General features: G+C 37.1%; 3 protein-coding genes across 3 annotated transcripts; 1 reads left to right on the top strand and 2 right to left on the bottom strand.

The window, feature by feature from the left end:
* Nucleotides 1-63,924: 63,924 nt before the first annotated feature.
* Nucleotides 63,925-69,099, bottom strand: LOC129261749 (uncharacterized). The gene is made up of 2 exons (XM_064106636.1): nucleotides 67,657-69,099; nucleotides 63,925-64,098 (listed from the first exon to the last, which is right to left on the bottom strand). The coding sequence occupies exons 1-2, from the start codon at nucleotides 69,097-69,099 to the stop codon at nucleotides 63,925-63,927; spliced, it is 1,617 nt and encodes a 538-aa protein (XP_063962706.1).
* An 18,752-nt stretch (nucleotides 69,100-87,851) lies between these two features.
* On the top strand, nucleotides 87,852-88,544 carry LOC129271798 (uncharacterized protein K02A2.6-like). Its single transcript, XM_054909061.2, has one exon. The coding sequence runs from the start codon at nucleotides 87,852-87,854 to the stop codon at nucleotides 88,542-88,544; it is 693 nt and encodes a 230-aa protein (XP_054765036.2).
* Nucleotides 88,545-98,794: 10,250 nt separating this feature from the next.
* Nucleotides 98,795-229,280, bottom strand: LOC129271797 (uncharacterized). Its single transcript, XM_064106821.1, has 83 exons — nucleotides 229,204-229,280; nucleotides 228,275-228,358; nucleotides 227,232-227,291; nucleotides 226,434-226,514; nucleotides 225,753-225,821; nucleotides 224,297-224,374; nucleotides 223,768-223,812; nucleotides 222,905-222,982; nucleotides 222,351-222,374; nucleotides 221,858-221,878; nucleotides 220,771-220,809; nucleotides 216,180-216,227; nucleotides 214,003-214,065; nucleotides 212,967-213,002; nucleotides 211,994-212,119; nucleotides 211,101-211,235; nucleotides 210,159-210,281; nucleotides 209,121-209,234; nucleotides 207,829-207,918; nucleotides 206,118-206,174; nucleotides 205,009-205,071; nucleotides 202,504-202,560; nucleotides 201,196-201,276; nucleotides 195,555-195,794; nucleotides 193,102-193,221; nucleotides 190,899-191,062; nucleotides 189,342-189,444; nucleotides 188,643-188,816; nucleotides 188,037-188,087; nucleotides 186,100-186,228; nucleotides 183,617-183,913; nucleotides 182,637-182,659; nucleotides 178,957-179,101; nucleotides 178,410-178,430; nucleotides 176,873-177,025; nucleotides 175,191-175,211; nucleotides 174,351-174,466; nucleotides 172,001-172,169; nucleotides 170,414-170,593; nucleotides 169,978-170,004; nucleotides 169,393-169,557; nucleotides 167,723-167,995; nucleotides 165,999-166,263; nucleotides 165,135-165,286; nucleotides 161,956-162,146; nucleotides 160,879-160,974; nucleotides 159,443-159,592; nucleotides 157,593-157,734; nucleotides 156,062-156,217; nucleotides 152,780-152,950; nucleotides 151,768-151,824; nucleotides 150,264-150,302; nucleotides 148,718-148,831; nucleotides 144,912-144,944; nucleotides 142,902-143,054; nucleotides 141,685-141,723; nucleotides 140,765-140,908; nucleotides 136,776-136,802; nucleotides 135,732-135,977; nucleotides 134,590-135,066; nucleotides 132,941-132,964; nucleotides 131,920-132,254; nucleotides 130,552-130,690; nucleotides 129,739-129,858; nucleotides 128,208-128,395; nucleotides 122,044-122,166; nucleotides 121,252-121,407; nucleotides 120,398-120,542; nucleotides 119,833-120,018; nucleotides 118,747-118,949; nucleotides 116,968-117,145; nucleotides 116,000-116,538; nucleotides 114,779-114,941; nucleotides 113,533-113,750; nucleotides 111,285-111,401; nucleotides 110,329-110,481; nucleotides 107,237-107,390; nucleotides 106,680-106,859; nucleotides 105,152-105,366; nucleotides 104,476-104,653; nucleotides 102,739-102,950; nucleotides 101,302-101,514; nucleotides 98,795-100,555 (listed from the first exon to the last, which is right to left on the bottom strand). The coding sequence occupies exons 2-83, from the start codon at nucleotides 228,300-228,302 to the stop codon at nucleotides 100,349-100,351; spliced, it is 11,085 nt and encodes a 3,694-aa protein (XP_063962891.1). The 5' UTR covers nucleotides 228,303-228,358; nucleotides 229,204-229,280; the 3' UTR covers nucleotides 98,795-100,348.
* Nucleotides 229,281-255,174: the final 25,894 nt, after the last annotated feature.

The raw sequence follows: 255,174 nt of genomic DNA, 5'->3' as shown, positions 1-255,174 counted from the left end.
CCATAAGTTTTTCAACAGAGGACTCAATGAGAGTTACAACTTCGGCCTCTGAGTGTTCTTTGAAGAAAATCATAAACAATTTTACAAAGAAAGTAATTAGATCCTCATTGGATGCTGACATCAAGAAGTTCTCTTTTGCCAGGGGGGTTGGCCTATATCTATTAGTTTCAACCTGTTTCACTTTATTTCCTACTAGGGTTGGGCCAGGGAGATCTGCTTGTGCGGATTCATGAATTGAAGTTAAATTATCATGAATTTCAGCCTCGATTGTTATCTCGTTCGGTCGACTTTCCTTGCTTCCAATGTGTTTTTGAGCACTTTTGGAGTTAGGTTTGACAGCCTGTGCATATGATGGCGCGCTATCATTATTAGCAAGGTTTTTGTCATTTTGCTGCATCCCATTGTATTTTTTGAGCGCCTGTGCATAGTTCATTTTATTGACAACCTTAATCTTTAGATTTCTTAAGATTTCTTTTGCCTTAATTGCTTCTTCACATCCTCTAAAGGCGGCTGAGTGGTTACCTCCACAATTAACACAATTTCGCTCTTCCTTGCGATTGCATTCCTCAAATGGATGTTCACCTCCACACCGAACGCATCTAAGTTTTTGGCGACAATTAGCTATTGTATGTCCAAATCGTTGACATTGGAAGCAACGAATAAGTCGGGGGATGTATTGTTTTACTTCTTTTTTCTGATAACACAAGGCAATCTCTTTTGGTAGAGTTTACACCTTTTCGAAGGAAATGATTAAGCTACGAGTAGGGTAATTTGTTTCTTTGTTGTTTGCATCATTAGGCCTATTATTTCCCTTTCTCATAATTCTCTTTACACATACTACATGTTGTGATTTCAACTCAGCAAGTAATTCTTCCTCTGACATTTCCGTGGGGATGTCAGAGATAACACCTTTTAGCGTGATTGTTCTATCAATGGCTTTAACCGGTATGTTACCAATATCTTCAATGTCATGTAGTAACTTATACTGTCTAGTATTTACACACTTGATAAGAATGCCTGACCTAAAGAAATTCATGTTAGCAGGTGCTGATCCAGAACAATTATGGATTGCATTCGCAACTGTCCGCATATTAACATTTCTCAGTGACCTTTCTTTGGCAATGGGCATAATTAATACCGTCATGTTATTATGGTTGGAGGAGGCAGTTGGAGTTTGAAAAACTGATTGGTCATTTCCATCCGAAGAAGAGTCTCCACGGCATGGCGATAAATTCTCTATATTCTGGCTACTGCCTTCTCTCACTTTTCTCTTTTTTCTTCTTACTGTTTTGTTATTAACTACAGACCAATTATCTCCTCCACTATTTTGACCAATGAGATCGGAATCCATCATCAATGACGACGTGTCGGTCATAATGAGTCCAGAGTCTTTCCTCCAGACACGGCTATTAAAAAATGAATTAAAAAAACTTCAAATCTAAGACCAATTTTCCAAAGTTTCACCCAGTAAAAAAATATGTCTTTACCCCACACCCATTTTTTTAAATAATACTACGACCCCTACAAAACATTGTAATAATGCATGGGTAAAGCAAACATCCTTTCTCCAGACTTGGTTATTATTTGAAAAAAATAAAATAGTTTTTCCAAATATTCTAAAACGAATACCCAATAATCTGATTACTGTGGAATAACATGAAGACCGATTGTCGAAGATCGACTTTCCTCCAGACACAATTATTTCAAGAATAAAAAGTCAATAAAACCCAACCCCCAAAAACGATTCTTAGAACCAACAATCCTCAAATTAAGACCATGCATGTAGAAAAGCACATGTTTAGAGCGTTGTCTTTTTCCAGACCCAGTAATTTAAAAATGATTTAAACAATCTTAAAAACAAAAGACTTTGTCATATTCTTATTCTTGTGGAATAACACGAGTATCATGCTTAGTCTTTCGTTTAGACCTGGTTATTTAAAAGATAAACAAATATTGAAAAAAAATCACAGTTAAGACCAATCTTCAAACTTAAACCCACTTAAAATGCTTGGGCTTAGAGTGTTGTCTTTACCCCTCAACCAGTTCTCTTTAAAATACAAATTAAGCGAAACATTAATCTTAAAACTTAGACCCCAGCATCTTCCAAACTATAAAACCCTTGTGATAACGCATACGTAATTTGACCAGACCAGTTTATTAAAAAAAAAAAACAGAACAATTTTGTTTAACCCTCTTCCAGCCTAACATCCTGTAATAAATGATGTAATTAAACATTAATTTTTTCTTCCAGGCAAAGAAATTTATAATAAAAAACAGCATCAAAACTTAGAGCCCGGGGAGCATTTCATGAAAGAAGGTGTTGACTGACGTTTTATCCGACACTGGTAGCACTGCTTAGCCAATCAACAGCAAGAACAGTTGTCAGATCTGACAACTTGTCACACATAAATGTTGATGAAATACTCCCCCAATCATCTTATTAATGTTGAACAGGCACAAGAATATGATTGAGTCTTAGTTATGAGGATTTCATTTATCTTATTTTTGAAATGACAAGGTCTGGAATAAAGAAAACTCTCTAAACTTTTATTTATTGAAGGTTCTTAGTTTGAGGGATAGTTGGGCCTTAGATTCTGTTATTCCTTTTTAATGATTTCGGTTATTTTGAAATAATTGGGTCTGGAGGAAAAACTACACCATATTTCCATGTTATTCAATGTTGATAAGATTGCAGGGTCTTTGTTTTGTCGTTGTTGTTGTTGTGTTTTAAATGACTTTTATAAATGGGTCTGGAGGAAAGACTACACTATATTTCCATGTTTTTTAACACAAAGAGGATCGAAGGCCTTTGTTTGCTTTTTTTATTATTACTAATTTATTATTATTATTATTATTCATTTCTTATTTGAAAGATCTGGGTCTGGAGGAAAGACTACGCTATATTTCCATGTTATTCAACATAAATAGGATCGTGGGTCTTGGTTTGCTTTTTTATTATTACTAATTTATTATTATTATTATTCATTTGTTATTTGAAAGATCTGGGTCTGGAGGAAAGACAACGATATATTTCCATGTTATTCAACATAAATAGGATCGTGGGTCTTTGTTTGCTTTTTTTTCATTACTAATTTATTATTATTATTATCATTCATTTGTTATTTGAAAGATCTGGGTCTGGATAAAAGACTACGCTATATTTCCATGTTATTTAACATTTACAAGAGAGTTGGGGTCTTTGTTACTTTTCCACCAATTTTAATGAACTGGGTCTGGAGAAAAGACTAAGCTCGATTCTCATTTTATTCCAATAGAATATCATTATCGTATCTTAGTTTAGACTTATAATAATTTTGAAACTACCGGGTCTGGAAAAAAGACTTTGGAGTTGTACTATAATTTTTTAATTAACCAGGTCAGGAAAAAAGACTTTGGACGTTTATTATAATTTTTGAATTAACCGGTCTGGAAAAAAGACTTTGGACGTATATTATAATTTTTTAATTAACCGGGTCTGGAAAAAAGACTTTGGACGTTTATTATAATTTTTTAAACAACCGGGTCTGGAAAAAAGACTTTGGACTTATATTGTAATTTTTTAATCAACCGGGTCTGAAAAAAGACTTTGGACTTGCATTATAATTTTTGAATTTACCGGGTCTGGAAAAAAGACTTTGGACGTATATTATAATTTTGAAACAACTGGGTCTGGAAAAAGACTTTGGAATTGTACTATAATGTTTTATTAACCGGGTCTGGAAAAAAGACTTTGCATTTTTGTGCTATATGAACGCATTACTATAGGATTTTAGTTTAGAACAGATTCGCCAAAAATCCCTTCAAATTCATTACATTTGTGGGTAAAGTCATTATTACATTTGTGGGCGATCAAAAATTATTACATTTGTGGGTAAAGTGCATTATTACATTTGTGGGTGAAATTATAACATTTGTGGGTAAAGTGTTATTACATTTGTGGGCGTTATTACATTTGTGGGCGATTATTACATTTGTGGGTGTAACAAAGGGGTCATTCTGGTTTCTAATTCTGTTTCTGTGTTTCGATGAAATAAGTATATAATGAAATCTGTCATCCGGAACAAGTGACGTTAGTGGGGGGGGGGGGGAGAAACAAAATATTCATTACAAAATCAAGCACACGACATCGGCTGGTGCGTGGAGAAGACACAGTACGCTAACACAGTACGACTGACTGGAATACTCCCCAGGGAGTGGAGGATATGCACACATTGTGTGCGGGAATGACTGATTGAATCCGATGACCGGGGTAATAATATATCTGTAAAGCGCTTAGACACGTCGTTCCGATGTATAAAGCGCTATATAAAAAAACGGATTATTATTATTATTATTATTAACATAATTACAATTTCATGCCTGTTTGCAATATAGATATCACTATCACGTTATTTGGGAGGCCATCTATTGACAATGACAAAATCTAAGAATATTTCCTTTATTTTTGTTATAATGTCAGGAAATGGTAGATTCAGTCATTTATAAACATGGACGGAGTAAAGTCTGTATTTTCTATTTTCAATCAAGACTGTATTTAAATCGATATCAAACATCGAGTCACATCGTGGGTTTTACTCCATGGACAGCGAATGGATTGCTGGAGTATGTGTTGTGTATGAAGTCCCCTTGTTTCTTCTAGACGCAATTAAGGTATGGTACAGGAAAAAAGAATCACTCAGTCCCTCGGACGGGACGTTCATTGGAGGCCCCAAGTAAATAATACTAATAAAAATATGCCCATTCGACGTGATCAGACAAATGAGAAAATAAGTTATGACAAAAATATAACGAATTAAAAGAAAAAACGAAGTTAGACAATAGACCCAGCTTTAATTAACACGTCCTCACATAGCCTACACACTGCCCATCCACATGCACAATAACCTCGATCGATCCATTTTAATCACGGTCCCTCTGGCTCACGCTTTTTTTTTTTTTGTTCTATCGCATACACGCACGCACCCACACATACAGTACATCTTTTAAAAATATATGTATATAGAATTAGGAGTGGGCTATAAATGGGTGATTTGGGGTTTTACTGTGACAACAGTTTGTGTGTGTGTGTGTGTTTCTTTACCTTATCTCAACATGAAACGGCATTTTTTTTGTCTAGGGTCCGATAAAAAAGTGTGCCAGGCTAAAATCCAAAATGGCTGCCAACCCCCCCCCCCCCCCAAAAAAAAAAAATAATAATAATAATAATCATAGTTTTGGCCACAACTTCTATTTTTAGTGGTCCTTTTCCCTGGTTTTGGTGTCTATTCATTATGTTTTGGGGTAGGCAATTTGTTTTTACTAAAAGTAGCACTTTTAGACTATTTATTTGTAGAGTTCATAGGTGATTTTACCTAAATTTACCCAATTTTTAGACCACTTTTTCAGTCGGAAATAGGTTTTATCGTCTTGTGGCTATTGGATATTAGACAATACGTGTTGAACAGTAGCAAGCAGCTTCATACAGCTTTATGCTTTTACTCCTCTAAATTGGGGTTTACGGATATTTGCGAATTATATCTTATTGAATTAAAAAAAGGGATTTATTCATTGGGGCTATATGGTATTGATGTACTGTACATACTACACTGTATATATCCATGCATTAACCACCATGACATATAACAAGGCCCGTATGTTATCTATAGTGTCACACAAGTGAGCTCCTGAGGTTTAGAATTAGTTTGTGAATTTGAATTGCTTGTCAAGTGATGTACTTGATGTATACATACATCACATCATGTACGTACATCACATTTTTAGTTATATCTTCTTCATTTTGAGATTTTTAAACCTGGTTGTGGTGCCTAACCCTATGTTTATGGGGTCAGGTAACTGCCATGGTAACACTGATCAACAGCCAATCAGAATCAAGGATTCCATGCAAGTTACCATTGGATGGCAAAGTTACCATAATGGTAACCAGTGGCGTAACTACGAGGGGCATGAGGGGCACGTGCCCCCCCCCCCTCCCCCCCCCCCCCCAAATCGGCTAGCCATTAAAAAAACGGGGAAAGGGAGAACACGAGGGAGAAAGGAAGAGAAACGTAGTGGGAAAGAAGAAATTATTAATTTTATATAATGATTATGTTATATTACTGTATATTACATAAATAAACTTTTTTTGTCATAACTTTATGAAACATAATTTGCTCAGGGCCTATGTCTTCATTGTTCTTGGTGCTCGCATTGTCTGTTTAACTAGATATAATAGATCAAATATTTTTTTCGGAATACTATAGTTTTCAAGTATATTTGAGAGACGTGACGTTGTCAAATCAAGTCAATATACACCAAATATGTTTCCTCGCACTTCGAGCTATTATTGTTTTATGTAGTCACATATGCTTCTTTTTCATGACTACTTAAAGTGATCGCCCCATTTTAAGGTCTTAATATAAAACATTTCCTGTCCGTGCTTACGTTTGCATTAAAGGATTGGTGAGATATGTCTGCTCTTCATGAATTCCTAAAATCAGTCCTTAAATGTCCCTTTTTCTGATCTGAATATCAAAAATGTTCAGCTCGCGCTCGCAATATTTCATTTAGTGAGATGCGTATGATAATCATGATTACAATGACTACAAAAAGTGCTTTATGTGTTTAGATGTAATTCTAACCAAATCAGCAAGCGCTTGGCACTCGCATTAGATGAATATGGTGAGATATGTATACTCTTAATTGATTCCTAAAATAGAGTCCTTAAAATGTCCCTGTTTGGGGTCAATATATACAAAAATTTCAGCTTGTACTCGATCGCGCTCGTATTGTTTGTTTGGCGAGACAGGTATGTAACATGATAATGTCCCTTTCTAGGTCTGAATGTCAAAGATTTTCAGCTCCCGCTTCGCGCTTGCATGAACAGTGAGATACCTATCCGTTTAATGGCACTGTCCTTAAAATGTCTCTTTTAGGTCAGTATACCTGGCACTAGGTGACTCAAAATTTTTGATGGTGCCCCCCCCCCCCTGATGCCGTGACCCACGGTACGCCACTATTGTAAACTTTTATGTAACGGGGCCCAGAATAGCTACAGTGTAAATGCCATCATGTGGGGTTGACTGTAATCTATTCATTGTTAATATTTGACAAAACATGTCTTCACATTCTTAGACAAAACATATCTTCAGTTTAAGGCATCTAATTCTAAACCTCAGGAGCTCACTCCTATGACACTTTGGTTTATATTTTTGTATGCAGACCTTGTTATATGTCATGGTGGTCAATGCGTGTACATGTATGCAGTGCAGTATGTACAGTACAATTGTACATACCGTAGAACCCCTATGGATAAATGGTGATGAAACCTACTTTTTTGCTGAAAAAAGAGTCGAAAAATTTGTAAATTTCAGTAAAATCACCTTTTAACTCTACAGATACGGGTTTAAAAGTACTTATTGTAGGAAAAACAAATTGCCTGCCCCCAAACAACATATGAATAGACTCCAAAACCAGAAAAAAAAGACCACCAAATAAAAAAGTTGTGGCCAAAATTGTGATTTGGGGGATTTTTGGCGGCCATGTTAGATTTCGGCCCTGCACAATTTCTTTTTCTCGGACCCGTACCCGAGACAAAAAACATTGTCATTTCATGTTGAGATACATTACAAGGAATGAAAAAAAACTGTTGCCATATCAAAATGACCAAAAAAGAAGGATTTTTTTATCCATGTATAGCCCACTCCTAATTAACAGAATTCAGCGAGTATATACCTCCGATATATGCTTGGCATTTTGTGGTGTGCGCGAGGACTGAGTGAAAAAGGAGAGTGTGTTTGTGTATGCAAGGGCGTGTGTAACCAATACGGCAGAACAGATACAGTTCTGAAATTAAATAAAGGAATCTCCTGAATTTTCTTTTTCTTCTCTAGAACACATCCGTAGACGCCCAAACCTACACGCACACACTCCCAAACAAAACATTGCACGAAAACTTCTTCCTTTGCATTGCTTGGACCAAGATGTATCAAACCCTGATATGAATCTTTACTTATTAAACAACCAAAAAAATACAGTGTTTCCCTCACACAATGCTATGAAGCATATTTCATCAATAAACGTAAAATTGTGCCTATTATCAAATTTGATTTGATACTTACGACCAGCTGCATAGTGGATCATGGTATGCATCCAAAGAACAAGAAGAAGCTTGGAAAACGGATGACCTCCTCCGTAGATTCTCTCCATCATTCTTAATAAGCACCGCCTATATGTGAGCACCCCAACAAAATATGAGGATAATACGATAAGAAATGAATATCGTTAATGCATGTGCAGTGCTAGAATCGAATAACTCACAGTTGTCATAATGCCTCTTTAATCAGTACAAATTGCACTCCTTTGTTTTCTTAATGGGTGGACTGCTCTCTTTCACATGGACTGTTAAAAAAACCTGATTTTACAGAAAAATAAAAGAAGATTTTGCTGAAAGCAATAACAAAATCATTCTGAAATTCATAAAACAGGAAGTTTTCTGCAATTTAACAATACAGGTCTGTTTAAAAAGGGGAAAGTGTGTTTTCTTTAAGGAAATTTTTAAGGTTACATACACCATGTACACCAAATACCAATTTCCTGTAAGATAACGCAATCTGGTAAGATTACAGGTGTTCTCGAGACTCTGCTAAAGGAACTTCTTTTATTTTAAGGATAAATTTTCTAACAGTGTAGGACACATAGCTTTCTCATCAAAAAGTTTCCCCGTGGCCTATAAAGTAGAGCCCTCTTAAAGATCAGATAACATTTTTTTTTCATTCTTACTGCATATTTCCACTATGTTGAAGCAATTTTGGATTAATCCCTCATTTTATCAGTTTTTGAGATGCGAGTCCCTTGGAACTTGAGGGTGTTTTGATAAATCAATGATCACGCTAGATCAATTTGGCTTTTTAGAGCAAATTTCAAGAATTATGAAATTGAAATTTAATGCATGAGTGAACATGAAATAGAATTTTTCACTTTTTCAAGTGGATCTCAGCAATGTGTTCATGGAAGTCAGAATATGGATAGGACTTAGGAGGGGAAAGTAGTTTTATATGGGTCAACAGAACACTTAACCCCCCCCCCCTCTCTCCCCCTCTCTCTGCCCCCCCCCCCCCCTCTTTCTCTCTCTCTCTCTATATATATAAACCCGTCAAAAAAGTTTGGAAATCTGTGTTTGGTCATTACTATAACTATTTTTAGCTATCAATGATTACACATTAATTATTTGTTAAGGGCCTATCCACAACAAGCTTTTGCTTTACTTTAGGTCCATCCACTTAGATTATGCATTTATATTGTAATTATGCATACTATACACAACAAAAAAAGTAAGTCCCCCCTAAATCAAATTGCTGTAACTTTTGAACGGAATTATTTTGAGATATGATATTCCGTAGATGGTTTTCTACACTCATTAAGCAACTCCCGGAGAAAAATAAGATTGATCGCTTGAGTCATGCATGAGTAATTAAAGATTGAATTAAAAATGACAATTTTTGAAAGTCACAAGAGTCGTTTTTCAGATTGTGCACATACAAAGTTGGGCAAATGTTGTCTTTAGGTGAATTTTATGGTGTTATGCTGTTTTACTATCCATCATTTAGCCACTCCACACACAATTTTGATATCATATATTCATGGTTGAGTGAGCACAATATATTGCAGGGGCCTCAGAAGCGGGGGGGGCTGGGCGGGGAGCTTCATCCCCCCACTTTTTTTCCAAAAGCATGTACAAAAATGTAAAAATGACCATACGATTGTGAATTTTTGCATGGTCAGCCCCCCCCCCCCCCACTTTGAAAACCCTTCCCCGGCCCCTGTATTGTAACGTATCATCATAGGGGTTTATGGTTGTATCTTCTACAACTTGTTAGATCATGTTAAAATTTGAAAATGTTGGTGGCTCCCCCGATTATAGGCCCCTCCCCCATTTTAAAATTCTGGACCCATCACTGATTTGTCCATAAATTAAACTGATCATGAGAAATTGTTAGGAAAAGAATACATTTATGCAGTATAAAGAGTATTTATTCCTAAGTTTTCGAATGTGCTCGCTCAACCATGAACATTTTTAAAGTTCGGAAAGTGTGTGGTGATAGAAATGATGGATGATAAAAACAATAGGAATTAAAGTCTTATTTGAAACCGAATATGCCCCCAATATTCACTTTATTACCCTTTAAAATGAGTCTGTGACATTGAAAATACAAATATTTCCACTTTGATGCGTGCTCACTCATCCATAAATAGACAAATCGATTTCATTTTTGCACAGAATTCTGCCCATAGGTTGATAAACATTACTGCCAAATGACATTGCTAAAGACAGCCGTGAAAAAAAGTTCCACCATATTGAATAAGGGGTTACTTATTCTTAAACATGTGCACCCATAATGTACACAGGTCTATGAGAAACGAAGTCATAATTTTAACAAATATGAAATGAGGGTTTGTTTCATGGACGGTTTTTGTTACTTCTGCCAATAGTTATTTCATGAAACTTCGTACATGGCTTCAGAGTAACACTATCCAAAAGGCGCGCACACCAAAATAACCATTCGATACGACACAGAGTGGGGCCAAGGCCTTGAACTTTCTTCTCATTTGCATAATTTTCGAATATTGTGTGCTCACTGATGCATTAAACATCGGGATTTTCATAAAAATCAAATCAAATGAACTATGCAAGGAGGTTTGTGACAGATATCCATTGTAGCAAATTGCATTTTTTCCAATAACGTAAAAAAGAGCTAATCGCATTCCACATGTTCATTCAAGCGTGGATATTTAATTAAACGCCTTTGAATCATTGAAGCATGTTAATTGGTCGTGAACATAACGAAAAAGTTGAGAAAAGATCATTTTCAGTTCCCATAATGAACCAATACTTGCCTAAGATATTTGAAAATCGTATTTTTTGTTTTCAATAAATGTTCATTGAACCGTGAAACGATGAATATTGTTGAAGAAACTCTTCCAAAAATAACTGTCATCATATTCTATCATTTTTATTGATATAAATGTGTAAAAAATCCAATTATAGCAAATTTGGACTTGTGTTTATTCAACCGTGAAATTTAGCCAAAAAAGTTGTATCGTCTTTTAGAGAGTACATTTTACAAGCCTTCTGACAATTTTTTTATGATGAGAATGTGGAATTGGTTCCAATAAAATGGAATCAAAGTCATGATATTTGGCTTGTGACTTTTGAAAAGGGACATTTTTGCCTTCTGACGGTGCCTACTGAAGCATGAAGTGAAATAGGTCCATAACGTTTACTCAGAGGGTAGCTTATAAAATTACCTACACGCTCATGTAAAAATATATTAAAAACTCGCATTGGCTCGGAAATTATTGATGTTTGTTTAAGGGGGGACTTACTTTTTTTGTTGTGTATATTTCGGAATGAGTTGTATGTTTTTCTTTGTATTTTGATTGATCTGAGGAAAATAAAATGAAATGAAATTTCTCCCAACTCCCAATTTTATACAATGCATATTTGATATCATTCAAAAGATCATTTAAATCTCTTTAAATTGATACCATGCTTGTTATGATCATGCCATCAGGAAAAGAGCAGGATTCAAAAGTGTTGGATGATGTCTGAATTGAAAAGCTGCAAAACGAGCAAAAAGGTTTGGAAATTTGAGTTTGACCATTAATTTCTCCCAACTCTCAATTCTATACAATGCATATTTGATAGCATTTAAAAGATCATATAATCTTCTTTAAAATGATACCATGCTTGTTATGATCATGCCATTACGAAAAGAGCAGGATGAAAAAGTGTTGGATGAGGTCTGAATTGAAAAGCTGCAAAACGAGCAGAAATAGTCATGATGGGTCAATACAAAACATGATTCTCATTTGTCTGTGTCAATAGAGATGAAAATCCATTTAAACCAAGGCCCTGCTTCTGTAGTGATGATACTGTGAGATAACATGGTTTGAGTCGTGGTTTGAAATTCCCATGCATGTTTGTTTGTTTGTTATGTTTTTGCTTGTGCAGAGGTGTGTTTGATTCCATGTTAATGGTGATATTAAGGTGCATAAAACGATTTGAAAAAACCCGCTGAGAAACTCACTCATCACCACTAAAAAAGAACAGTGACTTTCAATAGTGTGTCCTTTTGCAACTTTTGAATTTTGACCTTGCCCCACATTTCAAGGCACTGCACCTCCATATGAATCATTTTAAAGAGAATTAAATGATCTATTTATTGATATTAATTACACATTGATATTTACTAAAAACCGATGTGGAATTATCGATCAAATAAAAAAAAACGCTGAGAAACTCACTCATCACCGCAGAGAAAAGAACAGTGACTTTCAATATAGTGTCATTTTGCAACTTTTGAATTTTGACCTTGCCCCACATTTCAAGGCACTGCACCTCCATGTGAACCATAATCATATCATGTCGGGTATCATTTTAAAAAGAATTAAATGTTCTATTCATTGCTATTAATTACACATTTATATTTACTAAAACCAAGGAGGGATAAACGATCAAAGTCAGATTTCCCATTTTTTTAAGGAGTTTATATATAACCAAATAATGCTGATGATCATGCTTTGATTGGCAATAAAGTTTTTATTATTCACTCGAATTTTCGACGGTCCTCTGTCTTCTTCAGGATTTTACAATGTGGTATCAGTATATATATATATATATATATATATATATATATATATATATATTGTAAAGAAATGAATGAAGAGAACAATGGTAGGCGTAGCTTAAATCAAGGTTCCCCAGAGCTATCTACCCTTTGGAAAAAATTGGTGATGCCGAAAAAATGTCTCTGCCGGGAATCGAACCCGGGCCCCCAGCTTTGAACGCCGGTGCCTCAACCACTAGACCACAGAGACGGGTTAGTGGCTAGGGCGACCCCGATCCGATTGACCGTCGGCATCCGATTTTTTCGGCATCACCAATTTTTCCAAAGGGTAGATAGCTCTGGGGAACCTTGATTTAAGCTACGCCTACCATTGTTCTCTTCATTCATTTCTTTACAATATTTAAGACAAAAAGAGTTGCCAAAGCTGTTGTACATGTTTAATTTTACACACACATATATATATATATATATATATATATATATATATATATATATATATATATATATATATATATATATATACAGTGCGTATCAAAAAAAGTTTACAGTTAGAAAAAGTCCTGTAAAATTATACATTTGTTATATCCTGAAGATTTTTCGACATTTTAACATTGGTACAGATCCATTTGAGCAAATAACGATATAACTGTCAAAAAATATTTCCGCTTGAGTGAGCACCACTTACTTTTGAAAAATGATTTGCGCAGAACTTTGAAATAGTTATGCGAATAAAAGTAGACCTTAATCATGAGGAACACATGATATTTAGCTAGTGAAATTGATTTGAAGATATCTTTTACCTTTGTTAACTTGTTTCCTTGCCCAAAACACTTCGAAGAGTGCCATTGCGCCCCACCCCACTTTCATTTCATTTAATTTATTTCATTTTCAACAAAATATAAATCAAATACAATCATAACAAGTCGACATCATAAAAAAAATATATCAAGGTCATAGAATCAACTTGAAAAAGACATGTTATAAGAAAGTTACATACAAAATAATCTTGCGTAAAGGATTTGTGATTTACAATTTGTGAAAATGGAGGATCCCACTAAAAAGCAAAAGCTTGTATATTGTGGGCTCCTCAGAATATGACAAGCGAGAAATAAATTTTATATATACAAATCAAAGTATAAACCATGATTGCCAACAGGAGACATCATTAAAAGAAAATATTACATAACCAAAATATACGAAAATTACGCAAAAAAAACTCAGGAATGAGAAACTAAAGAAAGAAAGCGGATGAATGAGAGAGAGGAAAGGGGGGGGGGTGAGGAAGGAATGTGAGAACTGCATATGAACTACAGAGAGAGGGGAGTGTAGACAAACAGAAGCGAAGTAGCGCATGAGTGAAAAGGAACGGTGAATAGAAATATAAATCTGTGATGTATTTTTAGACGTGATTATAGGATTTCAGTAAGAAAGATTTTAACTTTCTTTTAAAAGTGTACATAGAGGGAGAACTTTTTAAGTCGTTATGAAGGGAATTCCAAAATTTTGGGCCTTCATAAATGAAAGTATTTTTGGCTTTGAACGTCCTGAAAAGCGGTAAATGGAATTCATCTGATTGCCTAGTTGGGTATTTATGAATGCTCTCATTTTTATGAAACATGTCATGAAAAACAATAGGTAAATTATTGCTATTATATTGATATATAAACTGACCTAATTGGAATAAATATAAATCCTTAATTTTTAAAATCTTGTTTTCGAAAAATAAAGAATTAGTATGAGAGCGTATTGGAGCATTACAAATGATCCGGATAACCTTTTTTTGCAGTATAAAAATCTTTTCTATCAATGTTTGATGGGTATTACCCCAAATCAAGAGACCGTAATTCAGGTATGGCAAAATCAATGACGAATAAAGCATAAATAATGAGGATTGCGGTAAAAGAAATTTCATTCTATTGATAACACCAATATTTCTTGATATAGTTTTACATAAATTGTTAATATGCATTTTCCATGTAAGATGGTTATCAACTATGACCCCCAAAAATTTAGTATGAGAGACCTGTTTTAATGGTGTGTTGTTTAGAATTATATCTGAAGGTAATGAATCTAAAGAGTTGCTAAATAGCATGTAATTTGTCTTTTGTAAATTAAGTGAAAGTTTGTTCGCATGTATCCATTGCGAGATACTTAATAACTCAGTATTAACTGTATCAACTAAAATATTTGGATCTTTATGTGAAAAGAAAATATTGGTATCATCAGCAAATAATATAAATGATAAGGAGTTTGATGATCTATAGAAGTCATTTATGTACAAAACAAAAAGAAGAGGGCCAAGTAAACTTCCTTGCGGTACACCGCAACTGGTGTTTCGTAGTTGAGATTCATATTCATTTAGAGATACATATTGTTTCCTATTTAGTAAATAACTCCTGAACCACTCCAAGGCCTTCCCACGCACACCATAGTGCGACAGTTTATTAAGTAAAATGTCATGGTTGATGGTGTCGAAGGCCTTGGAGAAGTCCAGGAATATACCTATAGTGTGGGACGATAAATCAATTGAGTGAGAGACTTTCTCAACAAAAGACAATAAAGCGTGTACGGTACTGTGCTTCTCACGGAAGCCAAATTGAAAGTGAGAAAATATATCAAACTTCTTAAAAAACGAAATTACACGAGTATATACAATCTTTTCCAATAACTTTGAAAACGAAGATAATAAAGAGATAGGTCTATAGTTTCCAACATCAAGCTTATCACCTTTTTTAAAAAGTGGAATGACCTTCGCAGTTTTCATTGCATTGGGAAATTGACCACACGATAGTGAAAGATTAAAAATATGGACCAAAGGGTCGACGATAAACGGTATTATGGATTTAAATATAACATTGTTGATTTCATCATATCCTGAACTGTTTTTATTCTTCAAATCCGAAACGATTTTTATTATTTCTTGTTTATTTGTTGGTAAAAAGAAAATGGAATTGGGATTTTGATTACCTAGAAAATCTTTAAAATTTATATTTGTTGGTGGAATAGTTTCAGCAAGATTATTTCCAATTGAAGAAAAATAATCATTAAAAATGTTTGCAATCTCTTTGGGGTCTTCTGTTATCTTATTTTCATGGTTTATTTTAGTAACATTATAATTGTTATTTACTTGGTTTATTGCCTGCTTAATTATTTTCCAGGTATTTTGCGTATCATTTTTGAAGCTTTTTAAACGAGTAACAAAATAATTTCTCTTTTCCAAACGAATAAGTCTTGTTAATGTGTTTTTATAGTTTGTGTATTTTTGCTTAGACTGCTCAGTACCCTTTATTTTGAATTTGTAGTAGAGATTATTTTTTCTATTTATTGACCTGAGTAGAGACTTCGAAATCCAGGGAAGTTTAGGTGTTTTCTTATAATTTGACTTAATTTTTTGCTTAGGTAAGTTTAGATCTAGTTGAGAGGTAATTATATCAGAAAACGAATTAAATGAACTATCAACATCATTGTTAGAATATACATTGGACCAATCAATATTCTCAAGACTAATCCCGAGACGAGCTAAATTTTCTGCAGTGACTTTACGCTTACTTCGACTGGTGCCATTGTTTAGTGTTTGAACAATTGGATAGTCTGCTAGAATGGGAAAATGATCGGAAATATCCGAGAGGACAATGTAAGAATTGGTATGTGAGGTGACATTAGAAAAAATATTATCGATTAACGTGGCAGAGGTATTTGCAACACGAGTTGGTTTCGATATAAGTGGCAAGAATGAGGCGGATAGCATTAATTCTAGAAAATCCTGTGCAACAGTATTGTAATTATGTTTCATCAAGTCGATATTGAAATCCCCCATTAAAAAAACGTGTTTGTTGTTAAAATGAGTGTTATGTAACAAGTCACTTAAATATAGGAGGAATTCTTGAGCATTTGAATTTGGACATCTGTAAATAACACCGACGATTATATTACGATTACCAGGGATAGCAATTTCAACAAAAAGAGATTCAAATGAATGGTTGCAGAACGAAATCTCGTCCAGCACAGTGTAATTTAAAGTCTTAAAAAGATACAAGGCAACGCCGCCACCCACCCTATTTTGTCTATTTTTATGAATGAATTCGTAATTACCAATTTGAAATGGGAGGCACGAATCTCTACTGAGCCAAGTTTCTGTCAAGCCAATTATTGATATAGGATTTTGCGACTGGTTATCTATGAGCGAAAGTAGATCGTCAAAATGTCTATTTAAACTTCTAACGTTTGCATGAAAAAAAGAGATGCTATCATTTTTTAATTCTTTGAGAATATCAGAAAACTTATTGACAGAAACATAATTGGAAAAGGTGCGATGAGCAGGATCATCGAAATCAAAATCAAACTCAAGTTCATCAAATGAGGAATTGATGTTATCCATGACAACATTGTCATACGAATTAACTGAAATATTCCTATTTACGGTATGAATATGGCTATGTAATCCAAGAAAATCATCATCACTTACGTTATGAAAAGGTAGCTGCTTATTTGGGCTTTCTACCATGTATTGGATAACAGTAACAGATCACAGTAGATCGACCGTGTAGGATGAAATATGAAAATAATTTTGGCACTACCAAAGAGGGAAGGAAATGAGGAAAGAGGAGTAGAGAATCCATATGCAGTTTGAAAAATGAGAAACTGAAAAACATCGACAAGTAACATGAATATGAAAAAACATAGGGGGTAAACACAATAAAGAGATGAACAAGTGAGGATATAAAATGAAGCTCTGTTGGCATTGTGATTTTGTGAGAGCAATCGTAAGATTTAGATTTCATAATTCATTACATTATCAGCATCAGAAATAAAATCGTTTGAGGTCGAGGAAATCTCTGGATAAAGAACTTAATGTCATCCTAATATATCGATCAACAAAAAAACAAAACTTTTTTTGCGATGAAAAGCATAATGTATTACGTAAATAACCTTAATGACACTGCTCCTAATAAACATTGGAAAATTGAATGTAAAGAAAGAAAGATTACGCACTGGCATTTACACTCCTTGTTTAAAAAAATGCTATATACAGAAGCTGGGATTCATTGTCAACGAGTGAAATTGCCGGAGATGAACATGATATCAATTAAGAGTTCAAGCAACTGGAAAATGCATTCATTCTTGTACAAGCTGGAGATTAAAAAAACAACAACAAGTAAATAAATAAATGAGCAAGTCAGAGCCCAGTAGACGGACACTATTCAATAACAGAGGTATGCAAGAATTTAAGGATTGAAATACATGACGTACAACTGGTATTTAAATTTCTTTTAAAAATCCAGTCTTGGTAGACCAGGCGAGGACAGACACAGCGCATTCCACAGCCCAGGGGCACATCAATATAATTAAACAAAGCGGGCCCCCGGAATACACCGTATCAAACCGGGCCATGTCCACCACTGCACTCTAAATCATGAATATTTATGAAAAATTATTAAGTTGGATTTAGAAATCGAAAACGCAAAACAGCAACAACTCAAATTTTTCATTTAAAGTGAAATTGGTGTAGGAATAGTTATCGGTATGTCGAAAACATGAATACTTGCTTTCAACCATCAAGATCTGGTACTATTGTGACCATAAATGAGTTATTTTATATTTTCTAGTTGTTGTTTTATAACACTGTCGGAAAAAAAATCAAATCACTGGGCCGGTCAAACCATGAACTCACAAACCGTCATGTAAACCAAATTTACATGCATGTGAACTAAATGGAATTTCTTTTCGACCAACAATTTGCAGTTTTATACCCCAACCAACCCAGTGATCCTTAATCTTTCTCCGAGAGCAGAGTGTACATGACAAACAATGGAGACCCAAATACACAGTTCATGCCCTGGGACTAACTTAAGTTATGTTTGAACAGGCAACCATGATATTCACTGCTTATGCTTATGTGAAATATGACTTGTGGACAGCAAAATATTTAAAACATTATAAGCTCTATTGGGCGCTATACAAGAACATTATTAGAAAAAGAGTATGAATAAATGAATTTGTGTACGTACAAGGCATGAACTGTCGGATTATTAAATTCAATGCCATCCTGTTTTCAGGTAATGAATAACCAAATCCATTTTACAGAGTAGCTTGGTAAAGAAAAGAAAAATCCTATATATTCTATCAACAAATATTGCTTTGAAAAGGAGATAGTGACCAGACAATATATGGAAGGGTTACGAATTTGATCATTAAATGTAAAAATATGTCAAACAGTGCAGGGACCTGGGAACGATTTTTTCAGTGGGGGCGCTGAAATCTCTCCTCAAAGGTGAGGGGGGGACAGACACAATTGAGTTTTCCATAATTACACACACACACACACCCCACACACACATATATATATATATATATATATATACATATATAAAATATGACAGTCACTTCTTAGCTTTCTTCTTATAAAAGAACATGAATATATAATTAGATAATTTGAGCGCGAAGCGCGAGCTATTTTTTGTTTGTTTCATGTATTTTGTCCTGAAAATTGAACATTTTGAGCAATGTTTGTGGTCCAAGATGCGTATGTAACAAATAATAATTGTGAGCGCGATCAGCGCGAGCAGATATTTTTTATATACGCTCTGGCCTGATCGAAAGGGACGTGTTATAAGGACTGTTTTGCAGTTACCCATGAAGACGATACATATATCAACAATCAAATAATGCGAGCGCAGAAGCGCGAGCTTAAAAAATTGAAATTCCGACCTAAATACTGGACATTCTAAGCACGTTTTGTAAATATGAACAGGATAGGTATATAACTATACAATTGATGCGAGCGCGAAGCGCGAGCGGAAACAAAATTGAGATTTCAGACCAAATAAACGAGAGATTTTAAGCACTTTTCTAATCATAATGAGGATAGGTATAAAACTATCTAATTGATGCGAGCGCGAAGCGTGAGCGGAAATAAAAATGAGATTTCAAACCTAAATACGAGACATCTAATGCACTTTTCTAATCATGAACAGGATAGGTATATAACTATACAATTGATGCGAGCGCAAAGCGCGAGCGGAAACAAAATTGAGATTTCAGACCTGAAAACGGGACATTCTATTCATGTTTTGTAAATCAAGAAAATGATGGGTAATTCGATATATTCTTAAATTAATAATGTGAGCGCGAAGCGCGAGCAGAAAATTTTTGATATTCTGATCTGAAACTCCACACTGAATGTAAAATGGTTTGAACAGATAAAGAAAACTCAGACGAACATAAGAATAAAGATTTGATCAAAATCAGACAAGGAATAAAACAGTTATTGCATTTTAAAGATTAGCATTATTCCGGTGAAACAGTTTTAGGCATGTCTTCATTAATATTCTATGAGCAAACTGGTGATGTCATATCCCCACTTGTTCTTTTGTATTTTATTATATAAAATTAGGTTTATTCAATATTTCCCTTTCAAGAACCAAAACAGTTGAATTGACAACTGATTTAGTCCATTAGATATTCTTTGCTGCAACTTATTTCATTATAGGGGAGACATATCATTCACTCTGGTATGAAAAAAATGAAACAATTTTGATTCCACAAGAAACAGGATAGTGGGAATGTCACAGCATCAGCCCACTTATTTAAATATTCATGACGACATGCATATCACCATTTTCATAAAATATTGCTAAACTTTAAAATTAAATAAGTTAACTAATCGTTAACAGATTTTGATAAAATTTATTTTTTGATAAAATATATTTGATATTAATATTTTTAGCCCCCCCCCCCCCCCAATCAAGCTGCGTGTCTGAATAAACATGCCTGCGTGTGTTTAGAGTTAGACCTAGTATCTGGGCATTCTAAATACATTTTTTATTATAAAATCAATAATGCGGGCGCGAAGTGCGAGCAGAAAATATTTGATATTCCGATCTGAAAGAGGGTGAATTGAAACACTATTCAAGTTACGTGTCAGAAAATTCTGAAGGGGGGTGGGTTCTACAAAACATTCATTTTCATTACATTTCTGTCATTTATCATACCTACCACTAGATTTCCCGGAGGTGCGCTGCCTATGGAAAATAACACACGCAGCACCCCCAAATTGTTGGGGTGCTTCACCCCCAGCACCCCCGCTTCCCAGCCCCCAGGGCCATGGGGCAGGGCGAAAAAGACTGAAATTTGATTTCTATTGTCTGACTTGTAATTTTTGTATACAATACACGGGCGGTCGGGCGCGCGCTCACTTGATTCGACATAAAACCTGGAAGTTTCAAGTCCAACCACCCCCAATAGTGTGTATGGTTATAACGTATTGCGCGCGACCACGTCTGTATCGGAGTGCTGCCCCGCTGGAGCTTGATTGAGTCGCGTTATAGGAGGGATGTTATTGGAATATGTGAAAGACTATGTAAATGATTTGCGATTGTCGGATGTCATAATTATGTAGATTATAACATATTTCAAAAAATACAGGGGGAACCCGATTTCGTGGGAGTGCTGCCTATGGAAAATAATACACGCAGCACCCCCAGGATAATTTATGGGGGTGCTTCAGCACCCCCAGCACCCCCGCTTCCCAGGTCCCTGAAACAGTGATGATATGAACACAAATCATTAAAAAACACAAGTGCTATATAGGATTCCACAGGTTACCTCATAGTCAGATCGGTATATAAAAGAAAAGTATACCTGTAAACCTAAGAAATATGACAATTGTTTATTTTTTTTCTAAATCAAAATTACTGAAGTGTAAAGTTCTGTCTTCAACAGAATATTTTAAATTATTTCCAAAGATATAAGTTAACAGCCGTAGCAAACTGTTACTTTCTTTCATGGATTTTTTTCATGAGATAATATAATAACACACCAGAATCTCCACTATAATATTCTCCATTATAATATCAATGGACAAATAGCTACATCATGAATTGTGCCCAAACTCAGTACTCGTTTTTGTACAAACTTGTGGGGATGAGCAAACTGAGGCACAATAGATATGCAATTTTCATAGCTTTAACAAAGTTAGAAGTCTAATAATGTTAATAATAATAAGAGTTTCAAAGTAAAAGGAAGACAAAATACAAAGTTTTGGATACCAAGAAAATCGCTTCAGTCATAATAAAATTAGCAACAATATATAAATTATGTCGCATGAGTGGTATCATTCAGGCCATAAACTTTTTTTATCATGACAAAGACTTGAACAATATAAAACAATTAAGAGCCTAGATTCATTTTTGCCCAAAATGTTTTGCTCATTATTTTTTTTTTGTCGTTATCGATATTATTCTGGCTTGCATCGTTTTGTAAAGAGAGAAAAATATACAATTCAGGCCATATACAATTTTTATTTTTCTTGAGAAAAGCTTGAATATAGATAATTTAGAGCCTAGATTCATTTTTGTCCAAAATGTTGCGCTCCTTTTTTCCTTATCATTTTTGGTATTTTTCTGGCTTGTATCGTTATATAGAGAGAAAAAATACAATTCATTTTGTTTGATGTTGCACATTTGTAAAGTGTAAAAGCAAAGGCCATCAAAATGATGTCACTCCTTGAAATTTATATCATGATCGAACATGATCATATAGAAATCAAGTAGAGGAATGAATTTAATAGCTGATATCAATCACAAAAAAGATCAAAAAATTGTAAATATATCACAAAAGGTCAGGATTATTAAGGTAGGTTGAAAAAACCTTTCTTTCAGGCATTGTTTTTTCTCATGAGAAATATAATAATAGGCCAGAATTAATCCATAAATTTCGGCTCTTCCATTATTTAGGAGTAAACTTTTCTTATATACAAATTGAAAAAAAATTACATCATGAATTGTGCCCAACTCGGTACTCTTTTTTGGGGGGATACATACTTATGGGGATAAGAAAATGTATAAATAATGAATATGCAATTTTTATAGCTTTTAACAAAGTAAGAATTGTTAAGGCTGTTATGTATTGCTCATTTTTTTGTTCAGTGTATAAATCTGCAAGAATCTTCAATCATGAAGGAGGCAGATTTTAACCTGAAGAAGAAATGGAAAGGTGATACAGAGCAATGCATATTTTTATGTTCTGTAACATAATTTACGTTCTGTTGCACAATAAAAACTTCGTTCAGGATTATACACAGATGATTTGAGAATGGCATAATGATTAAATGACTGACAAGGATTATAAATTAATAAATTAATGCAATGGTAATTGGTGAGGCGAGCTTACTTTGATCATGCGTCTTGGTGCTGGTGATTGGAGTGGTGGTTGATTACTTTCCGAAATAAATGAATAACGTAGATAGGGGTAAACAGTGGCACTACATGTATATTGGTGAACAAGTTGCAGAGGTCACAAACTGTTGGTGATCCATGATGTTGTGATCAGGCGTTGTCAGACCAGTTGACCCAACTTGACTGCGGTGATCCGTTGCGTGCTGGTTGGCGAGTTTGCAGAAATACTTTGGTGCCGTTTACGCGGATTCTGGTAGAAAGCTTCTTCTCGTTGCGAATTTTAAAGGCAATAGATGCTAGTCGGCCTCGTTCGCGTTTCATTACAGGTGGCAAGTCGGAGCGAATGGTGACGCGATCAAAGCAGGCGGCGGGTGTTGCTTGCTGGGGTTCCGTGGGTTGTTGTTGGGGCTGCGTGGCTTGCTGTTGACGATGTTGCTGACCGGGAATATCATTGCGGCGCTGACGATTTACTTGCTCAAAAGCATTAAGTAGACTATCACGGTCAGCCATGTTGGCAAATCTGATGATCAAGGGTCGAGGTGCTCCTGTTGCTTGTTTAGGGGCCGGTAGTCGATGTGCATTTACTAACTGCGTTTTGGTAGCTACAGCCGATGACACTTTAAGAAAGTGAGCGATGATACCATGTACAGTTGAGTAGACATTTTCCTTTTGGTTTTCTGGAACACCATAAACAAGCCAGTTCTGCTTCCTCTGATGAAGTTCAAGTAGGATAATTTTCTCTTCCAAATCCGCCGTTTTACGATCAATTTCCCTTCTAATATGAGGAATAGTATCCTTCTCCAACACCTTAATTCTATCCGAATTAAAACTCACAGTGGTCTCCAGATCCTGGATTGCCCTTCTAGTTTGGGTTAGCTCCACTTTGATCATATGGATATCATTCCCCATAGAGTCAAATCTTGTGTTCATTTCTTGAGAAAGTTGTGCAAACATTTGCTTCATTTCAGCTAACATGTCATTAGACCCACCTGCTGTACAAGCGTTAGAAGCGGCGCCTTGGGCGTTGGCGGCTGGTGAAGTCACGTGATCGCTGCTGGCGTCTCCGCTCGCGTGAGTACCTCCAGGAAATTGGAATGGGTCGCTTCGGGTTGGCGAAGGTTGGGCGTTTCCCAATACAGAAATGTTAGACTGTGAAGCCATTTTATCCACTTTTTTCAGATTTTTGTTCGTCGACTTTGTAGAAGGATTAGATCGTAGGTTGTAAGAACGCTCTTTTTTTTTCATGTCTTGATTCGAAAGATCGAGATTTTACCTCTCACATAACTTAGAATTGAGAGCTGAAGTTGAACACGTCCGCACTCTACGATTGCATTCTAATACACACCGAGGCCATCGTGACGATAATTGCTTTACACTGAGCTGTGATTTTCATGATATGGCTTAGGCTTGATTTTCATTTTGTTAATCATTATCAAGCTGTGGAGAGACAAGTGTTAAATAAAATAATGAAATGTAGACCCACTTTAAATGATAAAATCTTAATGAAAAAATATTGGAGATGTATGATATAAGCTTTTGTTTAGATTTAGTCATGTCTTCAGACCCAGCTGGCACAAAAAGCGTAAAGGTTGTGCTTACTAAGTGTTAAAAATGCAATTTTGGTGACAAAATTGTTACAAAATGCTTGCATGCATCCGTTTTACTTCAAATGACTCAAAGTGCAAGGGAAATGTATAATAAATGTTTCGCAGGGTAAGTTTTATTTCGCCTTTTCCCCTTGACACAGCGTGAAAACGAGCATTTCTGCGCAGATTTCTGCGAGCTTTACAAAAATGGACAGTGCTCATTCAAGTGTAACATTCTGTCAAAAAAATTACTTTCATTGGATAGATGAGACCCAAACCCAAGAATATATGTGAAAAAATTCCCACATGTGTTTTTTTTTTATTCCCAAGGCTTTTTCAAAGTGTAAACTTTTTTTGATACGCACTGTATATATATATATATATATATATATATATATTTATATATATATATATATATATACACACACACACACACACATTTACATTTTATGCAATGTCGGTAATTAAGTTTTAAAATGAAAATTCACCTACAAAGAAATGACTTTTATAGAGCTACAGGAATATTCATCAAGAGAATTTGAAAGAAATCATGGGAATAATCACGATATGCACAATTTGAATTGCGTTTTCATAATAATGTTTCAAGAAAGTTGCTATAAGTATTTATAAGACACTTTCTAATAGCATGGATGCTGTTTACCTAATCTTGGTCGAGGGTGTAATTCTTTAATACATCATACATGCATCTAATTTTGGAGCCAAGTAGGCTATTAGGGGTATCCCACTGGATTGAAAGTACTTTGCGAGTCCAGATTATTTTTAGTTGCAGAGACTTCTCCTGAAATTGTGGAGTTTCCGTGGAGTTGGAAGAAGTTATAATTTCTCCAAACAGACTATTTCAGTCTCCGTTGCCTCTCAGAGACATAAAAATGTGGTGAGGTCGAATAAACTGTATGATCAGATGTACCAGCTAGCATCGTCTTTCCCCGTGACCTATACAGTGCGTATAAAAAAAAACGGGAGAGATTTGAAAAGTCTATAAAATTTTAGTTTCAAATTATTATGTCTATATTTTGGTGTTAATCGGTGCTCTACGGTCTTGTCTTTCAAATGCTATTAAAAAAATTTAGTTTTGTTCATGCTTGAGCGAACACGGGACGTTTTTGTTGGGGGTTCAAAAAGAGGCTTGCGCCAGAATTGCAGAATATGAGTAATATGATGATCGGACTTCTTGCTAATTAGCAGACTTCCTCTTAACCTTTTCATTATCTTTGCCATAATTTTCAAATCATGCGGTCAAAATTCATTTTCAGATCTATTTATTTGATTGAATTATTCTGTTATTTCTTTTTAATATGCTCTCTGTTAGCTTTGAAAATTCCTTCTTCAAGCTAAAATTATTTTTTTCAACCGAATTATGGGAGAGCATGGATTTTTTATTCAAATCCTTTCATTATGTGCTACAAAAGTTATGGTGCCTTTTGAACAAAGCCACACAGATGGGCGGGCACTCGGGGGTTGCTCCCCCCCCCCTCAATTAAAAAAATCATGACCAAGAAAAAAAGTGGACAGGAAATAAAAGGAAAGATAGAAAGTAAAATATGATATTATTTGCTGAATATTATGTCAAAATCTATCACAAAATGTTATATTGTAATTAAAAAAAGTGGGAATATTTGCGTGCTCACTTCGCTCGCTCACAACTTTTTAATACATTTTACCCGATCTGCCATATCTAGCTCCTTCAAAATTGACTCAATATACCATTGTCATTGAAAGACATGAATCCCTTCCTGTGTTTCCTGTCAAGCAATTAAACTTGGTCAACGAATTAATGACCCATTGAAAAATAGATTCATGTCTTTTAAAGGTACATAACATAATTTGTTTCACATAATAAAACGATTTGAATAATCACAAGTTTTCCCAATTAATAATTCAAATCTTCTTGCTTGGGTTAACAAAAAAAAAATCTTCTTTTCTCAGTTACTTATGAAGGAAAATTAAAAGCTAAAGAGAAGTTTAAATGAAAAAACAAAATAATTCAATTAAATAAATAACTTTGTAAATGAAATTTGACAACATAATTCGAAAATTGTGGCACAGATAATGAAAAGGTCAAGAGGAAGTCTCCTGATTAGCAAGAAGTCTGATCATTGTATTACACATATTCTGCAATTCTGGCGCAAGCCTCTTTTTGAACCCCCAACAAAAACGTCCCGTTCGGTCGAGCATTTAAATTGCATTTCAAAGATAAGACCTTAGAGCATCTATTAACACCAAAATATAGACATCATTATTTGAAACAAAAATTTTATAGACTTTTCAAATCTGTCCCGTTTTTTTTAATACGCACTGTATAGGGCGTGTGGCACCAATTCCATACAATTCAGTTTCGTCCTACATTGAAACATTTTATTTTATTTGTCAATTTATTCAACATTGTTAGCAGGTGTTTCATTCCAACGCGCTAATCATGCTAATATGAGGCAAATATTGCAGTCATTATGAAATATTATGAAAGTTTGGAATCTTAGGAATCTCAAAAGTGGCAGGTGCTCGATCGCCTTTGACAACACAAACTCAAAACTTAATAAACTTACTCTTTAATTGACTTTTAACGTTATGTAAAGTTATTCCGAACAGGTTTCTGATATATTTTTCTGTCTTTTTAATGAAAACCAATCTGATTTGAGGGAAAGTTACCGCTCGAGTCGTGTTCGTTCTTTTTAGAGTCGTACAGATGACAGTCAGAAACACATCTTTGCTTCTTTTCTGTTCACATTACACCATATTGAAAATACATAAACAGTGATTCTAGTCATGACTGTTGATCTCTGAAATTAGTGGTCCAATAGATTTATCATTACATTCGTTATGTATTTAATGATTTTGTTACCTGTATGATTTTTTTTTTCAATTCCGTATGTATTTTATATACGTTGCTTTGTTTTTTTTTGCCAACTCCACCCGAGAAAAGTTGATACGAATAAAAAGAAAAAAAAAAAAAAAAGGAAAAACAATGTCGGCCTAAAACAAGGAAGTTATGGCCTTTTTAGGTTTTGCTTAATTTTCACTAAACCAATGTCGGTATGCAAATAACGAAGCATATGACGTAATTCACTCAATATTTCGTTTCACTTCATTGTATATATGAAACAAACAATTTAATATTTTTCCTCAAACAATTGAAATTTGTCCTCCCTAAAACATTAGAAATTGCCATTGTTGCAACATATTGTGATTTTTTTCTAGAGTTTCCTTATTGTCAAAAATGTATTATTTCATAAAATACAAAATAAATTTGGGTATCGTGTTGAGCATATATAACTGTTCTGTGAAGATATGTGAAACTAAAACTGTTTGAGTGTTGTGGCGTGTGCTGTAATCCAATCTACATGGGGAGGTTGCAAATGTCTATTGACATGATTGATGAGATATTTGAGGTTCATGTTTTAGTTCGACGCAATTGATCATTTCTGATTGATTGATACAAAATTAAGCTAAGCAGAACAAGTTTATATAGCTTTAGACAGAAATAACAAATAAAAATTGTTCATGGTATTAGATAGAGTATTCAAATTAGATGGGACAGTTGTGTTTAATTGTATAAATAATTGACAACTATGAATTTCCTGTACTAAAGTGCTGCGTCCTCTTTTCGTCCAACACTCTCAATAATTTGTAAAAACCGAAATCCTCATTCCAGTCGATAAGTTTTTTAATTCTACTTCGTTTGCTTTTTAGCAATGAATCATTCTCTCTTGGATTTTTACCGTTCGGTCTAGCATCGCATAGGCCTACTTTATAATTTATGAAAATGATTCAATGATTTAAAGCGTACGTTTTCGATTTTTGTTCCGAGTCATATCAATCGCATTTTAAAATGTTTAATTTGACAAAAGTATCACTTGTTCCTACATTTATTGCCATAATTATGAAAAAAAATAATTCAAAAAGACATGATTTTTAAAAAAGAAATAATCTTAAATTCCACGTTCAAAAGCTTTGGGTGGTATTATTTATCACTACAGAAAACGAAACCATGCAGTAATTTGAATTAAAAATATGAATAAAAATTTTACAGTCGGGCAGCTGAGAAGCAAATTGGAATTTCATATGCATTATTTGAATGTGTAATTTTCACACGTTTAGATTCTAATAAGCAGATACACAATAGAAAGTTTAAAAAATTGTGATTCGTCATTGATGAATTACTATGTGAGCCGATGTTCTGGCAATGGCGTGCTTTTTTGTGCTCTTTTATTATTGAAAGAGGAATGAAGGAACTATTAAGTAGAAATGAGCAGTGACAACATCCTGAGGAGGAGGTTATGCCATTTCGACTTGAACCGTTTCCTTGTCCCCACTTAATTTTGAAAACTAAAAGAATATGTGAATAACACCTTGCAAATATAGAGTAAATGCCTTCAAGCAGTAAAAAATCATTCTTCAAAACTTTAGCATTTTCTGACTCTGTAATGTTAATTACTTCTTCATACGCTACTTCTTGCCCCTCTCCCTCTTTCTTAAATCTTAGAAACTACCCCTTCCTGAACAAAAATAGGTCTAGCAGTGTTTACCATGTTATTTATTTCAAATTGCTCCACAATTTATGTAACATCCGACCCAATTTATGCAATACCTTATTAATAATATTTTGTACCATGTTATCTGTTTAGATGCCAAATATCCCTCTTAAAGTGATCGATTTCCTCGATCAGATTCTCAGGTAATTCTTTACAAAAAGTTGATTTTTTAGGAGTGACATCAAGACCCCAAGTTATCAAAGCCCGCGCTTCGCGCTAGATTTTGCGGTATATGCAATTCGTATTTCTTGTGGGTCTCTCTTTCGTAAACTTACTAATACCCCTACGTTGAATATTTTGGTGTGGTGCTTAACTGGAAATGGGTCAATAAAATGACGAGGGGGAATTCCCTCCAGTATTCCCGCCTCCCTGCTCCGCCTATTATGCAAGTTCCTCACAAACGAGTCTGTGTTCAATTGTTGATCTCTACATTGTGAGGAAAGAAGGTATAATCCATGGTTCAATGGTCGCTCTATTGAAGATGGGTTGCGGCCGGTGGCGACCCCATAGAAATAAAATTACGTGATAGGGCGATATGTAAACATAGAGGCGAAGAAAAGTAAATGGGTAGAGAAAGAGATAGAGAAAGAAAGAAATGAAGAGCGGGGATAGGAGAGGAAAAATCAGAAAGAAGCAGAGGTGTTATACAGTTATAGGGAGCTTTATAAAATGAAAAATGTTGTGTTCAAGAACACTTTGTTCCTCCTCTTGTGATAAAAATGAAACGTAATTTTTTTTTGGGGGGGGAAATAAGGTACTTAAAGGGATGGTCCGGGCTAAAAATATTTATATCTAAACACATAGAGTAGAATTCACTGAGCAAAATGCCGAAAATATCATCGAAATCGGATAACAAATGATAAAGTTATTGAAGTTTAAAGTTTAGCAATATTTTGTGAAAACAGTCGTCATGAATATTCATTAGGTGGGCTGATGATGTCATATCTCCACTTTCCATTTTCTTATGTTATTACATAAAATCATATTTTTTTTTCATTATTTCATACTTGTGTGAATAATATGTCTCCCTTATGATGAAATAAATTGCAGCAATAAATATCTAATGCACTAAATCAGTTGTCAATCCAATTTTTCTAGTTCTTGGAGGACAATTTTTGAATAAACCTAATTTCATATAATACAATACAAAATAACAAGTGGGGATGTGACTTCATCAGTCCACCTAATGGATATTCATGACGACTGTTTTCACAAAATATTGCTAAAATTTAAAATTCAATAACTCTGTTATTTGTTATCCTATTTTAATGAAATTTTCGGCATTTTGCTCAGTGAAATCTACTCTATTTATTAAGTTATAAATACTTTCAGCCCGGACCATCCCTTTAAATCCAATACACCCTTCCCCAGCCCTTATTCTCGCGGTTTTACTACACTGAGAAATACTGTAAAGAATTGAGGCCTTTATTTGAAGCGAGTTTCTCCATTATATTGAAATTGTATGAAAAGTTATTGGATGTGAAAATCTTTTTTTGTTTAACCTTACTTATAATTTTGTACTCAAATATATTATGAATACTAAATCGTTGCTCTTTGGAAGGGCAAATGTTCCTCCGCGATCATTTGTTCACACATAAAATTCACACACATTACATAAAGGACTATATCAGCAAACAGGCAGGTCAGGATCTTAATTCAGAGTCACTTTGGAAACAACTCCAAACATTTTTTAAGCGCTGCAAGGTGCCAATTTTCACCCCTGAAATGTCCTCACAATGTGCTTCTTATCTGTTTCAAAGGTTGCGTGTGTCCTGTCCTATTCGAGAAATGCCCTTTCGGGCACAGTGGAAACAGTAGGGGAAGGTGGGGTAAGTTGTGACACTTTTTGCTTTTTGTATGTTAGAATTGATATGATTAATGATCTTGTAGGAATACCTTAATTGCTTTAAAATCTAATTATTCTAAAAAAAATTTTCACCTATATATAACTTTCTACCCCCACACTAAAAGTCATTGTCACCTTTGAAAACAGAGATGTCAAATGACTCAACTTGCCCCATCTGTGGGGTAAGTTGAACCACAACAAATATGTATAAAATGCATCGGGGAAGAACCTGCATGTCAATTTTTTATTTAAAGTCTTTTTATTTTCTAATTCTCTATACATTGTTAATACTAACGTCCTCTAAAACGAGTCATGTAAATTTGCTCCTTTTGCCTACATATCGATGGTTCTTTAAGGTTTGTTTGTTTTTCTATATACATTACCATAAGAATGACCTTGACTCAACTTACCCCAGTCCAAACTTGATGCGACAATTTTGCATCCACACATTTCGTATGCATCCATCATGCAAAAGACTATGACAAGAATGAAGATCCCATACCTGGACTAACAATATTGTTCTTATCTCTTTATTAAATTTAAAGACATGTGTGTGTAAAAAGCACTTAATCTATTTCACACCCTTTTTAAATACTTTTTTTGCTGAAATTTGTATCTTTCCCTCTAAAAACTACTTTTTGTTTCAAAGTTGAAAAAAATGTGGTGCATGGGTTAGTGGTTATGTATGGTGGCCCTGAAGGGACATCGCATATAGACCAAATCGCGAATATTCACGACGAAATTGGCGACGAAATTCACGACGTCGCCAATTTCGTCGTGAATTTCGTCGTCAATTTGAATATTCACGACGAAATTGGCGACGAAATTCACGACATCGTGAATTTCGTCGCCAATTTCGTCGCAAATTATTCACGACGAAATTCACGACGTCCCCAATTTCGTCGCCAATTTAAATATTGACGACGAAATTCACGACGAAATTCGCGACATCGTAAATTTCGTCGCCAATTTCGTCGCGAATTATTCACGACGAAATTCACGACGTCGTGAATTTCGTCGCCAATTTCGTCGTGAATTTGTTTTGCTTGCCTGGGCGGTATGCGGTTTGAGAAACCAATTCGTCTGCTGCTAATTCCTCCACTGCAGGGTCGATCTACATTCATTTAGTATAATGCAATTCTGTCCATTAACCTTTCGCCTAACAACCATATGGTCCAATAACCATTTGATCCAGTCATCACTTCGCATTGCCTGTTAGGTGTTCCAGGGGCGGATCCAGCCTTCGCCAATAGGGGGGGGCGGAATTATTTTTCAGCCATATTTTCCCCGATCGGCCGCTCGAAGATGATTTTTGGTTTCTGTGAAGGGGTGGTCTTCTTAGCTTTATTCTTATAAATCAATATAAATATATAATATCATAATCCTTATTTATATAATGTGAGCGCGAAGCGCGAGCTAATTTTTTTTGGGAAATCTTATGTATTTTTTCCTATAATTTGAACATTCTGGGCAATGTTTGTTTTCCTAAAAAAGATGTGTATGCAAATAAATAATTACTACAAACGCGAAGCGCGAGCAGAAATGAACTGGTGGAATAGGTACCTGTTAAAGACAGCATGCAGTTAGTCATGAAGACGTTATATATTTAAAAAAATCAAATAATGCGAGCGCGATGCACGAGCTTAATTTTTTTGACATTTTTACTTAAAAATGGAAATTCTAAGGACTTTTTGTAACTTAAACAGAATAGGTATATAATAAACAATTGATGCGAGCGCGAAGCGCGAGCTGAAAAATTTTGACATTTCTACATAAAGAATGGAAAATTTTAATCAATTTTTGTAATCGTGAACAGGATAGCTATATAACTAAACAATTGATGCGAGTGCGAAGCGCGAGCGGAAAAAATCGAGATTAGACCTAAACACGGGACACTCTACTCATTTTTTGTAAATTTGGAAAAGAATGAGTAATTCCTACATTAATGATGCAAGCACAAAGTGCGAGCAGAAAATTGTTTATATTGTGATCTGAAACTGGATAATGATTTAAATAGAGAACAAGTTGAATATCTGAATAAACATGCGCGCGCGTGTTTCATATTTAGACCTAGAATCTAGGCATTCTAAATACATCTTTTATAATGAAAATCAAAGCGAGCGCGAAGCGCGAGCTTAAACTATTTGATATTCTATATTTCAAGCACTTTGTAAGAAAATTGTAAAGTGGATATGGATCACACAGAGCTGATTTTTTTCATTATAATTCTTTGAGTTTTGACATAGGACCGGTACATCCTTATAGGACATATAGGACATGTCATCACATGAAAATGATGAATGTCTTCCTATTCCTCTTGCTAAGCGCGAGATGAAACAAAAGGGACAATTCAATTATTAAATTAATATCTTATTCATTAATGCTTAATGAGGGCGTGAAGTCGATGGCCTGAAAACTGGACATTTCATGCTTTTGTAATTATAAATAGGATGCATCAGTTAATATATTTTAACAATTAATGCGAGCGCAAATTGCGAGCCTAAATCTTTGCATTGTCATGAAAAGGGGATTGTATAATCAATATTGAGACATACGATCAAAATGCGAGCGTGTAGCGCTGGCTGATACGTTTTGACAATCAGACCTGAAAAGGGATATTTTGAAAACTTTATGGAATACACGAAAATAATAGGTACCTGATAAATCGAAATTTGCGGGCGCGCAGCGCGAGCGGGAAATGTTAATATTCAGACCATAAAACTGTCATATTTACAGAGCACTTTTTAAAAATCAATTTGTAAATCACGCAAAATAATGAAAGTTTGATTTTCGAGATGAAATATGTTTTGTATATTGACTTCCAAACTTGATATCTAAACTCCATATTGAACAAGATTATGAAAATCACCTAACAGGCAATGTGAGCGCGAAGCACGAGCGAAAATTTTATGTAGTGACATGAAATATTCTTTTTATTTCCATGTCTTCCCCTCATCTTACTTTATTCACTCGTCTCCTCCCCTTCTTTTTTCTACTCTCTTTTCCCTCCTTTTTTTCTTTCTTTCCTTATTTCCTTTTTTTGCTCCGCCAATAGGGGGGGGGGGACGGGACGGGCCCCTCGGCCCCCTCCCCCTGGATCCGCCTATGCATATGGATAGCAGTGGACATCGTTCTGTCGTTTCAATGTTTTTTTATTCAATTGGTCTAATGCCAACTCGTCAGCTTTCATTTGGTCTACCATCAGTTCGTCCACTATCCACATGGTCTATCTGCCAAGTTTGTCTAATAACCAAGTTGGTCCAATTGCCATTTATTCCATATGCCATTTTGTCTAATTGAACTAAGTGTTAATTGGGCGAAATTAAGGAAAATAAAATTGATATTAGACCAACTAGTTGTGAGACGAAATGGTCATAGACGAACTGGTGATTATAGACGAAGTGATGACTGGACCAAATGGTTATTGGACCATATGGCTGTTAGGCGAAAAGTTAATGGCCAGAATTGCATGAGAGTAAATGAATGTAGGTCGACCCTGCAGTGGAGGAATTAGCAGCAGACGAATTGGTTTCAACCCGCATACCGCCCAGGCAAGCAAAACAAATTCACGACGAAATTGGCGACGAAATTCACGACGTCGTGAATTTCGTCGTGAATAATTCGCGACGAAATTGGCGACGAAATTCACGACGTCGTGAATTTCGTCGTGAATAATTCGCGACGAAATTGGCGACGAAATTTACGATGTCGCGAATTTCGTCGTGAATTTCGTCGTCAATATTTAAATTGGCGACGAAATTGGCGACGTCGTGAATTTCGTCGTGAATAATTCGCGACGAAATTGGCGACGAAATTCACGATGTCGTGAATTTCGTCGCCAATTTCGTCGTGAATATTCAAATTGACGACGAAATTCACGACGAAATTGGCGACGTCGTGAATTTCGTCGCCAATTTCGTCGTGAATATTCGCGATTTGGTCTATATGCGATGTCCCTTCAGGGCCACCATAGTTATGCAATGGGTCATCAATACATGACACCACCACAATGCCTGACTCATTCATTATTGACCTGGGGGTGTGTTGCACCCACAAATGTAATAACGCTTTACCCACAAATGTAATAATGCACTTTACCCACAAATGTAATAATTTTTGATCGCCCACAAATGTAATAATTACTTTATCCACAAATGTATTGAATTTAAAGGGATTTTTGGCGAATCCGTTCTTAATTAAAATCCTATAGTAATGCGTTCATATTGCACAAAAGTGCAAAGTCTTTTTTCCAGACCCGGTTAATTCAAAAATTATAATATAAGTCCAAACTAAGATACGATAATGATATTCCAGTGGAATAAAAATGAGAATCGAGCTTAGTCTTTTCTCCAGACCCAGTTATTAAAAACTGGTGGAAAAATGTCTTTGTTGTTGTTTTAACTTATACGGCGCGTATTGTGAATATATGCGCTAAGAGTAAATTGAGAATCAAGCGTAGTCTTTTTTCCAGACCCGGTTACTTAAAACTAAAAACTAAAACCCTATAGTAATGCGTTCATATAGCACAAAAGTGCAAAGTCTTTTTTCCAGACCCGATTCTTTCAAAAATTATAGTATAAGTCCAAAGTTTTTTTCCAGACCCGGTTGTTTCAAAAATTATAATATAAGTCCAAAGTCTTTTTTCCAGACCCGGTTATTTCAAAAATTATAATATAAGTCCAAACTAAGATACCATAATGATATTCCAGTGAAATAAAAATGAAAATCGAGCTTAAAAACAGTATAAAGACCCCATAATATTATTAACGCTGGATAACTGTTGTTGTTAACTTAGGTTTTAAGGCACGTGTCATTCAGATATGAATATTTAACACGGACATACAGCGTAGTCTTTTAGCCAGATCCAGTTATTTTTTTCTTCAAAATACGCTAATAGTAATAATATAAAAAAAAACGAAATCTAAGACCAAACAATCCTTCAACCTAAAAACCTGTTTTAAAAAAGAGGTTCAGGGCGTTGTCTTTATTCCAGACCTAATCATTAAAAAAATTACGAAAAAATATCTTCTAACGTAAGACCCTATCATATTCTTATTCTTGTGGAATAACACGAGTTTTAAAACGTTCTCTTTCCTCCAGACCCGGTCATTTAAAAAATGAATTAAAAAAACTTCAAATCTAAGACCAATCTTCAAAAGTTACACCCAGTAAAAATATGTCTTTACCCCACACCAAGTTTTTTTTTTTTTAATACTAAGACCCCTACAAAACATTGTAATAATGTATGGGTAAAGCAACCATCCTTTCTCCAGACTTGGTTATTATTTGAAAAAAAAGTAAAATATTTTTTACAAATTTTCTTAAACGAATACCCAATAATCTAATTACTGTGGAATAACATGAAGATCGATTGTAGACTTTCCTCCAGACGCAGTTATTTCAAGAATAATAAAGCAATAAAACCCAACCCCCAACAACGAATCTAAGAACCAACAATCCTCCAAATTAAGACCATGTAGAAAAGCACATGTTTAGAGCGTTGTCTTTATTCCAGACCCAGTCATTTGAAAAATAATTTAAACAATCTTAAAAACATAAGACTTTGTCATATTCTTATTCCTGTGGAATAATACGAGTATTATGCTTAGTCTTTCGTCTAGACCCGGTTATTTAAAAGCTAAGACCAAACTTCAAAATTAAACCCAGTTAAAATGCTTGGGTTTAGAGTGTTGTCTTTACCCTACCCCCAGTTCTCTTAAAATATACAAATCAAGCGAAACATTAATCTTAAAACTTAGACCCCAGCATCTTCCAAACTATAAAAACCATGTGATAATGCATACCACAAAAACGACAAATTAATCATAGGCGTAAATATTCATATCTGAATGATACGCGCCTCAAAACCCAAGGTAACAACAACAACAACAACGTTATTATACATCAATGATAGTGTGGGGTTTTTGTATATATTGTTTGCTTGTTTTTATTGTTTCTTATTATTTCCTATTCTGGAGCAAAGACTACACCATATTTTTCGGCCAGTTGTTATTGCCGCGGACGGACGTGTTGCGAATTTTTCGCTCGCTCGATATTTTGCTTTATCTTTGGAATTTTGCCTATCTTTGGATTTTTGCCTATATATGGATTTATATTATCTGGAATAGGGACCATTCTAGCTATATTTGCTATATTTCGGACATAAAACTGGTAAGCAAACATTTTGGGCTTTAGTTTTATACACGACTAATACAGCACTTGTTTGATTTTCAAATTTCCCGCCAAATTGGCACATGCCAATAATGGCGGCAAAGTATCCACATCCTCTATTTAGGGGAGAATCTGAATCGGGTACCCCCTACACAGATCCTGAAGGCGAATTTCAAACAGTAGAAACGTCTAGACGAAAGAAAAAACGTAAAACTAGAGAAGGAAGTGTTAGTGTAAAAACGTATCTATCAGGAGTGGCTCGTCGGGTGAGTCTGACAATGAGTTCCAATTCCGCACCCCATCTGCAGAAACAAGAAACCAAAACCTGAAAGTTTTCATTGTACCAATAGATCGTGATAAATCATTAAAAAATGTTAGCATATCAGTTGTCATTAGAGCTATCGAAAATTGCACAAGCCTTTCTCCCGAATACATAAAGTCTACTCGAAACGGAATTTTCGTGAAATGCCAAAATATCAAACAGTACAAACGAATCCAGGAAATTCAATCTATTTGAAATATCCCAGTAAAAATAAACAATCGTCCAAACCTGCAAAAGGGAGTAATTTCAGGAGTACCAACCGAAATGACAGACCAGGAAATAACAGCAGAATTAAAAAGTCAAAGAGTTGTGAACGCCAAAAGAATATTGAGAAAAAATCCCAGAAAGCAAGAGGTCGATATGGAAACACAAGGTGGACCTACTACTTCCCCGACACGTAGTGTTATTTTATTCTTTGACTCACAGTCTCTCCCAAAAGAAATAACAATGTGTTTTCAAAGAATGGAGGTTAGGATGTTTATCCCCCCCTGTCAGTAGATGCTTCAACTGCCAAAAATTTGAACATACGGCAAAAACATGCCGTGAAAAACAAAGATGCGTAAGATGTGGGGAAGCACATAAATTTGATGATTGTACAAAAAAAAGAACTAAACAATTGTATCAATTGCGGTGGTCAACATTCGGCGGCGTATAAAGGATGCGCAAAAGCCAAAATAGCGAAAGAAATCCAGAAAATAAAGGTTGTGAACAAAATGTCCTATGCACAGGCAACCAAAGCTTTCTCAGAAATTCAACAAACGGAGGCTCAGATCCCAACAATACCGACTTCGGTGCAATTCGATAAAATCAAAGTAAACAATAACAAACCAATTACTGTCCAGGCACAAATACACAGGAATCCCGATCCCGTTAATGTAATTGAACCCAATCACCTTAAGCTACCACAAATACCAACACCCACACATTATCAGATCCCCACACAGTCGTTCTCTAATGTTAGGAAGTTCAAGACCCCACGCCCAGCACCAAAAGAAGAAAATGTTCTAATAGCAGCTAGCAATGAACAACTTGTTACTTTCTTTGCCAAATTACTCATGAACTTTGCAAAAGACCAATCAGAGGCGGAAATTATGTTTTTTATCAGAACAGCCGCGGAACAACTTCCAGCACAAGCAAGCTAATAAGTGTTATAATGCCCGCGCTCGTCATTTTACAATGGAACGCGCAGGGAATGCAAGGGCATGGTGATGAACTAGTTAAATATATACATTGTAAAAGAGATAAAATTATCCATTTAATATGTTTACAAGAAACATGGTATCAAGGTTCTCAATCAATACATATTCCTAATTATACTTGTTTTTCTAAAAGCAGAAACTCCCGAAGAGGAGGGGGATGTGCATTCTATATTCATAACTCATTGGATTACGAACATATATCTCTAAATGTAGATTGCGAAATGCAATCAATTAATATACACATGGAAAAGTCTTTTATTACAATTATTAATTACTATAATCCATGTGAAAAACTAGAAGAATACGACTTAAATTTAATCCTTCAAAAAGTCAAGGACACCTCCAAGTTATTGATAGTAGGAGATTTTAACACCCATAACACTCTTTGGGGGAGTGAGAAAACTGATAGCAACGGTCATTTAATTGAAAACTTTCTTGCCCAAAATAACCTCGTCATACTTAATAATGGTTCTGGGACTCGATTAGATCCACATACAGGTAAAATATCTTGTCTTGATTTATCCATCACCTCACCCTCTTTAGCTATTAATTGTGAATGGCAGGTCCTATCTGACAAATGTGGCAGCGACCACTTCCCCGTCAGAATTGATTTGCATCTTAGGAAAGCCCCAACCATGAATGATCCAGATCACTACCCAACCAAAAAATGGTCTCTTAAACATATGAACTGGTCAAATTTTCGAAAGAAGTGCGAGGAACACTTTAGAAACACATACCCTAGTACAACGAGTGCATTGAACGCTTCAGAAACCTATGACCTTTTCATAAAACTAATCATAAGTGTTCTGGAGGAAACTGCCCCACCTTTTAAAAAACACAAACAAAACCCAACTCCCTGGTGGACAAAAGATTGCACCACCAAAATAAGGGAACGAAATAAAGCAAAAAACAAACTAAGGAAAGATCCATCCCAACAAAATTTGGTACACTATAGAAAAAAGAAAGCAGAAGCGCAAAGACTCGTTAGACAGGCAAAACGGCAATATTGGCGGGAACTCTGCTCTAAATTTAACCGGTTTACGCCCCTAACGATGATATGGCGCTCTGTAAAGAGACTAAAGGGTTCACAAACTAAACCAACCAATAAAATGCCAGTTCTTCATGCAGACGGTAGGATAATTACCGCAGACGAAGAAAAGGCAAGCGCATTCGCACAAAGCTTCATGTCTACGGGAAAAAACAAATCCCATAACAAAGAAGAAGAGGAGATTAATAAATAATTTAATGATCTCCCCTTTAAGGAAATGGGCGGTAAACTTGCCATTAATGAACCCTTTGACATGACAGAACTAAATTATATCCTGAAAACGAAAAAAGAATCAACGCCCGGGGAAGATAACATTGGATATCAGGTATATAAGAATCTTCCAACGAACGCAAAAGAAGCCATGCTTATGTTAATCAACAAAATATGGGAATCCGGTGAAATTCCACCCTCGTGTAAGCATTCCATAATGATTCCAATTTTGAAACCAAATAAAGACCCCACATTAACAAATTCATACCGCCCCATTTCCTTAACTTCTTGCCTTATGAAAATAATGGAAAGTTTGGTAAAAAAAGAGACTCCAGTTTTATTTGGAAAAACACAATATACTATCCCCAATTCAGAATGGATTTAGAAGGGGACGCTGTACCTTAGATAATATTATACATCTTGAAAATAGTATCCAAAAGAATCTGGAAGTCGGTACGAAGACGATAGCTGTATTTGTAGACCTAGAGAAAGCGTTCGATTCATTGTGGACCAAAGGACTTTTAGTCAAATTAGGCAAAATAGGACTGAAAGGCAAAATACTTCTCTACATCTATAATCTTCTATCGCGTCGTTCTTTCCAAGTCCGAATAGGAAAGCAACTTTCTCCATGTATGGAAATTAACAATGGTCTCCCCCAAGGGAGTACACTTAGTCCAGAATTGTTCAATATAATGCTACATGACATTCCTATTTCACCTTACGTATACAATCTGTTATATGCAGATGATTGCGTTATCTGGAGACACGGAAGTGACTTGAAAGAATCTAGCGAATATATTCAAGAATATTTAAATGAATTGAACAATTGGTTTTCATCATGGGGATTGAATAGATCTCATGACAAAACTCGTCCCATGCTATTCTCACGTTCAAATAGAGAAGAACATTCCAGGATCACTTTGAATGAACGTATTCTCGTTCCACAAAAGGAGCACAGATATTTAGGTGTATTATTTGATAAGAGATTGACATGGAAGCCACATATTGATAGCATTGTTCAGAGATGTAAACAAAAGATAAATGTACTTAAATGTATTGCTTACAGCCCCTTTTGTAACAGCGCGCAGGAAACCCTCCAGGTATATAGAGCCATCATACGGTCACTGATGGATTACGCCTGCGAAGCATACAACTCTGCAACAACAAATGTAAAAAATATATTGAACTCGATCCAATATCAGTCCCTGCTAATCTGTGCTGGAGCAAGAAAAGGAACTTCTCTCAGAACATTACAGGTAGAGCTGGGGGAGATGCCTTTAGACTTACGTCGGGAAATGCCAAGTGTCAAATTGAAAAAAACCACCCATTGATGGAGGACCTGATAGATTGTTGGCAATTTAACATACAAGTGAATCAAAATACTCGGGAACCCTTTGGTCAAAGAGTGCTAGTATTACCACCGATTTTATCATACAAGATTGAGGACATGTTTATTACAACACCCATTCCAAAGTGGCATTATGAGACCACATCAGTATCAAATGAACTCAGTGACCTTATTTCCAAGGCAGACAACCCCTCGCTCCAAAAACAGAGAAGTATAGAACTCATTAATCAGAAGTGGCCAAACCACCTACATATATTTACGGATGGCTCAAAGTCTCCAGACACGGGCAGGGCAGCTGCTGCATTTTTTATACCACGCTTCAATCATGTAGAGTCCAAAAGACTACACAACAATACATCCTCTTACAGAGCAGAATTAGCTTCGATTATTCTGTCACTATATTGGTTAAACCAAATACAGGTACCAGGATTACTCACAGGAGCGGTTATTTTCTGTGACTCTCTTGGAGCGCTAGAAGCTTTAAAAAACAACAATGAAGAACAGTTCATTTATGAGTTGTTGATGCTCCAGACACAACTTCATCATAAAGGAATACATATCTGTTATGAGTGGATACCTGGGCATTGTAATATCACTGGTAATGAAGTGGTAGATAAGGCCGCCATAAATGCTTTAATACACCCCACAATTGACATCCATAATAAACTAAATAAAAGAGAATCAAATAGTATGATCAAATTTTATCATATGCAAAAATGGCAAAATAGATGGGAGGAAACTGTATCCCCCTTAAAAAGAATTTAAAAAAATGTAGCAGGAACTTATAGATGTTCCTTGAACCACAAGAATAGTGAATCCATTTTGCACTGTCTAAGAATGGATAATATAGGATTAAACCAAAACCTATTTCTTTTCAAAACACACCTAACTGGATTATGCGATGTTTGTGGAGTGCCCGAAACAACAAGACATTTTCTAACTGAATGCGCAAAATATATTATAGAAAGAACAATGCTGTTAGTGGAAACAGACTGCCAAGAGGCAGCAGATCTCGAAGGATTATTGTCTTCAGCAGAAACTTCACACCAGAGAGCACTTGTGTCTTTCGTAAGAAGGACACATAGACTCTCTTATTTTTAAGTTCTCTCTGCATAACATATTATAAAATTTTGCGCCTGTAAATAAATGTATATAATGTGTATATATGTATATAATATGTTTTATTTTGTTTTGTTATTTTTTTCCCTCTCTCTAAAATTACTTGTATTTTGGCTACTGCATTTTGAAGTTCCCCTTGAGTCTATGTACACAGGTGTCACCCATCTATGAATCGATAGAATATTCCAGATAACCATGTAAAACATATAACATTTAATAATAACACATGTGATTAATTGCACCGAGCACAAGCCCAGAATGTCTGCATTAATTAATTGTTTCCTTATATTTGGTTATGATATATCATACAGTAACATGTATTTTATATTACACACTTTTTATTTTCTCTTTTCAAACTTCGGAAGGAGAGGACTGTTTGACAGGCATCACACTGTCTTGGTTGGGTATTGGGGGGCCTAGGCAGTGCTTGCTTTTATTAGCAACCACGGACATGCTGAGAAGCCCGTTCAAATTACTGAACCAGGCTGGCCAGAAAATACTATTCAAACAATCAAGGATTTGTGATGAGCCGCCTTTCACGATCTCATTCAAATTGCTGAAAGCAGCGCTAATCCAATATGCGTCAGACTTTATAACCACAAAACGACAAATTTATAGGCGTAAATATTCATATCTGAATGACACGCGCCTCTAAACCCAAGATAACAACAACAACAACAACAGCCATTCAATCTTGAAAAGATTGCAGGGTCTGGTTTTGGTTGTTGTTGTTGTTGTTTCGTTTTTGAATATTTTTATATAACTGGGTGTGGAGGAAAGACCCTGCTATATTTACACTTTGTTCAACATTAATAAGATTGTGGGGTCTTTGTTTTTTTTATTATTATTTATAATTTTTCATTTGCTATTTGAAACATTTGGGTCTGGAGGAAAGACTACGCTAAACTTCTATGTTATTCAACATTAAGAAGAATTAATTTTGGGATCTTTATTTGGAAGATTGTTTAAATGTTTTATATAACCGGGTCTGGAGTGAAAAGACTATGCCTTTGCGCTATATGAACGCATTACTATAGGGTTTTAGTTTAGAACAGATTCGGCAAAAATCCCTTCAAATTTATAACAACTGTGGGTAAAGTCATAATTACATTTGTGGACGATAAAAAATTATTACATATGTGGGTAAAGTGCATTATTACATTTGTGGGTGAAATTATTACATTTGTGGGTAAAGGGTTTTAGTTTTTAGTTTTAAGTTACCGGATCTGGAGAAAAGACTACGCTTGATCCTCAATTTACTCTTAGCGCATATATTCACAATACGCGCCGTATAAGTTTAAACAACAACAAGGTATTTATTCCACCAGTTTTAATTACCTGGGTCTGGAGAAAAGGCTAAGCTCGATTCTCATTTTTATTCCACTGGAATATCATTATCTTATCTTAGTTTGGACTTATATTATAATTTTTTAAATAACCGGGTCTGGAAAAAAAGATTTTGGACTCAAATCTTTTTAAACAACCGGGTCTGGAAAAAAGACTTTGGACATATATATTAATTTTTTAAACAACGGGGTCTGGAAAAAAGGCTTTGGACTTATATTATACATTTTTAATTAACCGGGTCTGGAAATATAAGTTAAAACAACAACAAAGACATTAATTCCACCAGTTTTAATTACCTGGGTCTGGAGAAAAGACTAAGCTCGATTCTCATTTTTATTCCACTGGAATAGCATTATCGTATCTTAGTTTGGACTTATATTATAATTTTTCGATGATATAACATTATTTGTTAGGACAGTTATATCAGGCAATACAGCTATTAATATCATTAGAAACTTTGAAACATATTCTGGAATTCATTTAAATGAAAACAAAACAAAATCTATTTGGCTGGGAAACGACAATCCGACAAATAATATTGGAAATATATTATGGGAGGACGTTTATGTTAAGTCTCTTGGTATTTATTTTTGCAAAAAGAAACATTTAAGTTTAGAAATGAATTGGTCTGAACAAAGAATATTGAAAATTAAACAGTTGTTACAAATATGGAAACAGAGAAACCTTACGTTAAGAGGGAAAATTTTAATATTAAAATCGTTGATTATGTCGAAAATAATTTATACATCACAAGTTCTTTTTTGTCCTAAAAAAATAGTAAAGGAGCTCGATAAATTATTTTTTAATTTCTTATGGAAAGGACGACCCACAAAGGTTAAACGGACTAATGTAGTAAGCACAATAGAGGAAGGTGGCCTAAATATGTTAGATGTTGAAACAAAAGTTGCGTCGTTGAATTTATTTTGGCTTTGTAAATATTTGAGTGATGAGTTAAACCCTGGATGTAAATGTATGTTTGATTACTGGTTTCAGCAACTGGGTGGTATAAAAGTTATTATGAATTGTAAATATAATATTAAAAACAAATGTTTTTTGGAAAACAGGATGCCTTATTTCTATTATAACTTGCTATCAACGTTTTTCTTATTAAAAAGGTATAACTATTCAAGAAATATTCAAGCAGATATACAGGATAATTATCAAAAAGAAATGATTTGGCTAAATAAAGATATCTTATACAAAGGGAAAATGTTATTGTATATGAATTGGATAAACTCTGATATTTTGTTTGTGGGGGATTTAATGGATGATAAGGGTTTCCTACCTATAGATAAGATTAGCGCTAAAATTGTAGTTAAGGACGGAAGGTGGTACAGTCAGTATGCTCGTATACGACAGGCTATTGAGTTATGTGGCAAAATGTCTCTTTTGTCTAATACAAGTTTATTACAAAAGAAGTATTCGGAATTTAGATCCAATGTTAATGTGTATAATGATATTAGATTGGTTGATAGTATTATTTCATTAAGTAAATTGACAGTTAGGAAAATATATTATGAATTGATCCAAGTAAAAACTGAAGAATCTAGAGCAGAGGAATTTTGGTGTAATACCTTAGTATTTGACTGTTTACCAATTTGGACAGATGTTTGGTTATTTAAGTTAAAGTTAGTTAAGGATAATGTACTGGTCAATTTTAATTTTAAGTTCATGTATAATATTTTAACAACACCAGCTAACCTTTTTAGATGGAAATTAAAAGAAAATGACCAATGTTTTTACTGTGATCAAAAAGGTGATTGCAGTCATATGTTTTTCTCTTGTAACATAATGATAATATTTTGGAAAAAAGTTGAAGAAAATGTACAGAAATATATTTTGCCAAATTTTCATTTCCAGCCATGTCATATATTATCAGGAATTTCATTTAGATCAAAAGAAAAAATGATGTAGATATAATTTTGAATTATGCTTTATATACCATTTATAAATATTTCGCTGGAAAAGAATCTAAAAGGAAAATAACGATTCAAAGGCTGTTTAATATTTTGTTTTACCTATTAAGATATCGTTTACAGATAGAAGAAAATGTGAAATCCAGAAAACCATGTATTTCCCTCCAGAAATGGAGGCAAATGTTAGCACTGTGAATATATTTTGTTTGATGAATAAAGAAGACCAGCAATGGTTATTTTACAAAAAAAAAAAAATATTATAATTTTTGAAATAACCGGGTCTGGAAAAAAGATTTTGGACTCAAATTTTTTTTAACAACCGGGTCTGGAAAAAAGACTTTGGACATATATATTAATTTTTTAAACAACCGGGTCTGGAAAAAAGACTTTGGACTTATATTATAAATTTTTAATTAACCGGGTCCGGAAAAAAGATTTTGCACTTTTGTGCTATATGAACGTATTACTATAGAATTTTAGTTTAGAACGGATTCGCCAAAAATCCCTTCAAATTTATTACATTTGTGGGTAAAGTCATTATTACATTTGTGGGCGATCAAAAATAATTACATTTGTAGGTAAAGTGCATTATTACTTGTGGGTGTAACAGGGTGGTGGCTCAACTTGCCTCTTCCCCTACTGTTGTTTTTTTATGCCACTGGCCGTCAATGAGGAACCAAAGGTGAAAAACAAGTAAGGGTAGTATCTTTACCGGATAGCTCTTCCTCTGACAGAATACACCAGCAAATAGCTCTTTAATTGCGTGTGAGCCGAAAACACATTTCATTCGCACGAGGATACTGTACATGTTGTAAGCGGAACTACTCAATAAAATGTCATGGGTGATTCATTTTGATCACAAAGGAGTTTTTTTAGAATGATTATTTGTATTGAACCTCATCAGATTCTTGACTCTTAACGACAATTTTCAGTAGAAAAATGCATAATACGCTGTATCTGACCTTAGTTTTCAAAACATGAGATGTTTCGTAGTATACGTTTTATTATCTTATTATTTAATTATTATTTAATTGTGCCCCAGTTCTACATTTGAAGACCTTAAATGAATCTTAAATAACATGCACTGACTTAAATGCCTTTCGATTCATATATTCTTATTTAGTTTTTCATTGCCTTTGATTTGATATCTATATGTTCATTCTGTAAAATAGATCATAAATATTAAGAGGAATGTGTAAAAATGCGTGTGGCTTATGACGTCAATAAAAAGAAATGCTCAAGGGTGCCTAGGTGACACTCGCTCTTCGGAGTTTTGAAGCCTATACCCTGTACTGCCACTTTGACCCCCCCCCCCCCCCAATTTTTTTTTTTTAAATATATATACCCAACTTGAATGTCATGTCAAAATTTCGGTCATAATTACCTGACCCAAAGATCGATAGTCAATAGCACTCAGCCACAATATTAACAACTATCGATATATTGTGCAATGTTTCTATCTGTGCGGCATAACTGGTATTACCCCGACTTTAGCACGTTTACTCTTATCGGGCGCTCGAGCTTTCAAGGCCTGTTCTTCCTACCGGGTACCTTTTTACTACCCCTGGTTGGAGAGTGGCAGATAAAAAGGAGTTTTCGATTGTCTGCGACTGGAACGTAGTCCTAGTTCACCGGAAGTGGTGACACCGCTCGTTCAGTATCACGTTCGTACATCGTACATCGACGTACCCATACCAGGCCACAGCATATACCAGCTTGATATAGCGAGCGGGCCGTGGGCCGATGCTCGGCCGGAGAATCAGGCGTAGCATCACGCTACGAACCAGCAGGGCGACTGTGGGTGCAACATTTGCACTCTTGCGCAAAAAGCCAAAAAAAAACCACAGCTGTTTGGAAATAGAACATCAATTACCTGTCGGATATGTAGTGTCTGAAAACAGGACACACTAAATGTAATGGAAAAGCTGGTAACAAGCAGTAATTTGCAGTTTACCAGCCCTGCTGAATCAACGAAATTCAATGGTTGGTGCGGCTTCATTCATTTTTGCTAAGCATGGATGACGTCATCATGTACGAACTATACTAGCGCTCGTTCGAGCACTATGACACCGAACGTCAAAACCCTCAAATACGAGTCACAGATTTGGGCAGTGAACGAGAAGGCTCGTCTAGAAAAAGAAGGGTCTCCAGTGGTAGATAAACGCATTGCCAAAGGACGCGAGTGCTGCAGTGGAATTTGAACCCCGGACCTTGTGGTTCAAAGTTCAAAGACTTATCCACCGAGCCACATCATCGTGCACACTCATTAAAACGAATGATCTACAGTGCGTCCCCAAAAAAATATATACACTTTTGAAATGGCTGCCAAATTAAAAGTGTATCTTTTGGGGGGAAAAGACTTATATATATGGAAGCCACTAAAGTCATCTTTCAAATGACACCAAAATGTTGGAAAACTATTCGTACTTGAGTGAGCACTACGCACTTAAACAAAGGGTATGAAAATTAGGGTGGGCAGGAATTAGCCGTTCGGTTTCTTTCAGCTTTTGAGAGGCGAGTCCCTTGAAATTTGCAAACTTGAGGGTGTTGTGATGAATTAATGGTCAGTCATTATCATTTTTAATTGTCAGAGCAAATTTCATGAATTATCAAATTGAAAATCCATGCATAAGTGAGCGTGAATTGCAATCTTTAGTGCAGCATTTTAACTTTACAATGTGGGTCTCAGCAGTGTATTCACTGGAGTCAGGAGAATAGGGGTAAGAAATGACTTCAGTGGATGAAGTAAGCTGATGGGAAAAGGGTCAACAGAACGTTTAGCCTCCCTCCTACAGATCCGTCCCTCCCCTCCTTTTGAGATTGTGACTGATTGCTATTACATGTACGCATTAAGTGCAGAGCGGACTGTCAATTTGATGATAAATTATAAAAATAAGGTCATCAACTTTTACCTATCAATCATTCAATCAACAATTTGTTAGTAAATCAACTCAATCAATGTGATCAATCACATATTCACCTTTTTCAATAAATTATCAATCAAACATTCAGCTTTTTTCAATAAATCATTTCATAAATCATCATAATTAGTCAAATTCTTAATTTGGAAAAGAAAGACCCATCAACCATAAGTCACTTGGCATTTAAGTTTTAAATACCATACAGGAGAAAGAAAGGGGGTGGAGGGCGGGTGTGAGTATATGACGTGTAAATTGTAAGAGAACACAAAGAGGAATGCCCCTTTAATCCATCCAGTCTTACCCTATCTCACCCCCTTTCATGTAACATGTACCATCACATTACTCTGACTCTCACAAGCACACTTGCTAAGATCCACATAATAAACTAAAAATGCTACACTAAAATTACAATTCTTGTTTACTCATGCATTACATTTCAATTTAGTAACTCATGAAATTTGCTTAAGAAACCAAAACTGATCTCAATTCATCAGTAATTTAGCAAAACACCTATACCCCTTTCACAAACCAATCCTCCAATTATCCGCCTAAGAGTAATGCGGATAATTCAATAAAAATTGCATTCACAAACTCCGAAAATAATCCGCACTATTTTTTACGAGCGCCCGACCTGAAAAGGGCGGATAATTGTCATGGCAACTGCACACACCCCCTCCGATGGGGTTGAGTTGGAAAAGGGTGATCTTGTGACCGCACCATGGCAATTATCCGCATTACTTTGGAAATGCGTTCATAAAGTCAAAATCTGGTCCCGATGCCGCTATTATGCGGATAATTGCAGCATCGAAATAATGCGGATAACTCTGGTCCCGCTCCGATTTTACGACCAAATTATGCGGATATTATCCGCATAATTGGGTTTATGAAAGGGGCAAGTTCCAAAGGACTCGCCTAAAAAAAACTGGAAGGCTAATTCCTGCTTACCCTAGCAAAGGCTAGTCTCTCAGGAGCGGTGAAAGGGGTAGAGAGAGAGTGAGAAAGAGAGCGAGGGGAGAGAGATTAAATCACATCCCTTGATCAGGATATCTTACCTTTAGTCAATGAAGGAACCCTGATTTTGATGATGGCTAAGCTCCCATACTGTGCGAGGTAGCTGTATAGCGGTAGATGTTAAGAGTGAGACAACAAAAAACTCGAATGAACTGATCTCGTCAGGTGCGTTGTATCAACATGGACTGCACGCCTAATGCCCAAGATCAAAACAAAGCAATAATATCAATCGCGCAAGACGCGCAATATTTCAGTTAAGCTGTCTATTGATCCATGTCATGCATATGTGGCAGCAATATGGATTTTAAAAGATTTTGATGATCAAGCAGGGGCCGCGGAAGCGGGGGGGGGGGGCTTCAGCCCCCACTTTTTCCCAAAACCGTGTACAAAAACGAAAAATGACCATTTGCATGGTCAGCCCGTCCCCCCCCCCCGCCCCCCGCCTACTTTGAAAACCGTTCCGCGGCCCCTGTCAAGTAGTGCATCTAAAAAAAAGAAAAGCGAAGCTTGTATGGGAGGCAAGCCCCCGTAACTTAGTTTCAATACGTATATTACAAAACTATAGTATAAAGGAGAGACGGAAGACAGTTTAAAATGAGGCTATACAAAATATCGAAGGTAACAACGAAAGAGTGAACCAAATTATAATAAATGATAATATTAATAACAATAATAATAATAAAAAAATAACAACATGGTTACAATAATTGTGATTATGAGGGAGGAACAGAGAGGCAAATGTAGGGAGAGAGAGGGGGTTCAGGTACAATTGGAGGTGCAAAGAGGAGCATGGTTTTGGTTATATGGTAGATTGACTTGTTTGTGTAAAGTATTGGCAAATAAGCATCTTTTTAAGGTTATGTTTAAAAATTGTGATGCTTGGGGATTCCTTAAATGCGTTGGGCAAGGAATTCCAATATAAGGGACCAGAAAAGACAAAAGAATTTTTTGCAAGTAAAGTTCGGGTTGGAGGTAGGTGATAAGAGTTTTGTTGTCTTGTAGGATAATCGTGTACAGAGGAGTTTTTGCAGAACATAATTAAAAAAATTGCGGGGAGATCATCTTTATTTAGTTTGTACATAAATTGACCGAGTTGGAACAGATATATATCATTAACTTTAAGGATTTTGTTTTCAAAAAATAATTTATCTGTGTGACATCTGAAATGTGTATGAAATATTATCCTAAGTGTTTTTTTCTGTAACAAAAGTATCCTATGTAATTGTGTTTGAATTGCACAACCCCATGCCAAAATACCGTAAATAATGTATGGTAATATTAAGGTGTGATATAGTGTAAGTAGTGTACGAGATGGAAGAAAAAATTTGAGCTTGTTGATAATTCCAATATTTCTTGAAATTGTTTTGCATATATTCTCGATGTGTGGTTTCCATGATAATTTATTATCAATAAGTACACCCAATAATTTTGTTTCAGAAACATTTTCAAGGACAGTGTTTTCAAAAATGAGATTGTCGGGCAAACTATTTATTATATTACTAAATAACATGTAATTGGTCTTTTGTAAGTTAAGTGAGAGTTTATTTGCCTTGATCTATTCAGTCACATGCATGAGTTCAGAGTTAACAATCATAATAAGTTGGTTTATGTTATCATGAGAAAAGAAAATGTTGGAATCATCGGCAAAGAGTATGAATGAAAGTAAATTTGAAGTTTTGTGGATGTCATTGATGTATGTGATAAAAAGAAGAGGGCCGAGTAAGCTACCCTGTGGTACCCCGCATGTAATTGGAAGGTTGGATGAATTGTGATTATTTATTGATACAAACTGAGTCCTGTCTGTAAGGTAGCTCTTGAACCACTCCAAGGCCTTCCCCCTAATACCGTAATGAGATAGTTTATGCAAAAGGATTTCGTGGTTAATGGTGTCGAAGGCTTTGGAGAAGTCCAGGAAAATACCGACAGTATGACAACATTTATCAGTGGAAGTATCGATTTCGTTAATGAAAGATAAAATTGCATGCGAGGTGCTGTGATTTTCGCGAAACCCAAACTGAAAGTCCGAAAAGATATTGTTTTTTTTAAAGAACGTACTTGTTCGTGTATGGACAAGTTTTTCAAGAATTTTTGACAACGAGGTGAGCAATGATATGGGACGGTAGTTGGAGACAAGCTGATTATCTCCTTTTTTTTAAAGAGGGACTACTTTTGCGATTTTCATAAGATTGGGTACCCTTCCTGTGTTCAAAGAAATATTAAAATATGCACCAAAGGATCGACGATAGCCAAAATAATTTTCTTAAGTAGAAAGTTGAAAAATACCGTCAAATCCCGGGCACAACAATATTAACAATATTTATAATTTCTCTTGAACTTGTGGGATTAAAAAATATGGAGTTTGGGTTTGGGTTGTCGAGAAAATTGTTGTAAGATTTATTCGTTTGAGGAATTCTGCTTGCTAAATTGTTGCCAACTTGTGAAAAATATGAATTAAACTCTCTTGCTATTATGTTGTTGTCATCAGTGATGGTATTGTTTGATTGTAATTGTACAACTCTTCTTTTTATTGTTTAATGCCCCATTGATGATTTTCCATGTGTTCTTCATATCATTTTTGTATACATCGAGTAAGAAGTGTAATATTCTTTTTTCGCAATACGAAGTAAAGATGTAAGAGTGTTTTTATATGAAGTGTACTTGTAGCGAGATGTATCACTTGGTTTAGTTATGTATTTGTAATATAAATTGTTCTTGCGGTTGATGGATCTTAAGAGTGATTTAGTAATCCAAGGGTGGATAGGGATCTTTTTATAATTTGATCTTCCGTTAATTGTAAGGGAAACATGGGTATATAGAGAAGATGTTAGTATGGTAATAAAACAGTTGTATGCATCGTCAGCGTCCGAGGAGTCATATACAGTAGACCAGTCTGTCATGTTTAAATCATTGATCAAATTGGTTATGTTGTCGTCAGTTATCTTTCGGAATGTAGGATTAAATGTTTCTTTATGGACACTTTTATTCGTATATAATTTGGCAAAAATTGGAAAGTGATCAGAGATGTCACTAAGAACAATACCAGCTTTATGATTTTTTCTAATTGTATTACTGAAAATGTTGTCTATTATAGTGGCCGAGTTATTCGCCACTCTTGTCGGCTTAGTAATAAGGGGCAAAAAAGAATGTGATAGAAACATTTCAAGAAACTCTTGCTAGGTGCTATTAGAGTTGCAATTTACTAAGTTAATATTGAAGTCACCCACTTTGATCGACCAGTCTTTCAAAACCACCCTCTTTCTTGAAAATCGGTGTTTTTGATACCCTTAACGAGTGCACGCGCGGCCCGCGTCCAAAACTGGAAAAAAAACACCCCTTTAAACGCGTTTTTTTTTTTTGGGGGGGGGTCACGCATGTGTACACCAATAAATTTGACTAGCGCAACGGGCTTGTAACTTGTTCCAATGTATTTCCAGACCCTTTAAACCGTGGTTGAGACACCAAATTATATTCCCCAGGCAGATATTAAACATGTCCATTTGGAAGTAACAGCAGTCAGTTTAAATTCAATTTTTGGAAGCCAGTTTCAGTTTTTCGACATAGCGGGAACCTGACCTTTCCCCCCTGTCCCAATGTATTTCTTAACCCTTTATACCATGGTTTAGACACTACAATCATATTCCCCAGGCGGGAGGCAGACTCCACAGGCAGATATTGGACAAAATATATTCATTTTCAATATCAGCAGACAATTTATTAAATTCTATTTTTTGGAAGCCATCTTGGATTTTGGGACATACATGTACTTGACCAATAACGGACCTTGGAACTTGTCCCAATGTATCTTTTACCCTTGAAACCATATGGTTGAGACACCAAAATCATATTTTCCAGGCGAATATGAAATTGAGCAATAGCCATTTTAAGTATAACAGTCATTTTAGAAGTTTTGTGAAAGCCATCTTGGATTTTGGACATACCACTGACTGTCCTTGTAACTTGTCCAATGTACTAATTAATCCTTAGAACCATTGAATGGAAACCAAATTAAAGCCACTGATTATTATATGCAGATTTGGAGGATTTTTAGTATGTTATTCTTAGGGTAAAAAAGTACCAAAAATATTTTGTTGAAATTTTTGGGGGGTTTGGATATTTTTTGTCGTTTATTGACCTGACTATGGTGGTGTGGGGTGGGGCTATGTAAGGATACTAGGGGTGCCATTCCCAACTCCCTAGTAATGGTGTACAGAGGGTACAAGGTGCGTATGAATGTGCTTGCATTGTTGCGTGGACGAAGATAATCATGATTTCGTTGAGTGTAATCTAAATAAGAGATTCTTTTTATATTTGACAGCAATAGCTAAGTTTGAATACAATGCTGACTTACAAATAACATAATTGCAGTTACTTAAAGCTCACAAAGAAACCGCGCTAGTTTCGTTTCTTACAATTGCTTTTTGGTGCATTTATAAATATATACTTATAAGAAATAAAACAGGAAAAGATTGTTGAGGATTTAATTTGGAATATTTGTTTGAAAAAGAAATATGTAATGTGATTTTGAATGTTCAATTATGAATATAATAAATGCCCATGATGGGTTTAATAAAAAAAAAAGTGCTTGGGGTCATTCGTTTGGTGAAAGGTAAACTGGGGGCCGACCAACTTCAACCCAGATGGAATAGCATGTATCTGGAAGATACTGTGGTAACTATGTTGGTCTCATGTACCACGCACTCTAAACAGACCACCAACATGATTTGCTGGTGATCATGTTGGTGATCTGTTTAGAGTGATATTGAATCTATACATTCCTCTTTCAATATAATTCATATACTTGTTAAAAAGGAGGAACACAAACTGTTTCCAGAACAAATGACAAAGACTTTAAAATCTGTTTATTCATGTTTATTCGTGTCATATTCTCCAGATCGCCATGTTTCGGCATTATACTTATCGTATATATTTCACATTCTTCCCTCAATCCCTGTCTTTCTATCAGTATCTCTCTCTCTCTCCATGATCACTCACTTCTGTCCCTTGGGTAAATTGCCAATTCGTCTACTGCCAACTCGTCCACTCACCACATGGTCTACTTTCATTTAGCCTAATGCCATTCCATCCATCAACACTTCGTCTAACAGCCATTTGGTCCAATCATCACTTCGTCTAATCGCCATTTCTTCTATGACCATTTCGTCTCTTAAACAGTTGGTCTAATATCAATTTCATTTTCATTCATTTTGCGCAATTTAACACTTTGTCCAATTAGACCGAATAGTATATGGACTTAAATGGCTATTGGACCAAATGGTTATTAGACGGAATGGCATTAGACTAAATGAAAGTAGACCATGTGGTTAGTGGACGAACTGGTGGCAGACCAAATGATAGCAGACGAGTTGGCAATTGGACGAATTGGGAATAAACCTGTCCCTTGCACCCTTTCTTGTTACTGTATACTTCGTTCCCACTATCATTCAAGCCTTATACAAAAGCAACGATTGGCCTTTAATCACCTCCAGATTTGAAAAAAAGTAGACTGCCTCAGGCAAATCGTGTTAATGCTGAATTAAGAAGTGTTTTAACATAATTCGAGGGTGCTGAGTTCACACATGTTGTTTGACAACCTTGAATTTTATGTTAAAATCCTAAAAATGGCAAAAACAATATTGCCGCCATTCTACACCTTTTTGCTCTATTTTGACCCCCAAAACTTGCAACAAAAATGTTTGTCAACTGTTTGATCTCAGACGCACCCCTTATCTCTTTCATTTTTGCCTCTGCCATCTTTACCTTTGCCATTTTTTAACTCCGCCTATTTTTACGCTGTTAGAAAATTTATACTTAAAAATTCCTGCAACTGAGTCTGGAGAACACCTGTAATCTTACTGCACTGTGTAATCTTACATGCATTTGTGTAAAATTACAGAAAATTTGTATTTTGTGCGTGTACCCTTACAAATTTATTGTAATAAAACTGTTTTCCCCTTTTTTAAAACATCTGTTCTGTAAAATTGTAGAAAAATTGTGGAAAACCCTCCTGTTGCTATAATTTACTTTTTTTTTCTGTAAAACCTGTTTTTTAATTTTTCTTCTGTAGAATATACTGTTTTTTCTAATAAAGTACCTCGGCCACTTTTTCCCCTGCCTTTATCACATCTTCCATTTTTACCTCTTGTCATTTATGCCTCTGCTCTTTTTACCTCTGCCGTTTTTACCTCTGCCATTTTTACCTCTGCCATTTTTACCTCTGCCATTATTACCTCTGCCATTTTTACCTTTGCCATTTTTACCTCTGCCATTTTTACCTGGCACCGATTGTTTAATATCCGCCTTAGTCCAGGATAGAAGAGGCATAACCTTGTTTTTTCATATTATACAATATCTTTTTATGGCTTCTTGTCAATTTGAGGGTGCTGATTACGAATCTGAATGATGCCACTCGTGTAACCTTGAGCATTTTCTGCAGATTGGCAAAATCCAATATGGCCGCCAAAATATGAAAATCATAAAATTGCCAGCAAAGTGGCTATAAAATGTATGTAATTGTGTTGCAGGAGTGAAATACTCTCTGGAAAAAAAAAATTTGACAAAATATTTATTTCTTGATATTGAAAATGGCAGCAACAGACCTCTGTATACCCTATTATGTCAATGTGAATAGGGAAAATTAATTTTTCACAAAAATGATCACTAAACTGCAAGCTATGGACGAAGTAATATATGAAAATCATCAATGCTCACATGATATATCATTTATTATGTCATGTATAGGAAAATTGTTGTATTTAATATTCAAAATAGCTGCCACTGACCCAATAATATTATTTTCTATGGCAAAGGGGCCAACAAATATCGCAAGAGTAAGCACTAAAATGCATATTATTAAGAGAAACGAGTGGAATACTGACTAAAAACACAATTGTTAAGCCAAATTCTGTCAAAATGATGTCCCAAATTACAATGTACATAATACTTTTAGGACCTATGGCAGCCATTTTGAATTTCAAAGTACAGCATTTATTACCTCCGCCATGACCAATATGTGATGCATTTATTTAGAAATCATGTTTAAGACAATATTTTTACTCATATATCACAGTTACATGCATTTTATGATTCTCACTCTTGTAAAAAGTAGATTCCCTATACGCATGTAACATAATTTAGTTAGGGCTTGTAGCAGCTATTTTGAATGTCAAAATACAGTATTTATCACAGAGATGGCAGAAGATATGCTATATATCATAAAAATCATGTTTTCAAATAATGTTTTATTATACAACAGGATTTTATGGAGTCCACAGTCAAGTAAATCCAAATTCTTACAAAATTACATGTCCCCATTTACATTGTAGATAATACTGTTAGGGCTGATAGGGGCCATTTTGAATTTCACAATGCTCATTTTTTACATACATTACATAACAAATGATACATTTCGTTAGAAATCATGTTTTCATCCATTATTTAACTGAAAATCACAATTACTAGTATTTATTCCTCACTTTTGTGAAATTTAGTTTTCCCCAATCAATTTTTCTACAATTTTACAGAACAGATGTTTTAAAAAAGGGGAAAACAGTTTTATTACAATAAATTTGTAAGGGTACGCGCACAAAATACAAATTTTCTGTAATTTTACACAAATGCATGTAAGATTACACAGTGCAGTAAGATTACAGGTGTTCTCCAGACTCAATTGCAGGAATTTTTTATTTTTAAGTATAAATTTTCTAACAGTGTAAAAAATGGCGGAGTTGAAAATGGCAAAGGTAAAGATGGCAGAGGCAAAAATGAAAGAGATAAGGGGTGCTGGTTTGTTAAAAAGCCGAGAAGCTGCTTATGGTGTACCAAATCCCCAACAGCACTTCCGCTTCCAAGGGTTATGACCATCAAGGCGTTTAAATCATATTGGATGCAGTGGTAAAGGTTCAGGGTCTTCTTTTATGCAAATATTCTGAACCAGACGGTCTCCCTCGATCGACACCAAATTGGTTTACCAGTCAAAACAAGATCATTATTGATTATCATAATCAGTTACATATTCAGTGCCAAGCCTGGGAACGCATGCTTATTGTCATTCAAATATTAAAAAAGAATAGTACAGACGACATTACAAATAAGGACATAATATTTAACCACAATAATTCGTAACAATTTCAACTTCTAAGCTTTCCCCGCTATGTTCTCTATATTTTTCCCCGTCCCCTAACCCTGTCTGTCTCTCCACCTCTCTTATGTCTACTTGTTCTCCTTTTTGCATCGGTAAACCTGGCAAAACTTTAGATATATAAAAAAAACCAGCCAGACAAAAAGGAATGTTATAAAATGATGAATGAGAATAGTGCAGTTTCATTTTGCTCCTGATAAATTGAATGAAAAAATATCTGTCGTTTGATTTCTTTTTAAAAAGCGTTCACGGTACACCTCCAACGAATTCGTAAAAAGCATTGTTAGGCCGATGAAGACATAATGATGATGAAATGCCTAACCGTGACATGCACTTCTTATTTAATGTATGTACATGCGGGGGCTTTTTGACAATTCATTGCATGGGGGTTTAAGACTGGCCATATCGCATTGTACATAATGTATTATGGGCATATGGCGGCCATTTTGAATGTCAAAATACAGCATTTATCATATAAATTGCATTTATATTTCGTTAAAAATTATATTTTTAGCCAGTATTCCACTTGCTTATCTTAATACTAGTAATATGCATTTTAGTACTCACTCTTGTAATTCTCTTTTGTCCCCATTAACATTGTACATAATACTGTCAGGGCAATTGGTGGCTTTTTGAGTATTCAAATGCTTCATTTATTACATACATGACATAACAAATGATACATTTCGTTAGAAATCATGTTTTCATCCATTATTTCACTGAAAATCACAATTACTAGTATTTAGTCCTCACTTTTGTGAAATTTAGTTTTCCCCATTCAATTTTTCTACAATTTTACACAACAGATGTTTTAAAAAAGGGGAAAACAGTTTTATTACAATAAATTTGTAAGGGTACACGCACAAAATACAAATTTTCTCTAATTTTACACAAATGCATGTAAGATTACACAGTGCAGTAAGATTACAAGTGTTCTCCAGACTCTGTTGCAGGATTTTTTTATTTTTAAGTATAAATTTTCTAACAGTGTAAAAAATGGCGGAGTTAAAAAAATGGCAAAGGTAAAGATGGCAGAGGCAAAAATGAAAGAGATATTGGGTGCTGGTTTGTTAAAAAGTTGAGAAAAAAAAGTTTTCACTCAAAAATGAAAGGGGATTTGGTTAAGGGTAAAATGACACAAAAAATTATTTCAACTAAATGAAGTTATTTTAGGTCAGAAAAAGAATTACAACAAAAATAATAACAATTAGATAATAAACAATGTTTTTTCTTCTGTTTGAAAAATAACAGAGATTTGTACCAAATCTCTACATTTTAGCATATATACCAAGCTAATTACCAAGAGGGTGCTGCTTATGTTGTACGAAATCCCCAATAGTAAAAAAATGGCAGAGGTAAAAATGGCAGAGGTAATAATGGCAGAGGTAAAATGGCAGAGGTAAAAATGGCAGAAGTAAAAATGGCAGAGGTAAAAATGGCAGACTGATGTAAAAATGGCAAGAGGTAATAATGGAAGAGGTAAAATGGCAGGGGTTATAATGGGAGAGGTAAAAATGACAGCTCTAGGTAAAATATGGCTAGTCTTAAACCCCCATGCAATGAATTGTCAAAAAGCCCCCGCATGTACATACATTAAATAAGAAGTGCATGTCACGGTTAGGCATTTCATCATCATTATGTCTTCATCGGCCTAACAATGCTATTTACGAATTCGTTGGAGGTGTACCGTGAACGCTTTTTAAAAAGAAATCAAAGGACAGATATTTTTTCATTCAATTTATCAGGAGCAAAATGAAACTGCACTATTCTCATTCATCATTTTATAACATTCCTTTTTGTCTGGCTGGTTTTTTTTATATATCTAAAGTTTTGCCAGGTTTACCGATGCAAAAAGGAGAACAAGTAGACATAAGAGAGGTGGAGAGACAGACAGGGTTAGGGGGCGGGGAAAAACATAGAGAACATAGCGGGGAAAGCTTAGAAGTTGAAATTGTCACGAATTATTGTGGTTAAATATTATGTCCTTATTTGTAATGTCGTCTGTACTATTCTTTTTAAATATTTGAATGACAATAAGCATGCGTTCCCAGGCTTGGCACTGAATATGTAACTGATTATGATAATCAATAATGATCTTGTTTTGACTGGTAAACCAATTTGGTGTCGATCGAGGGGGACCGTCTGGTTCAGAATCTTTGCATAAAAGAAGACTCTAAACCTTAACCACTGCATCCAATATGATTTAAACGCCTTGATGATCATAACCCTTGGAAGCGGAAGTGCTGTTGGGGATTTTGTACACCATAAGCAGCTTCTCGGCTTTTTAACAAACCAGCACCCCTTATCTCTTTCATTTTTGCCTCTGCCATCTTTACCTTTGCCATTTTCAACTCCGCCATTTTTTAAACTGTTAGAAAATTTATACTTAAAAAAAAAATTCCTGCAATTGAGTCTGGAGAACACCTGTAATCTTACTGCACTGTGTAATCTTACATGCATTTGTGTAAAATTACACAAAAATTCTCCAATCGCATTGTACATAATGTATTATGGGCATATGGCGGCCATTTTGAATGTCAAAATACAGCATTTATCATATAAATTGCATTTATATTTCGTTAAAAATTATATTTTTAGCCAGTATTCCACTCGCTTATCTTAATACTAGTAATATGCACATTAGTACTCACTCTTGTGATTCTCTTTTGTCCCCATTAACATTGTACATAATACTGTCAGGGCAATTGGTGGCTTCTTGAGTATTCAAATGCTTCATTTATTACATACATGACATAACAAATGATACATTTCGTTAAAAATCATGTTTTCATCCATTATTTCACTGAAAATCACAATTACTAGTATTTAGTCCTCACTTTTGTGAAATTTAGTTTTCCCCATTCATAGTGTACATAATATAGAATACAGGGATCTATGGCAACCATTTGAAATATCTATAAATTTTTTTTATTTTTTTTTCAATAATCGTTTTTTTTTTCAGAGAGAATTTCACTCCTGCAACACAAATTCATACATTTGATAACCAATGTGCGGGCAATTTTATGATTTTCATGGGTAATTTGCATATTTTGGCGGCCATATTGGATTTTGACAATTTGCGGAAAATGCTCAAGGTTACGCGAGTGGCATCATTTAGATTCGTAATCAGCACCCTCGAATTGACAAGAAACCATGAAAAAATATTGTATATATATGAAAAAACAAGGTTTGGTCAATTTTCTATGGGGCCTAGCTATCCTGGACTAACTGAGAAATGTGATATTAGTCTTTAATCCATGGTTTAAATGGTCAAGTAATACGTTGGGACGAGTTACAAGGACAGTCAGTGGTATTGTATGTCCACAAATCCAAGATTGTTGCAAAAATGGAGTCTCAAATGTCTGCCGTTAAGTAAAAACCGACAGTCTGTTTAATAACCACCTAGATAATATGGTTTTGGTGTATAACCTGTGGTTCAAAGTGTTAAATATTACGTTGGGACAAGTTACAAGGACAGTCAGTGGTTCCAGAATGTCCAAAAATCCAAGATGGCTTCCAAAACAATAGTTTACAATGACTGCTGTTACCAAATGACTGACATAGTTTATTTAATATCCGCCTGTGGTATACATGTATGACTTTGGTGTTTAACACCCCATGGTTTAAAGGGTCAAGTAATACATTAGGGCAAGTTGTAAGGACAGTCAGTGGTCCACCATGTCCAAAACTTAAAGATGGTTTCCAAAAGATGAGTCTAATGTGGTTGTTGTTTCCTTAAAAAATGACATAGTTTGTTTAATATTTGCCTGGGGATTATGATTATGTCGTCTAACCCTTGGTTTAAAAGGTCAAGCAATACATTAGGATAAGTTACAATGACAGTCAATGGTCATGTATGTCCAAAAAGCCAAGATGGCTTCAGAAAAAGAAGTCAAAGATGGCTGCTGTTATTATTAATAATGCATAAAGGAGATAGGATTTTTGTGTCTACACTATGTTTTCAAGGGTTGAATAATACTTTTGGGTTAGTTAAAATGGTATGGAGCAGTCCATTTTGCCTAAAACCTCAAAGATGGATTAAAAAATGCGTCGAAAATGAGTCCCATTAAGTTAAAAAATAGTCATAGTTTTGCGAAAAAAATATTTGGTGTGTACGCTATTGTAGTTTGAAGGCTCAAATAATACATTGTGACAAGTAACAAGGATGGTCAATTTTCCCTTGTTTTCAAAAAAATCCAAAGTGACTTCTAAAATTGCGTAAAAATGACTATTGCTCCCTACTCATGAAACCTTAGAATAGTCCTAAGCACTAAAATGGCGTGTCTTAATTGAAGTACACTAGGTAAAAGTGTACCCCCATTAAAGTTTTGGGGTTTGTTTTTTTTACATATTGTTGGACCATGGTCAAATTTTTTAACTTTTAGCACTTATTTTTATGAGCCTTAAAAACTCAGCAGAGACACCAAAATGATGGTTCTACATGGGATAAAATATGAAGTATTGTCATTCTTGTATCAATGGCGGCCAATTTGAATGCAATTATGCGAGCAGTCTTCAATTTTTGGACAAAATGGACAACAGCGTATCCCTGCAATTCGTCTTAACCCATATTATTTGACCTTGAAATCATAAGAAAGATACAACTAGCACATCAATGATGTGGAGCTCATCCGGCATCTCGCAACGAAATTTTACACAATTTTAATTTCAGCCCAGTTGACACTGTAGTGAATGATATTGGTGACATAAATGGAGGATATAGAATTGAAATTGATGAAGAAATAACAAAGAAGCATTTTTTGTGATCTATGAATAAATTTCATATAAATTAAGCATAAATAACTTTCTAGTCAAAATTTCTTAACTCTGTGTAGAACCTTGGTGAACCTCATGTAGCCCTCAGATGGAACAAAAATAATCAAAATCAATCAACAGATAAATAAGTAATTTGTGTGAGTTTTGAAAATAAATGAATAAATTAGCATATTTAATGAATTTCAAATTTCTGTGTTGAAATTGAAATTGATCAACAAAGGAAGAAGAAAAAACATTTTTTGTGATTTATGAATAAATTTTGCATAAATTAGCATAAATATTTTTCAGGACAAAATTTCCAAATTTTGTGTACAAGTTTGGTGAACCTCATGCAGCTCTACCAGATGGAAGAAAAAATCAAAATCTGTCAACAAATAAAGAAGAAGAGGCATGTCTCCCAATCTCTAATCAGCGCCAAGATGAGTGGATTGGCGCTGAGATTGGGAGACATGTGCCCTCTATGTTAGCTTTGGAAAAAAGCACTTCCAAACAACAAGATCCAATCTGGACTACGCTTGAAAAAACAAGCGGAGGAGTATGGCGACTTGAGGAAAATATTCACCAATATTTTCCTCAGACTGCGATCGCAAGGGCAAGCACCGCCGGCGCCGGTTGCGGAAGCATGGAACAGTCCGATATCGGTAAGACAAGGAGTTCCGAAAGTTGCGGGGGTGGCAAAACTGACGCCCTAAGCAGCGGGGGATGAGAGGGGATGAGAATCTAAGCTTCTAAAAAGAAGAGCTCCAGTGAAGTAAATCACTTTCATGGAGGGACTCATCCACAGTCGGCCCGAGAGATAGCGGGTCGCGGTGATCGTGGGTAGACAGACATAAGCATGCATATACACACACGCATACATACACACATACATAAATATATATCCATATATATATATATATATATATATACATATGCATGCATATAAATACACATAAATACATACACATACATGCATACATACATCTATCCACGATCACATCATCCTCGGTCGCACAGTGACCATGGCCACAAACATAGCATGGAAGGAGGATGAAAGCAGCCTGCGAGGCGACTCAAGTGTGCCGAGTGAAAAAGCTTCTAAATAAGAAGACAACTCGACAAACGGGCACGGTAAATGCATCGACCGTAACCCACTCCACACAAGGAGGGAGCGGCGGAGACGCTCGCAAGCTTGACCCACATATAGAGGGTAGTCTATCAGATAGACCGATGGCCTAGCGGCGGACAGTTTGGTGTGAACTCGCCGACCCGGCACGGTGGGTGCGCCCAGGAAGTAGGCATAGAAATGCCGACAAGAAAAGCCTGGGGCTTGAAACAATTAGCCTGAACGCACGTACACAGCCGACAATCTAATGAGATATACGGCTGTTTCTGTCCTCCGAGTTGATGCTTACCCGACCGGGAAAGACTCGGGGAACAAGCTGTGAATGTCAACAGGAGGGGTATCTAGCATATACATAGCCGATTCCCTCCGAGTGTTCGGTGCGGGTGCTGCCGGCGGGGTCCGGGGGGACGACCGATGATGGCAGCTCGGGCAGGGCTCGCGAGAGCCGCCCGAATTCAAGACAAACAGGTTAATCATAACCATAACGCACCGGGTGGTGAAGGCATAGCGATTACTAAGTACAGGAGAACTATTAATCGCCGTGACATTCAGTTCCGATATTCAAGCTCATAAGCTCGGCAGAGCTACGAGATAGTGAGTCATACCGCTGAGCGGTAATGGTGCTAATATCGCCCTCTCTACAGCGGCGATCGCTGGAGAACGAATGTCTGCTTGACCTGCCCGGTGCTCGACACGGCGGTTTTAGCTGACGGGGAGCATGAGGATAAAAATCTGTGATGCTCGAGGGCGTTCTGTTGTAACATGAAGTTACGACGCCTGGCCATCGGCACAAGATTAAAGGTCTGGCCACGAAGCGGGGTTAGCGACCTAGAATTTCTTCTTCTTCCTCTTCTATGCGGCCCCCGCCGGGGGGCAGAAGAGAACAGAGACAGGGGGGACGTGATATCTCGCATGAGAAAAGTCACGCAAATCTGATCAAGCCGTTCAGGCACATGAACGCAATTCCATGGTTCCACCTTTAAAGGCACGTGGACGCGATTCCACGGTTCCACCCTGATCAGATAATTGTGAGATTGACAGGGTCGAGCTCACGTGTCTCTAGCGACTAGGGGCTAGTAGCCCTTTGCTAATGCTCCCTGACGAAGACTGACAAAGCATCGAGCCTAGTCTGTGCCGGGAAAAGAGTCCCACGCTCTTAACTCGGACTTGTTGGACCCGATAGCCTGTGGGTCAAGCAGCCCTGGAGGAGTGAGGTTTTCTATACTAGTACAACACTCCCCAAAATAGGTTCAGGTCCCGTCGAGGGAGCCTTGGCTATCACCTTTCAGGCACGTGGCCGCAGCGCCACGGTTCCACCATAAAACGCTCGGGCACGTGGGCGCGGTTCCACCCTCTTGGACACGTGGACGCGACTCCACGGTTCCACCCTTCTTTTTACAGGGCACGTGGACGCAAACCACGGTCCCACCCTTAATATAGCCCTACGCAAAGGGTCTCACTCTCTTGCCCTCATACTCACCGCCGCTGATCACGGGGACAAATACCATGTCTGGTTCTCTCCCAGCGGCAGGTTTGGAGTCATCAAGAGATGAGTCGAAAGAGCTCATCTACCTGGTAAGTTCTTAATCTGAAAGAATATAAGGAGGGGCGAAACAGAGAGGGGCGGAGGGGAGGGTGGGCAAGAAAGGTGACAAAACAAGACCCCTTTCAGAAATTATTAATAATCAAATTGATAACTCAGGACCAACAAAGTCAACAAACTTGAAAACAAAGTTAAGAAGCTCAAGTGAGAAAAAAAACCAAAGTTTTTTTTTTTATTATTATTTACACGAGACATGACGTTAATCAATTAAAATCAGAAACGTTTAAGTCCAAGACGAAGAACAGGATGAGCTAAGAAAAAAAAACACAAGGTTTTTTTTTTGACAAAGGTCGAAAAAGAAACAATAAGAGCTGATCTGAAAAGAAGAAGTAAAGGCTTACTTCCTTTAAAGTGGAAAGCCGAAAGCCAATTAGCGAAAACAAAGGACGCTAATAAAAAAACAGGGGGGCTTCCCAAAAAAATTAAAGAGAAAACAAATTTTAAGACAAAAAGTCAACAACAAAAAATTCAATACAAAATAATTATTAAAATTAATTAATAATTAAACAATTACCAATTAGTTGATTAATCAATCAAGAACAAAAGATTGATTGAAACATAAAGAGAACAATCAACCGACTCAAAACGACTTCGCCGCCGCCAGTCATTGCCGCCGTCGGAAAGACGACGTTCATGTCTTGTTTATGCTGTGCAGGCGAGAAAAAAACAGCGAACATTGAGTTAGAGTATGTGATTTTGTCTGCATCGCCCCAAAATTATCAAACATTTGGCCGTGTTATTTGTCAATCAGCAGCTGTGAATCACGGCAGTCATCTTGGATTCAAAGATGGCTGACGAATCATTATGATGCTTTATGTTTGCAACCCTGGTATAAAAAATATAGACCATAATTTCTTAAATGTAATCACCTATAGAAATTGTTTAATAGGGGAAACCATGATCAAAATACCGCCATTTTGTTTTTTCCCGATTTGACGATTAAAACCTTGGAATCAAGTTAAGCAAACAGCATTTTTTAATTCATAATAATAATAATAATGCTCAATTCTTGTATAGCGCATCACACATAGCATAGCATGTCCCTATGCGCTTAAAGAAGGAATAGTGTAAGGTAAGAATAAAGTAATCAAGATATTGATATTGGACCATTAGTTCAAAGTTGGTATTTTATGCATTGAATAGATATGTTTTAAGGGATTTTCTGAACCTGCATAAATCACTCTGATATCTCATTGAATTAGGTAAAGCATTCCAGAGGACAGCAGAGACATGAGTAAAAGCACGCTCACCATATGACTTTGTAGAGACAGAGGGAACAATGAATAATGCTTTTGAGCTTGATCTAAGATTTCGGGATGGCTGGTAATAGGATACTAAATCGAGTAAATAGGATGGGGCAATTTTATAAAAACAGTTGTGTGCAAAAACTAAAAGCTTGAATACAATGCGGGAACGGACAGGGAGCCAATGTAATTCTCTGAGAACTGGAGTAATTGCTTCATACTTGCGGGTTCGTGTTACTAATCTCGCAGCTGAATTTTGAATGGTTTGCAGTTTTTTAATTTGTTTAAGAGGTAATCCTGAAAGGAGACTATTGCAGAAATCAATGTGACATAAAATAAAAGCATGTACCAATTTTTCAGTGGTGGGTTTGTCCAAGAATTCACGAAGTTTACCAATTTTGTATAAGGCATATGATGCAGAGCGACATTTTTGGGATATAAATTCATCGAATGTCAATTTATCATCAAATATAACTCCTAGATTTCTACAAGAAGTACTTGCGCGTATGTCCATTCCACCAAGTTTTAATATCTGGATTGATTCTGTTTCTCGAAAACGTGAGGAAATGTGTAAAAACTCTGTTTTTTCACCGTTTAGTTTGAGGCTATTCATCTGTGACCATTCTTTGATCTCTTGAATACATTGTGTAATTTCAGCAGTGGGGTCAGAATCCTTACACTTATTAAGGGTAACATACAGTTGTGTATCATCCGCATAAAACATTTTTTGTATATTGAACTTATCAATTATTGCCTCAAGTGGGGAAGTGTACAGTGTAAATAAGATCGGCCCCAGTACAGATCCCTGAGGAACACCTTGAGTTAAAGAGTGGAAAGTTGATTTCTCACTTCCAATGACGACACGATGGCTTCGACCTAAAAGATATGAATGAAACCATTGCAGAGCCAGATCACGTATCCCAAATCTGTACTCTAAACGTTTCAGTAGAATGTCGTGTTTAATGGTATCAAAAGCTGACGAAAAGTCTAGTAATATAAGAATTACTTCTTCACCTTTGTCTAATGATATCAAAATATCGTTTGTTACCCTAAGAAGAGCTGTTTCTACACCATAGTATTGGCGATAACCTGACTGAAATTTGGCATGTAAATTATATTCGTTAAGATAAGCTTGTAATTGAGAAGCAGCTAATCTTTCCAAGATCTTGGCAAAGAATCTTAGATTTGAAATGGGGCGATAATGTTTAAGCTCTTCCTTGTTCAAAGAATTTCCTTTTAATTTGGGAATGATGTTAGCACACTTAAATTTACTAGGGAAGCAACCAGATACAAATGATTCATTTATGATTTCTGTCATAATAGGCACAAGCTCAGGTAGCAATTGCTTAAGAAATGATGTCGGGATGGGGTCGAGATCACAAGTTGATGTAGAGGACTGCATGATTACCCTACGTACTTCTTCATCTGACACTGTTTTGAAGTGTGTAAATGATGACTTGCAGTTGGAAAGCCCCTCACCAAAACAGATGCCACTCGGCGAAGATGTAGCCGAAGATGCAACCTTTAGCTGATCGGTTATGCTTGTCACTTTCTCTTTGAAGAAATTAACAAAACATTCAGCTACTGAGTCACAGTTATTTATACTGGGAATGACTGAAGAAGTGGTAGGCTGCGTTAACCGTTCAATCTTCTTGAATAGTTCACGCGGAGTGCAGTCTCTGAGCTGGTTTCGATGATACAAACTCTTTGCAGATATCAGCTTGTTACTGTAGTGATGGGCTGCTTTTCGGAAACGCTCCCGATCGATCTCCAAACCACGTGGGAATGCTTTACGTTCTAATACCCTTAGTTCACGCTTAAGCTCTCGCAGGTCATCACCATACCAAGGAGATTCAGGTCGGCTTGTAATGACGCGTGTAACCACCGGGGCATGCTTATCTAGGAGAGTAGAAAGCGTAGACTCAAACCGGTCAACCTGTCCATCTATGGTGTCCGAGGGGGTAGAGTATAGCTCAGACACAAGAATGTCTTGACGAAATGCCTCAAGATCAATATTTTGGATTTTGCGAGTTCTGATCTGTACCTTTTGGGGCTTTGGTTTACGAATGTTCAAAGAGCAAGTGACGGCTACATGATCGGATGGTAGATAACCTTCTTTTGATACATTACTAATGAGGGCCTCATTTGCTCGTGTAAGGACCAGATCTAATGTGTGTCCATTTTTATGTGTTGGGAAATGGACGTGTTGCTGAAGGTTAAGAGCTGCAATATCATTCAGGAAGTTGACAGAGTTTGAGTCCGTAGCAATGTCCACGTGAAAATTAAAATCACCAACAATCAGCAACTGATGTGTTGAAGATACAAGCTGCTCCATAAGTGTAGAAAATTCTTGAAGAAAAAGCTGATCAGTAGACTGTCCAGAAGCGGTTCGTTGTGGGCGATACACGACCAGAAGTCGAACCGGAACATGTCCATGAGCAGTAACGAGTACATCCATGTATTCAAATGATGTGAAGATATTGGCTGATTGAAACCTCTTGACTTTGAAGGATTGATGTACACATACAGCTACACCACCTCCTAGACGACCCTCTCTTGGCACATGATGTACGATATAGCTCTGGAGGGTGGATGATATATGTGCTAGTGGGATGTCATCACGATGATCACCTGTGAACCACGTCTCTGTTATAGCTGCGATGTCTACTCTATTGTTGATCATAAGGTCACAGAACATATGAGTCTTATTATTCAGTGATCTGGCGTTCCACAGGGCTAGGGTCACTGAATCTTTGGTGACTTCATTAGATGTCTGAGATTCATGTAGCTCTCGACGCGCTCGTCGTCTACATCTTCCCCCTTTTCGACATCTTCTTGTTCTACCTCTACAAATACCCATATCATTTAATGTGGACCATATGGTAGAAGATACATTGTATTGCTTAGAATTTAATTGGTACAGGGTAATGATGTCATACTTAATTCTAGTGGTACATATCTTAGATATATTATTTGTATAATTACTGCTGGCATAAGTAGCCTCATTATTTTTAGGGGTTGGACCTGGGTTCGGATGTACGTCCCCACACTGAATAAAACTTAACTGAAAAGTTGACGTACATGTAGGAGTACAGTAATAAGATATTCTTCTACCTACATATCGGTATCTAGGATAAGGTGGTGAATTAAGAATCACAGTTGATGGGGAATCTGTGAGAAAATGAGTACAAGTAAACTGATCGCCACCAGCTATACTGAAAAAGACATTAGAAGAAATTAAAACCAGTACAAGGGCACAGCCCTGAAACGTAAAGGTATTATGAATGAATGCCATTTGTATGAGGTTACGTAACCTATTGTGTATAATTCAATACCTTTAAATCTTCCTTTACAAAATAAGGGAACAGTATGAATGGGTACACTTCACCAAACACACTAAATAGAAAGTGGATATAGACTTGAACCTGTGCTGTACAGTATGGCTACTACTTACAAACTGAGAATCCAAACAGTCAAAAATAGTTCACACAAATACAGAAAATCCATCAAAAAATATCACTTCCAAGTGATCCTGCATAATGAGTGACACATAATGAACAAATCAGTAACAAAATCAAAATTAACCTAGAACTCAGGTCCAACCAAATCGAGGAGAAAGTTGGAGCAGCTGTGACGCGCCCCAACTTACTCCTTTACAGAATAGCACCCCTGAATTACCGTAAGACGATTGATAAATCAACATGAACACAAAATGCCTAAAGAACTTTTTCTGAACACATTTTAAAAATCTGGACCTGACTATTTTAATAATAAATGATCGCGAAAAGTTTGTAACTGTTCAAAATATTTTCCATAATCAATACCATTGCCATGAATGATCTGATATAATCTGATGCAATCCAATATGATCTGATAAGATCAGTGGGTTAAGATCAGACAGTGGGAATTAGAAATTGGCTATTATCATTAATCTATATATATGTCAAACATACAAGTAGTAGTAGTAGTCTACGTTCTCATTAGAACTATAACGCTTTGCTTGCTTGATGCTTTGCATTGCTCTTTTCCTTGCTAATGGGCTATTCCAAGCGTGTCGTAAGGGACATTTCAACAATTTCTAGTCTCTTAGGTCTCTGAGTTTCGTCATTTGTTTGGACAGCAGGTTGATAAGTCTTATGAAAAAAGCTGATTTTTCTTGCATGGAATCGCCATAATGCATCCTTTTCTTGAGTGGTTCGTGTTTTATGGCTGTTTTAAAGGCCTATTATCAGGTTATAGGAGTAAACCATGACATACATGTATGCCAGTCGCCCAAAGACTTTATTCTAAATTGTTTTTCATGAAACAACAAATAAAAACACCATTCATGCCTCCAAGGGGCAGGCGACACTTTCGTCAAAAGGTTATATATGAAGGTTTGAAAGAAAGAATAACATAAATGTGTTATAAGGTCTGCATGTACGGACTGGCAACATGTATGAATCTGTATTATGTATACACATGTATAAGCGGAGATTGCACAACACATACAGACAGACTGTACAATGAAGGAGCAATAAAGAGTCAACAGACATTTAGAGATCAGACTTTAATGTGTCATTATTCGGCTGGATGAACCCCAAAACATAACAAAATTTGGCGACGAGATGCGGGATATGCTAGGGATCAACTGTATTGAATAATTTTGCCTGAGCCCCAGGAAAATAGTGGATGTGGATGCATGCATGGATTCAATTTTGGATTGTGAAACAATTTTGTGTGATACAGACATGTGCCATATCTATCTACAGTCCCAGGTATGAAAATCTGTGTATGGACGGTATACAGTTATAAGTCACATTGATTTATTGTAGTGGTGTATGATGGTGGGCCCCAAGTCTGCGCACCTAACAATTTGAGTTAAGATTTCACATGACAAGGGGGACTGCGCAGACTTGGGGGAACTTGCCATATATTATGGACGCTATGCAGCTGTCAGCCACCGTCAGAATAGGTGGCTAAGCCATAATTTACACTTGTCAGCCATTTTGAATTAGACCAGGACTAGCAAACAGTCTAGACTGAGAAGCCCAGTTCCTGTGTTAAAATTGGAACCAGCAAAGCCAAAGAACTGTAGTCTGTACACGACACAGCCCAAGCCCTAGCATCTGTTTATGAACTTTTGATCCAGCCTGATCAGTACAGGACCAGTCGCAGCCCAGCCAATTGTTGGTCCAGTCTCAGCCTAACCCAGCCCAGCCTTGCTCCAGTCCTACTCCTAGCCCAGCCGCCAGGCCCTGCCAAGCCTCGCACAGCCCATGACCCTGCCCGGTCCAGGCCAGGCCCTGCCAAGCCTCGCACAGCCCATGACCCTGCCCGGTCCAGCCCAGGTTCAGCCAAGCCTGAACTCTGAAGGATGAATCAAGCTCAGCCTCAGAACAGTGTTTACACAATGAATGGATAAAACATTGAAACTGAAACTTTGCAAGCAAGACTCTAGACTTGAATGATAACTGAATGGACTCAGTGTAAAGACTTTGAACTCAATTTATGCTTGATATTTGATGCATAAAATTGATGAAATGTATTTGAGTGACCATTGAATTTAATGCTATTGTGCTAAAACGAGCATTAATTGCAGGTGAGCCAACTCAAGCATTTAGATACAGTTCCAGTGACTAAATTAAGGTAACAAATGGTAAGCTTTTGGTACAAAATTAATGTTGCCGATTATCAAAGAGGTCTAAGCCCGTTGCCATGGTAGATATACGTATAGTTGGTCTATTGAGCTAGTCTAACTTACATAGCCTGACTATTAAGGTCCAGGACCTACACCTAAGTTTGAACCTTGAGACCTGAAGAGTTAGTCTAGATCTATACTGCGGGTTAATTAGTCCTCATTTAATTAGTAATACTTGATCAATGGATCAGCTAGCTGCAAAGTAGTATGTTTTAATAAAATTTTTTAAGCGGGAGTACAATTCATATGTCTGTATATGTTTTTCCATGTGAAAATCTGGGTTTTTTTTGGTAAGTTCAGAGTGTGGTTGTGGGAACGTGGCTGGCTCCTTGTTTCGACGATGTCTACAGCATGCATACACATTACGATAGTAGATCTACACAGTTGTACACAACTGAAAGATATGCGCATTTCCCTAGCCATAGCGGCGATGATTGTTACCAAAAGAAAAGTAATGCCAATAGTTCTAGCGTTTACTTTCGAGTCTCCTTGGTATTTTCATATATAGGCCCTACAACTATTCATGAAAAATCCGAGGCCAAACCACGTAATGTGGAATTTCGTCACAAATGGGTTAAGTTATTAATTTAGGAAGTGTTGTTCCATATGTGTCACTAATAGTGGAATTGTCTGAAATTTGTATGAATTTTAAGTATGGTTGGTTATTATGAAATGAATGAAATTTCATGTGATGAAAAATGGAAATACCATCGCTGGACCGTTGTGTCGTAATAGTACTGTATTTTAATTTCAAATCAAAATTTTTAATAGACTACAATACAATTTTCTTTCCTGGTAGCGGGAAGTTAAAGGGATGGTCCAGGCTGAAAATATTTATATCTAAAAGTATATAAATGGAGTAAAATTCACAGAGTAAAATGCTGAAAATTTCATCAAACTTGGATATCAAATAACAAAGTTATTGATTTTCAAAGTTTATCAATATTTTTTGGAATATGCACATCATCATGAATATTCAATAGGTGGGCTGATGATGTCACATCTCAATTTTTTCTTATGTCATTACATGACATCGTAAATGTTTCATTTTTTCATACATGTGTAAATGATGTGTCTCCATTATGATGAAATAAGTTGAGGCAATAAATAACTAGTCCACTTTATAATCAGTTGTCAATCCAATTGTTTTAGTTCTTGGTAGCATTTTTTTAAATTAAACCAAATTTCACATAATAAAACACAAAAGAACAAGTGGGGATATGACATCACCAGCCAACCTAATGAATATTCATAAAGACATGCCTAGAACTGTTTCACCGGAATAATATCATTTGAAATTCAAAAACTTTATTTGTTATTCGATTTTGATTAAATTTTTAGCATTTTGCTCTGTAAATTTTCTTCTATTTATTGAGATATAAATATTTCCAGCCTGGACCATCCCTTCAATTTTACTAATATTCGAAGACAGGAAACTAATACTAGAAAAAAAGATAAATGAATGGAATATGTATCACCAAACCCAGACAAACATTGGAATATGTCTTGTTTGCCTCTTGCATCGAGGCAAAAACTGAATATTTGTGTCCATGTACATGCAATATCTTTTGATTACACACATTTATCCTGAAAGCTCTTTGCATACATTATTTATTCAAAATTCAGGTTTAGTAAGAAAATCAATTACTTTTCATTCCAGGTACAAATTTTTATTGATATATGGCCAAAATCAAAGAAGGGTGTTGGTAACCAACAAGTCAGAGGAGACCTAAAAACAGGAGCTGCTTAGGGTGGTGTGCACAACATTTGGAGTGAAAGAAGAAGATATTTTTCCTGTAGACATGGCAAGACAAATTCTACGATTTTGCAGACATGGAAGAGGACGAACTTGTGACAGGGCCATTGAGAGTAAAAATTACAAACTACCTGTGGTCCTCGGTGCACAGCAACTGGTAAATGGTGGAGAGTAAGTATCTGGTACCAAACAGAAACCCCAATTAACTCTCAATGTGCCATAGTCTTGCCCAAGTGCATGCCATTTAATTTCTTTGGCAATTGATTCATCCTTCTAGATAAATATATTACTTGATAATGGCCAAACTTAAAGGCATTTCTCTTTTTCACATGACATAGTTATATATGAGACTCAACCAGAAGGATTATTAAAGAGGATTAGAACTTGGCCAGTAAAAACGCTTTAAACGTGTATGGGGCAACTTAAGAGTTGATGAATTAAGTAAATGTGAGTAAATGCATAAAATATGAGAATATTTCTTGCATTATAACTTACTAATGTTTGAGTATCACTATTGATGCAGGAATCTTACAGTGGCTACATTGTTGTGACATTTTGTAATGCATTTCTCTGTTAGATTTTACCTAAAGTTATTTTTTTAGTCTAATTCGCATGTATATGGTTCTGCTATGGTCTTTCACCAAATGTTAACTGGTACAGTGTGTTTGTGACAGATAGTCGCAAAGTGTGACCAAGTGGAGCTTTTCTGTTCTTGTCTTTGGCAACAAGACTGGCGTGTCGTTGCATAAAACTTGCTATTATAGTAAAATTTGCTGTAAATATCTATTAAGGACTCGGATGAAAAGTGATTTGACAGAAACTAAATGAATGAGGATTCTAAATCTATTTGTTTTTTCTTTTTTAAGTATAATTTTTTATTCTTTGTTTTTTCTTTTTTTAAGTATAATTTTTTATTCTTTCCAAATCTGACACTGTTGCAAGGCACATAGAGTGGATGAGCACTGAAAAAAAGGCAGCCAGACTTCAAGAGAGTTGAGTTCTGCATGCAGAAGACAATGGCAGACAGAAGGGCATGGATCATAAATTCTGTCCCTCGGCCAAGGATCACTGATGACCGACTGAAGTATCCTTGGCTCTTTGATGAGGATCAGGTAATCTATGCAGAGTTTTCTCACCAGATTTTGAAATATACTGAATATCCCGAGATTGATTGAATGCTGACGGACGTTGATAGAGTTGCTTATACTCAATGTTTCCCTATTACAGTGATTTACAGAATGTATTGGAAACTTCTAACTCCACATGGATTATCCAAACTTGCTCATAAACTTAATTTATTCAAGACTGCGTAAGGTGTGAACTTCACGTGGTCCTTGTATGTAAAATTCAGGTTATTTTCTTGTCAAAGCAATATCACCTAAACAGCTTGAGGTATGGATGTAAAAACTTGGTGTTTAACATGTACCATCATTAGGAAGACGATTTGAATGGATTTTGGAATATGTAGGTCAAAGGTCAATTTGTGAAATTTATTTGTTTAAACACATTGTCACCTTAACAATTTGAAATATAAATGTGAAACTTGGTGCTAACATGTACCACTATAGGAGATGATCTGGATATATTTTGGAATATGTAGCTCGAAAGTAAATTTGTGAAATTCAGGTAATATCTTTGTTAATGCAATGTCACCTTAACAGTATGAAATATGGATGTAAAACCTGCTAGCATGTATCACTGGGAAGAGGATGCATTGAGTGGTGTATGTTTCATTGACTGTTTTTGAAAATTTGACTCAATGTCTCTAATCTTCAAATTAAAGGTCTAGTCCACCCCAGGAAAATGCTGATTTGAATAAATAGAGAAAAATCAAACTAGCATGAAATTTTAAAGTTTCGCTTATTTTCAACAAAACAGTGATATGCACAACTAGGTGAGCCAATGATGTCACTCACTATTTCTTTTGTTTTTTATTGTTTGAATTATACAATATTTCAATTTTTACGAATTTGATGATTAGGACCTCCTTGCCTGAAGCACAAAATGTTAAAATAATTGAATTCCACGTGTTCAGGGACGAATGAAACTTCATTTCACATGACAATGACGAGAAAATCAAAATATTTCATACTTCATATAATAAAATACAAAAGAAATAGTGGGTGAGTGATGTCATCAGTTCCCTCATTTGCATACCGACTGAGGTGTGCATATAAGCGTTTTGTGAAATGAAGCAAAACTTTAAAATGTCATAACTTTCTTATTTTACATCCGATTTTGATGAAATTTTCAGTGTTATGCTTGTTGAATTTTTCTCTTTTTATTCAAATCAAGGTTTTTTTTTTTTTTTTTTTTGGGGGGGTGGACTTGTCCTTTAATCTTGCCATATCTGTGCTACCTCTGTGTGTGAAAAGTACATTAATTTATTTAGTTTATTCAGGGATTTTTTTTTTGTATATACATATAGTCTTTCTACCTTGTCTTCTCAGTCAAACCAAATCTTATAAGATCAACAGCAAAAAAAAAACAGTTTTCAGGAGTATATGACATCATTCTGCATTCCATACTTAATTAAGCTTGACATATCTGTGCTAACTCTTAATTTATTTAGAATATTTATGATTTTTTATGCCTCCGCCAACGAAGTGGCCGGAGGCATTACGTTTTCGGGTCGTCCGTACGTCCGTCCCGTTTTGTTTTGTCGAAATCTCAAGAACCGTGGAGTGGTTTTACATCAAACTTGGTATGAGGGTATATCCTGGGGGGATAATACTTTGTTTTGATTTTATGGTCACGGGTGGAAGGTCACAGAGGTCGTTATATACCTTAAAATGTCCTGTTCTTGTGATAACTTAACCATTGGAGCTAATAACTTCAATCTTGGTACATTCTTTATATACATACTAGAGGGAGAATGATCTGATTGGATTTTGGGGTCACATGGTCAAAGGTCACAGAGGTCAGTATGCCTTAATATATCTTGTTCTTGTGTAACTAAAGGAATGTTAGAGGAAGTAACTCCAAACTTGGTACATATATGCTTGATATAGGGGGGGGTTGCAGGGCCAAGTTCAAAGGTCATAAAGGTCATATACTTACAACTTTTTTATCCATTTAGTAATTTTCTTGTGTTTTATGAATACTAAAAATTATTTTCATATATCAAGTTTGATTGTAGGTCAGTGTATGCATGAAATTGTTCTTGTGATAAACCAAAGACTTCGATAGATCAATTTCAAATATGGACAATGCAACCATTATGACATTGACTTGAGAAGTTCAAAGGTCTAAGAGTTCATGTCTCTTGTCACAATTGCTTGTAGATTCAATATTAATGGTTCTTGGATGCATATATGAGAGTGATCAATATGATAATAGAAAATATCAATCAAGGTTTTCCGTTGGGTAGATTTAATTTTATTGAATAATTTTTGCCTTATCCAAATATAAGTGAACACCAAATGTTCAGGCCAGCTATGGTAGGAATCGAACTCACGATCTCCTGGTTACTAGACAGGCGTCATACAACTAGACCACCAGGAATTAAGCCCGATGGCTATTGGCTGCTATTATGTGATATATCAACACAGTACTGTACCTGCTGCTATTATGTGAATCAAACCAGTTACCAGCCATCGGGCTTCTCGGTGGTCAAGTGGTATGACGCCTGTCTGATAACCAGAAGGTCGTGGGTTCGATTCCTACCCGAGCCGGCCTGTAAAATTTTTTCTTAGCAGCTCAAACATGCACTGAACATTCAGTGTTTATTTATGTTGGGATAAGGCATAAATTATTTAATATAAAAAGAATAGAACAAATTTGAAGATTTATGGGAAATTACCTGTGCAACATATTTCTGATCTAGTGGCAATGGCGGAGGCATAAATTTCGACTGTGTGCAGTCGAGAATCCATCTAGTTATTTTCTTTTGTTTTTTGTATAAAGTCTTTCTAACATGTCTTCTTGGCCAAATCAGTTATATGAAATCAGCAGTAATAAAACAGTTTTCAGGAGTACATGTATACATTCCTTACTTAGTTTAGCTTGCCATATCTGTGCTAACTGTTTGTGTGAAAAGTACAAAATTTATAAAGAATGTATTAAAATTTATGTGGGTTCTTTTATAGATATGTATTCAAACCTGCCATGTATAAAGACTTGCCTCTTTTGTCAGCTAACTTGGGTAATGTTTCCAGAGCTGTACATGTAGTACTGTATTAGATGTGTTTGACTTTATTTTTATTAAAAGTTTTCATTGCGTTGTTCTTAACACTGATTTGCATTTTGTCCCTTTTAAGGTCATTGTGTGATCACTCACTGATTGATACAATAAGTGGCGATGTGTAGTGTGGAATATGACCTCTGTCATATTATCTGTCTGACTGACCTACAATTTTAAATGTAATTTCTTATTATACCATCACCAATGTGGCTCTTTGATGATGTAGCCGAATGTGTACATTGTAACTGTATTTTAATTGACTCTTTTCTTTCGCTGATACACTAGAAACTCAATATACAGAGATTCCCAATATAACAGTCAAATTTGCTGGTCCAAGGTCCTTTTGTTATCGCTGTTTCTGTTTTTAAATCATTGTTTCACCTTTTCTTAACCATAGTAAAGACACTTTGAAACGATGGATTTACCACAATAAAAACAAGGTTGTAACCACGGTTAAACCATGGTAGCCATGGTTTATCTACAATGAAACCATCGATTAACTGTGGCACATAATGGTTAAACCGTGGTATACAATGGTTAAACCATGGTGAGACAGTACTTTGACATGGTTTAACCATCATCATACAATATTGCACTAATGGTTAAAAGGTGGTTTTACCATATGATTGATCATGGTTTTACCGTGATTTGGGTTGTAATTATGTGGTTTGGCTGCTGTAAAACAATGGTTTCACCGTTTTCTAACCATGGTTTCACCTTCGCTTTACCATGGTTTTACCTACCCTTTACCATGGTTTTATACTTTCTTAACCATAGTTTCACCTTTTCTTAACCGTGGTTATAGTACGGTAAAAACACAGTTGTGACCATGGTTATGCCATGGTAATGTCATGGTAAGTGCGTTCCAATTTAACACCTTTTAACCATGGTTACCATGGTTTACCCATGCTAAACCTATAGTTTAACCGTGGTACACCATAGTTAAACCATGGCTAGACAGTACTTTGACATGGTTCAACCATCATCATACAATATTGCACTATGGTTAAAAGGTGGGTTTACCATACAATTGATTATGGTTTTACCGTGATTTGGGTTGTAATTATGTGGTTTGGCAGCTGTAAAACAATGGTTTCACCTTTTTCTAACCATGGTTTCACCTTCTCTTTACCATGGTTTTATACTTTCTTAACCATGGTTAAACTATGGTAAAAACATAATTGTGACCATGGTTATGCCATAGTAATGTCATGGTAAGTGCGTTCCAATTTAACACCTTTTAACCATGGTTACCATGGTTTACCCATGCTAAACCTATAGTTTAACCGTGGTAAACCATGGTTAAACCATGGCTAGACAGTACTTTGACATGGTTTAACCATCATCATACAATATTGCACTATGGTCAAAAGGTGGGTCTACCATACAATTGATTATGGTTTTACCGTGATTCGGGTTGTAATTATGTGGTTTGGCAGCTGTAAAACAATGGTTTCACCTTTTTCTAACCATGGTTTCACCTTCTCTTTACCATGGTTTTATACTTTCTTAACCATTGTTAAAATATGGTAAAAACACAGTTGTGACCATGGTTATGCCATAGTAATGTCATGGTAAGTGCGTTCCAATTTAACACCATTTAACCATGGTTACCATGGTTTACCCATGCTAAAGCTATAGTTTAACTATGGTTAAACACTAGTGCACCATGATTTCACCATAATTAAACCATATCTTACTATGGTTAAACTATGAAATTACTGTACGATGGATCCAATGCAAAACCATGGTTTTACCTTAACATCAAACCATGTTTTTTTTTTACAAGGGATATAAACTACTAGTATTGGTCCAGTTGCTAGGACCATGCAGGAACGAATTGAAGTTGGTCTAACTTGCTAGGACCAAGAACTAACAGAATTTAGTCAAATATTATCAGGACCTGTTTGATAAATTGAGTGATCAATAGAGTCTAGGTACAAGTAATGTGCATTGATCACACTAGTGTGTAAGCCTAGGACCAAATAGTGTACTGTCACATTGGTCTAGCCCTAGAAATACAGCAGCCCTGTAATTTTGTATGAAACTAGAGTGCATGTTGCACGTACAAGAATTCATAGTCTAGCTGCACACGGTTATTGAGTTATTGAGTGTGAATTATAGCCACATTGAGAGAGTGTAGTCTTTAAGACAAGGTCTAGTTGATATAGACTAAGCCTATGCAGGTCTAGTAGAAGTATTATACAGTGTATACCTACAGCCTATGTTGTAATTCAGTTAAGTGCAAGTACTAGTCAAGTACCCATGATGGCTAATCAAGTTATTGGGAATGCCCCCCAGTTAGATTCTGGTTACACATTTGAAGAGCGGACCGAAGTCTTAGAGGCATGGTTCACTTCTAATGACATAAAATTAGATGAAAAGCAAAAAGCATTGTTCTTAACAGGATTAGGTAGCAAAGGTTATCACACCCTTCGTGCACTGTTACAGCCAGATAAGCCATTAGCTAAAACATACAAAGAATGCATTGATGCACTGACTACACACTATTCGCCAAAGCCTACAGAAATTGTGCAAATATATAAATTTTACACATGCACACAGCAAACAAATGAAACCATCCCTCAGTTCTTAGCAAAGCTCAGACAGCTTAACGATGGTTGCAACTTCAAAGAACTGGAGAATATGTTGAGAGACAGACTAGTAGTAGGATGTTCAGATGCATGTCAACATACAACGTAAACTATTGGGAATGCCCCAGTTGACTTTTGAAAAAGCAGTCAACATTGCGACAGCAATGGAAATAGCGAAGCAAGATGTGGAACAGATCAAGCAGATACAAAAGCCACATGATGATCCTACATCGGTTCATAAACTTCAGAGGAAGGTGACCGCTGAACCGCAGAATAGGACTCCAGCAAGGACGGTGAAGTCCAAGGACAAGCGTTCTACTCCAAGCCCAAATAGATGTTGGAGATGTGGTGGTAGCAGCCATGAGCCAGCGACTTGTAAATTTCGCGACGAACAGTGCTACAAATGTTCCAAAACTGGTCACACGAAGAGCCAGTGTGAACTAGTGAAAGCCTACCAGCAGAAATTATATCAAAAGAAAACACAATCTTCAAAGAAAGCACATCACTTAGATGATGAGGACTCTGCATCAAACTCCGAAGAAGGAAAAATTTATCATTTGGAAGACGAATCGATTTACAGATTATCAAATTCTGATCCATACATGACCACTATGATAGTGAATGGCGCAGAAGTACAGCTCGAAATTGATACTGGAAGTCCATGGTCTATTGTTTCAAAGGCAGTGTACAGTAGAATCAGCAACGATTCCAAGCTAACTTCCAGTAACATTAGACTCAAGTCCTATACAGAAGGGAAATTAGACATTTCTGGTAAAGCCACAGTTGATGTTCAGCTTGATTCACAGATGAAGCTGAAGCTAGTTGTTGTTCAACGAGGTGCCAGCCTGATTGGAAGGGATTGGTTACAGAAGTATCCACAACTGTTAGCACAGTTAGCCAACCATTGTCAGGAAAGAAATTTAATTATAGAATGTTTCAGTTTAAACATGTGTTCAACATATTTTCTTGTCCAGGTTAGGGTTGTCTTGTAGACAAGCATGTACATATGTTTTGAATATTTTAAAAGCAAGCGTTGGAAACGTTGATACCCCCCCCCCCCTTAGAGTATAAGTGTACCAAGTTGATGTCATATTTTGTACCGGTGCTAGAAATATTTCTTACTAGGTGTAGCATTTTCATACAGGTGTCATAAATAGCCAATACAGTGCTCTAGCTTTTATGAATGTAATTGACAGATGCATAGGAATTGTATTTTATTAATAAGAATGTGTTGCTTTATGCACATCTGTTATTTGAAAGTCTTTGAATTACTTTATAGAAGTTTTACAGTTAGTCCTAGTAACGGTAGGGTATATTAGGAGGTTAAATTAAGTAATTCAGGGAGAACCACCTAAGCTAGACTACAGATGATATTAGAGGCAGTCCAAGTTAAAACTGAGGGACTACGTCGGTGACGAGATAACGACCCCAGCTGCCACCGGTTCTCCACCGACATGATTCGTCATAATTCATGTCATCATTGGGGGCTCAATCTCGTCCACTAATTCGTTGAAGCCACATCTCTCTGATCTGGGGCTTACTCATCAAGGGGCAACACAGTCTGCGGAGGCCGAGGCCGAGTGGAAGAGACATCGCTAGCTGCGGAGGCCAGGAACTGGACCGACCACCAGGGCCGAGTGGGGCATGTCAGGCCAGATGAGATGATGGGGGCTAAAGTCAACGATTACCGTTAAGTTAAGTTGTATTTTGTTATATCTATGTATATTTTCATGTACAATTATGGTAAACCCAATCAAAAGGAAACCACAGAATGACAAAAGAAATTTGATTAAATCTTTTTAACAACTGTATTCATCAGTTTTACGTATTTTTTATTTGGTGTCAAGCAGCAGTAGATAAATAATTAAAAAAAGTCACTTCCCACGTGACAATTTGGAGGTCCCACCGAGACACTGCTGCTTGAAATAATTCAAAATTATTAAGGAAAGAAATTAATCTGTGGTCATCTTTCCAAATGGATACTTTATTGATGGTCTATTGGTAATAACTCTTAAAGTATTTCTCCCCAAGGTGTGCATTGAAGCCTTGGAACTAATCATACTTGCTATGCTTGATTTTACATTTGGATAGGACAGTGAATTATTGTGGGAAATTTTCGCTAGGAAAATATATTTCATACCTTTTTTCGGCCGGGTAAACAGCATTTAGGGAAAGCAGACCCTGCTTTAATGCTATGGTATAGTGGGCTGTTGGTCGTTAGGATAAAGGATATGTCAGGAAGAACCGTTTGTTCTCAATTCACATAATTACTGTCTATTCTTACGGGTAATTCGTTGTCATGGTAGCGAGTATTGAATATAACAGACTGTGACTTTGTATGTGTGAAGTGGGCTTTGTTGATCGCATGGTTGAATAATTGTATGCTCGTGGAGATACGATTTCTAGTGCGGTGCTTGTACTAGCTAGGGTTTGGCATTTGGTTACCAGGTTAAAGCTATTGTTGCTTTGTTTTGCGGACGCCTTTCACAAGTCAAGTCTGGTTGTTAGGATTAGGAATTTAGTCAATATGGCTAGTATAAAAGAAATGAAGGAATTTTCTACTTTAGGTAGAGAGATGGGACTTAGCGGTGGCGAATTAAGTAGTTTTGTCACAGAGTCAATGGAACGTGAGCGAGAACGAGAAGAGGAAGCTCACGAATTGCGCTTGGCCCAAATTAAAATAGAACAGGCGAAAATAGAGGACCGTCCTCTTGAGTTCAGTGGGATTAAGCTGAAGGTAGGAAAGTTTGATGAATCAACTGACAGTTTTGATTCGTACATAACAAAATTTGAATTGTTAATGGATAGTCAGAACATACCAAAACAGGTTAGGTGCTTGCATTTGATTTCGAATCTGACTGGAAAATCACTGGATGTAGTGAATAGAATGAAAAGCACTGATCGCACTGATTATGATAGGGTAAAGCGTGAGCTAATGGAATACTTCCATCTTACTGAGGATGGTTATAGGAAGAAATTCAGGTCAGTAAGACCAAATAGGGAAGAGCGCCCAAAACAGTTTGCTGTCAGGATGAAAGGATACTTTGATAAGTGGTTGGATTTGTCTGGTGTTGGTGATTACGATTTCTTGGTCGATTTGGTTGTTAGGGAGCGATTTTTGGATTATTGTCCCAGAGAGGTAGTTGGATTCTTGAAGGAGAGGAATTGTGGGAAGTTCCATGAGATGGTTGAATGTGCTGAGATATATGTGTACGCGCATGGATTGCATACTTTCATTGGTCATAGTAATGATAAATTTAATCCTAAGAATCAGAACCAAAGACGGGATCAAAATCAGAAACAGAAATCAAGTCAAATCCAAAACCCTAAGTCAGTATTAGGTTCACAGGTAGATATGAAACATAAGTACCGGTATGCTAGTTCAGTGGAATATAACACGAAACCTAGTTATGATACTGGCGGTACGAAGTATGGGTGTTACATGTGTGGTAGTCCGAATCATTTGAAACGGAATTGTCCAATGAGGCCCATAGTTCATTCAGCCCAGGCTATGAGTGTGGAGGACACTCCGATTGATAGCGTTAGGTCAAACAAGTCTAGATTGCATTCGAACGAAAATTCTATGCCGATAGAAACTTTGCGTTCAGACAATATGGAAGGTAGTCAGTCGAAATCCACTGGATTTGTTGAAAGTTTAGCCGGTTGTGTACTTATAGGTGAAGTTCCATCAGAGAGTGATGCAAGTGTTGAAACGCTTGGTATGGCGTGTGAAGAAATTGGTGCGATGACTGATATGCCAGTTGTGTCGGGTAGGTTGTTACCCATGAACAAGCCCGTTTCCGTGCTGAAGGATTCTGGGAGTAGCACGAGTATAGTGAGAACGAGTTTAGTATTAGACAATCAGTTCACGGGAGTGATTCAGTTGGTTAAGCTGATAGATGGCACTCTTAGGCGTTTTCCTAGGGCAAAGGTCATGCTTGATAGTCCCTATTTCATTGGAGAGGTCAATGCATTGTGTGTGCCCAATTGTTTATGTGACGTCATTATTGGTAATGATGTGAAGGGGGCACGTGAGCCCAAGGATCCTGACTTGCAATGGGTGCCTAGTATAGTTCATACGGAGAATATATATGATCACATGTCCAAAGTTAATGTGGATAGTTCGGAAGATCGATCTTCCGAAGTTGTTGATGTGCAAAGTTCGGAAGTTGTGTCTGGTTTGAATAATGATGTTCGGGTTTCCAAAGATGTGCAAAGTTCGGAAGTTGTGTCCAGTTTTGAAGATGCGCATAGTTTGAAAGTTCGGTTTTTCGAACTTAGTGAGTCGGTTCCGAAAGTTGAAGTTGAGATTTCGGATGATGTTTCTCCATACGTGGATGAAGTGATGGGTGTTGAATTTAAGGCACAGAAGGAACATAAATCTAAACCTAAACAGGATTCGAGAGTGAAAGACTCGAGAGTGAAAGTTAAGCCGGAAGAGTTTTTGCGAGAGCAAAAGGGCGATTTGTCAGATCAGGCTTTGTGGAGTAAGATGAATCATTGTCAAAGGGATGAGAGAAATCCAAGTGTTGATGCTGATACTTGCAATGAGGTTGGAGATGAGGAAGATTGTATCAAAGATACTCATGATATGCCATGCTCATTTCAAAGGGACTTTGTGAGTCATGTTCATGATTCTAAGGATGAGGTTCGAGAATTGTTATGTGAATACCAGGATTTATTCACGAACGTTCCTAAGCGAACTTTAGTGGCTGAATGTAAAATTCATTTGACAAGTGATGGACCTGTTCGTTCTTCCCCTTATACTAGGGTACCCCAAGTTGTCGAGGGTGAAATAGAGGAGGTTGAGTCGATGCTGAAGTTGGGGGTTTTCGACCCTTCGGATTCGTCTTATGCGCATCCAATTGTATTGGTTAGGAAACCGGATAGTTCAAACTGGTTTTGCATAGATGTCCGGCACCTTAACAAGATAACCGTGTTTGATCCTGGGTCTATGTCAAATGAGCTAGGTGTGAGAGCTTAGTTTACTAGGACGTCGAGTATTAATTCTAGAAATATGGTTCAGAATATACTTACTGAAGATTATATACTCATACACAATAAAATACTTGCACACTGTACGCTTTCGTAAAAAAAAAAATAATAATAAATATTTAATGCATATAATATCTGTACACTCATGAATCATAATATTTTCTATATTCACGTTATGTAAAAAGAAGTCAAAGGCCATTTTGTTTTATATGCAATCCTATGTTGTCCGGATAAAAATGTGCAGGTTATTCATGATCTTTTTATCATTTTATTCCAGGTATCCTTGGATCTTCGAAGCTAATCATGATCGCAACTCATTAACAATTCGCGATTAGAAAGTAGAATAGGGATTTACGTTGGTAGGGCTTACCTGTGAAATTAGTTAGAATAGGGAAAACTTGTAGGTTATTTAGTTTAGGAAATAAGATTGTAAAACTATTTTTTTTCAATTTATATAAAATCTGTATGCAATAACATTAAAAAAAAAAAAGAATCGTCTTGTTCGTTAAGAAGTCTCAGACTTATCGATATTTTATAACAGGCACTTTCATTATACAAAATATATATTTATGTGTTATAATATGTTGTATTCGTACAAGCGCTATTGAAAGGTGTTTGAAGATATTGCAAATCAGTAACTGTGTGTTTAGGATATAAAGTTGTTACTATAATCGATTAGAAAACTAAACATTTCAAGCAAGAACATAACATTGAATTTAAATAATATACATGAAACGGTTAACGTAACCATGCATTGAAGCTTCTTAAAAATTTTGAAGGAATTTATGCATACGAAAATACGAATCTTTGAAAACTTAATGGCGTTGCAATAATTCTAATTTACTTGAATGGTTAAAAAAAATACTAATTTTGAGAAGAATACTGATTTTAGATACATAAAGCAATGTTTAAGATTATGAAGTACTTTCATTTATTGAAAATAGAATACTATTAAAAACTATGAAAGTGGTAAAAAACACTGCATTTTGTTTTTAAAAAAATTGTATGAAGAAAGATTACTGAACTTTTATATTTTACAAATCAATGTAAGCTTTCATAGAAAGATTTTTTCACAGAAGAGATTGTAAATTTTAATGTATTTGGCAGAACTCAAATTGATATTTTGAAGTTGAAAGTTAACTTGATCTTTTACAAAACTAAAGAAAAGCTTACAGATGATTTGATATGAAATGGTTTCGTATAATACATTTGGCATATATGTTATGTAGGTATAGAATTCGATATTATTTGATATGGATAATTAAGTTAATTAAGATAATTACAAAAACAGTGTTTTTGGAAAGAATGTTATGGAAGTTTGGTCAATGCTTTGTTAGTAAATTTCTTTAATGGATATAATTCAGGTTCCCTTAATTTCATCTTAAGGTGGGGGATATTGTCAGGAAAGAAATTTAATCATAGAATGTTTCAGTTTAAACATGTGTTCAACATATTTTCTTGTCCAGGTTAGGGTTGTCTTGTAGACAAGCATGTACATATGTTTTGAATATTTTAAAAGCAAGCGTTGGAAACGTTTGATACCCCCCCCCCCCTTAGAGTATAAGTGTACCAGGTTGATTTCATATTTTGTACCAGTGCTAGAAATATTTATTACTAGGTGTAGCATTTTCATACAGGTGTCATAAATAGCCAATTCAGTGCTCTAGCATTTATGAATGTAATTGACAGATGCACAGGAATTGTATTTTATTAATAAGAATGTGTTGCTTTATGCACATCTGTTATTTGAAATTCTTTGAATTACTTTATAGAAGTTTTACAGTTAGTCCTAGTAACGGTAGGGTATATTAGGAGGTTAAATTAAGTAATTCAGGGAGAACCACCTAAGCTAGAATAGACTACAGATGATATCATAGGCAGTCCAAGTTAAAACTGAGGGACTACATCGGTGACGAGATAACGACCCCAGCTGCCACCGGTTCTCCACCGACATGATTCGTCATAATTCATGTCATCATTGGGGGCTCGATCTCGTCCACTAATTCGTTGAAGCCACATCTCTCTGATCTGGGGGTTACTCATCAAGGGGCAACACAGTCTGCGGAGGCCGAGGCCGAGTGGAAGAGACATCGCTAGCTGCGGAGGCTAGGAACTGGACCGACCACCAGGGCCGAGTGGGGCATGTCAGGCCAGATGAGATGATGGGGGCTAGAGTCAACGATTACCGTTAAGTTAAGTTGTATTTTGTTATATCTATGTATATTTTCATGTACAATTATGGTAATCCCAATCAAAAGGAAACCACAGAATGACAAAAGAAATTTGATTAAATCTTTTTAATAACTGTATTCATCAGTTTTACGTATTCTTTATTTGGTGTCAAGCAGCAGTAGATAAATAATTAAAAAAAAGTCACTTCCCACGTAAAGCAAGCCCTAGAAGTATGCATAATTTGCAAGATGTTATGCAAGATGTATTAAAAAAGCATGCGGAGTTGTTTGATGATAGTTCAGTCGGACAACTGATAGGATACAAGGCCAAAGTGTATCCTCAAGAAGAGAACAATCAACCAAAGTTCTACAAAGCAGCCCCTGTTTCCTATGCTGCCAGGAAGCAGATAGACAAAGCATTAGATAGCTTGTTGGAGGACCGCATCATCAAGCCAGTGAAGACCGCAGATTTTGCATGCCCAATCATTGCAGTCCCTAAGCCAGATGGACGGATGAGAATCTGTGGTAATTACAAGCTAACTGCAAACATAGTCCTGAAGGTAGAACAGTACCCCCTGCCGACTCTGGAAGACCTCCTACAAGAACTTGAAGGTGGAGAAAGATTCACCAAGCTTGATTTAAGTCACGCCTATCATCAGATAGAATTAGATCCGGAAGCCCGCAAGTACACAACAATCAACACACATAGAGGTCTCTTTGAGTATACAAGACTACCTTTTGGGATAGCAAGCGCTCCAGCTATGTTTCAGAGGACAATGAAGAGCCTCTTGGCAGACATACCTATGTGCAAGCCATATCTCGATGACATAATTATCAGTGGCAAGACTGATGAAGATCATCTGAGAAACCTGGAAGCAGTTCTTTCAAGACTAGAAAGCAACGGTTTACGCTTGAAGAATAAATAAGAACCTTGTCTATTTGTTGCTCTGGGCTATGAAGCTTCAGGTGCTATGGCAGCTAACAATGAACACGGTCCCTGTGCACATAAAAGAACAAATGTTTACACCAATGATGCAGTGTGCATAATACATAATCCTCTATCTCCCCCCAAGTCTTGGGCGTGTATTGTAGAGAAGATGGCAATACAGGAACGAAGACTGAAGAAGTCAAATTAACAAAGATGGTGCATCGTCGAAATGAGTCCATAAAGCTCCATGTATAAGATCAAGAACCGTGGGAATAACATAACTAACACTAAGGAACGCGAAAACAATGTGCAAAGTCAACACCAGTGCAAATAACAGGAAACTCTTGAACGCAACACTAATGTCAGTTGAACTGGCTGAAATCACATGGAATAGTCCGAGTGCCAGACACGCTGTCTGGTGCGACAGGTAGAGCGCTGTGGTGCTGTAGGAGGGGTGCCAGGCGGAGAAGCAGTGATCGGTGCAGGAACCGGATCCAAGCCGGGGGCTGCTGGTGGTGTCTCAGGCGGCGTTGTGAGGGAGTCCTTCACGGTAGAGGGGGGATGCGTTCCACGAGGGGCATCCTTGGCTGCCTGCGGAGGTGAGGAAGCGGCAGAAGCAGGCTCAGGGGGGCGGCATGGGGCATCTGCAGTGCCGGTATGTCGCAGGGAGAGTGGCACCTGTCCCACACGGCTAGAGAGGGGTGCGGACGCTGGACGGTGACGTAGAGAGATGTCTTCCTCCATAGTCAGTGGGGGTGGGTGCTGTCGCACAGGCACATATTTCCGAAGAAATTTCCTGTTGCGGAGGGTGACCCTCCCAGAACCATCTACTCGGATGACGTATTGGTCATACCGTCGAACTTCGATCACAGTCCCAGTTCTGTCCCACTTGAGTGGGTGTGGTCCTGTCTGATTCTGGAGGCGGACGTGGTCTCCGACGGCAAGGGGCAGGAGCCGTTTAGTATGCTCGGACCAACGTTCTGCGTCCCTCATGTGACGGGTACGAAGTGCTTCTTCCCGAGCTGCCAGGGTCTCGCGCCATGTGTTGTGTGGTAGATATTTGCCTGGGGCAATGGGGATGAAGTCTTGGATTGGATGGCCAAAGACACACATAGCCGGGGAGAGCCTGGTGTCCCTGTCAGGAGTGTTCCGGTACTGCAGCATAGGCCGTTGGAAGGTATCAGTGTCGAGGGCACCTGCAGGGCTGGTGTTGGACATGATGAGACGTTTCACGGATTTGACAGCCACCTCAGCACGACAGTTGCTATGTGGGTAAGCAACGGATGAAAGTCTGTGATGAATGCCCCAGTCCTTGAGAAAGCGGCGTGTGGCAGCCGCTGTAAATTCTGGGCCACCATCCGATGCTAGTTCATCCGGGATCCCGAAGGTGACGAATGTCCTCCGTAGGCAAGAGATGAGTCCAGTTGCCCCTTGACTGGACCTCTCAACGAGGGGCCAATTGGAGTAGCGGTCCACGATGACCAGGTAGTTGCAGCCCTTGTAGTGAAAGAAATCGGCACAGATGCATTGGAAAGGGTAGGCCGGAGACAGCAACGGGGTCGGAGGTGCACGCGGGTTGGAGGGTGCGATCCTGTTGCATTGGTTGCACCGGGCACGGAGAGCTGTAATGGCTGGAGTGATGCCAGGCCAAAAGACTGAGGACTCCGCTCTGGCTGTCATAGAAGTTACTCCTTGGTGCGCAGCATGCAGATGAGCCAATACTTCCTCCCAGAGTGATGGTGGTATGACAACGCGGTCTTTGTAGAGGAGGACACCATCACTTGTATAAAGGTCGTCACGGAATGGGAAATATTCGCGGAGAGGTGAGGGGAGCTCATGACGAAACTCCGGCATGCCAGCTTCAACAGCATCGAGTAGTGCTTGCATGTTGTCGTCACTAGTTGTGGCAGTACGGACCCGGTCCCATGTGACTGACTTCAAGTGGAGGGACTCCAGGGCACACATAGCAGAGGAAAGCGTGCAAATCCCGACAGTGTCCTCTTGTGGGGCCATGGTTCGGAGGCCTGCCATGAGTGATTCGGAGTGCAGGAACATGGCAGGGGTCAAAGAGATTGTAGCGATGTCATCAGGGAGGTGCAACTTCTCTGGCTCACCGGTCGGGTGTCTTGAGAGACAATCTGTGGCACGGTGTCTGACGCCTGGAATGTGGACCATACGGAACTTGTATCGCAGGGTTTTTTCCTTCAAATTCCTCAGGCGGGGATTTGGGATGTCTTGTAGGGCGCGATCAGTAAAGATCTTGAGGAGGGGCTTGTGATCGACAGCTATGGTGAGGTCCTCACATCCCAAGACAAAGTATCTCGCCTTGTCCAGGGCATCAGCTACGGCTAGGGCTTCGCCTTCCACTGGAGCATAGCGTGCCTCAGCGGCATGGGTGAATCTGCTCCCAACAAGGGTGATCTTCCAGCCCGTGTTGCAGCAGAAGGGTTCAGTGTTTTTGCAGCTGCAGTGTTTTTGTAGGAGCCAGAATCCGATGCCATTCTTGGACCAGTCTGTCGCGAGGCAGGTGGGTTTGTGTGGATCAAAAATGCGCACGCCTTCCTCAATCTCGCTGGCAATGGTGGCTTTGGACTCGTCGAAAGCTGTCTGGAGTGCTGTGGTCCATATGAAGGGTGTGTTGGGCTTCAAGAGGTCACGGAATGGGAGCATCTTCTCAGCCATACTGAAGGCGTAGGACACTTGATTGACAAGGCCAAACCAGGAGCGCACGTCTGTGATGCCGGTGGGCGTTGAGAATTCAAGGATGGCTTTTAAGTACTTCTCACATGGGCGAACACTGTCAGGGATGATCTCAAAGCCAGCAAATTCGACAATATCCGCACGGAAGGTGAACTTCCTAGGATTGAGGGTAATCCCGTTGCGGCCGCAGATATCCAGCCATTCAACAGCCTGGAAGAAACTGTCTTCCACCGTGTCAGCCCACAGGAGGACGTCGTCGACGCATTTCGTCTTATTTTGGATGCCCGAGACGATTTCATCATACCGCCTGGTGTATCCATCTCCGGAGGCAATGTAGCCCTGAGGGGCTGTCTTGTAACGGTACCTGCCCCATGGGGTAATGAAAGTGGTGAGGTGTCGGTCCTCTGGGCATATGGGGACGCTGTGGTAACCATTCCATGCATCTAATACCGTCTTCTTCTTCCCATGAGGGACAGAGCGGGCCTGAATGAAGGGTGATGGTGTATGGTGCGTTTCACGTGTAGCATGGACGTTGAGGGCCTGAAAGTCGACTGTTCGACGTGGTTTACCATCCTTCTTAGCACACACCACCATCCTGTGGCACCATGTAACAGGCTCCCCAATGGGTACAGGTTCCAGCACGCCCAACTGCACATCATGATCCAAATTAGCCTTGACGGCATCACGCCAATGGAGTGGGACCGGCACAGGTGTGTGATGAGCGACGGGTTCCGCATTTGAGTCTACCATCAATTTCATCGGGGGGCTATCCATGAGTGGCAAGGGCTGATGCTCACAGGTATTGAATGTGCTGGACTGGTAGTAATCTAGGAGATACTGTTGAAGCTTCTCACGGTTTGCGTCAGTCGCAGGAAATGGCAGTTTTGTAGGAGGCGGTGGGGGCAGTTGACGCCGAGGGCAGGGACAGGCGGCCCGCTTGGGAACCTCCTTGAGGGTGGCTGCTCTGTCTGATTGTTGTGCCCCTTGTGTCATGCCAAGAGTAGGGAAGCTTTTTGAGATGATCCCCAAGGCAATGCAGGCCTCTTTGCTGAGGAAGAGCTTATCAGAACTGTCTGTGACGTAAGTGAGTTGCCGTGACTCAACCATGTGGCCAAGAGGATCTTGGCCAGAGAGGCGTAGGGGAACGGCTCCGAGGATCGTAATGCCGCCCTCAGTTGCGGTGTGCATCGCCATGGTGACAGGAATGAGGTCTTGCTGACGTAACCCAAGGCGGCGTCGGACCTTTAACCCGGCGAGGCAGCTCTGACACCCAGTGTCCGCCATAGCTGGGATGGCGCTGGTTTGTGAGGGGGATGACAGGTTAAACCCGAGGGCTCGATAGTCCTCCGGAACAGCCCTTACAGTCACATTGAGGTATGGCTGAGGAGTTGATCTCTTCCTGTGCCATGCTTGGGAAATGTCATCATATACGTGGTGATCAATGGGGAGGCCATGTGATTGTCCTAGGTCACGGATAGCACAAAGGGTATCGAAGACGGCCCCCTCCTGCTCACCCGAGGAGGTCGACTGTGACGTTTTTGGCTTGCCCTTGGTGCGGCAGACGTCCTCCACGTGGTGGAACTTGTCACAGTGACCACATTTCTGTCCATAGGCCAGGCACTGCATCTTGCGGACACGAGCTGGGGCACTCCGTCCGTGTCCTTTCTTGCCACAGTAGGCACACAGTTCCTGTTTGTCCTTGGGTCCTGGGTGCGCCTGCTTAGCTTTCCTATAGGAGGAGTTACTGGCCGTTTCCGTGTGTGAGTCGAGGAGAGAGGAGGCAGAGCGTTTACCAGCCTCTTTCGCTTCAATGAACTGGAAAACCTCTTCCAGGCCCATGTCTTGGTTTTTGTCCCCTAAAAGATCGAGCTGGATTTCAGAATCGGCAATCCCCCTGGTAAGCACACCCCGCATGATTGCGTCAGTGTAATTGACATCAGCATTACAGGCAGGGCAAGCTATGATGAATTTGCAAATATCTGCTTGTCCCCGCAGACGGGCGCCGAAGCTGCGAACTGTCTCGTCCCTGTCTTGACGCATGTTGTGGAGTGTCACGCGGGCAACCATGGTGTTCTCCTCTCGTACGGCAAGCTTCTTGATGGCTGTCAGCACCTCATCCTCAGTTTTGTTGGTGAGGCTGCCACCAGCAGCTCGTGTGAGGTCCTTCCGTAGGGGCTCGTCACAACATTCCAGAAGCTGGAAAACTTTGTCTTTCCCAGTGATCTTAGTGGCATCAACGTAGTCGGACCACCGCGACTTGAAGTACGCCCATTCCTCGCTGGTGCCAGCAGCAGCAATCGTTGGTCTCTTGACCTTCTCGACCTTGGCGGCTTGTCCAGAGGTGTGAATGGTACTGTGGGCAGTTAGAAGGGCAGCTACGATGGCAGCATCAAGGTCTGGTGTGGCGTAGTCACAGCCGGGAATTGGGCAGTTAACGGTAGGCATGTTTGAGAGTTGACCGTGTTCATAAATAAGAACCTTGTCTATTTGTTGCTCTGGGCTATGAAGCTTCAGGTGCTATGGCAGCTAACAATGAACACGGTCCCTGTGCACATAAAAGAACAAACGTTTACACCAATGATGCAGTGTGCATAATACATAATCCTCTAAAGAAGGAGAAGTGCGAACTGATGAAAGACTCAGTGACTACCTTGGTCATCGCCTTGACAAGAAAGGTCTCCGGCCTCTTCAAGACAAACTAGATGCCATACGCAAGGCAGAACGCCCAGTGAATCAAAGCCAACTCCAGGCTTATCTTGGTTTACTTGGATATTATCGCAAGTTTATACCCAATCTATCCCAGGAGATCGTACACTTGACTGAAATGCTGAAAGCAGAATTCAGATCAACCTCCAGTGGGAAGGGAAGCAGCCAGCCTGACCCTAAGTTCAAGTGGGGAAAGAATCAGGAAAAAGCATTCCAGAAATCAAAGCGTCTCCTACAGACTGACAGCATCCTGACGCATTATGATCCAGCCAAACCCATTCTGCTACAGACAGATGCCAGCCCATAAGATTAGGTGCGGTGATAAGCCATGTGGAATCAGACGGACAAGAACACCCTATCGTATTTGCTTCACGCACTCTCAAGCCAAGTGAAGTCAACTATGCGCAGTATGAAAAGGAGGGTCTGTCGATAATCTTCGGACTGAAGAAATTCCACAAGCAACTTCATGGAAGGTAATTTACGATTGTGACAGATCACAAGCCATTGATGGGACTCTTTGGAGACCACAAACCAGCAAGTCCGATGGCCTCGGCTCGTGTTGCAAGATGGCACATGATCTTGTCGGCATACAGCTACAAGATAGTACATCGTGAAGGAAAGAAGCACCAAAACGCTGATGCGTTGTCTCGCCTACCACTCCAGGGAGAAGAAACACCATGGAATCATCCAGAGCTTGCAGAGCTAGATGAAGCACTAATGCCCCGAATCAACATGTTGACTGACCTTGAAACACGCCCTCTTGATGCACAGGAGATGAAACGTGCCACCAAGAAAGACAGAGTACTGTCCAAAGTAAAGCATCATATCCTGGATGGATGGCCAGCAACAAGAAATCTGCCAGATGAACTGAAGCCCCTCGCAAGTAAGAAGGACGAGTTGTCAATAGAAGATGATATAATCCTTTGGGGATCCAGAGTGATTATCCCTGACAACCTAAAAATGAAGGAGAGAATCCTGAACGAGTTGCACAGTACGCACCCAGGGATCGTGAAAATTAAGTCACTAGCCAGGTCGTACGTATGGTGGCCCAAGATAGACAATCAGTTGGAACAGCATGTGATGTTGTGAAAGCTGTCAACAGAATCAGCACAGCCCTGCAGCAGTACCCATACACCCGTGGGAGTTTCCTGAAAAGCCATGGAGTAGGATCCACTGTGACTATGCCTCCATTGGTGACGAGAACATCTTGATCGTCGTAGATGCGCACAGCAAATGGCTCGAAGCTATTCGCGTGAAGCGAGCCACAGCAAATGCCACAGTGATCGCCCTTAAACGGTTGTTTGCAACACATGGATTACCAGAGACCGTGGTGACAGACAATGGCACACAATTTGTTTCAGAAGAGTTTGCCACTCTGATGAATAACAACATTTGCCATATCCAGACAGCACCCAAGCACCCAGCCAGCAATGGTCTTGCCGAGAGAGGTGTACAAACTGTCAAAACAGCAATGAAGAAGGGACAAGGAAGTGACTTGGAAAAGAAACTTCAAAGGTTTTTGTTGACCTACAGAGTCACTCCACAGGAAACAACAGGAAAGACACCCAGTGAACTGATGTTCAAGAGGAAAGTCCGCACAAGACTCAACAATTTGCGTCCAGATCTGAGCAAATCGGTTAGACGGAAACAGTCTACCATGAAGAAAACAGGATATCGAGGAATCAAAGAAAGGGTCTTTGCTGTAAATGATCATGTGATGGTCAAAAACTTCAGCTCAGGTACAACATGGCTTTATGGAATAGTATTTGAAGTCATCAACGAAGTCATGTACAATGTACAACTGACTGATGGTAGAGTTGTCCGCCGTCATATTGACCAGATGAGCAAGTATTCCCCATCCAGTGAACATGCCAACAGTGAGAGGAAGGAGTTCCAACCTCCAGAGGAACCACCAGTTGTGTTCCCTATGCCTGACATTAATCCAGAGCCAGAGAATGCTCCAGAAAGTGAAACAACACAAACAAATGAAGAAAATACAAAAGAACAAAACAAAATATGCCAGAAAACATAGACACAAAACAACCAGAAAGACGAATGTCTCGTAGAAATGTGAGCACACCAAAAAGATTTCAGGATTATGTGGTGTATTTCTGCAAGTAAAATATTTGGTGAAATTGTTATGTACAAAAGTAAAAGGTTGCCTTATAGTTCCAGATGTAAAAAAAAAAAAAAAGATTTAATGTTGTAATGTGTTATGCAACTTACAGTTATTCATTAAGTGTATGCTTAAGTTGTAAAGTAAACTAAATATTTTAATGAATAGCAGAAGAGTTAAATGTTTAGTTGGTGTTAACATGAAATTAGATAAGAATTATACAAGCCAAAATTATTTGCATTTTGGATAACAATAAGAAAAAATGGTTTCAAAATGTGGACTTAGTTTTGGTAACAGCAAAGAAAAGTTAGTCGTTGGTTGTAACTTGGTATATATCATTATATGTTTTGTTAAAATAAAAAAAAAGTTAAACACTTTAACAGTTCGTTAGCAGTTTGAACAAGTGAATGCATAAGAAAATGTGTTTTGTTAGATATTAAGGCATAAACGGTTTCTTCAAAGGGAAGTTAATGACAAGAAATTGGTTTGTGAAAGTTGTGTTATGAGATTGTTATATTTTACAATTTTAACAGAAAGTTGATTACAGACAAGTGTAAGGAACACTTTGCAGAGATTTATCTAAATGAGAATACTGAGGATTGAGAAATTTGAAGCCAAAAAACTAAACCTTCATACAGTGAAATATTGCCAGTTGAAGTATGGAAGTGAAATAGTGGTTGAAATTATAATGCCGTAATTGCATGGAACACAGAAAGTGGAAATTTTTATATTTCAAAATTTACCCATGTACATTTATGTAAGGGGGAGGAATGTTATATATGAAGGTTTGAAAGAAAGAATAACATAAATGTGTTATAAGGTCTGCATGTACAGACTAGCAACATGTATGAATCTGTATTATGTATACACATGTATAAGTGGAGATTGCACAACACACACAGACAGACTGTACAATGAAGGAGCAATAAAGAGTCAACAGACATTTTGAGTTAAGCAAAACTTAAGACTTTAATGTGTCATTATTCGGCTGGATGAACCCCAAAACATAACAGGTTCCTAGAATAAGGCTTGTTGTAGAAGAGCCTCGTAAGAAATATGGCAGCGCAATATTCACAAAACATGATATAATCATTGACCAAGTTTCAGCCAGTGAAAGCGACAATATTGAAATCTTGTCAGTCAGTCTGGGAAAGCTGTCTGTGACATCAGCATACAATCCTCTTGGCACTACTTTTCCGTTTGGAGAAAGAGTTACCTTTGACTTCCACCCAACCAAAATCACAGACAGCTTTCCCAGACTGACTGACAAAAATTCAATATTGTCGCTTTATACCGATTTTCTTTCTTTATATCAATTTTCTTTTTATATACTGATTTTCTCTTTGTACATTTGTAAACCCTGACTTTTATAAACATTTTCTTTCTTTCTTTTCTTTTCTTGTTGTATATTTGTAACCCCGACTAGTGAGGGAAGCTTCATAACAGAAACCAGATTTCCTTAAGTCATCCTCAGGCACTAGTGGGTGGTACTTTTTCTTCTTCTTGTGTATATTCTTGTCTTTTGCCTGGAAATAACATAAATAAATAAACCAATGTCATTACCCAGGACTTAAAACAGAAAGAGCACCAGCATGAGATGCAGAGAAACCAATGAGAATGGTAATCTGGTAGAGGAATAGGCTGAAGCTCACCAACCTAACCTCATCTATGATGCTCTTTCAACAGCTGCGGCTGGAAAAGAGGATACAATCAACATAAAGTCTTCAATAGTGAACGTACATTGCATATCATTTCTTAGTAAACAAAAAATAAAAGTGGAGCACCTCTGGCAGTCTCACCTGCATCACGCAGCAGTGCTGCTATGCAGGTGAGACAAAGACTGCTGCTGTGGTGCCTTATTAAGTCCCCCTTAGACGGCTTTTCAACTTCCCAGTAGCCAGGTGGGAAGATTTCACAGATGCTCTTGATGAACTTTAGCTGATCTTGAACCATCTCCAGCCACGCCACGCAATATGCCGTCGTATATATTTTCAAAACCCCGTTTGACAAACAAGCGGCAGGTGAGGACTTGCCTTTGCCGTTTTTTATTCCCATCAATTATAATTTTTGAAGTTCTCCATTACTAGCAAGGCAATGGTCATTATCAAGATACATGTACCTACTTCACATTATGCTATATGAGACTGCTAATATACAAGATGATTTCATCGCTTGGAAGTAGCACTTCAAAATCTTATTTTGCTTAGTATATATTGAGATTGCTTAAATACGTACATGTACTGATTCAATTCTCCTGCAATAGCCCTCTCAGGGTTCCCACAGAATTCCATGACTTTTCAATGACTAAATTGCTGCTTTCCATGACTTCCTGTGACGTCCCGTGAGTTATGTAGAATTTGGGATTTCAAAAAACTAGCGAAAATGGAAATCATGAACACCAATTATAACAGCAGAGTATGATCACAGAGTATGATAGTTGCGAGACACGACAAACTGGAAAGCCGCCATAGCCAAGAGGTAAATGCGATTTCATGACTTTTCAAAAATTTTCCAAATTCCCTGACTTTTGTCTGACTTTCCATGACCACAAATTTTTCCAGGATTTTCCATGACTGTGGGAACCCTGCTCTCTTTCCCTCTCTGTTTTATTTTTCATTATGGAAACTGACACAAGAAAAATTCATACAAACAAGGGCGATTTTCTGGGCAAGAGCCTTGAAGAAACTAAATAGGTTCCAATAACACACACAAATAGACAAGTATAGTTGAGAAGTATGGGTAGAAGTTGTTTATTGCACTTGAGATACCGGTATGTTTATCAACAAGGATATTGCACATGAACACGTAATGCACCTGCTAACATTTTTTGTCCAATTCTTATATCTAGTTCCCATTGTCACGATTTGCGCCACGATTCAAACAGTCAGCGTACTTAATCGAGAAAGAATCGTAGTGAGCTTATCAGATCAAACCAGATCGATCGTGGAAATCGTATTGATCGTATAAATTTTTTTAAATGGTTCAAAAGCTTTCTTGATCAGTTATGAAAGGCCAATCGTGGGTTTTCGTTAAAAAAATATGACAGTGGGAACAGCATGGTATTAGAATTTCAAAATGAAGATCGATTGATTAATAAATCTATATCTCGGTCAATTGTTCTTATTTTTTGTATGTTCAATAGTGTACGGCAAGAAGTATTTTGACGAGTCTCCTTGATGTTTAAGTATATGGCCCTTTCAATATTTAATATTGTTTATTTATTTCTTTATTTAGTTTTATTTCGGCAGGGTAGCCCCATCAGTATTGTTATATTAAATTACTATATTATAATTGTTGTTCTTTCTGTGTGCACCTACAGTGTAGGGTATCTATGACAGATTTGTGTGGTATAAATACAAAATTGTAATATTATTGATATTATTATTTTTATTACCACTATTTTCATTATTATTTCATTATTATTCCACATCTTTACAGAATGCAGTGATGTATTTATAATACTGTAAAATATACATTTAATCATGAAAGTATTGATATTGCACTGAGTTTATGTACTACAAATTTTCATTCATCTTCAAGGAATAAGAGTTTTTCAAAAGTATTCAGAATACTTTAACATATGTATATCCGATCAAGAATGTAGTAATATTGCACTGAGTTTACAAAATACAAATTTGAATATTTCAAATTTAGATGAGATTACAACCTTTGTGGACAAGGAATGAATACTGACTTTATATCAAGTTATGGTACAGCAATGAAGGTAAAATCAAAATGAATTAAATTGATACCATCTTAAACCTCAGATCTATAAACAATGTAGAATTCTTACTGAACTGAAATAAACATGTAAACTCTTTTGAAATTAAGTACCCTTCACAATTAGCATGTTTTTCTCTCTAAAAGTATCTGTGACGTTAAATCAAATAATCAGATTCAATTGAATCGAAATTTATTAAGAATTGGTTTTTGCTCTTATAAGCTCTAAACTGTAAACTCCTATGGAAAAAAAATAAGTTATCCATATGTACGGATGAATACAGAATGTTTGCTGATTAATAAATAATGTATGCCTACATGCATATCATGAATAGAGCATGACTACTGTTGAGTGAAATGAAATGCACAGATTTTAAAGATGCCTAGGTGAGGTCATCATATCCTGTTTCAAAAAAGACCTGGTTATAATAACAAATGCACAATTTCTGTAACAAGATTACTGTCAACCAATCAAATTGAATGATTTCAGTAGCTTTCAGTAACTATTACTGGAAATTCATTACCACAACAGGTTTTATGAAACAGGCCACGAGAGCAACCTAGATGGTGTTGAAGTAGATGAGCTTGGTGCCTACACACTCATATTGGACCTCCAGGTACTTGAAGGTATCTGGGCAAGGATCTGGGAAGAATTTGTCGTTGGCCCATATTTCACACTTGGCGTGGCCCTGGCACTTGGACATGACCACGCTCAGAGAAGTAGGCTCGTGGCACGACTGGTCGCCGATGTTGTCCGCTGCACAGATCTGAAATTGAGAATTAGAATGAATATTGCTGCCTTAATTCAAAAAGGAAAAAAGAAAGTTGTATATTGATATACTGCAAATCTAGACGTATGTATAGGCTTTCTAGCTCTGAAAAGACTGTGCTATTATTCTGACACCTAACAGTGGGGAGGGGGGGGGGGCTATCCCCCGAGTTCTCAGGACTGACCATTGCAATAAAACTAGTAATCACTTTGCTTGTGATGTAAATCTCCAAGATTTTATCTTCTTTTTTTTTTTACAAAGCAAAAATGTTGTTTCCTAAAGTATGATAATTTATGCACAAAATCTGTAAATTCTATAGTCTACATACCTTTTGGAGTATCTCGGAATCATTCACTTTTGGAAATGAATTTCTAATGTAATTTATTACTACTATTTTTTTTCAATTTATTACTCTTTGTTTCAATTTCATTTATAAGTTCTTTTTTTTTTGTCAATTCTTTTATTTTTCCCCATGAAAATTGTTGATGATACTACAAAAGGCCAAATATTAATTGAATTTGGGCAGTAACGGAAGAAATCAATTATCCACACACATTTGTAAATCTTGGCTTGAAATAAAGTTTTATTTGATTTCTACATGAAACTTGCATGTTTTAGTGGACATTCCGTTGTCCAAAATTAGCCAGAGCGCAATTTTTGTCTGAATTTGTTGTTTCACTTTCTGAAGAATTAACAACTAAAATGGAACAATTGAGCCTTTGACTGTTCTTTAAGGTTCTTACATCACGTCCAGTGGAGCGTCCATAGCTGGCGTAAAGGACATTGATGAAACCACCCCTGCAGTTCAGGACAACAGGATGGTTCTGACAGATGATCTTCTTGAACGGCATCTTAGGATGTTTGACCACCGGGTTGTGAGAACATGTGTAGAAGACAGACAGGTAATGACGTTTGGTGAAGCAGGGGTCTCCAAAGAGACGATCACACGCTGGGATCTTCAGCGAGAAAAGGATAAGAGAGGAAAAAAAGAATCATTTATGGCTCATGACTACTGAAAGTGAAGTAGGCAGATAGGTAGAGACGCTGGGTGAAGCAGGGTCTTCAAAGAGACGATCACATGCTGGGATCTTCAGATATACATGTAGAGAGAGAGAAAGAGAATATGAATGGAGGAAGAGAATCATTTATGGATCATGACTATGGAAAGTGAAGTAGGCAGATAGGTAGTGACATTTAGTGGAGCAAGAGTCTCCAATGAAACCATCACATGCTGGGATCTTCAGAGAGGAGGAATACTAAAGGAATAAAAAAATCATTTATCGATCATGACAACCTTATTGTATGGGAAGTCAATCTGCTGTTGTTATGTACTATCATTCCGTTTCTAGGAACTGTAATCTCTAAGAATATATCACTCACATTTTTAAAAAAACTAGGCCTAACTGAGTTGGTCCTGCACCAAAACGATGGATGTCAGGAGAGTTTTCCTACATTCTGGTTTTCCGTTCCGATGAAACGATTGTCAACAGAGAACAATTTCTGGCATTTTTCTTATTTCAGGTTTTTAACAATATTGCAACCCACATCCAAAACTCTCAATGATATTAAGCATCTAATTTCTGATTTTCTTGTCCATATTATGATCCCTGATGTCTCCCCTAAATGGAGGTCCCCTAATTTAAATGCACAGTTTTTCGCCGTGAGTAAGCACAGGTGATCTGCTTGAAATTTAATTGTGAACCGACTTGCTCATCCATTCGAGATCACAAAACGTCCTCTGTGGTGAAAAGATAATTATCCATTTCAATCTATAATGTCAGAAAATGTCATTTATTTGTGAATTTAATCTGAATATACAATTGGCAAATTTGTATTGAAATACGTAATAAAAATGCAGTACACGAAATTTTAAGTTTGAGCAAATTTCAGTCTAACTCCCACACTGAAGATTCACCTAACTGTGGAAGCACAGAGAGAATCACCTCAAAATTTGGTCTTAACAGATGCACAAAACTTACTGTGAGAAGTTATGAAAGATAGTGATGAGAGCTGTAAGCATTAGGATTTTCTTTAAAATCTGAATAATTTTTTTTTTTTTTTTGGAGGGGGGGGTGTTATTAACCCCTGGGGCTTCATTTGAAAGCAATCATTTAATTCTTGTTGGTTCTCTTTCCTTTTCTATGAATTCTTCCCAATAATTCCTTGAACATCCATCTTACCCTGCATCGTTGATATCCTTGGCAGATTCCCAGGGCCATGGAGTAAGAGCTGTAGGACTCGCAGACGGGGTCCTGGTCCTCCCCTTCACACACCCCATCCAGGCTACCATAGCTGACGTCCAGGATGTCCAGCATGTAGTCCCCACAGTCCAGGTTCATCACCTGACCTTCAGTCACCACGGCACGCATCCTCGGATACTCAACAACCTCCACTGTTTAGAAGAAAAAAAATTGATTGACATTGCAATGAGATCTACATTTAGAGTACAAGTAATGTATTTAATTTCATTTCATGGTTTATTAATTTCAAGTAAAACTATTGCACACATACTGCAGCTAAAAAGCTGAAATGTATGCATTTGCAGAGGTATAATAATTTGACAATAAATGTAGGCATGTAGCATAAAACATCACATGACATCGAGAAAGATCTTTGTCATTTAATTGGTTGTTTGATAGCGATCATTCGCCCATTTTACAATGGCGTCATCATCCGTGCAATTTTGGATCTATTCTTCGTGCAATTTTGGATCCATACAATTTTGTTCATTGCATGCACGCACCACAAGTTTAACCACTCGTATTTGCAGCCGCGAATGTTGTATGAACATGATAATCAATAGACCAAGCTCGCACTGCATGAGCATACATGTATTTTGCATCAAAATTCATGAATTTCATATGAAAAAGAATCTATTTTAGGTGTCATATAAACCAAATAATAAATGTTCTTTTCATTCGTGCAATGGACAGAATACTTTATTTGGTGAAAGATGAAATGAATGATCCATTCAACTCAGCTACGCCTCGTTGAATGGATCTTTTAAACATTCATTATTTGTATAATAATGTAATGATGATGAAAACAATGACGGTACATTTTCAAAGATCCAGTATACATTATGAAATTATAGTTACATGTAAATATGCAGTCCAGGAATTATTTAGAATTATGAAATACGGTAATCCACTGTCTTCATAGTGCAAAAAGCTATAGCATAAAGTACACCTGTGTGGATATGTTTTTCACTGTCTTTATACTCATGCTGTATACATGTATATTATTTTGTTATTAGTTTGTATTCAGTTTGATTATCAAGATTACAATCAAGATCATTACCTTTATTTTCTTCATCACTCTTGAGCACCCTTAATACGGTGGATATGTTTTGCGCATTTTGTCTTTATCATTATTATCATCCATCACCATCCTCCCCATACCATCATGATTATCTATAGAGTACCAAAGTGATGTCGTCAGTTGCCATGGTGTCATGGCGGCCTGGTTCTAAACAAATGAACCCGCCGAATGAAAGAGTGTGTTTCTCATAGGAGAAAATGGCTGCTATCGGAATTTGATAGTTTGCAACCTATTTTTGAGCCGAAGTCATTTGCAAATACAAATTTGTACAGACGATCGTCAGCTGTGACTCTTTTAGAACTAGCCCGCCATGACACTATTTCAACTGACGTCACACTTCGGTACTCTATTAATTTCCTCCTCATCATCATCATTATCAGCATTCTCATCACCACCACCACCACAAACATCAGCAGCATTATTATCATCATCATTGCCATCATCACCACCATCATCATCGCCATCATCAACACTATCATCACCACCACAACCATCAGCAGCAGCAGCATCATCATCATCATCACCATCATTATCACATTCCTCATCCTCATCACCACCACCGCCATCCTCCCCACCCAGAAGAATAAAACTCTTACTGTGGCAGGTGTGTCCATTGCCCGAGTAGCCAGCCTTGCAATGGCAGCCATAGACCCCATCCCTGCCAGCTAGGCAGGTGGCATGCTCATGGCAGGAGTATGCAGTGCAGCTGATCCGGCCTCCCTGATCACAGGTGCACTCCTGGCCACACCCATACTTGGTGAACGTCATGCCCGCCTGCAAAGAAAGTTTGTTCGTCAGATTTCTAAGCAACCGATAAATCAGAAGAAAATGCATCTAACTAGTGCAGAGCGATACCCAAAGTCAGACAGTATTGTCAATTTCTTTATAATTTGCTTTCCCTCTCCTATGTCTCATTTTGACATTTTATTTTTTAACTGTTTTGTGATTATCATGGTTTTGTATCAACCTGGTATTGAATTTGGTGTAAATTTTACACTGGAATAATTGGTTATTAGCAGCTTTCACAAGGTTACATATTTCTATTTTTTAATATTAGGAGCTGGCATTTGGATTTAAAGCACTGTCAAATTATTTGTAGCAAACCGTGCATTAAAACAAACAAAAACAAAAAGATAGGGTCATTGCTAATTATTCTACACAACCCTATAGACAAATTACACACAAATAGCGATGCAGGGTCATTATAGATGAAACTTGTTGAGTTTCTTTTAGCCACAAAAGGGACTGTCCCTATTGTAAGATGCAACTCACTGGTACATAGTAGGTGTCTATCCCGTGCTGGTTCAAACAGCCGCACTCCTCGGGAGCCACGCAGATGCTTCGGCTGGACATGACCTTGTTCTGCGGGCATTCGCAGACTTCGTAGCATCGCTTGGTGCAGGACGCCTCCACCGCGGTCAATCCACAGTGCTTGGTGAGACCCTCTGAGCAGGCTGAATACACCTTGCCAAGCGGACACATGTAACCTGCCAGGAGAATCAAGGGAGACACTTCACAAAAAGTTCAAAGTTTATTTTGACATTTCTGTAAAAACATGAAAACAATTTACAGCATAAGCACATCATATACATGTACATTGTCTGTTGAATTTCCAGATTTTACTTGCTATGTAATGAAACGTGCAGTTAAATATGAATACTGCTCAACAAAAATTCACAGATATTATCATCATCATCAATAGGTCAGCAAAGGGAACACAGTTGGAAAACTAGGAATAAAAGGAGGCCCAAAAGTATATTAACTTCTCTAAAAGTTTGGAGCTATATTCCTTTCCTTTTGCAGACTTCAGTGAAATTTATCACAAGAATAAACAGAGGAATGAGCAGTCGTCTCTATGTCAGTTATATTTACATATATTGTCGTGTTGGGATCGGTAATCATAATTTAGAAGGGAAGCGTAATGAAGAAACTTTGGAGAAAGTTATACAGTTCAAATCACTGGGTATTTAATCATCAGTTACAGTTTACAGTTCGAAGTACATGAAGATTCAGATATAACAAGAGACGATGACAAGAAATAATTTAGAAGCATAAGATTGAGATTGTGAAGTTCAGATAATATTTGATGGACGTCTAAGTCTTGAAGTCAGTCAGTCTATCTGGATGAGTGTTGGTCTAGTATTCTATATTGTATATCTCTCTAAGAATCAAGAAGTCTTATTTATATCATTAGTTCTGGGGGTGTAACAATTTAATGTGGGAATGATCTCTAAACTTGATCTGATTGGTCTACAGGTAACTGTCTATCAAACTTTCTCTGGTATAAGGGGTGTGGTGATGCTCTGTGCAAGTGACTGGGGCTGAAAGTGTGAGTCATACTTCTTAGAAATTTTGTTCCTTGAAGTTAGCTGACGTACTGAGGGTTGCTCTGTTCTGGTCAAGGTTTAGGAGTTAAATGGTATTGGGGGTTTGGGAATTCTTAGATGACATTGGGGGAGTTTGTAAACAAGTGAAGGTGAATGACTGAAAGGATAACAGTTACATACATACTAAATAACAATATTATTAATAATCAAGTTATCTTTAGATGCTGCGTGTTGTACAGTATCCCTGTGCATTCCACAACATTTTTGCCTTTAATTCACCCACAACAAACAATTTAGTTGCTTGTAATTTTTCACATGACTTTAGCATTGCCACAAAGAAAAAATTTCATTGCTCAAGCATTCAGCCCAGAGACTAGAAATTATTGTCTAAATGTCCCGTCTAACACTTATGGAATTGCCCATTTAAGTCTAAATAAAACAAAAAAAATCATATTGGCTTATGAATGACTTACCGCATCCTGTGGCATCTCTCCATCCTGGCAGCTGGACTCTCCTGACCTGGCAGGCATCAGCATACGCCTCATAGTGGGCGCATCGGAGATCCTGCTTGGGAAGCAACGCACACTGGTCCTGCATGCATGCATTAAAGTACGGCTCGGGGTCAACATCATCAAAGCAGTCAGCAAATGGCCCTGAAGAAAAAGAAATCAAAATCAGTTTTGAAAATTAATTCATTCACAAGAGAACAAATTTAGGGGCATTATTTAGTTAATTTGAGCAAACTTTTGATTTTATGCATAAATTAGCATATTAAATTAGCAATGAGATATTTCACAGAATCTGATCTTATTATAGATTATGCCATGGGTAACGCACATGTCAATTGTCGTCTCGCTCACGCGTTCGACAGCCAAGATCATAAATCACTTAAATCTTTGTGAACACCTGGGTGGAGAGTGGCAAATTGTGGATTGACGCCTTGCCAAAGGACGCTACGCCACGGTGGGATTCGAACACACGACCCTCTGATTACAAGACTTAACAGTGTTGACCTTTATTAAGGACATACCATTTTCATCCTTGATGATGGAGCAAATCTGGAGTGCATCTGGCTGATATCCTGCTCTTCTTGTGCAGGCATCGATATTCTGGCATCCTTGGCAGATGGTGCAATCCCTAGTGCTGTGAGCCCAGGCCCGAGCCAGAGCAGTGGTACCTTGGAGCTAAACATAAACAGAGAAAAACAATTTGTGTAGGCGTGTGTGTGTGTGTGTGCACGCATGTGTGGATGTATATGCGTGAATGTGATTAATATTCGAAGTATAATGCTATTTTTGTTTTGTTTATCATTATCATGTATTATGTAAGGTTTTACTTTGTAATTTATTGTGTATATTTTCAATGTTTTTATCTGTATAGACAGGACCCCTTGGCAGAACAATACTCGATATTGAAAGGGCAACCCTATATAAAGAAGACCAAATAAATAAAATAAATAAATAATTTCTCACCGGCTCCATGACATTTGCTGCGGTGACAATTTGCTTTGTTGTAAATTCTATACACTAAAGGAATGAACAACTACAACCCTGCATTTAACACTACACCCTATCCTAAGCCTAACATAAAACTCTATTGCAACCCTAACCCTAAACCTATATCTTAGACTTTAACGGAATAGAGCATGGAGCAATTATCGGTGGAGTAAATGTCCCGTCACCATCTCACCAGGCAACAGAGGTTGAGTAAAGTAATTTAAGATTCTGGCTTAAGTATTGGATTGATTACCGGCCCTGGGGGCCGTTTCATAAAGCTGTTCGTAAGATAAGAGCGACTTTAAGAACGACTGGTTAACCTTTCTTACGCGCTAAACCATCGCCAATGAATATACATGTACCATTTACCACAAGAAAGGATCACCAGTCGCTCTTAAAGTCGCTCTTAACTTACGAACAGCTTTATGAAACACCCACCAGGATCCTTAGCCAAGATGCAGAATTTTGTGAATAAAGTCTTGTAATAGATGTTATTCAGTAAAAATGTTTTCCACTACCCTTTACAATGCTAACTCCAAAACGTTTGTCATGACAAAATTATGACAGTGTTTCCAAACATTATTTTAGACTACCATAATGCACTTGAAAATATGGTAAATATACTGTGTGCTTTTATAAGCTTATTGACGTACATGTACACTTTCCATGTACCCCTCAAAATGCCAGAGAAGTTTCAGCTCTTTGGTACTTGTTATAAGAGTGCAGCTGAATCGATTGCACGGGCCAACTTTTATCTTTTCATAAGCAGGAGTTCCTTAACCCTAAAATGGCCGGGGGGGGGTTGAATCAACCCCCCCCTCAACATTTTCTGCGATCATTCCGCCGCGCGAAATTTTTTGACCGCGCCACTCGCAGAGTTTATACTTTTAAGTCTCGCGCATCTTTTGAGACCAAATTTACGACACCCGGGTACGCGGTTCCGAAATTACGCAACATTTCGTAAGTGCATGTCAGACCAAAAATTGTTCCAAAACGTGATTTTGTGTACAAAGTCAATGCAAAGTGAGTTTTCTCATCTTATTCATAAAGATATGATTATTTTTACTTTAAACAGCTGAAATCAATTGATTTTAGCATAATTATGCTTCAAAAAGGTTGTGCAATAAATCTGGTGAAAAAAACAAAGAAAAACAAAAGGTTGAAAAACAAAGAAATACATAAGAAATTCATAAAACAATAAAATACATAAGAAAATGATTTCCAAACCGAAGTTTTTTTCAATTGCGATTGTTAAGAATGTTACGAAGAATATTTTTACCAAAAATTAGCATTCTAGGAGCTTTATTTAGTGAATTAGAGCAAAAAGTATGATTTATGCATAAATTAGCATAATTAATTCATATAAAATAAAATCTCATTATTTTTGAAAATTTTACCATACAGCCTTGTAGATTACATCGCACACTACCAGTGTGCAAATTTTTGCGGCGCTCGCGTGATCGGCGGCCGAGATCTCAGGGGGGGGTTGAATCAACCCCCCCCCGGCCACAGAACAGCCAAAAAAGCCCGGCCTAGTTAGGGTTAAAGATAAGCTTAGGGCTGCCAACATTGTACATGTATAACATAAGCAATTATATACATGTAATTACACGTATAGGGACAGTGATTTTCCGTTTCAAAAAATTGCTTTTTCCGTTTCAAAAAATCTCAAATTCCGTTTCAGCATGTCAGAAAACGGAAATTCCGTTTCCCCATAGACTTTGTACACACGGAAAAGTGACAATTCCGTTTACACATTAAATAGCAAAATCACAACACGCACACTCGCACTGGTCAAAATTTGTATCTGCTACTGTACCAACAACACAATAAAATCCGTTCTAATCGGATCTATGCGGGTGCATAAAATATTTTTACACACCCATTTTGCATGCATACATCCTCACCTTTCATATTATTAGCATTATTTCACGGTGAAATGATATTTCATTGATAATTTTGGGGGTTTTTGGACATCGTTATCATCAGTCAACGGCTATTGCCAATCCGCCATCTTGGATTTTAAGACCACGATATCGTGCTGTTACATCTTCAAACGTAGAGGGCAGCAACACACGACCGTGTAAGGAGTTGAACGATATGTGTGCATGTGAAGCCCAACCCGGCCGGCCGGGTACGGGTACGGTGCCGGTGCGGGGTACAATCGAGTGTGCTGATGTCGAGTGCAGTCACGATGTGTGAATTGTCATGATAGTAGCGAAGTGAGATCGTGTTTTCTGGGTTTTTTTGGCCATTTAATATTCTCATTTTGTTGTGATTTTGGAGTAATTTCTGTTGCTATTCTGTGTATTTTGAGGGAAAATACGTTTTCCGTGATTTTCCGTTTGAAATGCCACTTTCCGTTTCAAAAGGCCCTTTCCGTGAATTCCGTCCGTTTTCCGCGATCGCGGAAAATCACTGTCCCTACACGTAGGGGAGAGTGAGATCAATAGAAATACATGCAAAATGAAACAAAGATTTAGAGTGAGAAAGGATCAAAATGAGTAAGTCTCACTCTCAATGAGTGAGAGTTGGTAGTGCTGTAAGCTGCATCTACAAAAAAAAACAAAAAAACAATAAGGCACTATCGTCATTGTGTTTTCATTATTTTTCCTCTTATGCATACCGGCTGTCCTTGTCTGTTTTTGAAGTCGTTGGTGGCATCGCCGTCAAAGTCTCCGCAAAGACCACATGCTTTGTGAAAGTCCTTGGGGATTCGGATGGACAGTTGGCCTTTGGTGTTCCACTCAATGGTCACTCCATCACTCGTAGTAACCACCTGTAAATGTACAAAAATAATATAACAATTTATCTTCAATCAGTCCCCTTCAGGTACATGTAATAATAATAATAATATAGGGTATTTATATTGCGCACATATCCACCTTGTTAGGTGCTCAAGGCGCTCCTATATTACCCGGCTAAGCTAGGCGTTCATAGCGCACACAGCTTTTTAAGGAATTACTTCCTACCGGTACCCATTTACCTCACCTGGGTTGAGTGCAGCACATTGTGGATCAGTTTCTTGCCGAAGGAAATTACGCCATGGCTGGGATTCGAACCCACGACCCTCTGTTTCAAAGTCCGAAGACTTATCCACTGGGCCACAACGCTCCACGCTCCATGTACAACCATTGCTAAAAATTACTGCCTTTCTAGATTGGATGGGGGCCTCGTGGTCTAGTTGTTAAAACTCTCGTCTTTCAATGAGAGGGACGTGGGTTCGATTCCCAGCCATGTTTTCCTTCAGCTAGAAATTTTCCCACATTGTGCTGCACTCAGTCCAGGTGAGGTAAATGGGTAGAGTTAGGAAGTAATTCCTCAAAAAGCTGTGCGCACCGGAATCGGTAGACTAGCTTAGCCGGGGTAATATACATGTAGGAGCGCCTTGAGTACCAAGCAAGGTGGATATGTGCACTATACAAATCCTACACTGTATATTATTCATCTATTAAAAAAAGTCAGAGTGTTGAACTAAAATGTTCATGATGAAAGGATTGATAATTTAACTAAGGACAAAAGGGCAATTAAAGGGGTAGTTCACATTGACCATAATGGTTTGAATAAAAGCAAATGACTTACCATCATATCTCCAGCGCGTCTAACAGTCAGCAGAGCCCGGGTGGTAGAAACGGTAAATGGTGCTTCCATCTCGTAGCCGTCCACTTCGTGAAGGTGATCCCGGCCCAAGATCACTTCCTGTCACAAATAGGGAAGGTGAATACATTATTTTGATATCAATTACCATGACAACAGTGAAAATTCTGCTTCCTGATTGGCTTATTCAAATGAAAGTTGACATTTTAGCACGAGTTGCTATCATAGCAATTCTTTTATGAAATGGGGCTCAGTTCACTTAATTTTTATCACAGAAACATCCCCATGCACCAAAGTAAGATGGTCACAAATATAATCTTTAATTCCGAAAGTCATTACTCAAGGAAAAAGGAGACTAACAGAAAGTTTGCAAATTTCTTAAAGGTCAAGTCCACCCCAGAAAAATGTTGATTTGGTTAAATAGAGAAAAATCAAACTAGCGTAATGCTGAAAATTTCATCAAAATCGGATGTAAAATGAGAAAGTTATGACATTTTAAAGTTTCGTTTATTTTTCACAAAACAGTGATATGCACAATTCAGTGACATGCAAATGAGACAGTCGATGATGTCTTTCACTCACTATTTCTTTAGTTTTTTATTGTTTGAATTATACATTATTTCTTTTTTTACAGATTTTAAATGAAGGACCAACTTGACTGAACCATATAGTATTAAACAAAACTAATTCTGCATGTTTAGGGAGGAATTAATCGTGTTTCACTTGTAAACGAGGAGAAAATTAGAATATTTCATATTTCAGATAATAAAATACAAAAGAAATTGTGAGTGGATGACATCATCAGTCTCCTCATTTGCATATCGATCAGGATGTGCATATAGCTGTTTTGTGAAATTAAGCAAAACTTTAAAATGTCCTAACTTTCTTATTTAACAACCGATTTTGATGAAATTTTCAGTGTTATTCTTGGTGGATTTTTCTCTTTTTATACACATCAACTTTTTGTTGGGGTGGACTTGTCCTTTAACTAATGGATAGTCCCCTAATTTAAAGCAATTTAGAAAATATTACATGGTTTTATATGTTACGAAACTACTGGGTTTGGGCGTCGTGGTCTAGTAGTTATGACACTCTTTATTAAAACAGAGGGACGTGGCTATGATTCCCGGCCATGGCGTGTTTTCCTTCGGCAAGAATTTTACCCACACTGTGGTGTACTCAACCCAGGTGAGGTGAACGAGTACCCAAAATGCCAGAGCGACTGTAGGAAGCATGGCTACAGCCGGGGTAATGAAAGCCGCCCTTTGTATCCTCAGGCAAAAAAAGCTTTAATAATCAGCTATTATTATTGTTCTTATTTAAACAATATTTTCATATCTACTGCTGATTTCAATTCCTTTTTTTTTTAATATACCTTTGGCATTTTCTTCTATAGCCAGTGTAATAAAAGCAGCACTTTGTATCCTCAGGCAAAAAGCACTTTAAAATCCAGCTATTATTATCATTCTTATTTAAACAATAATATTTTCATATCTACTGCTGATTTCAATACATTTTGTAAATATGCCTTTGGCTTTTTTCTCCCTAGTTTTTTAAAACAAATACAAACTAGCATTCATGTATGGCACCTTTAAAAACTGCTTTAAAAATCCAGCTATTATTCTTCTTTAAACAATAATATTTTCATATCTACTGCTGATTTCAATACATGTTTATTAAATATGCCTTTGGAATTTTCTTTCCTTCCTAGTTTGTTAAAACAAATACAAACTAGCATTCATGTATAGCGCCATCTCTAGTCCTCAACTTATCAAAGCTGGCCAGGTTCCTAACCCAGATTGCAACATTCTGAGAAGTGTAGTCTTGTAGTATAGGCACACTTGAATGATAACACTCTTAATTCACTACTCGATACATCCATGCTGTAATAGTTATGCTAGCAAGTTGCAAGACAAGGCAGTGTTTTTCCTCTTAAAACTACAATGTATTCTGCTCTACACAAATACAATTATATGATAACTTATTCTCTGTATTATCAATAGTTATCAAAAAAGATATACAGTATCTCAAGACTAAGTATTTACACATGGTCAATAAGAGATCATGCAATATTGATAACTTCACCTCCCCGTAAGATACATGTAGTTATCTTTAACAATACAAAAACATTTATTTTGATAAATATAACAGGATATGGATATTAACAATTTGATACACATACAGTAAATTCAAAGTTGTTATCCAGCACACGATGGGGAGATTATTCACTCACCCTGGTTCCGAGCTTAATGTGGACTTCTTTGATGAAAGAGATGCTCCTGACAAACTTGTAGACCTGGCCTCTGACCGAGACCTCTATCGGAACACGTCCGCTCTCCTCGGCGGAGCAGTCCTTGAAGAGTGTATAGAGACAATCGCCGTGGAACTGGTATTGGTTCTTGTCGAAGGTGATGACCTGGGACCCTCCAAATACGCGGCATTCTCCCTCCTCTGAAGGAACGGAAATGTAATGCAAAAAAAATATGATCAGTGCACATGTCTATCTAGATGACAGATTTCTATCCTATGACCCATGCAGAGATTAAACTGATTTATGAAGAATTTACATGTATTTCACAGTGTTTTATGCATATCATATAGGGGTACAAGGAGTTTAAAACTTGGGTTATGATCACTTGGACTTCATGATTTTCTATATTACAGAAAATGTTGTAACATTGAACTTTTGGGAGTATGCGATATTGAGAAGAGGATATATAATCTTTCATAATATTGTGTTTTGAAAACATTGGCACTTCAATATGTTCTGTACAGCAAATTTAACCCATATTGCAAGAAATCATTGATGGTACATGTACATGTAGGTCATCAAAACCAATCGTCTGTTATCCAACTCAATAGAGTCTAAAGGAAAGAGGCAAAAAAGAACCGATTCCAACAGCATCACACACAATACATGTATGTGAACATTGTTTGATAATTCATACAAGGGAAAATATGCCATAACCACTCTCTACACAGGAGTACAATATGGGTAGCCGGAATCCCTTATGTTCGAGCGCCTGATAACGGTAGCCGTGCCCCTGCTAAAGCAGAGGTAATATAGTATGCAGCTCACAGCAAACCTGTATTAACCGCTACATAATGTTGCGAATTATTATCATTTTTAAGAAACACTCTGGTTATTTGTGGGGGCGTCATGGTATAGTGGTTAGACTCTTGTTTTTCAATCTGAGGGACATGGGCTCGATTTCCAGCCATGGCATGTTTTCCCTCAGCAAGAAATTTATCCACATTGTGCTGCATTCAACCCAGGTGAGGTAAATGGGTACCAGCAGGAAGTAATTCCTCAAAAAGCTGTGAGCATCAGAATCGTTAAGCCTAGCTAAGCCGGGGTAGTACAGGAGTGCTTTGAGCACCTACATGTACATGTAACAAGGTGGATACATGTATGTGTGCTAAATACTGTAAATCCTATATCATTTATTTGTTTATTTTATTATTTATCATCTCTTCACCTCTATCACACACGGGACCGGTGAATCCCTTATCGCAGCAGCACTGGTAGCCAATGGGAGTGTCGGTGGCGATACACTGGCCGTTCACGCACGGGTTGTAGTTGCAAGGGTGGCCCATGACATCGCTGCGATCCACAGGCTGTTCAGAACACTCGAATGTCACCTGCAAAATGGAGATGAAGATAAAACCATTAACTTTTACTCTTTACAGGGGGAAAAGAAAATCCAAAATCCAAAAAAGAAAAATCAGAATTTTAAGCTAATACATGAAAATTTGAACAAAACTTTGACAAGAAAAAAAAGAGATTTTTTTGTATTTGTAAAGAGCAATAATCACCACCCCTACAGTACATGTACGGGTACTGCAAATTGGCCACTATAATAATAATAACTTTCATAATAGTTATGCAAGTTCGGGAAAACTCCTCCATTTGCACCTCTGATACATAAAATGACTTACATGTGATTTATAAAAAAGGTATACTCAAACAAATTTTCTTTTAAGAGTTCATGTAACAAAAGGCATTACATTGTCATCCTAGCCCTGAGGAAAAGGGGTCCTATGGGGAAAAATACATTACTATACTTATCCGGAATTGAAAATATGTGACCTATCACCCCAAAACCACCAATAAGTTGCCAGGTAAGGTTCTCTGTAAATAGCCAAAATAGTAATTTAGTCTCCGAAATCCAAAGATTAGAAAATAGCTTATCTGAAAGAGCAATTCTTCTTCTTCATACCGTGAAAATTTGAAGTCGTGAAGTTGAATAAAATAAAAGATACAAGATAATCTTGGACACTAATTTTTAAGACTGCTTGAAAGTTTAACTGAGATTGCACAGTATACACATCTTATGCTTGAGTGAACCCCTAACTTCAAACCTTGCTTTCTCCTTATTTTTTCAGCTCTTGCTAAATTTCCTCTGCATTCAATCAAGTACTTGTAATGGTTATTGTTGGTTAATTTTAACATACATGTATCATATATCATTGTAAAGCTCAGGAAATGAATTTTCAAGCTCAATAAAAATCTCAATATTCATTTTGGATGACTTATTGTGGTTTTGGGGTGGCAGGTCACATATTAAAAAAACATGTAAATGCAGCAACTGTAAAGAAGAAGAAATACAAAAAATAAAACAATTGAAAAAAGGGATTAGTAGGAATAAAAGAAGGAAGATGTAGCTGAAAATAGTAAGTAGTCATCTACATCTACATACCTCTAACATATTGTTGTCAGGCTGACAGGTTGCATCAATGTTAACTGGCGTGGCTTCTACTTCACACTGGGTCCTTCCTTGACAGGCCATGGTGACGATCAACTTGGCAGCTGAGGAGCAACTCTCCTCCTGGAACTTGACATGCTGGATGTCCAGGAAGGTGCCTTCTGGACACTGCAAGTTCATGGTCCGTCCTTGCGGGGTGTTCCTTCGAACGGGCACCTCAGGGACATCGCTAGCTAGAGTTTCCGGGGTGCAGTGGTGCTCCACACGCGCGTACGCCGCAACGTTGCAAGGGTCGCCAAAGACATCCGTGCTCGCCATGAACGTGCACGTAGCCTTGCCCTGGCAGCGGTTCTGGACTTCGAGGAGGGCGCCCTCAGCGGAACATGAGCCCAGGAAGAATCCAGTTGGACGGCATGCGCTGAGACGTGAGTCTTGCCCGTAGAAGACAGATATGACATCGATGAACCCAGTCTCGCATGTCAATGTTAAATCTTCGTCTTCGCAGGCAGAGGTTTCAATGGGCTCATTGATGGCTGATTGGGAAGGATGCAAAAGACAGAAATTCATGAAGAGCTCTTGAAATATGTAATATATGCAGACAAACACCTGCAATATTGTTTGATACTATATAGTATTGAAAAATATTGTAGGTGTTTCTCTGCATATTGGCAACATTGCCCTTTTACTTGCCGAACAATGATTTAACACACAAGTAAATATGGTCTGAACATTTACATGACAAGCTCAGACATCCCAACCCAAAGTGCTATAATTCCACCAGAAATTAGAGAGGATTTCGGTCAAAGTACTTCTAGTAGAATTGTGCAGTAAAGTTACATGTACATGTATGAAGAAAAACAGGAAAATCACAGCAAAACAAGAGCTCAGAATAGTAAAACTACATAGTCTTTCCTACATTTATTGAGAATACATGTAGGTGCAAGGCATGCAAGCTCGCTTACCAAAGCAGTTTTGGAGACCCTGACCAGCGAAGCCCTCATTACAATTGCACTGGTATCCACCGTCAACAACAGCACAGGTTGCATCTTCATGGCATACTACTGGTTGACAATCCATGTGACCTTCTTGACGACATTCACAACGTTCTGTGCAATCATTCGCTAAATAGGACTCCCCAATCTGAGGCCAAAAAAGGGAAAATAGAAGCAAATTATGTTTCTTTTCTTTTTTTTTAATTCAAATTTTAAAATGCTACATTATTTTGTACACACCATTGTATCCTAAAGTGGCAAAGTGTAGTGCAACTTTGTGATGATAATATGTAAATTTGCATTGCAAAATATATTCTGTAACAGTATATATCACATGTAGGGTTTAGGCATAAATATAGTTTGATTTCAGTTTAATTCAATAGTACCATGTTATCATAATTGGTGTTATCATCGTAATGATTTCTGTTAACATAATTTCATCATTATAATCCTTACTATGGTTATCATTACCATTCTTCATTGATACAACATGTAAATGTAATAATATAATTTAGTATCTATTTATACTACAAAAATAAAATGAGAGTATTTAAATGTAGGGCCTTATGAGAAAAACAAGGCACATTTATACATTGCACAGTGTTTATTATTACTATTATTACTAATACTATATACTACATGTAGTAGGCCCGTTTCGGGTACACGTGTACACGCACGGTCAAGTCAGTGCACGTGTACTAAAGTCCATCACCGTGTACACGGTAGCATCTGCATAAAGCTTGCATGGGACTGTAAAGTCAGTGAACAAGCTCACAGCCTCACATTAAATCTTAGTTCTCAGACACTGCACATGTTTTAATCACTAATATGTCAATATATTTCAATTAAACTACATGTAGAGTAAGTTTACTTCCAAAATCGCCAATTTAATTCACATTCATTCTGGAGACTCAAGTTTTTATACCACGAAATGGGTCTGCTCTGGTCTCGAAAGCGTTGCCCAATCACACCCAGAGCCAATTTGAGAATCACCAATTGCGACAGCGATCATTGCTACAACTTACGTGTTATACGCTCGTACACATGTGCAACAAGCCTACGAACAAACGCTTCTCAAATTGGCAATGAAATAATGAAAATCAATCGATAACTTCAGTTACACTTAATTCTGCAACGATCTGTGCATGCATGTACGGTACAGTATGCAAAATGCGCATCCAACGATCGTCGGCGCTAGCTAGGGCCCTGCACTGATTTCTTTTGCATTCTTTATTAATTTAATGCGCTGCTAAGCTGAGTAAACTTTTTAATTGCACCAATTTTTGTGGATTGATACTTCTAACTTCTCAGGTAAGCTTTAAAACCGTGACTTAGGCTATATAGACCCTTTTTTATGTCACATTGACATGTTGATGCGGGTCCATGTCGACATGTCGGAAACACTGAAAACATAACTCGCTCTCAGTGTTTACAACGTGTACACGTGTACACGACCGAAAAACACGCCGTGTACACGTGCATCAAAAATGGACTTTCAAAACGGGCCTAACATGTAGCACTGCTGATTCGGTTTTTGTTTGTCCATGCCAGACCTAACGGGAGAACAGTTTTCAAAACTGAAGTGGCTACCCTGGCTAAATATGATATTATGATTATCATAATTATCAAATTATAACTAAAAATGCTTATCAAATCTGGTTAGCAAAATTATCTATAAGACATTATGCTAAAGCTAAAGGTTAATTCAAACATAACATTTTAGTCAAGAAATGAAAAGATTAGACATACGTCATAGAGCTCTCCGTCCACGATGCATCCACACTCCCTCTCAAACACACAGGTCTCCCCATTGAAGACAAGGCCAGGGGAACAGGAAAAGCCTTCTACGCAAGACATCAAGTCACACTTCTCCGCCATGTCGGGACTGCCACAGCTCGGGGTGCACGGCGAGAGGCAGCGCTCGTACATGGTACCGGTGGGTGGCGTTAGAGCTGTGCATGGATGCGGAGAGAAGAGAGGAACATTTCATCAAACAAAGATATCTTCGAAGAAATGATTGGCTCAGAACTAAAAATATCACTGAAAGTGATGAATACCCATAAAGGGTTAGGGTTGCAATAGGGTTTTACAAGTTTCATATCTACTACTCATCATCTCTACTCGCCGACTCAAGCCAGCATCTCCTCACTAGCTCTACTACTCAAGCTGTTCTCAACTCATCAATCTTTCCTGGTTTACAGTCCTTTTCAGGACTACTTTCAAGAAAGAAAACTCTACTCTCAAATCTCCACTTTCTCGCCTATCCATTTCTTCTCTTCTCCTATCCACTGTTTCTACAACACTTCACATGGTGTACCGTAAACCACATCAGCGAAGTTTCATATAGGTTTAGAGTTGGGTTTAGGAAAAGGTATAGTGTTAAATCCAGGGTTAGAGTTGGTCATTCCTTTAGGGCATGGAATTAACAGTGGAGCAATTCTCAGCGGAGAAAATGTCATAGAATTATACCCCTACCTAATGTTGTTACCTTAGCAACATAACATCCACCACATTTGGATAATGGGTTGTGCATGTCTGTAACTCAAGATCAATTTTGTGTGCCAAATTCGATGAGAACTGGTTGAAACCCGAGAAAGTAGTTCAAACACGTACATGTAAATTACCAGGTTTATAAGGATAGGAAAGTTACTTGATCTAAAACTAGATTGCATTATTTATTTAGTTTTCTTTGGTGCAGTGGTCCAGATGGAAGTTGTTACAACTGATATGTTCAACCATTAGTCTTGCATACATGTACATACATACATACCTTGGGGACTACTCTAGCCTACTGCCAGGTTGTAGGCGCTTGCAGTGAACACTGTAAGAACTTACCGCATCGTGATATTGAGTTTCTCCATGTTTCAACTGGCAAGCCCATCGATTCGCAATCCCTTGCAAGGCTAGCAACCAGCTCACAGAACAAGCCATTGTCATTTTCAGTGGCACACATGCCGAGAGTACAACCATCCGCGTACATGGAATTGTCAATCATATTACCAAGACAGGTGGCGAAGGTAGCTTTAAGAGGAAAATAGGAAAGGAAAAGGTGTTACCAATTTGACCCATTTTAATTTGTCTGTCTTAATTCACTCAATATATATTTTTGATGTGTTTGAATGTTTTATATACATGAACATGTAAGTATTATTACACTGTATGTAAATGTATATCTTGCTGAAGTGGGAAATAAACATAATACTTAAACAAAAAAAAATCACCAAATTTTCAGAGACATACATTTTTATACATTTCAATAACAATGTACATTTGGCAATTAAGAAAAAAAAAGAATGTGTTGCTAATGTGAGACATAACAAATCCCCAGACCTTCACAACTCTTGCTACAAATCGTCACAATCATTTTAAAAATAAAAGAGATCGTGGGGAGGTTTCTTACAGGTCATTTCGGAGCACGTCATTACCGCCGCCGAGCGTACATTGGCCGCTTTGTTGTCACAAGAGGTCGGTTGATCACAGAATGTACACGGTGCAAGGCACGGAGAATTTACCCAATTCTTTCCAAACTCAGTAGGATTGCTCACCTACATACACAAAGTAAAAATGCATAGTATACTGTAAAATACATGTAGGAAGAAGAGAAGACGATAGTCAGTTCAATGAAAGAAAAAATGAAGAAAAAAAAAACCCTCTAAATTTTATGGGTGGTATTCTGACAATTACATGTAGACATACTTTAACCTTAGTTGATTTAAACTAGAATTTGAAACAACACTTAAAGACGAATAAAAGAATCAGAAAATTAAGACAGGAAGAGGAGGATGGGAGGAGGAGAAAGAGATGGAGGAGGAGAGGGACAAGGAGAAGGAGAGGAAAAATAAGAAGAAGAAGGAGGAGAAGAAGAAGGAGAAGAAGAAGATGACAAAGAAGAAGAGGAAGATGAACAAGAAGAAGAAGAAGAAGGAGGAGGAGGAAAAGAAGAACAAGAAAAAGAAGAAGGAGAAGAAGAACAAGAAGAAGAAGAAGGAGGAGGAGGAGGAAGAGAAGGAGAAGAAGGAGGAGAAGAAGAAGACGACAAAGAAGAAAAAGAAGAGGAAGAAGAACAAGAACAAGAAGAACAAGAGAAAGAAGGAGGAGAAGAAAAAGGAGAAGGAGGAGAAGGAAAAGAAAAAGGAGGAGGACAAGGGGGAGAGAAAGGAAAAGAAAAATAACTATAAAATTACATGTAAGCAGCAGAAGAGGTAAATGAAGGCAATATAGGAGGTGGGGCTCAAGAGATCAAGATCTACTAACCACAGACCCATCTCTAAGTTTGAAGTCATCAGTAATATCTTCATTGAAGTTACCACAGAGTCCGCACATCTCATTCCTCAGGTGGAGTGGTACCTGGATCTTGACGGTGCGACTTCCTTCCCACCAAACTCTCAACCCAAAGTCGGTCATTAACACCTGATAAAGCAATGAAATTACCAATTATCATCAGCAGCATTGTCATCATCATCATAATGATCATCATCATCATCATTATTATCATAATCATTATCATCATCATCATCATCTATTATACAAATAGCAAATAGGCATGAGTGTGATGGTGCAAGATTTTGCATACGGTGAAGGAAAATACTCTATCAACTCGGCTCGCACCTCGTTGAATAGAGTGTCTCTTTCACCAAATGCGAAATGTCGCACCATTGCACGAATGAGAGTATTTGCTATTCGTGTTGTACAACACCTCGAAAGTTAGCGAAAACATAACAATGGAAAACCTGAGCATTAGCCCATAAAATGGTTTGATGCACAGGGTTTTATTGTTTGTCCTCCAACATGTCTACTTGTGGGAGACACCTATATAAAATCGGCCATCTGCTCATTAGTAAGGCTTTTCTCCTCTCCCCTGGGTAGTCTTTATATACAGGTTTTATTGAACTGCTAAAACATCAGGAAAACCTTTTGCTCACACCCTAACACGTCATGCTCCTTTAATTGGTGAATTTGTCTGTAACTAAAATGAAACACCCCTTAGTTTTAACATTAATACATGGAGGTTAAAGTACATAAAGAGTATTAATGAAATGCTCTTACTGGTATATTGTTTCCCGCCAGGATAACCTTGACTTTAGGTGTGATGGCGGGAGGTGTCATGTAAGGAAACGCAGCCCGTTGTTTATCTACGTACAACTCCTTTTCTCCTTTCAGCTCATATGTCTGTCAAAATATGAATAAAGAGAAAATGAATGGATTCACAAAAGCAAGCAGTTAAAATTCCTGCCTCCAACAGATCTGCAATACAATGTATATTTCACATTCATATTTTGAAATTATCATAAACTTTCATGAACTCATCAGATTGCCATTTCCGTACAAATTGATTAACAAAGTTTGATTCTTTATCTACATGTCCCTGTACAAGCTATCTATACATGTATATTGGTTATTGTGAAAGTTAACAAGCTCTTAGAACTTGTGACATGAGAATTTCATTAGATCACTGTCACACCCACACATGAGACAGGTCTCAAGTTTCAAGTTGATGTCGTCAAGTTGATGTCGTCAAGTTGATGTCAAAGAGTTGTTCAGTTTATTGCAAGAATAAGCCATTATCGCAGATAGAAACACCTCAGTAAAGTAAGAAAGTTGTAGCATTTTTTTCACTGAAAATATTCATTTGATTGATTTGTAGATACATGTATGAGAAAAACATTTTTTTTCTCCTAAAAATGAAAATTCACCCTTTTTTGGTTAGCTTTCACTTGAAGCTTCATCAGACCTTTCGTCGTAGCTGGCGCTGTTGCTAGAGCAGCATGATGAAGCATTACAACTGGGAATTTTTTTTTTTTACAGAGCCGTAAAACCAAATTTGTCGTCTACAGGAGAGCTACCCACAGCGTCCATTACCTCAATTTCAAGTCCAAACCCCCTCTCCACCAAAAGGTGGGTGTGTTTTCCGAACCCTCTTGGATAGAGCTAGATCAAGGAATGTGACCTTATAGAAGAAGAGGAACACATCGATACTTCTATCTCAGATGATGTGGGTATCCAGACTGGGCATTGAAGAAGACAGATAAAACTCCCTCCAAACAGCAACCAAACAAGAGTGTCAGCAGTTCTTGCGAATCCAGAATAGGGATGGTCCCCACTCGTTACGTCATAAGGACCTCAGAAGCATTGCAGAGGGCGTACCACAGATTCAATTTATCCAAAGCTATGAGACCTCATGCCCTTCTAGTACATCCCACATGTAAACGGAAAACTGAGGACTGTTTACACAAATTCCTTAAAAGGACTGTGACAGTTATATTTCAGTGAAACTGGCAGGAAGTTTGGAACCAGAAAATGTGAACATCAGGTATAAGCCGAGAATGAAAGTTCTGCACCTTTTACTAGAACAAATAAAAAAGTGGCATCCTCCTCGCAGAAAAAGTCTGCTATCAGTGATCGTGTTGCCTTAACTATACCACTTCATTGATTGGAAGGAAAGTTCCATACTTGCTCGTGACAACAAGCCTACCAGATGGGATTGGGGAGGCGATCCACATTCCAGCAGAACGGAACCCCTCACACCCTCACCCCCCTTGAATAGGACAATACGCTCTCTCCTCCACTTACATGTATGAACCCATTCTAACGCTATGTCATCCTGCTCTTGCAACAACACCAGCTACAACCAAAGTCTGACGAAGCTTGCTGCCTTGCAGGCGATAGCTTACGCCCCTTTTTGTGTAATTGTTGAAAAAAGAATGTTTTCTCAGTTATAGCATTTTAAAGTTTTTTTTATATTTCACAAAATACATGTACATGTATAAGTACACCTGTACATGCACAACACTGTGATGTGCAAATGAGTGAGTTCATGATGTTGCTCACTCACTTTTTCTTTTGGATTTTATTAAATGAAATATCGATTATTATATTTTTTTCCAGATTTGACAGCAAGCGTCTTCGCGAATCACAATAGGTTGCAGCAATGGCGACACCACATGTTCAGGGAGGAATTAAAACCTTGTTTCACATTGCAAGGAGGACAAATTAAAGGTCAAGTCCATCCCAGAAAAATGTTGATTTGAATAAATGGAGAAAAATCAAACGAACATAACACTGAAAATTTCATCAAAATCTGATACAAAATAAGTTATGACATTTTAAAGTTGCGCTTATTTTTCACAAACAGCGATTTGCACAACGCAGTGACATGCAAATGAGACAGATAATGATGTCCCTCACTCACTACACATATTTTTTTTGTTTTTTATTGTTAAAATTATATTTCATTTTTTGCAGATTTGACAATGAGGTCCAAGTTGACTAAACCATATAGTATTAAACAATGCTGATTCCACATGTTCAGGGAGGAATTAATCGTTTTTTCACCTGACAATGAGGAGAAAATTAGAATATTTCATATTTCATATAATATAATACAAAAGAAATAGTGAGTGGATGACATCATCAGTCTCCTCATTTGCATACCGACCAGGATGTGCATATAACTATTTTGTGAAATTAAGCAAAACTTTAAATATCATAATTTTCTTACTTTACATCCGATTTTGATGAAATTTTTAGTGTTATGCTTGTTGGATTTTTCTCTTTTTATCAAAATAAACTTTTTGTTGGAGTGGACTTGTCAGGGTGCGACATAAGCGCTTGCCCGGGGCAAGTAAAAGTTAGAGTCGGGCAAGTACTTTGAAGTAAAAACAAAAACTGCTTGCCCGAATCGGGCAAGCAAATTCTCACTGTGAAATGAAATTTTACAAAGTTTTCACATATTTCACAAGAAAAAAGACAGGAGAGAGAGAGAAAAAACAAAGTTAACAACTTCCCTCAATTCATATTGCAAGCCGATTTGCGCTTTTTTCTTAGATCTACACACAAAGACACACACACACAAAGTCAGCATACAAACATGTACTACTGTAGCTGGTGCACGTGGCCGGGCCTTCCTCCTGCGTGTGGCAGGCCGTGCACACCTGCACTCTGGTCCTGTACATTCCCGATCAATCAGAGTGAACAATCTCACTTGCAAAATAGTTTTTCCACCAAACTAATCACAAATCGGCAGGATTTTTTTTATAATTATATCTATATGGATTTTCAGATTACTGATTTGGTGATGTGATCAGACTAGTAATCGAGTTTTCATAACTAGTTGTTTCAGCTTTCGTTTTAAGTCTTGTGATTAGTGCAAACTTGTAGCTGCGTGTGTGTGATGCCTTGATGATTCATCTAATTTTTTAGTTTGACGTTGCAGGCCTGGACATTGTCTTGCTTTGAAATATTATTTGTTCTAAAACATTTAATTTTCTAACAATTTTTAAGATATATTGAAAAAAAAAAAAATATCAGTAAGATATGTGTTAAATAGATGATTGGATTTTTTTGTTTGATCTTTGAACTTTCTTCCTCTCTCTTTCTGTCTTTCTTTCTTTTTACTTCCTTCCTTATTTTCTTTGTGTCCTTTTTTTTTCTATCCTTTTTTCAATCATTCCTGCTGGCATTTTTTGTTCCATCTTTCTTCATTTACACTCTTTCCTGGCTTTTTTTGCTGATCCTTTCTCTCTCTCTCTCTGTTTATTTTTCTTTCTTTCCTTTTCTTTATTTTTTTTTCTTTATTTCCTGTCTTCTTTCTTTCCTTAAAATATTCTTTGCTCCCTTCCTCTTTTTCTTTTCTTTCTTTCTGTCATTCCTTCTTCCATTCTTTTGTTTCTTCCATTTTCTCTTCGCTTCATTCTTTTTTCCTTTTCTTTTCCCTTATTCTTTCCTTCCTGATATTTCTCTGATTTTTTTCTTTCCATTTCTTCTTTCTTCATCCTTTCTTCTATCCTTCCTGACCTCCTTTTTTTTATTCCATTTATCTTTATTTCCTATAATTTCCTAGCTTTCCTTCCTTTCTTTAAGTCTGTGTTCATTTATTTTCTTCATAAATTGTGTTCCTATGCCCCATTGCTTTTTCTTTCTTTCCTTCTTTTTCTTACTCTCCTTTTTTTTCCTTCTTTTTTATTTCCTTCATCCTTTTTTCCTTAATTTTTTCTTTGCTTCCTTCTCCCTCTCTTTCCTTCTAAATTTTCTTCCAGTATTTTCTTTCTTTTTCCCCCTTTCTCTCTTCCCTTCATTCTTTCCTTCCTCTCTTTCATCTTTTCTTTCATTCTTTATTTTCTTCTTTCCTTCTTTCTTTTCCCTTCTTATTTCTTTCCTTCAATGCTATTTCCTTCTTCCCTTCCTGTTTCTCTTAATTCTTTCTTCCAAAGAATGAAGGAAACCTTTTTCTTTTCTTCATTCTTTCATCCTCCTTTTTTCTTAACTTTCTTTTTTGTCCCCTTTTTTGACAAATTAATTAATCTTCCTTTCCTTTCTTGTTTTTTTCTATATCTAAGAGGATAAGGGATTTTTTTCTTTCCTTTCTTGTTTTTTCTATATATCTAAAAGAATAAAGGATTTTTTTCCTTTCTTGTTTTTTCTTTATCTAAAAGAATAGAGGATTTTTTCTTTCCTTTATTCTTTCTTCCATCCTCATTTTAATATTTCTTTCATCCTCATTTTATTCTTTCTTTTCATTTTTCCTTTCATTTTCTTTACTTCATTTTTCCTTCTTTCTTCTTCATTCTCCTTTCTTTCCTTTTTTTCTCTCTCAGACTTCATTCTTTCTTTCACCCATTTGTTTACCCTCCCTTCCTTTCCTTTTTTTCTTTCTTTGTCATTTTCTTTCTCTCTTTCTTTCTTTCTTTCTTTCTTTCTTTCTTTCTTCTTTCCTTCTTCCTTCTTTAGTTATTTTCAGTGATTCCCTTTTTTATTTTGTGCCTTGGTCATATACAAAAGTACATGAAAAAGTAGGATAGAGGAAATTAATAAAATGGCATATTGACACTAATTTCAGTCATGGCAGGCAAGATAAAATCATTTTGAAAAAAACCCAAATATTACAAATACAAGGTACACAGGCCAGTTCATATTTAAATGAGAGGAAAAAACACCGCACTACTTTCTTTTGAAGCAGTAAAACATTTTGAAAGATTTTTTACGGGCAAGTGAAATATATTTTCGGCCAAGTATTTTCCAACTATTTAGGAATTCACTTGCCCGACTGGGCAAGTGCTTCAAAAAAGTTATGTACATGTAGCACCCTGCTTGTCCTTTATAATATATGACCAATATAATTCATATTTGATATAGTAAAATACAAAAGAGATAGTGAGTAGGTGACGTCAAAGTTCCCCTAATTTGCAAATGTACCAGGATTGTGAATTACTGTTTTGTGAAATCAAGTGAAATTATAAAACTTAATAACAGCTTACCTATTTTCCACCTGATTTTATGACATTTTCAGCCACTGTGCTAGTTTGAGTTTTGTCTTTTTTATTTAAATCAACTTTTTTCCTGGGATGGACTTTATCACATCATACAAAACGTTGAATTAAATCCATTCAAATCAATTCATGTCAAATGTTATCCAATCCATTCATTTGAAATCAAACCAAACCAAATTAAGCGCCAATCTTAAAACTCAAATCAATTCCAATTGGAAAGGGCCGGGTAATGCTAGAAAAAAATTGCGATCAATTTGCAAATCTCTGTTGCAATTTTACAACTGAGTTTATGAATATAAAAAAAGCCCAAATCCATAGGTCATTTCAAGAAAATCGAATAAAAAATCTGGATATTTTTAAAATTTGGGCAATTCAAGTATATTTGGCCAAAAAAACATCAAAGAACATCATAAAACAAATCAAAGTGTACATTTTTTTAATGAACATTAATATTCACGTTACTTGTGGGCAGGGCCTTTTGTCTGGTGGACTTGGGTCGTTTTAGGATCGTTTCGACTTGGGTCATTCTTACACTTATATACATGGTAGACTTCTGTAGTAAGTACAGTAGAAGTAATAAGAGAGGGCGCTAGGTACATTACATGTATGTTCTTACACTCCTACCAGATTTCCTCCTTTATTTAAGGCATTGCTGAGATGATTTCAGATTTATCATTTATACACAAGATGAGTCATTGTATAAGGAATAATTTCCATATTTGCCAAAATTTGGACTTGGGCCGTTTTTTATATTCAGATACTCAATTGATAGATTAAGTTTAGCTGAAGCAAATGAATGAAGAGGGCAGATTCATGAACGGGAAGTTGGTCACATGCACCCAAAAGCTTGCTATTAATTCCAATTAATTTGCAACTAATTTGCAAGACTAATTTTGTTACCCCAATTATATTAGCACTTTATTGCAACTGAGACCAAGTACCGACCTTTCCACCGAGTACCACTCGAATCTCCTTCTCCATGAACGGGATGGTGGTCACGTACACCTGGAAGCTTTCCGGACCATCATCACAGGTCTGGGTCGCCACGTACTCGCATTCACCAGGATAGAAGTACTTCACCTCATCGTAGGTTTTGATGGACATTTCGGGAAGCAGGATACAGGTTCCCATTTCTGAACAAACAAGGATGGTTTAACAAAAGCATGTGCATGAAGGTGACAAAGGACATAGCGTATACACTGGGAATGATAACGTTTTCTCTTTTTTAACCCTATAAGGATTTGAGCCTCAATGACGAATCTCCTGAATAGCCAAGTTCAGTAAGGGTATTAACTCTTTGCCTGCTTTGTTCGTCTAAGGTCACATACAGCACACTGCCAAGTTCGACTCTAGGCAAATTCTATTCACAATAGACACAGACTGCATTAAGTCTATTGTTCATACACACACACACACAATATTGATGTGTGCATCGCATTGTACTGTGTACACACAAAGCTTTTCTTAACAATAAACCAACCAAAAGCTTTTGTGAGCCGAATTAGCATAATCAATTCAAAACCCCTCTTAAGGTTGCACCTTGAGATTGATGCGGCACAGGAGTGATTATGTCCATGGCGGGAAAAGAGTTAACAAATACAAACATGATTCATGATGGAACTAAATTTTGCGCAAACACAAACTGTAGCATGATTTCAATAGTGTAAAGGTTTTCTATACAATTTCTTGGGGTTTTTTTTTGGGGGGAAGCTACCTGTACATGCAGTTAGTGCTTGAATTCATTCACAGATACATGTACATATGTAATTAACCTAATACATTTCTTGAATGCTAAGTATTCGTAGTTGCAGCAAACGATGATTCCAGGGGAAAGTCTTTTAAATCAAGGTTCATTGTCACCATATCACGGTGCAGTATATCTGGGTATGGTTCATTAACATAATAATCTAAACTCTGTCAAATTAAGAAATCTACGCTAACAATGATCACACTGATGGCCATTAAGAAAGTGAAGCTTATGCTGCATTGCGTATTATCATTGCTTACAAAATTACCCGTCATCTGGTTGGGATGCCATGCACATTTTGTCCATTTCTCAGCAATTATGCATTGTTTACCAGACTGATTTGACACATACTTGTAAATGTATCAATCTATTTACACAAAGAATAACAGATTTTGCTCAAACTGATATTTAGGTCATTAATAGAGTACCGAAGTGTGACGTCAGTTGCCATGGTGTCATGGCGGGCTGGTTCTAAACAGAGTCGCACCTGACGATTGTCTGTACACATTTTGGCTTGTCTGAAAAACAGGTTGCAAGCGATCATTCCGATAGCAGTCATTTTCTCCTATGACAATCACACATTCATTCCGGGTTCATTTGTTTAGAACCTGGCTGCCATGACACCATGGCAACTGACGTCATTGCTTCGGTACTCTATAGTTGTGTTTAACAATGAAACTACATGCATATCAATGAATTATTGAGAACAAATGCAACAGTACTCCTGACCTTCATCACACATCTTTCCACTGAAGAGATCTGGGCAAGCGCAGACAAAGTCGTTGGTACGGGTGTCGTGGCTACAGATTCCTTCATTTTGGCAGGGGTTGCTGTCGCAAGGGTTATCAGCTAAAAGGAGAACCGATAGATAAGACGTTATTGTTATTCACATGAATGGGGGACAAAAGTTCATGCTGGATGGTCATTATGAAGAAACTAATACCTTGCTCGACTCTTCTTATTTCAGGCAAAGATACGTTGTCTTGATAAATCATAATCAGACCTGCCAGCCTCTGGGAATGAAAAACTGTATTCTGTGATACAAAAAACTGTATTTTCCCCCAAAAAAGTGTATTTCATAATAAAATGCTTGGCGCACTTGCCCATCACGGCGCTCAAGCTGCATGCAAGCTAAAATGCGCACTGCTCTTGCAGATGAAAAAAAAAACCATTGAAACTTGTGTATATCTCACCCTGGTTTTTTTACAAAATGATTGAAAAAAAAAACTAGTTACCTGAAATTACATTGATCTAATAACCATATTTGTGTTCGTTTTATGAAATAGAGACATATAGAGATGATTTTTCTCAATAAATTACGATTTTGTAAAAAAAAATGCCGTATTTTGGTTGCAAAAACGTACTAAATACGGCTAAAACGTACTGGTTGGCAGGACTGCATAATGTATCAGGTGATGATGGGTTGTCTTGTACTTTACACTTTTGATTTTAATAAGAAAAGATGACACAGGACAAACACTACAGTTTAGAGGTACTCTTACAGGTAATAATTTATCTTTATGTATAATTTTGTATACTCACCAAGGCAACCCAAAACCTCAAAGCGCATCGATATGCGAGAATTCCAGGTCTTTGGTAGTATGCGAATCACTTCTGCTCTGATGGGCTTCCAGAAGTAGTTTGTTTGGATGGACTCCTTATCGCTGTTCCCGACAAATGTCTGTGATGAGAAAGGAGTGAAAGAGACAAAAATAAGGCTATGAAGACATGTTTCTTTCCTGACCGTGTTTGAGATCAATAAAGGAGAATGAAACCCTGGGAACAAGTTAGCTTGTGCGGAAACAGAAAAATCGAAGAAACAATCAATCAAAGTTTGAAAAAAGATTGAACAAACAATAAAAAAAGTTCAGAGCATTTGAATGTTGAGATCTTCTAAGATGTGGACACCATCTCATTGACAATGTGACTAACATGCGTGACGTCACACTTGTACAACTTCCCAGTCAATTTTTACAGTTTACTTCGAAATATAGTTGATATAAATTTTTAATCAGCCTGATATTAGAGACAGAATGTACCTACATGTACATTGTACATGTGGCTCTTACATGTATATACCTGGGTGGAGATTGGCAAACGTCACATAAGGACGCTTGTGCTGCAATGGGATTTGATCCCTGGACCTTGTGGTTCAGTCCGGAAACTCATCCACTGAGCCACAACACCTCTTTAGCTAATATCTACATGTACAATGTATTATCAAATCCTTAATATGGATGCATGTAATACTGACATGATAACACTGATACATGTATTTGGTGATGTTGGTGTTCCATAGCCCTCTATTACTAGCCTTCCCTAAAAGCACCACTTCAAATTCTTTCCTTCCTCTCTCTTTACAATGTAGATCTATATCAATATCCCCCGAATGTTCACCCAATTCATCCTTCTGCTTCACCACTTCTCTTTCCCTTCATTTTGTTCGCATCACAGCAAGGCTCTCTACAAAATACCACCAGGGGTAAATTGCTTTATACATGTAGGTCTACGCCCTCTTCATCTAGTTCCTGTTCAAAGTTATTCTACTAGTAACTATTTGGTCCAATAGCATTTAGCCCATTTATCACTTTGTACAGTATACCCATTTCGTCTAATATCCCCTTGGTCTAACACAACTTGGCCTATATGGTTGGATGAACTGGTTATGAATCAAATTTTCACTTGGCAAAGTAATACATAATACATGTACTGTACATGTAGGTAGACAAAGTTGAAATCAGACCAACAGGGCATTAGACTAAGTGGGTATTAGACCGAGTGTGGAGTAGACCTAACAACAATTAGACCAATCTGATAGTAGACTAAATGGGTTAGGTCCATGTGGTGTTAGACTATCTAAGATGCAGACCCACTGCTTGAAGACAAAAGAGAGAGACTTGATTCTCTTACCTGAATCATGCCTTTATCATCCCTGACATACTCCGGGATGTCTTCACCAATGCCATGCTGAACGGCATAGCTAGTCACCCACTCCTGGTTAGCCCCTTGGCCACCTCCTTGGGTCTGCAGTCCAACTACGTCGGTCACAGCGTTCAGTCTGACCTGAATCCACTGGTCAGCCTCGGAGGCTAGCGCTGTCCATCCTTCGCCGCCGACGAACAGCATACCGACCTGAGTGAAGAGGCGGGCTTCCGATGGCGGGCTGCCAATGATGTTAGAGGAGGCTTCAAAGTTTACGTCTGGGATGTCCCTACTACCCACGCCAAGCGGAGAGTTGCAATCAACTGTGTGGCAAAAGTGACATCATTTAAAAATGATGGCGATGGTAGTGGTGGTGGAAATGATAATATGATGATGATGATGGTGATGATGATAATGATGATGAAGATGATGACGATGATGATGATGAAGATGATGGTGATGATGATGACGATGATGATGAAGATGATGGTGATGACGATGATGATGACGAAAGGTGATGACAATGATGATGATGATGACAATGATGAAGATGATGAAGATGATGGTGATGACGATGATGATAATAATGATGAAGAGAAAGAAGAAGATGATGGTGATGATGATGATGATAATGACAATGATGATGATGATAAAGATAGAAGTAAATGCAGTGTACAGTATAAAGAGAAGACTGAATTACAAAACACTTTAATAATGAAAGTAATGCAGTCACCTTCATTATTAAATGCACATGAAATGAATATGACAATACTATCACTTGTAATATGTAGAAGCAATGACAGTAATTGCAATAAATTACAAAATTAGTTCCAACAACTAAACTTGAAATGCCATTTCATATTTTCTAGTCTTTAACCCAATTTAGCATGTAAGTGTTAATAATGCTCATTTCATTCCATCTGTTCTAATTAGGTTTCACTGCACAAAATTGTGAAAGTCGCATAATTTAAATCATAGTTCAGAGAGTGAAGAGTAGCAGTAAACTCACTTGCGGGTCCCTGTGGTTCTCCCTCTGTGAGAAATAAAACAAACAAAACATTGAAAAATTCAAAGTAACACACACACTTTCCATCCTACACTCATAAACAATAGGATTAGAGAATAGTTACATGAGACACTAAACAAACAGGCCCGCATTCTGGGTTCAGGTTTAACTTAGACCACGGTCTAACTCTGTGCTGAAATTATGGGGAGCCAAAAGTTCAAAAATTATGTTTATATTGTATATTTCTAATGTTTACTATTTTGCTTCCTTTTGCTTTCAAAATGAAGATAAATACCTTCAGTTATCATTCCCAGACAGTTATGAACAATTTGGGTGTCATACATGTATGTGTTTAATAAATTGAATGTGTACTGTTAGGGATTTATGCTCCAATTGGCTCTCCATAGTTAAACCGGAACCTAAAACCAGGGTTAATTTCAAACCCGAGTTCAGAATACGGGCCACAAAGTCTATTTCCCACACTCTTTGCATACCTGTGATCTTGGATCAGTGTGTCAATATAACGTCAGTGGTACTTGATGAAAGCTGCTAAATTGAATATCAAGTCAAAAGAGGTTCACCTTGTCCAAAACAATTACTTTAAGAGGGATTCGTTTTCTTTTTTTGTTATGAAAGGGTGGAAGGAGGGGGAGGGGTCAGATCACTTTGACCTTTGACCATTTCCAGGTCTTGGGTCATTAAAGCTCCCATGGATGAAAAATTATGCACAAATAGGTGAAAAGAGTCTTGCTTCAGTGGCATTACATGTACATGTATAATAATGGTACATGTATATTTACCTAGGGTAGCCACTTCAGTTCCGAAAACCGTTCTCCCAGCGGGCCCTGCTATTATTACCCGGCTAAGCTAGGCTACCTATTCTGAGCGCACAGCTTTTTGAGGAAATACTTCCTGCCGGTACCCATTTACCTCACCTGGGTCGAGTGCAGCACACTGTGGATGAATTCCTTGCTGAAGGAAATTACGCCATGGCTGGGATTTGAACCCACAACCCTCTGTTTCAAAGTCCGGAGACTAATCCACTGGGCCACGGCGCTCCACATTTTTGCCAAGCATTATTTAAATGGTTGGCTAAACCACCTTTGAACATTATCTACTGTAACAGCATCAGGGTTCATAAAAGAAAAAAAAATATATATCTCAGGATTTTCTTTTTCTCATGAAAGTGCTAAAGAATTTTCATCACTTTCAAAAGAGAAATAAAAAAGAATCACCAAGAGGTAAAAATAAGTGTTTTTCAACAATTAATGAAAATTTGTATTTTTGATTCAACTGCTGACAATTGAAATTTAAGTGTACATTTTTTTCTTTAATAAACCAGCTATTATAATTTGAAATAATGACCTCAAGTGTCGCAGGATACATGTATTTGTCCTATGAATGCAAAGTTTTTAGCAACAAACTGAGCTTTTGCATCAAAATTATTCAAAGTTTTCATGTGATTTTGTTTATCGCATTAATGGTACAAATAGCCTGCCATACACATACAAGATAGATAATTTTCATGATCGGTACTTGCAGGCACCTAAACACAAGGCTCCAACTGACTTCAAGAGGTCATTGTAAAGAGTTTTCAAAGAGAAGTGAATTTCAGTAACATTTTGTAAATGAGCTTAAGGGGTCAAACTCACCGCAATCGCAGGCAAGCGTAGCCATGATGGAGTACTCCCTCTTCATCAGCAACTCCGTTTCCGGGATGCGTAAAGTGGTTCCGGGAAGCGATGAAGCAATCTCAGGATACTTGTTGTAATATAAGACCAAGGTATCATAAGTCGTAGGTCCCCCTTCGGTGTAAGAAATCAAACCGGTCTGGAAGCTAATGCCGAGGAAGTCTCCCTTCTGGTACGGCATCGAGAAGTTAACGGTCCCGGACATCGAGTCGGGCATGACAGCCTCACTGCTGACCAGCATCACCATGTTCGCCCCGATGGAGCGGTAGAAGCGGACGTAGAACGGTTCCAGCTGGCGCACCATGTACTTGACGTAGCCCGAATCGCCGTGGCACTGCAGGGGGTCCCCGTAGAAGATCACTGTCTTGTCATCGCTGTCATAATTTCCGCGATCAAATACGTCAAACCCGTATACCATGTCGCATTGTTCAGGAGCCTCTGTAAAACAAATAATTGACCAATTGATATCAAGCATGAATGTATTGATTAAAGCTAATGTTTCTGCTGTACCCTGACCCATTTAGAGCAATTCCTTCATTTTTTGTAAATATGAAAATATTCATATGTACATCTTTCCTGTAGAAGGAGCTTCTTTTAAATCGAATTCCGACAATGTTATCCAATGATTTTAATGGCAATGGGAAAGTTTACAATTAACTAGACACTTTGTATGTTATTTATTTATTTATTCATTCATTCATTCATTCATTTATTCATTTATTCATTCATTTATTTATTTATTTATTTATTCATTTACAAACTGCATTTATTTATTTATTCATTCATTCATTTATTCATTTATTCATTTATTTAAAAAATCAAATATTGACAGGTCTGAAGTACAATTGAAATCTAAAGAAAAGGAATGTCCTACAGAAAAAAAAGGCTTTCCATGCTCTTAAAAAAAGACTTTGTCAGTGGTGCTTTTTGTAATGGCCTTGGTGCCCTGTAAATTTAATGCCATAATGTTCAAGATCAAGTGACCATTCACCCCTACCATGACTATTTGATCAACGAATAGACATCAGTTTCTCTGATAGGTTAAAAGGACATACATGTACCACCATACATTTGAAGTGATACACACTGAATTTCTTATTTACCCATTGGTGCTGGCACTGGCGGTTGACCAGGCATACTTGGTGGTGCCGGTTGACCGGGCACAGATGGTGCTGGTCCTGGCTGACCAGGCATAGATGGTGACGGTGCCGGCTGACCAGGCATAGATGGTGATGGTGCCGGCTGACCAGGCATAGATGGTGACGGTGCCGGCTGACCAGGCATAGATGGTGATGGTGCTGGCTGCCCAGGTGCAGATGTGGCTGGTGCCGGTGCTGGTGCTGGTTGAGCTATTTTTAGTATAAAAGATGAGAATGATCCGTGACTGTAAGTATACTGTGACTGAGATAGTATTTGTAATAAATAAAAAATACTAAACATGTACATGAACTTATCGTGTTTCTGACTGCTTTCATATGCAAAAACGAAGGTCATGCCCGCAAACAAAGGCATCCATTTAATGTAACAAATTACGTCATGTACATTCAAGTACCAGCATTCACATAATTTTGTTATGAAGTATAGGGATGTTTTCTCTTGATTTCTATGAAGTACATGTACATGTGTTTGCTGTATATCACATGTAGCATATAATTAATTGCAACAGTATTTACTTCTAAAATCTAATTTGTTCACTTACTTACAGACGTAGTACTTAATGCACTTACTAACTACAGTACATGTACCTTCTTACCTCATGTACTTATTTACAGTGCTCACTTGCTTACATATTTCCTTTATACTCACTTGTGATTACTTTCTTTCTTACTCACTCACTTACTTACTCATTTAAAATTACTTATTTACTTGCTTCCTCTCTTACTTAATACTTTACTTAATTACTCACTTCCTTACAAACGTATTTACTTACTTATTGTACTTACATTGTACTTTCTTACATGTACATACATGTACCTACATACTTACTTAACTCACGTACTTACTAACTCATAATTAGTTTTTACTTACATGTACTTACTTACTTACCTACTTACTTACTTACTTACTTACATAGTTGCTTACATTAACTGCTAAGTAATGAAATGCAGTGTATTCACTAATGTGTATTTAACAAAGAGTGTACTTACGTCGGAATATTTGACCGAGATTAAAACCTGTTTATGAATGTAAACAGAGAAAGTCAAAGTCAGTCAAATCAGTACTGTACATAATGAGTATAGATCATCTAGTTCTGTTCATATTTAACCCTAAACAGGCCGGGGGGGTTGAATCAACCCCCCCCCCTCAACATTTTCTGCGATCATTCCACCGCGCGATTTTTTTTTTACCGCGCCACTCATAGAGTTTATACTTTTAAGTCTCGCGCATCTTTTGAGACCAAATTTACGACGCCCGTGTACGTGGTTCCGAAATTACGCAAAATTTCGTAAGTGCATGTCAGACCAAAAATTGTTCCAAAACGTGATTTTGTGTACAAAGTCAATACAAATTGAGTTTTCTCATCTTATTCATAAAGATGATTATTTTTACTTTAAACAGCTGAAATCAATTGATTTTAGCGTAATTATGCTTCAAAAAGGTTGTGCAATAAATCTGGTGAAAAAAAAACGAAGAAAAACAAAAGGTTGAAAAACAGAGAAATACATAAGAAATTCATAAAACAATAAAATACATAAGAAATTGATTTCCAAACCAAAGTTTTTTTCAATTCCAATTGTTAAGAATGCTACAAAGAATATTTTTACCAAAAATTAGCATTCTAGGAGCTTTATTTAGTGAATTAGAGCAAAAAGTATGATTTATGCATAAATTAGCATAATTAATTCATATAAAATAAAATCTCATTGTTTTGGAAAATTTTACCATACAGCCTTGTAGATTACATCGCACACTACCAGCCGCTCGCGAGATCGGCGGCCGAGATCTCAGGGGGGGGTTTGAATCAACCCCCCCGGCCACAGAACAGCCAAAAAAGCCTGGCCTAGTTAGGGTTAAACAAATTATGCGTCAAAAGGGCATCAAGACCGCATACATGTACATATCATATCTAATTTGCAGAAAGAAATTTTTGACGTTAATGAAATGGAAAAAAAATGAATCCCTTTAATTGTTGAACGCCAAACAGGGTAGCAGCAACTCCCTTCTTTTAACGTCTTTTGGTCTGACGCGGCCAGGGTTTGAACCCCCGACCTCCTAGTTGTGAGACGGACGCTCTACCAACTGAGCCAACACACCGGTTAATGACTGGAGATAAAATCAGATTCAAATCCAAAGTTCTTGAAACGTACATTTATCTCTAGAATGGAGCCAATATTGGGGACGCAAGTCAGCTTCGGTCATGGGGGTTTGGAAAGAAGACATAACATGTTAAATAAACCCGGTAGGATGCAAAAGCCATTGCAGCTTTCCAGTATTGAGTGCGCTTCAATGGCGACTGGCTGGAATGCTCCCAAGGGAGTGGAGGATGTGCATTATATTGTGTGCAGGAACGCCCGATTGAACCCATGACCGGGGTAATAATGCATCTGTAAATGCTTAGATAAATACAATGTATGTACATGTATTAAGTGCATTATACATGTAGATAAACCAGGGGCCCCGTCTTACAAAGAGTTGCGATTGATCTGATCTATCGCAACTATGGAAGGCCAGCAATGTCAACATCTAAAATACATGTTTGTTCAAAATTATTACTAGAAATGATGTATACTCATGCATTATCTGTTTTCTTGACAATTCACTTTGCTTCTTTTTGTTTTCAAAGGACATCAAACAAATCTCCGAAAGAAAAAATTATGACATTGTTGGATTTCCATAGAGTTACGGATCAATCATAAGTCTACATGTATGTAAGACGGGGCCCAGATTATTATAAAAACCCAAAGTGTGCAGTATAAAGCTTGAAGACTGGCACTAGCTACAGTACATGTACATGTACATGTACAGTATAGTCTGCAGGCACACAGACGCATATTTGACACTTCAACCAATAACAGGTCTAGAGTAAAGATTAGACTCTAGACTCTGTCTGTGTAGAGCCAGCCACAGTACATGTACATAGTGAATCTAGTCTCACTAATTCAGACTCTGCACTATGCACTATGCGAAAACCAGGGGTCTGTGCCTGCAGACTACTACATGTATGAGTAAGTTAACCCTAAAAAGACTGGGGGGGGGGCTGATTCAGCCCCCCCCCTCGACATTTTTTGCGATAAATCTGTAACGCGAAAAGCTGGCGCCGCGCCGTTCCTTGACTTTTTCCTTTAAGGTCTTGCGCAACTTTTGAGACCAAATTTGCGACGCCCGGGTACTTGGTTCCGAAATTACGCAACATTTTGTAAGTGCATGTCGACCCGAAATTGCTCAAAAACGTGAATTTGTGTACAAATCCAATGCAAATTGTGTTTTTAGCCAAAATTCATAAATGTATCATTATTTTCAATTTTACTAATCAAACTCAATTGATTTCATCTTGTTTATGGTCAAAATAAAGTAGTGGACGATTTCCATTGAAAAAACAATAAAAAACAAAATGTCGAAAAACAAAGAAATACATAAGAAATTTCAAAAACAATAAAATACATAAGAAAAGAATTGTGATATTGAATTTTTTAAAGGTACATTTGATCAGAATCCTTCAAAGAGTCTGTGAATAAAAAATTAGCAGTTTAGAGGCCTTATTTAGTTAATTAGAGCAAATCTTTGATTTTACGCATAAATTAGCATAATTAATGAATTATGAGATTTTTCGGAAAATTTTATCCTACAGTCTTGGAGATTATGCCATGAGTAATGCCCGTGCCAATTTTTGTCGCGATCGCGCGGTCGACGATCCCCCCCCCCCAGTCTTCTTAGGCATCAAAATAGCCCAGTCTATTTAGGGTTAAAGGAGAATGAAACCCAAAATTTAATACCACTCCACATAATATCATTGATAACTACATGACAATCAAAATGAATCCACTTATACCCCAATCTGATTTCCCAGTATTGAGTACCACCTCTTCAAAGTTGGGCTTCTCCAGGTTCGAAGTCTCTAAATGAAGATCGCCATTGTTGGGGGTTCGTTCAAAATTGTGACGTCAGCGACGAACAACTGCTCTCGGTACTGGTACGGTACTTCCATGTGCATAATGCATAGCTAGCTATAGGGGCTGAAACCGCCCCCAAGTTTGCATAATATAGATACTTTTTAACCAGAAAAAAATAAAATCTACATAAAACACTACTTGAAATATTATTAAAAAGCTATTTAAATTATTTTATGGTTTAAAAAACACAAATTGATGAGTTTTGAAGAAAATTTTTACACATTTATTTACGATATCCAAATTGGCAAATTTGACAAAGCTAAATTTGTACGTACTGTACGGACGGTCATATACTCTGAACCGAGTGATCGTGTTATGTTGGAAGTTTGGTTATTTATCCCAATTGAATAATGGGAAATTGTTGATTGTGGTATATTTCTATATATCTAACGTTGTTTATTATTTGTTACCGTCAATTTTAAATAAAACAAAACTTATCGCGGACGTTTGTATTGAAATGGAAGGCCCGAGAGCCTACGACTTCGAGCCACAATACTCGGCCGAAGAAATCGCTCAACGAGCAGAGCTAACGTTAGAGGCACGTCGGCGGAAGGCCAGCAGCCACCCATTTTTTTTTTTTAGAGAGATTTTTGGCCTCTTCTGCGGATCGTGAATTCGGTAAAAGCTAGCTGCATTTTGTCCCCTTTACTGACCGATTTCGGCAGCCATACGCCTGGCAGTATACCATCCTGATCAGCATTGGCCCATGTGTTTTACGCTAGCAATCACAGGCGCGCGCTGGGGTCGGACACCGAGTTGTTCGTCGCTGACGTCACAACCCCCCACGGAGATACATGTACATGTATGGGGAGTAAGAGCAAAATGGCAACCTCCACGGATCTTTCGAATATCAAAATATTGATAACTTTGACTTGGCATATCATGGGAAATAGGAAACCGTTCTGCCTCATTTTAATTTTATTTTAATTAGTGAAATGTGATCGGCTTATGACCAGATAATAAATTTATCTTTTCATTTTCCTTAAAAAAATTATTTTTTTTAAATGAAAAAATAAAAAACTTACTAGTAGAGCTTGGAGCTGGTGGAGCAGGTGCAGGAGCAGACTGTCCTGGGGTTGGAGCTGGTTGACCTGGAGCTGGGGCTGGTTGACCTGGAGCTGGTTGACCTGGAGCCGGAGCTGGTTGTGCCGGGGCTGGAGCTTGTGATTCTATATATTGAGATTACAAGAACATGAACATAAATCCTATAAAAAATAATGCATATCATTAAAAAAGAATGACCAGGGTGGCTTACTGAGTACAAAATGCGCCTTCATCTTAATTGCAATCTTAAAAGCCTAAAATCGTTCTTGGCAATAATGGAAAGACAGGTAACATGCCTCAACACAAGACCAGGTGGCTGTTGATTATGGAAACTTTAATGATTATGGTATAACGTTGTCACTACCACATGGGAACTTTGATTCTGATTGGCTGCTGAGCCCTGTTACAATCATGGTTGTTACATGTACATTAATGGCAAAGTTACAATAATTGTAAACAGACCCCCTGCTATTAAATCACAACATGATCAACTGTGGCATTAACATGTTAGACAAAGAAAACTTCATGATAAACCTTAATGGAGATTTCAATTTATCAAACTTTGAATATGGATGCAACCCTCTCAGATTTACAATCCAGTAATCCGGGAAAATTCCTTGACGTCTCTAATACAATAACATCTATTGTGCGTCGCCGCCAAGCACCGAAGATTTCCCACCAGTTCAGACGAGCTGAAGTAGCGTCTCGGATCGGACAGTAAGTCCAGATGATGAGATTCATTTCTAATCGTTATTTGTCATTCATCCTGGATGAATCAATACATACATCAGTTTATGGATGCAACTTATTTCAACATAACTTTGACAAACTTATCAAACACAAGTAGAAATTATTTGGGGGAAACACATCAATACTAGAGATACTGAAGTCGAACACTTACGTTGGAAAAGTCTGAACATCTCACTGAGGCTGGGCATTCCTGTTACAATGAATGTAAGAAATATAAATACATTTATAAACGGAAAATCATAGAAAGTACAGCAGAATAAGCTCTCAAAATCACAACAAGATACAAGCTACATGTAGCTAGCTTAGAATAGAGACAAGAACAGATTCCCAGAACGCGCTATCCAATGGAAAAACAGGGAAGATTTTGCTCATAAATTGGAAAGGTATACACATTGTTTCCAAATTGGACACATTGTGTCATGCTCAGTTGCAAAAATACACATGTTGAGCCCTTTTCATAGTCCCCTCATCTAGAATGGCTAAAGATTTCATATGGCCCTAAATGACATTTGCTTTAGCACATGACCAAAACAGCACTATAATATGTACATGTACCATCAGTGCATTTTAATATAATCCAATTTTTTTTCTCAGAGCAATTGATGTAAATAAAAGAATGGAATATAAAATTAAAAGTGACCACAGATAACCTTTGCATTATTTTGATCTCTTGACACCAAAACCATATGCAGCCCTAGTGCATCTACATGTATGAACCAAGGTTGTTTATTATGAATTTTGATCCCAGAAGCTGATGTAAATCAAAGTCTGGAAGGTAAACTGAATCATATAGCCTCATATCACATATGAAATTTGCATATGATTTCATGACACCAAAATCCCATGAAGATTGTCCTTGTGCATCTATGAACCAAGGTTGTTTATTAAAAGAACATCTTGGAGTTGTTGGAATGTAGACATTATTGGCATGTTTACATAATAATTCAATTCATGGCTGTTTCCTCCCTGAGAAAGTAATAATGAGGTATTTATCTTACATGTTACACATGAACAAACTGCAATATTTCTAAACAAGTCTGCCACAAATGCTTGTTGCCATGTCTGGCAAGCCTGTTGCATGGTTTCAGGTTGTCGAGAACAACATAAGTACATTATGCATAGATTTTGAATACTAGTACATGAATGTCAGTAAATAGGTCTAGCCAGATGACTTCCTGTGAGTTCAGAATACCAGAGATGGGGGATTTGGATTATTGGTCCTATTATTATGGCATGGTGAAAGATTACAGAGGCAAAATCAAAAAGTCAAATAGATATTGTGGTAAATGACTCTAGTGACTAACAAAAAAAAGGGGGCAGAAAAGTTATTGAGAGGAAACTGATCAATTTGGATTGGAGCTAACTCACCTGGAGAGAGAGCCGGCTGTGCTGGGGATGGAGCCGGTTGGGCAGGGGAAGGAGCCGGTTGTGCTGGGGACGGAGCCGGTTGTGCCGGGGAAGGAACGGGTTGTGCGGGGGACGGAGCCGGTTGTGCTGGAGACGGAGCTGAAGCAGGTTGTCCTGCATAATAGCATATTTTCATAACTTTACACTTCAGATCAGAGCAAATTATAAATGTTACGTTTAGCAGAGGAAAGGAACAAATCTAATAGATCTTATGCATACACATATGACGTCATAATCTCAAAACGCCCTCCCTCAGAGGATATATGAATACATGTAAACGTAATTAACAGAGATACGCTAGTGACAGATCACCAATGCATGCAAGTCATGGGCTTCGGTCTCTAAGATGGCAGCAGGATGACATCACTGCATACTCTCTTTGACATACATGTATGATCCCAATTTTCATCATGCTACACCAGCAACAGCATCAGCTACGATAAAGGTCTGACGAAGCTTGCAGCCTAGCAAGCAAAATCTGACCAAAAAAGAGATAAATTCTTGTGATTGTGTAAATAAAGAACTTTTTTTCTAATGCGCAAGTTCTATTAACCTGGGAGGTGTGGTAGCTACATGAACATGAAGCTTATTCCTTGAGAAAGAATGTTAAATACAGTGCGTCAATAAAACATGCTGACACATACACTTGTCAGGTGAACACATTACTGTTTAGCGACCGATTATCATTTATGATGTTCTACATGTTTTTTCACGATTGATAGTACATTATAGTCAATTGAATCATTTTAAAAAATTTGTTTTGTGATCAATAATTGCAAACTTTGTGTTACTTAGCCCTAGCTGGTGCTTTTTATGAGCAAATTAATCTCAATATTAAGGGTGGCATGTTTGAGCCAAGACAAGACAGATCTTCTTGTGTTTTGCCACTAAAACTCTACGCTTACGTCCCTGAAAATATGTGGCTTGGGTTTTACAGAATCTATTATTCAAACATGGTCATTGCAGTGTACGTCTGTAAAATTGTCTGTTTCATGTAGTAAATTTATCTATAAATGTATAATAAACAAAAGTGTCACTTGTGCGAGCACATACTATGCCCGCCTGTAATGTGGAAAATTGAGTTATTGGTCAAGCAAGAAAAGTGGAAGGTGGCGACTTGACCTTTGACCTTTTGACCTGAAAATCAATTCAATTTCTGGGGTCCATGATAGTATCATACACACCAAATTAAATGAGCCTAGGTTAAGTTAATCTGAAGTTATCGTGTTTAAAAGGACTTCAGAATGGTAAGATAAAAACATGTCACTGTGACCTTGACCTTTGACCTTAAAATCGATAGGCTTCCTGGGATCTATGCTAGTATCATACACATCAAATTACATGAGCCTAGGTTAAGTTAAACTAAAGTTATCACATCTACAAGGACTTCAGAAGGGTAAGATGAAAACATGTCACTGTGATCTTGACCTATGACCTTTTGACCTCAAAATCGATAGGCTTCCTGGGATTCATGCTAGTATCATACACATCAAATTACATGAGCCTAGGTTAAGTTAAACTAAAGTTATCACATCTACAAGGACTTCAGAAGGGTAAGATGAAAACATGTCACTGTGACCTTGACCTTTGACCTTAAAATCGATAGGCTTCCTGGGATCTATGCTAGTATCATACACATCAAATTACATGAGCCTAGGTTAATTTAAACTGAAGTCATCATGTTTACAAGGACTTCAGAAGGATAAGATAAAAACATGTCACTGTAACCTTGACTTTTGACCTTTTGACCTTTTGACCTTAAGTACATGTAGATAGGCTTCCTGGGATCCATGCTAGTGTATCATACACTACAAATTATATGAGCCTAGGTTTAGTTTTAAAAAAGTTATCGTGTATACACAGAAAAGATAACGGACAGACGAACACCGAGCGCAATACCATAATACGGCCCGTAGGACGGGCATATAAAAACGTATACAGTATTAAGGCAATGTGCATGCATTCACTCACCAAGCGTAAAGATTGAACCAAGGTTTACTGTTCCTGTTTTAAAAAAATGAAGAAAAGCACAAATATTATGAACCAAGAGAGAAAATAAAGTAATGACTATGTGCCATTTGCCCAGAACATTCACTTATTCAGTCATTCAGTACATATCCAGTGTGTATCAAAATAAACGCAACCAGATTTCATTTTAAATTTGTGAAAATTGTGCTGGCTTTACAGTAAAATGAGTAGTAGCATATTAAAGCCACATATCTCCTCTTTCCAATGATATCTTATTTATTCATACACAAGCAAGGATGGCCCAGTAATCGTTCTTTTTTTTTCCTAACTTTTAGAACCAGGCCAATAATACATTGACTTCAATGGGGCTAATTATGTATTCATGAGGTCATTTCTTGAGGCCCCATGAACCGATTGCAATCAAATTTGGGTTGTGGGGTTATTTCATCATGCTCTACCAAATTATGGTATAAAAAGCGTTGAAATGCAAAAAGTGAAAATTGATGACGTCACACTTCTGTACTCTAATTCTTTGTTAAGTTCCTCTCACTGATCCCTGAAATGAGAGTGGATTCAGATTCACACGTGAGTTTCTGCACAACTCACTTCTGACATGCCTCAATATTTATTGCTTGTAATCTGCCATGCGTAAAAGATTTGCTACTAGTCAGGCAGCATATGTCATGATTTACCGGCTACTTCGACAAATTGGCTAAGTCTGATTTTTCACTTTTATGTGATTGGTGACATCACAAGGAACAGCTTTCAACTTGGTGACAAATTTATAATGGTCATCCTGACCATGTTAGGGGTCAAAATAAGGTCAATAGGGGTCAATTTTTTAACTTGCCCCAATTCTGTCAAATGACATATCAAATTGTTTGCCTTGTTATACTGAACAAAAAAGTGTATACAATCATATACTCTTGACCTCCCGTTAAAAAGTTATGACCGGAAAAGTCAAAGGTCAACGAACTTTGGTTAAATGGCTAATTACACTGAAGGTGTTAAGAAAGCTCATTTTTCCGAGTTTTAATGCATGTGTGAACTTTATTATTTTCGATTTTGGTAATTCCATCGTCAGAAGTCCTTATCAAGAAGAAATAAAGGGTCAAGACAAGGTCAGGGAAATGTCAAAAGGTCAACAAACTTTCATTGGAAGCCAAACTACACGTCTAATAGCGGCTAGAAGTTTAGAAGTCTTATTTTTCGTGGGTTCTTTATTTTGAGTCTATATCTAAGAAGACATTTTATATATAAAGGGGTCAAATGTGCTTATTTAGGAACAAAGTAGATAAACAGAGATACATGTAGACGTCGAATGCATTCAGTGTGGTATTGAGGGAATACCTTGAAAAGACTTGACAAACCCTTATGCCCTTAAAATCTTATCATCTTTAAGATGTGATAAGTGCAACCAGGGAGTTTTTTTATTCATTTAGGAATTCAATTCAAGTTCAGTTCATTTTCAATTTACTCATCTTTGATATGTAAAGAAACATTTCCTTCATTTGCTTTGTACAGAAAAATTAACAGAAATTATTGTAATGTATTGGGGTATAAGTATAATGCTATGTTAACAGAATAAACACATCGATTGATCAGTGCTCCCAGCTCCTAAGAAAGATGCCTAACATTTTATTTGGATTATCTTGCAAATAAGATAATGAGGTAAGGATTGAGGATGATAAGTTGGGTTCCAATTGCTCCTCAATTAATTCTAATGTATGACGGTTATATCGTTTCTGACAAAGAAGCAACTTCGTGCATGCATGCTCATTGTAGTCCTAGATGTCCATTATGCTGATGTGATATATTCTGTCCATTACTCGATCTCTGGAGTCAAGAAGGACTACACATTTATGGTTCATGTGCTGTTCTAAGCATATCATTGGGCCCTTTTGCATTTTGTAAAGTGAAAATTCATAAGGATTTCGTGCATACTTTTGGTCAATTATATTTATTTTTTAGTAATAATGCAAGTCTTCACAATTTCTGGGGGCAGCTGCCCCCCCCCCCCCTTCCCGCTGCGGTATGCCCGTGGTTTACTTCAATTATATAATTATTCTTTCTAGTAACATCCAGGTAATTCAGCAAGTAGGAAAAAAACAAGAACGACAAAAGAACAAAAACAAAATCTGCATCTGGTATTAAGTTTAGTTTCACGTTGTCTGTTCTGGAAAAACACACTTTATAAAATAGTACAAGACATGTTAATGTCAGCACATAATCAGGAATGTGTAATGGTCAGGACATATCACATCAGCATGATGGACACCCATGACTGACTACAATGAGCATGCTTGCACGATGTTGCCTCTTTGTCATAAATAATATAACAGTCACACATTAGAATTAATAGCAATCTGAGTCCAACTTATCATATCATCCTCATTCCTTACCTCATCATCTTATTCGTAAGTTAATCCAAATAAGATGTTAGGTATCTTTCTTAGGAGCTGGGAGCACTGATCAAACGATGTGTCTGTTAACATAGTGCACATAATCATATACCCCAATACATTACAATACTTTCTGTTGATTAAAATATTATGTACAAAGCAAAGGGATTAAATGTATCTTTACATATCAAAGACTAGTAAATTGAAAATGAATTGAACTTGAATTGAATTCCTAAATCAAGAAAATCAAGTAAGTCGGAAAGAGCTGGTTGCACTTATAACATCATGAAGATGATACGACTTTTAAGGGCATTAGGGTTTGTCAAGTCGTTTCAAAGTATTCCTGCAATACCATACCACACTGAATGTATTAGACGTCTATCTCTGTTTATCTATTTTGTTCCTAAATAAGCATATTTGACCCCTTTGTATATAAAATATCTTCTTAGATATAGACTCAAAATAAAGAACCCACGAAAAATAAGACTTCTAAACTTCTAGCCGCTATTAGACGTGTACTTTGGCTTCCAATGAAAGTTTGTTGACCTTTTGACCATTCCGTGACCTTGTCTTGACCCTTTATATCTTCTGGATAGGGATTTCTGACGATGGAATTACCAAAATCGAAAATAATAAAGTTCACACATGCATTAAAACTCGGAAAAATGAGCTTTCTTAACACCTTCAGTGTAATTAGCCATTTAACCAAAGTTCGTTGACCTTTGACATTTCCGGTCATAACTTTTTATCGGGAGGTCAAGAGTATATGATTGTGTACATATTTTTGTTCAGTATAACAAGGCAAACAATTCGATATGTCATTTGACAGAATTGGGGCAAGTTAAAAAATTGACCCCAATTGACCTTATTTTGACCCCTAACATGGTCAAGATGACCATTAGAAATTTGTCACCAAGTTGAAAGTTGTTCCTTGTGATGTCACCAATCACATAAAAGTGAAAAATCAGACTTAGCCAATTTGTCGAAGTAAATGACATATGCTGCCTGACTATACGCTGTTGGTAGAGATGAGATTCCACTCTTGCCATGAGTATCAAATTTATAGTAAAAAACATATTTAATAATTGTGAAATCTATCTCTCAAAACAGGTTCCCTCTTTTGTGGGACGCACTGTATAAATGCCTAAATATATGTAAATGTACTGTACATGTACATGTATATATCAATAACATATAATCAAGTCACATGATGTAGTTTTGACTAATATTTGATTAGAATCTTTGTATGAAGTGTATAATAAAGCCCATGACCATGTTAGAGATTAATATCTATTCCATAAATACGTACTGTATATTCAAACATGTACGTATATGGATATCTATATAGATTTATTCATTTTTGCAAAAGATTTATCTCTACGCAGAGGATTGATACTGAAGACTTACCACTTGGTTGCTGTGGGGCTGGTTGTCCCGGAATGAAAGAACCTGGTTGTCCTGGATTCACAGCAGGTTGTCCTGGAATCGAAACAGCAGGTTGCCCAGATCCGGTTATTGTAGCTGTTGACATCGAGACAAAAGCAGTGTAAAATAAATACCAGGGGAGTGATTCATCAAACAGTTTGTCATTGATTTTCTCTGATATAAACTGTTATAAGCTACTGGAGAGCTTGCCTCTGATTGGCCGAGAGCAAAGCATTCAGTGATTGTAACTATTGTCATTGAGACAAAGGTGTTGAATGAATACCAGGGGAGTGCTTCATAAATAATAATCATAACATTTGTAGGGCGCTTAAAACAGGGGTTTCTAAGCGCTAAGTTTTCTGCCTATCAACTATAAATAAAAATGTAGTCTTAATAAATTAAAAAACAAAATTTAAAGAAACATACAAACAAAATGCAACTAAAGATGTGCACCTCCATATATTGTATATACCCACAACTGATATCTAGACATTGAAAAGGTGGGTCTTTAGCAAGGTCTTAAATTGATTGAGGGAGTTGGCCTTATGGATGTAAGATGGTAATTTATTCCATAAAGCAGTTTGTCGTAAATTTTTCTCTGACAACTGTTTTTAAGATGTGTTAATAGATTACTCTTTCTTTTTCTTGTCTTTTTTTTTTTGGGGGGGGGGAAGAAGGCCGCTTATAAAAATGGCACAACATACCTTTATATCCCAGGGTCCCTTCACACAAAGAGCTATGATTGAACCAATCAATCTCAACTGTATGGAAATCCATCCATACCATTATTTTTTTAATAGGAAATTTCTCCCTAGTAAACAAGGAGAATCACACTGAATCTTCAAGGGAGCAATTAATGTATGAATAGACATCATATCCAGAAAATACTTTGAACAAAGATGCATTTTAGATATTGACGTTCCTGGCTGTCTATAGTTGTGGTTGATTGAGTCAATCGCAACTCTTTGTAAGACGGGCCCAGGTCAGTGAAATGGGCATTGAAGCCTATCATTAGGGCAGCCAAGTCCCTGTCCTTGAATAGTATTGGATTATTTCAGCTCTATTATCATTACTACCATTATAATCATCATCATTATTATTATGATCATCATTTCAATTTTCATCATCATCATTCTCTTCATTATCATTATCACTATCATCATCATCACTATCATTGTCATCGTCTTCATCATCTTTACCTTTTCATCATCATCATCATATCCATCATCATCATCATCGTCATCACCATCACCATCATCACCATCAGTATCATCATCATCATCATTATAATAACTATCATCATCATCGTCATCATCCGTATCATTATCATCATCATTTTCATAATCATCGTCATCATCACCGTCATTATCATCATCATCATATAATCATCAACTTATCATCATCAACTTATCATCATCACCATCATCAACATCATCATCATCATCACCGTCATTACCATCATCATATATATGTGCATGCGAAAGAACAAACAGAAGTACATGCACACTGTACATGCCGGTTTACTTACTCTGCCTTTGGTTGAACAATGAAAATAAACTTGTCATTCCTGCAAAAATAAATGGATAAGATATATCTAAAGGTACACAAAAAACCTTAGATTTGCTTGTGAGAGAACTGACTCATTTTCTTATAAAGCGCCAATGATTTTTACTCATCTGAACCATAAAAGCTGATTAGACAGTGGTATTTCATTTTATTTGTGAGCATTATTTCAACATCAACACTACCAACGAATTCAAAATCACAATGTCCCCATCGATTCCCTGGGGCTAGAGGTATGGGGAAGGGAAATTGCATGAAAAGTTCAGCAGGGTGCTACATAACTTTTTAGAAGCACTTGCCTGGTTGGGCAAGTAAATTTTCAAATAGTTGGAATATACTTGCCCCAAGATCTATTTCACTTATCCGAAAAAATCCTTGAAAAAAAGTTTTACCTCTTAAAAAGGAAGTTTTGCGGTTTTTATAAACCATTGACCGTTTTCTCTCTTTTGACATGAACTGATCTACCTGCCATGACCAAAATTAGGGTCAATATCATATCGACCCTAATTTTGGTCATTCTACTGTGAGAATTTTGCTTGCCCAATTCGGGCAAGTAGTTTTGGTCTTTACTTCAAAACACTTGCCCGGCTCTAACTTTTACTTGCCCCGGGCAATCGGGCAAGTGCCTATGTAGCACCCTGAAGTTGTAACACCCAGTGTCAAACTTGGTTCATCAGACAACATTCAACACCAGCTTTCAACATGTACTGCCAGAAATACAGTATGTCATATCTTTTCAAGTTCATCCCATCGCCAGCCTGAGGGATTCAACAAAAATTGTTTGTTTGTTGTACCCCGACTGACCCCTGGAAAATCTGGCACAGACTTTGATTTTTTTTATTATTCAGATTTTTTCAAAAATATGACAATCGACCCTAATTTTCATACATTTTGCCACATCGTTTTTGAAGAAAAAAACACATAAAAACTGTTAAATTATGCAGTAGAATTTCATCCACATTAAAAGCATTGTGCCTGTAAAAGAAAATAGATCTAGGAGCTCTCTCATATCAAACCTAAAATTAATGAAAAATTAAGATGATAAAAAACAAAATACTTTAGTTACCGACCCTGATTTTTTTCTCTCTCTCTCTCTGCTAAGGCACACAAATAATTTAGTTTGTTAGGCCTAGTTCAAGTAGAGTACTTTGGCTGCTGGTGTTGGTACATGTATTACCATAATGTCTGCATCAGCTTCTAATGCCATACTTGAAATGACCCGGTGTGTGTCTTCCAACATTACAACCTGTGGTGGCAACTGGCTTTCCATAGCTGGAAAATGACCTGAACTTACATGTAGTCACAGGGCTCTAGGGGAGTTTCACGAATAGGTTAGTCCGAGTGATTACACTGAAAATTTCATAAGCTACTGAAATGCATGCATCTGATTGGCTGAGAGCCAATTCATAGGTGGAAACCAATTAAGAAGATGGTTCATGAAACACCCCCTAAGCCAGGTTGATACTCACCAGTATTGACAGGGCCTGGAGGAGCTGGCTGACCACTAGACCCAGACAAGATGATATCTAATCGATGGGGAAAATAATGGAAAATGAAAATATTGTTATGAATTATTATCATAGTCTTTAATTTCACTGTACAAAGACAAGCCAACCTTTTCCGACTGACGAAAATATGGATGATTTTGCTCAAAATTACATGTAGGAAAGAAATTACATTGCTTATAGGAGTGCACGGTAAAAAGAATGGGAAAACTGTTACATGACCAACTCAGCGAAAATGCAAATAGAATTTGATTTAGATTACACAATGAATAGGAAAGCATCAGATAAATGTGAAAAAATTGATATCTTAAGGCCACCGCACACCTTACGACTGTTCGCGATCCGATTTTGGAACAAATCGCATTTTGCTCATTTTCTGAAGATGTGAATGGAACATATCATTTAATGTGAGGTTAAAATTAATTGAAAGAATAATCTTATAACCAACTTGAAAGATTGCAAGCCTTTATTTTGGAGTAAAGGCCAAATTAGTTTCAAATCGTAGCCAATCGTACGACTGCTATGACGTCATTACGACTATATTAAATTCTCTTTTATTCCAAGAAGGATGATAGCATAGTCACAGATTTGATCATAGGTATTCGTACGATGATTTATAACATTACACAGTATGATATTCCAAGTCTCAATATTAGCATCAAATTCTACAACATTTTATTCTGAAATCGGGTCGCAGACCAGTCGTAAGGTGTGCGGTCGCCTTTAATAGTCGATTTAGAGCAGGGATAAAAATACATGGGGGCTCAAGGTGACCTCGCCCCTGAAATGCTCATAAGAGCCCTGGAAACTAAAAAAAAAATAGCCCCCTAAAAATCACCAATCACGACACTGTTAAAGCTAAAAAATATCTAATGTTGCAGATTCAGGTGGTAAGTTGTAAAAAGGAGCCCCCCCCCCCCCCCGAAAAAAAAAAAAAAAATTGCCTGATTCAGAGCGCTTGAAAAACTTGACTTACTGCAAGTTGCCATTGTGATGCACATTTCGTTATAGAGGATGTAGCCTGTCATGCACACACAGCCGTCCATGGGTGGTTGGTTGCAATCCGTCTGTGGTGTCTGGTTTTGACAAGTGGGCTGACACGCAGAGGCCATTTCTTCGTACATCATGTTGGGACCACATTGCATGGCTGCAACCGAAAGAGAGAAAAGACAGGATGTACTGTATGTCTATTTTTAATCAAACAAAGAAAATGACTTACATTAAACATGGAGAAAATAGAGAGCTTCGGTTAATTGCATTCATATTTTCCACAACATAGTTTTGCCATGAATTGGACGTATCACTTGATAATGTATGAATTTGTAGGAAATATTGTTTTACATATTCACGTATCTGTGAATTGTACAGATGAATTTTACTCCAGAGAAATGCAAATATACAGATGTAAGGTGGCCATAAAGGGTAGGGGGACAGTGCCCCCCCCCCTTGCCCTCCCCCACTTAGAAAGCACCCAAACTGAATTATTCTTTGAGTAATTAGATACTTAGTTTTCTCTGAAATCAAAATGCCAACCAAATGAGATTTTGAACTGCATACCCTGATTGGAAACAACCCTTAGACAATTATTTCTACCAAACAAAATACACAAAGAACTGTTGCAATAAAAATACTTTTACATGTAAAAATACCCTTGTAAAAAAGTACCAAACAGTACCATGGTATCACTATGGTATTACCATGGTATCACTATGGTATTACCATAGTATACTATGGTAATACCATAGTAATACCATGTACTGTATTGTTCTTTTTTACAAGGGTAGTATTATTAAGTAAAATTTCATTCTTCTGGTTTACTTTGCAGACCTGCCAACCTCTGGGAATGAAAAATTGTATTCTGTGATTAAAAAACACTGTATTTCCCCAAAAAAACTGTATTTCATAATAAAATGCACACTGCTCTTGCAGATGACAAAAAAAAACATTGAAACATGTGTATATCTCACCCTGGTTTTAACAAAAAGATTGAAAAAAAACAAGTTACCTTAAATTATATTCATCCAATAACTATATCTGCGTAAGTTTTATGAAATAGAGACATATAGAGATGATTTTTCTCAATAAATTACGATTTCGCAAAAAGAAATCATATTTTTTTTAACGTAATGTCGTATTTTGGTTGCAAAAACATACTAAATATGGCAAAAAAGTACTGGTTGGCAGCTCTGATTTAGTCTGATATATAGGGCACTGTAAAACAAAAAGTTCACAAAAAATGACAGACAGTCAGGCTTCATGGAACAGTAAGACTCCACATCGCTTCTATACTCCACTGGTCATACGCTCATCACCACTCATCTATGCATCACTGCCAGGACTTCTCAGCTCATCTACTCTTCTGCTCCTGGTCATCATTTCCATGGACCTGGCCACGGAGGATGGGGGTGCCATGACGATGCTGAGCACCCCCAGTAACAATAGAATAATCCTCTGTGGACAGGGCCCTGATCATTTCTCAACTAATTTACAGCTCTTTTGAAAGACTTAACCTTAATGCATGAAGTATGCTTCTCACTCTCTCATCTTCTTTCTTGCCTTTCCATTTCCATATCTATCCCTCTACCATCCAACTGTCCTAACCACTGCACATCTTCTCATTACCACTTCGCCACCCATCACTTCCAGGACATCATAACTCATACTCTTCTGCTCCAAGTCATCATTTCTCAACTAATTTACAGCTCTTTTGAAGGACTTACAAACCTTGCCGCATTAAAAAAGAAGCTTCTCCTTCTCATCTATTCTTTCTCACCTTTCCATTTCCATCTCTATCCATCCACCATCCAACTGTCCTAAACACTGCACATCTTCTCATTACCACTTTGCTACTCATCACTGCCAGGACTTTGTAACCTATACTCTTCTGCTCCAAGCCATCATCATCACTCAACTGATTTACAGCTCTTCTGAAAGACTTAACCTTAAAGCATGAAATACGCTTCTCACTCTCTCATCTTCTTCTTTCTTGCCTTTCCATTTCCATCTCTATCCCTCCACCATCCAACAGTCCTAAACACTGTACATGTCATTACCACTTCGCCACCCATCACTGCCAGGACATCGTAACTCATACTCTTCTGCTCCAAGTCATCATTATTTCTCAACTAATTTACAGCTCTTTTGAAGGACTTACTTAACAGTACAGCATGAAATACGCTTCTCACTCTCTCATCTTCTTCTTTCTCGCCTTTCCATTTCCATCTCTATCACTCCACCATCCAACTGTCCTACCCACATGGTGAAAAGTACAAGTACAGGTAAGCCCTCATCATTATAACAGTGCCATCATGTACACCTTCAAAGAATCATCTCACACAAAATGTCCTTTTTCCCTGAATGGGTGAACTCAAGTTCAGTGCTGACCTTTAGGTGTTGGTGCTAGGTTAACTATTCCATGAGCATAGTACCAAACATAAAATAAAATTGGCCCTGAAAAGTCATTCACAAGGTGTTGAGCCATCAATATGGTGATCTGTATCATTTTTGTACACACAGAATCGGCATTGGAGCTAGGAAACATAATCAAAATTGTGTTTCCAACACCAACATCAACACTGGACTTGTAATCACCCAATGTAAGTATAAATCTCAGTCAAAAAAGATCCAAGCCTTGACCAGGTTCTTCAAGCTCTCCCTCTCCGGCATCTGCCTTTTGGGGAGCCCTTGATTCCACTTCTGGACAGCCATTTTTTGTAAACTCAGAATAGGTTTTTGAGCTAGAAAACATAATCAAAATTGTGTTTCCAACACCAACACCAACACTGGACTTGTAATCACCCAATGTAAGTATAAATCTCAGTCAAAAAAGATCCAAGCCTTGACCAGGTTCTTCAAGCTCTCCCTCTCCCGCATCTGCCTTTTGGGGAGCCCCTGCTTCCACTTCTGGACAGCCATTTTTTTGTAAACTCAGAACAGGTTTTGGAATTAGGAAACACAATCCAAATTGTGTTTCCAACACCAACACCAAGACTGGACTTGTAATCACCCAATGTAAGTATAAATCTCAGTCAAAAAAGATCCAAGCCTTGACCAGGTTCTTCAAGCTTCCCCTCTCTGGCATCTGCCTTTTGGGGAGCCCCTGCTTCCACTTCTGGATAGCCATTTTTTTGTAAACTCAGAACAGGTTTTGGAGTTAGGAAACACAATACAAATTGTGCTTCCAACACCAGCACTACCACCAACACTGGACTTGTAATCACCCAACGTACATGTATAAATCTCAGTCAAGAACACTCACCACAGTCTGATAGGGTTCTCCAGCCTTCTACGTTGACATTCTGAGCCTTACACCTTGTCACGTAGTCATGAATGGAGTCACACTGACTCTGGGAGTGACACACGTGATGCAGGCAGGACTCAAGGTAGACCTCGGGAGCAACCGGGCAGATATCGACTATGGAAGATTTAAAGAGGTGAGGGGGAGATAAAGAGGAAAGAAAGAAATGGGTCACTATATGTAAGTCCATCACTGTCTTCGGACATTCAAGTGGATTTATCACAAAATAAATATTTGTAGAGAGAAGGTGGTTCGTGAACAATGGCCCGAATTCACAAAGGTGGTTTTGAAAACCCATGGTTGAGTCCATGGTTTATGCAGATTTCCTGTATAAATTATGCTTATTTTACCGCATATATTAAAAACTGTCCAATGCTGATGCGCGCTATTGTCCCAGTGAGCCAAATTGACGCCTGTTGCCGTGGTTATCCACGCTATTTTATTCATGAGTCCACTCTTTTGAATTAATGAGTCCACTCTTCAAACAGTGGACTCATGAATGAAACAGCATACATGTATCTAATCATGGTAACAGGCTTCAATTTGGCGCACTGTGACAAAAGCGCGCATCAGCATTGGACATTTTTTATACAGGCACCCGATACGCGGTAAATTAAGCGGGATTTATACAGGAAATCTGCATAAACCATGGATTCAACCATGGGTTTTCAAAACCACCTTTGTGAATTCGGGCCGATGAGTCTTGCCTGATTTCCTGATCAATAAAACATGCAATATGATATTTTGACCCCAAGATGACCTTTGATCCATCATCCTCGTGAACACATGTGGTATTACCCGGCGATCATTTTTTGCCAAGTCTGATGCAGAAATAAAGAAATGTGAGCAAGTTGAACAAAAACTTTAAGAAAAATGAATTCCTTGATTCAAATTATATTCTGCCATTGGAGAAAGTAAATCAATTTACATCAAATGAATCAGACAATTTTTGCACGCCTCAAACTTTGACTGATAATAATATATTGATCATTTCATGTAATGTAACTCTATCTCTATGTGCTTCAGATTAACATAAAAAAGACAAAGCTACAGAACTGACTTTGTCGAAATAGCTACATATCGAGTAAGTAAGTACATGTACGATTAAGGTTTGCTTTATAATGATATAAATGGATATTCATAAATGGATATTTATGATAAAATGCCAACAGGCCACTTCAACCCCGACCCCCCCCCCCCCCCCCCTCCTTCTACAAGGATGGATGGCACATTGATAATATATAGGACTACTTTATTTTTGTTTACAATTTAGCACAAAATGTGGGTTTTAGTCCCTGGGTATACATGTATGTAGGTGGTAAAAATTATTTCAACATGGAATTTCCAACATGGATATTTGTGATATAGTGTACATGTAAGACAGAATGCTATCTGTAAAGCTCTGACGATCCCTCTCTGAACAATAGCGTGGATAACCACGGTAACAGGCATCAATTTGGCGCACTGTTGTAAATTCGGGCCTTTTACTTACATATGCTCCTGATGTTAGTCAAAGTGAAATGACACTGATTGCTGATGTGTGTACTCTCTTCACAAGGTACGTCCACAGGCTCGTAGGTGTTGGGATCGCAAATCCTTTTGTACCGCTGCACAAACATTTGCGTATCGAGTATCTGGAGAAAGACAAAGATGGGAGCAGTGAAAGTCCTTGGTTTTCACTTACCGTGAGAAGAATTATCGTGAAACATAGAGATCATGGCACAAATGTGAACGCCTGGGGCCTGTCTGATATAGGATTTATGATTATGGCAACTCTGCAATTAATTATGGAAACTACCATGGCAACGGGGCCCAACAGCCAATCAAAATCAAGGTTTCCATGGTAGTTTAAGTTACCATAATTGTAAATCTTTATGACACAGGCCCCCAGAAAACTACACATCATGTCATCCATCATGAAATTCAAGCAATTATTTCACCAGGTACACACTGGTAAGAAGAAAAAAAATCATTTATCCACACTGTGCTGCACTCAACCCAGGTGAGGTGAATGGGTACCCGGAAGGAAGACATTCCTTGAATGCTTGAGCGCCTAGGGAGCCCAGTTAAATCCGGGGTAATAATAGCAGGGCCCACTGGGAGAACAGTTTTCATAACTGAAGTGGCTTCCCTGGGTAAATATACCTATATTATTATTATTATTTGACAGATGGGTCAGTCCATCCGGTTTGGTAAAAAATTAAAAGGTATAGTTCTCGACTACATGTACATGTACATCTTCCAGTAAAGACCAATTCAGATGTGGCTCCCACTTGATGTATCAATGTGAGGAAGGTCTACAACTACTGTATAGTAATTCATCTTTGATCTTGAAATCTTTTCTGGGGCCCGTAACACAAAGCTCAGCAATGGTCGTAGAACATTTTTCTATGATTGATTGCATGTACAATCAATCGTGAAAACAAACGTACGATCAATCACTAACCTTTGTGTTACGGAACCCTGGATATGTTGTAGTAGAAATCAACTTTTTTTAGCAATGTTACAGTACATGGACATCACATTCATACATCAATGGCAATAGACTGCCAGCAGGTCTGAAGTTGCAACACATCATGATCTTAAATTAGTAAGCCATTCTGGGACACCATTTTTTTTTTACTCAAGTATTAAATCATTGGAAGATCTGTTTATGGTAACACCCGTAGGAACTCGGCAGAACAGCTTTTTGCAGGTAAACACCAAGCTGGTATATGACCAAGTACATAGGAAACATTTAAGTCTAGGTTGATCAGCCATAGTGGCTGACCTTATAGATGACAGATATTACTCTTGGGTCTTTTTATCAAAGTGGAGACAACGGCAGAGATGGGATTCAAACTCACAACCTTGTGATTTTGAGTCCAATGCTCTAACCACTAGACCACACGACACAAAAGATATTTGCCTGGTTCACACAAACAGTTTCTTACTTCTGGGATGTCATAAAATGTACCCATTGCGAAAGACTTGCCCAGATTAAAAGCATTTTGGGTGACTTTTTAACACTGTTAGATGATTGAAAAAAGAAGATGCAACAATAACACAATTTTAGGATCTTTGCCAACCAGGGCCCCGTCTTACAAAGAGTTACGACTGATCCAATCAATCGTAACTCTACGGAAATCCATCAGTGTCATAATTTTTTCCATACGAAATTTGCACAATTTTCAAGAAAACAATGAATGCATGTATACATGTACATCATAGTTGGAAAATATTTTGAACAACCATGAGTAATACAGTACATGTTGACGTTGATGTTGACGTCCATAGTTGCAACTGATCAGATCAATCGTAACTCTTTGTAATTTTGATTTCAAGATCACGAATACTGCTCACCTCATTATCCAGAGTAAAATCATTGTCTGCGTTGCCGTCGTTGTTCCCACAAAGGCCAGAAACCACATCCGCTGTGCCTTTCATTGTGATGTAAACAGGTCCATCCTTCTTGTAGTGAATAGACATCCCAACGTTCAGCTCTACAACGTACTAAAGGAAGGAGAAGGGGGTTTAAAGGGGGAGTAAGCTGTGTTTGGTCTCTCATTGACTGTATGTTATGGATACATAGTCTTAAAATATACGTTTTCAGATATCTACTAATACAACAGAATAAATTGACCAAGAATTGTATTTGTATAGAGAAACTAAAATGTTTCGAGAGGAAGGGTAATTGTTTTGCTACTTGGTAACATAATTATTGCGGTATAATGTATTGACATGATTGAGTCAATTTGCATGTTATCATTCAAGTGGGTCTATATTACTAGACTACTGTACATGAGCATTATGGGTCAGGAAATTGGCCAGGTATGAGTAGTTGAGGACTCGAGATGGCGCTGTTGGTTCGTATCTGCTTTAAGAGATACATCTTAAATTGATATCCAGAGTGTGTGTGTGTGTGTGTTTGAGTTTCGTCAGACGTGTATCAATCAGATATTATTTTCCTCTGGGACCGACATTTAAGGTCACCATCTGAATGACGGGATCATGGCTAGATCATTGAACTCGAACCCCTGCATCAATTTGTAACTTCCCGAAAAAACGCCAAATATCCATTGCACATTTGTTTTAATACAGTTTTAATAATATATTTGCAGCATTCTGATTTTTTTTTTAATGTTTGAATGATTGGCTGTAAGGTGATTCAGCCTCTAACTTTTATCCAGCACATTTCCATGTTATTTGCGCTGGAACATTCTGAGCTGACAAAGTTTCGGTGGGCGGAACCATTATTAACTCAAAGAGGTACATGAGCACAGCTTTCTCAAGTTCAAAATTAATCTTCTGTGCTCCCAAAATTGGCAATAATCATTAACTTTCTATTTATTTTCATAGAACGAAAAAAAATCATACATGTAATGTACATGGAAGAACATGAGTGAAAACTTAATGATAAAAGAATACATTTACTGAAAATTTTCAATTTTATATTGTAAAATATTGATTTTGTAATTTCCATCGCGTTGGCAATTTAGAGTAATGATTAGCTCAAGTTAAACGGCTTTTATTCAGAAATAGCACTACATACTGAATGGGAATGATATTGACCATGTTCCATTTGTAATTACTAGTCAATGCAAAATATATACATGTATACACGTATAGCTCGCACTCCCAAAGCCATTCTGGCACCACTCAGCAGGATACATGCACAATGAAAATTTCCATTGAAATGAAAATTGTGTTTGTTTGGAAGGAAGGAAGGAAGGACGGACGGACGAACGAACGAAATAAAGAAAGAAAGAAAGAAATAGGAAGTGAATTGGGTCAATTACCTCTCCATTTCCTCTCTCTGATATGCTATAGTGCTGTCCAGAGACATCATTTACAGGAAAACCATCTATCCTGACATCCTCACCAAGTTCAATTGTCTGAGAGTAGCAGAGAACATGATGATACATTGAAATACAAACAATTATAAATTATAACAAGAAATATCATTAAAGGTAATTGACTCCCCCGCCACTTGCCCCTACCATGGCAGTGCCATTTCCAATACACTTAGAACAAGGGGTCTTGCATGTCTTAACCCCAAGACCAATCATTGAGCCACATTTCATGAGCACTGGTCAAAAAATTGAGGAAGTAGTTCGACCTGCAATGAGTTTCCTGGGTCATAAGTTACTGTTACTTTGGCAACACAATTTCCGACCCATGCCCAAAAATGTGTCTTGCACAATTTTTTCCTCAAGACTAATGTTTGTGCCAAATTTCATGAGCATACATTGTAGGTGACAAATTGAAGAATTACAGGTAGCTGGATCCCGAACTTATACATTGAATGATGTAATATGTCGATACCATGGTTTCCAACAAATGGCAAAAATAGCTATTGCCCATCTTCATCCAAAGACTAATGCTTGTGCCAACCGAGGGGGGCGGAATCCCCCCCCCCCCCCCCGGCTGTGAGAGGGGTCCAAATAACCCGGCTCTTTTAGGGTTAAATGCACTGCTCATAAGATATTTGTAAATTGGTTTATAACATATGGCCTGAAGTAGTACATTAATCTTTCTTATCTGTTAAAACTTGTCCAAAACTTGAATATCAGAGAAGTAAAAAAAATAATAATTTCTTTAAAGATTAAGAAAGTTGACTGCAACCTACAAGTAGCATTCAAGAGAATTGCGCAATAGAATCATTGACAAGTCTGGAGATTAAATGATTTGAATAACTTGCAGTGAGTTTTCTGTTCCTAGACGGCACATCTCTCTCGCAGAATCTTCACACACAACCTTGGAAGAATTTTGAAGTACATGTACATGTACCTCCGACACACCTATTATACCCTGACCATTGCAATTCAACTATTAAAAAAGAAACTTATTGACGGACAAAAGCACAAACTGTATACCTGCGAAGCAATCTCGATGACCACTTCTCCGTTTCGTGTGAGGACGTCAAAGCGCTCCCCCGCGAATGACTGGTGGCTGACCAGGGTGAAAGTACACTGTTGGTTGTCGGTGAAACTCACTGGGAAGTAGTAGAACTTATCATCAAACGTCTTGAAGTAAGAGCCCCCGATTAGGTTGCACACAGCTTCACCTACATTGCAAATCAATCAAATCAGTTATAACATGATTTAACCTCTTGACTACTGAATTCTGAAATACGCATAGACTTTGTACAGGGATTACCCGATTCCAGTTGGCAACGGGTTAACTTTGTTAAAATCACTTGGTCTAAGTCGAGTAATCCCTCTTATGATAGCAGACGTGATCCCACAAAAATGCATTAAAACACTGAATTAATCCGTTTTCAATTTCATTCGGAACTCAAATATTGAAAAAGTCAAAAGATGCACTCACACACAATTATAGCCAAGGTGGGTTAAGGATGATTGGTATCAAAATATAAGAGCTTTCGTTTAAGATGGCTCGAAAGATTGTTAGACGATAGTGACGGTCCATGGAAGGATATGTATCATTTTTGGTATAACTGTACTGGTGGCATGAATTCTCTATTGCACTGTAAACATGACCACAAATTATTGGATTATTGAAATGTACATTTACATTTTCATCTGGAAATATTACCAGCATGGAATTATGTAAAGAACAATGCCTCCTGTGAAACTGCTTCTGTTCAAAACATAAATGTTCATAAACAAGTAATGGCATAAGACCATTGTTTAGAATACTACTGTAAGTCTTTGTTTCATGAAGATTGGTTCAATTGTGGAATTACATGTACATGTATTTATGTACAAAATCTTTTTGAGGAAGGACATTTGTTTCGATGGATAAATTCTAGCTTGTCTTAAACAAACAAAAGCAAGCATAATATGTTATTTGATTATGCAAAATTAAAAAGAGCTATTCCAAAATATGGTTTACAGAGTATTGTAAACATACATGTACATAACTAGAGAATGAAATAAAATAATCTCTTGAATTTCCTGGGTTTTTTTTTTCTTTTGGAGAATTGGCCACTGCAAAAAGGGATATCAGTAGTAAAATTTTTTACAATTTGATTTGTTTAAGGCTGAATTTTACAAATAGATGTTGTCTCTTCGGGGAAAATATATTAAAGACTGATATTTACTAGTTTTCTGTGTTTACAAGAAATTTGACATTTACAAGTGAACTTTGTTTATGACAGTTTAGTTTTAACCTTTTATACAACATACAACCATCAAATATAATCTTTTCATATGGGGTTTTAATGACAACAAATATTGTCCCCACTGTCACGTTAACAAAGATTTAGTGCACACTTTTGTTGAATAAGATCTAAACAAACAGTTCTTTACTTATGTTATTATTAAGAGGATTGCTATGTATACTTTTAATGTAGAAATTCATGTGAATACTTTTTTTTACTAAAATTAAATATCGATAAAACACGCAAATAACAATAACAGTTGCTTTTGGTGTATCTATACAATGTTGCTTAATTCAAGTAGATATGGTGTAGACAGAAAAAATTCAAATTTAAGATAACTTTTTGTACGAGAAATGGAAAATAGAAAAATCCAAACAAAGAACTAAAGAAGTCAGATATTCAGAGAATACCAGAGAAAATGTTAAATGTATTATGGTATTCAGTTAATTATGACATGTGATATATCATGTTGAATCTTCTGATGAATTTTTCTTTTATTTTGTTCACATGTGAATTTATGTAAAATAAAGTCAATTTCAAATTCAAAACCTCCTTTTGTGGACGTTAATTTGATTTCCACTGATCTGAATCTGTGTTTAGATGTGAAAATGAAAGAAAGGCCTGACATTTGTTCTCAACTGAATAAGTATGTCTCACACGCTTACCTTAAATGGGAAGCTGACCCTGAAAATAACTTGATTATATTTAACCCTAAAAAGACTGGGGGGGGCTGATTCAGCCCCCCCCTCGACATGTTTCGTGATAAATCCGCCGCTTGAAATTTTTTGACCGCATCACTCGCTGACTTTTTACTTTCAAGTCTCGCGCAACTTCTGAGACCAAAATTGTGACCCCCGAGTACGCGGTTCCGAAATTACGCAACATTTCGTAAGTGCATGCAGACCCAAAATTACTCAAAAACGTGAATTTGTGTACAAATCCAATGCAAATAGTGTTTTTAGCCAAAATTCATAAATGTATCATTATATTTCCTTTTACTGCTTAAAATCAATCAATTTTATCTTTTTAATGGTCAAAATAAAGTCCCCGACAATTTCCATTGAAAAAAAAAAAAAAAAACAAAGTTGAAAAACAAAGAAATAAATAAGAAATTTAGAAAACAATAGAATACATAAGAAAATAAATGTGATGTTGAAATTTTTTTTAAATAAATTTGATCAGATGCCTATCTAGAGTATGTGAAACAAAAATTAGCATTTTAGGGGCATTATTTTATTAATTAGAGCAAACTTATGATTTTATGCATAAATTAGCATAATTAATGAGCAATGAGATTTTTTGCAGAATTTGATATTATTGTTTTGTAGATAATGCCATGGGTAACGCGCGTGCCAATTTTTGTTGCGATCGCGCGGTCGACGGCCGAGATCATAAGGGGGGGCTGAATCAGCCCCCCCCCCCCAGTCTTCTTATATTAGGCGTCGAAATAGCCCAGTCTATTTAGGGTTAAAGCAGATAAACTAGAGGAAAAATATTGACAGAGGTTTAATGGAAATCTGTCAACGAATATCAAAGTTATGAATTTTTTAAGCTTTGATTTTGTGACATCAGAGACGGGCAGCCCTCCATTACAATGCGATTTTCCAAAAAAAATTGAAAGTGATTTTATTTGTACGGTGGATGTATCACCAGACACCATTTCATACCCAATCTACTAGAAAAATATTTGTATCCATCATATTCCATGGAAGAAATGGGAATTTATGCAATTTATATTACAGGATGTATGGGGAAGCTTCTCGCACTTGACGTCACAAAATGAAGACTTCCTAAATTCTTAAGTACTTTATTTCAAATGAACTTTCATCAGACCTTCTCCAATATTTTCTCTATCTTTCTATATGTATCATCCAGATGAACTTCCCCTATAATTGCCTCAAACACACCCCTACTTGTCAGCATACTCACGCATATCACATGTGGGTCCCGTCCATCCGTACGCACATTTGCAGCGAGCTCCACCATTGAATGGGAGGCAGGTTCCACCATTGTGACACACCATGTTGAGGCATGCCCCAGCTCTCCCCGACTTCGGAACGGGATCCGGGGTGCACCGATACCTGCACCATTGAAAATATAAGTTATAACACCATCATCAGGGTTATGAATTGAGCGTTTCATGTCGGTCACAACCAAAGGCACCTTAACAGAATATGGGAAAACCATCCTTATCCCAGTACAGGATCTGTACTCAGTCTGGATTTAGTAAAAGCCAGGAATTTCATTTCTCCACATGTAGTTTTACAAAGCAATAATGAAGACTTATTATTCTCTCATTATTGTTTATCTTAATTTCTAATTTCATACACATTGAATATTATAATTGGTAATGGAAGAAGTCTTCATTATACTATCTGAAGTCATGTTTTAGATATATTTTCCTTTTACTGGCCTGATATTCAATGAGCTATAATCATTTCAAATGTTCCATAAGCTTATATTTTGTAATGGAATTGCAACATGGATCTGTAATGTATGTGTTTTCCATCCTGTTGTGTTTTAATATAAACTAGAGAAAAAACAGAGCAAGCATAGTGAAATGAACTAATGACAGAAATAAAAACAATTCTGAGTCATTTATAGACGTGTCTCTGACCAGAAATCCTATCAGTCCCTTAATTACAGACAAACCTTTGATAAACTGCAACAGCGCATGCCCTGAAGATTACATTATTTTATTCATGCATAATTCTCTTTCACATTAACCTTGCTGCCCTTCTTTGTTTTTTCTAACTTAAAGGGACTTGGAAAGATCTAACAAGAAATTCTCACCTAACTTTCAGCGACTTTGGAGTGTCAACAGAAGCACAGGGGTCTCCAAAGACACCCGTAGTCACCTGGAAGGCGCAGGAAGGGAGGCCTTGACAACGCTCAAGAACCTCTGAGATGGAGGATTCTGAGCTGCAAGCAGGGTAATCCATGCCGTCGCCGCCGCACGTAGATGTCAGGTCATAGCCATAGTTGGCGTAGGTCACGTCGATATACTGTCCGCTTGGACATCCTATGATCATCACGCCTGGATCGCACACCTGCATAGCTGTTTGGGATAATAATAATCCATATGCTCTTTATCATTCATAGTCATTTCAATAATTTCCGTATTCATATTCATAAAAAAAAAAAAAACATAATCAGCAAATCACAAACAAGAATATATCACATAAAATTGGAACCAAAAAATAAAAATGGAAAGAGAGAAAGCTATACAATACATGCAAAAGCTACATTACAAATTGAATACAGAGGAAATGCCTTTTATTTGTTCGAAGTAGACGAAATACATGTAGAGATCCTCCAAAAATTCCTTTTGCCCAATTGATCGTGGGCCCAGCAGCCACTGAGCAGCGGCAGATCAATGGTGCTCTATCCCTAATTCATTAAATTCATTTGACATGGCCAGGGCTAGAACTCCCGACCTCCCGGTTGTGAGGCAGACGCTCTACCAACACAGCCAACACACCAGTTGATAATCATGCCAATAATGCAGTAATAGGTATTTGGATCTATATCTATCTGGAAATATTCTATTCCTAGGTTCACAAGAAACAGAGAGAGAAATTTGGATTTTGGCAGTTGGTGTTGTATTGCCAACAAGTGGAAAGTGTTAACTGTGCATTCAGTTATGGTTAAGAAGGATATAGATCTAGTGGGTTATACAGAAATATCTATATGTTTAAGAGAAATCTGTACGTCAGATAAATTCATACATTTATATTGTAGCGCCCTGCGAGGATAATATCACCTGGTCTCTGGCTTGGCCAAAAATAAATTTAGTTTGAGCAATATATGTTGAAATACCCTAAGGATAGACAATATCTGTCTATTATACAATTATTATCATCATTTAATCCTTCTTTATAATCATCGTCATCACTATCATCATCATCATCATCACTATCATCATTACCACTATCATCATCATCAGTTTTATCATCATCACTATCATCATCAATATCATTATCATCATCATCATCATCATCACTATCATCATCATCACTATCATCATCATCACTATTATCATCATCATCATCACTATCATCATCACTATCATCATCATCATAATCACTATCATCATCATCATAACTATCATCATCACTATCATCAACATCATCATCATCATCACCTCACTATCATCATCATCATCACTATCATCATCATCATCATCACTATCATCATCATTATCATCATCATCATCACTATAATCATCATCATCACTTTCATCATCAACATCATCATCATCACCATCATCACCACTATCATCATCATCATCATCATCATCACTATCATTATCATCATCATCACCATCATCATCACTATCATTATCATCATCATCACCATCATCATCATCACTATCATCATCATCATCACTATCATCATCATCACTATCATCATCACTATCATTATCACCATCATCTTCATTGTCATCACTCTATTGTCGTCAGATCCTCAGCTTCTGACTAACTTTTACACTTCTACTTCTTGATACATATACTTACAAGTAGCAGCAAGGTAGGGGAATCTCCACGTAGAGGGAGCCTTTGAACCAAAGAGGATGTATCGGAAGGGATGTACCGTTCCAAAGTCAACAGCTCCAATCGGCACCTCGCTACCTCCGGTTTCCACCTTCACAAGCTCGATGACCTCGTCTAAGAAACTGACACGGAACTGCGTGGGTCTGTCCGCATTCAGGATCCCGGGTGTGTCGAATCTCATCTCTTGTTCCTGGCCTTCGAAAAATTCTGTAATGTTGTTTCCATCCACTCCAATCGCTGAAAGAGAGAGTGAAATGATTCTTGACATCTAATGATGGTAATGATAATAATAACAATACATAAATACAAACAAACTTTTATCTCGCTCACCCGTAGGTTCGAACATCAAATGAAATCAATAGAACTGTAAAAACTAGAGGTATTTAATCTGAAATATTGAAAAACAATGTTGTTGTTTTTTTTTAAAGACAAATCAAAGAAGTACATTTATACACTGTAGATCGGGGGGGGGGGGGGGAGTATAATGGCTTTTATGTATACATGTACAGTAGTTCTGATATAGTGTGCTACTAATAAGATGACCAAACAAGGGAGTATTTACATGTGGAAAGCTGTTTATTACTCTATTGATAAGTTGTTAGTGTGGCTCGTACATTCAATTCTCTATTTGGTCCTTCAACCAAATTAATAAATATGGTACATGTATTTGAACCTGGGGCCTGATTTCAAATGTCAAATCCGTGCTTTTGGTTTGATTTTTTCATCTTAAATCTGTATGGCAAAAAGGCAGTGGAGCGCTTCTCCTAATTGGTGCTCTTAAATTCAAGAAGCAAGAAGCAAAAAGCATGTACCATGTACACGAAAATTTATACGGCAGACAGGCTCCAGTACAGAAAGGAACCGATGGGTCATACAAGTAGGTCCATGACATTTGCTCCCGCGACAATTGCTCCGCTGCAAATTCAACACACTAATGAATTCGCCAACTTCAACCCTGGATTTAACAATACCCCCAATCCTCAACCTAACACTAAACCAAAAATAAAACCCTATTGCAAACTTAACCCTAACCCTACATGTATATCTTAGACGAAATAAAGCCCGAAGAAATTGTCGCAAGAGCACATGTTGTGTCACCGTTTCATAAAGCCGTTTGTAAAGTTGCCCATACACACGACTTAAACACATTCTTGGGTGATAAGGCAGCTTCTAAGGATATACCATTTATCACAAAAGAGGATCTCCATTCATGTATTAAGCAATTTATGCATTAAGTCATTCCTAACTTACATGTAGTTTGTATGAAGCACCCACACAGGCCCTGTTACATAAAGCCTTGTGACTGATGATACATTTGATTTTAATGCCAAAATGATTGTATATTTTGGTCAATGCAATCATAAGGTCTTTTTTTCTGTGATCATTGCGTCATATGGCCCTGGCAGGGAATTATTTTACTGACATCGTATCGCAATTTGCCCAACACTATTTTCAAGAATGCCACATAAAAATGACTTTTCGGTAGATTTTTTTTACAGAACTGTGCAGAACTTAATCAAGAGCTTTTCTGTTACATGTATGACCGAAAATGCTACTCGTATTAGATAAGAAAAATAATTTCACGCCTGGAATAAAAAAAAAAGAATTGACAAAAGTTGATATGAATCACATACCAATCTCATATTCCGGAACCCCATACGGATCGCTAGCGAAAGCAATGTAGGCATCAGACATCGCATCAACGGAAAACTCCACCATATCCTGGCCAGGCTCAAGGCGGGGCAATACATTCATCAAACGTTCCTCTTGATCGTCGGCATTGAATAAGAAGGTGTAATCTATATAACAGAAGAATTGCAGAGCATGATTTAAGACCTTGTACATTTCATGTAACTGCTATTAAAGCTTCAGAAATATGTTGATTCAGGATGTGCCCTCTGAATGTTAAGGTCAATTCTAAATAAATACCTAAATAAACATATAAATATATAAATAAATACATGAATGAATGAATGAATAAATAAATACATAAATGAATAAATAAATTAATTAATTAATTAATACATAAAATGAATAAATAAATAAATAAATAAATACATGAATAGATAGATAAATAAATTCATAAATAGATAGATAGATAAATAAATACATTAATAAATAAATAAATAGATAAATAAATAAATAAATAAATAAATAATAAACAAAATTAAATTAAATTAATTATTAAATTATTAAATAAAGAAATAAATAAAGCATACCTTGTTCTGTTAAAGCAGGAGAGCCTCCTGTGATGTAAAAGAGAGAAAACAGAAAAAAGCACATGATGATTAACAAACAACATATGATCAATGCCATCTATGGAAGGCCTGCGACGTCAACATCTAAAGGGCATAAGTCTGTTCATTTCTTTTCTTCACATTCAATTGATATTCATTATGGCAAGAATGAGAATGGATAACTGCAAAATCTGTACATTTCTAACAAACATCATATAATGACAATGTTCATTACAAAACTTACATTCATCCACTGAACTTTGAAACATACACATCACCATTTATAATCTTTCTCAAAGAAGTGATGGTTGATTCAAAATTTAAAAAAAATCTCTTCAGCAAAGACACTGTACATGGGGTATTGGCAATGAAAGAGATGGGAGAAAAATACAAATAGCCTTCCACTTTTACAAAATACCTTGACCACTGCATCTGAGAGGAGATACCCTGAAAAAGCTTGTGTTGTCGGCGGAACGGCCAAAGGTCACAGAGGTCACTGGGAGGTTGCTCTTGTCGTTCAAAATGCCACCATCGTAAAGCATGGACCCGGCATCGTTGGCATCACAGTTGCAGTAACTAGCGGCTCCCCCTACACAACCTATAAAACAAGTAGACAAGAAATTTATTTAAATTATTGCCAGGAATTATTTCAAATCAATTCAAATCCATTTCTACGAATTGAGTAAGAATCAAACATTGAATATATAATCAAAATTAATTTAAAAAGCAGTTTAAAAAAAAACAGGAAATTAAAAATGTGGGGGATTGACAAAAGCAGTATTGTGACCTATCAAGTTCAATCCCCAATCCAGCATTTTGCACAAATTGTTTTTAATTTAATAAAAATTGATATGTAAAGGCGAAGTTCAGAAAAGGCGTGAAAATATTCTGCAATGACTCAAGTGTATATAGAGATGGTGCTACAAAACTACTCCACTTTAATCTTTAATGACAAATAAAAACAGATGTCACCATATGTGACCAGGCATGGCAAAACCCACAAAAAGGTGGGTTATAAAACTAGCTCCAAATTTGTCACACTAATTACTAATTAGTGTGACATTAGAGCGGTAAGATTATCGACAACAAGAGAAAGGTTATCGAAATCGCTAAGTGGCAAAAACAAGTGATTATCGACAGGACTATCGATGAAGACGTTATCGATAACAGCCCTGCTAATTAGGCATATCATGTTCTTTATTACAGAGAAGTACCAATGAATCATCTTATCCAGTTTTCAATTTATTACAGTTCAAAATAGGGGGAATACTTTGGTTTTCAGGAAGAAGAACAAATTGCAAATAAATCCAAAACAAAATATGGGTCATATTAAAATAGCCAAAACAATTTATTATTTGGCTTTGTTTGGTACATCCATTTTGCTTTACAGTTTAAAGTAAGAAGTTTACTCTATCAAGAAATACTAAAAACTGAAATGTTATCATTCTGACAAAAACGTTTAATGTCCTCCCACTGAAAAACAGTTGAGAACCAACAAGAGAAGAGCTACATGTATGACATTGATGAATTTCTGTAGTCTAGTGGTTATGACTCTCGTCTTTCAATCTGAGGGACATGGGTTCGATTCCAAGCTATGTTGTGTTTTCCTTCAGCAGGAAATTTACCCACATTGTGCTGCACTCAACCCAGGTGAGGTGAATGGGTACCCGGTAGGAAGAAATTTCTTGAATGCTTCAGCACCTACATGTATATGGCAGCACAGCTAAAGCAGGGGAAATAATAGCAGCACTTTTTATCCTTAGGCAAAAAGAGCTTTAAAATCCAGCTATTATCATTATTATTAAATCACAGAGTGATTTCTTTTTTGTGGGTCTTGCCATGCCTGGTCACATATTGTGATCAGTGGCATATCTAGGACAAGTGCTAAAATCGTGCCCCTTTCAAAGTGTAATATAAATATGGGAACCTATAGATTTGGAAATGATCATAAGTTTTTTGCAACTCCATATAAGTGTAGTCGAAAGTGTGTATTCTCTCAACTGACCTTCTTGAGAAAGCTTGCACGCACATCCCTTTTCGCCTGTAGGGACACCGCCCCAGTTGACCATCCGATTGCCATGCCGATCAGTCCACCAAGCCGTCTGTACATCTCCAGACCAGATGGGGGAGCCCTTGCAGTTAAATTCTATCATCTGCTCGCACTTTTCAGACACCTTCAATTCATCAAAAAGGTAAAAGTACAGATGAGAAAGTGGATATATGTTTGTGAAGATTTATACATGCACATTGCATAGCAACGAGAACAACAACCATGTGAACATGATGAAAATGACAATCCGTGTACTACCAGGCTCTCTAATTGAAATGATGGATTCAATGTGAATGAAACAATACAAAATTAGAAGTACATGTACCACTATTAGAGTGATATGACAAGCAAAAACTGTGTAATTAATATCGGGAAAGTGAAAGGACAAATGATCATTTCTTAGGGAACTTTGGATGTAGCTATCCTCTGAAGCGAAACTAAGTGGGGGTTGCCAAAAAATTGCTATCAATTGCAAGTCAGTTTGGTATCCCAAAATCAATTGTAAGTCTGGTAATTGACTAACAATACACACTTGATTGCAGACCTCCCTCTTGCAACAAGTAGAAACAATAAATTATGATAGAGGTACAATTGATACATTAATATCAATTGTAAAACTGCAACAGAAATTTACAATTAATTGCAAATATTTTCTTGCAACACCCCCTAGGGAAGGAGCATCAACATTCAAATTGCCATCACGAAGTAATACATGTACTGTAGTTAGTCTCATCAACTGAAACCAAAGGGTGATTATTTGCTTTATATTCCCACAATGGAAATGTTCTACAAACTGAAGACCTTAAAGATTTGGATTCAATCGCTTTATGTGCTCATGTAGGTCACACATGTATCTTAACCCTAAGAAGACTGGGGGGGGGCTGATTCAGCCCCCCCTCAACATTTTTTGCGATAAATCTGCTGTGCGAAATTTGTTAACCGCGTCGCTCGCTGACTTTTTACTTTCAAGTCTCGCCCAACTTTTGAGACCAAAATTGTGACCTCCGGGTACGCGGTTCCGAAATTACGCAACATTTTGTAAGTGCATGCAGACCCGAAATTGCTCAAAAACGTGAATTTGTGTACAAATCCAATGCAAATAGTGTTTTTAGCCAAAATTCATAAAATGTATCATTATTTTTCCTATCCTGATTAAAATCAATTTATTTTATCTTGTTTATGGTCAAAATAAAGTCCCCAACGATTTCCATTGAAAAAACAATGAAAAACAAAAAGTCGAAAAACAAAGAAATACATAATTTAGAAAACAATAAAATACATAAGAAAATAAATGTGATGTTGACATTTTTTTTAAATAAATTTGATCAGATGCCTATAAAGAGTATGTGAAACAAAAATTAGCATGTTAGGGGCATTATTTAATTAATTAGAGCAAACTTATGATTTTACGCATAAATTAGCATAAATAATGAGCAATGAGATTTTTCACAGAATTTGATATTATAGTTTTGTAGATAATGCCATGGGTAACGCGCGTGCCAATTTTCGTCGCGATCATGCGATTGACGGCTGAGATCATAAGGGGAGGCTGAATCAGCCCCCCCCCCAGTCTTCTTAGGCGTCGAAATAGCCCAGTCTATTTAGGGTTAAGTGTATTCTGATACTCAAGGTTGGTCCCACATGTAATGTAAACAATCATCTATAATTGATACGTGTCTGCATTTTTTTTATCCAACAATCAAAAGTGTTCTCTAGGAAAATAGAGAAATCCAACGAATAAATTCATTCATTCATTTTATTTATTCCAAATTCTCATTAAAAAAACATACAACATACAAATCAAAGAATACATTATATACAAATAAAGATACAAAAATAGAAATACATTTAAGAGAATAAATGAGAATATGAGGGAGCCAGCATAGGCCAATGGCCTTTCTAAGGCTGGGCTCCCGAGACCATAATATAATCATAATAATCATAGAAGAGAGAGAGAATGTACTGTAAATATCTAAGTATATGGGTTGATAATAAGGCAATTACAACTTATTTTCAGATTTATTTATAGGCATCAATAAGGATTTTTTTTTTTTTAAGCAACAATTCTGTAATCAACATAATATTTTGGGAACGACCAAGTACTTTTAAGAATGGAAAAAATGATAGATATTTAAATAAATTGAAATGTGCCACTCCTACCCAGTTTGTTTCATTTTATATTTCACATCTCTATACCCCAAAATACATAAATACAAATAAAATGCTTACAACAGGACAGGAATTAACAAAATTTGAATACATGCACATTAGAAAATCAATAATCATAAACAGGTAATAATAATACCCTAGTAAGAGCAGCAATCTGTGCGATGGATGCTTCGGAGTATCTGAAACGTTGAGTGAGACCATCCTTGTCTGCGAACAGGTAGTCCTCGTAGTCGTGATAAATTACAGTCTCGGCTTTGAAGAAGAAAACAATTAAAATCTTTACAAAATGGAACAGTGTTATTCTAAAATTTGTATCCATGGGGGAGGGGGAAGGGGTAAAGTGGTGTAATTTTTTATTTTTTTTGATATCATTTTCAAGGGCTATATCTCACAACTACTGCCTAAATCTGCAATATTGGATAGGTTTTAACAGTGCAATAAATTGGGAATTCCAGGGTTATTTTTTTCAGTTTCCAGGGCTCTGTTTATTATGGGGGCTAAATCCCCCATAATTATGGCTTCCTAAGTTCCTATAGTTAAAACCGAAATTAAAACCAGTTTTTCTTCCTTAGGGGTAAATGATCAAGAGAGCTCATTACAGACATGATTCCAGGGAATTATTTCTTTTTAAGAGTCATAAGTAAAAAAAAAAAAAAAGGTGTAAAATAAAATATATCATGATGAAAGATGATTTGACTCGTCTGTGTAAAGCACATAGATAGAGTCTTTTGACTATTATGCGCTATAAAAATTTCAAATATTATTCTCATCGTTATTATTACTTAACCTTTAACCCTAAAACAGGGGGGGAGTGGCAAACATGAGATAAACAGCCTCCACTCAACTGCTATTATACCGTTCAAATTCATATTCCTCTATGAAAAGTACTTCCAAAGTCAATATTTTCCTAATACTCAGCAAAAATACAATGCTGTATTGAAATTCAGTAGGCAATTGAAGAAAATACATTACATACCCACTTTAGTAGTTTGATCTCCTGCATAGAGAGAAAAGGGATTAAGAATGAGAGATCATGAGATATGAAAAGAAAAAAAAAGAGAAAGAGAGAAAGAAAAATTGCAATGCATTTGTACAGGGTGTATATAAAAAACAAGAAAGCAAATTGAATAAAATCCAAGAAAAACATGTGGCAAAAAGTTTTATATTCCAACATATTGTACATGTCCAAGCAAGGGCAAGCCATACTCCCCCCCCCCCAAAAAAAAAAAAAAAGTTGATTTGAATTAAAAGAGAAAAATTAGACAAAAATGATGCGGATGCTGACACTTGAAAATTGTGCACAATGCAGTGATATGCAAATCAGAGAGTCGATGATAAAATACATGTACATTCACTATGATTTCTTTTGTATTTTATTCTTTGAATTACACAATATTTCATAATTTACAAATTTGACAATAAGGAGACTCTGAATCAAATCACAATTGGTTGCAAAAAATGTCAATATTATTATCATAAAAAAAGTTTGTCTAATGGAGTTTGCATTATACTTTTTATCTTTTGTTTTTGACATTTTTGACCCACTGCAGACATTTTTTTAACTTACTATCTATACATGTAGATATACACGTACTTACATCTAAGTACATGTATATCACAGTTTAATTAATCAAGTTTTGCAGTTTACGTTTTGAATATCTTCTATATTCTTGAGTCAAATGCCTCAGTCAAGGCCGTAAAGGGAAGTTCACACTGACAATAATTTGATTTTAATAAAAGCAGAAAAATTAGAGAAGCAATTGGTGAAGGTTTGATGAAAATCAATTAAGGAATAAGGGAGTTATGATTTTTTTTTCTAGTTTTGATTTAATGATGTCACAAAAAATTTGAAAGTGATTTCATTTGTACAGGGGATATACATGTATCATCAGACACATCATTTTCATGCCCATTCTAGGAGAGACCTGCGGGTCATAGTGATTCAGTTCACTTTTCGCCTCCCAGGCACAGGTGACGCCAAACAAATAATAATAATAAGAAGAAGAAAAACAATCTTTTTATTCCCCATGTTTGAATAAAAAAGTGGAATTCATGGAATTTATATTACATGGAATTATTGGAGAGCTTTTATTAACAAATCATAACTTTAATTTTCTTTGATGGATTTTCATCAAAATCTTCACCAATATTTTTCTCAAGTTTTTTTTTTTTTTATTCAATTTATTTCAGATGTTACCAATTAAAAGGTTAAAAAACAGGTAGCACCTCAAGAAGCTTACGCTTGTCGAGCAAGGTGCTCCCTTACAGAGAACAGCAAGAACAAAATTATCAACATACTTTTGACATACATGTAGAGTACCGAAGTGTGATTTCAGTTGCCATGGTGTCATGTCGGGCTGGTTCTTAACAGAGTTGCAGCTGACGATCATCTGTATTCATGCAAATGACTGGCTCGTCTGAAAAATAGGTTGCAAGCGATCAAATTCTGATAGCAGCCATTTTCTCCTATGAAAAACACATGCTTTCATTTGGCGGGTTCATTTGTTTAGAACCAGGCCACCATGACACCACGGCAACTGACGTCATCGCTTTGGTACTCTATAATATGCTTTTATCAAAACTATTTTATTGTCAGGGTGAACTTCCCCTTTAAAAGAACAATTGCAAAAAGTAAGAAAACCTGAGTATTAAATTTACCTGAGTCAGGGTAATAGAAATCACAGTAGGCAAAAAACGGTCGAAGGACTCCAGCCTCCTCATCTGGATCAATCCAGTAGAATCCAGAAGAGACCGGAAATTGTTGGTTCATCAAGTATTCCAACACGCCACTGCAGGTTTTTTGTATGGGAACTGTCATGGAGCGAGGGGGAGGGGGGAAATAAGGAAATCATATACTTCAATATATTTATTTTCATGACTGAGTGTTTAAAGGAGAATGAAACTTTTGGAGCAAGTTAGCTTTTGTGAAAGCAGAAAAATCAAAGAATAAGTTAAACAAAAGTTTGAGTAAAATAGGACTAGCAATAGAAGAGTTATGAGCATTTGAATGTCGAGATCACTAATGCTATGGAGATCCTCCCATTGGCAATGCGACCAAGATCTATGATTTCACAGATGAACAACTCTCCCCTTTTGGACACTGAAAATATACCCCAAAACATCTATTTTTGCTCATTCTAATCATATGACAAACGATTCATCAATGATATAATGTTGTGAAACCTCTGTACTTGTCCTCTCATAAACAGAACACCTCACCTTGTGATAGACTCTATAAAAGTGAGAATATAAGTGAAATAAGTACTAAAGTAATGAGGGAGTTGTACGTGTGTGACATCACAGATCTTGGTCGCATTGCCAATGGGAGGATCTACATGGCATTAGTGATCTCAATATTCAAATGCTCATAACTTTCTTATTATTCATTCAATCTTCCTCAAACTTTCAACAATATGTTTCTTTAATTTTTCTCTTTGATATGGATTCAGCTGGTTTCAAGGGTTTCATTCTCCTTTAATATAATTTTGATTTTGATTAATTATGTAACAATTTACAGGGTACAACTTTCTCGGTATCACTTCGCAATTTGCTCCGCTTTTTTAAGCCTGCTGCGCAAAGAGCCTTTTTTGGATCAGATCTTTTTTTTTAAATAGAACTGTACAGAACTTAGCTGAGCCTGAGAGCTTTTATCTTAGGATCAAAAATGCTGATCAAATTTTGTAAGAAAAATTAATCTCTGACATGGTCAAATTCTTTCTTTCATATGATACAGTACAAATAAATCTTTCAAAATGATGCTTATTCCTAGTCCAAAGGTACATGTAAGAATTTGGATGTATTCACATATCAATTTGGTGACCCCTAATTTAATGATAATTGCTCATCGGTCTCATCTGTGTATTAATTGTTAATATCATTGTGTGAATCTTTCACCTCGTTTTGTACATCGTTCTGACGATCAGATAAATGATTTACAGTTAAAAAAAAGCTTTGTCTGTACACTGAACAGTGCGATGCACTCATCACTATTCAGTGTGTGTAAGTACAACACACCACCCCGTGTGTATTGTGAATGAAATGTGACTCGAGTAGAAGTTGGCAACCCCCTGTATGTTACTCTAGTCGAACAGAGCAGGCAAAGAGTTAACTTCAAAACAAGGAGTGTTCTACAATTATGGTTAATGAGGAAATGTCATCAAGTGCAAAAGCAAAAGTAATATATACATGTACATACCATAAGGAGCACTGGTTGACTCTGTTGAAAAGAGGGGAAAAAGATGAGATGTTAACAAGACTTCTAAACCGTCACAGAAACAATTATATTTTCAGAGATCAATTGTGTGTGTACATCAATGTTCTAATATTTAATATTGTTCATATGGATGAAAAAGGAAAAAGCAGATTCATGCTATCACTCTCAAGATCTCTGTTGCTGCAAAATCAATCTCCAGGGGATTAATATGGGATAAAAGTAAGATGATGTTTTGGTCACTTTATACATGTATTTCACTTTGTGGAAGCACTAAATAAGGATTTTCAGGATGCGATTTCATTTTCTTGGCTCATTCTTTTTTCTTTTTTTTTTTTCTTTCAATCTTTATTGATCAAAAAATAAATCACAGTACAAAATTCTTGGCTCATTCTTACAAAACATACCACAGACACAGATGACAGATAGGGCCTTGAAGCTCAGACCTTTTTAAAGACTAATCAATGTTAACCTACATGGTATGCCTTTAATATGCCTTTCAATATTACATATTAATACTGACACAACTTACCCACAGTCTCATTACATTCCCATCCTCCTATCTCCAGGATGTTGCCTGTTCCGGTGGCCCTTGTGAAGTTGAAAGCCTTGGCGGGTTCCATCAGGAAGATCTCATCCAACGACTCGTGACCAGGGAACGCATCGCAATTGCACAGCTGATGAAATATGGATTATTTACATTATATTGGAATTAAATGTTTTGTCTTAAAGGAGAATGAAACCCTTGAAACCAGCTGAATCCATATCAAAGAGAAAAATCAAAGAAACATATTGTTGAAAGTTTGAGGAAGATTGAATGAATAATAAGAAAGTTATGAGCATTTGAATATTGAGATCACTAATGCCATGTAGATCCTCCCACTGGCAATGCGACCAAGATCTGTGATGTCACACACGTACAACTCCCTTATTACTTTAGTACTTTTTTCACTTATATTCTCACTTTTATAGAGTCTATCACAAGGTGAGGTGTTTTCTTTATGAGAGGACAAGTACAGAGGTTTCACAACATTATATTATTGATGAATCGTTTGTCATATGGTTAGAATGAGCAAAAAGAGTTGTTTTGGGGTATATTTTCAGTGTCCAAAAGGGGAGAGTTGTTCAACTGTGACATCATAGATCTTGGTTGCATTGTCAATGGGAGGATCTCCATAGCATTAGTGATCTCGACATTCAAATGCTCATAACTCTTCTATTGCTAGTCCTATTTTACTCAATCTTTTGTTGATCTTATTCTTTGATTTTTCTGCTTTCACAAAAGCTAACTTGCTCCAAGAGTTTCATTCTCCTTTAATCTCCTTCAATACCAAAGGGGTTGATTCACAAAGATATATATATGAATTAGAGTTGCACTTAAACGCTGACACGTACATGATATGCAACGCCCAATGTTATTGGTGAATACGCAGTAGTGCGCATCCTCTTTGCATGACCTGGCCAATGCAGTGATGTCTTTTATATCGCACACAACTAGGCATTTAAGGAAGACTCTAAGTCATACTTAAATCTTTGTGAAACACCCACCTGGGGCCCGTTTCATGTAATTTGCTTTAGTTACAAATTTGCAATATCAGTTTAAAGCTAGTGAAATCAATCAATTTGATTGGCTAATAGTAAACTTGGCATTTGTTATTACATGTATAACAAATCTTTACAAAGCATACCCCATATTGTATAGTTTCGTCTTATTCTCCTTCAATACAAGGATCCTGTTTCATATAATTTGCTAATAACAGTAGTTTAAAGCTACTTAAATCAATCAATTTTATTGGCTGAGAGAAAACTTGTTATAGAAGCTTGGCATTTGTTATTATAAAAAGTTTTAAGAAACATACCCCATATATTGTATTATAAGTTTCGGCTTATTTTCCCTCAATACAAGGGGCCGGTTTCGTATAATTTGCTAAAATAACAAATTTGCAATAACAGTTTAAAGCTACTGAAATCAGTCAATTTGATTGGTTGATAGTAAACTTGTTATAGAAACTTCGCATTTGTTACAGCTATTTCAAGTCTTTACGAAACATACCCCATATTGAATTATGAAGTTTGGTCTATTCTCCTTCAATACCAGGGGCCGTTTCATATACTGTAATTTGGTTATGAAACATACCCCAGGGGAACATTTCATCAAGATCTGTCATCCGAGAAGTTGTCGGATCTGACAACTTTCCCTGAGTTTCATTGGATAAGAAGCACTGTTACTATGGCAACTGTCAGATAAAATACATGTAGGACATGGCGAATGAACCGTAAGTCCTTTCATGAAAGGCTACCATGGGGAGATATACATGTACAGTACATACTTGTACATGTATGATCAATAGAGCTTCAAACCATTTGTAGTAATTTATGATTCTGTACCTCCAAAATTAGTATTCAAAGTAAAAAAATTCTCTATTGACCATATTTGTATCAACTGCTTTCATGTTTTCATGCATCACAAAGGCACAAGTATTTTGCTCCACACGCTACAAATGTGGTCTACACTGTACTTCTAAGACTATATGTACATACACATGAGATTCTATATTGTTTTGTGCTTGCCATGTACACACAATATCACATGTATGTGTATTCCTTTGAAAGTAGCTCTTTTGCCAATTCTTTTTCCACTTTTGGCCCAGAATTCATACTTTTTGGATGCCCTTCTGTACTTTCATAAAGTACACAGACGGGAGAAATGGTATAAGAATGATGTTTTATAAAATGGTGAAATGGATCCTAGTGAAATGATTGGTTGAAAATCACGAGACCAGACATTTATTTCAGCTAACAGAAAGAACTACTAATGACTGGTACTGAAGACGGTAATTTGCCAATTCGTCAAATGCCAACTCGTCCACTCATCACATGGTCTACCTTCATTTAGTCTAATGCCGTTCCGTCCTTCAACATTTCGTCTAACAACCATTTGCTCCAATAACAATTTGGTCCAATTATCATCAGTCTAATCACCAGTTCGTCTATGACCATTTTGTCTCTTAACCAGTTGGTCTAATACCCATTTTATTCTTATTCATTTCGCCCACTTAACACTTAGTCCAATTAGACCAAATGGTATATGGACTAAATGGCTATTGGACCAACTGGTTATTAGACGAAATGGTGAGTGGACATATTGGCAATTAGAACCTGTGGATAGTGGACGAACTGATGGTAGACCAATTGATAGTAGACCAATTGGAAGAATTTCCATTAGACCAATTGAAAATGAAACCTGATGTCTAGTGCTATTGACCAGGTGGGTGTTTCATAAAGCTGTTAGTCAGTTAAGAGCGTCTTAAAGAACTACTTGTGATCCTTTCTAATAATAATAATAATAATAATAGTTGGATTTATAAAGCGCTTTTTGCCAGAGGATACAAAGCGCTGCTATTATTACCCCGGCTTTAGCTCGAGCTACCATCACCGGCGCTCAGAGCATGCAAGGAATTACTCCTGCCGGGTACCCATTCACCTCACCTGGGTCGAGTGCAGCACAGTGTGGATAAATTTCTTGCTGAAGGAAAATACGCCATGGCTACGATTCGAACACACGACCCTCTGTTTCAAAGGCGAGAGTCAGAACCACTAGACCACGACGCACCCACAGTAATAGTAAACCGTATGTTCATTGGCGATGGTTTAGCGTGTAAGAAAGGTTCCCCAGTCATTCTTAAAGTCGACCAGCTTTATGAAACGGCCCCCTGTATTAACGGCTTGAGATAAGAATGGGATATCAAATAACAAGGATCCACATGAAACACGTAATACACATCATTTTCTTGGGCAATAGAATAATCACAAGCACCTTTACATGTACAGACCTCTTGGCTATGCATTGGGTGTGGCAGAACTATTCCAAAAGGAAATTTGTACATGCAATTCTTACCAATGCCCTTAATTATACATATTATTTGTATACTAATTGAAAATTAAAATTAAAATTGAAAACTGAAAATCCACAATTTATTGTTCGAAATAGAGATACTCTGAAAATTATTTTTTCCCAATTGATCGACGTTGCTCTATCCCTGTAATCATTGAACATCAAACAGGCTAGCAGCAATTCCCATATTTTAACTTGTGTTGGTCCGACACGGCCAGGGTTTGAACTCCCGACTTCCCGGTTGTGAGACGGATGCTCTAAAAACTGAGCCAACACATCAGCAACACAGATAGTTTTTACTAAAGACTTTTACTCACCTTATTTTCTTCAAGGCACTTAGCTGTATAAAATAAAAGTAAAAAAGTTATCAGTGAAGAAAACTTTAAACTGAATCAATTTTGTGATACATGACATACATGTATGAAGTGACTCGATAATGATCAAATGGGTGTCAGGGTGTCAACAATAATTGAATTCAATGTAAGTTTTCTGAAACAGAGACTTAAACTTTCAAAATTATCTTAAAATTTTGCAATTCTTTTTAAGATAATGCAAATTTAGTGACCCCCCCCCATGACCTTTGACCTTTAATTAATCTAATTGGTGATTCTTGATAACTATCACAAGTAAATTTAACGAAATTCGGCATTCACATTACCTTGTCAAAATCATCTTAAAAATTAAAAAAAAAAAATTTTATGTTGATATTGCAAAATATCCACAACCTTCTATTAAATTACATAAGAATCAGACTCACTAGCCAGGAATCCCAAACATTCACCTCTCCTGGGTTGAGTGCAGCATAATGCACTGATTGAATACAAGTGTATAGCAATGTACACAAAGACACATATATGTTCTGTAGAAAAATTTTATCTACAAGTAAGCTTTCCTCATCCATCAATTTAAAAAAATCCCGATTCAGGCAGAAATTGTAACTGGCATAGAATTTGCATAAACTTGATAGGTGCATATAGCGAAATGAAGTAGATAATAACACTGGGTCAAGTTAAACTTAGCCCTGCCGAAATGTTAGGTGCCAAGTTGTCAATCGTAAAACCCAACCTTAAACCAAACCCCAACCCTAAACCTAACCCTATGATAAGATTGATACGAACATACACAAATCAATTGAAATCTGAGTAGAAATAATTGCAGTTAATTCGTATTCAAAACAAACATTTTTCAACAAAATAGTGATCTGATATTGGTCAACTGGGCACCTAATTTTTCGGCGGGGTCCCGTTCTCTCACGTGCTAAGTTAGCTGGCACCCATGAAACCAATTTGTTACTCACCCGGCGTAGTGAAGCATGGGCACCCTTGTTCAGAATCCTCGGTGCCCCAGCTGTCCTGTGGTATGTCATCCAGAGAAGTCCAGGTCGCCAGTGCCTCTGGCCTGTCTTGCGGGTTCGGTGGGTAGTTGAAGAAAGGCATATTTCTGCACGTCGCCTTGACGTACTGCTCGCATTTACCGGAGACGCTTTCAAGGTCCATCATGAACCTGGCCGATTGTTTGTACATCAGTTCGACCACCATGTTGGTTTCGTTGATGGCATTTGTGCCTATGTGGTTGTGACCGACCACCGTCCTTCCTGTGTTACAGATACAAGAGAATCGTGCATGATTTATGCACTTTCTCCTCTCCCCAAGGAGAATCACAGAAAGCAGGGTTCCCACAGATATTTGAAAACAGAATTCCATGACTTTTCCATGACTTCCCGTGAAGTCCCAGGAGTTATATAGAATTTGGGATGTCACAAAAATGGGGAAAATGGAGATCATGAACACCAATAATAAAAGCAGAGTATGATCACAGAGGATGAGAGTTGCGAGACACGACAAACTGGAAAGCTGCCATTTTCAAGAGGTACATGTAAATGCAATTCCATGACTTTTCCATGACTTTTCAAAAATTTTCCAAATTCTCTGACTTTTCCCTGACTTTCCATGACCACAAATTTTTCCAGGATTTTCCAGAATTTTTCCATGACTGTACGTGGGAACCCTGGGAAAGAGCGGACACCCAGAAATTGTTGATGTGGCATATGATCCAGGGGGTGTTTAATGAAATGACCTTGTCAGACGTTTTATCCGACAAAGTCTGTTTGATTCAACAGTTTCCAAAGTAATAGTGCATCTCATCCAATTAAAATGAAGAAAAGTTGTCAAATCGAACAACTTGATTAGAACTCATTGGCCCGTATTCTGAAGTCAGGTTTAACTTAAACTCAGGTTTAAAGTTGTGGTTTAAGTATGGAAAGCCAATTAAAGTATCAAAAAGTTTATTAAGTTGTATGTTTCGTATGTTTACTGTGCTCTTTCCTGATTCATCGATGGTGAAGACAATCATCTATTTATACTTCCTACACAATTATGAATGATTTGAGAGCCGAACGAGCTGAAAGTATGATACATGTATCTCTACTGTTAGTGATTATGTAACAATTGGCTGTCCATACTTAAACCACAACTTTAAACCTGAGTTTAAGTTAAACCCGACTTCAGGATACAGGCCATTGAAATCCTCTGAAAAGGGGTCAGTTGTCACACTACTTGGGCACATCCTGTTCATGATTATAGAGAAGTATTAATGAAAGAGCTTATCATAAAGTTTTATTTTAAATCAATGGAGTTCAAGTGAGGGGAATATTTTAGTTTTCAGAGAGACAAACAAATCCTGCTCTACAACTAAACTCGCTGACTCCGGCCAGCCTTCTCTCATCTCTTGAACCACCCAAGCCTCTCAACTTTTCTAAATCACAGTCCTTTTACGGACTACATTCATCTCAGAAAAGAATTCTCTACCTTCCAACCTTCCACTTTCTCACCTCTCAATTCCACCTATACATCTAGCTACTTTTCTTTCAGGACTCACCACAATAATAATAATAATAATAGAGTATTTCTAAAGCGCCAAATCCACATTGATTATGTGCTCAAGGCGCTGCGAAAAGGAAATAAGAGAAAAATTACACAGTACAGGAGGGAACAAAGATAAAAGAATGACAGTCATGACAATGAAAGGAAACTACTGGAAGGCAATTTTTAATAAACAAATGGGTTTTTAGTGTAATTTTGAAATTATCAATATTTGAAATACTACGAATGGAATATGGCAACTGATTCCACAAGGATGGCCCACAATGTGTATCGTAAACTTCTCCCGCAATTATCCATTACATGTATTTCATAGGGCATAGTCAAGAAATACTAAAAACTGAAATTCGACCATTCATACCAAACTCAGTCTTGATGCCCTCCTACTGAACATCACACGACCTCTTGGTTTTTTTTACTTTTGCATCCGACGAGTTGTCAGGTCTGACAACATTCCTTTATTTTGATTGGCTGAGAGGCACTGTTACCATTGTTAAGTGTCGGATAAAAAACAGTGCTTGTCGGATGAAAATGTCAGACAAGTGCTTTCATGAAACGCTCTCCCGGTCACATATAATTCTAAACCCCTACCATTAATTTTATTTTGAATTGATATATCTCTGTGCAATTGCAGCTATTGAGTTTTATATGCACTTATTTCCAAACCTGGGGTCTGTTTCATTGAGCCTTTCAACTGTTTTAACTTTGTTGTTATGGCAACTACCATGGCAACAGGGCTCAGCAGCAATCATACGCAAGGATTCCATGGTAGTTAACATAATGGCAAAGATGTACATGTAACTCTTTATGAATTGGACACTAATTGTTCAGTAAAGTACAACGTTGCCAGGTTGAATGCAGTTTAAGAACATCATCAGCACTGCAAAGTACACATACTTACCATCTGATTCACAGTATACCTCGCCTGCCTTGCCTGACATAGGGTTGGGGTTTATCTTGTAGTAGCCAGCCATGAAACGAATTCCCATTGCTTTCATGTACATGTAGAGCTCGGAGCAAGTTCTCAATACTAAGAAGAAGAAGAGTAATGAGAAGAGAAAATCACTGCCCCATCTTACAAAGAGTTACAACTGATTCGATCAACCACAAGTAGATGGAAGTCCATCAATGTCATAATTTTTTCTTCTGAAAATTTGCACAATGTTCTTTGTAAACAATTGAAGCACACTGAATTTTCAACAAAACTGTGAATATATGAATAAACATCATATCTAGAAAATAATTCAAACAAGTGTTTTAGATGTTGACGTTGCTGGCTTTCCATAGTTGTGGTTGATTGGATCAATTGCTACTCTTGGAAATACAAGGCCAAGAGCTGCCAACATTGAACAACCAAAACAAGGAATCATAATGTCCCCCCCCCCCAATAAAAAAGGAAAGAAAAAAGGAGCTTAAAAAAAAGGAATTTTTCAACACAACCCTTAAAGCCACACCTGCCAACCCCTGAGAATGAGAAACTGTATTCAGTGATCCTCAAAACTGTATTTTGAAATATTGACCCACAAGTGACCTTTGGTCTAGTTCCATGTAAAAATATTCATCCAATTACCTTGTGTATGAAATCACAGTGAAGGAGGGGTAAGGAGATAAGTAGTGGCCTCTGATTATCAGGGCTTATCAAGGAAGTCTTGAATACCCTTCTAGCAAAGGAGGGTTCCCGCAAAAAGCTGGGAAAACATTGCTGTGTAGATACATGTAGTACTCTGTACTATATATAGATAAAGTTTCTCAATGGGATACAATTTTTTGTGATTACACAGACAAATACTTTTGAAGCGATGTGGGAAAATTTATTTCATAAAATTTTGAAGAAGAATTCAAGTTGTCGAGTTGTCCGATTCAGAGCCAACCCTGGACAACTCGACTGGGACGAGTTGTCCAGGGCAGCGGGTCGGGCTGTCCAGGGTCGGGCTGTCCGGTGGTCGGGCTGTCCGGACCCCACAACTTATTATTGATATTTTTCTTCAAAGAAAGATATACAGTGAAACCTGTTTATAGTGACCACCCAAGGAAAACACAAAATGTGGCCTTTATAGGTACATGTAGGTGGCTGCAATAGACAGGTTCTTATACACACAATCTTCCTTCATGGTAATCAGTTTTAGTGGTCACTATAGGCAGGTGGCCACTATAGACAGGTGGCCACTAACACAGGTTTGAACGTATTTTGTGAAGAAAAAAAACAATTCCAAAATGTTAATAATTACAGCAAAAACGTAATGGTTGGCAGCTCAGGAAAATAAATCACTGAATGAAAAATAACTTTGAGTTCATGACAACAAAGCAATGTACATGTTGCAACATATTCAGGTACGCATCAATTTAAAAACAAGTTTAATATGGCTTGCCCAATAACAATCCCAGTGGCTTTTTAAAATTAATTTTCCATAATCATAATGACATGAATCACTTGCATCAAATAAAAGAAGTAGATGGAAGTGTAAATCAAAATTAATACAAACTATATCAGAATAAGTGATAATAAGACATAACTAGAAATATCGCTAAAGGCGACTAATACCCCCGCCCTAGCTGTTACCATGGTATTATCATTATATTATTATTATTGCAAAGTCTTGTTTATCCAGGGTAGCCTCATCAGTGACGTACACTGTTCTCCCAGACGGCCCTGCTACATAATGTAATGTAGTTTCTGACAAATTTAGAAAATATTTCTTGCATGTCTTAACCCCAAGAGGAATATATGCCAACTTTCATGAGCACTGGCTCAAAACTGAGGAAGTAGTTTGATCCACAGTAATCAAATATGGTTATAACCATGTAATATGATCAAAATCCTTCATCATCATGACTCACCTGGTAGCATCTCTCTGTAAAGTTCAGCTTTTACCACATTCGCATTATTACCTGCAGATGATAACATACCACACATTAACATGAAATACATGAACACTGTATCTGTACTGTAATTGGTATACTGGGGGCATGACTTCATCAACACAAGTTTGAAGTGTCAAAATGTAAAACAAAAGTTCTCCAGACTTTTCGCTGAAGTGCATATGTGTACATACATGTATATATCCTTCAGCAAGAAATTTATTCACATTGTGCTGCACTGGACCCAGGTTAATGGGCAGCTGGTGGTATTCAATCATTGAATGCTTATGGGCCTGTACGGCCGGGGTATAATACAATGTATTAAGAGCAGTGGAATATAATATGCACGCAGAAGCTGCAATACTGTATGTAAATGGTCTTATTTTCAACATTACTATTATCAATAATAATTTGATTAACAAAGTAAACTTCAGCACATAACAAACTTTTCACCAAAAAAAAAACATGTCAAAAGTGCAAACAGATTAATAGATTAATAATCCAGCTTAAATAACCACTGAAAAATCAGCATATTCCAGTCATTTGCAAAAAAAAAAATTGAAATCGAAAAAAAGTGCTACTTACTGAGATCATCTCTGCACTCTACGCTTCCGACAAGGAAGGATCCAGGACCATCTACAGAATCAAGCCTCAAGCCCGTTATGGGCAAGAGACTTTTATCTTCAATGATAGCTTCATTCAGACCCATGCTTCCCGATGTAAGGCACTGGCACGTATCTGGTTCGGCGCAAGGTCCGTCTTCATAAACAAGAGAGAAAGGATCATTACCAGAGAGTGTCAGATGATTCGAGTGCTACTTTGGGTAGATTGATACATGCTCCCATTTCTCAAATTGTGAGAGGAGGGGGGTGGACGAATAAACATGATGAATCTCTGAATTCATGAACGGGATTTTCAAATAGTGAGGCTTCCAAGTTTGCTCTTTTCCAAAGATTGATTGGTTGACGATTAACAACACTACCAACATAATGTGTCATATAAGCGTCAAAATATTAATCTGTACAGTTATGTTATATGGGGAGGATCTGTTGCTTTAATGTTCATATGATCTATGGACTACGAAGTAAATGGAGAAAATTAAAAATGTTAACTCCTTCATCAGAAAAAAAAATCCCTACTCTTTTTTAACAGAGAAGTTTTTGTAATTACAGGGTCTGGGGTCAGCTAATAATCATTCGCTCCCCATTAAATCTGACGCCCATCTGACCTCAGTCAAATAGTGGGAGGAGGGGGGTGTAGACAAACAAAGATGAAGAACCTCACCCACGCCACCCCACGGTGATGCTATCTCCTCGCCGTTCCTATCCAGGATGACACCATTAGAACCATCAGAATTTAGTGACGCACCTTGGCAAGAGAAAACAACCTGAAAGGAAAAAGCATCAGAGATGAATGATTGATCTCAAGGCTATTTTCTTTAAACTCTCATTAGGATGGGTAATTAACGGTAATTATTAAAAGAGAGTAATTGCAGCAAACAATTATTTCATGAGAAAGTTTTTTAAATCAAGGTTAACTGTCAACATATTATCATAGATCTAGATCTGGTCCATTAATGTACATTTAAACTTATCTTTGTGAAATCATGAAATCTTGGCTAAAACTGATAATTCTGATGATCATCAACACAGAAAATCATATGTGGGACAGTGAATTAACATTGCTTGGAAAAATAAACGACATTTGATGGAATTCAGTGCTTATTTTGCACATTTCTCAGCAATAACACATTTCTTCCAGAGCCATTTACCACATACTTGTTATTTATATATACAAACACTTGAGTGGTAATTTATCTGTTCAAACTCATTTTGAGATCATTACCACACCTGTTTTTATCTTTAAATCATGGAGAAGGGGGCATTTTAGTACCCCTAAAACCTTGGCCGAGGGTGTGATCCATGGACAAAAATGGCATGCTTAAACTATACGGTTGCATAGCTAAATTTCACCGACCCTACTAATTTCATTCTATTTTAATGCATTAAATGCTATTACATTAAAAAAAATATGCAAGAAATCAGAACTTTGCTTAAAATCTATAAATAAAGCCCCTCAACTGCTAATCAATTTATTTTAAATAGTAAACATCAGTACCAAAATGGTTTCTTACATATTTCACTTATTTTAAAATATATCTAGGGCGTTGGGGGGGTCAACTTTTTTTAATGAATATTGTAAAGATATAATACCAATCATAATCAACATACAATTAACCGATTTTCATCAGTTAAAGTAGAAATAATGTTCCAATTATGAATTTTGACTAGAAACAGAGTGTACATTGGACAAAATCGTACATGGAATAAAACATGTTTTCATGCAATTTAGGGCCTGACACACACAATTTTGCATAATTTCTGAACCACGTACAAAGGTTTAGGAAAGATGTTAAAGTAAAAAATATAGGATTTATTGTCAAGGGGGACATAATCCCCTCCCCCCCCCCCTCCCCCTCCTGGGACTATTGGGGCTAAGCAGTGATAATTTTATAAGAAAGTCATTTAGGGATATCTCATAATGCGATGCAGAACGCTTTCAAAAACATAGAAAATGTGTTGTCAAATGCCCTTCGTGACAATGAACAACCAATAAGTCTTTGTCGAAAATTGGTGAATCAAAACAGCCGTTTCTTCCTAGACTCTGGACAAACAACATATTTGCAATTATTTGTCAGCTATGGAACAAACTTGCTGTTCTGGTTCACCAATTTTCGACAAAGACCTCCCAGCTGTCCAATGTCATTTGACCGGCATTTTCAATATATTCACAGTGTTCTAGAATCCATCGAGCATACTTGAGCAAAAACAAGCCATTTACCTTTTGAGAGCAGTATCCTGAGTTGTTGATAAGAGCAATGACCCGTTCTTGGTCGATACTCTCCTCAGAGCCCCTGCCGTAGGTAATATTGGCTGTAAACGCAGGCTGGGACGGATCCAGGGCGAAGCTTGTCTCTGTCACATGAATCTGTGAGAGGATTGGCCCTGTATTGTGGAATGATAATTATATGAATTTATACAGCACCATCTTTCAAGATTTGGTTAGGTTTATATCGGCAGTGAACTGGGACTGGGACGGATTCAGGTGAAACTTGTCTCTGTGACATGAACCTTTGTAAGGATTGGCCCTGAATTGTGGAATAAGAATGATATGCATGTTGATACATGTACACTGTTGTGGCACCATCTATCAAAATTAAGTTATAATCGGCAGTAAACTGAGACTGCGACAGATCCAGGGCGAAACTTGTCTCTGTGACATGCACCTGTATGATAATTGGCCCTAGATTCTGGAATAACAATAATAGGCATACAGTGCCCTCGATCTAGGTATGTACTGTACATGTAATCTATTCCAAGATGCATTGTAAACCCCAGCTGGATCTCGAACCGCCGCACAGTGGGCCGGGGCGAAACAAAAGTGCGCCAAAAGTCATTTTGGGCAATTTCAGATTTTTAATTTTTGTTATGCCCAGCTGAAAGACAACACTTTGAAGAATACTTCAGCAAAATATTTCATTCCGGAATTTGCATAAAGGTTGTTAATTTCCTACCTCAAATCGTAAAATGTGACATTTTGCGAAATTTCGCGTATACATAACCTAGTTGAAAAACAGGCCATTTCACAGGAGGTTTTCATGTAGGAATCTGAAATGGCTCCAACATAGTCCTGAAATATTCTTTTTTCGTAGGAAAGGGTTCAAAGTAGATAAAAGACACCTTTCAGGCGGTTTATAGGATGATTATTCTTCGAAATAGGCTGAAAATCCATGTTTTTTGCATTTACATTAGAAACGTTTAGATTTCCGTGGATTTCCGTCTAAATTCTATAAACATAATTTTTCCCGATGTCTAAGCTTTAAGTCGCTACCAAATTTAGCTGCCCGTTTTTGCCCGTTGTCATGTTAGAGCCGATTTTACTTGACACAACACCCCAAAAACCTGTTAAAAAACGGTCATTTTTATACCGTGCAGTCATCGTAGCGCACCGTATGGGTGTACATTGCCGTTCGCTTTTGCACGGCGAGGACGATTCCCCTTCCATTCCATGAAAATGACATGAATTCCGGGCATAATAAACAAAATAAAGGTTGCTAACGCAAATAAGGGCTATACCCACAACTCTTCTAGAGTTAAACTTACTTGTAGAATAATTTCAGCCAAAAACCCTCCTCATAGTGATACATTCGTGGTGTTATATACTCTGCGTTTTACACAAGTCAACACAGCTTGATAAAGCGCGGTTAATATTTTTCAGATTTTAAAGGTTTTTTTTATAAATCTAATTAATGATCATTTTGATGCCATAAAATTATTTTCGGCATATCATACACACCTTTTAGGCATGTGAGAAGCATAACCCAACATTCACTCTGGTCAATCTTAAAGTGGCACATAACACACAATTTATATACCACACATTGTTTAGCGTAATTTGTCTTTTCACAAATAGGTTTTAAGCAGCCAATCAACATTTGGTATCAAGGTGACGTCATATCGGCTTTAGATTATGTTCAGTCGATTCTACGCCCGAAATTACCCAAAAGCAACATGTTAAAGTAAAAATCTAACACGGAATATAATTTTGGCGCACTTTCAACTCATTCTGGCCCACTGTGCGCCGTTTCCAGCACCCTGTGCATGCAAGGAAATAATCCAGCCGGGTACCATTTACCTCACAAAGTGGATGTAGTATGCAGGCACAGACCCTGATTGAAACTTTGATCAACAGTGTGTCTCCAGGCAAAGACTATAGTGATGATGATCATGATAATGATGATGATGATGGTCATCATCATCATGATCATGATGATGGTGATGATGATCATGATGATCGTGATGATGATAGCCATGATGATGATCATGATGATCATGATGATGATCATGATGATCATGATGATGATCATGATGACAATGATAGTGATGATGATGAGGAGGAAGATGGTGATTTTAATGAGCTATTTGTCACCATAATCAACCATATTTGCCATATTATCTACTAGTAATAATGAATATACTCTTACCATATTCATCATGCTGATGACACGATGCGACGAAGACGTTATCACTTCCATTAGGATCAATCACTTCAAACTCATGCAATTCACCAATGCTGAAATACGCATGCTCGCATGACGTAAATACTACGGAGTAACAAAGAAAAACGGTCCCATAGATAATAACAATAAAACTTTGGTGTGCAACTTCCTTAAAGGCTATCTTTATTTTGGGTAAATCCCCCATAAGTCCATGTTACTATATAATTCCAATTCATTTGTAAGTTGCAAATTTAAAATGCATATTATTGGACAAATTTATAGATTTTACATCAACATTTTATTTGACTGAGGTGCCCGATCAAAATAAAATATCTGTGTTTTCATGAAACCCCTTCTGAAGCATGGAATGAGTTGAAATTTTTAAATATATTTCTAATATCAAATTACTAAATCTTTACAGTAAGGGCTTGAAAGGTTATTTAAATAAATGTAAAACAGACATTGCTTAAAGAGGGCTTTTGATGCCAAATTCAAACTCTAATGAGGCGGTGCTGCACCAGCCCGAGTTTGCTCAATCTCAAGATTGTAGCCCGATCAGCCCTCTTCGCGATTAATCTCGAGTTTCAAGAAACCCCGTCTCCAACGCAAGAAGAGCGATTCCTGCTCGAGCAAGGCATCGATGCATTATGGTCTGACGCCGTGAATGAATAATCCCGAGTGCGTCTGCACCTGCCAATTAGCAGGATAATTCATAAAATAGCGTGCTATTTTGCAAATAATCCCAAGTTGACTTGGATTGCAATCTCGAGATTAATCCTGTGAACTAGCGCAATAATTGCGTCTCCATTACAAATAATCTAAAGATTGTTCAGATTGGGATTATTTGCCGGATCAGAAATAGTGCGCTAATTTGAAAACTTGGGCTGGTGCAGACGGCCCTATGGATAAATTTTTTTTTTATTTCAAAGACTGCAAAATATATTCAATGACCTCTACACTTTTGCAATATTGGAATGTAAGATGATACTCGAGTGAAACTCTCATTATTGACCCTTTACCAAAATTGTAGGTGGGCTCTAATATTCAATAATGATCCCTATAATGTGGAAAAGCAATGTCCTTGCTTCAGGGACTGGAAGTTGGTGTAGCAATGTTTTTGTTTAAATCATTCTCTAGTCATATGAAATTGACATGAAGAATTTTGCAGGGAAAATTATATTTGAATACAAAACAGCCAATGAAAACGAGATTTCATTTTCATTTACATACGAATGCCACCTTTATAATGCATCTCAACAAACGTCTAAGTCACATCTTAGCATTGCAATGCTAAACCCATAAATCTCAAACGTGGTCACAAAAGTTGTGCAAGGCTTGAAAGAATATTTCTGTACGTTTCAGAATGGTTCGAAACACAGAAGAGGGGGCAACATGGCCCAAACTCATACATGTACTAGAAATATAATCGCTCCCCCAAAAAACTATTATTCATTCTTTACTCGGAATCAAAGTAATCTTGTTCCTTATTATTGGTAACCTAGAAAGTATGAGCTGGCTCTGTATGGAGCAAAGAATCATGGATTGAGATACGTTGCTAATTGAAACTAAATTCAGTTACGCAACAGGAGTCTATCAAGATAAAATGAGTGAATGTAGAAAAATAAATATACAGTTAAGGCCAGAAGTTTACATACACCCAGGAAATTCAAAGAAAAGTTGACACTTTCCAAACATCATAAAATTCATAAAATATTTGTGCTATTATGACGAATTTGATATAAAATAAATGAGTATGTCATGCCCCTTAATCACATTGCTTTCTCATCAGGAGCGGAGGAATATTTAGGTGTCATTTTTCAAAAAAACTTCATATTTTATACAAATTAAAAATAAAAACTTGACAAAAACATTTCATATTTGTGCTAATTACTTCTCAACATAAACATTTCAGATTACACTATTTTGTTCAGCGGTGACATATCATGATAGAAAATGTAATATAAATCACAGACTTGGCATTTATACGTATGTATATTTCTATGAACGATGTTTTAAAATATGAGAACAATAGAATACATTTGGCACAAATATTACTTTTTTTCTTCAAAGAAAATTCCACCTGAAATACATGTATCCTTTAAACCCAACGGCATCCCAATCATGTGAAAGAACTTAACATGCTCTTTCATTTGATACCAAATTCATCATGGCAGTATTTATATTTCTGAAGATATAGTAAATTTTACAATGTTTGGCAGGCGAACAAATTTCACTGAATTCCAGAGATGTATGTAAACTTTTGGCCTCAACTGTAAATGCTGGCTAGTCTAGCTTTCTGGCATGTACAGTGGATCACTCAAATTTGTAACAAATGCTGAGTAAAGGAGTTTGCTGCCATGCACGGAGGATCACGCAAAATGTTGGAAATGCCAGTTAATCCAGCTTGCTAGAGCGAATCGTGCATATTTTTAGCTAACCTTCGTAAATCTGACCGTCCATTTCCATCAGCTCGATGACTTCCATTTGCGGCTCTTGGCGGGAAGTGATCGGGTTTGCCTCCGTATCCCCTCTCGGTCTAGTTCTGGTCTGGAATACCTCCGCATCCCCTCGCTCCACTTCTTCTACGACAACTTCCTCGGCGTCTTCGTCGACCACTCCAGATGTTTCAAACTCAGTGCGTACACTCTTTGTGTACTTCACGATACGGTAATTTGTAACTGTGCACAATGCGAGTAAAAAAAAAGATTTGATTGATGCTACATATACATATATGTATCTTGGGCATTTCTAAAACTCAAACACCAAGAGATCTTAGATACTTTAATAATCTATCCATTTATTCCATAAAAGTACACATCAATTGTTTTTTCTTTTAATTCTTGGGGAATTTTTTAAAAGTTTTGTTTAACAATTTCATACCTCTACAAACCATTACTAATATTTCTGTTCAACTTTGTTTTACTCCTCTTATTTCCTTCATAAAGTCTTTTTAAAACAAAGAGTCCATAGTCTCTATTATTTAAGTACAGTTCCTTTAATATCAGAGATGCCAACCTCCAAAAAGCAAAAACAGTATTCTGAGAGGAAAAAAACAGTATTTTGATTTTAAAAAAAGTATTTTGTAAAATATAACGAAGCGAAACGACCGCACCTTGGCACAAAATAAAACAAGTGGAACGCCTCTGGCAGTCTCGCCTGCATTACGCGATTTAATATAGCAGCAGTGCTAACTTTGAAAACTACTGTAAGATAATCATTCACAAAAACACCATTCATATAATGACATAATACCACGTTCATTGACCATAGATGACATTTGAACAGTGACTTAAGACTTGTCAACTACACCCATGTCCACATTTCATTCACTCTATCCATAAACTTTCAAAGTTATGATGGCAATTCAACAATTACCCCAACATGGCCTAAGTTTATTGACCTTAACTGACCTTTGACCTTGGTTTTGTGACCTGAAACTCACAGGGGATGTTCAGTGATACTTGATTACTCTTATATCCCAAGTTTTATGAAATAGATCCATAAACTTCAGAGTTAGAATGGTAATTCAACAAATACCCCCAACACAGCCAAAGTTCATTGACCTTAAATGACCTTTGACCATGGTCATGTGACCTGAAACTCGTACAGGATGTTCAGTGATACTCGATTACTCTTATGTCCAAGTTTTATGAACTAGATCCATAAACCTTCAAAGTTAGGATGGTAATTTAACAAAGACCCCCAACACGGCTAAAGTTCATTGACCTTAAATGACCATTGACCATGGTCATGTGACCTGAAACTCGCACAGGATATTCAGTGGTACTTGATTAACCTAATGTCCAAGTTTCATGAACTACATCCATAAATTTTCAAAGTTATGAAGGTAATTCAACAAATACCCCCAATTTGGCCAAAGTTCATTGACCCTAAATGACCATTGACCTTGGTCATGTGACCTGAAACTCAGGAAGGATGTTCAATAATACTTGATTAACCTTATGTCCAAGTTTCATGAACTAGATCCATAAATTTTCAAAGTTATGATAGTAATTCAACAAATACCCCCAACTTGACCAAAGTTCATTGACCCTAAATGACCTTTGACCTTGGTCATGTGACCTGAAACTCGAGCAGGATGTTCACTACTACTTGATTAACCTTATGCCTAAGTTTCATGAACTAGGTCCAAATACTTTCTAAGTTATGATGTCATATCAAAAACTTAACCTTCGGTTAAGATTTTGAAAATAATTCTCCCAACATGGTCTAAGTTCATTGACCATAAATGACCTTTGACCTTAGTCATGTGACCTGAAACTCAGGCAGGATGTTTAGTAATACTTGATTAACCTTATGTTCAAGTTTCATGAACTAGGTCCATATACTTTCTAAGTTATGATGTCATTTCAAAAACTTAACCTTAGGTTAAGATTTGATGTTGACGCCGCCGCCGCCGTCGCCGTCGCCGTCGGAAAAGCGGCGCCTATAGTCTCGCTCTGCTATGCAGGCGAGACAAAAAGGGAATCACTGAAAATAATTATAAAAGAAGAAAGAAAGAAAAAATGAATTAAAGAAAATGAAGGAAAAAAGAAAGAAAGTTAGAATAAAAGGATGAAAGAAATAATAAAGGAAAGAAGAAAGGTTTCCTTCATTCTTTGAAATAAATAAAACAGAAAAAAGGGAAAAAAAAGAAAGGAAGGGATGATGAATGAATGTTTGAACAAAAAAAAGGAAAAGAAAAAACATGGAGGATGAATGGAGAAATGAAGGAAAGAATTTTTTTTTTCATTCCTTGAGAAAAAGAAAGAAAACAGGAAGGGAGGGAGAAAGGAAGGAAGGGAATAGCAAAAAAGGAAAAAGAATGAAATAAAGGATGAAAGAGAGCAAGGAAGAAATAAAAAAGAAAGAAAATAATAGGAGGGAATGAAAAAGAAAAGGGAGAGGAATGGAAAAGGATGCAGACAATTTTAAGAAATGAAAGAATGAAAGAAAAAATTAAATTTAAAAAAAAGAAGGAAAGTAAGAGAAAGAAAGAAAGAAAAAAACAATGAGGGACATGTAAAGAAGGAAAGAATGAAGAAAATAAATGAACACAGAAAAAAGGAAGGAAAGCTAGGAAATAATAAGAAATAAATATAGATGGAATGGAAAAGGGAATTTAGAAAAGATAGGATGGAGAAAGAAGGAATGGAAAAGAAAAAGAAAGAGAAAAAATAAGGAAGGAAGATAAGAAAGAATAAGGGAAAGGAAAAGAAAAGGAAGGAAAGAATGAAGCAAAAGAGAGAGTGAAAGCAAGAAAATGAAAGAAAAGAAGAAGGAGGGAATGACAGAAAGAATGAAAAGAGAAGATGAGAGGAAGGGAACAAAAAAATAAGGAAAGAAAGAAGAAAGGAAATAAAAGGAAAGTAAGAAAAGGAAGGGAAGAACAAAAAATGAACAGAGAGAGAGAAAGGATCAGGAAAGAAAGCTAGGAAAGATTTGAAATAAGAACAAAAAAAGCAAGCAGGAAGGATAGAAGAAAGGATGAAGAAAAAAAAATAGAAAAAAAAGAAAATGAACGAAAGGAATCAATAAAGAAAGAAATGAAGAAAGAACTAAAGAGGGAAAAAAATTTCAAGCTTCAAGCAAACAAAACAAATGTAATTATCTAACAAAAATCTTACTGATATTTGTCTTTTTTATAATATATTTAAAAATTGTTGGAAAACTAAAATGTTTTAGAAACGAATAAAATTTCAAAGTGAAACATTTTCAAACTTTAATAAAATGAACATCGCGGCATCACACCATCTCTCTTCCCATTGTCTTGTCTTCTTGTTATCGGTGCGAACACGAGAAGACTCAATTTCACTCAAAACAAAAGCTGAAACAACTAGACCGATCTAGTAATGAAAACTTGATAACTTGCTCCTACGACTACATCACCAAATCATTAATCTGAGGATCCATATATATGTAATTATAAAAATGTCCTGCCGATTTTGTGATTATTTTGTTGGAAAAACTGTTAATCATGTGAGATTGTTCACTTTGATTCAGAGTTTGCAAATCTCCTCCGATCATGCAAGCCTGCCACACACCACACAGGCAGGCAGGCCAAGCCACGTGCGGCAGCTGGTACATGTACACTGTATGCTAACTTTGCGTGTGTGTGTGTGTGTGTCTGTGTGTAGATCCCAGAAAATCACGGAAAATGGCCTGCAGTTTGAATTGATCTGAGTTAGTTTTTAACTTTGTTTTTTTCTCTCTCTCTTCTGTATTTTTGCTTGTGAAATATGGGAGAACTTTGTAAACTTTAATCTTACACTGAGAAAGGGCATGATCAGTTTTGAAAAAGGGCACGTCGGCCAGGTAGAAAAAAAGAATTGATCACTTTTTGTAAAGGCATCACGGCCAGTTATAGGGGCATCGACGGCCTGGCCGTCGATTAATTTTATGGTATACCTTAATTTATGCCCTGCACAAAGCACCACCACATTGGGGATTTTTTATGCATAATTCATTACCGCACTACCTATCGTAATGCACACTCACCTTTATAAACACCCAGCTAGCTAAACACAATGCATATTGTACACGATCGAAATTTTAAGAAAACGTATTTTACAAAGAAAAAAAGTAACGCCGTATTTTGGGTGAAAAAACGTAACAAATACGGCAAAAACGTAACGGTTGGCATCTCTGTAATATACATGTATTCTTTGTGATATACAGCAACCAGTTTCATGATTTGGGGAAATATTTCAAATATTTCACCAATAATTAATCTTGCATATAATTCAATTATTTCAAAATTAATTTAGATTATTAGATGGTTCCTTTTTTAATGTCGTGTTTGCTATATCATCGACATTGTTTTGTATTACATTATTTTGTACATGTACACCCTGCTATTGATATAGCCATCTCACTATGTTAGATGACCCTGATTTATGACTACACTTCTCGTTCCTCCATGGTGTTATTAAAAGGTACTGTACAAGCTGTTATTTTCGCGTACAGAATTTTTCGCGAATCGCGGGGGTCCCGACATTTTCGCGGGTTGTTAAATTCGCGATGGGAAGATGTACAAAACATTTCCACAGCATTCCTAAGAAGCAAAACTAGTGGAAATTACGTGCAAATTCATACTCTTCAAAGTTCTCATGCAGATGTGTCTCTTGTACATAAATATGTCCCTGTAAAAACAGTTACAAACTGTGGAAAAAGGTGGCTTGAATTTCACCTTTTTTTACCTTTAGTTCTGAAAATTCATCATGCCACAATTTAATCTGTAATCTACAGGGTTTAGCAATCTTTGGAATTTGTGATTTGTTCGATTCATTTTTCAAAAAGTTGGTAAAAGTGCAAAAATTTGGAATTTTGTGAACAGAATCTTCACCTCTAAAAGCTCTGGTCATGTGTCTTATGAATATTAATGAGTATGCAAATAGCTGCCAATACGTGTGTATAGAGTCAATTAGATGAAAATAAAATCAAATTATTTCATGAAAAATACATTTTGATATTACAGGGAGTGTATGAATATTGATAAAATGATATTAGAAAATAGTTTAGGCTCTGATTTTGTTTGAGAAATTTAAAAAAGTGAAATTCTAGATAACTTTTTGAATCACTAACTGTACTTTCTAAGCCTTATTTTTTGTACATATACAGGTGCATATCTCCAATTTCTCACTACACAGGATGTTTTCTACAGTAAAGCTTTGCTGTTACGGACATTGGCACTGACTAAGAAATGTGTCAATATTTTCGCGTGTTGTTAAATTCGCGGCCGATCGGCAATTCGCGAAATCCGCGAAAATAACAGCTTCTACAGTAATAGATAGTAGTTGCAGCAAACAATTATTTCATGACAAAGTCTTTTAAAACAAGGTTAATGGTCACGATATAATCATTGATCTACATCTGGTACATTAATGTAAACTTATCTTTGTGAAATCATGAAATCTTAGCTGAAAACCGACAATTCTGATGATCACCAACACATAATTGCATATGTGGGACAGTGTATTAATATTCCTTGGGGAAATATCTGACATTTGAAGGACTTCCGTGCTTATTTTGCTCATTTTTCCACTATTACTATTTCAAATAGAAAAGTTTAATACTTACGTTTAACACTTCCCGTTACAACAGAGATACTCCCATTCGTTTGGAGTTTACTGCTAGTAAGAAAAGCATTTCCAAGGCTAGCTATAGTTTTGAATAAGAAAAAAAGAGAATGAAGTTGACAGAACTGGATACACTTTTCATAATCTTACACAATCCAACATAATCATAATACAATCCAGACCATAGGTAACCACATGCATTGACAATGATCACCTTTGACAATTACACCGGAATTAGGTGGATTCACAATATGGTGTGCCATCTATCGGTTGCAGTGAACAGGCCAATTGTCTAACTTCGGGGTCAACATCGCGCAGGCGAAAGGCAGCACACAATGCCAGTTTATTGTAAAGATACTGTGAAGCTTCAAAAATGAAAACCATATGGAAGGCGTTCACCAAAAAAGGTCTAAATTTCACACAGAAATATGCGGGCAAATTCCTCTCCCACCTCCTGGACCCTAGTAAACAGCATATACGGTTGAGCTGCGTCGGCCAGCACTAAATAATCGCATGCATGCATGCACTTTAGTACGAGCGTGTGCAACAGATGTCGAAGTTTTTCCATGAGGCACTGCGAATTTCGGCCTGTCCGCTGCAACCAATAGATGGCACAACATATTGTAAATCCACCAATTCGAAATGGGGTAGCAGACCTGCCAACCTTTAGAAGTAAAAAGTAGTCATCCATGAGCTCAAAAGTCATAATTCTGAAAGAAAAGTCATAATTTCATACGTGTTGTGTAGTAATAGTATTATAAATTTCTTTTTAGAATAAAGAACACATGCAAAATGCTTATACAACCCTACAGGATAGTAGTCAGGAATATTCATTCAGGGAACTACATAACTTTTGTGAAGTCCTAGTTCGCCTAGTCAGGCAAGTTAATTTCACCACTCCGCAATGTATTACTACGTGTATATTAAATGTGTACATACCTACATTATTCTACCTCAAAAGCACAATAATCAAGGTCAAAGGTGTAATGGCATCATTTGACACGAAAATCGTAAAAATTTAGACTTTTTCTTTAATAGTTGGCAGCTCTAAGCTTGACAGAATTCAGTCGAAAGCCTTTCAATTTTTGTGACCATCCGCCCACCCTACTTTGTTGCCTACCACAAGTAGTACAAGTATGTTTATCTAATTTTGTAGAGTCTGTATGAAATAGGGCAATTCTCCCTGGTTAGAATAAAGTTATTTAACATGAACTTAACTTGTTATCAAATAAACTGCAAGAGTAATACAGTCAAATTATTATTTTTTTAATATGACTTTAATTTACAACAGTAATGAGAATGAGCAAACCTGATCTTCGTTTACGTCGATGTGAGTTCCTTATCAACAGACTTGCCAGTGAAATACCTGTTGAGGGTAATGAAGAACAACTGGATTGTTATACACATAGATTTTAAATGATGAATTAGCAGACAGCACTGGAGCCCTGCATAAATTAAGAGATATAATCTATATCCACAAAATTGTTGTTATTGGTAAACAGCTTGCCATACAGAATTTATCAACAATTACTATAAGTGTATATTGAAATTGATTGAGCTTTTCATGGTAACGAGACCAGTTCCCTTCTTAGAGTTGCGGGGGTGTCGTGGTCTAGTGGTTAAGACTCTCGTCTTTTAATCTGAGGGATGTGGGTTCAATTCCCAACCATGGTGTGTTTTCCTTCAGCAAATAATTTACCCACATTGTGCTGCACTCAACCCAGGTGAGATGAATGGGTACCCGGTAGGAAGAAATTCCTCAAATGCCAGAGCGCCTGTAGGCAGCACAGCTATAGCCAGGGTAATAATAATAACAACATTACTGTAATGCGCAGTTGAGTACATGTATATACATACATATATAAATGGCACAATATAAATGTACAATTATCATTATTATCATAATCATTTCAAATCAAAAGCAACTTTGAGACTCATCTCCACTGTGTTATCGGGAGTCTATACTGATGACATGTTGCAATTACAGGTTGATAAAAGCAAAATGAGAATGAAAATATGTGCCCAGCCACCCCCAAAACCAGCAATAAGTCGCCCAAATGAATTTTTAAATTTTATTGAGTTTGAACAAGCACATCCTAAGCATTAAAATGATACATAACTTGTCAAAATTGATCAACAACAACCTATGAAAGTACTTGATTGAATGTATAAGAAACTATAAAAGCGACAGATTTATAGGACGAGAAAACAATGTTTGAAGTTCAGGATTCACTCAAGCATGGGAGTGCACCTTGTGCAAATTCAATGAAACTTCCAAACATTCTCCAAAAACTTGTGTCAAAGAAACTGTTGTATTTTATTTTCTATACAACTGTACAACTTGAAATTTTCAAAGTATGAAGAAGAAGAAGTTATTCTTTCAAATAAGCTAACTTTTCATTTTTTGCTTTCTGAAGACCAAATCACTTATTTTGCTATTTACAGAGAACCTTCCCAGTGTTGATTTGGGGGTTGCTGGTCAAATATGATTACATTCCATCAAATAACAGAAATATGGATCGTTAAAGTGGAGCTTATTCCCCCCCCCCTCCAGATCTCAGCCATTAAAGGCGCGATCACAACAAAATCGGCACGCAAACACCCATGATGTAAACTCCAAAATTGAATAGCTAATTGTACCATAATAATTTGAATTTATTCTTAATCAATTATGCTAAGTGCATAAAATCATAATTTGGACATTCTCAATATGACTCTCATCAAATTAAACAAAATATGGTACAGGTGTATCAATTTTTTTCCAATGTATTTCATCTTGTTTTTAAATTTTTTTGTATTTCTTTCTATTTCGACTATTCGATTTCTATTGTTTTCTCAATAGAAATCATTGGCGACACTCTTTAAGTCATAACTTACAAGAAATCAATTGCTTTTAATTGGTAAGAGAAAATGATAATATGAATTTTTTTGGGATACATATAGAAATTTGCATTGTATTTGTACATGAAATCACTTTTTGAGGATTTTCAGTCCGACAAGCAGTTACAAAATATTGGAACTGCAAACCCAGGCGTCGTGAAGTTGGTCTTAAAAGTTGCACAAGACATAAAGGTAAAAGGTCATGAACAAATGTGGGGAAGAGCTAAAAAAAAGCATCCCCATCCCCTGGTAAGATAGGGTTAATCTTCAATATATTAAACATAATTTTGATGATGGTGAAGATAAATTATCCTGAAACTTAATCTTAATCTTCAATATACTACACATAATTTTGATGTTGGTCATTCATCTTGAATATATTATTTATAGTTAATAGTGGTAGTTAAATATGAGCTGTGACTGGCTAGATTGGTACCACATGACCTCTCTTCAAAAAGTTATATTGTACATATGTACAATATAACTATAAATTTTTGGAGGGTAAAACCCGTGTTAAATGAATGGGGAGAATATCGATTAATGGCAATGCGCATTTAGCCAGTGAGTCAGTCCTGCGTGTTTGCATTTTTATCTAAATTTTTATAGTGACGTCACCTTTTACTGACTTTTGCAACTTTACATTATGGACGGTACATTTTGGATGGTACATGTACGTGAGAAATGGTACAAATATTTGTCATTCAGCCTCCAATTTGCTCGCGTACAACAAGCTAAGTAGGCGTTGTACAATTTACTATAATACATAGTGAACGTTCTATCACACAATATTACTGGACTATATCATCTCCAAATATAAAAATATCTCTCATGCAGGTCTATTTCATATTTGTCGTATATATAATCCAGTATATTGTACAATAAATTGTACACTATTTATTAATCATATAATAATATAATATATGCTCCTACTCACTTTGCACATTTCTGTTATGTGGCTTCTGATTGAAAGTAGAAAATCGGCTGTGATAGCTGTGAGCTGTAAGAATATGAGTATCAATACATATTATATGAATGTAATCTGCATGGAGACATCGGGGGAGCATTTCACAAAAAAACTATTGTTGCACCAACAATTGTTATAAGCTACTGCAAATCCTGGCATCTGATTGGCTGGGAGCGACTTACGGGGTGTTACAAGAAACTTGCGATCAATTACAAGTCTATTTTCGGTCCCTAAATCAATCATATGTCTTGCAGCTAATTGCAAATTAGTGATTGATTGCTAATCTGCTCCTTGAAACAAGAAGTTTAATCTGATTTGCTACAGCTAACGTGAAACTATCAGTTGTAAAATTGCAACAGAATATTTGCAATTGATCGCAAATACATTTTCTTGCAACACCCCCTTTGTCAATGATGAAATGCAATCCTGTTCGCCTCTACCAACACAATGATATGTAATTCTCCTAATAAGAAGGTCAACATTAGGTGCTAGCACAGCTGCCAACCTTAATAATTGTGAACAAAAATACTACTAATAATAACACAGTTCTTGGTTCTTATATAACGCATATCACCTTACATGTATGTCATAACGTCCCTATGCACTTCCAAAGGACTTGGATATGGCCTGAAAGAGTACATGTATGTACGTTCTCCCAAATAATTTGATATCATATTTATGTGGTATGTGTTAACGTTTGGATGATCAGTAGGTATTCTTTGCAGTGATGTAAATTTTGATTTGCGCCAAAGTATGGCATATAAACTGCAATGAATGAATCCAGATGTCAATGATGTCATAATCCTACAATGGTTGCATTAACATCCATTTCAAAACACTTTTTAATCTTAGTATCAATTCTCAAGTTAATTTCATTGAAAAGGGATTTGCAAATATGTTTACTAACTCATGTAGGATTATGACATCATTGGCATCTGAATTCATTCATTGCAGCCATGCCTTAGAGGAGACTACTATAAATTTGCGCCACAATTGGCTATCAATGAAGTTTGAGGCACTTGTTTAATTTAAATTCGAGTTCAGAATACTGGCTAGAATGTATCAAGAATTGTACTTACATGCTCCCACGTGTACAGGTGTAGTCTGGATATTCTGAACACTTTCGAACCAAGTACCTGGATAGAGAAGCAGAGAGAGGGACAGAGAGAGGGGCAGAGTGGTGGAGAGAGCGGCAGATAGTGGTGGAGAGAGGGGCAGAGAGTGGTGGAGAGAGGGGCAGAGAGTGGTGGAGAGAGGGGCAGACAGTGGTGGAGAGAGGGGCAGACAGTGGTGGAGAGAGGGGCAGATAGTGGTGGAGAGAGGGGCAGATAGTGGTGGAGAGAGGGGCAAAGAGTGGTGGAGAGAGGGGCAGATAGTGGTGGAGAGAGTGGCAGACAGTGGTGGAGAGAGGGGCAGATAGTGGTGGAGAGAGGGGCAAAGAGTGGTGGAGAGAGGGGCAGATAGTGGTGGAGAGAGTGGCAGACAGTGGTGGAGAGAGGGGCAGATAGTGGTGGAGAGAGGGGCAAAGAGTGGTGGAGAGAGGGGCAGATAGTGTTGGAGAGAGGGGCAGAGAGTGGTGGAGAGAGGGCCAGATAGTGGTGGAGAGAGGGGCAGAGAGTGGTGGAGAGAGGGGCAGAGAGTGGTGGAGAGAGGGGCAGACAGTGGTGGAGAGAGGGGCAGACAGTGGTGGAGAGAGGGGCAGATAGTGGTGGAGAGAGGGGCAATGAGTGGTGGAGAGAGGGGCAGATAGTGGTGGAGAGAGTGGCAGACAGTGGTGGAGAGAGGGGCAGATAGTGGTGGAGAGAGGGGCAAAGAGTGGTGGAGAGAGGGGCAGATAGTGGTGGAGAGAGTGGCAGACAGTGGTGGAGAGAGGGGCAGATAGTGGTGGAGAGAGGGGCAAAGAGTGGTGGAGAGAGGGGCAGATAGTGTTGGAGAGAGGGGCAGAGAGTGGTGGAGAGAGGGCCAGATAGTGGTGGAGAGAGGGGCAGAGAGTGGTGGAGAGAGGGGCAGATAGTGGTTGAGAGAGGGGCAGAGAGTGGTGGAGAGAGGGCCAGATAGTGGTGGAGAGAGGGGGAGATGGGAGAGAGAATGAGAAATAACCTGCATCAGTCAAGGGGCCCATTGCAAAGTTGCAATCAATCGCAACTATAAAAATCATGCATAACTTGATTTTCTACCAATCAACAACGCGCATTTCGGACTTGCGATTGATTTTTTTTACTTGCGTTTAAACGCAACTCATTCTGAAACGGACCCAAGGGCTCAAATATTGTTTACCAATTTATGAATGGATAAGGTAAGTTTGAACTTGATCCCTTGATTACACAGCTATTCACCTATAAAAGACAATTGCCATTAGGTTATGAGAAATTAAAGATAAAAACAAAAGTTGGCCGCCCGCTACAACGCCAACAGAGTCCATCTCTTCATGATCAGAAACACAACTTTTCTAGAGTTGCAATATTCCAACAAATTGGATTTGAATTTTTTACAGATGGGCTCTCGACTACATTTCCTTTTGCATTCAAGCAAAAGGAAATGGACTCGCTTCCCACGTCATCGAAGCCAGGGGTCCCAAGGGTAGCCTGGCACAAAGACAGAAGATCCTATTCTTCGAGTCCTTGGTATGACTCTGCCGGGGACCAAACCAACGACCTCCCGTTCATGAGGCGGGCGTTCTCCCACTCAGCCATCATGCGTGGCCGTGGTGTTAATACATCTCAGATACGGAGAGACACACTCTCTGCTTATTTATCTATGCTGGATAAGTGTTTCATTAAAAGCACTTACTTGTATCAGCGTTGCATACAGGGGCTCCGGAAGCATCATTCTCCTCAGTGCAAAGGGCATCTATCCTTTGATCCAAGACAGTATTATCACCTAGTAGGAAAAAATGCATATATATAATACACATCAAAGCGAAATACATGTAGTGCTTCAGTACTTCTGATTAGAAATGAGTTAGATGCTACATGTATATATATATAAAGAAAGTATGAATAATTAAATGCTATATACTGTATACATGGAAAAATATGAAAAGTGTATAATTCATAATACTGTTTTACAAATTATCTGTGTCTTACAAATTGCTCTTTTAATAAATCCCCTCAGTTATGTACATGTATGTAATAATTATTGATTCCGTGTTGACTCATTGATGGCATGTTTTGGGAATTGAAGATACACTTGAAACTTGAATCTGGAATATTGTACCATTGTTACATGTATTTATACGGGTTACTTTGCCTCTAGAAGACAAATCTCAGTATCACGCAAATCTGTTCAGATAGCTGTACATGTTTTACATAATCTGGGGGATGTTTCACAAAGAGTTATTGTGACTTTGGCCTGTATTTCTGAAGTCAGGTTTAACTTAGACCATGGTCTAACTCTGTGCTAAAATTATGGGAAGCCAAAAGTGTCAAAATTTTTATTAGTTGTTAAGTTGTATGTTTATGTTTACTGTGCTATTTCCTAATTAATTGATGGTGAAGACAATCATCTATCTATACTTCCTAGACAATTGTGAATGATTTGAGAGCCAAATGAGCTGAAATATGATATCTCTACCGTTAGTGATTTATGTAACAATTGGCTATCCATGCTTAAATATGATTGCGTGTTATATATCATTACGCATCAGCATTTAAGCAAAGCTCTACTTAACTCTTTATAAAATACTCCCCCCCCCCCCCCCCCCGTCTTAGAAAAGTCTTTAAAACTTGGGTGGATATTTACTAATGGAGGCTTGACTTAAACAGAATACCTATGTAAGTTTTATTTCATGTTTTGTTTTGATATAGCAATTCAACGGGGCATTGTTTGGGGCAGGCAATATTTTTTTTTCATTTTCATAGGTGAAGCTAACATTGCAGTTAACCCGTAGGCTACACGGGAATCGAGTGGCACCTATACAAAGTCTATGGGAATCAGAGAATTCAGCATCCAAGGGGTTAATGGGGATTTCCCAGGGCTCTTCATTTTACAGTGATCTTTTGATCATTTGGGGGGGGGGCAAAAAATGGCCCCAAGCCCCTGTGTAATTTTTCCCCCTGATTTGGGGGTTATTACCAACTTACCTTGGCATTTGACTACCATTGGTTGAAATTCTGCACCGGAACCATCGGGGTCAATGATGTAATAACCAGGCTGATTAAATCCAAAGTAATTGTACGCCTTGCATGACGTAAAAGCTGTCAATATATCACAGATCGAGATGCATTAAACTTACAATTGACAAGACAGTTTGTCAGACCGAACTTTCTTCCCCATGAGACATGCACAGACTTGAGATTAACAACCCAGTGTATTCTAATAACCATAATTCACTAACTTCAGTTATTTGATTTAATTAATTCAATTAAAAAGTCTAGACTAAAAATCATTTTAAGTTAGTCCATATAACACAGCAGAGGAAAAGAAAGAGGAAAAGGGGAAAGGCGGAGGAAAGGGAACTGGGAGAGAAAGAAGAAGAGGACAAAGAAGAGGAATAGGAGAAGGAAGAAGAAGATGAAGAAGAAGAGGAAGAGGAAGAAGAAGAGGAAGAAGAAGAGGAAGGAAGCAGAAGAGTGAGAGGAAGAGGAGAAGGAAGAGGGAGAGGAAGGAAAATGGGAGAGGAGCAGAAGAGGAAGAGAGAGATGAAGGAAGGGGAAGAGGAAGAGGAAGGGGAAAGAAAAGGGGAAGAGGAATAGAAAGATGAAGAGAAGGATGAAGGGAAAAGGAACAGGAGGAAGAAGAGGAAGAGACATAGAAAGATGATGGAAAAGGAACAGAAGAACAAAACGCAGACAGATGACAATAGAGTAGAAGAACTCATAGCTTGTTTGAACAGAGCCATCAAATAAATGACATCCTTTTCAATCGAACAGGTTTCCTCCCCAGTTTCCTCTCTTTTCATAGAGACCCTTTTATCTAATGAACAATAATACTGTAGAGAAGTATTATGGTGCTATATAGCACAATTTATCTAAAAACAATCTATTCTGAGGCACACTTGTATCATTACCCTAACTCCAGCTCGAGCTGCCGTCTAATCTCTTTATTCACATCCAATAATCCCTTATGCTGACATTCTTCCTATACATCACTCACCCACGCTAATACCTTAATGTACTCACCAGCTATAAGGTATGTCGTGCCCATATACTCGTTCAAAATGAAGGGGAACTTGTACATTATTTTAGTCCCATCAGAAAGAGAAACTTGCTGGTCTACGTAAAAGGTCCGTAGTCCAGGTGCAGCTTTCAAGAGATCAAAAATCAATTAACAATAAATATCAGAGATATATATACACTGTATTTATAAGTAATTGTAAGTTATGTAAAGTTATATAAAGATCCCCAAAATATCTGTATAACCATTTATTACTAGACTATATGAATGTGTATGCCCTAATTTGATTATGATGTGGGGGACATGAAATGAAAATGTGTTATACAGGAAAATTTTGTGATTTGAAATGAAAATACATTTTGATTGGGTGCACGATTAAAATGAAATACAGTATCTACATGTACATGTTTTATTCTTAAAGGTATAGAGCCTCATCGATATGGCGCTGCACAGCCCACGATCAATTTGGCAAAGCAAATTTTCTGAATATTTCATTTCATGTCTATTTCAAACAACAAAATATGGATTTTCATTTTCATTTTTTTTCTTCTTGATATGAAACCTATTAAAAATCATGAAATGGGATAAATATTTCAGGATGTAATCTTTGTCCATAGCTTTCTGATATCCAATCACTAAATTTGTCAAATAAGTGCTCATACATAAGGCCCTTTTTTAAAGAAAAATAAAAACATCAAAGAGAGAGAAAGTGCTAAGTGTTGAGGATTTGAATAATTTAAATTCACCAGGAATTAATGGTTGGAAAAAAAATTTCCGCTGCACTTCGGTAAGATTAGTATGTTAGATTATACACCATTTAGCACAAACAATAAGGGGCCGGCCATGAAATTTTATTGTGTCTAGCCCGGCCAGATCTGCTATTGCTCCTTATATACATTATTTTGGCAGATTTGAAACAATTTATGGTCCACAAACGGCGAACTTACCAAGAATGTTGACTAAAGTATCTCTGTCTCCGTGAGCCGTAGCAAGGAAAGTGAGGTGCTGTCGCTGTGAGAAATCCAGTGGCCCGTTTTCATGTAGCTTGACGGTAATATAACCAAATGCGTTGGTATTGGGAACTGCAGCAGCATTATGGTTAACGGTAGCAAATTGAATAAAATAGAAAGAAGATGAACACATATCCATCTAAAATTTTGCATCCGTATTCTTCATCAGTATAGATCTCTAATTGCCCACCTGGGGGTGTTTCACAAAGAATTAAGTATGACTTAGAGTCGCACTTAAAGTCCTAGTTGCGTGCGGTATGGAAGGCATGACCGCATTGGTCAGATCGTGCAAAGTGGACAAATGCACCACTGCGTATTGATCGATGACATTGCGCGTTGCATATCATGTACGCGTCGGCATTTAAAAGCGAATCTAAGTCATACTTAAATCTTTGTGAAACACCCCCCTGGTATTTTACTTTTCAGAATTACTCATGCATTGACATCTAGATGCCACTTTGTCCATTTCAAGTCCATTTGTTACTCTTTCATATCTCCTTTTTCCTATATGCTAAGGACTTTTAACAAGCTGTTACGGATACATGTAGTTAAAGTTTCTCTTTAAAATTGACTCAAGCATTTTGCTTACTGGCCCCTACATATTTATTATATCTATATGAATTATGTCTACTATCTATTGCTTTAATGTTGACTTAATTTGTAACTTGATCAATCATTTTTTATGTTTGCTTTTTTTTCATTTAATGATTACTGTTATTTTCTGATATGAATTAGCAATAAATTAAGAAGCAAAATAGTTTTAAAACATGTGCTTTGAAAACAAATGATGTATTCATTGTTTAATTCCATTCCATGAACATGTTACTTACAATTTTCTTGCACTTCAGGCAAATTGTAGGCCTCAATATCTGCTTCTAGCTTTGGAAGATCCATGTCATCACCAAACAATACAAAACTTGAATCCATTTTCAGCACTCTGATAGAGCTTATGGATGCTGTGGAAATAAGAAGGTGGAGGACTAAATTCCACTGATTATCAAATTTATAAATATGCAAATACATGCACATGTATTTCTGGAACAAATTCTTTTTGGAAGATGGATTTTATCATGTTATAATCTGAAATACTCATTAAAAAAATTTCCTCTTAATTCTTAAAGATTTATTCAAATATCTTTTGAACTTTGTTACTTATCCACGGTAGTGTTGATTATTGGGAAGTCAATATCTATGTGTATACATTTTGTATTATAGTATAAATACATTTGTGTTATAGAGTTGATGCTGATATGTGCCGCTTTTGTCATAGTACGTGCGTCAAATTCGCGCCCGTTGTCATGGTATAGTACGCTATTTTATTCACGAGTCCACTGTTTTGAATTAATGAGCCCACTCTTCAAAACAGTAGACTCATGTATAAAATAGCGTACTTAACCATGGCAACAGGCGTCAAACTGGCGCACTGTGACAAAAGTGAACATCAGTATTGGACCCTTTTCAGTATACTAGTACGTGGTAAATTAAGCATAATTTATACAGAAAACCTACATAAAAATGGGTGCAACCGATGGTTTTCAAAACCACCTTTGTGACTTCAGGCCTTTGATTTTAGAAGTAAATGTATTTATTTGTTGTATTTAAATTACTTGGTTGTTTTTGTTCAAAGAGCAAAATCATTCAAGGAGAAATATAGACTTGATCCTGATCAGAGGAATACTTTACTTATAACAATAATAATGATAATCATGATAACAATGATAATATAAATAATAATAATATAAATATACAACAATAACAATTATAAATGAACCAAAAAAAACAGACTGTTAATCAGAAACTCACAGTGAGATCTCCGCATTTCTTCATCTAAGTTTCTAGCTGTTTAGAAAAAAGCAAAAATAAAGTACAGTGTATATATGTTAAATACATGTAGATCACTTTATCCCTTAACTTATGACTGCAAGATAACGTTACATGTAGTTTCCATTATATTCAATGCATTGATTAATTTGATTTTATATGTAGAATACCATCATGGTAGTTGGATATTGCACCCATACATATCTTGAGTTCCTAATGCAAGATTGGAGAGTTTTCGCTCCATGGTGTACAGAGGATCAAAGAACACAGTAAACGTATTTAACTTGCCCAGCAAATGACAACTAACAGCTGGGAGGTCTTTGTCGAAAATTGGTGAATTGGAACAGCAGTTTTGTCACAAGTTGACACCAAAACGGTTGATCCATACCAGGGTTCTCTTAAGTGCAGATCACCAGCGGAGTCACCCTCTCTGTTTTGGACTGGATGCTTTTGTGCCCCCCACATTCTTGAAAATAGCTCCACCTTTTCTTGGTCCCAAATCATTTTCTGAATGAAACCCCCCTCCCCCCTGACTACAAAAGACAATCAGACAATCACTGCAATGATCTAAAGATATACTGGGCATTGTTTCCTCACTAGAATAGCTAGAGACTTCAGTGACACCAAGTTCCCGTCTTACAAAGAGTTATGATTGATCCGATCAATCTCATCTACATGGAAATCCATCGATGTCATAACTTTTTCTTCAGGAAATTTGCACAAAGAGAAGCATACTGAATTGTCAAGAAAACAAAGAATGTATGAATAAACATCATATCTAGAAAATATTTTGAACAAACATGTATTTTAGATGTTGACATTGCTGGCCTTCCATAGTTGTGATTGATTGGATCAATCGTAACTCTTTGAAAGACGGGGCCAAGATAACATGGTGAGAATCGGAATCATGCGTGCAACAGTTCCTCCGCATACCGGTAAACCCTTATTTATACGTCTGATGAGTACTTTTGCTCTGCTGGTTTTTACTGAGTTCGTGAGAGCCCTGACCTGTACTTACTTCTTATCTGAGATGCTCCAGAATGAACAGCGGCATGGAAAATGCTTCCTCCCCTTAGTTGAGCTAAAATGTAGAACGAAGAAGATGAAGACTGTATTAGGATACAACTACACAAGAGATGCTTTGAATAAATCATACAGTAGATTATCAATGAAACATGACCATAGATTATTACAGAAACCATACTGGAGAAGAAGTACACACATTAAAACTTGGGGAGCAGTTCACAAAGATTTCAAATACTAAGTGATTTTCATTGACTATTTTGCCCCGAGGCAATCGAAATGCAAGGATTTCAGTAGCTTTTAATGAATAATTCAAAATCCTTGGCTTTTTGTTTCATGAAATTCTCCTGTTTCCAGTAGGATAAGATAAGATAAGTACATTTTCTCTCCTTATTAAAGGGGAATCCAGCCTTGGCCATAAAATGTTGTGTGGGAAGGAGAAAAATAAATTAACAGAATGGTGAAAGTTTGAAAGAAATCGGACAAGCAATAAGAAAGTTATACCTGCTTTAAAATTGAGATCATTAATAGTATGTAGATTTCAAATTGGCAACTGGGTAAGTAAATTATGACAAGGGGCAAGGACAACTTTCCCATAGGCCATGTACTTAATTATCAGGGATTTGTGGTTTTCTCCTAAGTACCCATTCCCTTGGGGCAGTAATCTAAATATATCCCAGGTAGTATATTGTTTTTGTCCTCATGAAATAAAAATATAATTTGAAATAAAACTTTTGGGAAAAATGACATTTTAGCCATAATATGTATTGGAGTACATGGAAGAGTAGTCCTTGCCTTACATCACTATGACATCCCATTTGCGGCCAATTTGAAGTCTCCATGGGTATAGTGATTACCAATATTTACAAGTTTTAAAAATTCATAAATTTCTTGTTGTTTGTCCAATATTGTTCAAACTTTCACTATCAACTTGTCTGATTTTTCTTTTTCTTATAAAAATAAGTTTTTATTTGGGTTGGATTCCCCTTTAAAATGATAAATTTGTTGAATTACAAGTTGCAAAATATGTACTGTATATAGCTGGCAGCAACCTCGTATGGCAAAAGAAAACCCGGTAACAGAAAAGTACTTCAAACATTCAAGTTGTGTTAAATGACTGTGCAATGATTGTGTCACTGTCACATAGGGGCAATTCCATAAAAATGGTCAACCTTTCTGTACGTCCAACCCCCATTTTTCTCAAGTCTTACTTCACTTCATAAACTGACCAAATTTTTGTCATTTGAGGACATTACAGACTGTCACAAGAACAAGAAATTAGGGACAGAAAATTTCATGAAGGTCCCACATATAGGGGGTTGGACGTACATATTTCATGGAATATCCCCTAGACAAACAAAAAAGAACCTAGCGGATGGTCCATAAACAGAGGAAGCGGAAGGGTTTTGAAAGTGGGGGGGGGAGGCTGAGTCAGAAGTGGGGGGCTGCATGATCGACCATGCAAATAATCACAATATTAAAGATGGTAATTTTTAGTTAAGTAGACTATTACTGAAAAAGGTGTGAGGCTGAAGGCTCCCTCCCCCATCCCTCAGCCCCTGTTAACACTTTGGAGATCCAGCCCACATTTAAATGAAGGGTAAACGTATGTCATAGAAAATCATTCAGTCCCCAACGGGTTAAATACTTGTATCATAAAGACTTATTCTACTTGCATTTATAAACAGTCAGGCATACCCTGTATGGTTTATTTCCAATTGGTCTAATGCCAATTCGTCTCATTACCAACTCGTCGACTATCATTTGGTCTATCATCAATTCATCCACTATCCACATGGTCCAATTGCCATTTCGCCCACTCAACATTTCGTCTAATAACCAGTTGGTCCAATAGCCATTTAGTCCATAAACCATTAGGTCTAATTGTGTAAGTGTTAATTGGGCGAAATGAATGACAAGAATAAGGGTATTAAACCAACTGTTTATTAGACGAAATGGTCATCGACGATCTGGTGATTAGACGAAGTGATTATTGGACCAAATGATCAATGGACCAAATGGTTGTTAAACGAAGTGTTGATGGACGAAATGGTATTGGACTAAATGATGGAAGACCATGTGATAAGTGGATGAGTTGGCAATAGAGAAATCGGCAGTTTACCCCCTGTATAAACACACAAAAAAATAATAACTCTGGATAAAAGAAAGTACCTGCTATTTCTGCCGGTGTTCTTTGTTGTTCTCCTGCAGGTTCTACATCTAGAGGTAGAAAGAAGAAAAAGATTTGTGATATTACACTGCACACCCAGTCCTCACCCAACTCTCAAACATACACCTGGGCCACATAGCGGTTTGTGCAAATATATTTCAACCGTGTTTGTTTATTTTTTCGCTGATCAATTTTCCATGAGGCAATGGTTTATTGGAGTTGATAACCATCACCTGCTATAGCATTTTTTTATTCATCACTTATTTTTAATTGTTGGGCAATGGACAAAAACTGTTGCATTGCTCATCCAACAAATGATAAATCACCATATAACCTAACCCAGGGAGCGCCGGCCCGACGCCCAGGAGCTCACCGTGTATTTACCCATACTCACGGGACAAGGGTAGATTATGCCTGGTCGAAATATCTAGCAAGAGAAATTTTGAAAATGGAAATTATGCACTTACCACGATTATATGGATGAAGGTCTATCGAGTGGTAGAATCCTGACATCAAGGCACAGACTGGAACCTCAAAAAACGAAAAGTTCTCTCCTTCTACCCCAGTCTCGATCGGCCATTTTTGTTATGATTATATGATCAACAAAAATGGCCGATCGAGACTGAGGTAGGAGAGAACTTTTTGTTTTTTGAGGTTCCAGTCTGTGCCTCGATGTCAGGATTCTGAAGAGGGGAGAGGAAATGAGGAATAGGGAGAAAAAAGAGAAAGGAAATCAGACTGCACCCCGATCGCGTCTTAACAGAACGTGTGTCCAGGCGTTAGCGGGGTAGAGTCGTTTTTCTACCTCGCTTCCACCCTCCCTGCCAGGACCCTGGTCTGAGCAGGCCAAAATTTGGAAAATTCATTCCCAACACAGTCCTGCTTTTCTCCAGCATCTTAATACGAACGGATTTTGTTCACCCTGCCTTTGACTTTGTCAGGGTAGGGCAGTCAAAAAAGTCTCTTAAGACAGGGCTACACTCACAGAAAGTGTTATTTTACTTAGCCTCTTAGGAATAGGAAGTGAGAAATTCCAGGAAATTTTCAGGGAAGTTCAGTTGTTGTTTTTTCTACTCTAGGAACTACCGGTAGATAATGGGTAGTAGGAATAGATGTCAAAATCCATCTCAAAATTGGATCTGATCTGCATCTGTGTAATCGAAACGTCTAAAATTTTGCTCGCTCGCTTGCAATTCTTTTGCCTGATACACCGTATTTTGGTTTTGGCATAATCGTGAAATAGTCCCCAAATCCAAAAATGGGGATTATCAGAATCACACCTACCAGAACGCATGAAAATCACCTCCTTTCTCCAAAACACAGTCCCCAACTCTCGCACAGCTCTTTAGCTTGCGAAATGATAACACACACAAATGAAACACACTTACACTTGGGTTCTCTCCCTATTATATACTCGTGATACAGTCCCCACTCTACAGGAAATCAAGTTTGATTTTCACGGCGGTGGGGACAGTTTCAACAGTATAGTATACTCGTGATGCAGTCCCCGCGCTATGGGATACACAGTTCACTTTGCACGCAGTGGGGACAGTTCCAACAGTATAGCTATACTCGTGATACAGTCCCCACTCTACGGGAAATCAAGTTCACTTTGCACGCAGTGGGGATAGCTCCAACAGTATATTATACTCGTGATACCGTCCCCTCACAACATTAAATCGTGCTCGTTCGACAAGGGGATGGGGACAGTTTCCCAGTGCAACGTGACAAGGAAGACTCATTCAAAACCTTCGGACATTATTATTATTATTGTCATCATATTATATTATCATTATTATCATTTTATCATTATTATTATTTTATCATAATTTTATTATTGTTATTTAATCAGAAATATCATTATTGTTATTATCATTATTATTGTTATTTAATCATTATTAATTATTGTTATTATTTATTTTATTATTACTATCATCATCATACATCATTATTATTCTTTATCATTGTTATTATTATTGTTATTATCCTTTATTATATCATTATTATTGTTGTTTTTATTATTAATATTTTTATTATCAATATTTTGTTATCATTATTAATATAATTATTTTTATAAATATCATCATATATCATTATTATTATTTATTATTGTTGTTATTATGGTTATTATTATTTATTGTATTATTATTATTATCATCATTAATCATTATTCTTTATCATTGTTGTTGTTATAATCATTGTTATTATCCCTTATTATATTATTATTGCTGTTATTATTATTGTTATTTTTATTATATTATTATTACTATCATCATAATAAATATTATTCGTTATTGTTGTTATTATTATCATCATAATATTGATGATAGTACAATAAATTATTATATTATTATATTCATTATTATTCTTTATCATTGGAAATGTGCCTCTTCCATCCAGTCCGTTCCTTGTATTTATAATTCCTTCAAATGAAATCACTGTAGACTCATTCATAACTTTTGGGTATTATCGTAATTATTATCATCATTATTGTCATTATGGTATTTATTTATTATTTACTTATTATTGTTATCCTTTTTTTTTTTTTACAATATTTATATTTTATTTATTATTTTTATAATAATCATTATTATTGTTATTATTCTCTATATTATTACCATTATATTAACCTTTATCATAATTATTATCAACATCATTATTGTTATTAATCTTGATTATCATCATCCCCATCATTATACTATTGTTGTTATTATTACTTTACTTTTCATTTCCGTCACATATTTGTATTGATTACTTTAATGTTTTGGGGGTGACTCTTTCAATGATAACGACAACAATAATGAAAATGATGCCAATGATGATAATAATTATGATAATAATTAATACCCAAACGTTATTATGAGTCTACAGTGATTTCATTTGAAGGAATTAAATGAAATACAAGGAACAGAATGGATGGAAGGGGCACATTTTCAATGATAAAGAATAATAATAATAATGATAATAATTTATAATATTATCATCATTATTGTAATAATAATAATAACAACATCAATAATAAAAAATAATGATATATGATGATGATAGTAATAATAATAATCAATGATATTAATAATGATAATAATAATATTGACAATAATAATAATGATAATAGCAATAATAATAATGGTAATTATGATTGAATAACAATAATAATGATAATAACAATAATAATAATGATAATTATGATTAAATGACAATAATGATATAATGATAAAATGATAATAATGATAATATAATATGATGACAATAATAATAATAATTCCCGAAGGTTTTGAATGAGTCTTCCTTGTCACGTTGCACTGGGAAACTGTCCCCATCCCCTTGTCGAACGAGCACGATTTAATGTTGTGAGGGGACTGCATCACGAGTATAATATACTGTTGGAGCTATCCCCACTGCGTGCAAAGTGAACTTGATTTCCCGTAGAGTGGGGACTGTATCACGAGTATATATATAGGGAGACAAGTGTGAGTGTGTTTCATTTGTGTGTGTTATCATTTCGCAAGTTCTCGAGCGCGAGCTGTGCATTGCAAGAGTTGGCCTTGGCCCTGGCCTGGGCCTGGCCTTGCCCTTGGGGACTGTGTTCTGAAGAAAGGAGGTGATTTTCATGCGTTCTGGTAGTGGTAGGTGTGATTCTAATAATCCCCATTTTTGGATTTGGGGACTATATCACGATTATGCCTTGGTTTGGCATTGGTTTTTCGCCCCCTCGCCACAAACACAGATATAAAAAAATCCAAAAATGTCATTTTTGTGTGCATTGCATACGAGAAATATAACAGTACACAACACAACAAATTTTAGCATGCGTGGGACTGGGATTGTGCAAAAACTGTTCTCAAAACATTGCAAGCTAGACCTCATACTATGCGCCTATACATACCATGATTTCTTTCAATGTAACATGATGCCGAAATTTCACTGCTTTTTCATCCAAGTAAGATTACGAAATACATGCAGTATCAGCCAATGTCAGGAAACATGTGAACAAATATTTATACTCTGAAATAATTTCATATTGGCATTGATTTACCGCTTCTCTTTGTCGCCCTCTTGTGTCAGAATGCAATGATTCCGATGTTAAAAAGACAAATTAAAAAAATAAATAAATAAAAAGCAGAGAAATGTGCATGTAAGCCTGTCTATATATTAAAAAAAAAGGAACAGCATGAGAACAGCATGATTAAAATTTCCATAAAAGCTCAAAGATTTATCCATTTTTTGAAAAGTTTGACTATGTTACTTATGTCACACAAAATGTCACAGCAAAAAAGCAGCTCTCCATTAAAGTGATGATTTCCTAGAATATAAACGTATACATTCAACACTATGATTACAAAAAAAGTGATCATTTCAATCACGCTCATGATGAAGGAAAAAAAATAATGTCCTTGAACAATCAATTTGGTTATGGGGTTGCTGTAGTGTTTGAAAATAAAAATAAAAATCCGTGAGCCGTTTCTGTTCTAGCTTTATTCTCAGAGAATTGGGGGGAACTTTCGCCCAACCAGATCACTCTCTATTTCTGGCGAAACCAACTTGATCACTCATTGATTCCAACAACATGATAGAAATTAATTTCAAACCTACCTCCACGTGTTCGAGTTCGCACAACAGCTACATCCGCATCTACATGCATGTAAATACAATTTAAAAAAAATGTTTGTTTAAAACAGTAGTTCTGTACGTACGGTAGTAGGCCTATTAACCACCCCTTAACCATGCACTTTCAAAGGTTCACTCCAAGGGTTAACTCCCGGGGTTTACTCCCGGGGTTCACTCTTGAATAATCTGTCCCCAAAATGGCAAAAGGAAGGAGGTAGGACGAAAGACAAATCAAACGATCGGAGGTGACGCCACAGGTGACCGGGCCGGCGATCACTCCTACGAAAAGGGGCTCCCGATGATGGAAAATCTGCACGTTATATAGCCAAACATAAAATCTATCCTCCAAAACTGGATAAACCCTTCTTCTTATCTTTACATTATTCTCAATATAAATCTAACCTTAAACCCTCTGTCTGAGATATGGAGCAAACGTCGTGTCTCACCGAAAAGACGGGGGGACGTAGAGGGAACTGCATGAGAGCATCTTTAAAATAAAAGCATATTAGTACCCCTGATATGAAATTGGTAGTCCCCCCTATGAAAGTACACTTCACCCCCCCCCCCCATCCACATGAAGATGCTTTCGATTATGAAACGTCAGTGCACCCGCATATCGGAGACGGCTTGCATTAAAGTACACAAAATAATAAGCACAAACAAAATTTAACCCAGGCCCACAATCATATCAATTTCAAAAATACAAACAATTAGGTTATTCAAAAGTACCATCAGGGTGGACCCAAGATTTTCCAAAAGTGGGTGGGGGCACATTTTCCCATGGTAAAACATTCATGAATATATTGAGACAATATTTGACAGGTCAGTAAAAACCCTGTATTATTAGCCATTAGTGTTTGACATGTTTGAAGTACCATAGTCTATGCGGGGAAGATTTTTTTTCATGAATTGCTTGGTGACAAAACTGAAAAACATTTTTTTTTCTTTGCAATTTCAATATGAGATATGTACATGGAAGAATAAAGGATAGCATGCCAATCATAATATGTCAAATGTCAATTTACTTCTTAAAAGGAGAAAAATATGGTTAGTTACATGCAATGTTACTCACCTCCTCTTGGTACTTGGTCGTCTGTATTGAGAAGAGTTTTCGTATTAAAAAAATACAAAAAAGTTAATTAGATGATAGAACTTCGTCATTTCTTGACCATTTTCTGTATTTGAACTATCAGTTTTGAGAGCAGATTTTGAACTTTTTATTTATTCTTTGTTTGTGGTAAACATTTATGATTTGAGATTATCCTAACTTATTTTGTGTGCATTGAATGCGACAAAAAAATTTAACTTTTTTTATATGTTCTTTGTTTGAAATTCAATTACCGCCCGCCTAGCGAAGTTTTTTTATCATTTCCTCAAACTGTTTGTACACACTGCTGCGTGAATGAGGAATCATCTAAATTGTCCGATATGAAAGAGGAGGCCCTAAGCTCTACAATGATGCGTCGTTTGTCTAATATGTTTATGATAAAGTTATGATAAATTATCTATAATTCTGGGTTTCTGGTTTAATTTTTTTGGGATGTACTTTACTATTCTCCACTCACCTTCCTCCACAAAACTGGCGGATGCTGCATTATGAAATATTAGAAAGAAAATGTTTGTCATTAACTTTATGCTCTTAGCATGAGTGAGTTGCTACAATCTTCCCTCGCATGATTATTCTAATCATAAAAAAGGGAAAAATTTGAATTTAAAAAATAAAGAAAGAAAACTGAAGACTATAAAATATTGATCTTGGTCGTTTAATTGATATGATTTCGTTGATCAAAACATACATTCAACATAAACATGAAATGAAAATGCATGGCAGTAAATACAAATAAAATCAAACCAAATGGATAAACAGATGCAAAATAAGAAAAGATATCATAGATCTTGAAATGCCACCCACCCCTTTATCCCCCCCCCCCCCCCTCAAAAGAGGAAACTTAGAATTGTGATATTCTGTTTTCAGCTATATATTTGAATAATAATTTGTTTTCCTGTTACATGCAATATTGGGCGCCATTTCATCCGGTGTTTATTTGTAGCGTCTTTAAGCGATTAAGTTTTCTACTGCTATTTTACATATTTAATAAAATGAAGAATGTCTACATACTTTTATGATCCTGTGAACCAGATTGTGTCTTTAGTTTAACCAATATTCCGACAGGAATTGTTGTGCCTCCAGTCCGCACTGAATAGGAGAATAAAAGAAAAAAGAGATCATCATGGCAGGCTCTTCAATGTTGATAATACAAAGAATAATAACAACAACAATAATAATCATGATAATAATAACAAGAAGAAGGAGGAGAAGAATGGTAATGATAATAATATTAATAATAATTATAATAATAATAACATTGATAATAATAATAAATATCAATAGTGTGCGAGGCTTGTTTTATTAAATTGTTTGTAGGGCAATACATGTGCTTCTTAAAAACGTATGTTTTAAGACAGATTTGAATCTGTACGTCGAAGTTTTTTATTGATCTGATATCATACAGGTTGTTTGGGTGTAATTTTCTCAAAACTTCTGTCACCAAAGGTCTTCGATTTGCTGGTATTTCAGATACTAGGAGATCCTTTGATTGTGAACAAAGATTTTGCCTGGGTTGATATTTCTGATTGAGATCACCCTTCTCCCTTTTCTTTTATTTCTTTTTCTTCATTTTTTTCTCTTAGTCGTGAAAATTTTGTGCGTCCCTGGTGTCCTCAAGACCCCCATACACCATTCTGTATGCCAGTGCTTTTGTACATGTATAAATATAATGTGACAAATAAATAAACGAATAGATAGATGGATAGGTAGATAGAAAGATATATAGATATATGAATAAATAGATAAATGAATAAATAGATAAATAAATAAATAAAAAAATAAATACATCAACAAAATAGATGAAAATAGATAAATAAATGAATTAATTAATTAATTAATTAATTAATTAATTGATTAATTAATTAAAAATTCACCTGACGTTTGTCTTGTCCTTGTTGGGCTTGGAGCAGTTTCGACATCTTAAAAAAAAGTAAAGGTATGTAGCTTCAAAATTTATATAAATATGGAATTATGTGTCCAAAATTGATGATACAATCATTTTCGTTCCACATTCAGTGCCCTACTCTCCTCAACAAATTAGCATGGAAATATCCATCAACGACATTTTCTGACCAAACCATTCAGATTCAACTTTCACAACCACATGCAAGGCCAATTGTCTCAAACTGTTCATAATGAAATCTACAAGCATTCATTATCTTCATGAACATTTTAGGGCAAGTCCTAAATTTCTAACGGATATATGAAACTGCATGATGTGATATCGTAATTCAAATTTGTAAATTTTCAATTGCTTTTTTTCATATTTGCAAAACTTTCAGCATTTATTGCCCGTGATCAATCAATAAATTTTAAACGTATCCTTTCAGTGGTAGCCTCATAAGCTTTATCTAATGAATATCAACTTTGATTGATATAGTTCGGACAATTCAAGCATATTACCTCCAATTTCTGCGTCAGTTTTTATCGCGGTCAGAAACAAAGCAGACAAACTCACGGTCGATTTCTGATTGAATGTACCTGCCAGAAAAGAAAATGATAAATATATTAAAGGTCAAGTCCACCTCAGTGAAATGTTGATTTGAATCATAAGAGAAAAATCAGACAAGCACAATGCTGAAAATTTCATCAAAATCGGGTGTAAAATAAGAAAGTTATGACATTTTAAAGTTTTGCTTATTTTTTACAAAATAGTTATATGCTCAATTTAGTCACATGCGAATGAGAGACTCGATGATGGGCCTCACTCACTATTTCTTTTGTTTTTTATTGTTTTAATTATACAATATTTAATTTTTTACAGATTTGACAATAAGGACCAACTTGAGTGAACCATTTAATGTTAAATAATGGTAGTTCCACATGTTCAGTGAGAAATAAATCTTTGTTCACATGACAATGAGGAGAAAATTACAATATTTCATATTTCTTATAATAAAATACAAAAGAAAAAGTGAGTGAGTGATGTCATTGGTTCCTTCATTGGCATACCGACCGGGATGTGCATATAAGCAAAAAATGTAACATGTTTAAAGGGTCATAAGTTTATTATTTTACATCATATTTTGATAAAATTTTCAGTGTTACGCTCGTTGGATTTTTCTCTTTTTATTCGAATTAACTTTTTGTTGGGGTGGACTTGTCCTGGAAAATTGGGAGCCCCAACATGGGCCCCAAAGATTTGCTGGGGGTCTACCGTCGGTGTGTGTTATAGGCAGTATCCCCTGGAAATCAGGTACTCAGTATGCTAAAAAAGTAGAAATTTAAACAAAATCACCTTTGTAATCAAAATTTTTCGTTTGTCGTTTTTATCTTACAAAGCAGCACCTCCTATTTAAAAAACCGTTCCCAGTGCCCTCGTTACGATGGTATAACAGGATTTACTTTATACGGTTTCTATCTATATGCAAATTATGATATTTTATTCCGTGATTCTATTTACACGGTTATTATTTACATGCACATTATGATAATTGATTCCGGGATTTGATCATATTTTTCGATACATTGATGCATGTATAACGTATGAGATGTGGATGTTCACCGCCGGCTATACAGGTTTGAAACTGTGGCCAAACGAACTTAAACCCAACTTTGATTTTCAACCAATCAATGGTGGAGTATTTTGGGACTTGCGCTTCATTTTTTGACTTGCGATTAGACCCTGGTTTAGACGCAATCCCTTGGCGACGGGTCCTATTGGATAATGTACAATATTGTAAACAGAAATGATGAAGCTCACTGTTTCTGTTCTTTTTAGGGTTTTTTCCAAGATGTGTATTTCTTCAAATTCATTTCTTTTTGTCGGATTGAGAAAATAATCAGAGGCAGACCAAGAGCCAATTAATCTGATGTGACCTGCGCTGGGCTGTACGTTTTGATCACAAATGTGGATTACCTGTTCCAACTCTGCCATTCCTTGTTTGAGGTGCTTCAACTTCGCTATCCCCAGTTTCAACAGTTGCAGCTAAAGATCAGAGATAACAAAATTAGATCATGTAGATAGTCGTTTCTGAGTGAGCAATCCTACAGAAATCTAGCGTGTATAGCCTAAATTAAAACTTTTGGTGAAATGAGCGAAATAATTGTTGATATGTGGATTGTGAACTGAAGGAAGGGCAATAATTTGTTTTCCCCATTGCATCATTCTAGGACATCAAATTCAGCTTTGAAGTTTCCAAGCCAGAAAAATGTTTATATTATTCAGCGGAGCATTTCATCAACATATTTGTTCGACAAGTTGTCGTTTCTGACAACTTTACTTGATTAAGATTGGCTGCAGAAGCACTGTTCCTATGGTAACTGTCGGATAAATCAGGGACCTATTGCATAAATCGTCCAACAACTCCTTTCATGAAACGCTCAATAGGACAAAGAATTCTAATTTGAATTATTTAGTTATATTTTTTTTCATGATCTCCTTTCTTTTATTTTTAATTTCCTTAATCCTCTTTTTCGTTTATTTTCACTACTTGAAAAACCTTTTCCTACCCCCGCTCTCCCTGTAGTTATTCTGAAGATAACAATGACGAAGATGGTGCGAAAGAAAAATAATCATCTAAATCATTAGGTAAGTTACCACTCTGAACATTAGAGCTACTGAATACTCCAGATCCACTTTGAACACCAATGGACTGAATAGTCCCGCTTCCAGTTGAGCCTGAACAGGAGAAAACATTTTGGAAAATGACCAATAAAAAGATAGGAAATCAGAAGAGAATGGGTTTAAAAGTCTATGTTAATTCTTAAAAAGTATTAATCCTTCATTCCCAAATGTTCCTTTCAAATTTTGATGGATTGATTTATCTGAAGAGTTTTGAGTATGTAAATAGTGCATTTTCATAAATATTCTCATCCGGGGAATTTTTCTCATGTCTAAGTGTGCAAATATATTGAGAGGCCTTATGAGTATAAGAGATCTACAAGATGGTAACGATGAAAACGATGAAATCGTGAGCCACTAACAAGGCAGGGGTCGGGCTCCCAGACGTTTCCAATTATTTTTTTAAAACAAAAAAAAATGAAAACACACTGAATAGAACAATAAAATACAAAGAAATATTTTTGTAATATATATTTTTATATAATCATATATTTCACAGTAGATTTGCTAAGAATCCCACAAAAAGAATATTTTGACCTTTATTAAGTTAGATAAGAACCATGACTTGAAGCATGAATATATTATGCATAAATTAGTATAATCAATGAAATAAAAAAAAATATATCACAACATTAACTAAGACAATTATAAGCAGTTTCGTAGACTATGCCGCAAGATACAAGCATGCGTGCCCATTTTTCTATTGACGGCCGTGATAACTAAAGAGGTACATTATTATTTATCTGTCTAGTGGTAAAGGGGTTAAATTCATACCTGGCTGTGAAGGCCTACCACGTTCACGCGGCGTTTCAACTTCTGCATCTCCGATTTCGGCTTGATTAGGAAGAAAGTAATGAATAAAGTAATGAATGAAGTAATGTCGATATTGCATGGGCACTAACCTCCATCCATCCATCCTGCCCCCCTTCAAATTATGCTATGTAGCACAGAAAGGACATTAACCCACAAGAAGTTTATAATCATAATGTAGGTAACCATGGGGCCCCATTTACCAATACTTCATTTTCCCCACCCCTCCTGTTTCTGTATTCTTTGTTTTGTATATTGCTTGTAGAAGTACGGGCCAATTCTATTATTTTACGGGAAAAACAAAAATAATGATAAACAATGCGTCTTTGTGGGTCTATTTGTCAACAAAATGAACATAATCATTTTTTTATAGAATGCTAGTAAGGATCCTAATGACATGATTAAATGGATTCTACACGTGATGAACAGTCAAGCGAGCGAGGCGAGCGTGCCAAAAAATGACCTTTTCGATTCAGAAATCTAATTTTGTGATGAAGTTTGACATAATATTCAGTATATATCATACTTCACCCTTTCCTTTTCTTTCCTTTCCCCCTATTTAATGGACATGAAGCTTTTGGGATTCGATCCATGGCCCCAAATTAAAGCACCCTATATCTATACGCCAGTAGTTCGTATAATTCTTGGTAATGCCCTCGAGGATGTGTATTATTAGCCTATATCAGTCTGAAGCACTGGCATACCGGTGGGGGTGGGGCTTTGGATCCATATACCCCCAAAAAAATTTACGACTAAGCATAAAGGGAGAAAAGGATAAAAAAGGTAAGGAGGTAAAATATGAGATCATATTCTGACTATTATCTCGAAATCCATCACAAAAATAGATTATTTTATCATAAAGGTCAACATTTTTGCTTGCTCGCTTCGCTGACTCACAGCTGTGTAGAAAATTTTACCCGGCATGCGCCATGTCTGGCCCACCAAAATTTTCTTGCTAAGTCTACAGTATAACTGCTAAAGTCCAACAATACAAAATCACTACTTACGAGAATCTGGTACTTCAGCGGGAACCATTTTGAACTGCCCTCCCGAACTTTGAACAGGGGTTTGTCCAAAAAGTCCTCGTAGACCTGTATGAAAGGCGAAACAAAAACTGTATATAAAACTTTCAAGCAAAGACAATCTATTTCTTGATGATTAATTTCAGTTTTATTTACGCAGGGTAGCCCTACCAGTTATCTCACTGATTTACAAAGAGTCCTGTCTCACAATAAAAGAGACATAGCAATATTTTATACAAAAAAATTGTATTATGACATACAAAACAACCAAAATAACATTTGGTAACGTTATGACAATTAAGTAAACTACAGAGAGAGAAAAAAAAAAACATCGAGTTCTGTTTACTGTGAAATATTTTATATTTGCATGAACAAGTTGATGTACAGAAAAAAAAACAGTCAAACGCAACACTGAAAGTTTCATCTTAACCGTATTTCAAATTTGTTCATTTTCACAAATAATTAAGGCTGTGCATAACACGGGGGGGGGGGGCTATAAAGACACACAGCAAATATCCACTATGCATTTTATCATTTGAAATTATTTTCCTCCTATTCCGTTAACAAAATATAGTAACATATGGTTTGACTCCAAATACAATTATGTATATACTTTGTTATAGGTCATTTAAAACAGTTCTTCGTTATTGGCCTAAATTTTCTATAAATCTACAGAATTTAAAAAATACATTTTTCATGATAATAAAATGGCGACATAGGAGTGTTTTACATATATGGGTCTCTCATTTGCATATTACTCATTTGGGGGTATTTATAGCCGTTTTGTGACGTAACACAAAATTTCAAAAGAGGTCATGACTTTCTTACTCTGATTCTGGTATCTTCTGTTTTATGCTTGCTTGAGTTCATTAGATATTTATTTCATGTTCGATAAGCATTAGTGGTCTACTTACTGCTGTCGCTAGATCTTGCATTAGTAGAAAAAACTCCTCCAGTTGTCTTGGTATATTTGCTTTTAATAAGTGCTGCCAGAAGGCCCGTTGCTGTATGAAAGAAAGAAAAGAAAGAAAGGATTTGCGCTGTTTTCTGGTCGAACGACACATGACACGATACGGTATAGTTGGAACTCGTCTATGACGTGCCCTCCATGCCACAAACCTTCATTCATTCACTCACTCGAGTGAGTGAATGATTTGTACGTATCTTACCATCACTCACTCGGTAGAGTGAGTGATGGTACAGTTTTATCCAATCAGAGTGCTAGAATCGTATTGGAGACCCCCTCACTGCAGCGGAAGTACATCCACTCGGGTGACTGTACGAGCACTCACCCGTGGATGGGAAAAGTGGTTGTTTTATAACCACTGTGCCTGTAGAGCGGACAATATCCCTTTTATGTGGGTCAGAATCTTACTTGGCGTCCAACTGCGATAGGTATTTCTTATCGCGTTGTAATAGTCTACTCACTCAGACCCACTTTCGAAACAAGTGATAGCGGATTATCATTTGGTTGAGAAACGGGCAATGTTTATTCAAAATTCACATGTAAGCTGTATAGCAGCCTGTTATTCATTATTGCATCTTTGAAATATGTGCCACAAGATCTACAAAGTTACTTTCAGTATATAAGGGAATGAAAATTCAGAGCAAAGTTTACGTCAAAATAACAAGAAAATTGCCCCCATGATATGTATAGGCACTATGTTATTTGTATATATTTATCTGCATAAAGTAGTTATGAATACAAGTGTAAAGTAACGAGGAATATGGTAACAAAATGTTTGCCAATCATGAGTGTGAACATGCAACCCTTGCGAGGTGAAGACGAAGTGGCTGCTCTCGGAATCGGCATTCATTCACTCACTCCCCTGCAGCCATACGGGTCACGTGATTGCGCTTAAAAGCAATCACTCACTCCGCTAGATACATCCACTAGGTCCATATGAGTCACGTGATTGCTCTTTGTAACAATCACTCACTCCTCTGCAATGCTCAGATATTGCCCCATCGTCAGGCCACGTGATTAGAAATGCCAACATTAATAATACGCCTTTATATTGGAAGATGAAAGCAGATCTGTGACTATGTATTTTTGTATATATTTATCCTCATGATGCGAAGTACAAAGGAATATGGTAACAAAACGTTTGCCAATCATGAGTGTGAACATGCAACCCTTGCGAGGTGGAGACGAAGTGGCTGCTCTCGGAATCGGCATTCATTCACTCACTCCCCTGTAGCCACGCTCACCATACGGGTCACGTGATTGCGCTTAAAAGCAATCACTCACTCCGCTAGGTACATCCACTCGGTCCATACAAGTCACGTGATTGCTCTTTGTAACACTCACTCTGCCAGGTACATCTACTCGGTCCATACGAGTCACGTGATTGCGCTTAAAAGCAATCACTCACTTCGTTAGATACATCCACTCGGTCCATACACGTCACGTGATTGCTCTTTGTAACACTCATTCTGCCAGGTACATCCACTCGGTCCATACGAGTCACGTGATTGTTCTTTGTCACAATCACTCACTCCTCGGCAATGTTCAGATATGGCCCCATCGTCAGGCTACACGTACGTGATTTTAAATGCGGACAGTCATTTTTTTTTGCTCCTCTTCTGGTTACAATATACACGATGGTTTTTAACTAAATGCTACGTTTTTGTATTGCAAGATGGAAGCAGATTTTTAGACATTCGCCCCCTCGCCCCCTCCCTTAATTGTGTGTCTTAAATTTAGTCAACAAATACAAATATTATAAATATAACCATATCGGGTTATTCCGTCTTAATGAAGGGCCCTAACCATATCGGGAGAGATTAATGCAACGATGGCGACTGCATTCTCATTCAAGATAGATCGATGTACAAGTATGTTTCAAGTTTTCATTTCCCATTTAATTTGAAGAATAATCTTTTCCTTGAGTCTCTTTAAAGAATATGACACAGATGAGATAAATTTAATAAAGTCTTCCTTGTGATTATGTATTTTGTATACATTTATTTTCATAAAGTAATTTGATTTTGATTTGAATTTATTTTTCTTCTACATAACAATATAATATAACATAAATGTAACAAACATATATTGACAATAAATTAGGTATAAATCATTTAGCATAAAATTAATAGCAGAAGATGGATTGCCATAGTAAGCAAAAAAATGCTTGAAAAATATGCTTGAAAAATATGACAAATTAAGAATACCATTGTGAAGAAAAGAGGAATATGGTAACAAACGATTGCAAATCATGAGTGTGAACATGCATCCCCTGTGAGGTGGAGACGAAGTGGCTTCTCTTGAAATCGGCATTCATACACCCACTCCCCTGCAGCCAGGCTCACCATAAGGGTATACGTGATTGCGCTTAAAAGCAATCACTCACTTCGTTAGATACATCCACTCGGTCCATACGAGTCACGTGATTGCTCTTTGTAACACTCACTCTGCCAGGTACATCTACTCGGTCCATACGAGTCACGTGATTCCGCTTAAAAGCAATCACTCACTCCGCTAGATACATCCACTCGGTCCATACGAGTCACGTGATTGCGCTTAAAAGCAATCACTCACTTCGTTAGATACATCCACTCGGTCCATACGAGTCACGTGATTGCGCTTAAAAGCAATCACTCACTTCGTTAGATACATCCACTCAGTCCATACAAGTCACGTGATTGCTCTTTGTCACAATCACTCACTCCTCGGCAATGTTCAGATATGGCCCCTTCGTCAGGCTACGTGATTTTAAATGCCGACAGTCATTTTATTTGCTCCTCTTCTGGTTAAAATATACACGATGGTTTTTGACTGAATGCTACGTTTTTGTATTGCAAGATGAAAGCAGATCGTTAGACATTCGCCCCCTTGCCCTCTCCCTATTGTGTCTGAAATTTAGTCAACAAATACAAATATGATAAATATAACCATATCGGGTTATTCCGTCTTAATGAAGGGCCCCAACCGTATCGGGAGAGATTATGGCAAAGATGGCGACTACATTCTCAATCAAGATAGATCGATATACAAGTATGTTTTAAGTTTTCATTTTCCCCTTTAATTTGAAGAATAACATTTCCTTGAGTCTCTTTAAAGAATATGACACAGATGAGATAAATTTGATAGAGTCTTCCTTGTGACTATGTATTTTGTATACATTTATTTTCATAAAGTAATTAAGAATACCATTGTGAAGAAAAGAGGAATATGGTTACAAACGATTGCAAATCATGAGTGTGAACATGCATCCCCTGTGAGGTGGAGACGAAGTGGCTTCTCTTGAAATCGGCATTCATACACCCACTCCCCTGCAGCCAGGCTCACCATAAGGGTCACGTGATTGCGCTTAAAAGCAATCACTCACTTCGTTAGATACATCCACTCGGTCCATACGAGTCACGTGATTGCTCTTTGTAACACTCACTCTGCCAGGTACATCTACTCGGTCCATACGAGTCACGTGATTGCGCTTAAAAGCAATCACTCACTCCGCTAGATACATCCACTCGGTCCATACGAGTCACGTGATTGCGCTTAAAAGCAATCACTCACTTCGTTAGATACATCCACTCGGTCCATACAAGTCACGTGATTGCTCTTTGTAACACTCACTCTGCCAGGTACATCCACTCGGTCCATACGAGTCACGTGATTGCTCTTTGTCACAATCACTCACTCCTCGGCAATGTTCAGATATGGCCCCATCGTCAGGCTACGTGATTTTAAATGCCGACAGTCATTTTTTTTGCTCCTCTTCTGGTTACAATATACACGATGGTTTTTAACTAAATGCTACGTTTTTGTATTGCAAGATGAAAGCAGATTTTTAGACATTCGCCCCCTCGCCCCCTCCCTTGTGTGTCTTAAATTTAGTAAACTAATACAAATATTATAAATATAACCATATCGGGTTATTCCGTCTTAATGAAGGGCCCTAACCATATCGGGAGAGATTAATGCAAAGATGGCGACTGCATTCTCATTCAAGATAGATCGATATACAAGTATGTTTCAAGTTTTCATTTTCCCCTTTAATTTGAAGAATAACATTTCCTTGAGTCTCTTTAAAGAATATGACACAGATGAGATAAATTTGATAGAGTCTTCCTTGTGACTATGTATTTTGTATACATTTATTTTCATAAAGTAATTAAGAATACCATTGTGAAGAAAAGAGGAATATGGTTACAAACGATTGCAAATCATGAGTGTGAACATGCATCCCCTGTGAGGTGGAGACGAAGTGGCTTCTCTTGAAATCGGCATTCATACACCCACTCCCCTGCAGCCAGGCTCACCATAAGGGTCACGTGATTGCGCTTAAAAGCAATCACTCACTTCGTTAGATACATCCACTCGGTCCATACGAGTCACGTGATTGCTCTTTGTAACACTCACTCTGCCAGGTACATCTACTCGGTCCATACGAGTCACGTGATTGCGCTTAAAAGCAATCACTCACTCCGCTAGATACATCCACTTGGTCCATACGAGTCACGTGATTGCGCTTAAAAGCAATCACTCACTTCGTTAGATACATCCACTCGGTCCATACAAGTCACGTGATTGCTCTTTGTAACACTCACTCTGCCAGGTACATCCACTCGGTCCATACGAGTCACGTGATTGCTCTTTGTCACAATCACTCACTCCTCGGCAATGTTCAGATATGGCCCCATCGTCAGGCTACGTGATTTTAAATGCCGACAGTCATTTTTTTTGCTCCTCTTCTGGTTACAATATACACGATGGTTTTTAACTAAATGCTACGTTTTTGTATTGCAAGATGAAAGCAGATTTTTAGACATTCGCCCCCTCGCCCCCTCCCTTGTGTGTCTTAAATTTAGTAAACTAATACAAATATTATAAATATAACCATATCGGGTTATTCCGTCTTAATGAAGGGCCCTAACCATATCGGGAGAGATTAATGCAAAGATGGCGACTGCATTCTCATTCAAGATAGATCGATATACAAGTATGTTTCAAGTTTTCATTTTCCCCTTTAATTTGAAGAATAACATTTCCTTGAGTCTCTTAAAACAATATGACACAGATGAGATAAATTTGATAGAGTCTTCATTGTGACTATGTATTTTGTATACATTTAATTTCATAAAGTAATTAAGAATACCATTGTGAAGAAAAGAGGAATATGGTAACAAACGATTGCAAATCATGAGTGTGAACATGCATCCCCTGTGAGGTGGAGACGAAGTGGCTGCTCTTGAAATCGGCATTCATACACCCACTCCCCTGCAGACAGGCTCTCCAAACGGGTCACGTGATTGCGCTTAAAAGCAATCACTCACTTCGTTAGATACATCCACTCGGTCCATACGAGTCACGTGATTGCTCTTTGTAACACTCACTCTGCTAGGTACATCCACTCGGTCCATACGAGTCACGTGATTGCTCTTTGTCACAATCACCCACTCCTCGGCAATGTTCAGATATGGCCCCATAGTCAGGCTACGTGATTTTAAATGCCGCCAGTCATTTTATTTGCTCCCCTTCTCGTTACAATATACACGATGGTTTTTAACTAAATGCTACGTTTTTGTATTGCAAGATGAAAGCAGATCTTTAAACATTCGCCCCCTTGCCCCCTCCCTATTGTGTCTGAAATTTAGTCAACAAATACAAATTTGATAAATGTAACCATATCGGGTTATTCCGTCTTAATGAAGGGCCCCAACCGTATCGGGAGAGATTAATACGAAGATGGCGACTGCATTCTCATTCAAGATAGATCGATATCAAGTATGTTTCAAGTTTTCATTTTCCCCTTTAATTTGAAGAATAACATTTCATTTAGTCTCTTAAAAGAATATGACACAGATGAGATAAATTTGATAGAGTCTTCCTTGTGACTATGTATTTTGTATACATTTATTTTCATAAATTAATTAAGAATACCATTGTGAAGAAAAGAGGAATATGGTAACAAACGATTGCAAATCATGACTGTGAACGATGCATCCCCTGTGAGGTGGAGACGAAGTGGCTGCTCTTGAAATCGGCATTCATACACCCACTCCCCTGCAGACAGGCTCACCAAACAGGTCACGTGATTGCGCTTAAAAGCAATCACTCACTCCGCTAGATACATCCACTCGGTCCATACGAGTCACGTGATTGCGCTTAAAAGCAATCACTCACTTCGCTAGATACATCCACTCGGTCCATACGAGTCACGTGATTGCTCTTTGTTACACTCACTCTGCCAGGTACATCCACTCGGTCCATACGAGTCACGTGATTGCGCTTAAAAGCAATCACTCACTCTGCTAGATACATCCACTCAGTCCATACGAGTCACGTGATTTCGCTTAAAAGCAATCACTCACTTCGTTAGATACATCCACTCGGTCCATACGAGTCACGTGATTGCTCTTTGTAACACTCACTCTGCCAGGTACATCCACTCGGTCCATACGAGTCACGTGATTGCTCTCTTTAACAATCACTAACTCTGCTAGATACATCCACTCGGTCCATACGAGTCACGTGATTGCTTTTTTCACAATCACTCACTCCTCGGCAATGTTCAAATATAGCCCAATCGTCAGGCTACGTGATTTTAAATGCTGACAGTCATTTTATTTGCTCCTCTTCTGGTTAAAATATGCACGATGGTTTTTAACTAAATGCTACGTTATTGTATTGCAAGATGAAAGCAGATTTTTAGACATTCGCCCCCTCCCTTGTGTGTCTTAAATGTAGTCAACTAATACAAATATTATAAATATAACCATATCGGGTTATTCCGTCTTAATGAAGGGCCCCAACCGTATCGGGAGAGATTAATACGAAGATGGCGACTGCATTCTCATTCAAGATAGATCGATATACAAGTATGTTTCAAGTTTTCATTTTCCCCTTTAATTTGAAGAATAACATTTCCTTGAGTCTCTTAAAACAATATGACACAGATGAGATAAATTTGATAGAGTCTTCCTTGTGACTATGTATTTTGTATACATTTATTTTGATGAAGTAATTAAGAATATCATTGTGAAGAAAAGAGGAATATGGTAACAAACGATTGCAAATCTTGAGTGTGAACATGCAACCTCTGTGAGGTGGAGACGAAGTGGCTGCTCTTGAAATCGGCATTCATACACCCACTAGCTCCCCTGCAGACAGGCTCACCAAACGGATCACGTGATTGCACTTAAAAGCAATCACTCACTCCGCTAGATACATCCACTCGGTCCATACTAGTCACGTGATTGCGCTTAAAAGCAATCACTCACTTCGTTAGATACATCCACTCGGTCCATACGAGTCACGTGATTGCTCTTTGTAACACTCACTCTGCCAGGTACATCCACTCAGTCCATACGAGTCACGTGATTGCTCTTTGTCGCAATCACTCACTCCTCGGCAATGTTCAGATATGGCCCCTTCGTCAGGCTACGTGATTTTAAATGCCGACAGTAATTTTATTCGCTCCTCTTCTGGTTAAAATATACACGATGGTCTTTAACTAAATGCTACGTTTTTGTATTGCAAGATGAAAGCAGATCTTTAGACATTCGCCCCCTTGCCCCCTCCCTATTGTGTCTGAAATTTAGTAAACAAATACAAATATGATAAATATAACCATATTGGGTTATTCCGTCTTAATGAAGGGCCCCAACCGTATCGGGAGAGATTAATACAAAGATGGCGACTGCATTCTCAATCAAGATAGATCGATATACAAGTATGTTTCAAGTTTTCATTTCCCCTTTAATTTGAAGAATAGCATTTCCTTGAGTCTCTTTAAAGAATATTACACAGATGAGATAAATTTGATAGAGTCTTCCTTGTGACTATGTATTTTGTATACATTTATTTTCATAAAGTAATTAAGAATACCATTGTGAAGAAAAGAGGAATATGGTAACAAACGATTGCAAATCATGAGTGTGAACATGCATCCCCTGTGAGGTGGAGACGAAGTGGCTTCTCTTGAAATCGGCATTCATACACCCACTCCCCTGCAGCCAGGCTCACCAAACGGGTCACGTGATTGCGCTTAAAAGCAATCACTCACTTCGTTAGATACATCCACTCGGTCCATACGAGTCACGTGATTGCTCTTTGTAACACTCACTCTGCCAGGTACATCTACTCGGTCCATACGAGTCACGTGATTGCGCTTAAAAGCAATCACTCACTCCGCTAGATACATCCACTCGGTCCATACGAGTCACGTGATTGCGCTTAAAAGCAATCACTCACTTCGTTAGATACATCCACTCGGTCCATACAAGTCACGTGATTGCTCTTTGTAACACTCACTCTGCCAGGTACATCCACTCGGTCCATACGAGTCACGTGATTGCTCTTTGTCACAATCACTCACTCCTCGGCAATGTTCAGATATGGCCCCATCGTCAGGCTACGTGATTTTAAATGCCGACAGTCATTTTTTTTGCTCCTCTTCTGGTTACAATATACACGATGGTTTTTAACTAAATGCTACGTTTTTGTATTGCAAGATGAAAGCAGATTTTTAGACATTCGCCCCCTCCCTTGTGTGTCTTAAATTTAGTAAACTAATACAAATATTATAAATATAACCATATCGGGTTATTCCGTCTTAATGAAGGGCCCTAACCATATCGGGAGAGATTAATGCAAAGATGGCGACTGCATTCTCATTCAAGATAGATCGATATACAAGTATGTTTCAAGTTTTCATTTTCCCCTTTAATTTGAAGAATAACATTTCCTTGAGTCTCTTAAAACAATATGACACAGATGAGATAAATTTGATAGAGTCTTCATTGTGACTATGTATTTTGTATACATTTAATTTCATAAAGTAATTAAGAATACCATTGTGAAGAAAAGAGGAATATGGTAACAAACGATTGCAAATCATGAGTGTGAACATGCATCCCCTGTGAGGTGGAGACGAAGTGGCTGCTCTTGAAATCGGCATTCATACACCCACTCCCCTGCAGACAGGCTCTCCAAACGGGTCACGTGATTGCGCTTAAAAGCAATCACTCACTTCGTTAGATACATCCACTCGGTCCATACGAGTCACGTGATTGCTCTTTGTAACACTCACTCTGCTAGGTACATCCACTCGGTCCATACGAGTCACGTGATTGCTCTTTGTCACAATCACTCACTCCTCGGCAATGTTCAGATATGGCCCCATAGTCAGGCTACGTGATTTTAAATGCCGCCAGTCATTTTATTTGCTCCCCTTCTCGTTACAATATACACGATGGTTTTTAACTAAATGCTACGTTTTTGTATTGCAAGATGAAAGCAGATCTTTAAACATTCGCCCCCTTGCCCCCTCCCTATTGTGTCTGAAATTTAGTCAACAAATACAAATTTGATAAATGTAACCATATCGGGTTATTCCGTCTTAATGAAGGGCCCCAACCGTATCGGGAGAGATTAATACGAAGATGGCGACTGCATTCTCATTCAAGATAGATCGATATCAAGTATGTTTCAAGTTTTCATTTTCCCCTTTAATTTGAAGAATAACATTTCATTTAGTCTCTTAAAAGAATATGACACAGATGAGATAAATTTGATAGAGTCTTCCTTGTGACTATGTATTTTGTATACATTTATTTTCATAAATTAATTAAGAATACCATTGTGAAGAAAAGAGGAATATGGTAACAAACGATTGCAAATCATGACTGTGAACGATGCATCCCCTGTGAGGTGGAGACGAAGTGGCTGCTCTTGAAATCGGCATTCATACACCCACTCCCCTGCAGACAGGCTCACCAAACAGGTCACGTGATTGCGCTTAAAAGCAATCACTCACTCCGCTAGATACATCCACTCGGTCCATACGAGTCACGTGATTGCGCTTAAAAGCAATCACTCACTTCGCTAGATACATCCACTCGGTCCATACGAGTCACGTGATTGCTCTTTGTTACACTCACTCTGCCAGGTACATCCACTCGGTCCATACGAGTCACGTGATTGCGCTTAAAAGCAATCACTCACTCTGCTAGATACATCCACTCAGTCCATACGAGTCACGTGATTTCGCTTAAAAGCAATCACTCACTTCGTTAGATACATCCACTCGGTCCATACGAGTCACGTGATTGCTCTTTGTAACACTCACTCTGCCAGGTACATCCACTCGGTCCATACGAGTCACGTGATTGCTCTCTTTAACAATCACTCACTCTGCTAGATACATCCACTCGGTCCATACGAGTCACGTGATTGCTTTTTTCACAATCACTCACTCCTCGGCAATGTTCAAATATAGCCCAATCGTCAGGCTACGTGATTTTAAATGCTGACAGTCATTTTATTTGCTCCTCTTCTGGTTAAAATATGCACGATGGTTTTTAACTAAATGCTACGTTATTGTATTGCAAGATGAAAGCAGATTTTTAGACATTCGCCCCCTCCCTTGTGTGTCTTAAATGTAGTCAACTAATACAAATATTATAAATATAACCATATCGGGTTATTCCGTCTTAATGAAGGGCCCCAACCGTATCGGGAGAGATTAATACGAAGATGGCGACTGCATTCTCATTCAAGATAGATCGATATACAAGTATGTTTCAAGTTTTCATTTTCCCCTTTAATTTGAAGAATAACATTTCCTTGAGTCTCTTAAAACAATATGACACAGATGAGATAAATTTGATAGAGTCTTCCTTGTGACTATGTATTTTGTATACATTTATTTTGATGAAGTAATTAAGAATATCATTGTGAAGAAAAGAGGAATATGGTAACAAACGATTGCAAATCTTGAGTGTGAACATGCAACCTCTGTGAGGTGGAGACGAAGTGGCTGCTCTTGAAATCGGCATTCATACACCCACTAGCTCCCCTGCAGACAGGCTCACCAAACGGATCACGTGATTGCACTTAAAAGCAATCACTCACTCCGCTAGATACATCCACTCGGTCCATACTAGTCACGTGATTGCCCCTAAAAGCAATCACTCACTTCGTTAGATACATCCACTCGGTCCATACGAGTCACGTGATTGCTCTTTGTAACACTCACTCTGCCAGGTACATCCACTCAGTCCATACGAGTCACGTGATTGCTCTTTGTCGCAATCACTCACTCCTCGGCAATGTTCAGATATGGCCCCTTCGTCAGGCTACGTGATTTTAAATGCCGACAGTAATTTTATTCGCTCCTCTTCTGGTTAAAATATACACGATGGTCTTTAACTAAATGCTACGTTTTTGTATTGCAAGATGAAAGCAGATCTTTAGACATTCGCCCCCTTGCCCCCTCCCTATTGTGTCTGAAATTTAGTGAACAAATACAAATATGATAAATATAACCATATTGGGTTATTCCGTCTTAATGAAGGGCCCCAACCGTATCGGGAGAGATTAATACAAAGATGGCGACTGCATTCTCAATCAAGATAGATCGATATACAAGTATGTTTCAAGTTTTCATTTCCCCTTTAATTTGAAGAATAGCATTTCCTTGAGTCTCTTTAAAGAATATTACACAGATGAGATAAATTTGATAGAGTCTTCCTTGTGACTATGTATTTTGTATACATTTATTTTCATAAAGTAATTAAGAATACCATTGTGAAGAAAAGAGGAATATGGTAACAAACGATTGCAAATCATGAGTGTGAACATGCATCCCCTGTGAGGTGGAGACGAAGTGGCTTCTCTTGAAATCGGCATTCATACACCCACTCCCCTGCAGCCAGGCTCACCAAACGGGTCACGTGATTGCGCTTAAAAGCAATCACTCACTTCGTTAGATACATCCACTCGGTCCATACGAGTCACGTGATTGCTCTTTGTAACACTCACTCTGCCAGGTACATCTACTCGGTCCATACGAGTCACGTGATTGCGCTTAAAAGCAATCACTCACTCCGCTAGATACATCCACTCGGTCCATACGAGTCACGTGATTGCGCTTAAAAGCAATCACTCACTTCGTTAGATACATCCACTCGGTCCATACAAGTCACGTGATTGCTCTTTGTAACACTCACTCTGCCAGGTACATCCACTCGGTCCATACGAGTCACGTGATTGCTCTTTGTCACAATCACTCACTCCTCGGCAATGTTCAGATATGGCCCCATCGTCAGGCTACGTGATTTTAAATGCCGACAGTCATTTTATTTGCCCCTCTTCTGGTTACAATATACACGATGGTTTTTAACTAAATGCTACGTTTTTGTATTGCAAGATGAAAGCAGATTTTTAGACATTCGCCCCCTCGCCCCCTCCCTTGTGTGTCTTAAATTTAGTAAACTAATACAAATATCATAAATATAACCATATCGGGTTATTCCGTCTTAATGAAGGGCCCTAACCATATCGGGAGAGATTAATGCAAAGATGGCGACTGCATTCTCATTCAAGATAGATCGATGTACAAGTGTGTTTCAAGTTTTCATTTCCCATTTAATTTGAAGAATAACATTTCCTTGAGTCTCTTTAAAGAATATGACACAGATGAGATAAATTTTAAAGAGTCTTCCTTGTGATTATGTATTTTGTATACATTTATTTTCATAAAGTAATTAAGAATACCATTGTGAAGAAAAGAGGAATATGGTAACAAACGATTGCAAATCATGAGTGTGAACATGCATCCCCTGTGAGGTGGAGACGAAGTGGCTTCTCTTGAAATCGACATTCATACACCCACTCCCCTGCAGCCAGGCTCACCAAACGGGTCACGTGATTCCGCTTAAAAGCAATCACTCACTCCGCTAAATACATCCACTCGGTCCATACGAGTCACGTGATTGCTCTTTGTAACACTCGCTCTGCCAGATACATCCACTCGGTCCATACGAGTCACGTGATTGCTCTTTTAAACAATCACTCACTCCGCTAGATACATCCACTTAGTCCACACGAGTCAAGTGATTGCTCTTTGTCACAATCTCTCACTCCTCGGCAATGTTCAGATATGGCCCCATCGTCAGGCTACGTGATTTTAAATGCCGACAGACATTTTGTTTGCTCCTCTTCTGGTTAAAATATACACGATGGTTTTTGACTGAATGCTACGTTTTTGTATTGCAAGATGAAAGCAGATCGTTAGACATTCGCCCCCTTGCCCTCTCCCTATTGTGTCTGAAATTTAGTCAACAAATACAAATATGATAAATATAACCATATCGGGTTATTCCGTCTTAATGAAGGGCCCCAACCGTATCGGGAGAGATTATGGCAAAGATGGCGACTACATTCTCAATCAAGATAGATCGATATACAAGTATGTTTCAAGTTTTCATTTTCCCCTTTAATTTGAAGAATAACATTTCCTTGAGTCTCTTTAAAGAATATGACACAGATGAGATAAATTTGATAGAGTCTTCCTTGTGACTATGTATTTTGTATACATTTATTTTCATAAAGTAATTAAGAATACCATTGTGAAGAAAAGAGGAATATGGTTACAAACGATTGCAAATCATGAGTGTGAACATGCATCCCCTGTGAGGTGGAGACGAAGTGGCTTCTCTTGAAATCGGCATTCATACACCCACTCCCCTGCAGCCAGGCTCACCATAAGGGTCACGTGATTGCGCTTAAAAGCAATCACTCACTTCGTTAGATACATCCACTCGGTCCATACGAGTCACGTGATTGCTCTTTGTAACACTCACTCTGCCAGGTACATCTACTCGGTCCATACGAGTCACGTGATTGCGCTTAAAAGCAATCACTCACTCCGCTAGATACATCCACTCGGTCCATACGAGTCACGTGATTGCGCTTAAAAGCAATCACTCACTTCGTTAGATACATCCACTCGGTCCATACAAGTCACGTGATTGCTCTTTGTAACACTCACTCTGCCAGGTACATCCACTCGGTCCATACGAGTCACGTGATTGCTCTTTGTCACAATCACTCACTCCTCGGCAATGTTCAGATATGGCCCCATCGTCAGGCTACGTGATTTTAAATGCCGACAGTCATTTTTTTTGCTCCTCTTCTGGTTACAATATACACGATGGTTTTTAACTAAATGCTACGTTTTTGTATTGCAACATGAAAACAGATTTTTAGACATTCGCCCCCTCGCCCCCTCCCTTGTGTGTCTTAAATTTAGTAAACTAATACAAATATTATAAATATAACCATATCGGGTTATTCCGTCTTAATGAAGGGCCCTAACCATATCGGGAGAGATTAATGCAAAGATGGCGACTGCATTCTCATTCAAGATAGATCGATATACAAGTATGTTTCAAGTTTTCATTTTCCCCTTTAATTTGAAGAATAACATTTCCTTGAGTCTCTTTAAAGAATATTACACAGATGAGATAAATTTGATAGAGTCTTCCTTGTGACTATGTATTTTGTATACATTTATTTTCATAAAGTAATTAAGAATACCATTGTGAAGAAAAGAGGAATATGGTAACAAACGATTGCAAATCATGAGTGTGAACATGCATCCCCTGTGAGGTGGAGACGAAGTGGCTTCTCTTGAAATCGGCATTCATACACCCACTCCCCTGCAGCCAGGCTCACCAAACGGGTCACGTGATTGCGCTTAAAAGCAATCACTCACTTCGTTAGATACATCCACTCGGTCCATACGAGTCACGTGATTGCTCTTTGTAACACTCACTCTGCCAGGTACATCTACTCGGTCCATACGAGTCACGTGATTGCTCTTTGTCACAATCACTCACTCCTCGGCAATGTTCAGATATGGCCCCATCGTCAGGCTACGTGATTTTAAATGCCGACAGTCATTTTATTTGCTCCTCTTCTGGTTAAAATATACACGATGGTTTTTGACTGAATGCTACGTTTTTGTATTGCAAGATGAAAGCAGATCGTTAGACATTCGCCCCCTTGCCCTCTCCCTATTGTGTCTGAAATTTAGTCAACAAATACAAATATGATGAATATAACCATATCGGGTTATTCCGTCTTAATGAAGGGCCCCAACCGTATCGGGAGAGATTATGTCAAAGATGGCGACTACATTCTCAATCAAGATAGATCGATATACAAGTATGTTTCAAGTTTTCATTTTCCCCTTTAATTTGAAGAATAACATTTCCTTGAGTCTCTTTAAAGAATATGACACAGATGAGATAAATTTGATAGAGTCTTCCTTGTGACTATGTATTTTGTATACATTTATTTTCATAAAGTAATTAAGAATACCATTGTGAAGAAAAGAGGAATATGGTTACAAACGATTGCAAATCATGAGTGTGAACATGCATCCCCTGTGAGGTGGAGACGAAGTGGCTTCTCTTGAAATCGGCATTCATACACCCACTCCCCTGCAGCCAGGCTCACCAAACGGGTCACGTGATTCCGCTTAAAAGCAATCACTCACTCCGCTAAATACATCCACTCGGTCCATACGAGTCACGTGATTGCTCTTTGTAACACTCGCTCTGCGAGATACATCCACTCGGTCCATACGAGTCACGTGATTGCTCTTTTAAACAATCACTCACTCCGCTAGATACATCCACTCGGTCCATACGAGTCACGTGATTGCGCTTAAAAGCAATCACTCACTTCGTTAGATACATCCACTCGGTCCATACGAGTCACGTGATTGCTCTTTGTAACACTCACTCTGCTAGGTACATCCACTCGGTCCATACGAGTCACGTGATTGCTCTTTGTCACAATCACTCACTCCTCGGCAATGTTCAGATATGGCCCCATCGTCAGGCTACGTGATTTTAAATGCCGACAGTCATTTTATTTGCTCCTCTTCTGGTTCTAAAATACACGATGGTTTTTAATTAAATGCTACGTTTTTGTATTGCAAGATGAAAGCAGATCTTTAGACATTTGCCCCCTTGCTCCCTCTTTTTTGTGTCTTGAATTTAATCAACTAATACAAATATGATGAATATAACCATATCGGGTTATTTCGGCCTAATGAAGGGCCCTAACCGTATCACGAGAGAATAATACAAAGATGGCGACTGCATTCTCATTCAAGATAGATCCAAGTATGTTTCAAGTTTTTATTTATCCCTTTAATTTGAAGAATAAAATTTCCTTGAGTCTCTTAAAAGAATATGACACAAATGAGATAAATTAGATAGAATCTTCCTTGTGACTATGTATTTTGTATACATTTATTTTCATAAAGTAATTAAGAATACCATTGTGAAGAAAAGAGGAATATGGTTACAAACGATTGCAAATCATGAGTGTGAACATGCATCCCCTGTGAAGTGGAGACGAAGTGGCTGCTCTTGAAATCGGCATTTATACTTCCACTCCCCTGCAGCCAGGCTCACCAAACGGGTTACGTGATTGCGCTTAAAAGCAATCACTCACTGCGCTAGATACATCCACTCAGTCCATACGAGTCACGTGATTTCGCTTAAAAGCAATCACTCACTTCGTTAGATACATCCACTCGGTCCATACGAGTCACGTGATTGCTCTTTGTAACACTCACTCTGCCAGGTACATCCACTCGGTCAATACGAGTCACGTATAAATTTTATACACATATTCAACCACATATTTTCCAAACGACATTTTAATATCGTAAATATCGGCTAAACAAATTCTGTATACTGTTAGTTTTGTCGAATTATCGTTTGGTATTTTGCACACTTGTCAGAGCTCATTTCAATTTTTTATGATAACAACCTAGTGTAATTACAAATCATTCTGGTTATATATGGTATAATCGCATTTTTTTCAAATTTCATGTTGTAGAGATAACGTATGTTGATAGGTTGTCATAATAAACCTTTTTGTATGACCACTTGGCGAGAATTCGGGTTAATCTCGTCATGCTGTCATACATATTTGTATTTACTCAATTGTTTTATTAAGTAGTGTAGCTTAGTGTTACATGTACAGCATACATTAATGACAATAATCATGCACTTGCACAGGTTATTCTCTTTCAGTTTGCTATTGAGTTTATCATAAAGAAGTGGTATACACAGGTGATAAATAGTACAATCTGGTTGATCCGGACGAAACCAATATCAAACCTTAGAATGAGGTGTCGACGGAGACCTAGCAAAGTATAATCATCTCGTAAAGAGACGTAAGGCAGAAGTCCTTGAAGAAGTCGTTTGGAACCAGCATTAGGGAGGGTGAGAAATAACGAAATGAAGTATATATTCACCTGAAATCAGGGGGTAATTACCTGAGCAGGAGGGTGGATATTACTTTTATCTTTTTTAGGTCGAATAGTAAGACCACATTTCAGGGACAGGGACTGTGCTTCATCACCAACCTGTGAAAACAAGTGGAGTGTGTGGTGAAATTCACTAAACAATGACAGTCGCGTCAATGGACAGCAGGGTCCAACTCTTATTAAGATCAATAATTGGTCATGAAATATCTGAAGTTTGTATGGTCACATAAACTTTGAAGTATGATATAGTTATTTTAACAAAATATGTAGTACAATGTCAATCCAGAGTGCTATATATTTTTTTCCATGTGAATAACGTATCTCGCCAAGTTGACATACACATTTGCTTGTGCCGTCTTGGCGAAATTAACGTATGTCACAAAGCTGACATGTAGCCCGGGGGAGGGGCACTCGACCAAAAAAAGAAGTGGGTATGTGCCGCGGGCGAGACAAAAAGCGGGGGCCTTGGAGCGGGCTTATTTTAAAAAGGAGGGTCCTCGGAACGGGCTTCGGAACTAAAAATGTTTGTGAAAACGGGGGTCCTTGGAACGGGTCGCGTGTGTGTGTGTGCGTTTTCATCCCTATGGAACGGGCATACGTGCATGCAGTTAGCCAGGCGGCACGCGTACGGGCGCCGGGTGCGCTAACGCAGATGCGATCGTCGGACAGCGCTCTGCGGCCGCTTTTCACCAAAATTGCGATTCTTGTAGCAGATCAATACAGCTGGAACGGCGTAACGGAAAATATGCGAAGCTTTGGGGCGGATATCTTTCTTTTTTTTCTCAATAAGAAGAAAATGCTATGCTTTGAAGCGGCTTTCTTTGTTCTTTTTCTCAATAAGACAAAAATGCTATGCCTTGGAACGGATCGATCGAATTTGAGTGTAAAAATGGGGGTCCCCTCCGCGGCACATACCCATGCACTATGCATTATATATTGAGTGCGCTCCCCCCCCCCGGGCATGTAGCTCCTTTTTTAATGTGGGCTTGGCGCGATAACACATCTTGCTAAGTTGACATACAATTTTTCGTAAGTCGACTTGGTCTGATAACATAATTTGACAAGTGTATATTTATTTCGATTAAGCGAGATAACTTAAGTCACCAATTGGTCATTCACCTATTTGAATGTCGACTTGGCGAGATAACGTAATTCGCAAAGTTGATATAGAAAAAATTGTATGTTGGCGTGGCGAGACTTCTTGTCAAATTGACAAACAATTTTTCTTAAGTCGACGTTGCGTATTTACTTAATTCGCCACTCAATTCGCCATTCGACATTTGTATGTCGACTTCACTCTAAAAATATTGGGTAAAACTGCTCCATGAGGGTAATTATAAGTCCAACCAACATTTGGTATTTCCTTTTTGGCATTTTAATTTCTCCAGTATAATGAAAATGTTGCCCATTCTAAAGTAATTACTATTTATTTTTTACAGAATTACTGGACAATATGATTCGCGCAATGGGTAAAATACAGCCCAAAATTGGTTGGACACGCAATTACCCTCGCGCTGGTTTAAATTTTAACCAATATTTTTTTACGTATTGGTGGGAAATTTTCTCGTCATCTGTACAAAGTCTATGACAACTCATATGGATTTGTTCTCGTTAACACTTACTGATTAAACAGGGGAAGATCCAGCCTTCGCCAATAGGAGTGGGGGGGGGGGCGGATTTTTTTCAGCCATATTTTTCTCAATCGCCCGCTCGAAGATGATTTTTGGTTTCTTTGAAGGGGTAGTCCTAATAGTCACTTCTTAGCTCAATACTTATAAATCAGCATAAATATATAATATCATAATGCCTATTAATGTAATGCAAGCGCGAAGCGCGAGCTACTTTTTTTGGGAAATCTATATTTTTCCTAAATTCAGAACATTATGGGCAATATTTGTTATCCTAAAAAAGATGTGTATGCAACTTAATCATTATAACGAACGCAAAGCGCGAGCAGAAATGAATTGATGGAAAATGTACCTGTTAGACTGCATACAGTTAGCCATGAAGACGTTGCATATTTAAAAATCAAATAATGCAAGCGCGAAGCGCGAGCTGAATTTTTTTGACATTTTTACCTAAAGAATGGAAATTTTAAGCACTTTTTTGTAACTTAAACAGAATACTAAACAACTGATGCTAGCGCGAAGCAAGAACGGAAAATTTCAAGATTTAGACCTTCTGAAAGAGACACTCATGTTTTGTATATCATGAAAAGGATGAGTAATTAAAGATCTTCCTTACATAATGCGAGCGCAAAGCGCGAGCAGAAAATTTTTATATACGTTTTGAACTGATTGCAATGGTACCTCTTAAGGACTGCTTGCACTTAGCCATGAAGGCTTTACATATTTCAACAATCAAATAATGCGGGCGCGAAGCGCGAGCTGAAAAAGTTTCACATTTCTACATAAAGAATGTAAAAATTTAATCATTTTTTTAAATCGTGAACAGGATATCTATATACAGTGCGTATAAAAAAAAAGGGACAGATTTAAAAAGTCTATAAAATTTTAGTTTCAAATTATTATGTCTATATTTTGGTGTTAATAGGTGCTCTAAGGTCTTGTCTTTCAAATGCTATTAAAAAATTTAGTTTCGTTCATGCTTGAGCGAACACGGGACGTTTTTGTTGGGGGCTCAAAAAGAGGCTTGCGCCAGAATTGCAGAATATGAGTAATATGATGATCGGACTTCTTGCTAATTAGCAGACTTCCTCTTAACCTTTTCATTATCTTTGCCATAATTTTCAAATCATGCGGTCAAAATTCATTTTCAGATTTATTTATTTACTTGAATTATTCTGTTATTTCTTTTTCATATGCTCTCTGTTAGCTTTGAATATTCCTTCTTCAAGCTAAAATTATTTTTTTCAACCGAATTATGGGAGAGCATGGATTTTTTATTCAAATCCTTTCATTATGTGCTACAAAGGTTATGGTGCCTTTCGAACAAAGCCACACAGATGGGCGGGCGCTCGGGTTGCTCCCCCCTCAATTAAAAAAATCATGACCAAGAAAAAAAGTGGACAGGAAATAAAAGGAAAGATAGAAAGTAAAATATGATATTATTTTCTGAATATTATGTCAAAATCTATCACAAAATTTGATATTGTAATTAAAAAATGTAGGAATATTTGCGTGCTCACTTCGCTCGCTCACAACTTTTTAATACATTTTACCCGATCTGCCATATCTAGCTCCTTCAAAATTGACTCAATACACCATTGTCATTGAAAGACAATCATAAATTCCTTCCTGTGTTTCCTGTCAAGCAATTAAACTTGGTCAAGGAATTAATGACCCATTGAAAAATAGATTCATGTCTTTTAAAGGTACATAACATAATTTGTTTCACATAATAAAACGATTTGAATAATCACAAGTTTTCCCAATTAATAATTCAAATCTTCTCGCTTGGGTTGACTAAAAAAATCTTCTTTTCTCAGTTACTTATGAAGGAAAATTAAAAGGTAAGAGAAGTTTAAATGAAAAAACAAAACAATTCAATTAAATAAATAACTTTGTAAATGAAATTTGACAGCATAATTCGAAAATTGTGGCACAGATAATGAAAAGGTCAAGAGGAAGTCTCCTGATTATCAAGAAGTCTGATCATTGTATTACACATATTCTGCAATTCTGGCGCAAGCCTCTTTTTGAACCCCCAACAAAAACGTCCTGTGTTCGCTCAAGCTTGAATAAAATTTATTTTCTTTAAATTGCATTTCAAAGATAAGACCTTAGAGCATCTATTAACACCAAAATATAGACATCATTATTTGAAACAACAATTTTATAGACTTTTCAAATCTGTCCCGTTTTTTTTTTATACGCACTGTATAACTGAACAATTGATGCCCTAGAAATGGGACACTCTATTCATGGTTTGTAAATCATGAAAAGGATGAGTAATAGGGGATCTTCCTACATTAATAATGCGGGCACAAAGCGGAAGAAGAAAATTTTTGATATTGTGATCTGAAACTGGATAATGATTTAAATAGAGAACAAGTTGAGTATCTGAATAAACATGCGCGCGCATGTTTCATATTTAGACCTAGAATCTAGGCATTCTAAATACATCTTTTATCATGAAAATCAAAGCGAGCGCGAGCTTAAACTATTTGATATTACGATCTGAAAAAAAAGAGTCAATTTTAGCTGCTCTATAATTTAAGCACTTTGTCATGGTAGGAAATTGTGAGGTGGACAAGGATTGCACTTAATAAAGAGCTGATATTTTTAATTAGTATTACTTTGAGTTTTAACATCGGACCGGACATCCTTAGGACATGCATATGAAAATGATGACTCTCTTCCTATTCCTCTTGCTAAGTGAGAGATGAAATAAAAGGGACAAGTTAATTATTAAATTAATATCTTATTCATTAATGCCTACTAAGGGCGCGAAATTTGATGATATTTCATTTAATTTCATTTCGTTTATTTCCTTTTCAACAATTACAGTTTGTATTGTACATTTTGACATATAAATAACATAACATATTTCAAGTATCTCTGTAAAAAAATTATATTCAAGATCAGTAGCGGACCGTGACCCGGAGGAGACAAAGCATTGGGGGCACTGCATTGTTTGTGAACAATGCCGTGCCCCCCCAATGCTTTGTCTCCTCGGGGTCACGGTCCGCCACTGTTCAAGATTATTACATATCAGGTTGGAAATGGAGGACGCTGCTAAAAAGCGGAGCTTGTAGAGAGCAGCATCTTAATAAATAATCTTGCAGTTGCATAGCATATAAAAATTAAAATAACAACTTGAGTATGAACCAGTTAAATTAAAAGGAAATAGGAGAAATTAAAATAGAAAAAGAAATAAGAAAGAGAGATTAAAGGTCTCCAGAATCCAGCCCCAGCACTCACAGACGGACCTCGCTGATCAACAGTAAAACGAAAGAGATGGAAAAGTGTACGTGACATGATAATCATGTTTGATTAAAAAAAAATACAAGAATTTTAGTGATGAAGAGTTAAATTCAATGGTTATCTTGGAGAAATTTTTTGAACTTATATTTGAAAGAATTAAGGCTTGGTGATTCTGTGATGTTATTATTAATAGTTCCCCAGAGCCTTCAAAAGTAAAAATTGATTTTGCAAGGATGGTCCAGGGTAGTGGTAAATGGAATTCATCTTATTGACCTGTGGGGGGTATTTGTGAAAAATTTTGTTTTTGTTAAATGAAGAATTAAATATGGGTGGTAACATATTATTGTTTAACTGATACATGAATTGACCTAAGTTATATTGGTACAGTGTTTTTATTTTTAGAATGTTATTGTTAAAAATCAACTCATCTGTGTGAGATCTCCAGGACAAGTTGAAAATAACACGCAATGCCTTCTTTTGTAAAGCAATATTCTATCTAGGTAGGTTGAGTGTGTATCTCCCCAAACAATTGCTCCATAATTTAAATATGGTAAAATTAATGTTGAATAAAGCATTTTTAGGGAGGAAGTTGGAAGAAAAAACCTTACTTTGTTGATAACACCAATATTGCGTGAAATTGTACGACATCTAAAGTCAATGTGTGTTTTCCAAGATAGTTTGTTTATCGCCTGAAAACTGGACATTTCAAGCACTTTTGTAATTATAAAGAGGATGCATCAATTAAAATACTTTTAACCATTAATGCGAGCGCAAATTACGAGCCAAATTTTGTATACACTGTCATGAAAAGGGGATTTTAGTAGTTTGTCGTATAACCAATATTGAGACAAAAAAACTCGCCAATCAAAATGCGAGCTAGCCGATACGTTTTGACAATGAGACCTAAAAAAGGATATTGCGAAAACTTTATGGCAGCGCAAGCAGAAAACGTTAACATTCAGACTATAAAACTGACATTTTTACAGAGCACTTTTAAAAATCAATATATAAATCACACAAAATAATGAAAGTTCGATTTCCGAGGTGAAATATGTTTTATATATTGACTTCCAATCTTGATATTTAAACTCCATATAGAACAAGATTTGAAAACCACCTAACAGGCAATGCGAGCGCGAAGCGCGAGCAAAAATGTTATATAGTGACATGAAAGATTCTTGTTATTTTCCAAGTCTTCCTCTCGTGTTATTTTATTCACTCGTCTTCCTCTTCTTCTTTTTTTCTCTTCTCTTTCCCCTCCTCTCCCCCCCCCTTTTTTTTTTAAATACTTTTTTTGCTCCACCAATAGGGGGCCGCTGGATCCGCCTATGTGAAAGGAAAGAAAGAGTGAAATCCACGGGTCATGTCCACTGCGTCCAATACCACTTCGTCCAATGACCATTTCGTCTAATACCGTTTGTTACAATATCATTTCGACAAAAAGCCAGTTTGTTGAACCTCTCCGTTCAAAAGTCACTTCTTCGACGGAACCGTTTCGTCAAATAGCCACTTTCTAGAAGAGTAGATCCACATTGCCTAAGTGCCGCTTTGTCTAATAGTCAGTTTGACCCATAGCCACTCCGTCTAATAACCAATCTTTTTAAGAGCTAAACTTCGGCCAATAGGAATTTGGTATAATGTCATTTGGTCAAATGTCCATTTGGTCCAATAGCGATTTGGTCCAGTATCTATAGTCAATTAACTGACAGTTGATCCAATACCAAGTTGATCCAATACCGACTAGCCGGTCGAATTCTTACTTGGTCCAATACCCATTTGGTCCAATTTGTATAAACCTATTTAATAGCGTATAGGCGGATCCAGGGACCCGGGGGCACGCCCCCCCCCCCCCCCCTATTGGCGGAACAAAAAAAAGTGGGGGGAAGGAAAGAAAGGAAAAAAGTGGGAAGAGAGGAGAAAAAAAGGAAAGGGAGGAAGACGAGTGAATAAAATAAGATTAGGGGGAAGACTGGGAAAATAAAAATCAAATTTGATGAAAAATTAACCTAGTAGGCCTAACCCCTTTTGCAAGTATGAGCTCTTCATGTAATATGTTACATTACATAAGAAATACAGTCAAACCTGTGTAAGTGGCCACCTGTTTATAGTGGCCACATGCCTCACTAAAACCAATTCCCATGAAGGAAGATTGGGATTGTCATTTTTCTTCAAGCAATCTGCTTATGATGACAATCCTTCTCCTGCAAATTGTAAATATCATATAATAATTTGGTAGTTAATCATTTTTGTCTGGAATTATTTTTTAGTGCACTTTATTTATGATTCATGCCAAAAATGCTTACATATTATGTTTATTATGTTATGGAAATGTATTATACGAATGTTCCATGGATGCAGAAGAAAACAATAAATCAAATCAAGATTGTGTGTATAAGAACCTGTCTATAGCAGCTACCTATCTATAAAGGCCACATTTTGTGCTTCCCTTGGGTGGTCACTATAGACAGGTTTCACAGTATTTTTTCATAACTTTAAAATATAATTTGCTCAGGGCCTGTATGTGTTCATTGTTCCTGGTGCTCGCATTGTCTGTTTAACGAGATTATAATCCTATTGTATTAAAACATTCAGTGGCGTAGACAGGTTCGTACACCTGGGGGGGATGACTGGGCTGCCAACGCTAGTGAGGGTGCGAAGCGCCCGAGCGAGGGAGAGAAGCGACCGAGCGGGGGGAGGGTGTGGGAGGGGGGTGTCCCCCCTCCCACGGTAGGGAGCTTTTGCAATTTTGAACTTGAAATCGTGCAATCTGATGCATACTTAATGAGGTAAAATAACACACACAAGCGCGCACGCACACACACGCATACTCACACACACACACACACACACACACACGGGTGCGCGCACCACACACATACTACGCCTTGAATGGACAGACATACATCGACAAGATCTACACACCGTGGCATACGAATACAGAATGGACTGACACATATTATTGCATATTGAACCACACTACGTATTTATTTATCTATGTGAATTTTGCTGTTACACCTCTTCAGAAAAAAAACCAATGTCAACTGTGTACACGCAGGTATAGTCTTTGTTGTCTTGATATGGCTATGTGGTTATGAATGAAAACAGCCTCTGTGGCCATTTGTGAATAGAACACATAAACAACAAACAAATAACAATATAATGTTCATTATAAAGCATAATGAATACGTACATACTATGCTTTTTTTTTACCTCAAAGAAACAGGCATAATATCCATAGATGGATATTGGCTGGCGGCTCATTAACATACAGATACAAAAAACATAAATAGTATCACTATGATCCATGGAGTAATAACTCGTGGTTATCTTTTGGTTTCCACACCACGAGATTGCGCGCACTGCAAAATATGCGCGATTAATCTTGTGGTTATCTTGTGGTTTCCAAACCACAAAATACTTGTAAGATTTTCTTTTTTTTACCGTCTGAATTGGCTTTCACCGTGTGAATGCGGCTAATAACAATAAACACAATTACAATAATGATGAGGATTATTATTATCATCATCATAATTATTATTATTATTAATATTATAATTGTTATCATTATTATTATTACTATTATTATCATCATTATGACTTATTAAGTAACCAAATATCATTCCCCAAAACCTGGGGGGATGATTGTACATGCCATCCCCCCCCCCCACCTTGTGAGGTGGGGGGATGCATCCCCCTCATCCCCCCCGTTGTCTACGCCCCTGAAAACATTCCGTTTTCAATTTCCTCGCACTTCGAGTTATTTTTTATTTTATGTGGTGACGTATGCTTTTTTTTCATGACTACTTAAAGTAATTGCCCCATTTTAAGGTCTGATATAAAACATTTACAGTCCGTGCTTAAGTTCGCATTGGTGGATTGGTGATATATGTCTGCACTTCATGAATTTATAAAATCG

This window comes from Lytechinus pictus, chromosome 11 (genome assembly GCF_037042905.1).
Source record: "Lytechinus pictus isolate F3 Inbred chromosome 11, Lp3.0, whole genome shotgun sequence".
In the NCBI taxonomy this organism is placed as follows: Eukaryota; Metazoa; Echinodermata; class Echinoidea; order Temnopleuroida; family Toxopneustidae; genus Lytechinus; species Lytechinus pictus.
This window is presented reverse-complemented; position numbering and strand designations above follow the sequence as displayed.

Bases quoted from the DNA above. Each gene is read 5' to 3' on its own strand.
- LOC129261749 (XM_064106636.1), bottom strand. From the start codon at position 69,099: ATGGGTATTTGTAGAGGTAGAACAAGAAGATGTCGAAAAGGGGGAAGA. The intron at 64,099-67,656 runs GTACGTAGGGTA...GCTCCCCGTCAG, and splicing joins AAACAGTGTCAGATGAAGAA to CTAAAACCGCCGTGTCGAGC.
- LOC129271798 (XM_054909061.2), top strand. From the start codon at position 87,852: ATGCATAATTTGCAAGATGTTATGCAAGATGTATTAAAAAAGCATGCG.
- LOC129271797 (XM_064106821.1), bottom strand. From the start codon at position 228,302: ATGGTTCCCGCTGAAGTACCAGATTCTC. The intron at 225,822-226,433 runs GTAACTTACCTA...TCTGATCTTTAG, and splicing joins TAGCTCTAATGTTCAGAGTG to CTGCAACTGTTGAAACTGGG. The intron at 101,515-102,738 runs GTAAGATGGATG...TTCTCGCTGAAG, and splicing joins AAGGATATCAACGATGCAGG to ATCCCAGCGTGTGATCGTCT.